At 37.6% G+C, this 288,358-nt stretch overlaps 1 protein-coding gene across 1 annotated transcript; it reads left to right on the plus strand.

The window, feature by feature from the left end:
- The first annotated feature begins 55,019 nt into the window (after positions 1-55,019).
- PDGFC (platelet derived growth factor C) lies at positions 55,020-217,612 on the plus strand. The gene is made up of 6 exons (XM_080915382.1): positions 55,020-55,818; positions 141,564-141,759; positions 172,903-173,083; positions 208,058-208,265; positions 212,633-212,850; positions 216,116-217,612. The coding sequence occupies exons 1-6, from the start codon at positions 55,701-55,703 to the stop codon at positions 216,230-216,232; spliced, it is 1,038 nt and encodes a 345-aa protein (XP_080771508.1). The 5' UTR covers positions 55,020-55,700; the 3' UTR covers positions 216,233-217,612.
- The last annotated feature ends 70,746 nt before the right edge of the window (positions 217,613-288,358 follow it).

Consider the following 288,358-nt stretch of genomic DNA (forward strand, 5'->3'; position numbering starts at 1 on the left):
AAGCAGTGACAAAATGTAATGAGATGCCTCCAAGGATGCCACTGACTTTCCTGTGTATTCCCCATATCTGCTGCTAGACATAAGATCTGGTCTTAGCAGTTGTTTGTATCCTGGGTGAGGTTCTATTAAAAGAGACTGCAAGTGATTGTTGATGATTAGAGATAGCTTCTGAATTAGGTATGGGGGCATAAGTCTACTTCTCCTCTCAGCTCTGGGATCACCATCTAATACAGATCCAAGAAGGCCTGTGTAGGCTGCTAAGTCTTTGTGAGTTCATTTGAGTGTTGGCCCTGCTGTGTTTAGAAGACCTCCTTCCCTCCATCCCCTCTGGCTCTTACAATCATGGTTCCTCCTCTTCTGCAGGGTTCCCTGAGCCAAGAGAAGGATTTAATCCATTAGAGATTATGAGGTTTCAAGGTTTTCCACCCTTTGCCCAGTATCCAGATGTGAGCCTGAGCGTGTGCTCCCATCTAATGCAGAGGCACTTTTCATCTAGGAATTGGGAGATAACAGTAAGAAATGGTGATGGACTAGGAGTTGGGAAATCTGACAGGGACCATGGCAGGGCAGAAAGCTTGACCTGCCACCATGAGCTATGTAGACTCCTGGGTATAGAGGGAAGAGAAGGAGAGGCCACAGAAGGTGGTCTGTGACAAAGCTGAGGGTTAGCCTGGGGCATTGGAATGTATAGATTGCCTATATGATTACCTGTCAGGAGCAGTCAGCAGGTTCCCTGGCAGTGCCTGTGTGAGTTGAATATGGGCTGTAGGGAAAGATCTGCCTGATCCACTGAGTATGTGCGGTAGAGAGAAAGACATGGAGCAGTTGTGTTTTCTTTCTGATTCCCTCACACCATATATCTCTATTATATATATGGTCCATTGATCAAGGTTTGTATATCTCGTTCTCTCTGTTAGGAGTAATGAAGGCAGTTCAATACAAAAGACTAACAAGTAACAACTAGGTTCACAGAGTGTATTTCTAAAAATTATTTTTTTAACTCAACATGGAATGTTAAAAATAATGTATAGGATATTAATGAAGGCTGTGAAGAGAGAAGTTGAGCAACAGCTATCTCTTTCCAAGTCTAAAAAATATATTTCAATAAGTTTATGGAGTTTCTCTAGGCCTTGGGCATTTCTCATTAAAAGCTTTATACTTCTGAATTTTATTATAACCTGGATCCTTTTATGTCTTGTTCTGTTCTGTTTTGTTTTGTTTTGTTTTGTTTTGTTTTGTTTTGTTTCTGGAGCTGAGACTAAAACCCAGTACCCAGTGCTGGCTAGGGAAGTGCTCTACCACTGTGTAAATTTCAGTTCCCACCCCAGGTCTTTTTATAATGTCCTGTCTCCAACTCAGACCTTCCTGGAAGATTCACGGAATATATATCTTTATTTATAAGCAGATTATATTCAGGCTTATCAGATTTCTTTTCTTTTTCTTTTTTTCTTTTCCCATTCACATGCCTCTAACTATAGGACTGACTTCATTTTAATGCTTTCAATTTATAAAGTACTAAATTTACATAATTATTAAAGGGATTAAGAACTTGTAGATAAAGAAATGATTCAGTGGTTAATAATGTTTGCTGCTCTTCCGGAGAATCCATGTCAGATAACTTACAACTGCCTACACTACCTTTAGAATATATGACCTCCCATTCTGGCTTACAACTGCCTACACTACCTTTAGAATATGTGACCTCCAATTCTGGCTTTTCTGGGTACTTGTACTCACATTCATGTACTTTAAACACACATAAATACATATAATTTTAGAGAAATAAACTCTTTTAAAAAGAAGTCCTCTTCAGTGTCAACAATGACTTCTAAAAAGAGTAAGAACTTAGAATGGGTAAGACATTTGTAATATTAAAACTAAAATTCTTTTAAATGTCTGTATTCTTATACAATATGCATTCTTAATATTTTTATAATGTTTGACAGCACAACATTTTGATCTCCCTCTTTTCATTTCTCATAAAAAAAAAGAACCCTCCGAAGAAGGGCCAGTCTGCTGCTGATGGAATCATTGAAGTTTCCGAGCACATTTCAGCAGTTTGGGTTTGTTTTCTGACCTAGATATCTTGTTATACCTTTCTGCTCTCATAATCCATCTTATATTTCTAGACTACCTACCAGAGATCTGCAGCCTTTGTCATTAATTCCTTGACCTCTTCCAGTTCCTGCTTGTGATATGAAATTGCTGAGAGCTATGGGGAACAAAGGCATTGTTCAAACTGGAAATGCCTGTGGCCAAGAAAAGCAGTGAATTCTTTGGTGCCATTCCTCTCTTCAGTTTCTGTAAACCCAACAGGAGTATTCGAGGATCTTATTAAACAAAGAAAAATGCAATTAATGAGCCAACAAAAATGATCGGCACCAAAGACTGGTTGTACTTGGAAAACAAGCAAAGGAGTGAATTTGGTCAACGTGAGTGCATTTCGTGGTTATGTTAAAGGATGTCTCCTATGAACCTTTGAGATAAACAAAGCTGTGTCAAGAGCTGGTGCACAGTCCCTTCTTCTGAGGAATGAATCGGACATGATCCTAGGAAATATATCTTCAGTTATCATGAAGGATTTGCTCTAATCTGAATCACTATAAGCATTAAGCCATTTGACTGGGCTTTGAGGGGCTCCTGCAACACATGTAAGTCATTGATACTCACTGTTATAATTATGCATACAAGTAAAGATTCTGAGTAGCAGTAAAAAAGAAACATATTAAAAACACTCATTCGAAGTTCAACACTGTATGCTTGGACTAAGTATTTACTAAGTATATACTAAGTAAGTACTAAGTACAACCCACAGTGAGGGAAGGGGTGGAGTACATTGTTTGAGACATTAGCAAGAATTTTCCAAAGATTCTAAACTGGGAAATAGAATTATCAGCTGAAGGAAAGAATACAGCAGAAGAAAAAAATTGTTGAATATGCCTGATTACCTTGTATGTCTTATTTGATAGAAACTTGTTTTGAGTGGATAACTTCAGTCCTGCCTGCAGCCTAGTGTTTAGACTTCAGAATATGGGTCTGAGTGGTTATTAGGAGCTCCTAAAATGTTATTCCTAAATTAGTTGTCATCTTCAAATTGAACTCTAGACATTTTGGGACTATGGCCTACATTGACCAAATAAATGCGTGCCCCTATTCTGTTCTTTGCTTGACACAATGCTGCTGAGGGGAAGAGAAGTGAAAAAGTAGGCAACCTGGAAATCAATGCTCTTAGCCAGAATCAAGGGACACAGAATTCTAATGCCAGTCTTTCTGTGTCCTGAATCTGGGGGTAAGAGATGGAACCATTGAGCAGATCAGTTTTCTACTTCATTGGATAAAGATGTTGAAATCCTAAACAGCCAATAATTAGGAAGGAATGCATGACAAACCTGTCATTATATATGTGCCAAATTGGTCTAATTTTTCTTTAATGTGCCCTAAAACCTACCAGAGAATGAACATCCGAAGGAAAAAAACCACTGGCCCCCACTCACTGGCAGTTTTGAGAGAGGAGATCTTGCATGGCTGTCATATATGGTCCACAGATTGTACTGCAATATAACTGAGCTGGTTTGGCTCTGTTGTATGGTGAAGCTAACTCATCTGAAGCATAGCTTAGCTCTCTATGCCGAGAGTTAATCTAGAAATCAGATGTTAAATGAATAAAATTGGATACTTAATTCAGTCTTGGCTAATGCTTAACAAATACATGAAACATTGTGAGGGAGAAAAAACAGGCATATTGGCCTCGTTATTTAAATCTCTGTGCTTTTGACATTGTAGACTACCATGGCTTGGCATTTTAAACAAATGAAAAAGACAAATGGTGAAGCAATTTTTCACTTACAGTGCATTCCTGAGCAAAGCACTTATGTAATTTTAGGTATTCTGAAATATGATAGAAAATATAGGGAAATTATGTGTTTTAATAAATCAAAATCTAAGTCTTTTTCCACATTATGAGGTGTTTGTGTGTGTGTGTGTGTGTGTGTGTGTGTGTGTGTGTGTGTGTGTGTTTGTTTGTTTGTTTACAATCAGATAGCAAATAGAAAGATACAGAGTAATGACTGAAAGAGGGACAAGGCATAATTTCTATTTTCTGCCTTATGTTGCTTTCAGAAACAGAGGAGGGGCAATAGGGGCAGTAGTGAATACTGAGTATTTCTGACTGTGGCAAATATTTTTTGCAGCATGAATCTCATTAGTACACACTTGACTTTCTCTCCTGAGAAAGAAGTTATTGTTGTAGTTGACAGCAATAACCAGAGTTGTGAGATCTGGTGCAGATAGTTGGTATCATATTCCAGATTCCTGCTATTGGCAGGGTTCTCTAAAGGAAAGACCTGTGACCAAGAGATGACTTAGAAATAAAAATTAATTGTTTTACTTTATTTATTATTCAATGTTAGCTAATTATATTAGAAATTTATAGTAGTCTTTTGAAATAGAGACTGATGAATTACAGGCCGATCATTGGCCATTCCAAATAATTTTTACTTTGAGAATATATTGTATACTATTAACTTCAAAAATATTTCAAAATGAGGGATCTCAAAATGTCAATTTTATTTATTGAATGTGTGTTGCAAGTTTTAAGTGGGGTTCATTCTTAGATTGAATTATTTGGTGTTAAATTTGTGCTCCTTTTCTTTCAGAATTTTAGAATCTAGACTATGTTATTACACTCTTCTCTAATTTGTTAAATTTACCATTATCTAGTTCATATCAAATATGTCAAAGAATGGCATGTGCAAGTAGACAATTCCAACCTTCCATTGAATTCAGCCCATTATTCAGACAGAACTGTAGTAGTTCTTGTTCCAAGCCCTTCCCAAAAAAAATATATATCTTGCCTCCTGCCATCTTAAACAACTCCTTTCTACATCTTGCATGTGCTCCTGTTCATTGCTTTTCTTATAAAAGTAAAATTTGCTAATACATATATCTATATATAATTAATATACATTTATTACTTGGTAAATGTGACTTTTAAAAATATATTTCTAAGATAAAGTGGGGTAGAACAAGTTGAAGCTTGTAAATGTAATTTTTAGATGCCTGATATAGTTGTCATCTCTGAAGCTTACTTTCTTAGTCTGCTAAACTAGGCCTGGTCCTGGAAGCTTCTCTAGCCTCTGTACAATCATAAAATATTTTCAGCCTCTGAGACTTACTGCAAAATGAGCTCACCCTTTCTAGATCTTTCTGAACTCTGTGTAGCTGATTAAGCTCAACTTTTCTCATTCAAACTCCTTTCCCAGCTGACTGATTTACCCTACTTTCTCTTAGCTTCTAACTAAATTGCTCTGCTTTGCCTCAAACTAACTCTGAAAATATGGCCTAATCTTCTGGCTCCTTCTTATTCTCAGGCTTCAGCTACCTCTGCTGACCTGAGCTGAACTGCATGAATTCACTATGAACTCAGATCTACAGCACTGCATTAACTACACTGATGCCCAAATTACTGAACAGAACAGAACTGAACAAAACTCAAAATATTCATTGGTCTGTCTCCTAAGTACTACACTTAAATGTGTGTACCACCATGCCTGCACCTATGCTTTACTTCATCTAAATCTTGCTATACACCAGACTGGACTTGAACTCAGAGATCTGCTTGCCTCTATCTATAGAATTAAAGGTATGTCTGTGTTCCAGATGTATCACGCAGAACTAGAAAGTCTTTGGATGGGATCCCTTACCAGGGCAGCTAGGCTGCTAGATTAAAATTTCCCTGTGAAGGCCAAGCTGGTTTATGTCTTGAGTTCTAGGACACCCTTACACAGTAAGAAAATAAAACACAAACTGAGAAGAAGAAACATCTGAGGATAACCATCAGCTTTACAGCCAGACACTAGAAAAATGTGAAGGTGTCCTTGCCTTACACACCTTTGTGAATTTACCTTGAAGTTATAAGAGAGCATCTATCAGGATGAATAAAGACTGAGCATTAATAGAGATGTTCACTTATAATTAAGCACAGCTACTGCTTGAAAGAACTTTAGTTTGTGAGCCTACATGTGGTAAATCAGTATTATTTAGGGTTAGTGTAATAAAATAATGAGGAATACAAATGCAAATATATTTTGACTCTTCCCAATGGAACCTCATCCCCACTCCACATTGGATATTTATTTATACAGTGAGATCAACTGAGTTAAGGTTAAGGAACTAAATCGAAAGCTACCAGACCTACTTCGTGAGCCTCAGGCCAGTGGAAGATTTATAAGAGTATGGAGAAAAATAACACCAGAGGTTGTCCTTCAGTTTCTTCTTCTACTTCTTCTTTTATTTCTTTTTCTTTTTTTGCTCTTCTTCTTTTTCTTCTTCTCTTCCCCCTCCTCCCCCTCCTCCTCCCCCTCCTCCTCTGCCTTCTTGTTCTTCTTGTTCTTCTTGTTCTTCTTCTTGTTCTTCTTCTTGTTGTTGTTGTTGTTCTTCTTCTTCTTCTTGTTCTTGTTCTTCTTCCTCTTCCTCTTCCTCTTCCTCTTCCTCTTCCTCTTCCTCTTCCTCTTCCTCTTCCTCTTCCTCTTCCTCTTCCTCTTCCTCTTCTTCTTCTTCTTCTTCTTCTTCTTCTTCTTCTTCTTCTTCTTCTTCTTCTTCTTCTTCTTCTTCTTCTCCTTCTCCCCCACCACACACACACAAACTCAAAGCTGAAATTTAAATAAGTTGAAGTATTAGATCAAATGCACAATGCTGATGGTGATTCCAAGATTTGAATATATGCATTCTCTCCTTTTCTGTTACTAAAATAAATAATTAAATAATAATTAGTCAGAGATTAGGCTCTTAAGTAGGCCTCCTCCTTGCTGTCCAGAAAGCTTAAGGAGGTTCTTTAATTACCATAAGTTACCTGATTTTATTTAAAAATTTTAGTCCTATCAATTATAAAGGAACCACTAGATTCTGAGACACACTTTCCTTGAACATTTGTGCCTATTCCTACTTGACCATGTAAGGGACAGAATGACATTGAAAAAGCCAACAGGACATGGGCCTCTACTAGTGTTGATGGCTGCCCTGAACTTAAGGTTTGTTTGTATAATAATGTGCATATTTTCTTTTTATTCCTCTTTAGGATGTCCCCTTTACAAAGGTTCATGACTCCATAATAATCAGAGACAACATGATTCCCACAGGTGAGAGTTTGTCTAATGTCTCAGCAAAATGGTAAAATGCTTGACCTTCAAGACAGCTTTTAAGGCTATGAAAAAAAGTGATAAAAACACAAGTTAAAAAATACATAATTTATCAAATCTAAAAATATAAGAATGTAATATGAATTATATGAGGAGCCTCACAGATCTAATGGAACAGACGCAGCTACCCTATGAGCCAGCCTGTCAAAACTATAGTAAAGAAATAGATGAAGAGATTTAGGGTGTAGTGATCTTAGATGTGACCATAGTAGCCCTTATAAATGATAGCATGGGCTTGCTTATGGGCTCAGAGGTTCAGTACATAATTATCAAGTCAGGAAGCATGGCCGTGAAGCAAGCATGGTACAGTATAGATTTTCATTCAAAAAAAATGAAAATAAAAAGCCAGGTGCAGACTGTACTCAGGCAGATAGGCAGAGGGTTTCAAAGGGAACCCCCTCAGTGATACATTTTCACCAACAAGACCACATAGTGCCACTCCTTGGGCCAAGCATGTTCAAGCCACCATGTCTATTAGAGTTGTTGGAGTAATGGACATCTGCAATTCCTGGAGGATTTTAATCTCCATATGTAGCTCTTTATAGTACATTTTACCAAATCTGCTGCAGTAAAGCGGGTCAAGTATGGTATTTGTCCTGCCATCTCTTGCCATCCTGAAGCCCAAGTGAGTAGCTTTCTGTCTAGAATATGATGCTCATGTCAGGGGGCAAAAGCACTAAGAAATTCCATTAAGGTACAAGGAATCTGATGCTCACAAAACCTCATCCAGACTAATACAGCATTATTTCCCTGCCTATTTACTGACAAAATGAAGCTATGCATCCCCAACAAACATAGTGAATACAGAATATATTCTCCATAAGCTAGGGAGACAACGGGAAGAGTGAATATTTCTTGAGTGACTGCACATTTTTTCCTGCAATTTTCCTTTTGCTCATAACTACTTGTTTTTTGTTTTGTTTTGTTTTGTTTTGTTTTGTTTTTGTTTTTACACATTCAAAATTCTCTTTACCCTTTCTCCAAGGAGGACATTACAAAGTACCACCAGAAGCTGAGTGCTGGGCTCAGGGCAATCTTCCTTCCCATAAGGTATAATGAAGAATGCATTTAACTTCTGTGAAGAAAAAATGTTCATTCATATCACATTCTCAAATACAGTCATAGGACAAAACACATGGAACTGCATTTAACCCTCAACCTGAACAGGGTAAGTTTAAGGTGTATGCAAGCCTGTTACCCCAACACATGAAAAGCTAAATCAGAGGCCGACCTGGCCTATGTAGTAAGTTTTAGATTAGTTTCAGAACTGTCTCAAAGAAAGAGGGGGAGCAAGGCAGAGGATGAAGCTATGCCAGGCACTCTCAGCTCCTATTTTATTTCTTTACTTTGAAACAAGGTTCCACTAAGCTGCCAAGGCGGGCCTCAAACTTGTGACTCACAAGTTTCAAATAGCTGAGATTAGGCATAGAGGCATGCTCCACCAGGTTCTGCTGGAGGGTTGTTATTGAAGGAGAAATTTTTTCCCCTCCAAATTTTACTCCTTGGAATATTTCCACCACCTCTTCATCATACTTGAAAGCACCTTTGTCCTGACTCCTATATATTTCCCTGGTTATATCTTAAGCTGTTGATATTGGAAGTATGAGGGATGGCTGAAGTGCTTTCTAGACCTTTCTCTTGCTCATACAGCTGGCGACACACATGTTGATTTACATTTTGCAGAAACGGTCTCTTGACTACTGACTGCTTACTTAGCTTTGAGATTTGTTTTTGTTTTGTTTTCTAGAAACCCGGTCATGCCAAATTCTTTTTGAGTTATGTTTCTTTAGACTTAATCATCAATGTTGTGACAATTCCCAGGGACCCAGGGCCTGCTCACTTATTCTCAGTCTTTTTATCCAACTAAAAGAAAAGAAAACACCAAACACAATACACTAAAAATTGATTTGGTTTATCTCTGAAGTTATGTCACGATTGTTATCAACACTTATGGCCCAAGAACCTTCTCACTCATCAAATTTCTGACTAAAGAGATACAAAAACCTTCCTTTATGATCCTACACACTTCCCAAGACTCCATATTTCTTATTCCACTTGGGAGCAATGGAGATCTTTCCTGAACTTGTTCATTCTGTACCATCTTTACATATCTAGTAAATGACAACAAACTCCAAATACCAAATAGAGTGAGTTCCAAAATACTCACGAATCAATTAAGTTACCCATATATTTCCTCTGTATGTAACATGGCTTGTTGTGTTGTTGTTACTGGTACACACAAAGCAGCCAATTTCAGTCATTTCTTTGCTTATAGTTGTGAAAATGTTTTCTTCTATGATTCAATATCTGTCTAGCTTATCTTAGTAGCTTTAATGATATTATTGTTTTTACAAGTGAAGAGATCAAATTGTTCAATCTTCATGACATACTTTTTTAGTACCAGCAGCTCGATCACATTGACAGCTGTACAATGCAGCTGCGCAGGCTGTGCCTTTGAGTCAAGTGTGCCTTACTGGCTGGTGGATATGGGTAAGTAATGTCACTTAAACTGCACTGTTGTCAAAGTGTTATTTTTACCCACATGCCATTGGTCAGATAGAGTTAAGTTGATGCATCCTGACACCATTGAAGCAGAATGATTATTTCTCTCAGTGATAGAATATAGTAGATTTTGAACAATAATAATTGATGATTTGGGCTAAGCTGCTATTGGCACACACGCTGTTATGATGTGGATGACTAAAGAAAACTGAGTTATAGAAGAATTATCTACTAGCAAACCTCTGTCTCTCTGGTGTTTTTAGGATAATTTGTTAACAATGTCTTAGTTATTACCCACATTGTTTTGAAAATATAAAAAGAAGCTTATCTACTTCTTTGTCCTCTATAAATGCCTCTCCTGAAATTGTGGGCTCATCTTCCCAGTGTCAGAGCACATCCCTGAAAGACACAACATGGAGAAATGACAGTTCTAGTGCTATACAAGTCATATGTGACATATGACTAGAATAACAAAGACAAGTGGCAGAACCTTTCCACATGTAGCACCAAATGTATCAGTGTAAATTTATTACGGTTCTAGACAAATGTCCATGTTGAATAATATCTGTGCAACTACACTGAACTGTGTCTGCCTATAACATGGTACAGGAATTCCTAGCCTTCTTTTTCACTTGGAAGAAAATTGCTTGTGTTTATCCAGTATGAACGAGACACAAAGTGAAACTTTCCCTCTTCTAGCCCTTCCGCCCTTCCTCCCGTCATCACTGGTGAAGGGTTTGGAATTCTTTTGAATTATATGAAATTGTAGCTTTCATCCTTTAGATAATATTTATGTTCAAGGGTCAGGCTTAGAGCAATCATCTTGAAGCTGACTGCCAAGAGGGAAGTGTGAACAAAGACAGGCTGTATTTCTCTGATGAGGACTCCAGCTTATCCATTCTCAGAACTTTTAGAGACCATATTTTGCACCTGACAGTCATTTCCACATGCTAACAGATTTCTGGCACTCTGCAAAACGGCCACTCCATTAGAACAGACGCCACGTGCACATGTCCTCATCCCCTGCCACCCTGAGGCTGCTATGCCACCCATCTCTCAGACTTCACAACTGCAGGGATGAGGGGTAGAGATTTGGTGCTCCTGAAGAAATCTCACACCAGCTGCTGATGTGAGTGTTTCAACTGTTTATCTTATAACAAGTTCCAATTTTATATGGAGACAGAACTGCAACAAAGGAAAAACTGGGGCAACCAGAAAGTTTGTTATGAGTATGATATCACTTGTTTTAGTTACCCATCATAATGGTCTGCCTTTCCTTTGCATGTTTAGCCCCAAACCATGAAATGGGTGGAGAATAGAGATATATGCAGTTGGTTATGAATTTCAGCAGAAAGGTTTCACCTGAATTCTCTGTACAGGTACAAGGAGTTGAGTGTTAGCCTCAAAAAGTGGTGCAAAATATCAACCCATTAAACCGGATTCTCAGAAGCAAATCTCAGTCCTTTACCAATGCCTTCCAATTTTCACACACAATAAGGAGAACATCTGTCTGAAAACAAAATAACAGGATAAAAATCCATAAAATCCAACGTGGAGAAGAATTACTCTAGCCTGAGATCAGAATGGCCCAAATCCAAACTGTACCTACTGCAAATGCAAATGTGGAACAAAAAGAAGTCTCATTATTGCTGCTGGGAATTCCAGAAATGAATCAGTTGAAGATAGCTGACAATTCCAGATGAAATAAAATATATTTGCATCATATGATATAACATACACTTTGGTACTTCACAAAGTCATTGGCATCTATATCTACATAAGCACACAGTTATTTATAGTAGCTTCACTCCTTTACCAAAACGTGGAAGCAACTGAGATTGCTTTCACTGGAGGGATTGGTACAGTACATGTATTCAACTACAGAGTATTTAGAAATAAGAAAAGGGATGTGCTTCTGAGCTACTCAACAAAGCAAGGGAACTAAGTGATAGTAACCAATCTAAAAGAGCTACATCTGATACTCACTTCACTTTAATTACAAAGAAGGCAAAAGTGTGGACAGTGTAAAGAGACAGTGGATGCCAAGCTTCAGGCAAAGGAAAAGATCATGTGGAAATTTCTTATTGATGACTGTAAAGTATCATTTATTATAACTGTGATCTACTAATATTTTACAAGGTTTATGTGAAGTATGATACAAATCTTGTAAAGTGTGTATCAGAACCTTAGTTCGAGGTTCTCTTTCTTTGTTGGGTCATTGTGTGGTTTAACTAGTGGACTAACTATGGTTTCATAGAATGAAATACGTAGTGTTTCTCCTATTTCTATTTTGTGGAATAGTTTGAGGAGAATTGGTATTAGCTTTTCTTAGAATGTCTGATAGAATTTTACAATAAAACCATCTAGCCCTGGGCTCCCCCTGCCCCTTGCTGGGAGGGATTTAATGACTACTTCCATTTCCTTAGATACTATGGGACTGTTGAGATAGTTTACATGGCTGTTAATTAATTTTGGCACATGATATCTCTTTGAAAAATCATCCATTTCATCTAGATTTTCCAGTTTTGTCAATTATCGGATTTTGCAGTAAGATCTGATGATTTTTCATATTTCCTCAGGTTCTATTGTTATGTCTTTTATTTCTGATTGTGTTAATTTGGATACTGTCTCTGTGCCCTTTAGTTAGTTTGGCTTAGGGCTTACCTATTTTGTTGATTTCTTTACAGAACCAGCTCTTGGTTTTGTTGATTTTTGTATACTTCTATTTGCTTCTAATTGATTTCAACCCTGAGTTTATCTATTTCCTATCTTTTTATTTCTACTTTTCTTGTGCATGTTCCTTTTATTTTGTTCTAAAACTTTCGGGTGTGCTGTTAAGTTGCTAATATAGGTTCTCTCCAATTTCTGCATGAAGGCACTTAGTGCTATGAATTTCCCTCTCAACACTGCTTTCATTGTATCTCATAAATTTGGGTATGCTGTGACTTCTTTTTCATTGGATTCTATAAAGTATTTAATTTCTTTCTTTATTTCTTCAATGACCAAGTTATCATTAAGTAGAAAGTTATTAAATTTCCATGAGTATGTGAGATTTATGTTATTTTTGATGTTTTGAGGTCCAGCCTTAGTCCATGGTGTTCTGACAGAATGCAGGGGCTTAGTTCAAGCTTCTTGTTTCTGATAATATGGTCAGTTTTAGGGAAGGTTCCATGAGGTGCTGAGAAAAAGGTGCATTCATTTGTTTTAGGGAGACATGTTCTGTAGATATCTGTTAAATCCATTCAGTCTATAATTTCTGTTAGTTTTACTGTGTTTTTGTTTGGTTTCTGTTTCAATCATCTGTCCATTGGTGAGATAGAAGTGTTTAAGTCCCCCATAATTGTTGTGCGAAATTCAGTGTGTGTTTTGAGCTATAGTAAAGTTTCTTTTACGAATGTGGTTGTCTTTGCATTTGGGGCACAGATGTTCAGAATTGAGAGTTTATCTTGGTGGATATTTGCTTTGTTGAGGATGAAGTATTTTCCCTATCTCTTTTGGTTACATTTAGTTTAAAGTCTGTTTTATTGGATATTCGAATAGCTATTTTAGCTTGTTTCTTGGGACCATTTGCTTGAAAAAATTTTTTTCTAGCCTTTTATTCTGAGATAGTATCTGTCTTTGTTGCTGAGGTTTGTTTCTTTTATGTTGCAAAATGATGAATTCTGATAGCATATTCAGTCTGTTAGACTCTGTCTTTTTATTGGGGAATTAAATCCATTGATATGGAGTGATTAGACCATGATTGTTAGTTCTTGTTACTTTTGCAGTTGGAGGTGGTATTATATGTGTGCGATTCTCTTCTTTTGGGTTTGTTATGAAATGATTAGTTTCTTATATTTTCTTGGGTGTAGTTACCCTTTTTCTGCTGTAGTTCTTCTAGTATCCTCTGTAGGTCTGGATTAGTAGAAAGAAAAATTTTAAGGTTGTTTTTTTGTCATGTAATGTCTTGCTTTTTTTGGACTGTAGTGATTGAGAGATTTTCTGGGTATAGTGCTCTAGACTGACATCTGCAATCTCTTAGGGTCTGCATTACATGTATAAAAGTCTGGGGTAAGTCTGATAGGTCTGCCTTTAGATTTTATTTGACCTTTTTTCCTTACAGCATTTAACATTCTTCCTTTGTTTAGTACATTTGGCATTTATTATGTGTCAAGAGAATGTTCTTTTCTGGTCCAATCTATTTTGTGTTCTGTAGGCTTCTCATATATTTATGGGTATCTCTCTCTTTAAGTTTTCTTCAATGATTTTGTTGAAGATATTTTCTGGCCTTTTGAACTGACAATATTCATAATCTTCTAGTTCTACATTTTGTCTTTTCATTATGTCCCAAAATTCCCGGGTGTTTTGCATTAGGAACATTGCATACTATGTCTTTTCTATAATTTGAATTCTGTTGGTGATACTTGCATTTGTAGTTCCTAATTTCTTTCCTGGACTTTTCATCTCCAGGGTTATCTCCCTTTGTGATTTTTTTCATTGCTTCTGCTTCATTTTTAGGTCTTGGAGTTTTCAGTTTCTTCACCTATTTGATTTTATTTCCATGTATTTCTTTTAAGAATTTTCCTCTTTAAGGGTTTCTGCCTGTTTGCCTTTATTGCTTTAATGGAATTATTTATATCCTACTTAAAGACTTCTATCATCTTCACGAGATGGGATTTTAGGTTGGAATCCTGCTCTTGTGATTTATTTGGCTATTCAGAGCTCAGTGTGGTGAGAGAACTTGTTTCTGATTGTACCAAATTACATTGGTTTCTGTTGCTTATGTTATTGTGATTGCCTTTCACCATCTACTTATCTCTGGTATTAACTGGTCTGGGTGTCTCAGACTAGAACAGGTCTCCTTAGAGGCAGGTAAGTCTGTGTGGCATGGGTTAGAGCAGGCCTCCTGTGAGTCAGGAAAAACTGTGATTAAGGCAGGCCTCTTGTATTCCTGGTTAGAGTAGCCCTTCTGTGCCCCTGATTAGGTCATATCCTGGGAGACAAGCAGGCCTTGAGCTTCTAATAGTAGGAACACTTTTATGCCATGGGTACAGGAGTAGTTGCAGACCAGAATGGAGAAGGGGCTAAAACAGAGTGTAATAAATCCCACATCTGCTGGGTTCTGTGGAGGTCCCAGCTGATTTTGGTATTGAGGTAGGGTTCTTACCTGTGTTTCTGGTTAGGGCAGACTTCCTGGGAAACATTTAGACTATGAGGTTCAGCTGGGATGGAGAGGTTATATAAGCACATTTATCTGCCATGGGTTTAAGTGGAGGTGCAGACAGGAAAAGGCTGTGGCTAATTATGGCTGAATAAAGCACTGATCTAAAGCATGTAAGATTTTGAGTGCAATAAAATTATTCTGTATGTAAAATCTTTTTATGATATTTAATGAGCCAACAAATATATACAGAATGAACACTAATGTAAACAATGATATTTAGATAATAATAAAAATGTATATGTTTATTATTGTTTGAATAATATTTCTTCATTAATTACAACAAAGTATACTAACAGAAGATTCTGATAAGGAGTGCTTATAGGATAGGAACATTTCTTGTTCTGAATGGAAAATATTCCTGATGGTATTATGTGTACACGAGGTTCTCAGCTGGTGGTGTTGTTGAGTAGTTGTAGCTGTAGATTGTTCGTTCATATAATAGAAGTCAACTGATAGGGACAGCATTTAGAGCTGTATCTACTTCTGGTTCTGGCCCAAGTCTTCTGTTTAAAGGTTTACCAAGGTATGAATAAGCCTCAGCCACACGATCTTGCCACAGTGAAGCTGATTAACCATATCTTCCCACCAAAATACATTTTTATTCTTGAATATGGTCCCAACATAAACATATACCAGCTAAGAAAGAGCCATATGAGAGAAATGAGTTAGTAGAGTTCTGGTATGACACAGCTAATAGGAAGGCATTGGCCTTGTGCCCATGTGTGTGTGTGTGTGTGTGTGTGTGTGTGTGTGTGTGTGTGTGTGTTAATGAAGTACCAGTTTATGTGGGCAATTGATTTTGACATGAGAAGAGAGTTTTTAAAATTATTCTCATCTAATACACTTAATTTTTTTCATAAAAGCAAATATTCCATCCACAGTAGAGGTTAGCACTTTAAGTGTGCTTTTCTGAGTGAATCAGTAAGACATGCACTGTGGATGTTTATCACCTCTCTTACTTCTACCCATCTACAGTTTAACTGGTAAAAGCATAAAAATTCAAAGTTATTATAGTGTATGGTACAATACAGCCTAGTAATTTCAATTCACCCATCAGCAGTCTGAGATCATAAATAGATTCACATAGTTCCCATTAAGTATGGATACCTATCTTCACTACCTATATCCGTGCTAGTAGTCAGTGTTTGTCAGATGTTACTGTGACAAATTATAGGAACAAAAGAACATATAAAATGGGAAAGATGTGGGACTGCAATCTGCATAGACAATAATGGCGAGTATTCAAGCACACAGAGTAGCTTGCCCCACAGCAGTCTAGAGGCGCATGCAAAGACCAAGTTGGCCATGGACTAATATGTTTTCATCAGGCACATTAGGTGTCCTGCTTCACACACAATAGCACCATCTCTTATAGGCTCCACCTCTGCCTGAAACAGGCTTCCAGTGCATCTGAGCTTTGAGCACATTCTACATCCAAGCCATAGCGTGTGACAGTAATATCCACACGGTCCAGACTATTCTCTGCTTAATGGTTTTGAAAGCATATAATCTTACTGTGGGTTTTTAAATTGTTATCAGACTTCATGGCATGATGGTAATGGAATACTACTCAGCTCTGAATAAAAATGAAGTTAACAGATTTGAAAGAACAATGTTTTACAAAATGTGACTTATATTGGTCAGAATTAAAACAAAGAACTGGGTATGCACCGAGATGTTATGTCCGAACATAGTTGTAAATCTACTTCAGGTACCTTTTTCCTTTCCATTATAAGATGAAGATCTATGCCTTCCAGTTTCTGCCTCTGCTCTGAGCTGACCCTGTGCCCCTGTGCCACAGCTCTCTGTATGTAGATTACTCTGGGAGAGAGCTGGTCTCCCAGAAGGGCTGACACACAGTCTTACAGGAAAATCAAGCCACCTTCAGAGACAGGAAGACCTGCAAGCACCAGAGATAAGCAGATAGCTAGAGGTAAGTGTAAGAACCTAAGTAACAAAAACCAAAACCACTAAGCATCATCAGAACCCAGTTATCTCACCACAGCAAGTCCTGGATTCCACAACACACAGAGAAAGAAATGTTTTGATTTAAAAATCACAGTTTATAATGATGTTAGAGGACTTTAAAAAGAGCATAAATAACTCCCTTAAAGAAATATAGGTCAACACAGGTAAAGAGGTAGAAGCCCTTAAAGAGGAAGCACCAAAACACAAAAATCCCTTGGAGAATTACAGGAAAACACAACCAAACAGGTAAAAGAATTGAACAGAACCATCCATAGTCTAAGAATAGAAATAAGATCATTAAAAAATCACAAAGGGAGACAACCTGGGAGATAAAAAACCTAGGAGAAAGATCAGGAGACATAGACACAGGCATCACCAACAGAATACAAGAGATAAAAGAGGGAAACTCAGGGGCAGAAGATACCATACAAAACATTGAAACAACAGTCAGAGAAAATGCAAAATTCCAAAAGTTCCTAACCCAAAACATCTAAGAAATGCAGAACACAATGAGAAGATCCAACCTAAGAAAAATAGGTATAGAAGAGAGTGAATATTTCCAACTTAAAGGCCCAGTAAATATCTTCAACAAAATTATAGAAGAAAACTTTGCCAGGTTAAAAAAAAGTTTCTCATAAATATAAAAGAAGCCTACAGAACTTCAAATATATTGGACCAGAACAGAAATTTCTCCCAACACATAATAGTCAAAACACCAAATACACAAAACAAAGAATATTAAGAGGAGTAAGTAAGGGAAAAGCATCAAGTAACATATACAGGCAGAACTATTAGAATCATACCAGAGTTCTCAACAAATATTATGAAAGCTGGAGATTCTGGGCAGTTGAAATACAGACCCTAAGAGAACACAAATACCATCCCGGGCTACTATATCCAGCAAAACTCGCTGGATTACCATAGATGCAGAACCAAATATTCTATGACAATCCAGGTTTACAAATATCTTTCCACAAATCCAGCCCTACAAAAAATAATAGACAGAAAACTCCAACACATGAAGGGAAACTACACCCTAGAAGAAGCAAGAAAGTAATTTTCTTTCAACCTACCCAAAGGAAGTTAGCCACACAAACATAATTCCACCTCTAACAACAAAAATAACAGGAAAGAACAATCACTGGTCTCCAAGATCTCTCAACATCAATGGACTCAATTTCTCAATAAAATGACATAGACTAATGAACTTAATATGTAAAGAGGACCTAGCATTTTGCTGCATAGAGAAAACATACCTCCATGACAAAGGCAGGATAACCTCAGAATAAAAGTCGAAAAATTGATTTTCATACCAAAAGGTCCCAAGAACCAAGCAGGGTTAGCCACTCTAATGTCAAATATAATCTAGTTTTAACCGACGTATCAAAAAAAAAAAAAAAAAAAAAAGAGGAAGGACACTTTATGTTCATGAAAGGAAAAATTCACCAACATGAACTCTCAATTTTGAATATCTATGCTCCAAATGCAAGGGCACCTACATTTTTAAAAGAAACCTTACTAATGATCAAAGCACACAATAATAGTGAGAGACTTCAACACCCCACTCTTATCAATGGACAAATCATGTAAACAGAAACTAAATAGAGACCCAAACACCAGAAGTTGTGAATTTAGCAAATACTTATAAAACAATTTCATCCTAAAAGAAAAGAATGTATTTTCTTCTCAGCAACTCGTGGTACCTTCTCCAAAATTGACCATATAATGAGTTACAAAACAGGCCTCAACAGAACAAAAAGATTGAAAAAATTCCATGCATCCTATCAGATCACCACAAACTGAGACTGATCTTCAATAACAACAAAAATGACAGAAAGCCAAAACACACATGTCAGCTGAACAATGTTCTACCCAATAATAACTTTGTCAAAGAATAAATAAAAAAGAAATTAAAGACTTTTTAGAATATTCTAAAAATGAAGGACAACATACAAAAACTTATGGAACACAATAAAAGCAGTGCTAAGGGGAAAATTCAGAGCTCTGAGAGCCACCAAAAGGAAACTGGAGAGAACATACAATAGCAGCTTAACAGCACATATAAGGCTCTAGAAGAAAAAGAGCTATACAATGAATCAACAAAATCAGGAGCTTGTTCTTTGAGAAAATGAACAAAATGGATAAACCTTTAGCAAGACTAATCAGCGGACACACTGAGAGAACAAATTTACAAAATTAGAAAGAAAAAGGCAATATAGCAACAGAAACTAAGGAAATTTTTTAAAAAATCAGATCCTACTACAAAAACCTGTACTCAACAAAACTGGAAAAATCTAGAGCAAATGGACATTTTCTAGACAGATACAAAATAACAAAGTTAAATCAAGATCACGTAAACCATCTAAGCAGTCCTGTAACTCCTAAAGAAAAGGAAGCAGTCATCAAAAGTCTCCCAACCAAAAATCTCCAGAACTCGATTGGTTTAGTGCAGAATTCTATCAAACCTTCATAGAAGTCATAATACCAATACTCTCCAAATTATTCCACAAAATAGAAACAGAAGGAACACTACCTAACTACTTCTATGAAGCCACAATTACGCTTATACCTAAACCACACAAAGACCAAACCACACACAAAAAACAAACAAACAAAAAAACTCCAGATTAATTTCTCTTAGGAATGTTGACGGAAAAATACTCAATAAAATTCTCACAAACAGAATCCAAGAACACAACAAAACAAACATCCATCATGATCAAGTAAGCCTCATCTCAGAAATGCAGTGATGCTTCAATATGTGGAAATTCATCAATGCAAACCATTATATAAGCAATGTCAAAGGAAAGAAACACATGATCATCAAATTAGATGCTGAGAAATCATTTGACAAAAATCAACACCACTTCATGTTAAAAGTCTTAAAATGAATATTCATTGAAGGCACAAAGCTCAAAGTACTAAAAGCAATATACAACAAACCAGTACCCAACATCAAACTAAATAGAAAGAAACTTGGAACAATCCCATCAAAATCAGGAACTAGACAAGGCTATCCAGACTCTCCCTGACTCTTCATATATAGTATTAGAAGTCCTAGCCAGTGCAATTAGACAACAAAAGGAAGTCAAAGGGATAAAAATTGAGAAGGAAGGTGTCAAAATATCACTATTTGCAGATGATATGATAGTATATTTAAGTGACCCAAAAATTTCATCAAGAACTCCTAAACTTGTTAAACAACTTCAGCAAAGTGGCTTAATATAAAATTAACTCAAACAATCAGCAACCTTCCTCTACTCAAAGGATAAACAAGCCGAGATAGAAATTAGGGAAATGACACCCTTCACAATAGTCACAAACAATATAAAATACCTTTGTGTGACTCTAACCAAGAAAGTGAAAGACCTGCATGACAAAAACTTAAGTTTTTGAAGAAAGAAATCAAAAAAGATCTCAGAAGATGATGAGAAGATCTTCCATGCTCCTGGGTTGTTAGGATTATTATAGTAAAAATGGCCATCTTACCCAAAGCAATCTACAGATTCAATGCAATCCCCACCAAAATTCCAACTCAAGTTGAGTTAGAAAGAGCAATTTGCAAATTCATTTGAAGAACAAAATACCCAGGATATTGTAAACTATTCTAAACTATTAAGAAGAAGAAAAAAAAACTATTGAAAGAATCCCCATCCCTGACCTCAAGCTGTATTACAGAGAAATAATGATAACAACTGTATGGTATTGGCACAGACACAGGAAGGTAGATCAATTGAATAGAATTGAGACCCAGAAATGAACACACACACATATGGTCACTTGATATTTGATAAAGGAAGTAAAATCATCCAGAAAAAAAAAATAGACAATAGCACTTTCAACAAATGGTACTGGTTCAACTGGTGGTGAGCATGTAGAAGAATGCAAATTCATCCTTTTTTTGTTTGTTTGTTTGTTTTTTGCACAGTGAGTTAAGGTAATGGAAAAGAAATATAATAGTTTATGACTGAACCAAACTTATACACAGCGAGAACTTGTGGGGAGAAACTACCTTAACTATATCTGTGGATGGTAGATAAGCCTCCTCAGAGGGACGAAAGTTGTTAAGGCCTCAACTGTGAGACACTCAGAAACATGAGAGATTTGAGAGCTGTTCCTCATCAGTAACTACTCCTTCATACCAAGGAGAAATTATCTTTTGCATAATTCATAGAAGTCTCACATGTCTGTTTGCAGCAGCTTTGCTCATTTTCTTTTATAAATTATTAGTAAATTATAATTATTAAATATCATAATTAATCCCTGCCTTGAAGAGACTAAATTTTCATTTGAAAGCAGTTATCAATTGGAGATAGGTTTTGGGTTAGGTATTGAGGTATATCCCCACGTCTTTTAGCAGTAGAACTCCATTTGGTGCAGACCCATTCACCATGAGCATTCTGCCTCAGTCTCCCTGAATTCATATGCATGATGATCCTATTGATTTAGAAGACCCCATCTCCGTGCTGTCCTCCACTCCTGACTCTTTCTTTCCTTTCTCCTCCTCCTCCCCTGGGTTCTCTCAGCCTTACAGAGGGGTACTTGATGGAGACACCCCACTTAGAACTGAGTGTTTCAGGGTCTCCCACTCTGCATATTGTCTGACTGTGGGTCTCGGTATATGTATCCATCTACCATAAAAGGCAGCTTCTCCAAAGAGCAAGGCACTGATATGAGTATAGCAGGAAGTCATTATTCATTTTGTTGCTACATCCCTTTAGGAGAATAGTAGGATCTGGTTTTACTGTAGGTCCCTGGGTTATGTAGTCTCAGGTTTTTGGTAACCCAAGCAGTGTCAGGTATGGATTATATCCCCCACAGTCATCTTAAGTCAAGTCAAATATTGGTCAGTTTATCCTACATGATTTGTGTCAGCATTTCCCTAGTATCTCTTGCAGGCAAGACACCATGAGAGATAAAAGGGTTTATAGCTGTATTGATATTTGTGTTTTTCCTTTGGTAGTGTACAGAGCACCTCCCAACAACATGAACGTTAGCTTGTAGAGGCAAAAAGGCTGTATGCAGACACCAATGTGATGTCTCCATATTTAATGAACTATGTGAGTGCTGCCTTCACAGTAGGGCCTTTCTGTTAGTTTGCACAAAGCAACCTAGAGCATGGGCAACAGCCTAGATTGTTTGGTGGTTCCAATAGGGTCCCTTTGGTTAACATCTCAATTATATGCAAACCATTTCTTGTACTGTAAACATTATTTGGTGACAAGAAATGCCCAGTTGAGACTCTGTCTCTCCCAGTTTTTCTTTTAGGGAAGACCATATATACCACCTTCATATATGTGAATATTTTCAGAAGTTTCGACCATTTTATGTTTCCACACTATTCTTCAAATGGCCCCTTATTCTAGTGGTTTCTTCACATATTCTCTCCGTCTCTCTCTCTTTATGCCTCTTCCTCACCGCTTGATCTTTCCATTCCAGTTTCTCCTCCATCCTTCCATAATTTTCTATTCTCTTTCCCTTTCCTAGGAAGATCTATCTGTCCTGCACCCCCAGTCACTTACTCAATATGTAATCTCTGTGATTCTATGGATTGTAGATTGCGTAATATCAATTTAACATCTCATAGCCAGATATAATAGATACATAGCATATTTGTCTTTCTGGGTCTAAGTTTACATGACACAGGGTGATTGTTCTTAGTACTATTCCCTTTCCCATAAATTCCATGATTTTATTTTTTTAATAGATGAGTGATATTCCTTTGTATAACTATGGGACATTTTCTTTTTTCCATCTATCTGTTGTGAGACATCTCGGTAATTTATAGATTTTTGGCTATGATAAATAGGAATGCAGAAGCCTGGTTGAGCATGTGTCTGTGGAGTAAGGTGAAGGATCTTTGGGTATATGTCCAAGAGTGGTATAACTAGGTTTTGAGGTAAACCAATTCCCATCTTCCTAAGGAACTACCATTGATTTTCATCACAGGTGTACAAGTTTGTCATATCACTAGCAAAGAATAAGTGTCCTCCTTACTCAACATGCTTACCAACATGAGCTGTCATTTGTTTGTTGATCTTAGCCATTTTGATGGTGTAAGATGCATTATCAAATAGTTCTGATTTTCAGTTCCCTGGTAACTAAGAATGTTGACTATTTCTTTGCCCTTTGAGTTTCTTCTTTTAAGAATACCCTTTTAAAATCTGTACCTCATTCTTAAAAATTATGCAATTTTTTTTATATCTGTGGTGTAATTTTTCCCTAATGATTAAAGATTGCAAGAAACCAATCAACCAATCACTGAGCGAGTAGGTGAGGCTTCTGGGTTGGAAGAGAAAGAGAGAAGGAAGGAGAAAGGAATAGCACTTTTGGGGCTACAGAGAGCATAGAGGCACAATATAGGTAGCCAGAGGCTGTTGGTTCAAGTGGAGAATTAACTGTTTCATAGATTAGTTTACAAAATTAGGATGTTAGGTTCTGCACCTAGAGATTGTGTTACCTGTTGATTCTAAACTAAGATTGTGTGGTATTTACCTTCACATGGTGACTCAACTGAGTTCCAGAGAAAGGTATGAATGTAGAGTGTGCAAGGGTGAGCTGCAGCCATCCATTGGAATTTGGAAGTGCAGGGCATGTATGGCAACAGCCAGCCATGGAACTTAGTGAGGCAGGAAGAGAAAACAATTTCAGGGCTCTGAGTCAGAGTCCCCCAGTGCTTAGCCCGCAAAGGTGTTGGGATGCTATACTTAATACTTCATGCTACAGATATCCTTTTTTTCCTATGAGGTCTTTATATATTCTATATTTTAGTCTTCTATTGGATGTGCAATTGATAAAATTCTTTCCCATTTGTAGGCTGCCACTCTGTCCAAATGATGGTGTTCTTGGTTGTGAAGCATTTTAATTTTGTGAGATCCAATTTATTAATTACACACACACACACACACACACACACACACACACACACACACACATTGGATTATTTTGTGAAGAGTGAATATGGACACAAAGTAGCAAGAAATGCACCTAAAGTTTATCTCAGGAGTGTAAATATTAAATTAGTTCTGGTACAGTTTGTTATAGAATGCTTGACAGTACTATATAAATGAGTAAATAACTCTTAGAAAAGTTTTACAGATTGTCAGTATGTCTATATACTAATAATTCTTGAAGCTTGGAAGACAAAATACAAGATTAACAATCAAGTATTTATTAGAGTACTCTTGGTTGCTGTGTTTAGCTATGAATACTTTCATTAAGAAAGAATATTACTGAGGGAAAATAGAGAGTGTGTCAGAACACTCAGAGGAATTAGGGAGAGTAAGAAGACGTGTTTCATGTTTAACCTGCATTAGACCACCAATATTCTTTTTATGTTGAACACTGTCTAGATTTGGTGACAGGGATTTGGGCATAGTTTAGTGGTCTAAGCACTTGCTCTGTGAGCTGGAAAACCTGTGCTCAAATCCCATAACTGATAAAAGCGAGACACGGTAGCCTATGCAACTGTAATCCCAGTGTTTCACCAGGAAAATAGAAATAAAATATCCCCAGAAACTCTCAAGCCCTGAGCCACCTACTAGCATGACACACATAGCCGTGAAGACCTCATGAAAATTAAAAGTCAAAGATCGACAATCTAATCTTCATACACTCACAGTCTCTCTCTCTCTCTCTCTCTCTCTCTCTCTCTCTCTCTCTCTCTCTCTCTCTCTCTCTGTCTGTCTCTCTCTGTCTCTCTCTCTCTCTCACACACACACACACACACACACACACACATACACCATATTCAAAGACTTGTTTTCTAAGTGGTGACAATTCAGTGATTACCTAGTAAGTATCATGGGAAATAAGATAAGATTTAAAGATCAAAAGGTTAGATATAAGTTATTTTCTAGGGCATGAACAGTGGTCTATGTAATAAACATAGTTTCATAACAAAAGCTTCTGATTGCCTCAATCATGGCCAAGGCAAACATCCAGAAGCAGTGATTTTTAAACCAGCTTTGTCACCTAGAATCTGGGCCTTTGCCAAACATGTATTTTCTATTTCTTTTAGATGATCACTAGATCTGTGTATTTAGTCTTGGATAAGGAATGATAAAGCTACTTTGTGGTGATTTTTGAGTGACTTTTCCATAGTGGAATTGCTTTTGTTCTATGGGTAAGAACATACGCTTTAGAGCACACCTTCACATGCATGCCTACATTCAAAATGTACACTTGCATATCTCTTCCTCCCGTTTCTCTGTCTTGAAACTTTCAGGGCTTTTTCTTCCAGGCCCCGGTAAAGTGACTGTGACATCAGCTCCTACCTCAGAGTCTATGGACCAACTTCTTTGTACTATGAATCTGCTTCAGGGCTGTTGGCTCCACTTATGGGAAGTCTTTCCACATTTCTGTTTGCATGGAAGCATCTGACATAATCCCTATAAGTAGCAGAGTTACTGTCTTGCCCTGAGTATTTCCAAGTACCAGAATCTCTCTCCAGGCTATTGCTGAGAACCCCTCAGCCATTGGGCTGTCACCCTATTCCAGAAATGCATTCTAGCCTTTGCATTAAGTGGGTCAGTGGAGGTCAAAACCTACCTCCATACTGAATTCCAATGCTTATGTCAACTATGCCATAGTATGACCCCCAGAAGCTGACATCAAACACTTGTTAGAAATGTAAGGGTATTATCCGGGAAAATCTTTGTACATAATAAACAGTAAAAAAGGAAGAAGCAGGCCAGAGAGTCAACTTATTACCATGTTAGTTTACAGTCTGTAAGAAAAAGCTATGGGGCAGGGCAGGGAATGCTACAGTGCCATACAAAAATCTAGACTTGGCCAGTCGAAGTGTAGCTAGTCCATAGGAAGAACCTCTCTCCCATTCCCATTAGGCAAGTGATCATCTTCACAACACTTTTGTTGCTTTATGTCAACTTTGAGATCTGCTAATAGGTAGGTACTCATTTCTCAGAAAGTAGTTTGCTAAAGCTACTTGTAAATACTTCCTGCTTCTCTCCTATCACCACCACATGTTCATTATCAGATCACTGTATTATATGAGAAACTGGATGCCTCAGGGTGGCCAGATAATCTCCTTGTCCATACTCATTGTTAGATCTGCAATTGTTTTGGTCATGTGCCATTCAGGATGTTGTTCAGGATCTTAGAGCTGATTTAAGATGAAGCACTAACATCGATCATATTGATATCAGTCTTATCACATCACGTGTATATTTGTCAATGCAGCAAGGTTATTGGCACTGCAGGTGATGGGTATGATGTTCTGGAACAACAGAATATCTGGAACAACAACTGGAAGTGTCATGTTAACAGCTAGTTCCCATTTGATGAGCTGGAGATGTGAAATAATCAGTTATAAACTGTCAGTAACAAGAAATGAATCTGACTTACCATGACATAAAAATGATGAAGGTATCTCTTTGTTCTAGCAATTGATGTTAAAATATTGAAAAATAGATAAGAATATAAATCAACAGGCCATAAGAAAAACAATACAGAGACATATTTGGCAGTGTTATTATTAAAATAATGTACAATTTCCTCAGACATGTTTGTAAAATTTGTTATTAAAATATTATTTATCAGAAGGCTTAATTAAGGGAGGTTAAATATTATTGACCTAATTCAAAATAGAATAGTATCACCTCTGATTTTTATAATTTCTAATTCTTAAAATTAGATGAAAAGAACCATTAATTCAACAGAATAAATGGAAACCATCAGTACTACATAAACATATCCTGTTCTTACAGTGATCCAAAGCCTATGAAAACTTCCAAGTTCTGTAATGGGCTAGTCACTGATTAATATTATCAGTAAGGATGCTTATTAATGTTACATATATATATATATATATATATATATATATATATATATATATATATATATATATATATATATATGATGGTTGTTATTAATTTTATCCATTTCTAGCAAGAACATAAAGGTAATTACAATTGCTTAAGTCAGATGGACTCTATTGTAGGAGAAATGGGAAAGCAAATATCGATGGCTCGGAAAAAAATAGCAGTATAAACTCATAGAAAACAAACCAGAGCTGAACAATTAGTATAAAAGCCCCATGAAGACCATATAGAACTCCAGCTCCTATACATTGTATAGGCCTCTTACTCTCACATGAAACCAAAGACCAAGAATAGCTACTGGATCATCAGCCATCTAAATGGTGTGATAAAAGAAAACAGACATAACTTAAAAATCATGATGCACTGTTGATGCAGCATATGTTCTTTAAAGTTTATTTCCTAGAACTATCCTTGAATTCTTTGATAGGGCACCTTTTCTATCATGTGGCTTCTTGGCTATAACTAGCCAGAGGAGAATTATTTTTCTTGAATGAAATATGTCTGCTAAGCATCAAACTTGCTATAGTTGGGACGTTAAGGAGAATAGGTAGCCAGATGTCACGTTGTTCTGCACCACAGTGTTCTTGTCTTGTCTTTAAAGAATTTGTTGTCATTATGACTCTATTTACAAGGATTTGATTAAGTTTCACTCTCTGACCTCAGCTCTTAGTTTTTCCGTGCAGTTTCTGTCCTGTAGCATGAATCTAAATTTCTGTTTCTATTGAGAGTAGCTGGTGAGTGTTTGGACATCAGCCTCACTTCCCTATTTGACGTCATTCCAATAATACCCCTCAAGTTATTTTTTCCCACTTGGATAGGCATTTATGCTTTAGTCCCAAGCCTCAGAACCCTTCTCTGGTCACACCCCAGTCACCACAAGCAAGAACCTAACAGCCTGCTCCTTTCCGGGAGAATTTATCTATTAATACCCTGAACTTACTGTGGAGGTTAGAGGCCCAGGAAAGCACCTTTTCCAAGCTTTGCTGCAAAATAGCTGTTCATTTGCTAGACCAATTGCTCAGTAGTGCCATTGCTGTATTTATTCTCATTTTACTCAAATATGTAGAGCACCCTCTTTGCACGTGGCTTTGAGAAGTAGAAGGCTCCCTTTCCTTTCCACTGACAAAATTTCACAAACATTCTCAAGACCTAGCAGTGAAAGTGGAATCCTCAGAGATAACTCCCTTCTCTCCAGAACACTTTGTCAAATAAAACAGGGGATCATTGTGTACTCTCACAATGCCTTTCCAGTCTAATATTTCACGATTTCAAGACATCTACAGCACAGTTCATTATTTATCACTGACTCTCAACTGCTGGGTTCTCTTATTGGCAGGTGTTCTTTGGCACTCTTCAGTGGATAGTCTACACACCTTCCAGCAGGAATGGCTTCAAAGAATCATTCTATTTACTGTTACTGATTATGCAACCCATCAATTTTGACAGCCATAACACGACTTCCTGGAATCAGGAGAACACATTGTTCTTAGCTGGCAATATGTAAAAGAAATTTAAAAAACAAATTCCCAAGAAAATAGTCTATGATGAATTTAAAGGCCATTAAAACTGATCCTTGTATCAAACACTATCTAAATTCTCTTCAGTGATCCAGAGGATGCAGTGACAAAGAATATTTAAAAAGATAAAAGTGATCAAATGTGCTCCTTATCTTCAGAAGATCAAATCTATGGTGATGAGGTCAGGTTCTTCTCAAGTCTCTGAACATGTAAACTCGGTTGTGAGTTTTCATCAAACTCAGAGATACAAAGACAAACAATATCAACATGCAAGGAACAGGGATAAATTCCTTACCAATTCAAGAAGTTGTTTTAAAATAAGTTAATCTTGCCCTAAATTTTTAAACCACTAAATAGTGGAACATGAAAAAAGATCCTTTGTACTGGGGACTGAAACATTTACTCACTTCTTTCTTTTTCTCCGCATCATGATAATTCTGCCAAGTAATAATCTGTTTCTCCTTTGATTCCTTTGCCTCATGGTTTCTGTCACCTTTATAACTTATCACATGGTGTTACCACAAGTATTACATAGCAATACTGTGAGGAGAGATTCTGAGAGCTTAGTGGTTTCGCAGACCTGTGTGTGCACAAATATATTCGACAACACACACAGTTTCTGTCTGTGAACATTGTGTAGGCAGATCCCTTCAATAACAGTCAGGACTCTAGTCTACTGCTATCTGTAAGTACAGAATGTCCTCATCTTTAGCCACGAGAGTCACAGCAATAAAAATAGAACATGCTGGAGAAGTGTATAGGGGATTTTTCTTTACATTATAAATTTGCTAGTTATAGATAAAGAAGAGCAGTGTAACCTATTCTGGTGGTGTGTGTGTGTCTGTGCAAGTGGGCACATGTGATGGTTTTGTGGAAGGATGTCTCCCTCTCTCCTCTGGAAGTTCTGCCTGACTACATGAGGTAGCCACTTCAGTCTCTATGTGTGCCTGGACATATGTCTGTAAAAATTTCCCTGTCCACTAGAAGTTCTGTGAATAGCACTGATCATGATGGGAAGTTGTACTCTGTGTCCACAATTTGGACTAACCTTCTACAAAAATGAGCCTTCTATTTCTTCTTTGTAATCCTTTCCCCCATTGACCACTCCCCTTCTCCTTAGAGAAGGGGATCCCCCTTCTCTTGTTCCACCCTGGACAAGGTACATCCTTTTCCACTGAGGCCCAACCATGCAATCCAAGAGATCCAATGGTAAAAATCAGAGCTCATGATAGCCCCTTTTCACTTTTTATGGGTTCCATATGAAGAGGAACCTGCTCATTTGCTGCAAATGTGTAGGGGGCCTAGGTCCTACCCTTTCATGCTCCCTAGATGGTAGCCTAGTCTTAGTGAGTTTTCATAGACCCTGGTAAGTTGACCCTTTGGATCTTGTGTTATCCTGACACATTTAAGGATACTCTGCCATGCTTGCAGACAGTCTTCTGGGAGACTTCATCCAGCAGCAGATGGGAGCTAATGCAGAGACCCACAGTCAAACATCAAGCGGTATGCAAGGAATCTTATAGAAGAGTGGGGGGATAAAAGTGAGCATGTCTGCAGGGTTAAGGATAACAAAGGCTGGCTCTCAAGTTGGAAGAGTCATTGGTTAGCTGTTCCTTTAGCCTCTGTTCCATCTTTATCCCTGCATGTCCTGTAGGAAAGAAAATTTGGGGTTGAAGGTTTTGTGGATGGATGTTCCCCCTTCCTTCTCTGGAAGTTCTGCCTGACTACAGGAGATGGCCACTTTAGTCTCTATATCTCCCTCTGGAAAGAATCTCAGCTATGGTCATCCCCACAGACTTCCTGCATTCACTCCAGCCCCTGGCCTCCAGCAAGTTACCAGAGATGCACCAGACTTTTACCCCCACTGCTAATTTGTATTCTCACTCCTAGCTTTCTCAGGTCAACCATTCCCCTCCTCACTTCCTCTCCTGCCTAATTTTCTCTCTCTATCCACCTCTGATGACTATTTAGTTTTTTCTTCTGAGTAAGATTTGTGAATTCTCCCTTGGTACCTCCTTATTACTCAGTTTCTTTGGGTCTGTGTATTGTAGTGTGGTTGTCATGAGCATCATGGCTAATGTCTACTTATAAGTGAGTGAAGACAATATGTGTCTATTTGTTTCTGATTAAATAGAATATTTGGAATTCTTAGAATAAGAGTGTTAGAGTAAAAAGGGACTGACTTAGTGTTGAATGGTAACTTCCAGGTAAAATAGATGATCAGAAGCTTTGTCCTTGGAATCGGGTAATGAGAGCAGTCACAATAGCAGAGAATATATTGTATGGAAAAAAGAAAAGGAGACTGTATTGAAAAAAGAAAAGGAGAAGAGCCCAAGAACTCACAAAAGGGTGAAAGTACAGCTGAAAAGAGTGGTAAAACCAGAAAACTCAGCAAATACCGTAGCATTAAGCTCTGGCCCAGCTCCCCACCACCTCCTCGCAGGAACAGGAGATGTAGATATTTCACACAAAAGAGAGACCAGGTGGACAAGAAAACAGGACAAGCCTGCTGTTCTCACAGATCTTCAGTCCAGTGGTAGAATTTGGTCAGACAGTAACTCTTTAAGCTTTACATATAAACTACTGGCTAAAACCAGAACCATCCCAAGGTACAAGGTCTAGGGCATCTAGGCAGGGTACAGGAACCTGTCCAGTCCACAACTTTCAAGCTTTCTTTCTTTATACGGGTTGCTTGTTTGTAGAAAAGTTCAAGTTGTAAAGTGATTAATAGTTTTACTTTGTGGTCATTAAGGCTGAGAAATCTTCTTTAGATAAATACTTAGTACAAAATAGCAAAAGTAATTTTAGGGCTATATTGGCTGGTTTTGTGTCAATTTAACACAAGTTGGAGTTATCACAGAGAAAGAAGCCTCAGTTGAGGAGATGCCTCCATGAGATCCAGCTATAAGGCATTTTCTCAAATAGTGATCAAGGAGTTAGGGCTTCTTGTGTGTGGTGCCATCTCTGGGCTGGTAGACCTGGGTTCTATAAGAAAGCAAGCTGATCAAGCCAGGGGAAGCAAGCCAGTAAGTAACATCCCTCCATGGCCTCTACATCAGTTCCTGCTTCCTGACTTTCTTTGGTTGATGAACAATGTGGAAAGTGTAAGTTGAATAAAGCTTCTCTTCCCTAACTTGCTTCTTGATCATGATTCAGGAATAGAAACCCTGACTAAGACAAGGGCCATTTCAAAAATTGCTGGGATTTTTGTCTTACAATCAAGCCAAAATTTATTTAACAATTTTGTATGAAACTTTTAGCAATTTAAAATTTTTTTTGAAAAATCGACTATTCTAAAACAATGCAGTATAAATCTGTACCATTTTGATAATTACATGCTGAGGAATGAGAGTGAAAACTGATAAAACGCTTTGTATTCTATAATTAAACCATCATGTTCTATTGGGGGGGGGGAGTGCAGTGAGATTCCTACTATAATCTGGAGTCTAGCCAAGCATTTCAGGCAAGACTTGCTTTTGGTATGTTGTATAGTACTAGGTACAGTGTAAGGCTGCGTGTTCCACATTCAGAGATGATGTTGCAGTAAAGTCATGTGATAGAACATAAGAAGGAAATACAGAAAACACTTTGTACTCGCTACAACTCTTAAAATGATTTGGGGCAATTTCATACTCAGAAAACTGACTCTAGTACTGATTATTTTACAATTCCTCATTCAGTTTTATAGCCTTGTGTAAGATCACAATTAACAGGATAAAGAAGAAATAGAGGCTAGGACAAGGAGAAATACTTAATATATCTATATATCAATAAAATCATCAATCAATACAAACCAATATACTGTCATGCCCAAACATTCGGGAATTCTTCGCTGTGATAATAAATCCAAACTGAAGAAATCATAAGATAAAATTAAAAAAATGATGAATCAGAAAAATCTATTCAAACCATCATGAAGTTCCCAATTTTACCAAAACAAATGAGGGTATTCAAGAAAATTTTTAATAAAATCTTGTTATTGTTTAAATTATAAACGCTTGGCAATGTATTAAAACCTATTATTCTCACCTCAAAAGGAATATGGGATAATTTATTCTAGGGCCAAATATAAATGACCATGGTCTGAGAATACAGATTCAAGTTTTCCTAAAGACTATGTTTCACTATTTGGACTATTGAATCTGATGTAAGAACTTTGTATTTGTTACAGAGGAAAAAATATCCATGAAAAGTATTTATTGAATATATTGATGGGAGCCACAGAAAGTTAGATGATAGAAACACAGAGGAAAAAAATATATACATCTTATACATCTATAGGTGCTATCTGATGAAGTTCTTAGCTTTGGGTTGATGAGAGCTGACTTTGATAGTCATATGACTGTTAGGATCAGACACAGGTGTGCACAATGGATGACCTTTAGAAAGATTAAAAACTGCCCAAAATAATTCATCTTTAGCCTATACTATTAATTCCTCAAAATTTTTAAGATTTCTTTTATAATTATTATTTTTAATTTTATCTGTAAGTATGGGTGTTTTTGCCCACAAGGTCTAAAACATGTCACATTACCCGAAACAGAAATTATGGGCATTTATAAGATGCCTTTTAAAATATTTTAATTGGGTCTTTCATTTGTTTACATTTCAAATGTTATCCCCTTCCTGGTTTCCCCTCTACACAACCTCTCCCCTATCCCCTTCCCCCCTGCTTCTGTGAGGGTGCTCCCCCATCCACCCAACCACTCCCAACTCCCTGCCCTGGAATTTTCCTAAAACAATGAATTGAGGCTTCACTGGACCAAAGGCCTCTTCTCCTATTGATGCCAGACAAGGCTATCCTCTGCTACATAAGCAGCTGGAACCATGGTTCCCTCCATGAGTACTTCTTGGTTGGTAGTTTAGTCCCTGGGAGCTCTGAGGGTTCTGGTTGGTTGATATCGTTGTTATTCCTATGGTTTAATAGCCCCTTCAACTTCTTCAGTCCTTTTTCTAATTCCACTATTGGATTCTCCTGGCTCAGTCCCATGGTTGGCTGCCAGCCAGTGGTGGTAACCAAACCTGAGTCCAGTGCAAGAACAGAAAGTGCTTTGAACCACTAAGCCATCTCTCCAATGTGACTGTCCAAAACTCTTTGGCCTTTGTAGCATCCTTAATATAAGTGTAGCTTTGTCAATGTGGTTGTTGTTAATGTTTTTCCTTTAAAAAACTCCTACTCACAATGTGGAATTTGACCAGATATTCTGTTGAAATTTGCCTCCTAAGGAGCTATAAATGTCACTTGGAAACTGTTTTGCTGAATATTACTGACATGTTTTATGCCAGAAGGTAACAAAAAAGCACCAAAGAATCCTGGGAGGCAGATACTGTCTTAAACCCACAGTCACCTCAGGTTTCAGGAAGAATAAGACTGATTGAGAAATAACTTTGCGTAAGAGTCATACACTGCCTGAAGCTATGACAGAATTCGTGTCTACACCCAAAATGAGGTCAATTATCAAGGTGGCAAGGCTGGGCCAATGGCAATCACCTCCTGAGAACCAGTTTGTTTCCTCAAGCCATTGCCTTATAGGGACCAGAACTGAGAAAATAATGATCTAGGCTCCAGATGATTAACTGTGCCAGCCCCTTGCCACCTGCCCACTACTTCCTCTATATACAACTAAAGCTCCTGATAGTGCCCCAGTGATAAGCTTAGGCTCATTCTGCCAGAATAGGCAACATGCAAGAAAAACAGGAGGAAGCAGTTCTAACGAGGTTATGATTTCAATAGCTTACATTTCAGAAAAAAAAAAAAAATCCTAAAACTACATTTCTGAAGATCCATCCCTAAGCTGCAAGAAACAACAACAACAACAACATGCTTATGTTACAGGCTTTGTCTTCCTTAACTACAGCTCACAATATCCAAAAGGTAGATTCACAGTAGTGAATGTGGTTACTTATATTCATTTCGAATACTCAGCCCGAGTGCTAGGACATACGGAACATCTTTCCACTGGTTAAAGATCTTCACCAATAGTAATGGTCAAGCATACTCCTTGCAACAACTGGCCAAAACGAACCCTCAGAAAAGAAGACATGGCTAGATTAAGTTTTAAAAGAAGAATCAACATCATGTAATTAGGTCTCCACTCAGGACCACATGTAGAATTTGGAATTTGATTCTTTGACCGGGACAGGGTAACTCTTTCTTAATGGCTGACTGAATAAGAACTGAGAAGCTATATGCCCTTAAAACCACCCTCCAGTGATACACTTCCTCCACGGAGGCCACAACTCCCAAAGGGTCCATATAGCATCCCCAATCAGTACCACCAACTAGGCACTAAGTATTCAAATGTATGATCCAATGGAGAGCACATCTCATTAAATTCACTACAACAGACCTCATAGATAAATAGAATGAATGACCTCTGAGGTTACTCTAACATCCTCACACCTAGGAAAGGGCTGATATTCCAGCTCCTCGGTGACAGTCAGACCCCCTTTATCTGTTCCTTTCCCAAATGTTCCACACTGATTCAATCTTTTCTCTGTGCGCCTCAGTGTTACTGTCCCTGACGGAATGGCTAAGTCAAGTCCTGTGGCATTTCTGGATCAGGTGTTTTAGAACGAAACCCTTTTAAGAGGACTATTTCCACGTCACATAAGTGACGACATGATGTTAGCACGGATCTTCCATCGCTTTGGGGATTTCAGAACTGCTTTCCTGGAGTTCCCGAAACTTCTGTTTTGAAGGATGTTGTGATGAGGCTTTTCCCGTTGTCTGTGAATTTAGGTCAGTTTTAAAGATAGGGGCAAGGCATGGTAGAGACACTAGAAGCGAATGATGTAAGTTAAAGGATAAAGTGCTTGTCAGCGTTCCAGTAACCCGGAAGTTCATGCATACCCAGATGGGCACTTATACTGTTCACCCTCTGCTTCACCACCTGTTGCATAAGATTGACCTGGGACTGCCAACAGTGGATCCTGAGCGAGGTGGGAATAGCTAGGAGCAGAAGATATCTTAGGCGGATGTGAGTACTATGAGAACGAACTCCACGGAGACAGCTTTGGTGATATAGTTCGTTCAGTGGCAGGGGGTGGGGCAGGGGGTGGGATACTTAACCTTTGAGGGGTAGCTATGAGTTTTCAAGATAAGTGTACATCATTGACCAGGGCCGGGATGCTTGGCATGCCTCATTTGAATAGGGAGGAATTCCAGGTGCTTCTACACATGACCCTATAAGGGAAGAGGACGTCTAACCTAACTGCTGGGGGGCAAAGTTGGGGGTGCAGAGCTATGCACACCAGGACACAAAGTCCTGGGAGAGGGCTAGGGAAGTGGAGCAGTCCTAATCCTGCCAATGGCTGCCAGGATGAGATTTCGAGGATTTGGACACCCCTGCCACCACTCTTGCTCCAGGCCGGTTATCTCCGGTCCCATGGCTCTCTGGGAGTATGTAAATATCTCAAAACTTTCCAAGCCTTGTGTGGCTGGCTGACATTGCTGATTGTGTGATCTCTAGGGCATGAGGTGAATGCTTCCCTGGGTATCGGCTCTCTTCTAGAAGAGTCAAAGTCTAGGGCTGAGGCTGCTTGACAATCAAGATCAAAGATTGCAGCTGCCAGGGGAGGGACTGGTCCTTGAAGAAATGGGACCGTTTCCCAAAGCTGAAGGCAAGAGCCCTGGAAGCTGGCCAGATATGACTCATCAGGTAAGAACTCAGCCGAGGAGCACAGGAATACAGATGGGGCAAGACCTGAGAGGCCACTGCAAAGAGGCAGCAGCGCTTTACTGCCAGGGTTAGGAAACAGGACTGCGCTGGCGGTGTGTGGGGCGAGGGTGGGGGGGAGCAGATTGAGGAGTGTCCAAGTTCAGCCCTGGAGAAACTGGTGTTTGGTCACTTGCCATGACAGAAAACCCACATTCATTGTTGCAAGAGTACCAGTCCCATAAGGACTTGTTCTTTTCCTGCCATTTTTGCATGTAGCATCAACATGACCGGAGGAGGACTGATGGTGGAGGAGGAGGGGAGGGACACGTCGGGCAGGGGATATAGTTAGGCTGCCTTTCTCCATTGCCAAACTGAGAATATGTGTGACTTGCGACCCAGAGACGCTTTGTGAATCTGGAATTATGCCACTAGAGAGGAGCAATAGTTCAATAACTCTACATGAAACTGTGCTGATATCCAAGAAGGACAGGACAATTGTGACCTGTGCTCAGTGTGTTAAGCAGACACCAATGAGAGAACCCCAAAAAGGCATGTTTCCGAAGTTGGTTAGTTGCTTTTAGCTTGCACCAAAACAAACCTATCTAATTTTTAAAAAAACTATTTTTTGGTTGTCACGGAAAACCTTCTGTCTAAAAAGCGGCTCACTCTTCCCAGTTACAACCAGAGCTGCTGATAAAAATGAGTGCATAAATCCACGGGTCCCAATCATCCAGGCTCAGTCACCATTCCATACAGACAAAGAGGCACGGAGAGACTGTGTAATCACCACAGCATCTTAAGGGGTGTAGGTAATATGGTCCTGTGTGTCCTTAAATCCATCTTTGGGACACGGGTATGAAGTTTAAATAAAGGCATAATTAAAGCAAAGGAGAAGAGGTGGGTATAACCGTGACCATGGTGTGGTCCAATTGGGCCCTCACCTCCTTTTTCAGAATGATTCCAGAAGTCCTTCCTGCCTGAGTGGGTGAGCTGGCACTCAGTAGATAACTCTTGATCCAGGGTGCATCCTCTTGGCTCTGGATGCTCACCTTCATGTAGGTTCTGATCTATTTCTGTTTTTCCTGGAACGCAAGATTTAGGACAATGGCTGGATACATGGGTCCTTGTTTTTGCACTTAGCTACCTCTGATCAGTGCCTTGTAGGAAAGAAGTTGTTCAGGGTTTCTTTTAGTAGGGCATTGAAGGTTCTTTCTGTCTCTGTCTTTTTCCTTTGCAAGAGAAAATACAATCATCCTTCCTCACTGGTTATATGCGAACATGAATATATTAGTTACTCTCCTTGTGTCTTTGATAAAATATCTGAAAAAATTAAGCAGCCTGTAGAGGGAAGGATTGATTTGACGTTCATTTTGATCACTGTGGGAAGGAGAGAGCAGCAGGAGCCTAAGATCAGCTCTTTCTTGTTCACAATGAGGAATCAAACATGTGCCTGCTAGTGTTGCGCTCCCTCTCTACTCAGTCCTTATCTCTTGCCTATGGCATGCATGACATTTGTCAGATTAAAGGTGGGTCTTCCTGGCTCAGTTTAGTCTACATGGACACATCCTCATAAGGCCATAGACATCCAGAGAGGTATGCGAGAAGAACAGTGACTTTAGAGGTGACAATGAAGATTGTCAGTCACTATCACTGTCAGCTTATTTATTGATAGATGGCTGGAGGGTTTGTGTGTCCTTTCATCTCTCCACCTATGTATTTCATCACTGACTCTTTCTGGCTGGATACTTGCAGAAATATTAATATCATGAAAAATGAAATCTTAAAAGCATAGGTATATCTGAATCCTGATTCAGCTACTAGTTGAATGATTTATTAGTTTCTTAGTCCTAACTACCTTGGTTGCTCTGCCCGAAAAGTATAATAGGAGCAGGGGAGACAGAGATTGACAAAGGCTAGAGGTCTCCTGGGAAGGGAGGGAAGGAATAAAGAGGTAGATGGATCAAGGAAATACACGGTATAAATGGTGACCTTTGAACTGAGCTGAGGCCCTTGCCTGCTGGTAAAAGATAATTAGCGTCAATTTTCCAGCACCCAGGTGGGTCTTACAATGAGTCAGACACAGGAGACTTTGTTTATTTCTCTTTAAGCTTGCATTTCTATCCACCCCACCCCTTCAATATCTATATTTTGTTAAAGAAAATAATTATGAACGCAAGCTCTCAATATATCAACTGAAAGCTGCATTTTTACTCTTTGTTTCAGTTTTGAGTGGCCATGTGGCAGGCATTCATGCAGTAAGTGCTTGCTGGGCAGATTGATTTAACATGGGGTAATCCTATTAGAAAAAGCAACCCCCCTGGTGGCTACTCCCCAACACTACCTCTTTTCTTCAGTAACTTACAGTAAGAACCACAGTCTCAAAAAGAAGTAAGAATGCATTCAACTCCATATAATTTTTACTATGTATTAGCAGTTATACCTGCCTTTGGTGTGGTCTTTAGATGGTGTTATTTTTGAGGCAGTGAAGCAATTGAGGGGTCAGGTCAGTGGGAAATCATCACGGCTGTGAGGACATGCTCTAAGAGACTCTAGACTATCTCTAGACCTGTGGCAAACAGGTTCTGATACAGCATTGAATACATGTTCTCTGAGATCAAGATCCACACAGTGGCCAATATTTCCCTTTTACTTTTACTCCATGGTATCATATACTTTGGTCACTGTAAGGACACAGGAGGAAGTAGAAATGTAATGAGTACATTTCCCAGGGTTTCTTTAACAAAGAACTCACAATAACAAAAGTTTCTGATGCTGGTCATTCAAAATAAAAATGTTGCGACTGTGAGTTCTCAGAGATTTCCAGGGTAAGGTGAGTCTTAACTTTTCCCAGTTCCCAGTGGTTGGAATCAGGGCAGCAACTTGGAGATAGAACTAAAGCAGAGGTTGTTGGGGCCTCTCTCTCTCTGAATTGCTTTGCTTGCTTTCGTATACAGCCAAGGCTCACCTGCTTAGGGCTGATATTTCCAACAGGGGGCTGGGCTCCCCCATGTCAGTCATCCATTGTGAAAATCCCCAACTGTCACACACATAACCACAATCTGATGGATTCAACTTTTCAGCTGAGGGTAATTCTAAGTTGTATCAAGTTGACCGTAAGAACTAAGCGGTATAAACAGCAACCGAGGCAGGACCCAGATTTGAAATCCAGTTTCTAAAAGATCCCCCAGAAGTATGATTAACATCTTCAGCTTCACATCTAAAGTATAGACTGTTGAGCAGAAAGGCATCCTTGACATGTAATTCCCAAAGGATGGCTGCAGGCAAGAACAGCTTTCTCAGCCTGAACTAGAAAGACTGACTGCTCAGAGTTGTGAAGAGCATCTTCGGCCCAACCTCCTAAAGGAATGCCTAGGGTTTTGATAAGCATCTGGAAACGCACGATGGAATGCTGAGCTACTTAGTCTGGAACCAACAAGCAGATTAGACTATCCAACTATTCACACTCTCCCTCTAAAACCATCTCTGACTCTTCCACACTTACTTTCTTGCTCTGTTCCTGTCCCTTACCTCTTCATCTCTCTGCTTTGTACTTCCATTTTCTACCAAGCCTAACAAGGCCTTGATAAAGACAGAGGGAAACCGTTCTAGCCCCTTGGGTAGAACCCTACCCACCCAACCTGCCCCGTGTGAGGCTCAACGAGTGTGGCAGGCTGATGTGGAAATAAGGCTTGATTGTGTAATAATGTACATATTTTCAGGACACACTAGTAGTGAAAAACTTTTCCCTTCTGAGGAAGGTCCTTCTCCTTAACGGTAATGACTCCATGATAATTAGAGTCCAGGAGTTGAGGGCGTGGCTATGTCTCTGCAAAATGGCAAACACTGGGACCTTCAGGATAGCCCTCAAGGCTATGGGAAAGAACTCTTCTCAACTATGTAAAAAATAAGTATGAAATATGGATTATGAAGGGCTTCACTATTCTAAGGGAATGGAGGTAACTACACTAGGAGCCAGTTTGTCAGAAAGACAGACAGGCAGATACAAATCCAGGCAGATTACTGAGTTCAAGGTCAGCCTGGGAATCCAGGTCCAAGGATGGCCAAAATGGTAATTTCAAGGGAGAGTCCCACTCAACTAGTTTATCATAAGTGCTTAACAAAAGCAGACAGAGCTCTGAATTCTTTTGCAATGTTAAGAAAAATTTATGCTTGCTGTCTCCTAAGACCTAAAGGGCTGGCTGGGGTCAAGAGATACTGATTCATAAGAAAATTGAAAGGAAAACCTGAAGTAAATGTCTGGATTGATATGTAAAGTAGAATACTGGACCTGTGTTCTGCAGGAGATGAGCTATCCAGAGAATTTTTTTTTTAGGATAAAAAGAGAGAACAACTTGGAGAACTTACACACAGAGACATACATGCACACACTAACACAGATGCACACACACACCCCACACACAATTTAACTGTTAATTTTTAAATTTATTTTTTAATTAAAATATTGTGAATTGCTAAATGGCTGGAACAAAGAGTGCGTGAAGAATGGAGATGTTGTTAATCATTATCATTAGGAACATGGACTAAAATTACAGTCTTTCTGACTTCATCAATTGTAGGACAGATAAAAATCTTAACATGACGCCAGTATAAATGTTATAAACCTGATGACAGTACCTTAATGTCATACTCACGGGTTATGAGAATGAATTTTTGATGTTTGCAAAGGAAAGTGACAGATTCTCTGGAACTGGAGTTCTATATGGCTGTGAGCTACCATGTAGGTTCTGGCAGCAGCATTTGGGTCCCCTGCAAGAGCAGCAAGTGTCTTAGCTTTTGAGCCATCTCTCCCCAGCCACTGAAATTTAGTAAAACTTAAAATGAACATTTACTATACAACCTTACAATTCTATGGAAAGAACTAGAAATAAAACAAATTTTCTCAGCATTTACAGTAAACACTGTGAGACTGATTGTAATGCCAAAAAATCCAGTGACTGATCAGATGCCCATCACTGAAGGAGAGAATATAATGAGAGAAATAAATAATTATCAGCATTAATAAGCATTAAGTCACAGCCTCAGTAACCTGGTTGAGTAGAAGAATCAAGCCCACGACAGAGGCCATAGAGAACGGCACATTTCTCTTCTGCATTGTTCTCATAGTGCAAGCACTTCAGTAGTGATGGAAAGATGGAGTATGGCCAGCAGGATGAGGACAGAGAGAAGACAGTGAAAAACTACAAGGGAATTTGAAATGTTCTGCGTCCTGAGTGTGTACATCTGATAAAGACATCAGAGGGTAAGCTTTTAATGTAACTAACCACCTCAATAGGAATGAAAACCTAAAGAACTTTGATGACGGAGTCTCCATATGTAGCCTAGGTTGGTCTCGAACTCACGACCCTCCTGCCTCATTATCTCAGGTGCCACACTTGCAAGTCTGAGTTTCCATACCTGAACGAACATTAGTTATCAAATGTTTAATTACTTTTCAACGTATTCCAGTTGCAGTTTTTCTTTTTTTTTTCTCTCTCCCCAAGTTCTGCCTAGAAATTTTTGAAGGTTAATCAAAGGTTCTTTTTCTTTCCATTCTACTTTCTTCAGGGTCTTGGATGGTGATTGATAATCATAGTTAGTAGTGGGGTTTCTTTGATTATTTGTTTCTTTGTTTATTGAAGTGCTTATAGAGCAAGACACTTAGCTCAATAATAGTGTGATTGTTCCCCAGAATACACACCACACCACACACACACACACACACACACACACACACATTCAAAGAGAGATGGAGGGGGGGAGAGAAAGAGAGAAGAGAGAAAATCTTCTGATTCACTACCTGAAAAGAAGCTTTTACTGAGTTAAAAGGCTGAATGACTCTTGAGTCAGCAAAGTAATTCCCATGCATGAAGATATGACCTTGTATCAGCTGCACCCATATGAAAACCAGGGCCAAAGATAGACAGGACCCTGCAACTCAGAGGCCAGCAAGTCAGAGATTCTGTCTCCTAAGTAAGTAAATAATGTTGAAAGTGACTAAAGAAGACTCTTGATGCAGTCCTCTGGCCTCTACATGCATGTGTACTCATGTACATGCACATGTAACATACATGCACATGTTTATAGGAAACTCATGTATAGACACAAGACACACAAACACACACACACACACCACATTCCAAAATGCAGGTTAACAATGGGATTTTCAACAAATTATTAAATTTCTTTATTTGGGCTTTCATTTTAAAGATAATTTTTGCACTAAACTACATATTATTTATCCCAGCACTTCTCTGTGACTTTTTCCAGGGTGCAGCTGGCAGTAAGCACTGAGTAAGTTTCAGAGTTAATGATTCAAGCCAGATCTGGAAGTTTCTCAAAAGTGCTTATTTAGTAATGATTTGGGAATCTTCAGAGGAAATGAAAATTTTAATTATTATATTTAACAATCTTATTTTATCTGTATCTTTTCTTTAGAAAAAAAAATTGAAGAATAAATGACCTTAAATAATGCAATACATACTTCTTAACAACTTAAAAGTGGGTGGATAGTAATGTTTTAAACTTGTGCATGCGTGAATGTTCCTCTTGAAAAATATGCATAGTGGTCACCATAGTAACAGAGGCGGTGCCTCCTCTATGTGCCTCCTGGTGCTATCGATGTGAATACACAATATTAGACACACAGAAAGTCAAACTCCCAGCCATAGATAATGAGATAAGTTTTAATATCTGTAGAACTCCTAATTCATATTTAATGTAAAGAATACTAATATTCACTATTGTATAAGTTTTCAATGATGATGGAACTATTTCCTCTGTAGCTAGTAACTAATAACTAGAAACATTAATATTAATGGTACACAATTTGCATATGTATTGAAGAATAGATAGAGCACCAATCAACATCTATTTACCCTGCTCTATGGAGTTCAAATAACATGGCCTAATCACCATTAGCAAACCCAAAGTAAAAAATGACCGCTGACATTTTTTAATACACACACACACAAACACACACACACACACACACACACACATACACACACACAGTTACAAATATGCAAGAGTCCTAAAATTTTAAACATCAAGACTAATAATTTTTTTTCTATAAATGAATATTTTGTTAAAAGATCTCAAACTTCCTACTTTGGATCTTATTTCTATTCTTAAATTTCACACTTTTTCATTGTTTCTTTGCTTATTTCATATTTATGCTCAGTGGGCCAAAATTATTCTTCAAACACAGGGATGCTGACCTTCAGTAATTATCCTTCCACACGAAAAAGCCAGGAAGTCTTGCCTATTAATCATCTGTCACCTCCCGAACAATCACCTGCCTTACTATTTCCTATCAATCATTTATTAATTTACATAGAGAAAGAGAACAAAGAGAAAGTTTGGTTGAAAACAAAACAATCATGGTATGAACTGGAAAATGGGGGAAATAAAATCAGCCGCATAAATTTCAATTTCTTAGTTATAAATGTTCTGGACCAGAAAAGTTAGTTGGTAAGTTAGTTGGTTAGTCTGTTTGCTTGCTTGCCTCTTTCTTTAATAAAAATCATATTTCTGGTATTAATTATTTTGTGTTGTGTGATGGTGCCTCATAAAAAATTAATGTTCTGGACTGACAATTGCTATATTTTAAAACTTTGCGAAACTAAAACTAGTTTCAACGATACATGTGTCCTTTCTCAATTGCTTGCTCAACCAAATTTGCAGGCACATTTAGGTGGAGTAGTAGCTGATAATTCCACACTCCCTCATGAGTTGCAAATTAATCATTGAAATATACAGCATGTATCAGAATATACCTATAGAAGGATTTAAAAGAGATTATCCTGAAGAGATTTTAAAATTCTGACATTAAGGTGAGTAAATATTTATGAATTTGAAGTAACATGCATAATTATATGTTATTAGATTATTAAGGCAGATGTCACAATGCTATTAATAAACTTATTGCTTAGAATAAAGTATCAGCACACATGCATTTATTAAACTAATGAATTGGAGATTGATAGGTAATACAAGAAGTCATGTTTGGTTTAATCTATAGTAGTTTGTCTTCTATGATATTAATCCAAGCTGTAGCATAAACTTTTGTAATAAATTTGGTTTCTCAAAGAACATAGAGTTCAAATGAATTATTGTTTAATTAATTTACTATAGAAATGACAATTGATAAAATCATAACATCTCATATCTTATTATAGATATTGGTGGGTGTTAAAATCCCATGTAATCAAGAAGCAATAACTGAATGATTATTTAATAAGCATGTGCTTCCACATATAACATCTTTCTTAGCCTGTAGCATATAACGTTAAAAAAGAATCACATTCAAGAAGCTCAGACACTTTCTTAGAAGTTGTGTGTCAAAATGATGACATCTTGGATGAAATGGTTTGTTAATTAAGTAGACAGACACTTGTAAACCATATGTCCTGTATGACTTCCCAGTCGGAAAGAATTAACTCTATCTAAACCATTCAGACAATATGGCACAGGCTACTTGCCAGACCTGAGAGACAGCCTTGTGATGTTGAAATGGAATTTAGCACCATATTTGTGAAAAGACATACCCATTGTCACTTCCATTTATCTGCCTGATTCTCACTTAGGTGTAGGTGTGAACTTGGGGAATCACAGTTTGACTGCTGTTTTCTGTAAGTTCGCACTTCCTTCTAGATCCCAGATTTGACTGACAGCCAAGCAAGAAAATGAACCCCACATGCTGCAGTCACCCTAGCGATGTCAGAAGTGGCTGCTTTTCCATCTGTGTTTCTTCCTCAACATGAGCATGGGTGAATCTGCATCAAGGAACTCAGGACTTTGTTAAGTCCCCTCAACAAGTATTAAAACATGTGTTAAACATGTGTGATGTATGGCTCACTGCCACTCCCCAACACAGACAGAGCTGTATATTGGAACAGGTGTTGAAACACATGGCTCACAGAGACAAATAAAAAAGTAAAATACAAAATTTCTTCCATCAGAAGTTTGTAACCAATATCCAGAAGACTTTGGCAATAAATTTAGAAAAATAACCCATTGACGTTGGGTGTGGCCAAGCTATGGGTTAGTTCTGCATACCTTTTGGAAGATGAGAGGAAGTCAGTCTGGTATCACAGTGATGGGGGAAAACTGAAAGGACATAGGAAATGCTTCCTCTGTTAAACAAATGTGTTAGTCTTCTCTGGAAGTTGACTCCACTCATCATGAGCTTACCTATCAATTAGCAATCACCTCCTAATGAAAAAATGGCTCCTGAGTGTGCTACGAGTTAATTGAGATGCTCTTCACTGGCTTTTATGAATATTAACATACAAATTGTTAACTTCAAAATTTAAGATGTAGCTGTACACCTAATTATATAGGCTAAATGCTTAAAATATGCAGGGCACTTCATGATAAACCTTTCTTATATTGCTCTCTTTAATCCTACAGACTCAGAAACAGATTCATTTGTTATTTATATGTAATCATATATATATAATTATATATATATGTACACATACACATGTGTGTGTAGAAGATACTGGGAATGTTCGATTTCTGTCCATTATATATAATATAAATGTTAATGTATAATTGCACATGTAATAGATACTGGGAATGTTCGATTCTGTCCACATTTCCTCAGCTAGTTGAATGCACATGACATTTCCATTCTGACTCTATTTCTTGGAACATTTGGGTATCCTCTATTTGATGAGAAAGAGTGACGTAAAGAAAAGAGTGTGGAGTGTAAGTCTAGAGTTAGCCTTCTTAAAAGCGCTTGAACATGCTGGGTTAGTTTAAAAGCCAGCTAGGCCAGGGCCGCTTAGCACCTGCATGTTACTGGGTGTTACTGCAGCTGCAGCCACTCAGCATCCCACTAATATCTTCAGGAGCTCATTATGGGTTTTATGCTGTAGATACCGTGTGCTCTTTTGTGAGGACAAACACACAGGGAGGGGTTGGTTATTACTAGTAAGTGCTATGCGTTAAGTACTGGGAAAAAAAACCTATAAAGGGCAGACAATATAATCCCCTGTATTAAGTACCTACAACTGTGAAGAGAGTATAAGAGAAGTAGGAAACCCTACTGAGCATGGTCTGAGTATACACCGTCCACTGGGTCTGGAAACTGTGTAAGACACGGGGAGCTTGAGACTCGGGCACACAAAGAGAAACAGATCGTTGAGCAGAGGACAGAGTAGCTTTGATCTTGCAGGCAAGGTGGCCTGAAACCCTTTGGCATGCTGGATCCAGATCTAACTAGAGCAACCTGGGGCTCTGGTGACAGTGGACTGAAAGGGACCAGGCAGAGAGCAGGTGGGAGGACTCTGTGCCCGGAGCAGATAATTGGAGAAGACAGGGGTTACACTGGAGGTGAAAACCAAGCATGCGCAGAGTGGTTGGCTGGGCCAACTGAGCAGCTGAAGGCTGCAGTAATGTATTTTTACTTACATTGTAACTTCTCTAGCCCAACTGCTTGCTATTAATGTTCCTGAGAGATAGCTGTTTTTGTAAAGTCCAGGATAATCTCAGTGGCAACAGAAAATATGTCTCTTCCACTTGTAACTCTCACTTTCATACAGCAATAATCAAGTCAGCACAGCAACCCGTTTGAACAGTACAGCTCTTCAGAACTGTATTTGACTCGAACCTTCATCTTAGTTGTCAGAACCGGCCACACATTTAATGGAGATTTTGTTGACTGGTTTTTATTGTGATGAAAAGAACACTAATTCTTTATCTTTAGTGTCGTTTCAGAAAACCCATCTTTTGCTTCTAATCCCACTGAACGGAGTATTCAGTAAAGATACTGGGACAATTTCACTGTCTGGATACCTGCTTCCTGTTCTGCCTGAGTCACCATCCTTCTGCTAGTAGACAAAATCAGGGTTGTTGATAGTTTGTTAGGGACAATGGAATTCTAAGTTACCTATTTATGACTGGAATTATGTAGAGTCATAAAATAAACACAAAATCCTTAATATAAATATATGCTTACTACATTTGAAGCATTCTCCTGTGGAAATGTTTTGGTATATCGATGTGAAAATGCTTAGGCACACCTGCTCTAGAACCACTACAAAATCTGCCTTCAATGATTTAACACCCTGAAACCCAGGTTACAAAATCTTTCTGTGCTTCAATGTCCTTGGGAAATGTGGAGTGAAACCACAGGAAGATACCCTCTATACCCTGGAGATGCCTCTTTTAAGGGAGGGAGGGAGAGAGAGAGAGAGAGAGAGAGAGAGAGAGAGAGAGAGAGAGAGAGAGAGAGAGAGAGAGAGAGAGAGAGAGAATAAGGGAGAAGGAGAGGGAGACAGACAGACAGACAGACAGACAGACAGACGAGAATGTGTGTTGGTGAAGATGATATGAAGGGGACACCTATATTTCGGGTGGGAACATAAACCAGTGAAACCATCTGGAAAACGCAACAAAGCCTCCTGGAAATGCCCAAACTGTGGTTGTCATCTGAGCCAGCCATACTGCTATCTCTATTTTTATGGAAAAGAACTGAAATGTGTGTGTGTCAAGTGGATGTCAGGACCCTCACATCCATGGCAGAGAAATACCCAAATGATAGACACAACTTGCATGCCCATAGTGAAGATCACACAAGGAAAATGTGGCATAGGTACACGGTTAAATCCTTCATAGCCATTCATATGTTGATATGTGTTTTATGAAAATATGGAAGGAATACTAGAAGGCTTGCCAGTGGGAAGAAACAACACAGGGAGAGAAATATTCCACACTCCCACCAGTAGACAGAACCTTTAACAATGGGACTCCTAGACACAAAGAGTGACAACGTGACCACATGGAGCTTAAAATAGAAAACGGGGAGGTAAACTTGCAGGGCTTTAAGGCTAATGTTTAAACTAAACTTTCTTTAGTTTCTTGCACAACAAGGTGAAAAGTTGACAACAGGGGTTAAAATACTTCCAAACTACTGGGAATGCAAAGTCAAAGTTTCTTACTATAGAATGGCCAAGCATTTGAAATGTTGAATCAGTTATTAAATGTATAAAGCATATAAAGCTGTCAACTTATGACAAAAAATATAAAAAAAAAAAATATAAGGGCCGGAGGTGGAGGTTCCGGCAGCAGGGCGAGGAGTGGAAAATGTGCCTGACAGGAATGAGGCTTAGTTGTGATTCCCAGCCTCGATAAAATAAATAACTGGACAGACAATCGCACAATAAAGTGCTATCGGCTTTGTGGAGTGTAACATGAAAATAGATATTGTGCCTTGGATCCATGCCAGGCATGGTGAATTTTTGTACCAGACTAACTTGGCCTTGAGGCATGAGAAGTTTCTGTCTCTTAGCAGTTGCACACCATGATAATAATCTTTAAAAAGAAGTCTACACAGGCAGAAAGAAACAAATCTAGACGGGTACGGAGGAAAGGCTATTCTGAAGTGCTTTGAATTCTGAACATAGGTTTCTTCTCTCTCTCTCTCTCTCTCTCTCTCTCTCTCTCTCTCTCTCTCTCTCTCTCTCTCTCTCTCCCCACTCTCTCTCTCCCTCCCTCCTTCCCTCTCTCTCTCCCTCTCTCCTCCATCCCTTCCTATAAGTTGCTGATTCTTGCATCTTTCTATCTGTATCACATGCCTTAAGTAGTTTGTGATTCATGTGTATGTACACACACATATAAACACACAGACACACAACACACATACACTTTTCCCCCCACTAGCTGTGGGGTGAGACAAAATTGGTACTACCTAGGGCATTTTATAGGTTAAATGCCCTCAAACACCAATGGAATTTATCTATGGAATCAGAATTTCAGCTGGAGACTTAGCTTGCCCGAGGGCTTAACCAGTCACCAGTCCAAGCATGAAGCAGTCTTTGTGCTTGGAATCCCTCCAACTAATCTAAAATACCTCTGCATTTTTATCAATGGAGATGCAAATTTGCCTTACCAAACAGCTTAAGAAAACCCTCTGCCCAGACTTTTAAATCAGAAACATATGGCAAAGGGGTGGATATGTACTTATAGGGGTTCAGGAGTGATTCTGACATTCACAGAGGATCATAAGTCGATTCCCCAGAAGGACTAAGATGGAAGACTGGGGACTTCTTCCAGTCATGATGCTTCAATCCAGTGGCAATCATGAGTAGCAAAAGAGGAATGATAATTCATTCCCTTTGTCCTTAAAGTGCAGGAGACAGACTCTGGCATAACTGCCCCCAGATGGGCTAAGCCTCAGCAGTCACTGGATGACTAAGAGTGGCCAGCAAGCAGGCAACTCTGGCCAGCCTACACTTTGGGTGGGCTCTACCCAGACTCTGACTGCTCCCGGCTTTAGTCACCACCTCCGCCTCAAATGATCTATGATCATTCTTCTCTTTGGGATTGTTACTTGCAATGAGCTGCCTGTAGGTAATATTCCTGAACTCATGGGAGAGTTTATCTACCTGGCCTCTATTATTCATTGTAGAGGAAGATACAGAGTCACAAAGAAAAAAAGCAAGAAGGAGATTCTAAGACAGTTTTTGTCCAAGGTCCAGGGCCTAAAGAACTAAAGTCACCAAGGATACCAAACTCTCATTATTGTGTCCCTCGGGAGAGATCGAAGTATCTTTCATTTTAATTTCGCTATAGTAAAAGAGGGAAGCTAGTCAGGTATAGTGGAGCACCTTTAAATCCAGCACTCAGGAGAGAGAGGGAGGCCGATCTCTGTGAGTGCGAGGCTAATCTGGTCTATATAGTAAGTTCCCGAATAGCCAGAGATTCACAATGACGCCATGTCTCAAATAGACAAAATTCAATATGGAGGCTATGCCCTGCCTCAAAGGATTGCCAGGAAGGTTAATTGATAATATACATCCGATGCATCTACCTTTTTCTAGGATATGGTAGACACTTGAAAAAACTGGACTGAACAGGAATAATGCTTTTGTTTTCATGCTTTGCCTTGCTTTTGAGGGGTCTTTAGAGGAAAACAGGTTTTTCCCTGACTATGTGTAAAAGCAGTTCTCACTTCAAAGGCAGGTAAACAATATAATTTTTTGATATAGATATGACTGACTATGGACCAGAACAGACTTGCTTTCTCCAAATTCCAGGGGTAAGGAGTTCAGGGGAGAGATATTGACCATAGAAATACAACCATTTGAAAGGAAATTATGCCTTTAGAATATTGCTGTGATTGAAGATGGGGGAGGAGAAGAAGCATTCTCATCATTTTAAGAGCTATAAACACAGAAATGGAAATGACCCCAGGAGTGGGGATAGATAAAGATCTGTTGCTATTCGTCTGAACTTCAAAAGTAGGCCATGATATTTTCAATATATTCAATATATTTAGGCTTTATATGTAAATGTATATGTGTACATATGTATATATGTATAGTAATGTTCACATATTGTATGTATTTACAGGCTACCATGTGATACTTCATATTTACAGAAAAGTTAATAGCACGTTTTAAACATGTACTGGGAAGTAATAACCTAAGACTATGTCCTCTACAAAGGCTTGTGGTCAAGAAGAGGATTGTATTTGAAACAATGATTACAAAGTAAAAGGACTCTTCTCCCATGACCTTTGAAATAAGAGGGTCACTGTCTGAGAAAAGAGGGTCTGTGGTTGTGAGTTGACCTCTTTACTATGATTTGTCACGATGAGACAACGGCTTTCATATTCTACAAGTGATTGCAAGGAAGAAAAAAAAATGACATCATACTGACTCTTTGGTGGGGCCAAAAGACGTCCTGGGTTGTACTCCAGTTTTATGGGATACTCCTTGCTCTGCGGATTGCTTCACATTCCACCAGTGTGACTCTGTAGAACAGTATGAGATCAACCTTCTGTTCCTGGCTGACAACACTATTGTTTCCTGATTATTTACAAATCAGTTTTTATGACAGCGATTTCACTTTACTGTGATGGAGACATGGGACCAGGCTTCTTTCTTGGAGTTTTTGTCATACCAGCCAAATATTGAAAATGAAAATGTGGTTAGCACACACAGTTTACTACCATCTTCGAATGCAATAAAGTTTGTGATTCTTGCTCCCGCCAGTGATTTCCAAACTCCCTTCTCTCCCTTTTCTTGGGTGATCAGTTGAACCTCATTTTAAAGCCTAATACAAATAATAAATTCAATAGGACTGCTTTGGCTAAGGAAGTCTAAACAGCAGCATCTATTCAGCCTTTTCTCTAGCCAGCCATGAAGACATCTGAGCCTGTGGCTAGGAAATATCTGTTCTAGTCATTATAACAGAAGCACACAAGGTTGGAAATATATTGCCATTATTATGTATAATCACTCAGAGAATCAAAGAACTTGAAACCAGTCAAGGGATCTGGGACAGAATCCAGAACTGATTTCCTAGGAAAAAGAAAAAGAGATGGAGAGAGCCTCTGCTGTTTGTCAGAGGCACAGCCAGGCTATGAGCTGGCTCTCCCAGGTCCCTGCGAAGGGATCTTTTGTTGTTGTGGGTACAAGGTTATCAAGCCTCCTCTCTCTTTAGGGATGGTTGCTGGCTATTCACTTTCTCTGAAGTCCGAGTTAGACAAGAACTTTTGAGAGTTTGCGAAACTCTGTGCACACTCACTGTGGTTTCAAAAAGGACACAGTAACTGGAGTTCAGGGAGAAAGGGCACAGCAGGCCATTTCAACAACTGTCCTTGTCACCTGTGTGTCTTGTCTTGGACCACACACATCTCACTTCTGACCTACTCTCTTTCTCCTCCTCAAAGTGAACACATTTCCATTCCTTGGAGAGAAAGGCCTTAAAAAATGTGTCTTCTTCAGTCTTCCATAAAAGGTAAGTTTTGTCTAGATGGCAGTGAGGGGAAAGGACATTGATGGCAAGAGAATAAATGTAAAAACAAGTATGCTTCGTTATTTCTAGATTAAAAATCCAGTCTAGTTGCTATTATTATTATTATTATTATTATTATTATTATTATTATTATTATTATTATTATTATTAAGAGCTTCCACAACCAATATGAGGTGGCTGGAGAAAGCAGATCACAGCAAGAAAAGCTTTCAGGCAATGTGTCTTGTTTATTTATTTGTTGCTATTTTCCCCTTAGAACAGATATTATTTCTGTTGTGGTCTGTGGCGTTTTCCTTGTTTAGTTATAATTTTCTGGGCAGAGGCTTTTCCATATGTGGGTATGATTGTTGCTTGTTAGCATTCTGGAAACAGGATTGATGGGCGTTTATGAAGAACAAAGATTTCAGAGCTTTAAGATCTAATTTAGGCTCAATCGCCTAAAACTGAAATGTTGAAAAGGTCTCTGAAATGTCTGAAATGTCTTGAAATAATTGTGTGTGTGTGTGTGTGTCGTCTGTGTGTCTGTGTTACTGAAAAAGGACAATAAAATTCATATTATTTGATTTTTCTGGTTCAAAAATACATTTCTACAATCTCTGTCCTTCTTCCCTTCCCATTATTTTAGCATGAACTGGTGGAATATCTCGTTAGGAAGATGCATACACATCGTCCCCTCACCCACATGGTCCTCCCAAATCAAGTGCATCTTGTCTAAATTTCCATATAGTTTTACGTTGCCCTCACTCTGCCAGTGCATCTTGCAGGGAGCAGGATCACCATGCCCACAGCTTCCTACAGTTAGAGAGAGAGAGAGAGAGAGAGAGAGAGAGAGAGAGAGAGAGAGAGAGAGAGAGAGAGAGAGAGAGAGAGAGACGAAAGAAATAAAAACCACAAAGAATGTTTAAAATTATTTTTTTCTTGGTTGGCAGCACAGATGCCTTTCCTCAAGGAAAATGCCTTGGGCTAAAACAAAGCCATATTCATTCAAAATAGATTGTTTTAGTAATTACAGGACTCTGGATTTTGTAAAACTGACTTTCAATGCAAGGGTTTTACTTTCCCGGGGAAAGTTTAAAAGCAAAGGAGAACCAAATACCAGCAGAGGACAAAGTGTTAAAAAGAATCTTGCCAAGGGCAAGAGCAGTTCAAACAGCCACCACGTGAGTGCATTGAAAAGAAACCAGCTAATGTGGCTGTGATTTTTGTCCTGGGGTCACCCAGGAGCACCTGGCTGGCTTTATTTATAAGGCAATTGTCAAATCATTCTGTAGAATATGGATGAGGTGAAACACAGAGGTGGCGTGGTATCGTAGATCATCTGTAACTTTTCAAATACAGCCTTCTCTGAAATTCCAGGGAGAATGTGAGTCCAATAAAGAAAGCTGTCAGTCAGCCCAATGTGTTTATTTATGATCCTTCTGTGCCAGGCACTGTTCTAGCCAATCTCAAGTGATACAAAGTAAAGCCTAGTCATCACTCCTTGCAGTCTTTGGAGTGCAAATGGATTAAGTCAGAGCAATGTGTCCTATGTGGGTGGTCAAGAGCACCAACTGCATGGAGATGCCAAAAGCTCATTTAGAAAACCCAGTTAGGCAACTAAGTCAGTGACAAGAACAGGACCTTAATAGGTTGGATTGCAAATGAATCTACTCATAAGGCATGCGCTTTAAAAAAAAAATGTGTCTCATTTTGATTAAAATTGGGAACTCTCCTTTACAAATGATCCTATTTGAAGATGAGGCTCTGCTAATCTGAATAAAGAAACAAGCATTGTACCATTAACACACATACACTCAAAGTCGAAGCAGTGCTCTGTATCCGGCGCCGTGAAAGTAGAAATCCACGGATAAGGGTGAATGAATGGAACAGGTTCGTAATGACTTCACAGAAGAACAGCATCTTTCTTTATTTGGTTCTTGGGACTTCCCAGATGATAAAGAGAAGTTATCACAATGAACAACCTGTCAAATCCCCAATTGGAGGGGGAAGAGACAAGGACTGAGATCTGGCTAGAACCATGTTGTTTGGTAGGCTCCAGTGGTGTCCAAGAACAAAGACAAAGCTTGTCATTTTAGCATGTGGACTGAAGCAGTATTTTATCTCTGATTCCAAGTCATGCCTGGTTTCAGCAATATGTTTACCTCGGTTCTGTGGTTGGATTGCACACACTGACTGATTCATCTAAGCACTTAGTGGTACATCTATCTGATTGCACACCAAGGCATTTGCTTGGTATAATGTTATTTTTATTTTTTCTTATTTCCATTTTCTCTTTTATTACCTCCCAAAGATGCATCTTTTGTCTAGACTTCAAACCCTACTGTGCCTTCAACGCTTTCGTGAGGATTTTGTGCCCCTTGATAAGGAAAGCATGTTGGATTCTGTTATGGACAGGACACAGGCATTTCACATGGAACCACTCTAGGCCCTGCTGACATGTTTTTTTTTTTTTTTTTTCATTTTAGATAACCCCATAGGAACTTTAGGTCGCAGCAGGAATCACTTCATGCATAAAAGCACTCAGTTCAAATATCAGGGGCTCCAGGACAGCCTGTATTGGAATTGCCACACTATGTCCCCAGACACTCTAAGAGCTGGATTTCAGTGTCATGCAGAACCCTGTTGCAAAGGGCAGGGACTCCTCCTCCGCCCAGTGGTACCCTCCACTCCCAGTATATCTCTAAACAGGGTATATTCAGATACTGTGGTTCATGGCTTCAATTCATGTTACAACTTGGACCCTTTATCTTTACTTTTGCTCTATTCATCCGCCTTCAGACAGAGCCATTCTGGAAGAATCTTGAGTTCAACTTTCCTCCTTCAGCGCAGAGCTCTGGCCACGAGTCCTGACAAAGCGCTTTGGGAGTGGGGATCCCCTTAGGAATGAAGACAAGTCACAGCCAGGGAGAGCCAGAGGAGGAGTGGCTGTCCTCTCCTCCCCCCCCCCTCTCTTTCTCTCTCCGCGGTTGCAGCACCCTTGAACAGCCCGCTGGCTCCTTATTTGGGGTTAGGGGCGCCCAGGGGAAAGGAAGCCTGGGGCCGCCTGGCGGCATTCCTCGCCGCAGTGTGGGCTCCGTCTGCCGCGGGGCCCGTTGTACCCCCTGTCTGCGCCAGCACCTGTTGGCTCGCCAGCTGGCGGCCCGCGCCCCCCGCGCCCCCCACGCCCGCCCGGCCGCCCGCCCCGCGCCCTGCGCGCCGCCCGCTGGGGAAAAGTGGAGACGGGGAGGGGACAAGCGCGGTCCTCCGGGCCAGCCAGGCCTTCCCTGGGCAGCCGGTGCTTAGCGGCCACGGCTCCTCAGCCCTGCGTCCTGCCCTGCCTTAGGGCTGGCGTCTGAGCGCTCGGGACTCCCAGCCGCCCAAGCTCTCCCGGCTTCCTGCAGCGCGTTACCAGTACCCGAGGAAACTTTGGTGGCCGCCGACTTCAGAGAGGAGGCGGCTGCGCGGTGGATACGGGCCAGCCCGGAGTCGCCCCGAGTCGCCCCCGAGGCCTCCCTGCCGGCCCGGGACCCGCGCGGCACTCGCAGGGCACGGTCCCCTCCCCCCAGGTGGGGGTGGGGCGCCGCCGGCCGCCCCGATCCTCAGCTTTGTCATTGATCCCAAGGTGCTCGCCTCGCTGCCGACCTGGCTTCCAGTCTGGCTCGGCGGGACCCCGAGTCCTCTCCGGTGTCCTGTCCCCCAAACTGACAGGTGCTCCCAGCGAGTCGCCAAGACTCATCGCCGCTCCCCCGCGTCCCCACCCCCTCTTTCCTCCCTCGCCTCCCCCCACCCCCCGCACTTCGGCACAGCTCAGGATTTGTTTAAACCTTGGGAAACTGGTTCAGGTCCAGGTTTTGCTTTGATCCTTTTCAAAAACTGGAGACACAGAAGAGGGCTCTAGGAAAAACTTTTGGATGGGATTATGTGGAAACTACCCTGCGATTCTCCGCTGCCAGAGCCGGCCAGGCGCTTCCCCCGCAGCGCAGCCTTCCCCCGGCTGGGCTGAGCCTTGGAGTCGTCGCTTCCCCAGTGCCCGCCGTGAGTGAGCCCTCGCCCCAGTCAGCCAAATGCTCCTCCTCGGCCTCCTCCTGCTGACATCTGCCCTGGCCGGCCAGAGAACCGGGACTCGGGCTGAGTCCAACCTGAGCAGCAAGTTGCAGCTCTCCAGCGACAAGGAGCCGAACGGTGAGTTTCGCCCCCTCCTCCCCCTTCCCGCGTCTCTCTGTGCGTTCCGGTTGGCATTGTGCGGTGGCATGTGGGGTCCTCCAGCCCTGGAGCTGATGGTCGCGTCTCTGGCGCTGCAGATGGGAGTCTCCTGAGCCCGCGTGCACTTTCGGGGGTGGTGGTGGTGGGGGGGGGGGATTTGGGAGTTTTCAACTCCTGAAGCTCAATGGGCAGCGCGGGAGCTGGAGTGCCCGCAGCTTCAGACTGGAGAGGATGCATCGGCTATGGGAAGCATTGGAAAAGTCAGCTGTGATTACATTGCTAGGTGGCATGTGGCCAGAGTTACAAATAAAAGAACTGCCTTTAAGAAGAAATCCTAAAATGAATGAGTCCTGGCAAGTTTGACTTTATGCAGGTATGGGGAGAGGGTGGTGGTTTAAGAACCCAGAGTTCAAGAAAGGTATCAAGAGTCCTTAATTGAAACACTGTACACTGGAAGGCAGGCACCAATAAAGAATTAGGTGAGAAATACAGAGGTCAAGAGGCCACTTGGACATTTTCAAAGGAATTGGTTATGGTTTTTCTCTTGCACTTTTTTAAAGTGTGCCTTTGTGCCCTCACCTTTTGGTGGTGTATTTTTTGTATGTGTTCATGAATGACTATTTTGTGTGTGTTGGAAGCGATTTAATCCTGCATAGGAAATGAGAATTACTTTCAGCTTTCAAGTGTACCTGAAATGTTTAGAAAACTTTCAGACGCAAGTTCCCCTGGGCTGGGATTGCTCAGAGTTGGAGAAAAGCCTCTTTCATAAGTCCAGGGAAGCTTCGGGTGTGTAATTTGCTTAGCCTCTGAACCCCATATGATTCACATCATTCCGTTTCTAAACTCTTTTTTTGCTCCTGATCTCCCATTATAAAGCCATTTTTTGAGACTCTTTTGTAAATAGAAATTTTATACCACACGTGAAACCACAATGATCATGTAGGCTGTCTAAAACTGGAATATTAAACACCCTGTTTACAAGTGGAGGTTCTTGCTGCTGTTTAAAGAGAAATATACACGTTGTTTTACTTTGTTATCTGTTTACAATGCAACTGCACTAGCCAGGTAAGATGCTGAGTGCAGACATTGCTTGACACACAGTGACATTTTCTATATACAGGGGATGCTTCAAGGCTTCCCATCTGGGTTTCAACTCTACAAAGTGCTCATCGTAAAACCAAGTCCAAAATACATATGTGTTCTTCATCATTCCTATTTGTTGCTGAGCCAGGATATCGAATGGCATTTATAGTTATGCTTGCTCCTTATCCCTGGCTAATGTGATGGCATGTGGCACCTTAAGGCTCTTGAACTACTGATCAAAGGGCAGCCTAGTGATCTATCTATGATCATAGGGCCTGCAGAGACCTGAAAGATCAAAGGAGCCACAACACCAGCTATACCCAGGCAGGAAGCAAAACCAACCAACCTTTGTCCTTTCTAATACAAAATCAACGTCTAGTTTAAAATATTGCTTCTTACTAGATCTCCATAGCAACACAGCTTCAACTTAAACACTTCACAGTGCTCCTTTCTATTTCTGGTCCCTCATCTCCTATTGCTGGGTTCCAGCATCCCCCATACTCCTTGCTACTTTTGCATCATTTTGCTTTTTTTTTTTCCTTGCAGTCCTTTTTTTTTTTTTTTTTTTGTGATCCACATGCTATATCACTGCTTTGCAATGAGCCCCAGAGCTTTCAGCTGGGTGCAGCTAGCTACTGGGTAGCTTCACATCCTCAGAAGATGAGAATTCAGTAAGCTAGGCCACACACATGCTGGTGCCATCTGATGCTGGGCCATTCTCATTCCTAAGATGCATACTGCTAAAAATAGTCTAGTCGTTTCCTAATCTGTGGGCAGAGGATCTGGCTATGTTTAGCTCCTTAGAGGGTTGGCAACAGGAAGCAGAGAGCTGAGGAACTACTCACCTTATAGTTTTCAGACCAAGAAAGGTAGGACTTGCCAGCACTAGGGGGCAGTATAGAGCTATCTTTCTGCACATGCTCAGGTTGACTTTTTACACTTAGGGTTTCAGGGTTTGAGGATAACAGGTGGGCGTGGAAGAAGAGCCCTCTGGAATGTGACCAAATTTCTTGGAGTAACAACAGCTTCTTTTTCCTTTTCTTTGAGTTCCCAAAGTGCCACTTCCTTACATTTTCTGCGGTCATGTTGGGTTGCATTTGAGTTTTGCTTGCCCTTTTGCTCTTTGTGTTGATGCTTTGTCCAGTGCTATAGGCTGGAACCTTCTTAATAGTTAGTTCCCCTAGACAATACCAAGGGTCAACTTCCAGGGCCAAACATAAAGTGTCCAAACTGATCTTGTTTTGTGATCATAAGAGGTTGGTTCTGTTTTCAAGGATCCCTTCCTCTCCATGATGCTCCTATTTTTAGGACTGGTTACTTTCCATAATAATTTGATGGCACACATAGAAATTGGGTGCTATATCTATTCCATATGGAGCTAGTTATGCATATTTAGAATGGAGCACTTGGACATAACTCAAAATTAGGGATTCGGATCATCATTTACCCAGTCACTAGTTACTTAATTGTTTTTTGTATGTTTCCCATTTTAAGATTATAGCTCTTGTTATTTGAATGGAACATACTTTTAGCTTTTCTTCCCATTCTCAGTGATATATTGGCAAGCACTGGCTTTAGGCATAGTAAACAATGTCTACTGTGAGGTGCTGAAATTCTTCTACTGAGTTCCAATGGGAGGAATTCCATAGACATTTAGAAGCAATGAGAAGAAAGGCTCAGTGTGTATACCAGATGTAGCACATGGATCCCAATTACAGTGCTGTGGAGGGAAGCTTCACTTGTCTTATCTAAATGGTTTTAGCTGACCCTAATCTGAAGTTTCTTCTCGCTGTCCTCATTCTCCCCCACCACCTTGGGTTTTGACTTAGCGTTTATCTTTATTAGGGCTCATTTATGAGCAACAGTTATCACATATGTTCTTTCCTAAGTGGGGGTTTCATGATTCCTTGGGCAACTTCCCTTGGGGAGAATGGTCCACTAGAAATGCTTTTGAATGTGTGGCCCCTGTTTTAGTGCCAGCTCTTTATATTGCTGACACAGGCCTGCACCTAATCAAACAGAGCTCACATTTTATCCTTTAGATAGGAGCCTAGAAGCTCTTTTGTGAACACACTGATCAGAGTCTTTAGAAAGATGCCCAACAGTACACAGACTCCAAATGGGGACTCCAAGGTCTTGCCTGCCAGGCAGACTTTAAGTATTGGAGTGTGACCTTCATAACATTTTTTTTTTTTTTTTTTTTTTTTTTTTTTGTTATTTATGAGCTTGAAGAAGAAACTTCCTCCTATGGTTCTGTTCTGTATGAGCGAGCTGAGGCAGCTGAATAAGTAAGGAACAATTATGTAATGATGAGTGCAGTCCTTTTCTCCCAATAGATGGGTTTTAGAAGGCCCGGACCAACTGCTCCAGTCTATACTGAATCAGCCATACATTACATGAAATTTAAAAGGTATTCAGAAAGTATAAAGGCCCTGGAGTACCTTTGCAGATGGACATGGAATGTGTTAAGCTTCTTTAAACAGATGCTGGGATGCGACCTGAGCTTTCTCCATAATTCCAGCTTCACTGAGACAGCCTGTGTGGTGGAGCTTTCTCTGTCAGCTAAGCCACGCCCATGTTTTGTCTTATTCACAGTCTTGAAATCTCCTTCTCTCCTGTCTTACACTCACTTCTTCCTTTGTACTTGCAAATTCTGTAGCGCTAAGACTTTGTGTAATTGCTAACTAACTCACTATTAAACAATCTGTCCTATGTATTTATTTGCATTCATCTGTGGATAAAACACTTTTCCTTGTCCTATGATTCTGTTTAGAGATTAATTTCCTGTTGATGTAACCTAGTACTTTTGCTATACTGAGATTGTAGGTACTTACTGGAGGGACCTAGAATGAAGAAGGGGTGTAGTTTCTTTTGGTTATTGCTCAACGTCTTAAAAACTTTTGGCTTCCCTATTTATGTATTGTGCTTGGAAGAGATATGGCCACTCCAGTGGCCCAGTTGACTGTCTGAGACCCTGGAAAATACTAACCACTATTTTTTGTATAACTTGTAACTTCCTGTCATGGATATTAGACACAGCTTCTTCCATGACAGATTTTGTTGACCCTTCAGTCAAAATTAGCTAATCTTCCTGTCTTGTCAAATATAGTAGTATATAATTAGCTGCATAGAACTGTCTCTGCTTTGACATATTCCTCTTGTTTCTAGATTATTCTTTCTTTGATTTTCTCTCCTCTTCTTTTAATTGTATGTTCTTCCTTCTTTTACTATGGAGTCTGAGTTTCTTGAGAGCTTGGGTCTAGTCTGATTTGTTCTCTGTAGGAGCTATAGTACTGGATCAAAGTGTGGAAAATCCTGTCTTCTCACTAATTATCTGTGAAATATTCTGGATAGGAGGTGCTTTTTCATAGCAAGACTGTGACACCTTCTAAAGAAGCAAGTCATTTTGAAAGATGCCTTTCATAGTGCTTAGCCCTTTCCATAGGAAGATAAACTTCGGAATGGTGGGACAGATTGGAATACTACTTGACAATGTTGATTAACCTACCAAATCCCCAAGTGTGGTGTACCAACAAGTGGGCAGGTTTTCTAGATACGATGTTGACTTCTCTTTTCAAAGTGCTATTTGTTTATGTACATGTGTTGTGTTTGCTGAGGATGGGGACTAAAACTGAACCACAATTCCTGGTAATAGTAAGTAGAGGAGAAGCCAAAAGAAAAACAAAAAACAAAACTGGAATGCTTTCTATTTTGTACTTTGCTTCATAGATGGCTTGTACCTTAAAGTGTTAGAAATCTGCAAGTGGTACTATGCTGATGATGTTTGACCTGGGAAGATCTAGGATTTACTGATAAGAAAACTGGGTGGGGCCTTAGAGAGAAGACATCTCCTTTATGGAATAAATGAATCAATAGTCATCTGCTAATATGATGAAATAATTTTCTGTATATTAGAATGTGTTAGACCAAAAGCATTGTGCTGTCAGAATGAAGCACATTTTAAAGCATTTTTCATAGAAGTCATTGTGCTGTGCATTGTATTCAGATCACATGAAATTAAAGAGACCACTCCATAATGGGCACATTCAATTCATAGATTACCGCCCCTGGCTATCATATATTGTGATAATCGTGTTCTATAAACAAGGGAAGGTTTGGCAAATGATTAAAAAGCCTGCTTCTAAAAATTCTTACCATTCAGTCTCAGAGCTTTACAGCAAGGAAGTAAACTTTTGGGTGAGTTACTTTTTAATATTTCAGTTTATAATTCAGTCTCTATTCAGTTGTAATAATTTAGTTTATAATATTTCAGTTCAGCAACTGGCAGTGATGAATCCAATTTTGACATTAGCAAGCTTGTTTCTACAAGAGAATTGAATATATTTTTTAAGGTGTTGCTCTTTTGGTGAACTATAGAAAGGACAGTGTGTTATTCTGCCTAAAAACAACACAGTGTGTTGCTTTGAAATTACTAAATTTGAACACAAAGGCTCTGGAAACTATAAGGATGAGATATTGGACTGATAGTAAGGAGGAAGCCAAGGCCTTAACTGTGGCACGTTTGTACATCCTAAATGTTTTCTCCATTGGGATCACATCACCTTAGATGTTGGGCTCACAATGTTATCTTGGTCTGTTGGAGGTGGCGTTGGCTTCTTTTTGGAAAGTGATCTTGTTTGTCACCCAGTGGTCATTCCCAAGTTACCTTTAACTGCTTTTGCTTCTTTGAGTGCATTGTGTGTTAAATCTTCTAGTTTCAAACAAGGATGCTTTCGTACCTGGCTTCATCCCTTTCCAATTGTAATTGAGTCATTTCTCAGTCAAACGGGGCGTGCTCTTGAATGCCTCATGAGGAATCCAGTCTCCCAACTCCCTAAGGCACTCTCATGTAACTTTAAGTTTTCATTGCTGAAGTGTCCACTGTGCATTGTGCATTGATGGGGTTCTGTTGGGTACAGGAAGGAGAACTCATTGTTCCTCCCCATCCTCTTCCTCCTTCTTCTTTTTAAACATCTGGTCGTGCTTTGTAGTTCAAGCTGGTCTTGATCTCACTATTGTATCCCAGGGTGTTTTTCAAACTCCTCATCCTCTCTGCCTCATCTTTCTGAGTGCTGGGGCCATCATTGCCTTTGAAATCTGCTACAGAAGGTTGTTAGAACCATCCTTTACCTCATGTTTTATCAGTTCTGTGTCAACAATTGTTTAGGGATGAAAAGGACCAAAGAAGTTTAAATAGTTTCTTCAACTGGATGGCTGATTTTGTCTAGACAGGAGGCTCAATGAGAAATGTTCCTTTAAGGATTAAGCTGAAGTAATTTGAAGTGAGTCTTAGGGATAAAGGAAACATACTACAGAGGGAGCAGCCTGAACACAGCAGAGGCAAGAACAGGGTAGACTCTAGAGCAAAGACAGGAAGGGTGGAAAGTTATCCTGAGCTCCCACATTTGAAGTCAGATGCTGTTTTCAATGTTTGCTTCCTGCAGCACTGGCTGTTAGCCCAATGAAAGACAAAGTTGTTGTTACAGTTATAGTCCAGCTGAAAATCACCATCTTTTGTTATTTTCTAAACAGGCATGTAGGGAGAGACTACTTCGGCGATCTTAGTCATTTGCTCATTGCCTCAAGCTTTTGCTCTCTCTGTAGTAGGACGATTCTGAATTGGCTACATGAGCAAGCTGCGTATACTCTGTTCCAGTTCCCGATCCCTGAGCCCCACCCACTTCACACTCTTCTCTATGCCTCTTTTATATAAACAAAGAGCTATTTCTACACTCCATTCATGAAGTAGTAGGGGAGGGCGCCAGAGGTTGACAAGAGGCAGCTTCTGTCACGGGCCATCAGTATTGTGAAGTTGTTACTTAAATATGGACCACCAGCCTTAACACTTTTAAGGGAACAGGAATCCAGGTTTAGTCAAATAGTAATTCTTCCGAGATGTCTTTGCCAAATCAGTTCTTTGCTGAAGTTCATTCTGGGTTCTGTATATATAACAATGCTTACACCGTCTTATGATGGTTAAGGACTAGGAAGCACTAAATAACGGTGGGCATGCTGGTGGGTATGTTGGTGTGTTGCCACTATTAGAGGCTATACTGTTTGCACTCCAGGAAATCCTTGCTCTTCGTGGATGCTATTTTAAACATTCCAGTGTTTGTAAGATAGAGGGAGGCCCCTGGCTTAAGTACGTTCAGCTGTCCACTGCACCTGCCCTCGAATCACGAAATAGTTGAGACACTATTAACGACAGAAGTTAGACTTTCATGACACTTATGTTGTTTCTGGCTGTTCTTTTTTTTTTTTTTTTTTTTTTTTTTTTTTTTTTTTTTTTTTAAGGACAAGTCTTTATCAGTCTTTTTTATATTTTCTCTCTACTGAGGGATAAATATGGGATATATCTCTATCCCATATTGCCTCACATGCTCATAGCTAGGGTATTAGAAATGGAAACTTGGAGGCATTAAATGCCATCATTTCTTTTCCTATGGCAGCAGAGGGTGTTTACAATTAGTGAGTGCATTGAGGGATATTTGCTTGAGGTGTGAGCAAAATGTTAACAGAGGAAATGAAAGAAATATTCATCTTTCTTTGGGGGAGGGTGGGAGGCATCATTTTTCTTCTCAGCCCTGACTGTCTTGGAACTCACTATGTAGATCAGGCTGGCTTGAAATGCCCACTTTCTTATCAGTGGTGCTTTCTCAGTTCTGGGAGACAAGGACAATTCAAAGCATTTACTTCTGACTTGTATTTTAAACTTAGACTTGATTATTCGTGCTGAGATTCACATTATTTGAAAACCTGGGAAGCACCATAAGTCCACAGTAATGCTTGGTAACATGTGGCCCTGCCATTGGATTATTGAAGAATAAACTTGACAGGTGTAAGGCTCCTATCTCCATTAATAACAGTAAAAGAGTAGAGTCACTAATAAATTGATCTGAATTCATTACGTGAGTTTTAGGCACTATCAAAATATTAAAAATTGATAGATTAGAATTGAGGAGCATGGACATCTGCATCTTAAGCCAAAAAGGAGGTGTCCTGGGGGCAGAGTGGAGTGTGTTGTTGTTGTTGTTGATGATGATGAAGATGCTGCTGATGATGATAAACTGATTAAACTGAATGTAATAGTGTCTCAATCTATGCACTGTGTTGTTGCTGACATCCCACAAGCACATGAAGAGCCTCACAGGACCAAGACCGCATGTCATACACAGCACAGTCCCACTTTTGTAGCCTCTGATAACAATTTTCTATCCATTAGAGATACAGATGATGATTATAGCAGAATCTTGCTCTGTGCTAGTCACTGTGGTCAAATTTATCTTAATTAATTTGCAGGCATCTAACAATAGCATGGCACCACAGGTTGAGATCTTACCAGGATATTGAGGGGCTAATTTAGAAACTTAATTGGTAACAGTAAATCATTAAAGAGTAACTTTCATTTTGTTTTCTTGAGCATATTTGCAGACTTGAGGTTTAAAGGCATGATTAAGCACATGAAATAAGGAATTACATAATCTCTCTGCTTCTTAAAAAGAGTTTTCCTTTCCTGGTGGAAATTCATTTTTAATCTGTACCGATAACTTTTAATAGGTATCAGTTGGGCACCCCATTAAGCTAACTGCTTTAAAATGATTTCCTTCTAGAGCCTGCATTTATACCTTAGGAAACCAATTAGCTTGTCTGGATTTTCCATTTCCCTTATAGTTCTCTTCCGTAGCCTGCTCAGCATGGTTAGCCCGACATAGCAAAAGTCTTGAAGGTATGGGCCTTCTGGAAGAAGTGCAAATGGCACACTTATCATTGGGGAAAAACATACACAAGGAAATGGGCCTCAAATGCTATATCTGCCGAACATTTAGAACAGCAAAAAGCACAGGAAATACTTTCAGTGTGTGGGAATGTGCAGCATTTCTCCAAACTACAAACACTGTTCAGCAAAGTTCCCCAGTAGTGGTGAATTATATGAGACCGTGTCCATCTAAGAAAGGCTTGTTTAACTACCTTGCGGTTCTGGGGCTCATTCAAACACTTTTAAACAAAATAAAGGGAATGGATGTAATAACTTCTTTATGGAAAGTCCATAAAAAGCTAGAGGGCCATGTAAACAAATTGGGTCATTTACTAGATGTTTAAGTGATAGATCTGCAGTCCAAATTTAGGGCTGTGTGTGATGTTTTATAGGGTTGCGCCTGTGTTCTACCTTGAGATTAAGGGGATAAACTTGGCTGTTTGTGTGTTTGTTTTTGTCTAGCACATGAAATCCCACCATTGCTATTTTATAATATAGCTTGAAAACACCTAAGATTTGGTTCATTATGTGCAAGAAGTTGAATCGGCCTACTTTTTGGTAACACAGTGTTCTATTAAAGAAAAACATGATGATTGAAATTGAAATTTTCCTTTTGGGCTCAGACATGTCTAAATCAATTATGAAATAATCGTTCTGGCTCACATGAGTAGTCCTATAACTACAGCCATGTAAAATAGAAATCCAACAGCAGCTATGATTTATGGTCAATGTAGCTCTGCTTTTCTTGAATTTAATCTCTTATGACCAACTTTATATGATGCTGGTTTTTCTTCTCGGAGAATTAGATCTTAGATCTGTTCCTGGTTGTCTTTCTCTCAGTCGACTATTTTTTTCTGAATTAGAACTTCCCTTTTCTTTCTCCAAGAGTTCGCCTGATGGTTATGTCAGACTGGTCCAGAACACAGGGCCTGGAAAAGTGCTGACATAAACCTTTCACATTAGGTGGACAACAGAAGCCAAACATCAGTATGGGCATCAGAGCTAGCAAAAGATGTCCAGTAACTTCTACCTTGACTCTATAGAGTATCTGAATTCTCTGCCATCCCTAAGTTCTGCTTAGTTTATGTGGCTTTAAATGAAGTGGATATGTAAGTAATCCATCATAAACAAACAAACATACATACATAAAAACAACAAATAAATGAACTTTCCTAGCTTTTAACAACTGACAGCATCATATCATACTAGCCACTCTTAAGTGTTGCTGTTAGAAGTGTGACAGACAGAATAAGTCCTCTGGCTCCCAAGTTTAAAAAAAAACAAAAAAACAAATAATGGTAGATACTAACATGTCTTTGTTGTAAATGACAGGTCTAGCCATTCATCCTTCCTACCTTCCTTCCTTCTTTCCTTCCTTTATTTCTACCTTTATTCCTTCCTCCCATCCTCCCTCCCTCCCTCCCTGCCTTCTTTTTTTCTTTCTTTCTTTCTTTCTTTCTTTCTTTCTTTCTTTCTTTCTTTCTTTTCTTTTCTTTCCCCCCTTCTTCTCTTTTTGAATGATGGTCTTAAGTCTGAAAACAACAAGGTCAAAAAGCTCTAAAGAACAGCTGAGGAGGGACTGGGCTTTTCTATGTAGCTGAGTGCAGTCTGTGGTCAAAAACTCTCCTGATTGAGATGTAAATGGCAGAGAAAGGCCTGGTCCTACTCAAACTATAAAGCCTTGTGGAAGACAAAAAAAGGTAAATTAGTCTTCGTTACTCAACTTTCCATCATGGAGAGTTTTCTACATACTCAGTTTCTAAAGTGTTCAGTTTTATTTGGCTCATGGATTTAGGAATTCTCACCAACAATTGTGCATAGCCACTTCTTTAAGCCATTTCAGGAAAGCAGTACATCATGGTGGAAGTGAATGTCTGAGAATCAGAGTAGAGGGAAATGAAGGTGCTTATTTTCTGCTGCATCTTTTAAGGGCATGACACCAGTGATATAAAAACTAGACCTGGACAATTTAAAAGTTCTATCCTGGATACCCAGTCATCATTGCATGGACCCTGGGTGGACTCTTATGATCCATATAGTTTACTTGTTGCTTCCAATTCATTTATACCCAAAGGAGGAAATACACATCTGAGGCCAGTCATGACAGTACACACCTATAATGTCAGGACTAGGAGAGTTGAGGCAGGAGATTGAATACGTTCAAGGCTACCCAGGTTGCAGAGACCTGCCTCAAACTACAAAAAAAAACAGCTTTTCTAATAATAAAAGAAAGTGTAGAGAGATTTGCCATGAGTATTTACAAAAGGTAAACATTGCCATATTTGAAAGAAGAGCAAGCTTGTTTTAAAATGGAGTTAAGTTGTTGAAACACATGTGAGCAGAAGGCCTGGAAAAATAGGTCACACCAATAATTTGCAGAATCAGAGGTAGGGGGAGATTTTTAGGACATAGGAACACATTTTGTCTAAAGTATAACTTTTTTTGACAGTGACATTAGAAATAGATATAAAGGGATAGTTTCTAAAAGTCAGAGGCACAAAAGAAAGAATGTTTTACCAGCTTCAGAAAAAAAGAATCTTGTGCACATCATCCAGGAAGTCAAATTATGAGCTAAGGTAACTCCTTCCTGAATAGACATGAAGACGCATGAGTGTTGCTCAGGGAACAGAATGAGAAATTTCATGGAGAAATCCCTATGAAGGGGTGGCAGACCAGGTCCAGGGGTTACTTGCCTTGAAACAGGAAATGGAAGATGCTAAGGGTCAGTAGAAAAGTTTGAAAAGCAACAGAGTCAAGAATGAACTTGAAAATGAACTTGGGAACGAAATGTGAATATTTCAGTAAGATGAGATGTGTCAGAGGAAGTCCAAGTAAGAGTGTGAAACCTCAAGGTTTATGACAGAAATATATCAGTGTGGTCCTAGAGTGCAGGGAGAGATGATGAGGTCTTGGTTTTGCACTGGCATATCTTTTAGGACTCAGAAGACAGGCAGAAGGGAGGCGCAGTTTTCATACATAGCAATGGACAAGATTCTGGCTTCCATACTTGTTATGTACCAAGAAATGCTAAAGATGTTCTGTGCATTCTTCCTGACCTGGATTGCCTAGCTCACTATCAGGTGATGCACATTTTTGTTGTTGCATAAACAGTGTGTGTATGTATACACATGTGAGTGCTTGCACACTCACGAATGTGTGCGGCTTCTACATGTGAATGTGGAGGTCAGAGGACAACTCTGTGGAATCAGTTATTTTCTCTTACCTTGACATGGGTTCCGAGGACCAGACATGATGGTCACAGCACATACCTGTAATCCCAGCAATACCGAGGCTGAGGCAGAAGAATTGATGTGAGTTTTCAGGATGAAACTTAGGTTGCTAGGCTGGAGTCTTTACCTAGTGAGGCAAATTAGTAGCCTTGACATATTCTGAATAGTTTTGTTCATGTCTGTCTTGGACCTGCTTTTCACTGGAGGGACAGAAAAGATGGGGCCCTTGATATGTCTACAGGAAAGATTTTAAAAAAGAACTGGAAAGTTATTTGATAATTATGAAGTGGTATAGCCATAATCCCAGTAGTACAGATGCTGAGGCAGGAGAATTGATGTGAGTTTCATACCAGTCAATATGTGGATGCAGTTGATGAGACCTTAGCAAGCTATGAAATGGTTCTAACCTTTAGATTTAGATTAGGTTCCTAATACTTGATCTGCTTTTGTTTTAAAAATATATACTTAGTATTTTTTACACCATTCTTATAGCATACTATATTTTTCTCAATTTTATCAAATGTAATCCATAAATTAAAAAAATTAGTGTATTTACTATATTCAATTTGATGTTTTGCTGTGTTTACTGGAAAATCACTACAACACAGCAGCTAGCCATTCAGAACCTCACATCCTTTTGTGAATACAATGCTACCTATTAAAGCTATATTTCCTTAATACACATTTGGCTTTTATTTGCTAGAGGATCAATCTATCAGAGTGATTGCCAACGACAGAGAGACTGGAGCTGGAGAGAGTGCATACCACACAGAGTTCAGCAGCCAGTGGCGGACAGTACGGCCCCTTCAGTTAGTGCTTGTGACTGAAGTTCTTCACACTTCTCCAAAGCCTCCAAGCATTAAGGCCCATTTTTCTCTGGGGCTGAGCTAAATCACTTTCCCATTTCTCAGTCTGCTGTTCTCGGTTTCCAGGCTGCCAGTAATCATCATACATTGCAATTATCAAGGGCTCTTATCGTCCATAACTTTTAAGTGTCAGTCAATACAAGATGGAATAAATGTTGGCACAGTGCTTCAGAAAGGAGGTCCTGGGTGAAATGCAAACGACGCAGAGACACAGCAAGCACAGCCTGCCCTGCTGCTGGGATGCTGGCTTCTGGGATCCTAAGCCCTCATCTATGATCTTTGAGTCACATGCCTTATTTCACAACGGAGAGATGTAACTACCGGCTGGCTTCATTTTGAGGAACTAAAAGGGGGCCCACAGGATGACCTCAGTCTTTCTGCTTAGACTGAATAAAACTGATGAACAAAGAACCCGATGGGCAGATTATAATGATGACTACTTAGAATATCATTTCCCCAACCAGAAAACAGAAATGCATTATTTCCAAGAAAAACACCTACTTTTAAACTGTGAACTTTGTGATGATATTTCATTACAGTTGGCTTCTTCAGAGAATGGCGTGATCTACCGAAAGTCTATTGGCAAAAACATTAACTTTCGCATTTTCTTTCCTTTCTGAAGTTTTCAGTTAACATAAGACACAACTCAGGTGTTTTCTTCTTGTTTTTGGCTTTCTCTTTGTGTCCTGGGGTTTTGAAATTGACAATGCTAATTTATCCCTTGGAATGCAAAAATATTGTAAATGTTTTTGATGTTTGTTTGCTTGTTTTAAAGCCACTAGAAGGATATGTTTTCTTCCTCCTTGGAAATAAAGTTAATTTTCTCAGCTCTGAACATATGAGATTATGGGAAAGTCTTCTGTAGCTCTGGCATGCAGACAAAACAGAAGCAGACCCTGGAGAGAGAGTTCGGAATTCATGGCAGGAAGCACATGTTCAGTATGCCCATATTTATGGAGTCACAAGCAAACTAAAACCGCACACTGCTATTTACAGAAGTGGAAAGGCTAGATAGCACAGGCTTATGCTTTGTGGATGACAGCACAAACTTTGGGATCCATAAAACCAGACATTTACCTCCCATTAATTTTCTGTCTTTATGAGAGAGAATCATTTATTAATGAATTATGTTTAGAATTGATGTCAGCCACAGTCAGAAGCTGTGGCATTTAGCAGACAGATAGACTGGTTTTGTGCTGCCAAGGGAATTGTGTATAGGTAATTGCATTCTGGCCCTCCTCAGGCTTGGGCCAAGTAATGAGTTAGATGCGCTGTTTATCCACTGAACATGGATAGAGTGCTTCATAGACTGTCAGGTGACTCTTGGCTGTTTGGTATGTTGCATCTTATTTAGACTCTTGGCTTGTGTCTCATCTCCTTGTAAACACTGACACACGTAAGTTTGGCAAGAATACATATTCATTGCCTTTCTTAAATGGTAAATTTCTGTATAAGTTAGCCTCTGGTAAATTTCTAAAGAGGAAGGCAAATGAGAGGCATTATTGGGAGTCTGTCCCTTCTCTCTGCTTTTACATGACAAATGCATGGAATAATCTAAGCAAGAATAATACCATAGTGAAAAGCATGGTATCAATACGGTGGTACTAAAAATAATTTCCTTAGAAAACAGTGCCACATCTGTGGGGGTGATGTGACGTCAGCTGTGAATTCTAACAGATGCCTTTCAAAGGTCTATGCTCTTCTTGAATGCATTCTGACATTGCAGATGCCTTATCTGACTCCAGTACAAAAAACTCTCTGTCAAGTTTCTAACTTGCTGACCATTTTAAACATTTTCTCCTTGTCATTTAGCTCTTTGAGAGAAGATCCTGTAACCCAGTGTCAAAAGAAAGTTCCTCCACACAGTTGTTGCTTGAAAGTGGTGATCTTTGGTTCGGTGGGGGATGGTCTTCCTCTTGAAAAATAAAAGAAAAAATAATATAAAGAGTAATTCCCATGTGAACCAGTGGAGCTTGACTGTGTAGATCCTTCAACTCAACAGACAGAGCCTAATATATTTAAGAGTCATCTTTCTGTTTTGGGCTCTGTAACTTATACATTGTGTGTTGGCATTTTGTTTATATTCCAAACATTTCATACTTAAGATTTTCTATAGTGCTTTCATAAAAAAAACACAAAATTTAGTATGTTTACTTCACAAATAATTATCTTCAACATGGATGTAAGACACACAGAATTGTTATTTTCATACTAATTAGTCAATGTTCTTTACACTCAAAAGTTTGAAAAATGATTATAGATTTATCCCTGATTTTTTTATATCTAGCTTTGATGTTAGAAACAAAACAAAGCAAAACAAAACAAAACAAAAGTTAAAACCAAAAAAAAAAATCTGTGCAGTTTATTCTGAGAATTTAAGTCAATTAGAGACAATAAACAAAGTTGAATTTCTCTCGTGGTGATTAGAAAGTTGAGGAATAGTGTGGGCATTTTGTAAATCAGTTGACTATTTCATTCTGGAGCTTCTGAGGCTTGGGAAAAATCTTCCCACTGCTAGTCTCATGCTAGCCTCACCACCAAAATTGATTTCCACAGTTTCTGTGACACTTAGGTCTTTGTACTGTAACTGATAGCAGGTTAGAGAATACGTCACATCTTAAAACATTAATAGGTTTGGCTTAACTATGGCCAATATTGTCAGTGAGTCCCAAAGTGCTGTGTGTTGAGGCAATGTAAAAGGAATCTGAGCTCTAGGAAATGCTTAACTCTTAGGATCTTCTCCAGAGATTTAGTACCAGCAGATGGTATGACATTCCTTAACAAACCTGATGGTGTCATTGAATATCTCTGGGATAGCTGACCTGTAATGCAGCCTTGCTCCCTGCTACTTTGACTTCTAGTTCTTGTTTCTGAGTCTTTTGTGAGTCCGGAACACATGTGCAGAGAGGGTGTCAGTCAAATCAGAGATGTAGACAGAACTACACAATAACGTTCGGCTGATTTTAACAGTAATGAAATTGGGAAGGTGTTCTCTTTTGATGAGTTACTTTGTCCTCTGTTGTAGACAGGTCACACTTACTTTATTTTAGTCTAATGTTAAAAACAAGTCGCTCTCTACTGAAGGCAGTATGATCTGAGTTGGTATTTTACTCATTTTGGGGAATGAAGTCCAGAGCAACGAATTGCCAGGAGAAGAACTTTGTATTCTTTTGCATGTAAGCAAGTCACTGGGAATTTCCTAAAATTCATACTTGGAAGCACCTAGAAATTTTAGATGTGGGCTATGTTGTTATTTGAGTTTATCTGTGGCTTCAGGAAGGACTCAGTTTAATGATTTCTTAGGCTACACATTTTGTAGGAAGCAATGATTCAAGTGCTTCTAATGAGGAGAGTGGATCAACAGGTTAAGACTTTGGCTACTTGAGAAATACCTTTGTCTCCAAAATAATCCAAATATAAAGAATGTGAAGAAATGCTTTCTTCCTTAGTTATGTGTCCTGGATACTGTACCCAGTATACAGTACTATCTCTCTCTCTCTCTCTCTCTCTCTCTCTCTCTCTCTCTCTCTCTCTCTCTCTCTGTGTGTGTGTGTGTGTGTGTGTGTAAGTGTGTATGTGTTTTGGAGTTTTGAATTTGACCTCTGGCATAATTCCTTATGTACCATCCACCCTTTTTATGAGATTCACAGTCCTCTAACTCATCAGTTAGGAAGTACTGGCTTGCTGGACACTCTCAGGCATCTGTCTGCCTCTACCTCCCCAGCCCTGGGACACCTACCACAACTAGCTTTATTTAATATGATTAATGTACATATGTATTACTTTTACTTTGGTTCTAGTAACCAAACAGAACCTCATGCATATAACCTACCAAGTGACCTATAGGCTGGGCCTATAGTAGTTATCCTAATGTGAAGGCCAATGTGGAGTTCTGCTTACTTATCTTTTGCCTTGTGACATTCTAGAGAAGAAACCTTTCAAGACCTGCATGGTAATGTGACAGTTTAATTGTTAGAACTTTCATGCCAACAGAGATTTCAGAATTTAACAAAACCCCATGTCACATTCATAAGCAACCATCTATAAGTACCAGCATACACGTATCTCTCACTCCTCAACTATACTATCGTGGATTGCAGGGGTAACGCCATGGGATGAAATCTGACTCACTACAGTAATAAGTTTGATACTTTTTGGAAGGCACCATTATAACTGAAGTCCCTCTATATCCACCACTGAGAAGACAGAGGCTGGTTGTTATTAGTGTAGGTCTGTTTCTTTTTTCTCTGCTTTGTCTACGCTACCCAGAACCTTTCTGCAAGTAGTCAGTAGGTGCTCGATGTCCAGAGACAAAAAATCCTGTGTCCACCTTTTTTTTTCTATGATGAGAATATAAGCCATCACCAGACAATTTCATATTCAGGGTCTGGCAGGCATTCAGGCATTTAAAAAGTTAAAGCTTAAATCTATGAAATCTGATTTCTTACACAATTAGAACTTGGTTTTGCTATATCTGATGACTATTGCCATATTTTATTTTTATATTATATAAATATAATTGTTTAGTAATTCAGCACTTACAAGCATTTTAGAAGTTTTATCTTTACAACCTACATACGCTTATTTTCCCCCATAGTGTGTTACGACCAATTATGCCACAGGAAGGGAAGAAGAGCTTGGCATCCTAGCTTTTCCAGCTGAGGTGTGCCAATTAAGCTGAAAGTGACATGTAGGAAGAGAAAAGGAAGTAGTGAAGACACTGGTCTTTATTTATGTACTGTTATAACCAAAGATGATAAATTGTAGAGAAGGAAAAGATAATGCTAGTGGGAATCAAGTACAGTTTGGAAAGTATCTTGGGAAAATAGGTAGGAAGTAGCAGTGCTACTTGACGGGGTATCACAATACAGTCTGTTTAGAGTATATACAGTTTGTTTCTAGTCCTATAGATGAACGGAAAAGAGAAACAAAAAGGAAAGGTCATGACAGCTTATGAGCTTGGTGGAGGAAAATGTTTATTATAGATCAAAACAAGGGTGTACTCAGAGGCAGAGAAGTCTGAGCAATCCAGAGTAGACATGACTAAGTCCTGTAAGGAGATGGTGAGGGCAAAGGAACCATGTGCAGCCGTCCAAAGACCAAAGGGTAAATGAAAGGGGGTAGGTGACAGGAATGACTGGATTATACAGGGAAAAGCTTCTAAGCTAAGGGCAGCTTTGTCCCTGGGCTCAAGAGTTTAGGGTAGAGGGCCCCGGATATGTCAGCCATACCCTATAACAGGTAGTGATGGGAGGATGCTGGGAGAAAAATTTGGCTATTGGGTCTCTTTATATGTTAAATGGGCATCTCAGCTTTTGTCCCAGCGTTTGAGACTTATCACTGATTACCACCTTTTCAAAGTGATGAGGATTACATTCATTCTGATTTGAGGACCCAAGGATTTTCTGCCATCTTCACATACAGAAAATAGGCCCCATATTTGCAGGTACACAATCAGCAAAGAACTTTTCTTGACTATTTTTTCTACTCAGGCTGAGTAACTAAAAGCTCAATTCTGATTCCTTAAACCATTGGTTAAAGCGTTCAACTTTTCTGGTGGCTGGAAGTCCTAGGAAGAGAGGGTTCAGCCAGTGGTGGTGTCTTTGAGGCATGCCTGGGCTTGTCCAAAGAGAAAAGCTGTCCCAATTTCTGGCATGGGTCTTTTTTTCCCTTCCTGAAAGTAAAGCCAAAAGTTACAAATCATGTGTCATCCAGTTTGTAATACCATCTGGCAGGACCAAACCTGTGTCATTTCAGATGGTCCTTGTGTGTGGTGCTTGGGGAAGGGGTAGAGGAACAGGACTGCTCTTTAATTGATGCTGACCTTGACTTCCTTAGGAATCGGGATGAAGGTCATCCCACTAATACACACTTAGGAGATGGGGACTGTATGACTCATCTGATTTTGGCTTTGCATGGTATAGAAAAATTCTTGCCTAGGAAAGAATTCCTTTCTAAGTGCCAGTCTTCCCCACACTGCCCTCAGCTGCTCTGTCTGAATAGGCAGTTCTCTTTGCATAGGCATTCTTGTAGGCTTAGTTGCTCTGTAACCTCCTCACCCCTGATTAATAATTTCCTGAGGCCAGTTTGTTATAAAGAAGCATTACCTTGGAGAGGGGGGGCACAGAGAGAGAGGGGGGATGGGCACAGAGAGAGAGAGAGAGAGAGAGAGGGCACAGAGAGAGACAGTTTGACAGAGTATGATTGAGAGTATGAGTGTGTATGTAAATGTAATTGTGTGTGCATTTGTATGAGTATATGTGTGAGTGTGTGTGTCTGTTTGTTTTCTGATTAATTATCAACCAGAATGATATTAATGCCCTAGAGAAGGAACATCAAATTTCTCATTTTTACATGTTAATCAAGGATATCAAACTCTCAGGCAGCATGTCCAGAGTACTTTATCTTCATTGTTCAAACCAAGTCCTTAAAGTTTCTACTTTGTTCACCTTTTGAAAGATTTGATCATTTAAAGAAATAATTAAGCATCTTTTTTAGGCTTTGTCATTATTAGGAAATTGCAGAATACATTGATCTTGTTGTTGTTTTTGTTGTTGCTGTTGTTATTGCTGTTGTTCTTAGTTTAAAGATATAAAAAGGAAAAGAAAAGAGGGAGGGAAGAAAAGAGAGAGGCAGGAAGAAAGAAAGGAAGAAAGGTAGAAAAAGAGAAGGATGGAGGGGTAGAAAGATAGGAAGAAAGGAAAGGAGGGAAAGAAGGAGGAAGGGAGGGAAGAAGAAAGGTAGGGAAGGAGAAAGGGAGAGAAGGAGGAAAAGAAAGAAGGAAGGAAGACTTTTCTGGAAGCACTTCCTTAGGATCTGAGTGAATTAGGAAAGAGATGCTGACCTTGTAGACTCTGGACTACAGTTCCCTTCTATCTTATACTGGTACATGTGTCATTGGATGGCTGGCCCTCAGGGTAGTAAACCTCCCATGAGGAAAGATGTGAATTATACAATTTGCCATCTTTCATGGGATTCAGAGGAAGGAACCTCCATTGATCATACTAGCACCTTAAAAATTTTTTTATACATGTCATCATAAGTATTTCCATGAGTGCATAAATGTGTATCAATAAAGTGATGTATGCTACAGCATTGTAAATATATTTTATTGATAAGGATAAGAGAAGGAAATGGTAAAAATACTGACAATTTTCTTCCTAAAATTAATTTATTTTTTCCTAAATATTCTTCTCTAGTGAGCCTACATTACATTAGAAACATCTCTGGGTTAAATGTTAACTGTATCCCAGAGGCTTGAGTAAGATCTAATACAAGCAACATTTTATTTCATTCTGACAAACAGTGTCTAAGATGCAGAATATGGGGTTAGAAACCAGGCTTTGGCACTGTTGAAGGTGGCCCCTTAGTGTTAGTATTTTAAACTTGGCACTGATGTTTATCCCAGAGGCTAGTGTGGCTATAGTCAAAGCACGGGAGCATGCCCCATCCACACAGCGGAAACATGCTAACAATTATCTGTGTTGTTGTTGGCACTTAGTAAGATATACTGTTTTCCTAAGGGTTTGGGAAGAAAGAAGAACACTGCCAGCATTCGCCAATATAAAGAGATGTTTTTTTTAATTTCCCCTTTTTCTTTTTTTTTTTTTTTTTGCTTTAATTTTTCTTTCTTTCCCTTTCTTTTCTTTTCTATTATTCCATTTCCTCTTTTCCTCTCTCTTCTTCTTCCTCCTCCTCCTCCTCCTCCTCCTTTTTCTCCTCCTCCTCTTTGTCTTTCTCCTTCTCCTCCTCCTCCTCCTCCTCCTCCTCCTCCTCCTCCTCCTCCTCCTCCTCCTCCTTCTTCTTCTTCTTCTCTCTCTCTCTCTCTCTCTCTCTCTCTCTCTCTCTCTCTCTCTCTCACTCTCTCTCTCTCTCTCTCTCTCTCTCTATCTCTCTCTCTCTCTCTCTCTCTCTCTTTGTTTATTGTTCTGACACTCTTTGAAAACATTGGGAATATGCCATCTGGTTGCACACCATTATAGACAAATGAGTAAGAGAGTATATTAACTGTAGAGAAATCACTGTGTTTATAGCTTACTTATAGCATAGCAAATTAATTTATAGTTCTCCTGTCTGTCAGTGCAAATAAATGGATTGAGAAATTGGAGAAGTACAAATTAGTTTGCTTTTCTAGATATGATAAATCTACCAGGCATACTGGCACCAACCTCTTACTGAATCAAGCTGCTTCTACTTGATCCAATTGGTGCCTGTCCATGCTTTCTGACCTAGACATCTATACTTGCCTCTTTGTGATCTTTCCTTTGGAAAACCAAATGAAAGCTCTTTCAGATTCCAGGTATAAAGAATGGTGATAACCCAGCTCTAGGGTACGATACTGCCAGATGAAAGGAGCACTATAATTTTCATTTAGGATACCAATCTCACTACAGTTGCTGTGTTTGTTTTTGTTTCTGTTTGTTTGTGATTTTGTGGCTGTCTGTAAATGCAGCTATACCTCAATGGAAGTAACCATTCGGGATGTCACTGGTCATCAATTTGTCATCATGTAAAGAAATAAGCAAATAAGCAGCTGCCCTCTGGTCCTTGGTCTTCTATCTGCTTTTGATTCTACTGACCAGGAAAACTCTAGCCCCCTTCACACATTGTAGGGGCAATGGTAACTCAGCTGACTCATTGAGATTGTTCTCCTGGCCTGCAACCACAGGAATAGATCCTGGGGCTGACCGCACCTCAACGTCTCAAGCTGTATTTAGTTGGGGGAGGGCATCTTTTCCGTTCTTGCTTAGGCGACCTTTAAAAGTCTCCAGTGTTTTAAAACTGAAAGATAGCATTCTTAATGCTTATTCACTGGAAATTTTCAGGGTAAGAAAATCTTTAAAAGTACACAGACACACAATGAAGGGGACTTAGATGCCACAGTGTCTTGTCCAGTCCTCCTGCTGTGTAGCAGTGAGGTCATTCTAGAAGCAGTGAGGTCAGTGTTTTACTCATGTAGGTGGCTGGCAGAGGGACTGGAAAACAAACTGACTCTCGTTTGATATTTTTTTCATGATATGCCTTAATCAGCTTGTGTGAGCCTCATGATATACAGAAAAATCAAAGGACTCCCCTATAGTAAAGTATTATAAATCAGTATAAAAACCTTTTTTCTTGAAAAGTATTTTTAATTAATAAGAAATGTTACTCCATGCGGTGAGGAAGTATAGTGTTTCTTCCTTTAAAGACCTTGGCAGATTTGAGCTCCTTCAGGAAAAGGAGGTGTTTTTAAGCAAATAAATTCTGATGTCATGTGCAGAAAATTAAAAATGAGATTTCTTATACCGCAGAGCTAAGAACCTTCTTACCTGGCATATTTGTTTACAGTTTCATTGTGATTGCCAACTAGTCAGAGGAAAACAATGGGTCACACTGTAATGTTTGCATAGCTGGGATTACAGGCTTTGACACTTCTGCTTACTTCTCTGCTGGAGCTGTGGGGCCAGGACTGTTGTTTTTCCACAGTATGAGAGCGTATTTCATATTCCGTATTCCACACCTTTCTTGCCAGGCACAAGTAGGACTTTTTGTTGGTCCAACTCCTCCCTTTTGTATATTCTGTAGACTTTTGAAATAGTATGACTCTCACCGATGCATGGCATTTCCATCCTAAATGCAGATACTAAGTGGTTGGTTCCCAGCTGGTGGCAGTGTTTTTGGAAGGTTATGGAAACTTAAGGAGGTGGGGTCTGGTTACAGGTCATGAGCAGAGCTTTGAGGTACCCTATTCCTTGTTTTTACTTGAGTTTTCCATGAGATGAAGAGCGTTCACTACAACATGACAAAAATTGCCATGACATTTTGCCCAGACGTGTGGCAATTATCCACTGAGATTGCCAGCCATGGGCTGAAATTTCTGAAACATATATATATATATATATATATATATATATATATATATATATATGTTTGTATGTACAAATACATTTTATGTATACATATACAAATACATATAAACATATAAAATTATAGTATGCAGGCTTTATATAATCATAAAGTTGTTGAAATAACAAATATTGTCAACCCTAATAGAGTCTGGAATATAAATTTTTGACTTGTAGCTTCTTATAGCTCATAAATATGGAGTCTTGAGTGGCACTGAAAGACAAACTGAAGACTTTATGCCATGAGCCTTGTGACAGGGCACCAGAAGGGCTTATAGGTGAGCACCCCCATGAAGAGGGACTGGTGCAGCAGTGGCTACTTGCAGGGGAGAATTAAAACTCGACTGTGGAATCTTTGTGCTCACTAAGATTTCCCAGGTGCTTTTGACAAGATTAAGAGCATTTAGCCACTTGCCCCAGTCTATGAATACCTGCCTGTCAATTGCTACTGTGATCCCATTGGTGGAAACCAAGTGCATTTCCTTCTTGAGCTATATGGTCATGTTTAGGAAAGCATCTGTTTGATTAATAAACTCATATGTGTATTATTGTCGACGACCTTTCTTTGGAAGAAGAGAAGTTTGTTTAAGACCCAAAAGATTGAAGTTCTTTTATTATTTATTTATTTATTTATTTCCATCTGGTGAAACACTGTTGGTGTGTCTCACACTTTCTTCCTGACAAATCTAAATTCATCAATAAATTTATACACTTCTACAAACATTTAAGGCATTATTGCAGTATCTTATTTATTAACTCTTTCAAGGAATATTCTTTAAATCTTTATTATTTATGTGGTAAGACACTACTCCATACATGGTACAACAGTTAGCAGGATACAAGAAGCCTGGCTTGGAGTTCACTTTATAGTAAGGGGAGAAATGACATATACCATATGCATGTATAGATTCTTTTTGTGGTGAAAGATCAGTATTGGGGATTAGGAATTGTGGAGGCAGAGGGCATTGTTAAACTTGATAAGCGTCATAGAAGACCTTCCTGATATGAAGAGGCCTTTTTAGGCAAAGGCAAATACAACACAAAGCCCATAGGAAGAAAGTTCCTGGCAGGGTGTGTCTGAAGAACCAGAGAATGGATAGTATTCCAGAATGAGGTGATGCAGGAGCAATGGATGTTGTGTGAGATTCCTATTTCTACTAGCTCGGGAATACTCCATACTGGCACAAGGGTATGCATGTCACAGTAGTGACCAAGACAGGAATGAGAGAGGCAAGGGGGCAGAGGTTGAACATGTTTTGACATTGCATCTATGGAGATCTGTGGACTGACTTGGAGGAGCTGCATGGATTGTGAGATGTGAGCCTAGAGTTCATCTGCCTATAGCTCTTAGCAGATTTGTCTTTGGACACTGTTTCTGTCTCAAAATTCACCAGGGCACTTGTCAGTACCCCTGCCTTGGCAACACTACACACCTGAACTGGTTAGGACAATGGCATTAGGTATGAGATACACATCAGAGGGGAATTTGACTGTTCATGAAAATCATGAAAGATCCTGTGATTATATCAGTAAAGAGGAAGGAAGGAAACACACAATGTCCTGGAAGACTGTTGCAATTCCCTAGTCCAATGGAACTCTGCATTGCTTTTAAATAGAGACTGTTATGCCAGAGCAGCTTGCATTTAATACAGAAAGGCAGTTATAAGTGTATAACTAGTATATTCTTGATTAAATGTTTAGAATATCGTAGTTATACACTTTAAACACTTATTTACTGAACACTTCTTAATTCCTTTCATTCACACAGACAAACAGACACACAGACACACACACACACACACACATACACACACACACACACACACACACACACACACACACACACACACACACACACATCCAATTAGAAGAATTACAAGTATTGCTCCCAGTCTGAGGAGGATTCATTTAGCCAAGGGTAGGTGACCGGTCAGTCTTCTAGTAGTTGAGGTCTGCTTGTGAGTCAGAACCCTTCATTCTTAAGTCACATTACTTCTTAACAGAGCTTTAACTCAGTATAATTGAACCAGAGTTTGGTTAGTTGCTGTGGAGGCTTGCTTAGTTTGTGGTTTCATGTCTTATATGTAGACATGTCACAGAATGTTCTTAAAACACTCTGGGCGATTCTTATAAACATTGTACAGCTGTCTTAAAGTAAAGCATTGATATTTGGGATTAGAAGAAACTCTGGTGAGATAAAATATAAAGTATAAAAATCTGATAGCGAGGCTGAACAGTACATAAGCTCTGGCCCACCCATTTCAGTCAAATGGTCTGTTCTCAGTCTCTCTCAGCTCTTACTTTGTAAATATTAAAGATTGGTGACTACTTGACTAGGGCTCTGGAAAAACTTCCTTTCCTGATGAACATGTACTAGCTTCTTCTTCCATCTTCTTCCTTTCCTGATGAACATGTACTAGCTTCTTCCTCCATCTTCCTGGCAAGATGGTTGTAAATAAATACACAAGTTCCCCAAAACAAATTAATTGGAAAGAAAAAAAAAAACCAAGTTCAATGTAAGAAAAAGAATTGTGTGCATTATCTTAAATCTGTATCTCAGTTGGGGCTGTCCACTGAAATCCTTAATCTTCTTTAAATGCAGAAGAGAGAGCGAAAGAGTGAGAAAGCAAGAGAGATAGAGACAGAGAGACCGAAACAGAGAGAAAGAGTGACAGAGACACTGAGACCAGGCATGAGCCTTTGAAACTCAAAACCCACTGCCAATGACACACTTCCTCCAAGTCCACACCTTCTAATACCTATATTTCTTTTAAATAGTACCATTTATTGGTGACTAAAAATAAAATATAAGAGTCTATAGGAAACATTTTTACTCAACCCTGTATACTGTGTTCATAGGCTTACAAATAGGCATACAAATCAGTTGTACTCAGAACAAATCAGAAAGGTATTTGAAGTAATATTTTGGTTTGCTTCAATTTTACCCCCTTTAAAAGACAGATTCTGCATGCTCAAAAGACGGATGTACTTATTTATTTATTTTTTTCACGAAGAAAAAAATTTAGCTGAATATTTGATACTATAGAACATTCGTTTTCTGAGTTTTTCAGAATTGCTATTTTACAGTTATCAGTGCTGAGGAAGCCTCTTCTTAGAAATATGAGTATAAAGTGGCATCAGTGACTGGAAAGATGGGTCACTGAGTAAAGCACTTGATTTTAAATACCTGGCACCACAATAAAGCCGAGGCATGCTGGTGCACACATGTAACTCCAGCAGTGGGAGGCTACAAAAGATGGATCGAGTCTAGCCAAAAGTCTAGATACCTTATTTCAGAAAAAGAAGGCAGAGAGAGATAGAGAAAAATACTGTCACCAAATTCTGGCCTCCGTTCTTGACTTTAAGGGCCAGCACATCTGTGCATGTGCACACATATGTATACCACACAATATGGCAGTGTACACACAGTCACATGCATGTAGCCTACATTTATGACATATTTATGACATATGTAGGGCACTTTGGAAATGTGGGAAATTTTGCTCTACTCAATATTTTATGAGACTCAAGTCAGTAAGCATAACAGCAGTTTTTAAAATCAAATGTTCAAACAAAATAATTTTAAAACAATCCTCAATAATTTGATAGATGCTAAGGAATGAAAATATGTTTTTGTTTTCCTTAGTTAAGCTATTGTATTTCTGTAAAACCAGAGACGTGTGTGTGTGTGTGTGTGTGTGTGTGTGTGTGTGTGTGTGTGTGTATGTGTGTATCATCTCAACTTTTAATTACCATAGTCTCAGCTGAGCTTTTTCTGACAGCTTCTGTTATTGTTGGCTGCTATGACTGCATCCCCAGTACACGGTGGGTAGGCTGTATGTTTGAACTCAAAGATGTGGTGAAGTCATGTGAGGCAACAAGAGTGTGCGCTATCAGAAACCCCTCAGATTTATCACACGTTTGGGGTTGACCAGAGGCGATGCATTAGATGAATGCCCATAAGAAACAGCCTGGACCTTGTGGCATGTCAAACTCAAAATGCAATTGGCTGAGAATCATAATGTGGGTCCTGGGTAATATCCCTTACTGATCAGAAACCTCAGAATCCGTTTAGTCTTGGAGAGAAGCACTGCTTATAGTGACAGCCATTCTCTTGAAAACTCTATTGTCCCACCAGCCTTGCACAGCATCTGTACTGTGTGTGTCTGCTCACAGCTCAGCACTGAGCGCCTCCAGGTGCCATGTCTTTAATTTGATTTTCACTTTAAGCTTCTGACTCTTGGCTCATTTCCATGAATTATACACCACCCGCTCCCAAGAAGTTTCAAAGCAGCTTTCTACTTTGCCAAGCAGGGTAACTGCTCAGCTCCATTGTTGCTGAACACGAATACATTTTTCTTTATTCCTCATTTTTCCTGTTGTTGAAATATTAATATAAAGGGATCTCTATCTATGGAGAATGTGTTTTCTGCCAATCTGAGGAAACTTAAAGCCTTCTTTTGAATATTTCTAAAGTTTACACTTGCTAAATTATAATTACTCTCTCTGTGCGCGCGCATGCCTGTGTGTGTGTGTGTGTGTGTGTGTGTGTGTGTGTGTTAAAGAAGCTAAGCTCCAAAAACAAATACATTAGATGTTGGTAGGGAGGTTGTAAGAGCGTTTGAATCCTGTTTGAGTCCTGGACCTCTCCTGTGCTGCCAGCCCTTTGGAGAGCCTATGAGCACAAAGACATGAGCTGCGTAGTAAATATGGTCCTGTGTGCAGTCTGCTGAGAACATGCAGACAGCCCTTTTATGGTCAACCCGGGGCTTCCCTCTGGCAGACCACAAGACTGCATGTTTTAGTATATTTTTGATACCATCTCCAAAAGTAGATTCATAATTTTGGCTCTCTTTTGTGAAAGCTTGGATGTATCTTTTTTTTTCTATATTTGCCTCTAGTCCATAAAAGATCATCCAGGAACTTTTATGAAGGGTTTTATAGGGAAAGACAGTATTATTTTAATTCTTTTAAAATATTCATCCATGTTTCTCTTTAATTTTGCCAATGCAGTCTATTTTGAAAGTGGGAAGTTATTTTTCTTCCCTCCCCCACCTTCCTTCCTTCTTTCTTTTTGAGAATACACTTCATATATCAGAATTGTTCATGTTCTGTCAAAAAATGCACTGAATCTTTCCTATCACTGAAGTAATGTCTGATTGAATTTGAAATGTCCTCCATGAGCTCATGTTTTGAACCTCCAGCCCTCAGCTTGTGATGCAAGTTTGAAGACTAGGGAGCTCTTAAGGGCGGAGCCTAAGGGGCATTGGTTTTGCTACTTAGCCACGATCTCATGATCTCAGAGAAATCTCATAGGATTTAACTGATAAATTTTTTAAGGACACTTGGAAACTGACTTAAGTCCTTAGAGGAGAGGCTATCCTGACATCACAGAACAGCCAATTTAATGTAATAATGAGATAGTTTCCTTAAAGTTCATTGGCTGCAAGGTAGTTTTTATTTTCTTCAAATAGGTATACTAGGTGTACATTTACAAATTCAAAATAATACTTATAAACATTTATTTATTTAGTGTGTGTGAGTGTGTGTATACATAGGAGTATGTGATATCTGTGTGTGTGTGTGTGTGTGTGTGTGTGTGTGTGTGTGTGTGATTTTACATAGCACACTGATGCAAGTCAGAAGTCAGCTGGCAGATGCTAGTTTTCTCATTCCGTCATGTGGGTCACATAGATCAAATTCAGGTTGTCAGGCTTGGCGTCAAGTGCCTATACTGAATCACCTTGTTGACCCTAAATATGTACTTTTACAATCCACATTGTTAGGTAACCTAAAGCCCATCTGCATGATGATATTTTATCTTGACCACTACTTGAATGGAAACAGTGAATCTGTCTCTCTAGCACAGGACTGTGACTCAGGAAGAGTGACTCCAGAAAGTGTTGTTGCAAAGCAAATGCGTGGCTTTCTCTCCGGCCAGTTCCTAAACACCTTACAAGTGATAAATTCTAGTATTTACATCCTCATTCCATTCTACCTTCCATGTCCTCTGATGGATCTTTTCCAGCAGTTTCGTATAGTAGGAATGATATTTAAAGCATAAAGCTTACAGAGAGTTAATTCTGAATTCCTTGTGTGATGAATGTTTGAAATTAAGTATTCTCGGCAGAATGTGTTCACTCCAGTTCTTTGGAAGGTACGTTAACATCAGCAATGATGTTGAGAGATACTGTGTGCATACAAACCATGATTTGCATCTCTAATGCCAAACATTTATTATATTTCATTTGCACCAAGCATAAGTCTCTTGTTACATCCTCAGTGCTACTGAAATGAATCAAATGTTTCCTTAACAGCTCAGGTTGTGTAGGTCAGCTCTCTGAGCCTGGCTTTATTTTCTTAGGTCTATGAAAGAAAATGCAGGCATTTCCCGCTTACTTCTTGCCGACTGACAGATTTTCTTTCATGGACAAGAGAAACCGCATGTTATTTCTTGTTTGTAGATCTGACTCATTGAATTATTTTTTTTTTCTAATGAGTTCACCTTGTTCACGATGTCATGAGTACAAGTTGTCATATAATGTAAGGTAATATGTAGAACCTGCACACACACACACACACACACACACACACACACACACACTACAAATAAAAGTGATGGCGTCTACAGTAAAGGTCAGGTAGGGAGAGTGTGTGGCTTAGCAACCTTTAGCCTAAACTCTAGTAGTACGTAGTTTAAATATCAAAATTTGTTTAGCTAATATTATGAGTATGGTTGTTATTTATTTAGAGGTTGAGAAAAGCCACTGTATTCAAAGAGAGTACTGAAGAAGTAACCTCTGGCCCTAAGGTGGATCAGAGTCTATAGGAATTCTAGCGTGCTGTTTTACACTCAGACAGTCCTTATCTCAAATCAATAGGATCTCAAAATTTTAAATTATTGTACCTAGTCAGTAACTAGATTTTTTTCTGAGTATAGAAAATATTAAGTAAGTTGCGCCTTTATTATTAATAATTTCTTAGTATATTTTGTTAGGTGTGCCCTGCTGTTCCATAAACAGCACGCTCATACGGACAGTGTGGATTGTGTGCGTCACTGATATCTTTTACGTTTTTCTTCTGAATAAAAATGATTAATATTTGCTCAGAAAACTATTACTTATTTCCTTGGATAGCATTTATAATTTGTTACCTGTGAGTTTTTAATCTCATTTTTTTTTCATAGAAGTAAGGTTTCATGTATATTGTTTTAATGGTGCCTTGTTCACGATACACACATTTACCAGTATTTTTCTCTATAAATATTTATTACTGTTAGTAGAACTTATGCTAAAAATATCTGTCGAATATTTCTTCCTCTTACAAAAATTTATTCACAAGAGAATATTATATGAAGTGCTCAGGACGTCTGGACTGTAAATCTCTCTGGGTAGCAGCAGGCCTGTTCCATTCTTTTCTGCTCCACAGGTTTCCTGCCTGTAGGAACACTTCAGTTTTGTTCAGTGAGCAGGTTATATATGCCTGTATTAAATTTGGACATTATCAGAGCCCTACAAAAAGAATCCAGGCCATGCCTCTCCTTTTTACATTGTGTCTTGTGAATTCCATTACATGCCTTCGTACAAATCAAAATTTCATTTGTAACTACTGTTTGATATATGTAAGGGAGTATGTAGAAACACTCATGTGTGACTAGTGGATACAAATTGCTGGATGCACCCCGAAATACCTCTTTTTTTTTTTCCCGAATGCTCCTCTTACTCAATCCTCAAATGTGATTTTCTTGTAAAATTATACTGTGTAGTGCAAAATCATATTTCTAATAGATTATTAGCTTCAGAAGTCTGTACCACTCTTCTCTTCTTCATGCCTTTATTTACACATTTAACAAAATCTGTTGCTCCTACTACTGCTAAGTGGATCTCACACATTCCACTTAGTTCAGGATGACAGCATTCCTGGAAGACTATGGTCTCATCTAATGTGAGCTTCTCCTTAATGCGTGTGGTCCATCCCTCATACAGGCACTCTGGAGTCACCTCTGATGTTCCTCTACGGCTCTTCTGTGACCTTGTGGAAGGAATCTAAGCTCCGGTCCTCAGTGTGTCTCAATGTCTTTCCAACTTTTCAGTATTCTTGTTGCCTCTCTCCAGAGTCTTCTTTCCCCCTCTGGAAATGTACTAACAGTTTAGCTTTTATAAAGTAAAAGAAGCCTCCAAGTACATCAGTTGATTCCGATTCTTCCTCCTGTCTCCTGAGTAGCAGTGAGCCTGGGTCAGGTTTGAGGGGACTGGGAGTTTGTAAGGAAGAGAGACACCAAGAATATAGAAGTAATTCCCTTTTGAAGGCTTCTAGCCCTATCTCATCAAGTGTTGCTTGCTTCTGGTGTGTTTCTTTTCACAAACACAGCATTTAAAGTATTCTGTTGCCAGGTAACTTCTAAGAAGCTTTGCCTTTGCATATTTTACATGGCCCTCCTGGCCACCAGTACTGTTCCTGCTGCCCGAATGAAGCTTGCCTGGTATACTTTTTGTCTGCAAAGCACTCCTTACAATCTGCATTGTTGTATTTAGAAGCAGTGGACAGAACTTTACAACCTTGCTTGGGACCATTTCACATAGCACATCTATGAATAAAAATCCAAAACCTAGAACTAACTGTTCTGCAAGAACCATGTTTGTAACATGTTAGAGCTGAAGATGAACCTCTGCAGTATATTGTTACAGAGCTTGGGAACATGAGCTGAGGAAATCAGTGCCCCTGAGTCACTCTCTGTAGTTTCTGCATGTGTTCTAAGCATTAAAAATGGAGTTATATACTAGGTATCGATTGGCTTTTACAAATAATTTTTGCAGAGTAAGCAAATGTATCAATGTATAGCTTCTGAATGAAGAGACTAATTCAATGAGTCCAGCTACATTATCAAATACAGCCAGCCATTTCTTAAGGATAAGGTCAGTTCTGAGAAATGTATTTGTGGGTTATTTTAATTTGTACTTTAATAGAGGGTGTTGGTAAAACCTACATGACAATGGTCAGTGGCATTATACATTTTTTTTGATGCAATTAAGAGATGAAGGAGGCTGCTATTGGCATGGCACTATGAACTGTTTTATAGTAAACAGCCCTGCATGTAGGAGGAACATGATCTTTAATAACAAAATATTGCAAATGGATAGATCAGTTTAATGTTAAGTTTTATGGTGATACAGATTATATTGGAGCAGCGTTACTTTCCTTGGGATCTGGCAACAAAATTTTAGCTAGTTACAACCAAAACAGACTAGCCTTTCATTAGCTTAATTCTACCAAAGTCTTTTAAAAAGCTATATGGATTTTCTGGTGTCCATGCAAGGGTGATAAGGCAGAAACACGGGGATGCGCAGTATGGAAACGGGCCCAGCTCCACAGTCCAGTGGGAAGTGCCCAGGCAAGATACTCCATAGGCCAGACTGCTCTACTCCAACAGCTGCCATAATTCTCATTCCAAATGTTTTATCTTTTCCCTTCTTTGAGAACAAATATAGTATATTTGTCATAGGCTTGTTTCTGCTATTATTGCCACAAGGTAACTATGGCAGTTTTGATTTGTGAGTGCTAGATTTAAAGGCATTAATTTAGAACATTAAAACAAAATGCTCTGGAGAATTTTAACTGGGAAGGACAAGAGCTTGGTGGTGCTGTGCACCTGTAATATTGATGTTGGTGAGTGAATGCAGGGGGATGAGAATTTGTAGTCATAGAGGATTACACAGCTATTACCAAGCTCATCTAAGATATATAAAACCTTGCTTCAAGAGCTAGATAAAAGGGCTGAAGGCACTGTTTAGTGGTTAAGAGCAGTGCTAAGTCTTATAGAAGCACCCACATGCTAAATCATAACTATCTATTATTCTGGTTCCAGCGGACCTGATGGCTTCTTTTGACTTTCTTATGTATCAGGCAACTATGCTGTATGATGGTTCACATCATACACGCAGGCAAAATAATCATACACATAAAAAATCATGCATAAAAAAAACCACTTTGAGAGATGACTTGGTGGTTAAGAGCATTTGCTGTTTGATCAGAGGACTAGAATTTTGTACCTATAGATTAATGACTCATAAATGCATGTAATTCAGGGAACTGAGGCTCTCTGTGGCCTCTCTGGACATGCACACATGCATATCTGTGCACACACAAACATAAATGAGGCTCATTTTGATTATATTTTCTAGTCTATAGGTTACTTGCTAATACATTTTTATCTACACAGTGATCTATTTCTATTCCCAAAATTGAAATCTCATGAATTACACATAGATACATAATATGCATCCAAAGATGACATTATTGGATTTGGGTAAAAGAAAAAGAAAAGCTCTTGCTTGAGTAAGGAAAAGATAAAAGCCAGCCTCAGAATAGCTGGTCGAACAGTAAAGGACAAGGGTCAAGCTGCTTCGAAGAATGAATGAGGCTTAAGTGGTCCAGGAAGGGCCAGGTCAAGGCACAGGCCACAAAGAGATTTTACACACCATGGCATGCTCTCACTTGTCTCTTTAGTCATCCCTACATCTTTTTCCCATTCTTTAAGAAGCTCTGAGAAAGATCCTTGCATGGTAGCCTGTGAGGAGTTTGTAGTACACAATTCCCAAAGAACAGAATTTAACATAGTAGACTCTTGACAAAACACTACCTAAACCACAGTTTCCTTTTCTTGTAATAATAAAATTTATATTTACTGAAATAAAGTGTGGATATTTTTGGATGGTTCTTTCTTTCTTTCTTTTATTGTGTGTATTTTAGTGCATATGGATGTAGTAGATACTCATGTGCCTGTGCTCAGAGCTTACCAGTCAGCAAAATTTGATGAGCTGGAACCATTGAGAACTGACGGTCTCCACTTACCCTGTGCTAAGACTACAGGTACTTGCTACTATGCAGGGCTTTTTACATAAGTCTTGAGTGAATCAAACTCACATTCCTCTGCTTGTTCAGCGAGCACTTTGCTGATAGAGTGATCTTCCAGGATAATTCTGAAGAGGACAGCCATGTGAAGAATACTTGAACATATGTCCAGGAGAGCAAAACAAAGCAATAAAAAGAAATATAGGATAGAGAGAAAAAGTAAGAATTCAAATGATGTGTATGGTATTCCCAAAACAAAGAATAAGAAAAAAAATGATCAATAATTCTGTGTGGGGCAACTTAAGAAAGCCAGCAATATACAGAGCACTGTAACAAGACTGGGAATAAAATCCTCTGAGAAGATCCATCATTTGGGAATTGGCAGAAGACAGAGAAGGCTGTGAGAGAAGCATGCAAATGAGCTAGCCTTTGGAAAATCATAATGCAAGAATCAAAACAATATCTAAGATATGTAAACCCAATACTCAAGTATCTGTGTATGTTCAAAGAGTATTTATATTGTCTCTTCCAAACATACATAATGCGAAAAATGTACTTCCACTCAGCTATCTGGAGTAGGTACCAGTTGGAGAAGAAAGAAAATGGGAAGTAGAAGGATAAAATGTAATTATAGTATCCCATAAAATTTTATAGTTCATAAAATCAGTTTTTCATTGAAAAACAAAATAAAATAGCAGTTCCGGTTCCGTAAGATACAGCTGGTTTTGCTCCATGAAATCAGATCATGAAATTCTAATCTTTCAGTCTTGCAAAAGTTTTCAAAGGCAAAAGATTCAACCCAAGAGGAAAAAAAAATATTTGCTTCTTCCACTGCCTCCATCAGCTAATGACTTGATGTTCCAAAAAGGGTGATCTCTGGTCAGCTAATAACAAAGTGGGAGTCCCTGTTCCCAGTCAATGCAGAGGAGAATGGGAGGGAGTCCATGCTTCCCCTGTCCTGGGCTTATGACATCAGCAATCATTGATAACACTTTTAACGGGGGATTTCAAAAGTTTGCTCTTGTACATTTCAAGCGGTCCTTTGAAGATACCAGTGTTGACAAGCCAGGGCTTGCAATGTCCTGAAAAGCATAGAGCCCTACACCAAAGCCCACACAAGTAGAGATGTTGAAAAAAATTTCTCAGGTCACACATGGTGATATTCCAGATGTTAGAACACAAAACGACAGTCACTAAATTATGGCTGCGATCCAAGCGATCTGGTTTGCTCACTCAGCTAATTTGGCACTACTGACGTGTCTCTGACTCCCCTCAAAAGCATATTACTAGGTAATTTTAATCGAATACCAGAAAATACACACACACACACAAACACACACACACACACACACACACACACTTTATCTCTCACACACACAGTGTACAAATTACAAGTACTTCTTAAAAATTATAATTTTTTTTCAGCTTAATCTCATTGTGGATGAATTTGTTTCACAATTCTGTACAGAATTCTCTACTGGCATTTATCTTTTTACCGGCTTTTTACCAGCTCAACAGGTGGGAGTCAGATAGTAGATTAAAAACATAGATCAGAAAATCATGAAAATTCACCACCAATGCCCAGAGCTAAGAGAAGTCCTTAGAATCACTATGGTTGAAAGCCCGAGACTTCACTGGATCAATGGAAGATCTGTTTACCGACCCCAAATGTGAATGGTTTTGGAGATAGAAAATAATGTGAACTGCTTGGAGACTCTTTGTGGCCTTGTGATGGCAGCTGTATAGTTGTGACTTACAAAGAAAAAAAAAAAAACCTAAACCTGAAACACCTTGCGTAAATTATTAACTTACCATAATTATATACCAAGAGTATAGCTTTAAGATTTTAATATACATAAACCAGCCTTTGTTTTACCCTGGGCTTAATTTCCTTGCACATTAATCCCAGTGATGTTTTACACCTTCTTCTACTACTGTTGAGTGAGGTGGTACTCCCCCATGAATGAAATTCAAAAGAGCCTTCTGAAAATACCAGAATACAACCACCACCACCACCACCACCACCACCACAACAACAACAACAACAACAGTGCGAGCAAAGAACACAGCAGCCTTAAAATTCTGACCATTGGAACTTAAAATCAGTATGCATGGCTCCTTTTGTGTGGAGGTCCGAATAGCATGTAACTCCTATTATTAAACATTTTTTGCCTTTCCTTCCCGAGACTAATCCTGAAGGATCTGATAAAGAAAACAGTGAGAATACAAAGCCAGTTAGATGTCTCTGAGCCACACAACAAAGAGTGTAACTGTACTGCTATGGAGGTTTAAAGAATAGGCAGAGATCCAGGGAGGCTTCACCTGGATGATGCTCACCCCTGGTTACTGCTTCTGCTTCAGCATGTCTGCCCGAGTGGGGGCCATATTTATTCACTCCCAGTTTAAAATAAAAAAGCCAGACACACAGGAACCTTGCCTCAGTCATTTAAGAACACTGGAATGGTCAAGGTCTCAAGAAGGGACAAATGCAAGGGTCTCCTGTAAGAGGAAGTCTGTCAGCCTGGTACCACAGCACGTTCCAGTCTCATGAAGCTTTGGACCACCCAGACATTAGCTATGCTAGCTTTCCTCTTCAACTAGAGAGGAGATATTTATTCAGAATTATGGTTTATACTTACACTGGGTCAGATAATGTGCATAGACTTTTAAACATTACATTTATAGGATTTTTAAACATTACATTTATAGGAGTTATTTTTTTTAACATCTGTTAAACAGAAACCTCTCAGGTAGCAAAGCATTCTTCAAGGTTTTAGTTTAGAATTTTCCTCCCCTTGAAAATTGCTCTGAACATCCCTCACAATAGGACGGCTTATCGACACTTTAAAAACATCTGTAACACCTTCTACGATATTTATGCTTTTAAAAATAGCTCAAATTGTTAGACAATGTATAACTAAGAGAGATAAGACAGGGGTGTTTGCTTTCTAGCGTAAGACCAATTTAATCCATGATTGGTAACATTAGTAAGCCTTGTTTTGGTTACGACCCACATGGTAGAGATTAACTTCATGTTTCCTATGTCTTTCTTAGATTGTTTTCAGTTATTTCTGTTTTTAGCCATGTAGGTGAGGAGCACGTTCCTCATGCCATCAGTATTCATGGTCCACTTGTATTAAGGACAAACATGGTAGAAAATGGAAGAGCAGGTCTAGTTTTAGTTGTGGTTGTTGTCTGTTTGTTTTGATTCCTTGAGCTCCAACTAATATTTTAGAATCATAAAAATCAGTTATTTTTTTATCATATTCAATTTTTTGAAGTATAACTAATGGTTTTAATGTTTTACCAACAGTTTGTGGTAGCCCTGTTTTTGCATTCTACCACAGAAGAGAGTCAGGTATTTATTGACCTATGAATTCGCTCCTCATGAGTGCCTCAGACTCCTACTTGTTTCTGGGCATTTCTCATTCAGAGGAGGGCCACATCTTGAGAACTTCTAGGCCAGATTTTAAAACGCTTTATTTCTTTAAACAGTTTCAGTTTTTTTTTTTTTTTTTTTTTTTTTCCCCTGAGTGTTCATGGGCCTTTATCTGCATCTATTAAAAGAAAATCTTTGATCATTTTGGGGTTTCTGCACTAAAAATTAAGAATTGATATAAAAATACTATTACTATCCCACAGATCTCTGCATTTGGTCATAATTTCTTTGATGCTCAATACTTATAGAATGAATAAGAAAAATATTAAACTGACCATTCACTGATGAATGGCAAGATGAGAGATTGCAGATGTAAGCTTATTCTGTTTTGCTTTTTGTTTTTTGTTTTTGTTTTTTGTTTTTTGGTTTTTTTTTTTTTTTTTGATTAAATTGTTTCGGTATGCCCAGGTATCTCATACCTTATACACAACTCTGGAATGTGCACGTGTGTGTGTGTGTGTGTGTGTGTGTGTGTGTGTGTTTGTTTAACATAATACATATCTTAATTTTGGCATGGTCTAAAGCAATCATAATTTTGTTTCTACACGTGCCTTCCTCCTCCTCTTCCTCTTGGTAGGGACCACTGTCCTCACCTCAGACAGTTACTGCTGAAGAAGGGGGGCATGAATGAACAAGTTAGCTTTCTGCATATACGCTACCCAACCTCCCTGCCATGTGGTGACTTCCTAAACTGTTTCTTTCCTACTATGGTCACCACTAGTCTTTTGTACTAAAGCAATCTTTTAAGAATAAAGGCAACCGAATCCTGCCAAGCAGTTCAGTCTGGTTCCTGCAGCCTTTGTAACCTGTTTTTATTTTTCTCGTTTCTTTCTTTTTTTTTCTGCCTGCTGTGCTCATTTAATTTTACCTGGACCTCTGCTCTGACTGGGTAGTCTGCCTAAACTTCCCTTGTGGCAAGTACACTAAGCTTCACTCAGTTCTGAGATTGCTTCTGCCTGGAATTATCCACCAGCTTTGCGCTCAGATTCAGCACCTAGGTCCCCAGGAATACTCTGCTTGGGCCCCCTTGCAGCTCAGGCTTCTTACTTGCCTGGCACCTAGTAACACCTGCCTTCTAGGACTATTTATTGTCCCCTTGCTATTTATTGCTAGCTCTCTTTTTACAGCTTCACAGAGCAGTACAGGGGTGGGGGGGAGGGTTCTTTCCTCCAGTAGTTCACAGGAGTTGCTATGTGAATGCCAGTGAGCTCTTCCGTCTTTTGGGAGCATGACTCAGGAACATGGATGAAGAACATTTCCACTGGGAAGTGACTGACATGCCTCACTATGAGAGTTGTTCTTGTGAGGACTTCTTCCTTGGCTACTTCCTTTCAATACCTTAGTTCACTTCAATATGCTTTAGCCACTTGAATAGAATAGATTTTTTTTTTTTTTTTTTGCACTTAACCTTCATCCCAAAGTCTATGTCCCCACAAGAGCAACTCTGTCACTTGGTTCACAAACCACCCTCTGCATGAGGTTCCCTTCCCAGGCAGTTCACTCTGTCTGCCCTGTTGCTTATGTCCCAGGTGGATGCGATGACCCCAGTATGTTAAGTTTTTCCATTACCTGGTACAAACATGACTCCAAAGCCTGGTAGCTAATCAAACAGGTTTATATATTAAATTCTCAATCCACAAACCCTCTACAAAATAAGCTCTCATCCAGTGGACAAAGCTACAAACTGCCCTTCTATATGAGATGAAAAAGAGCTATAGAAACCCTAAAAACATTCATATCTTCCTATCACCAATTAAGACCACCTGGATCTAGATCCTTCTTCTCCAGCTCCATCTTGATTCCTCCTCGAATCTCCTCCTCCTGTTCTGCCTTTGTAGACCTTTTCCTACGTATCTCTCTCGTGTCCAATCATATATCGCCTTAAGAGCTAGGAATAGGAGTATGTGCTTGCTTGTCCATTCAGTTACAGGACCCATCTAGTGCAGATCCTATGAATGCAGCCTCAGTCTCTGTGCATTCATCAGTTCATTCATCCTGATGATGTACAGATCTTTATTTCTTTGGTGTCCTCTATCCTTTCTGGCTATCATTCCTTCTGCCTCTTTTGCTGTGAATTTCCCTAAGCCCTGAGGGGAGGAATTTGATGAAAATATCCTATTTATGACTTAGTGTTCCAAGGTTCTTCACTCTCTGCATATCGTCTAGTTGTAGGTCTTATTTTTTTCCCATTTGCTGCTCGTAGGTGTGTTGATTAATTATGTCTCTGCTTTCACTCTGATTCTATTGGTCAACACATCTCTTTTTATGCCAATACCATGATGTTTCTTTTTATTATTTCTGGTCAGCAATAAAATTTGAAGTCTGGGATTGTGATCCCTCCAGAATTTCTTTTATTACTCAGGATAGTTTCAGCTATTTTGTTGTATTTTACTTTACAATTTTTGTTTTTGTGTCATTTGGCTATTCTCTAAGTAACTAGTAGCAAAAAAGATTGTCATTTGAATGACTTTGAGGAGAATTTAAAAAAGATAAACTTTGCTTTTACATTTACTTTTAGGAGTGGCTTGAAGAAGAAAAGAGCGTTTGCATTATTTCCTTCTTTGTTATTTAGCAGTTAATTGTTTTCCTTAGTATTTTCCTTCCTTGCTAGTAATTATCAGTATTTGTAATTGCTTGCTAATGACATCCATTCTTAGTTGGTATCATTTCTTTTCTTCTTTAAAATTTCGTTTTTTTTTTTTTAATGTACTTTAAGGAGGCATAAGATGAACTCGAGAATTCCACTTTTAACTTGCAAATGTTTCTGTTTCTGTAGAGCTTCTCAAAGTGGCTTATCTGTGTGAGAACATAGAACAAGACTGTATTTAAAAGCATCTCTTCAGTGCCTTGCTTAGTGCGTTATAGGTGCTGAACCATGTGTTTGAACCATGAAAAAGATTCCATCAGTTTGTGTTCCCTTCCCCTTGCTTCTTTCTCTACACAGGCAATAGGGACATGTGGCCACAGACCGAAACCTATGCAGTTAATGAGCACAAATAAACCCTTTCTCTTTAAATGTTGCTTCCTATAGGTGATTGTTTTAGCAAAGTCTCAGGGAAGGACTGGATAACGTGTTTAGGAGACTGCCCTAGTTTCCTTCTCTGGAATAATTTCCTTCATTTGGGATTTGCCAAGAACTAAGGAGATTCGTAGACTGACTGCTTTCTCCACACACCTTTTCAGAGCCAACATGTTCCTTGTTCTGATGAAGTTTATGGATTTCAGGGGAGTTATTGAGAAAACTTGCAGTTGCATGCATGCAAAAGCACTTGTCAATTGTTACCTTAGAAAAATGAAAAAATATATTTAGAAAGCATGGCTTTTCTAGCCAGCCTTTTGTAAAATGATGTTTGACTCTAATTTTTAGATATCTTGATATAAAGATCCTTTAAAATATATTTTATGTTCTTCATTTCTAAATGTATGTTTCTATGTAGCATTAAATTCATATATGGAAACAAGCCGAAACTTTCATAGGTTTGGAAATGGCGGATTGAATAAATACTGTTGGAGGCATATTCAAGGTAGCTACAAAAGTTGAAAAAAAGCACATCTCTGCATTAATTCTAGTATATAACTTAACATGTCTAATACCAGAAAATATTAAATATTATACACTCAATGAAAGTTCTTTGAGAAAAATTTGATGCTTTTTTTTTCATATTTTTATAAACCTTAGCTTTCAAAAATGTTTTGCCCAGTGAATTAGGACACTGCTGCGGGACCTGATATATACTTGGAACATGTCTGATTCCTGACTTTTTGTTTATCTTTCAGAATGGATTGTGTTAGCCCCTGCCCCTCCCCTCTTCTTCTTCCCCCTCTCTTTGCCTCTCTCCTTTCTTTCTTTTTCTCTCTCTTCTCCATTCTATCTCCTCTCTATATCCCTGCCCCACCTTTGGTTCTGAGGTCTAAATCTAGGACCTTATGACTTTAAGTTATGAAGTTTACCACTAAGCTGTACCCAATCCTGTTATATCGTTAGTATTGAAGGGATGATAACTTAGAATAAATTCCCTAAGAATGAATTTTTGTCAATAGATGTATAAGGTTAGTGTAGTGGTTTAAATAAGACTCCCCCATAAACTCTGATATTAAAACAGCTGGTCTGTAGCTATGAGGAATTGTTGCAGGATTTCTAGAGGTAGATTGGCTCTAGGAGTGGACTTTGAGAGTTCATAGGCTCTCTCCATTTCTCTGTCATATGTCTGTAGTTGAGGAGGTAACTTCAGCTCCATGTATGCTGATTGGATTGATGCCTTGTCTACTAGCTATGGTGGACTATTAAGTCTTTGGAACCAAAAAACTTAAATAAACTTAAAAACAAGTCTCCTCTAGTCATTTTGTTTATTTGTTTCTTTTGTTTTTGTTTTGTTACAGCAACAAAAAAGTAACCCATACATTAGGAAAACTGAAATCAAATAGAACCCCAAGACAATTAAAAACAACAGGAAATGAATTTACTTGTGATTTAAGAATTACATGGCAGAAGTGTTTGATCTTAGCATGTCAGCTTTGTAGGATCTTAGCAATGTCCATCTCTCCAGGAAGTGTGCTTCCTTCCACAGGCACACACTGAACTCTAACTATGTAACAACATCCCTGTGCCCAGCACCACTGACAGAATTTGGTTTGCTCTGGAATCATTTGAAACTTCTCTGGGTGCTCAAAAGACAAGTACTTTTGAGTGTGAATCAACTTGAGTAACTCAGGAAAACAAAATATTTTTTTGTTGTGGGTGAATTTTATCTTAACACTGGGAGTTTGAAAGCTTACAACCAACAAAGGTTATGTTAAAGCTGGATTAAGTTTATTTCCTTAAGATTTTGTACAATAAGTACTTTGAAGCTCCAATTTAAAACCTGCATTTAGGAAGTCTTTCATTATATGAAATTAAAAATAGGTAAAAGAAAGATCAGACTCAAGATAGAAATGAAAATTGCTTTAGGCTTAAATTTTAGAATCATTTATGGTCAAGTGTGTCAGGATTTGGATGGTTTTATGGTGATTTTTCAATTACATTCATATCCAGTTAATTCTGAATGTAGAGAAATTGACAGATTTATTTTTGGTCTCGAATTTTTATGTGTTGCATTAAATGTGAGGCTTTTGAATTGGACATGTATCTTTTAGCCACTGACTCTTTTGGGGGAGTACACTCCCCAGCTGTGTGGACAAGAAAGCCAGGCAGAGAAGTGCAGAATTTCTCAGCTCTCTCCACTGCTTTCTTCAGGTTTAGCTCCCTTAGTGACTCACCCCCAGGGAACTTCATAAACTCAACTTCAAAGGAAACAATTAGAAGTTAGTGTTACATGTGCATGACGGGCATTAATTAACTCTTTTGGAAGAATCCTTACTTCAGGAAGCTTAGGTGTTATTTTGACAATGTACTAAGTATTTTATGCAATTATGCAAAGAATAAAATTACTTTTCAAAAGACAAATTAATACAATGGAAACTACTAATGCCAACGTAATGATCTAGTTAAGACATTTAGTTTCATGGCTCCTGATATACACCAAAATTGCTGAATCGTACATCTTCAGTGGATGAATTGTAATGGAGGCATTTGCATATTCATAAAACTGTTTCAAAAGAGAAAAGCTACCATCCCACCATGCTGGAGATTTCTATTAAAAAATCATCTATGCTGCTGAAGGCTGAGTTGGGATTCTATACCGGGGAGTCTTTACTATGTTGTTAGTTGGTGCCTAAGAAACGTAGAAAGTCTTTTCAGCTTCCTTTCAACATACAGGCACTACAATGCTCTACTGAATAGACAAAACATAGCCCTTCATAAGCTTTGGTTTTCAACTCAGAGTTAGTCTTAATTAATTACCGCCTTCAAGACATCACTTTAAAAAGTATGTATGGATAGATAGGTATATGTAAAATTATTCATGTAAGGGCTACAACATCATGGATTTGAATTTTTGTGGGGTTTTTCTTTATTTCACTGAATTCGGAGGTTTTTAAAAATATGATTCTAAGATTTAACATATTAAACATTTTATCTTGATTTCTTCCTCCTTTTATTATATTTGAGGAAACATTTAAGCTAACACTTTTCAAGTTTCTGTAAAAAAAATAAATTCTTTTTTTTTTTTTTTTTGTCCTGGCCACTTAGTTCCCAACAATAATGATTCTGCAAATAATTATTTATTAATAAATGCCTAGGCCATACGCTTTGGCTCATTCCCAGACTAACTTGTAAATTATTTAACTCATTCAAACTATTCAAGTCTTCCACATTGTCAGTTGCCTTTGTTTTTACCTCAGTCTCCCCACCCCCTTGTCTCCCTAGAATTTTCCTTACCCTCTTACTATGTCCCAGAGTCCCCTCCTCCTTCCAGCATCCTACCTCCTCTTTCCTGCCTCAGATCATTGGCATTAGGCTGTTTTTACTGACATGTGATGCTTATAAGAGTCTCTCTAATCTTATAAGTTCCTATGTTAAATATATTCATGTTAATTTTGATATTTGATTTTGAATTTGATAGATGACATCATTACAAATTAGAATAGAAGGCACTAGTACTTAGATTTTAAACAACGTTATAAATATTTATGTTATAATTCTGTGGCCCAGCCTAACAAATAACTGCTTTAAATGATATAATACTAACCATAAGCTTTCTTAGTGCAAACTAGTGGGTCTTTTTATAACATGTCTTGAAATAGAAATTATAAGAGTGCCTACACGGATGGCTTTTGATAGCCATTGAACGTTTTATTGAGAAGCTACCATCTCCTGTCATGTAGACTGAAGCATGGTAAGGATATAACATGTTCATCAAACTGTAGATGTAAACTAATACCCCTACCCATGTGAATAAGTACTGCAATAGAAATGAGAGGAAAAGACAAAATTCTCAAGCAGAAGGAAGCCATGTTCTGTGCATACACTCTCCATCATGGAAGAAGTAGGAAGCAGTCAAACAACAGAAGATTTAACCCATTCTCCCTGAACATGGTGATGTGCAGTGGCACTGTCAATGACAGTTTTGTGGATAGGATATTAAATTCTCATAATAATACAATACAATACAATATAATATAAAATAATATATAATAATATGATAATGACCAAAATTTGTTGTATATCTTGGTGGTCAATTCTCTAGACTATGGTCAGATTGTGAGAAATAGCAAAATTTAAACTGAGAGAACTTTTACAAAACACCTTTCCTGCATTCCTCAATACTGTTAATGCTCTCAAGAAACAAGGAAAGGGATGGCTAGAAACAAAACAAAACAAACCCATGAAAAACTTCACAGTCAAGAGAAACGTGGGGCAACCCATACATTGACCAGGTGTAGATACACTATCTTGGAACAGAAGAAGGACTTTTTTTTTTTTTTTTTTTTTTTTTTTAGCTGAACAATATGTTGGCACTGGTTAATAACAGTAACATTGTTTCATTATCTGGGACAAATGGATGCTAACTCCTTAATGAGAGGCAAAAGTTGAAACAGGATGTAGGAGTACTTGGATTATCTTCACAGTTTTACTATGAATTCAAGTTTCTCTGGACTAAAACGTGAAGACTGTGCCTTATTACAGGTAACTGAGAAACACATGCAGGTGCCACGTGTAATGAGCTGCCAGCTCACTCTTTGCGCAGCCCCTCTATCCTTTCTTCACGTGGAACCTTCGGAACAATGGCGAATAACCAAAATTCCAGGTCTGCAAAAGAAATGCTCTCATAACCCCAGAAGGAATCAGAAGTCTATTTACACTTTAATTATATCCCAGAACTTCAAAGATAAATGTTTACCCATGCTCAGGAAATTTTAAAAGTACATCATAAATCTTTCTTTTCTTTTCTTTTTTTCTTTTTTTGAACCTATCCCCCTAAGCTACTTTCCAAGAATTCTAATTACAACAAAGTGAAAACTCAGGAAGTCAACCACTATTATTCACTTGCCTGCTCTTAAAATGAGAGCTTTGCATTCCTTTCGATCACGTGTTTTACAAGTGGTGCAAAACAACACTGTAAATCAAAAGAATAAAGTGATTATTCCCACTTTACATTAAGTAAGAGTAAAGCCAGATCACTCTCTCCCCATAAGCAGCCGCTATTCTAGAACTGTAAACAAGGGAATTCAATCTTTACCATCTTTAGCAATCTTCTTTAAAGATCAGGGAATAATATAAAATGTAGTAACTTAAAAAGTATAAACAAGTAAGATTTCAGAGTAATAGGTTTTGTTGAATGTACTGAGTTTGTGAAATAGTGTAAAATTAATAGCATTTCAAACCTGATAACTTCAGAAACAGTAGTATGAAAATGTATACTATATATGCATTACTCACACCCTCGTAGACACAGATGTGCATGCAAAAGCCTAGCTGCTAAGTGCACATATTCCTTTTTGTAGAATTGATCACACAAATTGTACTTGTTTTGGGTACCACAAACTATCGTTTGGTTATTACCATTTTGTCTGAAGCACTTGTAAGCAATGAGATCCATATGTGTGTAGTTTATCCAGTGTGGGACACTGCATGCTTCTGTTTTCTCATATATATATATATATATATATATATATATATATATATATATATATATATATATATATATACACATTGCAGGCCTCAGGTGTCCCTTGGACCAACGAAAATGAATAGCCTCTTTAACGTAATTAAAGTGAGACAGAGCTCTTCACTTTCTTTCCATTTTAATTAAATATTCTCTGCATTCACATATCATATGTTATCCTTTTCCCACAGTCCCATCCCTCCTCCCCCTCCCATTGCTTCCATGAAGGTGCTCCCTCTCCCAACCACCCTCTCCTACCCCATCACCTTGGCGTTTCCCTATACTGGGCAAAGGAGCGTTCAGTGGACCAAAGGCCTCTCCTCCCATTGATGCCAGGGAGTGCCATCCTCTGCTGCATATGTGCCCTTTTGTTATTCCACGTGACGGAGTACACTGATAGGGATCACTTATCAAAATTGATTCTTTAATTATGGGATTACTTGCATTACTTTTACCTTGAGTGTTCATGGACTACTTTATTAAAAAATAATCTGAAGCGGATTTTACATAATATAAAATTTGTTGAGCTGCATAGTGGATGACACTTATTATGCTATTTTTCAAAACTAAGTGTCTTAAATAGCTAATGATAGAATCCATACGTGTATTGGACACATGATACATTGTCTGTAGCTATATAAAAATAAGGTGACATAGTCAGGAATCCTATATAGATATTGCTTGTGGTTTGCTAAGTGTTAGGGTTTTCTGTATGAGTGTTTCTCCTGTGGTCTCCTTTGTTAGGCATTGTTTACATTGATGACTTGATAGCCAAGAAGTTCAACCCATACTCCTGCTTCCCTCTGTGTGAGCTTTCTCTGACCTAGTGAAGTCATTCAGGTGTTCTTGTAGACGCAGCACATCCAAAAACGAACTCGACTTACATTCATCTCTGGGTCTTATTTTGCCCCAACTGCCAATGAAAGATCAGTTTTCCTACATGTCCTCTCGATCTTCCCTTTCTGCAGTTTCGTGTCATGGTGCCACTCAAATCTTGAATCCCTCTTTCCTGTTGTCAGTAGTGCCCTTCTTGGTATCTCTCCCCTGGGTGTATCTATTTCCTGTCATCTGTCACTTTCTCAGAGTTCCTGACCATTACGTTTTTTTTTTCTTTCTGATTTTCTTTGCCTCTAGGAACATTTTGTAGGATTTCTAAATAGTCCTAATGTCTAAAGCATTAGGTCCCTGTTAAAAATATAAATTCTGGGCCTATAAAATGACTTAGCTCACTCAGATTCTTGCTACATGCCTGATGCTCTGAGTTAGATCTGTCTTCTCTCACATGGTAGAAGGAGAGAACCCATTTCTACAGGTCTCCCCCAAATGTGTCATGGCATGTTCGCCACCTCTGAATAGATACATAAAATGCAATAAAAAGGGAAACAGGGTGGATTCCAGATATTGCTTCGGAGTTGATGGATCAGAATTCTAGGAGTGGCTCTGGTATTTTTAAGAAACACCCTGTATAAACTATGTGCGCACTACAATTTGAGAACTTTCAGGTTGTTGCAGAAAACACACCTCTTTGCACTGGTACGGAAGAAGAAAAGGAGTTATTTATTTCTTTCCCTCTGATTCGCTGAGCTATCCTTACTCATCCTTTGGGGCTACAATATGGAAACACTGCATTTTAAACTAACACCTCTCACATCCCAGACTTCATATATTTAGCTTCATCTTCTGCCTCTTGAAGCTTCTCTCCAGTGTGGTACCTTGTAAGAGATGCTGCTGCTGAGCCCAGGTGACTTTTCGAAGGTTACATGCAACATAGTTTTGTATATGGAACCCGCCTTCATCGAAGTTTAGAGGAATGCCACCGCTCTTCCCATGGCTGAGTTTTGAGCCTGAAGTTTTAAGATGCAACAGAAAAGGGAGATGAAATCAGGACACAGATATTTCCAGCAAAGATTATGAGTTATATATCTAGATGTCAACATTGGAAAGGAGGATACAATGAAAACAGAGGTGAAGGCATCCTGGAAGAGAGGTAGTGGAGGAGTTGGGCGTTTTCCGTGTTCATATTTCTATGACTCATATTTTTCATGTGTTAACTCAATAGTCATGGGTATATGTACTCAGAGATATACTCATGGCCTTAGAAATAAAAATCAAATGTTTGGAACATGTCAGTCAAGTTGGAGTTAGATCATCATCCAAAGTGGGAAATGGAAGGTTTAAGGTATAACATACAGAAAATGCCATTATTTAGAGAGAAGAACCGAAGTTAGGACCACATTGGGCAGATGAGAAAAGATGAGATTACTGGAAAAGTGGTGCTTTTCTGAAGAGGAAAGGTAGGATACAATACCATGTGTGGCAGGATAGCCTAGTAAACTAAAGACTGAAGTTCTTTTCGATGTAGTAATTAGCACCTTTGTAGGGGCATCAAAAGGTAATTTAAGAGGGCAGTGGGAATACAAGCTTAGTGCATGCATAACCAATGGAGGTACATTGATGTTGTCCCCTGTGCATTGCAAAGGTTGGCAGAGAGCACTAGAGTCCTGAGGCAGTAGAGTCCTGGATTTATGACCTCTCTTTCTGTTGGCTTTAATTATGAAATGTTTAACTCACACATGCATACATGCCAGCAAAATAGAGGTCCTCGAGAAACATGGCTTATTTTAAAACTTAAGACTGCTATTCCCAGTGTTGTAAAGAATGGGAGGGAGGATTATCTTCATTATAAATAGGAGAACTAAGGCTTGGGACAAGTGCCTATTCCTATGAAATGCAAGGGACAGGAGAAGGAACTGCCATCACACACATGCTGTGAACAAGGAGCCTACTCCTGTGATGTATCTACACCAGGTTGGGCTAGCCTAGCCTTAGTTATGAATCTTTGTAGTTCCCAGTAATATACTTTATCTGTTCTTACTTTTGTCTTAGTTTGTAAAGATTGCATCACAAATTTACAGAGCCTATAAATAGTTGAAATGTGTTTCATGCCATTTATAAGGCTGTGAAGCCATTGATTAAAAGGCTTGTAAATTCAGTATCTTCATTTGGCTTGGCTTTCTTCTACATCTTTTAGACTTGCTAGAAGGGACAAAGTCCTAGCAAGATCTGCTTTTGAAGGACTGGACTTCCCAAGGACGTAATCATATCCCATTTCTCAAAGGCTGTCCCTCGTATTTCTATTGCTCATAGTAGTCTTCACACATATTTTAAGGGAGGGCATTGCACAAACTTTGTCATTCGTATTCCAATGCAAAAGCCATGTTAGCTACTCAGGGTCACAGTTACAAAGACAGGTCAAAGAAATGGCACTAAGAAGGCAGCAGCAGATGGATCTCAGAGTTTGAGTCCAGCCTGGTGTACAGAGTGAGTTCCAGCACAGCCTGGACTACACAGAAAAAAATTGTCTAGAGAAACAAAACAGAACAAACGCATTCTTGTTTTTTAAGTGAATATTAATGGGCCTTCTTTACTATAGATGTAAGATTCTTACAAAGAAATAATTTCTGCCCAAGAACCACACCAGAAAGGAAAATTCCATCTCCACTATGGCTCAGTAAACATCAGTTTTGTACAAGGTCATGTGTGTGTCAGGGTCTAAGTGTGTTAGGGGCTAAGTGTGTAGAAGCTGCCTGTGGTTTTCCTGGCCTTCTAGCACCTAAGAGACTGAAGTTCTTCCTGACTTCTCTTCCTTTCAGTTGCTAAATACAGTCACTTGCTGTTCAGAAAGCACAGTGGTTTCCGAAGTGGTTTCTGTATTTTTATCTTTGTTTTATTTGCAGATCCGGGGTGGAGCTCTGCTCTTTTTGTGTACACAGCAGGCCCTGGGACACACCCAGGTCCCCACTTCAGCTGTTAATGTATGCTTAATGTTTTATGCATGAGTTTTCTTAAATTTTATTTGCTTACATTAAATATTTAATGATATTCTAAACAAAACTTGCTTTGTTCAAATTTGAATAGAAGTTGCTGTGGTTATGTTGAAAATGGCTCCTGGCACGGTCTGGAGGAATTCACAGCAGAGGGTACTTTCCTTTACAGTCCAGTCTCAACAGTTGTGTGCTCCGGAGCAAGACAGCCTGTGATCCATGGGAGTGGCTTTTGTCAACTGACAATCCTGTTGATACTTAGCTTAGGTGAATAACTGAGCATGCGCTTGAGCGTATGAAAGCATTGTCTGTGCCTCCAGCTGTGAAAGGTATATTTACAGACTAGTTGAGAGCAGATGTTCCTCAAACAAACCCCAAACCAATGATTTCTAGATCTAACTCTCCATGCTGTAGACCGCAAGTCGTTTGAAAATTCTTTAGTGACTCTATATTTTTCTAAACTGAATCGAGTAAATGTCCAATAGACTTGATGTGATGTATTTGTTGATTTCATTAATATTTAGTTAACTTGGATACCTTAACCCTGGTACTTCTTTGAAGTTTGTAGATAAAATATTACAATCATCTAATCTTTCTTTTTTTTTTGCAGAGGTTTCGGCTACATGAGCTTGTTTTGATTCACTCTGATGAAAATGGATTAATCATTAATGTAGCAGAGCTAACCTTTAATAGGTTTGTGATGTTTGCTGTCTCAGTGAATCAGCACTCAGCTCTCTTTTTGGCCTCATTAGCTTTTTCTGTTTCACTCTTCTTGCCTGCTTATTCTGCCTTGCTCCCAGTTCAGCCTCATGCTTATTCAGAGACACTTATGTGGCATGAACATAGAAGTATACAAACATAGGTGTTATCTGTGGTGTCTGTGCATGTTCCTGTGTGTGCAAGTGATCAAGGATGCTCAAGGTTGAGTATGGCTGTCATTTCCAGTCCCTGTCTACCTCTGTATGTATGTATGTATGTATGTATGTATGTATGTATGTATGTATGTATGTTTGTATTTGAGAGGTGGTAATCTCTCACTTAACCTGGAGCCCATTCATTCAAATACACCGATGGCCAATGAAATTCCGGACCCAGCAGCCCAGGCCTGAGATTACAGTCTCACGTTGTTTAGTTCATCAGATTCTATGTTTTGTTGAGTATTTGATCTCAGTTGCTCATGCCTGCATGACACGTAGTTTAACTTATCTATCTCCTTAGAACAGGAAAGCATTCTTCTAAACACTTTAAGGAACAGTTGCTTATTTTTATTTATTTATACTTCAAGTGATATCCCCTTTCCCAGTTTTCCCTTCACAGCCACCTCATCCCCTCCCACTGCCCCTGCTTCTGTGAGGGTACTCCTCCACCCACCCACCCTCCCACTCCCACCTCATCGCTCTAGCCTTCCCCTATGCTGCGGCATTGAACCTCCATAGAAACAAGGACCTTCCTTCCACTGATGCCAGATAAGGCCGTCTTCTGTTACATATGTATCTGAGCCATGGATTCCTTCATTATTACTCTTTGCTTGGTGATTTAGTCTCAGGAAGCTCTGGGTGGCCCGGTTAGTTGATATCGTTCTTCTTATGAGACTGAAACCCTCTTCAGCTCCTTCATTCCTTCTCCTAACTCTTCCACTGGGGTCCCAGGGCTTAGTCCAATGTCTGTGGCTGACCTAGGCTTTTTTTCTATATCATTTATGAGGTAATGGGATCTGTAGGGGAACAAGGAAAATAGACTATGTTGTCTGAATTCAAAATACATATAATTTACTTGAGGACACTATACTACCAAAGTGGAACTGAAGTGTTGGGTAGGACTGCATACTGATGTGATTGCAAAATTAGTAGACAATGTGTGAAGGAGCCATGATAATCTTAGAGGTAGTTAGAAACAACTACAGAAGTTACACTGGCAAACCATGAAGCTGGATCGAAATATAGAGAATGAGATAGAATCTAAGTCTAAATCAATGTCTTCAAAGTAATCAAGAGCCTGATCTTTTATTTTTGTTAGTTTTATTTTTACACTAGTATTTTAGAGAAAAGCTGATGATTCATTAACTAGCCTCATTTTAATTATCTTTCTTATAGAATTTTATTTGTGCCCCGACCTTATTCTATTAATTTCATATTTGTACGAACTGCCTATAAGTAAGGAGATTCCAGGGCTTTCTATGGATTTTGAAAATTAAACTGTTTCTAGGACATCATTAGTTAGCTTCTGTGCTTAGTTAGGTTTCTGTGCCTAACTGGAGAGGTAGGACCAGCCTTACTGGCCATTCACAAGGTCATTCACAAGGAGCTATATGGAGGTATGTCTGGAAGTGTTGCTTATAGAAAGATTCACTTGCTTATGCTGAGAGCATGTATGTGCATGTGCCCCCCCCAGTGTGTGTGTGTGTGTGTGTGTGTGTGTGTGTGTGTGTGTGTGTGAATAGTTAGGCTGTCGGGTTAGAAAGGTAATACGATAATCTAGGTTACAATATCCTATGCTATTTAATTTCTACTATAATTAAACTATTTATTTCTCCAAAGACTTTAAAATAGTTATGTTACTCTGTTCTTTGTTAATAATAATAGGTCAAGATTATGAAAATAAAATACAGTTACTTGGAATTGTTCAGAGGAGGTTATTAATGCAACTCACTTATTCCTAACTAATATGCCTTTGCTGATGTTGTAATGAGTTTGGGCATAACTCTCCTGTTAGGCATTGATCAAACAATGGCTAGGCAGTAAGCTAGCCCAAGTATGCTTTACCTGCTACATATTAGGTGCCTGGACAAAGTCATTAATATAAGGTGAATGTTATATTATAGATCATCAGGAAAAATACAATGTAAATCAAGGCCATTAGTGTTCCTGGGGAAGAAATAACACAATTTTCACAGTTCACTTTAAAATAGGACATGGCTCTATAATATAGATGTAGTTAAATTTTTCCATCTAAAATGTCTGAAAAACTTGGGTGTATATGTTACATGTTTTGGTCACTACGTCCATTATTCATTCAGCTCAGTACTAGCCTGCCTATTATAGAAAATGACAGACTGTGTCCCCATTCTAGCTTCAACAACATTTATTTTTAATTATAGTGAGCAGACTCATAAAAAACGCAGTGGGGCTCTTTTATTTGTTGTATTGTTGAGTTAGCCTTATTTTTGACTGAATTTAGAGGTACTTCAGCGTGTCATGGAAGCCTTCATGGTGGCCAAAGAAGAATGCACCTCTTAAATACTGTGATACCAAGAAACATGCTGGGGAAAGTAGCAGCAATAACCATTTGTGTCCCGGTGTTGGCGATCTGATTGAGCTAGCCAAACCCCGCTTCATAAAGGCTTTACAGCTTTCATAATACTGTCATATCTAGTAGTCAAGCATTCAAAACAAGAGCCAATTCCAGACCACAGCATTTAATTTTTTTTTTCTAAACACTGAGTGCTTTATTCCATAATAAAAGGTTTGTTTCAGTGAGAAACAAAATGTTGCAAGGTGTTAACCTGTGCTATGGGCAACAGCTAGTGAGGACTTCATTGGATGGGTGTCATGTTTCTGTAATTTTTAAACCTAAGTGTTAAGTAAGAGCATTTAGTCTTCTAATAAATATATGACAGAGTTGTCAGAATCTCTGGGCTGAATGACTCAGTTATTTCATTTGTTCAAAGGAAAGTTTCTTTGCTTTTTAACTTGCTTTTTGAGATAAGCTTTCTTTTTATGGCAGTCCTGAAACTGACTCTATAGAACAGGTTGGCTCCCAAATGCTGAGACTAAAATGGTCTGTTACCACCACTACTGGTTATTTGTTTACATTTCTTTCTTTTTAAATGTCTTAGGCATTGGTAGTTTTTGTTTTGTTTGTTTTTCTGAACTTGTCCTACCCTACTTATCCTTGGAGATGTTCATATCATGAAGTTCTCTTGTTTATGATTTTCATGAATAGGAGAGTATCGCTCATGCAACTTGATTTCGATTTGAGAGATTGGGTTAGAGAGATGGTGCCATCAGAGAAATTTAAAAATTGAAGAATTACAACATCAACAATGTAAACCCTCAGTGCTATTTATGGGTAGAGACTATTAATTCTTTTTAGGATATGTTGAATTTTTGCTGCCTAAGGAATTTTCCACTTGAATTGAGAAACATGTATTACTCTTTTAATGATGCTGGAACTGGAGTGTTATTTAGTAAACTGAATAATTGCCATTACAATGACAATATTCTCCATCATTTACGGATATTTTCACATAGTTTCTCATTATTCTATCAGGAAGTTATTTTTTTTACCCAGTTCACAGATAAAGCTTCTAGGTCAGCCAGCATCTATGAACCCAAACAAGTACTGTATCTTAATTTAGAAGATCTGCTTATGGGTGATGAATACAAAACCCATTAGAGATTTTACCAAATAACCAAAAAAAAAATGACTAATATACTTTGAAATATAATACACCTGTCATTCAACACTTGGACCATTCCACATTTTAAAAATACACATGTATGTATGAATATAACAACAATTAATAAAATATAGGTCAAGAATTTGGAAGAAAACAGGGGGGAGTATATGGGAAACATTGGAATGAAGAAAGGGGAGGGAGAAAGGATTAATTTGATTATAATCTCTTAGTAATTATTATAATAAAATCTGTAAGCACATAGTCTCAGAAATAATCTATCTCACAAACCCCCAAGGTTCTCATTTAGTTCCCTAGAATATGTTCTTCAAGAAAGAATACTACCTGCTGTAAAAAACTAGGCAAACACTAAGTTTACAAAATAAGACAGAAGGGCTTCTGCCAGCCACAGGTCTACTTTTAGTGCTTGGGATGTCTGAGCTAAGCTGCCTTACAAGGTTCTGGGAGGGTTAGTTGGAGATGCTGTATCTAAGAGCTTAAAAATCTGCAATACAGGCTCATATCTGTAACACAACCCCTATTTACTATAGCCTTACATCTGGACCAATGGTTGCTAAGTGTGTAGAGCTTAAGGAACCAACTTTAAACTCAGCTTCTACAAGCAGCTAAATACATTTTGCTTCCCTGTATCACAACAAGATCCTAACTTTCCCCCCTGTTTCTGAGTAACTCTGGGACACTATTAGAGATACATGACACTTAACATAGGCATTGTGTTAAAAAGAGCAACACATGGCACAATTGGAGGTGGGATTAATACACAAGTGTTATGTGCAGTGTTGTTGCCACACCTGTGTGGGAGGTGCAGTCACAGTGGGTAATTTGTTAGATAAAAAGATGAGAGAAAAGAAACAATGGGCAGTACTAAGAAATCAAGGCTAAGGAGAAGTGGGAACTCTGTCTGGACATGTAAATTTAATTCCTGGGGATAATAACTTTGAGTAAAAGATGAGAAGTTTCAGGATGGAGTCAGATCCCTTTTTGAATCCTTTATCACTTGGTAGGAGACACATAGAGGAATGTTTATTCTTTCACAGTTCTGACTGGAGCTCTAAGAGTAATCATTAGCATGAGATGAAGCTCACACTTAGACCACTCCACAGGACTAATCCAAATGCTCTGCAAATCTTTAGGGGTGTTTTTCTCTGTTTCTTTTTATTCTCTCAGCATGTAGTTCCTGGTTAAGCAATACCTTCTCTAATTATGTGAAAACTACATTTTTTTTAATGGCACCTTAAATGCTTACCATATTTAGCCACCAGAAGGTCATACAATAATTGGTAACAAATTTAAAAAATGACCAATAAGAAATATAAAGTGATATGTGTACAAATCCCAGGGCATGAAAATAAAACTAAGTGGAAAACTGCGAATTAAAAAAATGCCAATCCAGAAAACTTAAAATCATATAAGAACAACTTAGCAGAAAACAGTAATGAATAAAAATAAAGGATGGCAGTTTCTAAAGTGAGAGAATTCTAAATAAAGACTTGTGGATGATACACAGAAAGAGAAATATGGCAGATGCCTGAGGAGTAGCCCCGTAGTAAAGAACTTGTCTAGCATGAGGAAGGTCTTGTTGGCTTAAACACAATTACACAAGGACATTATTTCCATCTCCTTTAGGGCTCCATGAGTCTAAATCAAACTGCAAATGTTTAGATGTGATAATCATGTGTACTGAGTGGAGCTTCATAGCTGTCCCTGTGCAGTGGTAACTGATTATAACAAGACAAAGCTTATGCTTTGAGATACTGAATTTTCTTTGTCTACACATGATTCTTCAGCAAGATGCATGCGATAGTTCAGATAAATACAAAAATGATGATTAGAATATCCCACCTGAGCAATAGGACAGGGTTCAAGTTTTGTTACTTAAGCACTAGCAAGAAGCAAAGTCTACTGTTAGACCCCAGGAGACACAGGAACTGTCACAACTGACATAAAACCTGAACTACGTCAGCCTTGACGAGTTACGTCTATAGCTCTTAGATTTTTGAACATTCTGTTGATATTTATCACAGACACGTTTTCTGAAAGTGAGTGGTAGACAAATAAGGTTACTTTTTACTATAAACTATTTCAAAGTATGGAAAAAGCCAATTTTTTATTTTTTATTAGCTTTCTCTCAAACTAACATTTGTGTGGTAATTTTTCTCTTAATACTGGCATGGATACTTGAATTTTTCATAATTGATCATGACTTGTTTATTTCTTTTTTTGAAAATATTAATAACTTTGATAGTACCAATTTACTTATTAGTGAGTAATAATAAAAACCAAACTTCAGGCAAGCTACAGGAATATTAATATTTGAACAAATACATGGCATGTTACTGTGGATGAAGAATTCCAGAAGGACATGGCAGATCTATGCTCCACTTGCAAATAATCAATGTTTAACGCGTTTATGGGTTTCTAATATGAAGGGCTGATGTAAATAATGTAAATAATCTATAAGCATATACCAGATTTTCATATCTCACACTAGGGGATGATGCTTGGTGATATGCAAAGTCATCTCCCATCCTGTTTAATGTGTGATTAAATGTGTAAAAACATCAGTAAGTCATAGGGCTTTATCTTAGGGTACATTTTTTGTTGTTGTTGTTCTGTAGGTATCTACAGAAACTTTAACACAGGACTCTAAATTAGGATGATTCTAGCTGCAGATAAGCGATCCCAAATCAGACATAACTATAATACTTGGTGCCTCATAGAACGAGAAGTCTAGAATTAGGATAGGTAAAGGGTTAACATGAGGACTCAAGAATGACACCAATAATGTCCTAGAACTTTTCCCCATTTTTTTTCTAATTTTAAGTCCCAGGGTTGTCCCAGCATCAGCACCTCACATAGCTGTGTCTGGATAGGAAAAATGGAGATTTCCTACAAACAGCACTTGGTAAAATACCTTCCCTGTCATTGTCAAGGTATGGATCCCATGTCAGGACTCAGGGCAACTATTACTTAAAGGTTGCTGGATGAACTATTCCTGTCATAACTGTACACTACTTTGTAATTGTGATCCACCAGTGGACCTGGAGTGGCGTTTAGCGTTTTATAGAAGACACAAGCCCTTTGAAGATAGGACATAAAATTGGGATTTTGCTAAGACAGTATAGAGAGAAGAGTTGGTGACAAAATTATGACATCAATATATCAACTTAAAATGTTTTCTATATCTGATCGTTACTTTTCTGTTGCTGTGATAAAACACTATGATCAGGAAAATTTGCAGAAGCAAGCATTTATTTGAGCTTAAGGTTACAAAAGACTAACAGTTTATCAAAAGTCCATGGTGGTAGATAAAACCTACAGTGGCTGGAGGAGGAGCTTCAAACTTACATCATTAGGGTCATTTATGTAGCAGAGAAAGCACACTGTGAGTGTCCCCAAAACATTAAACTTTCAAAATTTGCCTCCATTCACATATATACTCCAAAAGGTCACATCTTCTAATAGTACCACTAACTGGAGACCAAGTATCCAGATGCCAAATCAATAGGGGGCATCTCATTCAAACCACCATAGTCCACCATCTGCATATTTGTACAAAGGCACATGGGTCCCTTGGACATGTGTGAAGGTGAGAAGACAATTTTACATACTGGTTCTTGCCTCCCATTTTGTTTGAGACAGGTTTTCTTGCCTCTGTACCCCTTTATACTTCAAACTAGCTGGCCTAATTCTATGCCTGGCATTGCTTTCATTCTGTAAATCTGATCTCAGCTTCTCATACTTATATAGCAAGTGGTTTATCTACCAAGATCCTTTCCAGCCTCTCTTCTCTGCCTTTCTTAAACACAAATAAGTTTCCATTTTATTTTGACACAGAGATGTCTTTATGTTCCCCAAACCTCTATATTTTATCTTTTCAGTACAGAACTTTAAGAAGTCCATTAGTGATAACTAATACTCAAGTGTTGTGACTAAGCTTTAAGATGAATATTATCCTAAATATCTTCAGAGTTATTGGGCTGTGGACTGTCTTCTTCACATGCATTTGAGGACCAGGATTCAATACCTAATACTACCAAAAAAAAAAAAAAAAGAGAGAATGAAATAATAGAACTTTACTAATCATAAAGTAGACATTTGAAATCAACCATTAGATTTATATTTGATACAATATCAACAGTTTATTTTAGGATACACATTGTCATATATGGCAGTACTTCATTGAGTACTTTTAAAGTGAAAAAGTCTAGATAAAAATACCAATGCATATTTTTCTCTGTAGTTGTTTACATATCGTGAATGCTCGGATGTATGTGTGCTCACGTAGAAACACGTGATTTCTATACAAGGTTCTACTTTTTTTACATTACAATGTTCACAATGGAGTGTGAAGTCACACTCCGTATGACTGTTGTGGCACTTAATATGGAACACCTGAAGAAACAGTACTTGTGTAATCATGGAAATGTTTGTGATGGACAAACCTAGAGTGTAGTCACCCTCTACTTCTTCCAGAAAACTTAAGAACTGTTCTACTTTGGTTGAATCCAGTAGAAGGTTTAGAACCATTTTCTTTAGCACAGTAATACTTTTTGTTCACAGAATGTGCAATCACTTCCACTTGACATACTGCTTCAGAGAATTTATCCCTGAGTGTGGTAAACTGACTTGCTTGTGCTTGATGTTTGTGCTTGCAAAGCCTCTTTTGCTTCTAGGGATTCCTAGAAAAAGATCTTTTTGACTCTAGCTTATATCAATGGATTTTCTACCATACATTAAACGAATGGGCAGTGTGGAATTGATTTGTGATTGGCATGATTTAGCTTATTTGACTCTGGGGACAGAACAAAGTCATCTGCCACACTTGTTTATCAAATGAGTGACATTTCTTTCTGTTCATGACAGATGCCAGGGTACAAAACCTTCTGTTCATTTAGCTCCATATTTTACCATCACAGAAACAAAGATTTAATAAGCCCTATGCATCTCAGCATGCTATGTATGTACTTGATTTTATAACAGAATTTTAAAAATGTTCCAGATTAACTGAACTCAGCAGAGTTTATAGAATATAAATCAAGTTACTCTAATGTTTGTTATGGACCCTAACTATAATTAAATGCAAAAACAATTTATGAGAGCTAAGGTGCATTCATTAAATTTGTAATCAATGTATTTGCAGCTGCTTCTATAGAGTTTTAGTTTATATTTTTCTAAGGTTGAAAAGGCTGAATTTTATTGAGAACTAAGAACCCAGAAGTTGAAAGAATACTGCCTACTGTGGCAGAAAGGGTGAACATCCACCAACTTTTGATGCAACTCATGTATATTACAATTGCTATTTAACTTTATTTATATAGTTCTGGTATTTCTAGAGACAGAGTCTGGCTAGGAAATCTAGGCTGATCTTGACTCATGATCTTCCTTCCGAAGCTTTCCGATTATGGGCATTATAGGTGTGTGTGCTGTACCTGGCCATATAGATTACTTTATAAAATAAAAATAAGAGAATGAAGTCAAAGGGTAGATGTGGGTAGTATAATTAAATTTCTTAATGTATTCCCTCCATGAAACTAGCAACAGACACCATACTAGACCAGATGCTGTGTTGAAATTAACTTGTAGTGAGGATTCAAAACGCAATTATGACCTGCTTTGCTTTGATAATGTACTTTGATCAGCAACTGAAGGGAAGAAAGACTTGCTTTACCTCGTGTTTGAAGGATGTTATCTACCATGGGAAAGCAAATGTTAGACACAGGAGAGGAGGCAGCTGCTCACATTGCATCCATGATCAAGCAGCAGACAGAGGTGAATGATGGTTTCTCTCTCCATTTCTCTGTCATCATAGTCCCAGGACCCTGGACCACTCACAGAGCTGTTCACTTGCAGGATGAACCATTTCTTTTCATTTAGATCTTTCTGTAAACATTCTTTTTGACATAACAAGAGGTCTGTTTCCATAGTGATTCAAAAAGTAGTCAAGTTGTCAATACAGATTTAATATTACAGTGATTTATCATAGGATAAAGTCATGGAGTCCTTAACTGATAATTCCATATGGCATTTTTATTGAGCTATTTTCTTAATACTTAATGTGCTGTGAGTATATTTGGATAATAAATTTAATTTTGTAATGCATTTTAAATACAACATATGCTCTTTTCTTGAGCATGAGAATAGAGATACTTTAAAAATACTTGCAAATAAAATACCAAAACATTGAAGTTTTTCCTGCCTCAGCCATCTGAGTGCTCAGGTGACAGGCGCACACTTTCAGTCCCAGATCAGCTTTGTGTGTTTTGTGTAAGGAATGTGAAAAAGGGAAATATAATGATCATTTTACTTCCTTTTACCAAATACTTAACTGTTAAAAGTTTTTTTTTTTTTTTTTTTTTTTTTTTTTTTTTTCCCTGTTAGGATGGAAAACATTTATGAAAGGCTGATTTTGTTCTAGTGAGCACTATGTAGCTTTTTACAGGCTGGACTCTCAGTGGTATAATGATGTGGGCAATCCAAGAAGAAGGCAGATAATTTAGTGAAAGGGGTTTGGAAGTACACTCACTGGTAACTGGATATTAGACTAAAAGCTTGGATTACCCAAGAAAAAATTTACAGATCATATGAATCTTAAGAAGACGGAAGACCAAAATGTAGATGCTTCAGTCCTTCATAGACAGTAGAACAATATACGGGAGGCAATATAGGGACAAACAACCAAGCAAGGACTGAAGAAAAGGGTGTCTAGACATTGCCCCACACATGGATTCATCCCATATTCAGCCACCAAACCCAGTCATTATTGCTGATCCTAAGAAGTGCTTGCTGAGAGGAGCCTGACATGGATGTGTCCTGAGAGACTCTGCCAGAACCTTACTGATATAGATAAAGATACTTGCAAGTAACCATCAGACTGAGCACAGGACTGCAATGGAGGAGTTAGAGAAAAGACTGAAGGAGCTGAAGGGGGTCTGCAACCCCATAAGAAGAACAACAGCAATATTACCAACCAGACCTTCACCCACAGAGCTCCTAGGGACTAAACCACCAATCAATGAGTACACACAGAGGGGCCCATGGCTTCAGCCGTATATGTAACATTATCTGGCATCAAGAGGAGAACAAGATCTTAGTCCAGAGTAGGGGAATGGCATGGCATTGAGGTGGGAGTAGAAAGGTGGGTGGGAGTGGGAGCATCTACATAGAAGCAAGGGGAGGAAGGAGAGGGTATGGGAGAAGGGGGAAAGGTGATACCAGTTGAAATGTAAATACATAAAATATACAATAAAAAATGAAAAAAGTATAATTAATTAAGGCAGTAGCCTGACAAAATACCACTCAAACCCTATACACTTCTCCAGTAGGGTCAATTAGTTCCCATCTGAAGTTTCTAATTTAATATTAGAGAACGGTAGAAGTAATTCTGCCAAAAACAAAGTAATTCAACAGGCTTGGACAAGCAGCCCAAGATTCTGACAGTCAACTGGGAATACATTCATTCTTGTTACCCTCCCCTTGCCAAAACCTAATGACTTTGACACAATTATTTCATTGAACAATTCAGTGCTCCTCTGTTAATTATAAGTTAGATCTAGTGACTTTTGAATGTCTTGCTTTACAACATCATGTAGTAATTTAATAATACTCAAAATTATGTATGAGATGGATAGGTATATTTTAATAAGTACCTAGACATTTTTATCAGCCCTTCACATAGCTATTCATTCATATCATAAATACTTGTTTAAAAGGACTAAGAGGAAAGCCTTATAGTAGCGGAACCTAACTCTGTAAATGGAAAAGCTGGAAAAACTATTCAAATTGCATTGGCATATGACTGTGAAACAAATAGGAGATGCTACCAGAGTGTAGTCTTGAAGTCTGTCCTAACATGGTAAATGCTGGAGATGGCATTTTTTGCTATCCTTTACAGAAACAAAACAAACAACCTCAAAATAAAAACACTGTAATACAATTTGGGGGCATGCTGACAGTAGGTTAGGAACCTCCCGAAAACATGATCTCATAAGCATATTCTATTTTAATCTAGGTTCTCTCTTCTGAATGTCCTAGAACTTAGATGCCTATTTAAATCATTTTTATTTTATAAAATAAAATCATAATGTAATGTGCTCTGCTTTGCTTCACATTCTGGTGTACCTTTCTAGATATGGGGGTTAGTATTTTTTTTATGACTGGTGTGCATCGAATGATGCTTTGCACATAGTGTTTGCCCAACTCATAATTCACATCTGCTGGACATGGAAGGAAGAACAAAGAAGATATTTTTATAAGAATAACTTAACCAATGGAAAGTGTTCCTTATTTTATCATAGTTTAATACTTTACTTATGGAAAATTATATTAAATAACAGTAATAATGAAAATGAAGCTAAACCACTAAAATATATTGCAGTTAGTCTTTTCTGATGTTAATTGAGATGATCAAAGAGATAGGCTATTTTTCCAGCATTCTGAACTGTTTCTGCTTGTTCAAGCCACAGACACACACACACACACACACACACACACACACACACACACACATGCATAGATTTTCTAAGATGTGTATTGTACTATTTTGAAACAGGACATGGTTTTGGGTCAACTTGACACAAGCTGGAGTTATCACAGAGAAAGGAACCTCAGTTGAGGAAATGCCTCCATGAAATTCAGCTGTGACACATTTTCTCAACTACTGATCCCTGGGTCCTGGGGATGTGAACTCAGGTTCTCATGCTTCCATAGGAAGATGCCAGATTTCCTTAACCCATGACTGAAGTATTCAATGTCTTTCTTGTCAATGGCTTCCCTTGTTTGTTAGTGTATCAACTCTGCCTTCGTGATCTGAAGTAATTCTCTGTGAATGGGTTTTCTCATCTGGATAATGGAAGAATAAACAGCATCTGTTCAAATGTGTATATGTTGTGCATTAGGCAAAACATGTGGCATAGGGTTAGAACATGTTTAGTCCATAAGAAGTACTCAGGTCCCAAAAGCAATGTTACTGACGGTGAAATTTGCTCCAAGGTGAAGAAAATCTAGAGCATTTTGGAAGAAGGTACAACCTGCTCATAAGAATATTCTTGAGTCGTTAAAATCCTTTTTATTTTTGCATGATTGGCTACGTAAAGAGAATCTCAAAGGACCCTCACCTTCATAGTCTCTTCATATTGCTTATAGTCCCATGAGTAATGACTAGAAGTAGCTTTCCTTGGGGCATTGACACCATGTAATTAAAATACTATTCTATTCCTATTGATCTTGAGTTTTACCTTTGACTCTGCCTTCTGTTCCTTCCCAGGCAATGTTTGCTCTTATCTTGGCCCATCTCTCTGGGAGCTCCTTGTTACCTTTTCGTACCTTGGGTTAATTTATTTCTTAGCCTTTATTGATCACATGAAATACTTCTCAGATTGTTGCCTTCTGTGCTGTTCCAGCTTTGCTTTTATTTTTGCCTCTGCTTCTCCAGTGCCAGTGTGCCATTTGCTTGTAATTTAATGTGTGGTCTTCCCCTGTTATTTGTAACTTTGCAGAGCCTTGTGGAAAGGCCAAGATTTTACTACACGTACTGTGTGGACTAACTTATTCTGTCTTAATGAGCATCTGAATGATGGTCATACTTGTCTTTTAAAATTGTCACCAGAGTTAAGGTTCATGGGCTGAGGTTCAGCCAAATTCCCAGCATCTTGAGAAATCATGTTGGGATGTCTTTCTTTGTTGTGGTACTAGAGATGAAATCCCAGGGGCTTGCACAGGCCAAGGGTGTACACAAACTGAGCTGCTGCCACAGCTAAAGTTGGCCTAATTTAAGCTCCCTTGTCTCTGATGCTATGTCACTTTTAGCAAAAGTAGGCTGTAATAGGCATCTATACATGGTGACTTCATAGTTCCCGGAGGAATTCTTAGAGACACTGTGTTTTTAATGCTTCTATGGCAGCTATTTTAAAGTGTCAATATGTGCCACCACAATTTTTCTTTCTTTCTTCCTTTCTTTTCTTCTTTCTTTACTTTTTTCTTTTATTTCCTTCCTTCCTCCCCTCCTTCCTTCATCCATTCTTTCCTTTCCTTCTTCCTTTTTTTTTCTACATACTCTTGATTTTTGCTTTTTGTTATTGGTAATGGCAATATTTTAATTTTCATACACATAAGAGGTTAGGAAAAATGAAATATGTGGTTATCTTGATATAAACCCAGTGTTTGAGAACTGTAAGAAGGATACTAAGAACAGCCTTTTCTTCTCTCAGGAAGATTGGTATTTTTGTTTATGGTTTTAATTTTGTTTTAAAATGGATCTTTATAGCCAAGGCCGAGCCACAAGGAGCCAGTAATTCTTGGTCTTGCTCCCAGGTATTGTGACTTAAGACCTGTGGTTTTCTCTCTCCAGGTGAGTCAGCTCCTGGTTTATCTTTCTACTATTGTTGCACAAACTTTACCATTTGTTGAAATTTGTTTAAGAAACAATGAATGTACTGCTTACTAATGGGTTTATATTATATTTGAGTTTGTATCCCTTTCTAGCATCTGTCTGAGAAATCATTGAAAATTATGTCTGTCATGTCTCCTCAAAGCTATTTAATAAGTGATTGAAGGATTAAACATTCAAGTAAATGTTGCTACCGAGTCTGACCTATGACATTAAAGGTGTTTAATTCTGGTATTTACTATTCTTTACTGCCATATTTTTATAGGTAAATAAACTTATTAACTTTATAATATTCAACTATGTTTGGTTGTCACCCATCACCTGTGTGAATTTATTATCATTCATTATTATACACTGATGCCAGGGTGCTGATTTTTACTATAATATAAAATGAGCTTTATGCTTCCTGTTTGGCTATGCCAGACTTTCACCGCAGTTATTAATCTATAAACTGCTGATGGAATGCTAAGTGTCTTATGCCACAATAAGCAGGAAGCTGTCTGAGCACTAGCTATTTGTGGATTAGGGTGAACCTTAGTGTTTGGTCCAGTAATAACTTGAGGCAGTTCCAAAATATATGGCAAGTCAGAATTTTGAGGGGAAGTGTGACTTAACTTTATAAAAATTATCTTGCAACGTGGGCTGCATTTTGTCAGAGGTGCTATTTTCATTTCCTTTCCTTTCTTTCCACATCTTCCTTCCTTATTCATTTACTTCTTTCTATTTCAGTTTTTTTTTTTTTTGTTTTGAGTGACAAGACCCATAAGTTATATACTTTTAAAATCTGTTATTATGAGCACTATAAGCCAAAGATTGCTGGGGACTAAAGTGGCAGACACGTTAGCCATGTTTGCATTTTCATGGACATGTGTGAATGACATAGTGTCCCACTTCCCACCAAAGTAAAATCTGTTGTCTTGTGTTCCTGTTCCTGAAACATCTGTCCTTGAAGTGTGGAACCTTTATTATGTTTTTCAAAGACTTATTTTACTTTTCACTATGTGCATATATCTCTGTCCCTGGGGGAATATATGAACGTTAGTGCAAATGCCCTCAGAGACTAGGCGTGTTGACGAAGATTCTCTGGATCTAGACCTCCATGCAGTGGTCAGCTGCCTCACTTAGTGCTGGGAACTGGACTTAGGGCCTCTGGAAAATGACTAAAGATTCTATACAGTTGTGCTAATCTTCCAGGCCCTTAAATAGACTAACATATACACAGGCAGATGTAAAGATTTGCCGTGTCAGTGGCAAGCAAGTGACTTTATTATGTATTATCTAAAATACCAAAATGTCTATATGCATTTGTTATCTATAAAGTGGATCATCAGTTGTTAGAACTGTAGAACAACTGCATTCAGAGCTTGGTGATGTCTTTGCTCACTCTAAGAAACCGTGTTCCAGAGCCTTAGTGCTCAGCTGAGCCGAACATCCTGTAAGAAGCTCCCGGCCACCTTAGGAATTAGTTTGCAGGAGATCAGAACTATTGTCAAACTTCTTCTTAAGCCAAAACTAGTAGCTAGTGAGCTACTGGTGCTGACGGAAAAATATTTCCTTGGAAAGCAGGTTTCATAATAAAGAATATGTGTTGTATGTATTTGAAATTTCATTATGTAGTCAGCATTACACTTTTGAATTCTAGAGAAGTCTCAAAGACAAAATGCTTTTTAAAGATAGGTGGCCGTCTTAAAATGACTTTAGTTAAGAGTTTATTTTGTGCAAGAGCAAGTTGAAATGATGTATCCAGAAGCAGTAACAGGAACATTGAAAACAATATATACTAAGACATGTTTGTAGCCTTAAGTTATTTCCAGTTCAGTTAAGAAGGGGAATACCTAAGCATATCTGGCAATTGTCTTGGAGTAAGGCCTACAAGCTTGGCTTGCACAATGTCAGTCTGTAAGATGATGTACCCTGGGCACACAGATGAGATGAGATCATCGTGTGCTGTGTATCCCAGACTTTGTGCAACACATCAGACTCATGTTCCTTTGAAGTCCTGAGTCAACAAGGAGTCCCAGTCGACATGCGTTGGCAGTGTTTGCTGACGAATGGATGTGTGAGAAACAACAAATCCTTAATCAGAGTTTTGGATCTGAAGATCTAGTCTTGTTTTTGATTCCTACTTTACTGGAGAAACCATTCATGTTTATTGGTGTGGTGTGTGTGTGTGTGTGTGTGTGTGTGTGTGTGTATGTGCATATACACATTTGTACATGTAAATGGCAGAAATGTGTGTGTATGCAAATACATACATTTCATTTAGTCATTATGTTGTGACATAGAAAATAAACAGCTATAAAATTTGGGAGCATCTGTGACTGTCACAGCTCAGAGCAGGCAATAGTATTTTTATCTAAGGTGGTAAATGAGACTCAACCCACGTCTGTGTGCCCTGATATTTTAAGAGGGTTCTTTTTATGTATAGCATGTTTGCTTTATTAATATTATCATTTCTATAATATTTGCCATTGAATTTTTGGGAATCTAAAAACAGTATAGATTTCTTAAAATAGGGGAAAGAGCATTTAGACTGTCTTTCTTTGTACAAACATGAAAGACATTCTAGTCTTCATTTGTAAAGATCCTTGTGTGAGGCCTCTTACCCTTGTGTCACTCAGAAACTCGGTCTAGTCTGAAATACTGTTTGTAAAACAACAAACATAAGGTCTAGCCTGAATTTGACAAGCAGTTTATTGGGAGGAGTACTTTCTCCTTAATAAATCCTGTCCGTTGGATGTACTTGTGTATGTCTCTGATGCCAGTACTCAGAGAGCTGCCGCAGGGGTTCACAGCCACTCAGGGAATGCTTTCTATTTTTATTTTTTCTTACAACTTTATTTAAATAAGAGAGATACATGTCCAGATTTTTTAAAGCATTTTGGCAATACTTTTAGAGATTTGATGGCATGCACTGAAATCTCACTAGTTACCATAAGCATAAAGTACATGTAGAACAGAATGTAACATGGAGACATTCAGAGGTTTCTTGGTGTGTATAGATTAAACATAATGATCTTAGAATACCAAAAATTGCCACAAGGCTATATTCCTAGCTCTTGGATTATTAATGATTTAATGTCTAGGTGTACCACCCTCTGAGAGGATGCTATACACTATTTATAATGTGGATTAACCTTGTTACAGATTGTTTGAGATTTCCAATACATGCCAGGTTTTTGGTCACATAACAGAAATTTAATCAAAGAGCAAAACCTGTTCAGAATAAAATAATTTAAACACGAAAACATATTTTCATAAATCATGCCTTAAGTAGTTTTCCTTTACACAGTAGTGTTTTAAGGATATTTTATATTTAGCCAATATTAAAATTAATATAAATATGTACATACTGAGCGAAAGTTACCATCGGTTGTGACAGGACTGGCAGTAGTAACAGATGGGGCCAGCTGTCCACACTTTCTCACTTGCTTTAACTTAAGGTTATAGCTGCAGCTTTTCTTTTCCTAAGCCAAGCCCCCAGAACAATACATAGATGCCTTAGTTAGAGCCGTTGGTTTCTTGTCTATGTCCTTTTCTTTCTTGGTCTGTGGTATTTGCCAGGAAAATATTTTGTTACTAATATTTGCCAGGAATTCCTTTTTCCACCCCTGTCATAAGTTGGTTCAATCCCTGTTTTCAAAGCTGCTAAAAGAAGACACAGCTGTGCCTACACCAGCAGTTTACTGGTGTTAACTTGGAGGCCGATGCCATTTTTCTCACTATGCTTCTTTTCCAGACTCAGTGTGTAAAGATGCTCCACCATGTGCAGGGGTGCTGTTTGCCACCAGATTTCTCACCATCTGAACTTTAACCTTTGGTCCTCTCTCTATTCAATTTGTTTTATTATTGTTGTTGCTATTGTTTCAATTTGTCTTAGAATTTATAATTTATTCAAACCATGCATTACATTTATTTTGTCACATAAAAAATCCAATGCATGAACATATATTCTACTAAAATAGGCTTAAACTTTGGACAACAGTGTCAGCCCTGGGATGGAGAGAGTCACTCAGTCAGTTTTAGAAAATAACTTTGTATTAAAAAGAGATCTTACTCTTAAGGGTATTTTTGTTCAGACTGCATGAGCCTGAACATTCTTTTGAGGCACTCAACCTTTATTTGATTTGTTAAATGTTTGAATTAACAATCTTCTTGAAGTTAGTTTATAATATCAGTTTGTTTATAGGAGAGGGATATATAAGCCACAGAAGAACAGCAGGGATAGTAAGTTTTAGTTCAAGTTCCTAGAGAAGAATGCTTTCTCAGATGCTGTGTGCCTCAAAAGAAGCATTCTGACAAATGTGGGATATTACATTGTGTGACTTTTTTTTCCATTTAAGTCAAGGTCTTGTTGCTTCACAACACCAGAACATAATGCGTATTCTAAATCACACAGGAGGTCAATTTCTAGAGAAACTCTTCTATAGCTGATAAACAAGTTCAGCAAAGTGGCTGGATATAAAATTAACTCAAACAAATCAGTAGCCTTCTTCCACTCAAAGGACAAACATGCGGAGAAAGTAATTAAGGAAAAGATACCCTTCAAAATAGTCACAAGCAATATGAAATACCTTGATGTGACTCTAACTAAGGAAGTGACAAGAACTTCAAATCTCTGAAAAAGGAAATCGAGGAAAATCTCAGAAAATGGAAAGATCTCCCATGCTCATGGATTGGAAAGATCAACATTTTAAAAATGGCATCTACAGATTCAATGCAATCTCCATCCAAATTGCATCTCAATTCTTCATAGAGTTGGAAAGGACAATGTGCAATTTCATCTGCAATAACAAAAGACCTAGAATAGCGAGATCCATCCTCAACAACAAGAAAACATCTACAGGAATCACCATCCCTGACCTCAAGCTATATTACAAGGCAATTGTGTTAAAAACTGCATGGTACTGGTACAGAGATAGGCACGTGGATCAATGGAATAGAATAGAAGATTCAGAAATTAGCCCTCACATATATGGTCACTTGATTTTTGACAAAGGTGCTGTAAGCATTCAATGGAGAAAGTACAGTCTCTTTTACAAATGGTGTTGGTCCAACTGGCACTCAGCATGCAGAAGAATGAAAAAAAAACCCTTTCTTATCTCCTTGTACAAAGCTCAAGTGCAAGTGGATCAAAGATCTCCACATTAAACCAGGTACACTGAAACTATTAGAAGAGAAAGTAGGGAAAACTTTAGAACATATAGGCACAGGAGAAATTTTCCTGAACAGAACACCAATGGCTCATGCTCTAAGGTCAAATATCGACAAATGGGACTTAATGAGATTGCAAAGTTTCTGTAAGGCTAAGGACACTGTCAAGAAAACAAAATGGCAGCCAACAGATTGGGAAAATATATTTACCAACCCCACATCTGATAGAGGCCTAATATTCAAGGTATATAAAGAACTCTAGAAGTTAGACACCAGAGACTCAAACAACCCTATCAAAATTGGGGTACAGAGCTAAACAAAAAGTTCTCAATTGAGGAATATTGAATGGCTGAGAAGCATCTAAGGAAGTGCTGTACATCCTTAGTAATCAAAGAAATGCAAATCTAAACAACCCCGAGATTGCACCTCACACCAGTAAGAATGGCTGAGATCAAAATTTCAGATGACAGCAGATGCTGGCGAGGATGTGGAGAAAGCGGATCACTTTTCCAATGTTGGTGGGGTTATAAACTTGTACAACCACTCTGGAAATCAGTCTAGCGTTTCCTCAGAAAATTGGACATAGCACTTCCTGAATGCCTAGTTAATCCACTATTGGGCATATACCCCAGAGATGCTCCAACATACAAGAAAGACACATGCACCACAATATTCATAGCAGCCCTATTTATAATAGCCAGAAGCTAGAAAGAACCCAGATGTCCTTCAGTAGATGAATGGATACAAATATTGTGGTACATTTACACAATGGAGTACTACTCAGCTATCAGAAACAATGACTTTATGAAATTCTTAAGAAAATGGATGCATCTAGAGAATATCTTCCTGAGTGAGGTAACCCATTCACAAAAAAACAGACATAATATGCAGTCACTGATAATTGGATACTACTAACTCCAGAATGCTCTGAATACCCCAGAAACAACTCACAGACTATATGAAGTTCAAGAAAAAAAAAGGCCAAAAAAAATGAAAAATCATTATGTTTAATCTTTACACACCAAGAAATCTTTGACTATTTCCAGGTTAAATCTAGTTTTACATGTACTTTATGGTCATTATAACCACTAAGCTTTTAATGCATACTACCAATCCTTTAAAAGAATCAAGTACTGACAAAATGTATTCATATACTTTTATGCAAAAATGCTTTTAATATTTGTACATTTATCTCTGTTTTTTTAAAATAAAGTTGTTCAATTAAAAAAAGAAATATTAATGTTTTGAAAAAATATTCTGACAGCTATATTTTCTTAAATTAGAATTAAGGAATCATAATTTAGCTATGTTAAGTTAAATTTTTCTTATAAGTTAATAAAACATTACCAAAGCTTGAAGAACAAATTTGTTGAGAAGTACCTCCATATTAAAATTATTTACTCTGTCATTTATTTTAAAGGTATATTTTCTGTCTGGCTATTATTCTTCTTGCATGAATGTATGCCATCTATATGTGTGTATACATACACACATCTATGTCTGTATGTGTGTATGTATGAATTCTGTATGTATGCTTGTATGTATGTATTGTATATGTTTGTATTTTTATGTACCTTTATTCTAATGACAATGGCAGACATTTAGAAATCAGAAGAAATTTATGAGAACTGATTTTTTCCTTTCTCTCCATATGTTCCTGGTATCAAATTCATTTCATTAGCTTTGGAGCTAAGCTCTCTTATCCTCTAAGCTGACTTATTTACTCATTCAGGCTTCCTTGTTGAATTTTTTTTTCTTCTTCAGTTGATTATTTTGGAAACTGTGAGATTATCTTTTTATTTACACAAGCTTTAAAACCAACAGATATGTCCAATTGTTGTAAAAAAAAATTACAATGTTTCTTAAAGGCAATAAAACTCTTTGATAGGATGCTGGCACACTCATCTTATATTAAGGAAGCTTTCTCTATGAGCAAGAATAATAATTTCCGTTGAAGACAATTGCAGAAACAACCAAAATGTGAGCTTAGTGATGCTTCCCTTAAGGATTATCTCAGTCACAGTCAGTGGAAACAGTGCCAGAAATGAATGAGGAAGCATTTAAAGGTGAAATGGGGAGTCCAGCATTGAGGATTAGGAAGTGGAGAACCAGAGCTCATAAATTGTGTCTGTGTCTGGAGTAGGCATGTCAGATCTCAAGGGGAAAATGTCAAGTGTGAATGTGACTTTGTGACTTGGAGAAGAGCCTGGGCTTCTAATGCAGATTCAAAGGACCTGTGCTGAGGGGCAGTGTTTGTTTAAGTCTAAGCAGTGGTTGAGGTCACTGGGGATTTGGGCTGATGGAAGGGTGGCTGAGGAAAGCCTGTGGAAGAACTACTCTCATATTTAAAGAGGAGGCAAATCAAAAGAATGCCTAAAATAGGATAAGAAATGCAAAGTAGGTCCATATAACAAAGGGAGATAAAGCAAGTCAATGGTCAGACAATCAGTGTTGCTTCTCCATTTGCATTCAGTAGGTTGCTTAGAGAAAACAGTCATACAATCAGCCAGTGAGGATGTGCTGTTTTTCATCTACCTTTCTGTTTGTATAGAAAAGAATGATCTGCTTCTGATTAGAGAAGAACTAGCCTTCTGTGTCCATAATGTTCCTTATTGTGTAATTATACATAAACTTTTTTTAAATGATAGATCTTTATAGCTTTTTCTGAAAACTTAGTTTCTGGAGGAGACCTGTCCACCGGAACTAAAGCTCAGGGCTGCACATTCCCTATGCCAGTACTCTACAGCGAGCTGCTCTTCAGCTTAGGTTCTATTTAATATTTTTAAATCTATTGAAATTTTGAGAGTGTATATGTTTCTGTACTGTATACATGCCCAATGATACTAGATACCACGAGAGGGTGTTGGAACATTTGGAACTGGAGGTATAGACAGTTGTGATCTATAAAGTGGCCACTGGGTCTTCTCCAAGAGCCGTAAGTGTTCTGAGCAGATGAACAATTTCTGCAGCCCCATTAGTATTTTAAATTGGTGGTTGTAAAGAATTCTCAGGCATTCGGTGGGAAGCGAGCTGATAGCCATCCCTAGAGTGACTTGCACTAAAGATTGCTGCTCCTCTTCTGTTATTAAGATAATTAGATACCTAAATTTTCTGGAACCATTGTATGGTTTATATCTGTGGATCTGACATGATACCGTTACTCTTTTGAAGTCTTTAAAAATGTACTGGTTTGGGTTCTGGAGATGTCTGAGCATGTAAGAACCTTTGCTATGCAAGTGTAAGGACCCAAGTTCAAATGCTCAAGATTCATGGAAAGATCTGGGTACAGTTTCACACCTGCATATAACTGGGGTGGAGGTGGAGACTGGAGGATCCCTGATACATAGTGGTCTTCACTTTAGCACAAGAGTCCAAATAAGACCTTGTTACAAGGGAATAAACCACAGACTGGTAGAGCAGGGTAACTAATTAGCATTCTCCTATGGCCTCTTCATGCTTGCAATAATGAGTTTTCCTACACACCTCTGTATGCATACACCCCTCACATGCAATTACAATTAAAATATAGAAAAAATAAACTTAGTGCTTTAGACAATGACTATTATAGCTATTCACATTGGAAAACATACTTATTTTCACAGAAAACCTGCTCGATATATTTGATCTTTAAGGTAAATGTTTTCACCGGAAAATACTTCAGTAACTCAAAAAGTCATAAGACCTATAAAGCACGATAAAAAATAGTGTTTTCATGTGGAAAGTGTCCCAGATCACGTCCACAAGTAACAAGTAACATTATGTACTCAGTTTGGGACAATGAAGAAGGGTGATATCCTCTCCCAGTGAGTTCAGTAGGTGTGCATGTCAAATGAGACCAGGGCCAGTGAGCTCATCATCCCATTCTATAGGTGTTAAGTCCAATTAAGACTGCCTTTCAGTTAGCTTCTTTATTATCATCTAGGAACACTTCATTAGCTTTTGAAAGTGACAGATCTGTTTTGTCTCTAAAAATCACTACCAACAAACACAGACTTTTATGTGTTTCCCTTTGACTTTGATCTCAAGAATGCAGCCCTTAAACAAAACCATGGTCCTTGCTCCTGGGCTCTTCTCATTCTTTTAAAGATAATCTAATCTGCAAATGATGGTATTTTGGCTTTATGAATTTCTCTGTGGATAATTGTGATATTGATTTGAAACAAAATAATACAAAAACCTTAGTTTTTATTATTGGGAAAAGGGTTTTCAATTCTTAGGCCCCTTTAACAAAAGAACCTAGTCTTGCCCAAAGTGGAGGTTATGTTATAAATTTAGGGGGACTGAGAATCATGGCATGCAGACATTACCACGTGATAATTCAGTGTCTGGGTTAGGATGGAGATGGGAAGAACAACTTCTCAGGGTTATTATAGTGTTAACTGAATACTGTATAATAAACATCTGGCCAATAACATATTCAGAGTGAGTATAGGGATTAGTTGAGTAAGTGAGCAAAGAGAATGAAAACGTCTAGGTTATATAACAATCCAAATAATGCTCTTTCTTATACTTTTTCTATGCCAGCCAAGACCCTGTCCTGTAAAAATTATTAATATTTTCCACAAATTAAAGCTCAATTGACTGACCCAGACATTTTTACAAATGTTGTGATTTTCAATTAGTCAATTTTTTTTTCAATACCCAAATCCAAAATTGAAAATTCTGAACCACCTAGTTTAGGGTTTGAGGTCACCAAGACTCAATTTTACTATCTCCGTCTACTGGCAGGGAGGAACTTTACCCAGCATCTGGACTGGCATAGAAAAGAGGAGAAAGAACATTATAAGGTAAGCCCACCATATGTTTTTATTTCCTCTGAACGTACTCGGTTGTGTGTTTCCACATTGAACATTACTGTAGTGAGTCACCACAAAGATGAGAGAAGTTTAGGTATTTTAGTGCTCTTGACTGCTCCTCAAATTTAACAGATATAGACCCAAAGGTTTTACTTTTTTCACAGTTTTTTATGTCTGGGTACTTCTGGGTTTCTATCTGGTCATCCCAGTGATTGAACTCTGCATTTCGGTCACTACCCATATAGTGGATTCTCACTGCTGTGGACTTGCTAAAGAGGGTTTTATCTGGAAATAATTTGAAGTGTGAAGATTTAGAGAGAATATAGCATTTTTGATTCTGGGGTTTATATTTTTACTCGTGTTTCTTAGGATCTTTTTGCCAGCCTTTAACTATTAATATTTTCATTTTTACTTTGAGAAGGGACTAAATTAAGCTTTCTAGTTATTTAACTGATCTGCCTTGGTAAATATTTGTATAGGTATTCTGGATTTGTGTGTGTATGTGTGTGTGTGTGTGTGTGTGTGTGTGTGTGTGTGTGTGTGTGTGAGAGAGAGAGAGAGAGAGAGAGAGAGAGAGAGAGAGAGAGAGAGAATACAATTTTGTATATTGTTACCCCATTAAATAAGTTATTTTGGAATTATACTGGCTTGCTGTTAAAAAGATTACATCATTGTAATGAAACCACAGTATATATACAATACATGCTGCTAAACATTTAGCTGCAAAAAATAATAGTTGAGAGTTTGTGTTGTTTATAGGTGATCCTCATAAGACCCCCATATGAACTTAGCATGTTATAAATAGTTGTTCTCAGGCTTATGTCATGCACAGCTTTCCTTTTGAAGCTTTAACTCATCTAGAGATGTGGAAGCAATTTGTCAAGATACTTGTTACTACTCTACTTGATGCTGCTAAATTTAAGTGATTCATAGAATTTTTTTTCCATATCCATTTTCTTCTCCTGTCTGTTTGCCCCCAGATTAGCTCACTATCCTTTCAATATCTCTTGGCAGTGTTCCATTTCTTGAAAACAGATATAGATAAGTTCATAAGAAATAAGAGAGGTTTGTTTTCAACTTTAGAAAACAAGCACAAGAATTTACAAAGTAGTGCTCTGCTTAAACAGGTCTGCTGAAATCCTGGAAGGCCATAAATGCAGCTGTTCCATTTGTTGGCTCAGGAATTAGCCTAAGCAGCAATAATATTACAAAGAGAGATCTCATATCTTCCGCAGAATCTAACAGTATCCAACTTGACAGAAATAGCCACACAGTCTTCCTAAGATTAGAACATACAGATTTTAAGAACTGATCAAGGAATGATCAATAAGTAGACTATCAGGGGACAATGTCACTTCACAGATGGACATTCTGGGGGCCATGCTAAAATCAGATTCTTTGGGATAAAATTTTTCTAGATTCAGGGATGTTTTTTCCTCATCATTTTTGGATTCTCGTGTTCTGATCTTTAATTCAACTTGAAAATTATTGTGTCAGGTGTATCTGCTGCTGAGGAAAATAACAATAGGTAGAGTCGAAATAGTTGTAGAGTGACAGGAACTTTTGTATTTACACATATTCCCTCTTCTCTCATAGTTCCTATAGGTCGTAAAAACTTGTAAACTGTGAACGCATAACTTGGTGTAATTGGGCACAGTATTGTTATTAATATCTTTGTCTCACAAGAGACCCAATTTACCATTAAATTATAATTTTATCATTTATGTCTGGTCTTAGTTTCCCTCAGAATCATCACGTTCCCTCATCAAGTTAAGGTGGATAAGAACCACTGAGGTAGAGCAGGTGCAGATTCGGTGGTGTCCACCGAAGAATGGTTACAGTGTTCAGGAGCACATTTTATGTAAATTCAGCCATAAAGGGCAGTCATGTCTCTGGGTAATATTTACCTCATTGTCCTGGAATCTTTATGTATGATAACTGGAGGAACAAAGGCAAAGCCTCTGATATACAGCTGTATAACTGACTTGTAGGAAGATCAGTATCTTTTTACTTAATGCCAAAACATAAAACATGTAAGGTAGACATATTTGGAGGTAAGTGGTTGAATTTACTTGCCTTTGATTAGTGTTCACAAGAAAGCCATAAGCTGCTGGATAAATAGGCAGCTCAGTGGTAAGATTGATTGCTAGGCAGGCTTGAGAGCCTGTGTTATGCACAGCTTAGCCTAAGAGATTTTAACTATTTTGAGCTACACAAACCAATTCATTGATTTTTTTCACGTTCTATGACTATAATTTGAATGATAATTATCTTATTGTTAGTTTCATCAATAAATCTTACTCATTCTCTCATCAAAAGACCACAAATAAGTAACTTCTCTTCAATTTAGAGATGCACATGAAACTTCAAATGGATGTTTAAAATTATATGCAAGGTGATTATAAAACTGGTATATAGTGGTGTTACAAAAATGTTTTTATTAAAATACTTTGCTAAAGTAAATATATGAATTTATTTTGTCATAACAACATTATTTAGTATAAATATATTTTTGCTGAGGAATTTTCAGAGATACTGCATTTTAGAAAAAAGTTATTTGAACTTTATATATTAAATTCTAATTAAATGAAAGGTTTGATTTAGTAATTTTTAAGATGAATGTTTATTACACATATTTTTACTTCTGTAGTATTCTCTTCTACACTCTGGATTTTTTTATGGTGTCTAAAACAAAGTCCAACCTAAAAGAATAAAACCAGCATAATATAAACCTCTTTTTCTTTTTGCCTCAGAGTTTGTTCCTGGGCATATGTACTGGTATAGTTTTATGTGTTTATGTGCTTGCTTCTTTTTGCCCTACTCTGTTAGATAAGATTATATGCAACTTGTCTTTGTAGTAACTCATTGTCTAGGGTTATCCCATTTACTCAAACTGCAATTTATTTTATCATTGCCTGAGAGTTTAAAAACTATGTTTTTAATTTTTTTATTTTACTAATGGCAATGTGAGAATAATTCTCTGAAGGCTCCTTCTGTGGTGTAAGTCGGGTATTTTCAAGAAGAAAAGAGACAATGTGATAATGTTTGCATCAGTGCAGCCCTGAATCATTAGCATCCTGGACACACCCAATCAGATGGCCCCAAGTCTTAGTTCAGTTATAAAATGCTCAGTTTGTCTGCCTTAAAAGTGAAGGGGATCTATCTTCTCATACAAGTGGATGCAAAAGACATTATCAGAGTGAAATTATTGAATCTTTTCATCTTGGATTTGGCACTGTTTTTCTCTATACTTCTGGACACTGGTTTTCTCCTTGCAAGGGATTTCATTACAATAGCCAAAGAACCTCCAGAGCTTCAGGATTTTACTGTTACTTTAAATTTTTCTCATCCCCAAGTACCAAGATAACATCACTGAGTTCACTCTGAATGACCCAATAATGAGATATGGACAATGAAAGAATTCAATTATATTAATAATTTTCCATAACGCTTTTGGGCAAAACCAGGACAGCCTTCATCCATTGTTTGTTCATAGGAATGGAAGGGGAGGGAAGGCTGTCTCTGTTTAATTTTTCTGTACTGTTCATGGGTGCTTCCCAAAGTTCTCCTTTATTCTCATTGCAAGAGACAGCCAAGAGCCTAGTGTGTTCATTCTTATCATTTCTTCGTTTTCGAGAGAATTTTTAACTTTTAAAAATGATGGTGTCATAAAAGCAATAAAAGTTCTGCTTTTCCTCATCAAACTCCTAAGACATTGCCTAGAGTGACAGCTAAGGTCCCACCAACTCATTCTTGTGAAATGGGAAGTCTTATACATATGACTAAATTTGCCTTGTGTCTCAACCAACAACCTCTTGAGTAATGACATCATGTAACTTGACTATTGGTTAACATTTCCTTCAATTTTTTTTTTTGAATTCGAGTATCATGGATAGTGTGTCTTAATCACATAAATGTAGATATGAAACTATTTTATAAACATTTTAATTTTTAAATTACGTGATTATTTCCAGTTAAAATAAAAGCAAGCATCATGTGTCTTCTGAAAATACTAGAATTTTATCTTTTGTTGATTCAACTTATAGGGCTTAATGCATTAAATAAAATAAAGTAAAACAAATATTATATGGCTATATTTTGGTATTCCTAGAGTATATAATATTACTAAATGAGTTTTAGTTTTAAAAAATATGTAGTCACATTAAGAACATGTCCAATCTCAATTATCAGTGCTCTCTGATCGAGGTCTTCTGCTGTCATACATATAGATTGTGTAGATGAACTTCAACTAATATATCAAATACAAATGATAGAGTCAACTAAGAGTTAATATAAAAATACATGTCAGAACTTAACTGAGCTGAGTTAAGCTTTTTTATCCTTAACATGAATAACCATAGTAAAGTTTGGAATTGATGGTGAACCATTCAATGTCTGAAATAGTCTGAATTCTGCCTCATTCTGAAGCACACATTTCTTTACAATACCACTGTGTTAGAGCTACTGACAGCTATAAAGTGCAGACAAGATAACATTCATAGATTTCCATAAGATGATCTGCCCCATCAAAGTAATAGTGTGGTAGAAAAAAAAGTCACCAGAATGTCTAATATACTTTAAATTTATAGAGCTAAAGCAGCAGTGTGAAACAGAGCACACACTGTAGAAAGGTTATGCACACAGTGAGTTTCAGATGCAAAATATCCCTTAGACATACTGCCTCCCATAATACTGAGATAGACCTACTGCTTACCCTGTTAAGAGGATGAGGCTCCGTTTAGTCTCTGATATCCTAAAATGGCTGAGTAGTGCTTTTGTTTGTTTACTCCTTTTAGAGGGGACAAAGTGAGTCAGCTAGAGCAAGTCCAAGAACCTTAATTGTGCATTTCTTAAATAATTATACTGTTGAATTTTGGTTCACTAAATATAGCGATCCCTTCTTTTACTTGGTGAGAGGTCATTCGCTCTCCTGACTTTTAAACTGTGATAGACAACACCAGACAATAAGATTGTTCGCCTTATTCCACTACGGTGTTAAAGACATAGCAAATGGTAGGTTTTGGTAAAACAATGTGAAAGAAATGGATGTTCCTTGGGAGGTTCTGTCAGCACCTGGCCAGTGTAAATGTGGATGCTTGGAGCCAACCATCAGACTGAGCTCTGCGTCCCTGGAGGAAGGACTGGAAGAGCAGTGGAGGGGGATTGTAATCCCACAGGAAGAACAATGTCTACCAGCCGGATCATCCATTGCTCCCAGGGATGATTAACCAAACAAAGCACATACAGGGAGAGAATCCAAGGCTCCATATATTCATGTAGCAGAGGAGAGCCTTGTATGATGTCAATGGGAGGGGAGGTTTGCTGCCCTGTGGAGGTTTGCTGCCCCAGTGTAGAGGGATGTTGGAATGGTGGGAAGTAAGTGGGTGGGTGAGTATAGGTGCACCCTCAGATAGGCAAAGGGGAAGGGGGAGAAATACTATGGGAGTGATTTGGCTCCTGATGGTTAGAAATAAAGTCTTATTTGTCACATTAAAAAAAAGAAAGAAAGAAATGGTAAAAGCAAAACTAGAACCTAGGGTTTGTGCCTCATGTATTCACTCATGCATTTTTCTTTGTTCAGAATCTAGACATCAAGAGTGCTTGTGGGGCTCTTTGTTACAGACACGGTGGGTAGATAGGAAATGTTTACTTTGCTGAGAAGTTCAAGTTTGACTTTGAAGAATTCAATAAGGAGAAAGTGGCATCATTCTGATTTTTTTTTTTTTTTTTTTAGAAAATTAAAAAAAAATCAAAAACTTAATTTCTGTTCCTGGATTCAATGAACATCCATGTACAAACATCCATGTTGTATGTCATGGGTTTTCCAGTATTTTTAAAATGAAACTTGTTAATTAGCTTGTAAACAAACCATCTAGAAGATGATAAAGAAGGATAACAGCACAGAAAGGAAATACGTAAGTACATCATCAAAGACACAAGCAAAGCAAAGCACAGATGGGACTAGTGAAAACATGAGCTTGTCAAGTAAGGATTAGTCAGAGATGCTCTGATTTACGAAGAAATGCTTATTAAACATTTAAAAATAGCATGTACTGGGAGTCAAGCACGTTGCACATACATTTCACAGACCATCTGTGAAGTCTGCCAGCTTGTGAACCACGGCACACTGCTGATTACTGCCTTGACTCTGCCAGACAGACAGGGAGCATGTTAGAGCTCATAGATGAAGCCAGATTCTATTTACCACACTTTATGTCCTGTAGTTCTTATTTCTAATATCATATCAAGGCACTAATTTATTAGACCTGGCATGATACCCTGCTCTTGTAGTCCCAGTTCTCAGACATATCTGTGAGACAAACAGACAAGAATGATTGTCTCTTGTCTTGGATTACATATGATCAATAAACCATTCAAATGTTATCTTTATCAATAATACATGTTGAAATGTTACAAATTTCTGTTGGTTTTATGATCTTCCTCCTCTTTTATTCTCAGTCAAACATAGTACATGTGCCTCTAAAAGAGTCAATAATGTGTAATCTGTGGAAGAGGGGATTTCTTTGATTTTTAAATTTAAACTGGTCAAATGTATGCAGAGATGAGCTGCTTCTGCATATATGTAGCCAGTAGTTTTACAGAGCTTAGGTTATTAATCGCTATTTTTCCTTTTCCCCCTGATAATGACTCATTTTAGTTTGGGGGTTTTGTTAGTTTGGTTGGTTGATTTTTGTTGTTCGAGATGAAGTATTTCTGGAACTTGCTCTGTAGACCAGACTGGTTTCATAAATAGAGAACCAGCTGCATTTGTCTCTGGTTTGCTGGGATCAAAGGTGTACAACACCACTGCCTGGCCTTCGTTTAGATCATAATGCTGTTCCCACCAGAGGGTTTGAGCCAGGTAATATGACATTAGCTATAATTGTGAATTCTAAAAACACAACAAACCAGTGTTATCATGTGGTTTTTCTTTTTGCCAAAGACAAAGATTTTTTAAATTTAATATACATTACAAGATTTTACATTGGAACATCAAACCTCCAAAGGACCAAGGGCCTCCCATCCCACTGATGTCAGAGAAGGGTATGTGGGGCAGGAAAGGGTGGGTGGGTTGCACCTTCGGAGGGAGGAGACAGAGGTTATGGGATGAGGGGCTTGTGAAGGGATAACTGGGAAGTTGCTTATCATTTGAGATGTAAAAAAATTGAATGATTCATTTAAAAAAGATTTTATGGTGGTGGCTGAGTCATTTGATTACTTTCTTGGTAGTTTGGGTGCATTGGTCACTGGCTGTAAGCAAATCAAATGTTTATTAAACGAGGCAGATTCTGCCTGCTTGCTTTATGATTATATTCCCAGCCAAGTTATAATTTTGGAATGATGGATGTAAAAACTACAGAACTGTAGTGTAGAGTCTTCATTTGGCAGACTGTAAGGTGACACTTGCTGGTGAGGACACCCTCTCTCTTTTTCTTTTTCCTTTTCTTCTTTTTCTGGTAATAGGCCTGGTTGCTGAGATTTACATGAAACATTGATTATCACCTGAAAATTACATATGTTTGGTGGAACACTTTATTCTCTTCATGTTTTGATGTAAATTTTAGAGGCTGCCAATTTAATTCAAAAGAAATTACAATTCTTATTATCACAAACAGAGGCTCTATTTTTGTCTTAAATGATGTTTAGTGGAATCATGAATTGTAAAGGTGAAAAAAATGCAAACCTTAAGCATTAACTTTGGATTGGGTTTATAAAAATAGAGTTCTAGTGTTTTAATAGACAGCAGTTTTGTTATAAAGTCATGGTTCTCAACCTTAGTAATATGTTGATCCTTTCATAAAGATCCTCATGTTGTCCTGGCCCCCAACCCTAAAATTATATTTGTTGGTACTCCCTAACTGTAATATGCTATGGTTATGAGCTATACATAAATATTTGTGAACCACTGAGGCATTGTTCTAAATTATATATGACAACAACTGCTATATTTATCAACTATATATAATATAGAAGTGATTTTGAGATATATTTGAGCATATATTAAGCCTTAATAAAAGTGTTTAGAAAAATAGTTCATTAAAATATTACTTATTATATAATTTACTGCTGTATATAGCTCTGACACATGTAGGGAGCTATGAAGAGAATATTTGAATAGAACGGTAACTCACTTTAAATATACCTAGATATATTTTACGCATATTTTAACATAGCTTATGCGGTTGTCTTTCTGTGATCCTAAGAAATAAGTGCCAATATATCTTCATAAAAGATGTAATAATGTGTGTGTGTGTGTGTGTGTGTGTGTGTGTGTGTATTCTTGTATGTATGATATTGAGGATACAGTGTAGAGCTTGTATATGCTGGACCATGTTCTATCACTGAACTAGCCTCAAGACATGATTATTTTATGTAAGTGAACATAGCTAAATGTTGTATCAAGCTTTAGCACCCAGAAAAAGGAAAGGGTTTCTGGATAGGTGCTGGCTCCTAAGGAACCATCCACCATGAAGAAGAAATGTGTCATTCATTAAATCAGTTAATTTAGAAGTCAGAAATAACATGCAAAATGTAAAATGCAAAATTCACTCTGTAACTGAAGGATAAAACAGGTTGCTACTTCATATTAATATTGCTTGCACCATATTCAATCTCTTTAAAATTTCATTATTCTTAAATTTTATTGTATCAACATGAGTTTAGTTACATATGCTTTAAGAAAAACTCTGATGCAATTGCTGTATCTACTGTTGTAGACTGGGGACAAAAGAAATATCTGTAATCCAAGTTGTTTCGTGTACAACAGAGCGCTTATTACTTATCTAATAGTGCACAGGTATTTGACACAAATTAAGAAGCACAAACATGTCTGTCTTTATTCTTTCTTCTTCATGTGTTCAGTGCTAGCCCTATGCAACAGAGTCTTGCTCAGGCTCTCACAAAACCTAAAGCTGTCCACTATGACTGTACTGGATTCTGGAGGCAGCGAAAAGGAGTTTGCTTTCATTGTGTTTAGGTTTCATGATGTCACAAAATAAGGTCTATATTTTCCCCTGATTCTTAGCATTCATAGTCTACTGCTTAAGCTTTAAAAATTCTTACATAGTAAAAGCAAGAGCCTGTCTCCTATTTAATTCTCTGGTTGACATGAACCCTACTTCTTCAATGGGATTAGTCTAGTGGAATATGCAAACACAAGTAATCTGTCTCTTGATTGATTCTGAGTCAGCAACTATTCATGAGCGTTAGATCCCTTAGGCCCCACATTGGAACAAAGGGTTAAACAAGGGCTGTGGGCCTAGTAGACATCTTAGAATCCTTCCTGTCACTAAGTAAGTGAGGTTACGAGTGTGAAATCTATAATTTTAGAAAAGATGACTCCACAGTCAGTAGTGCTGGCTACTCTGCTAGAGAACACAGAGTCTGTTCCAAGTACCAAATGTTAGTTAATGACCATCTATTACTACAGTTTCAGTGGATCTGATACCCTCCTTTTCTCTGCATAGGCACCAGGTACATATGTAGGACACAAACACATATGCAGGCAAAATATCCATACCTATAAAAAAATAAAATAAAAATTAAAAAAGATGAGACTGTCTTGAGAATAAGAAGACCAGGAAATTAATTGACTAAAAATATATAGAAATAAAAGTGCAGAAAATGTTAATGGCAAAAGAGCAAAATAAAAAGGGGAAAAAAACCCCACCCATCTTCATCTGAAGTATCTCGGCTTAATATGCCCTAAGAATTCTGCTGTGGACTGCAGGGGCATAACCAGGGGTTGGTATCAAAGACATGTCCTGTTACTGTGGGTAACTGCACATCTTTGAAAAGGTTAAAGATGTGGTGCTTGAAGCTATAATGCCCTCAGATCTCTGTAACCTAGCTACAAGCAGGACCCACTGTGCAGTAGCATGTTTCCTTGTGAGTGGTATCTAGGCCTGCCATCTCGATGGGCCTACTGCTACTGTGGGGATAGAAACCACGCCTCTTCCTTCCTGTGTTCAGGGTGCACTTTCAGTTGGAAAATCTTCCTAACATTATATGGAAAGTTGAATAAAGGATGGATTAAAGGCTTTTATGTATTGGTTGGTTTGTTTGCTTCTTTCGTTTTGTCGGCCTCTATGACTGGGTTTTAATGGCCCGAAGAATTGATTGTCTTAGCTATTCATTCTAAGTGGATAAATGTCTATCTTTTATGTAAATACAAAGCCATCAAAAGAAAATATTATCAAGCATATAGTTTGAGAGATGTATAAAGATCTTATTTTACAGATAGAGAAATATTCTAGTCAGGGAGCCTGGGATATTATATATTCTTCTTTTGGACATTGTCAATTTGTGATAATAAACTCAAGCACAGAGAAGTAATGCAGGAATTTTTATAGTTTGGTCTCTTGATAGAAACAAACTCTTCTCTAACAAAACCCGAGGCCATTGCTTGGCTCACACTTCTCGTTGGAACACTGCTGCTCAGCCTTGCTAATGCCACAATCCTAATACAGTTACTCATTTTCTGGTGACTCCCAACTATTAAATTAATTTTCTTTGCTACTTCCTATCTGTTATTTTGCTCCTGTTATGAATCATAATGTAAATATATGATGTGCAGAATATCTGATATGCAAACCCCAAGAGATCAGAACTCATGGGTTGAGAACACTTGCTTTGGAAGTTTATGTGAAACTTGGAGTCATTAGCAATTCCAGCCTCTGTGAAATTCTAAGCCTATTTTGGATCCAGCTTTATAGAAACTTGAATAATAAGTTCTTAGTGACATCGCTCTGCTGGCTTGGTTTCTGAGGTAGCAGAATTATTAGAGCAGAGAGAAAGCTCTGAATGCTTGCAGTGATGTCTGCGTGATGTCTGCTGTTGACAGTTTCATCCGTTAGGAGAGGTGCTGGTGACCTTCCTATAATGTTCCATTATAGCTTATTTAGTTTCACATGTCTTCCTTTCAAGTTATTTCACATTTTCTCATAAATAAAATTAATGCAAACTGTGAAATAAATTTATTCTAGGCAGCCCCGCAATCATTTTATTATTTATGAATCCAGTCATGATTTATATATATATTTAAATTATACTGTTGGAATTAATGCCTCAAACCTATGATTTTCAACACTAGGAATATAGAACCAGTATAATCAGATGTATGTTTCCAGCTCTATATAGTGGGGAATAGTGTATAGAATGCAAAAGTGTATAGATACATTGGATTCTGTCTCTAAATAAAAATAGCAATGATAGAAACATAAAAAATTGTAACAAACTCATTTAGAGTTAAAAACGTTAGTAATTTACACTTTAGTAACTACATTCAAAAAGATTAATTTTCTATTTTCTTTTCAGTATGAAATACATAGCTTTAAAATATTTTGATAGATTTTGAAGAGTGATAATTGATTTATATTATAGGAGACATGCTTGGCTGCAATACCTGAAGTGAAATGTAGCCACTTGTTTTGAATCCTGTGATTTTGGAAACATCTCTTCTAACAGTATGCCTGTGCCTGTGTCTTTGATTTAGGAGTGCAAGATCCCCGGCATGAGAGAATTGTCACGATATCTGGTAATGGGAGCATCCATAGCCCGAAGTTTCCTCATACTTACCCAAGAAATACTGTGCTGGTGTGGAGATTAGTTGCAGTAGATGAAAATGTGCGGATCCAGCTGACGTTTGATGAGAGATTTGGGCTGGAAGACCCAGAAGACGATCTATGCAAGTGAGTGACACATGTGGAGTTCCTGCAAAGTGTTGCTGTTTTCAACTTGCTTCTGTGATATGTGTTTAAATGGAATCTTTTGCTGACCTAAGTTTACAAACATGTTCTAGAAGACTCATACATACACATACTCAGTGATTAATTTCTATATACCTCTACCTACACAATTTGGGAAAACATTGGCTAACAACATATCTCAGTGTTTCCACATATAAGAGGAAAGAGAGAACAAGAGCTATGTAAAGAATTATAGCCATACCAGATAATCTGGATTATTAATGGCATTTATTATATTTGAGTTTCTTGAAAATCAAGTCAAAGAAATAAAAACAGTATTTAAAGAAAGCTGGGAAGATGGTTTTTCCATCTTGGAAACTTGCCATGAGAAACAAGAGGACCTGCTTTCGATGTCTAGCAGCTGTGTGGCTGCTGTATAATTTGAACCTGGGGTAGACTCTCTGGCCAGTCTATGTATCTGAAGCAGTGAGATCTAACCAAAGAGATTCTGTCTCAAAATATTCAGGAGAGAAGCAACTGTATAAGAGACCCCTTTTCAAATTTTGGTCTCCACAGACATGCACACACATGTTCACTCACAAGTCACACATAAATCACTCACTCTCTCTCTCTCTCTCTCTCTCTCTCTCTCTCTCTCACACACACACACACACACACACACACATACACATGCAAGCACACACAAGTGTACAACCAAAAGCTGTATCTACAGGTTTACATTATTTAAATGATACATTGATACCTAATTAAATGTATGTAGAACTAAGAAGCCAGAGTCTCATTAGGAGACTCTGGAGATCAGAATTCGACATTCTGGATAAGAATGTAACATAGAAATGAACCTTGGTTCTCTGCAGCATTCAAGACCCACTTAGCTGGTGTGTTTTGGTCATATAGAAGATCTACCATAATTTGGACAAATGTTACTCTTCAAAACATGTGAATATTCCTTTTAAGGTTCAGTGGTCTTAAGAATGTTCACTTCAGTACCATTTGTACAACACAAAAATATCTGATTTGATGGACGTTGCTGAATTCTTTGAGTCTTCTTTGGTATGCAAGTTAAAAGAGAATTTTCTTTTTTGGTAATACATGACAGATAAATATTTCAGGGCACAGGAAATATTTTTAGCTTTAGCATCTGCATCCTTTCACCACATTTCTTCTCTCTGTTCCTGCGGTTTCCATTGTGTTTTTCCCCCTGTGTATAATGTCATCCAGCAGAAACAGGAGCTATCCCAAGATGACGGGGACTTAGCACTGTATTATATCGAGTGATAGAAACCATCAGGCACCTGGAAGCTGATGCAAATTAGGTATTTCAGGACAACTTAAAACTCATGTGTCTTGGTTCCTATTTAGACATTTTTTGACTTAAATATGAATTCCAAATTCTGTGAAACACAGGAAGAGACTGGTTTTTAGTCAAGTGAGTAGAAGATAACTAATTTAGATCAGTAGAGGGAGGCACTGTGGATCTCTGCATAAATGATGAATGTATTACAGAAGAGGGCATAATATGTGTGTACGTTACCTAAGTAATATATGTGTATAATTAGTACCTTGCCTGCCACAAGCAAAGCATGACATGATTTTATCTGAATAGGGCTTGACTTTGAGAAACTTCTTCCCATGGCTTTGATGGTCTTCCTTGATTGCATTGTCTTGTTCCTCTTAAGTGCTGTATCCCAGAGTGACAACCATTGCCGAGAGTCAGTCTTTCCTATTTGTTCTACTTCAGTGAATCTTTGGGACAGCTGGCCTTTTCTTACACCACTGAAAGTGGTCTTTTCCTTTATGTCTAAGAATGGTCAGAATGCAGAACTAGCATATTACATTCTCAATTTGACAAAGTAGAATTAAATTGTTTATAACTGACCATTTTCTTTTCTTTATTTTTTTTCTTTTTTATTGGATATATTTTATTTACATTTCAAATGTTATCACTGTTCCTGGTTTCCCTTCCACAATCCTCCGATCCCATTCCCCCTCCCCCTGCTTCTATGAGGGTGTCCCCCACCAACCTCATCATGCCTCTATGGCCTGACATTCTCCTACACTGGGGCATTGATCCTTGGCAGAACCAAGGGCTTCTCTTCCCATCGATGCCCAACAAGGCCATCCTTGGCTACATGTGCAACTGCAGACATGGGTCCTTCCATTTGCACTCTATGGATAATGGTTTAATCCCTGGGAGTTCTGGTTGGTTGGTATTGTTCTTATGGGGTTGCAAATCCCTTCAGCTCCTTCAATCATACTTTTATGTATATTGGTATGCCCATTTATGGCCATAAATTTTAAAGTTCTTCATCATAAAAGTGTTCTGTACATGTACAAGTGCACACATGCACATATATTTTACACACACACGTGTGTGTATGTAAGTGTATAATTCAAATTTATTTTTAGATGTCTTTTTGCTTATTTCTTCCTTTCTTTTTTTCTTTTTTTTTTTTTTGAGGTTTTGAATAGTTTTTTATGTATGTCTGCTATATGACTCAAGCTGTCTTCAAAATGATGGTACTCTGCCAACCTCAGCCTCCCAACTATGGTGATTAATCATGAATTCCCATTTTATTTTGATATTTTCTATAGATTAAATTTCTGTTACAAAACTAAACCTCATAATTATGTATTGTGGTTACATAGCAATGCAATTAATTTTTTTATCAGGCTAACTTGTTTTCTTATCTAAAACTCGTTCTGTGGTTAATTTGAGCATATAAAAATGCCATTCTTTTTTTTTTGTTTTGTTTTGTTTTTTTGTTTTGTTTTGTTTTTTTTTTTAGGAAATTTTTTTTCTTCTTTATTCTTACATTGTCTTTTTCAGTTTCTAGGTTCTTGTATATACTACTCAACACCTCTGTCTTCTTACTTATGTTAAAGAGCTTGCTTTTAAAATGGTGTATAGTTTGGAATATATTCAAGTTTGAAATAAATGTTACAAATAGAGAAAAATGAACCTATATTAAAATCCTATGTTTCTTCAGTGTTAAGGTCTCACACACCCACAGATAACTGCATAACTAGAAAATGTATATTTGCATGATGCTGGAGATAAGTGAAGATAAGTAATTAGGTCTCTGATTTTTCACCATCCAGGGCGTAGGCTCTGCATCTAGCTGTACTTCCTCCCAGCCTCCTCCAACTCTAACTGTTCCTATGGCCTTGCATTCATAGCTTGTGTTTTTTGAAGAAAGCTGTCTAGGCACTCAGTCTGCAGAGGTTTGCTCAATTCCATCCTGGTTACACTGGGGCTTGGGGTCTTGAGGAGAATTTTAAAGTTTATATGTGCTTGCTATACCAAGAAGGTGGTGCTAAGCAAGTCACTCATTATTGACTTACTTGGGTTCTTCTCTGGTACAATAATGTACTTCCTTGTCATGTCCTCTATTTTTGGAGGTATGTAACCATTAAACGTCTTACCTGATCTTAAGAAATGAGTCAAGTTTCTTTCCTGGAGGAAGCTGTGTGTGTGTGTGTGTGTGTGTGTGTGTGTGTGTGTTTGTGTGTGTGTGTGTCCCCATGCAGAGTGCATTATACAAGCATATCTATTTGATTGTGTAAGACTTAAAATTGTTAGTAAAGGTCTTCCTTCTTTATATCTTTTAAAATGATCATAGTTAAGCTCGGAAATATGACATTATATACTTTTACTGATGTTTTGTTTTTATTTCAAGGTATATAATTCCTAATAAGTTATTATTTGCCTTCATTCATTTTGTCTTTCTGTGTGTATGCATGTAAGACTCTGTGTCTATGTGTACAAAATTACCATGAAATTTATTTTAGGTCACTAGTATTTTATGATGATTTAATTCTATTCCATTTTTATGTTCCTTCAGTTTCCTTACTTGCATAATTTATGCTGCATTTTCATTTTCTTTACTTTCATTTCAATTAAAAATGTATGTACGAATTTTTTAATTACTATCTTTAAAATACCTTTCAATTAAACAATATATAAAGGTAAATTTCTTAGTCAGAGGTTCTATTCCTGCACAAACATCATGACCAAGAATCAAGTTGGGGAGGAAAGGGTTTATTCAGCTTACATTTTCACATTGCTGTTCATCACCAGAGGAAGTCAGGACTGGAACCCAAGCAGATAAGGAAGCAGGAGCTGATATAGAAGCCATGGAGGGATGTTGCTTACTGGCTTGCTTCCCCTGGCTTGCTCAGCTTCTTTCTTATGGAAACTAAGAGTACTAACCTAGTAATGGTACCACAGCCCCCTCCCTTGCTCACTAATTGAGAAAATGCCTTACAAGTGGATCTCATGGAGGCATTTCTGCAAGGAAGGCTCCTTTCTCTGTAATAACTAAACCTGTGTCAAGTTGACACACAAAACCAGCCAGTACAGTTAGCAATGTTTTCCTTCCTTCTGCAATGCAAAGCATTCTTCTGGAATAACCATGGCTTTTATATGAAGATTGTGTCAAAGACCTTTTGAGACTGAATAAGGCAGTAGGAAGACCCACGATTGTCTACAGTACAGTATTGTTTGGTGGGGGTGGTGATTGTTGGTTCCTGACCTCACAACAGCAGGTGAATCTCTATGACTTGGGGTAGAACAAAGGTCATATATCGTGCTTAGAACCAAAGCTGTCTTTGCTGGAATATGACTGGCTTATCCGAAGTTCACATCAAAGGCTGCTGGCAAATTCTTGGGAGTCTATTGTACTATAGTCCTGTTGCAATGTTTCCCGCTGTGCTCTAAGGGATTGTTTAATTATAGATGCCAGCCGCTGCCAGAAAATCCTACAAAGGTTACACACCAGTAGGCAGCCATGGCTCTCATGATTCTAGATGGCTGGTCATGTCGAAATGTGTGCCTAAGATGATAGTAGAGTAGTTTTTCCCTTCTTGCTCTCAGGTGTCACCAACTAAACTGCTTCTGACAAAGTACAGCCTGCTTATGTAATGTGGGGATTGAGAAGACCATTTGACAGCTTTGCTGGAGGTCAGAAGGAAGTTGTGCAAAACCAGGTTGTGTGCACTTGAATAAGGTTTCAAATGATTTTTTTGTTGTCGGGATGTGGATGTGGGAACTGCCTGTGTCCTGTTTTCTGTTTCTGTGGTAGCATACCCTGCCAGAACATTTGATCGAGAAAATGTTTTATTTGGCTTACAATTTCAGGTTTCAACCCATGATTTTCAGTAAGTCAAAAAAGGGACTTCAACTATGTCACTTCCCTAGTGAAAAGCAGAGAGAGATAAATGTACACTTGTTAGTGTTCTGCTCAATGGCTGCTCTTACACACTCTAGCATTCTCTGCTCTTACTATGGTTGTAAACACAGAAGACAAGGTTTTCTCATGTCAGTTCAAATTTACTGATCAAGATCTGTCTCTAACGGACATGAACTCAGGCTCAGTCCTTCCAGACACTCTCTCGTTGATACTCTCTTCTTTGTAGAGCATGTCAAGTTGACAATTAAAACCCACTGTTTCAGTTATGTAAGGACCATGTTGCAGCATTGAATTAGTGACATAGGGGCCTGGCTGTGAGTGTTTGTAAATGTCAACTCCTGCAGCTCTACAGAAAAACTTAGTCAGGTTCCTGCCATCAACAAGGACAGTATCTGGGTTACATGGAAGGCATCTCTGTGGCACTAATGTGATGATACACTAGTGTAATGATGTACTAGTGTGATGATACACTAATGTGATGAGGTACTAGTGTGATGATGCACTAATGTGACGATGCACTAGTGTGATGATGCACTGGTGTGATGATGTATTAGTGTAATGATGCACTAGTGTGATGATGCACTGGTGTGATGATGCACTGGTGTGATGATGTGTTAGTGTGATGATGCACTAGTGTGATGATGCACTGGTGTGATGATGCACTGGTGTGATGATGTATTAGTGTAATGATGCACTGGTGTGATGATGCACTGGTGTGATGATGCACTGGTGTGATGATGCACTGGTGTGATGATGCACTGGTGTGATGATGCACTGGTGTGATGATGTATTAGTGTAATGATGCACTGGTGTGATGATGCACTGGTGTGATGATGCACTGGTGTGATGATGCACTGGTGTGATGATGCACTGGTGTGATTAATAAGCAGGACTGGAGTAGTGGCTTCACCAAGTACAATATGTTGCTAACGGGGTAATATTGAGGTGGGTTATGCAGAAAGAGGTTGTGTGTGTGTGTGTGTGTGTGTGTGTGTGTGTGTGTTTGTGTGTGTGTGTGTGTGTGTGTGTGTGTGTGTGATTTATAATCTAAAGCTGCTCCCTTCTGGTTCCTCTCCAGGAATCCCTTCCAAAGCCCCCCCCTTCTCCTCTTGGAGAGTACAGTCCTCTTTTGAGTCCCCCCACCCTGCCAAACCAAGTCACTACAAGGTTAGAGGCATCCTCTCCCACTGAGGTCTGATAAAGCAGCCCTGTTGGGGAGCTGATTCCACAATCACTCAACAGCCTTAGGAACAACACCTCCTTCCCTGACACCAGTTGTTGGCGGACCCACAGGGAAAATGAGCTGCAGGTCACTACATGTGTTCTGGGGGCTTGACCCAGCCTGTGTATGCTGCTTGTTTGGTTGTTTGGCTCTCAGATTAAGATTAACTGGCTCGGTTGTGTTCCCATCCCCTCCACTGCTTCAATCCTTCCCTCAGTCGGTCCATGATGTCCCTGACCTCTCCATTGTTTGCCTGTGGTATCTGCATGTGTCTCAGTCAGTTGCCTCATTGAGCCTCTCAGAGGTCAGGTATGCTAGGCTCCTGTCTGCAGGTGTAACAAAGTCCCATTAATAGTGTCAGGCATTGGTGCGTGCCCATGGGATGGGTTTCAACTGGAGACCAGTTATTGGTTGTCTGTTCCTTCAGCCTCTGTTCCATCTGTGTCCCTGCATTTTTTTTAGATGGGACAAATTTTGGGTCAAAAGTTCTGTGGGTGATTTGGTGTCCTTAAATCTCCATTGAGGATTCAGCCTGGCCACAAGAGGTGGTCACTTCAGGTTTCATATTTCCAATGTTAGGCATCTCAACGAAGGTCTTTCCTAATGACCTCTGTAAAAGGGTATTTATATTATAAGTACATATGTATGAATATGCCTGCCTTCCTGTAAACAAGAGATATTATGTTTTTCAGTTTCCCTCTTTTTCAACTTTTTTATCTATCTATATTCTATCTATCTATCTATCTATCTATCTATCTATCTATCTATCTATGTATCTATCATCTATCATCTATCTGAAGAGGTAGACGAATATGAAGAAAGATGAGTACATTAGTAGACTTCTGATCCTTTGCTCTCCACACTCATGTTTAATATATCATTTACCGACCCTGCTCCTTCATTGCCTTTGTTGTTATGGAGATATGATGTAATTCCTTGTGGAAGATTTTAATAAAGTTTTTTTTTAACATTTCATTTTTTTCTTTTCTGGTGTAAATAATCTTCTCATTGCCCATAAATATCTGAAAGCAACATGACCAGACACAGAATTTGATAAAGGTTTCTCCTGCATCAACCTGACTGCCAAAAATGCCTGTTGACCACACGTGGCATTTTTAAGTAGGAATACTTGATCCAACACATGGTGACAAGCTGTGAAAAGAAGTTAATAGATTCCAGAGATAATTAATTTGCTAAAGTAAATAGAGATTCCTTTTAATATTTAAAATTTAACATGATCAAAAATTTATAGTCTTTCAAAAATTCCCTTTGGACATTTGCTTGTCTTTTTCCTGTTTACAGTAGAATTAATGTGGCCTTATTATTTACCCATTTACTTATTTCCACATTCAGCAAATATTTATTGAGCACCGCACTGGGTTATGTGACAGCAGCAGTGAGAAGGAGATGACTCTGTCCTCACGCAGTCCACAGTCTGAGTGAAGACTAGGAAACAGACAAGATAAAATGCTACCCACCGCAGCACACAGACAGAACAGTTGTTAGTTTAGTGGGTTAAGTTTATTCTGCTTCTCTGCCCATTTTCTAAATCATACCATAATTGGGTATTTGTGCTAGAAACTAAATAAATATAATTTGAACAAAAAGTGGTTAGACTAAACTTGCCATCCAGACCTCAAATCTCAGATATCCATTTTCTGTGTATCACCCTGACTTCTTCTTTTGAGACTACCATAGATTTCTTCTATCAGATTCATAAAACCTTGGCAAGTTGTGCACTATAAAAATTTTAAGACAATGTCACCTTACACAAACAATAAAAGATTCCCCTCAGTTGGTGGTCATACAACTTTAATAAAGATCATTTTGTTTATGTGGCTAATACTGACCAAAGAGACATTTAAGTGCACCATAAGGACTTGCCAAGTAAGATGTTTCTTTGGAGCCCCTTAAAAGGACTGAGGGAGTGAACACCATAACTATTAATAGTTTGCATTTGGTTTAAAAAAAATCACTTTTGATTCTGGAGAAAGCCAAAGCTATATCATGTAACCTTCTAGACATCCTAAGCACAGTTTCCCTTAGACCTCAACCCAGGATGAAGCATCTGGGTGTTGTGCTGTGACTTGTTACCTACAGTTTTTATGTTCCTGCACACAAAAGACAGATTAGGCAGGCAAAGCAGTGCTTCTGGAGGTATGCTGGGGGCACACTGCTAGAAGACAGAAATGGTTGTTGCGCTGGGCCCTGGATGCAATGTGAACTCTGTGACTGGCTTGTTCTCCCAGGGGCAGCCAGAGTGACAGGAAGCATCCCTGACTGTTCTGGATCTTGGCTTAGGAGAACCCCCATGCTGAGGCATACAGTCCCTGGTGTTATCTCTGCCCACTGTAACACAATGCCATAGAAAGGTGGCTTATAAATGACGGGATTTCAGTTCTCAGTTCTGGGTGCAGGTATGAAACTAAGGTGCCAACAGGTGTTGGGGGTGGATGACAACCTGGCCACATGTATAGTCTTCCTCCTCTCTCCCCATTATGACTCAAATAATGAGGGGTTTATTTTTATATTATGAAGAAAACAGTGACCTTAATAACCTCACCACCTCCCAAGGTACTGTGTCTTATTACCACCAGAGCCTTAGGAATTATCAGTTAGCACAAGGATGTTGGTACAATACAGGCCTTCTAATTACACAAGTTTCTTAAGCAAATCATTGCAGCTGTGAGGAAGAGGAGGAGGCAAGAAAAGTGCCTGGGCAATGCTGTTATCAGTAAAATAAATAAATATTATACACTGACATGTAGGAGGTCAGGTTCTCTGAGACCCTCCTAGGAATAAAATGCAAAGAGGCCTGCTCTATAAGACTTACTTACAATAAAATGATGTTTGCATGATGTAGAAGTGAAACCTCAGTTGGCCAGAATTGTGAGCTGTGGGCACTATATGAAAAGAAAGAGTTTTGCAGAAGTTGCTGTTGCCTTGGAGGCAGCCAGTGGAGAGTCTGTAGTGCTAGGTGAGGTCTAGCTGTGGACAGCCTTGGCTCCTAAGCACCTTTTCTCATGCTGTCTGAAGACAAGCCTGTTGTTGATGAAGGGTCATGTGCCTGTTGATAGGAAGACATTTCTAACATATCCGTGGATAACTGCGTCAGCAAACTTAGACTGCAGGGGTCAGAGTTCTCAGAGGATTTTCAGTTTTTATTTTCTAAGCACAAAGCTGACAGGATTATACTTCTTCATAACTGGACTTTGCAAGATTCTTTCTCAACTTGCCCAAATTCAGAACATTTTTCTCTCTTTACTAGCATTTTTTTTTCTTCGATGCACTGGGCACTAGGGCACCCATGTACTTGAGTGTAACGAGAATCTACAGAGCTCTAGTGTTTTCCCATTTCACTTCTAAGTTATCTTTTGCTTCAAGACAAAATAGCCACTTGCACATTGTCAACAACTGCAGAATCTTCATTAGATACAATTCCCAGAGAATGTGCTGTTCCGCCATCACAGGTCAAGGTGTCCCTTCTCTGCCCTCTACGTTATGAAAGCAGAAAGAAAACACCAGGACATCCTGGGGTCCTTACTGCCTGGTGTCTAGGCATCATCTCATATGCTGCCGTAGCTGCCCAGTAACGGTGTGCATTTCCCTCGTGAGTCAGTGATGTGACCGGAAAGGCAATGAGATCCATCCGAGAAATGTTATAGGGACTTCAAACAGACACAGAAGCTCTCTAGTAAATAGAGCTAGTTTGGATCATGCCACTGGAAGGTTCAGGGATGCCTTTATCCAGATGCTAAAATGACAGTTTGCTGCCCTCTTCTGCCTCTGTCAACCTCTCTCTAGATGACTCCCCCCCACCCCCAGATCCCTACTCTTTTCAGATGTTGATTAATCCAAGGGGAAAGAACCTTCTCTTAGAATTGTTCTCAGTTGGGGGTGGATTCTGTGATAGGGCAGGTGTGAGCTGAGGACTACAGCCCAACAATTTGCAGAGGCAGGAACTGAAAATTGTGCTAAGGTGATTGGCAAGCTCCTGTTCCAGGGTCATTCCCCAATTCAAAGTGACAATGCAGTGTGACTTGAGTTCCTGAGAGCAAACCCCTCTCTCCACTCAAAGAGGAGGAGATGGTACCCAAGCCATAGTGTCTCTTTCTGGTGCTAAGGGCAGATGGGGTTGGCGTGCAGCTTCCAAATTCCCAGTCACTGTTTTTCCACCTGTACTTCTGGCCACAGAATAAAGCTTCGTTCAGAGTTCAGTTGCCCTTCCCAGCAACTCCTTTGAGTATAGTTAGCTCAGTGGCATAATTTATAGCTTTGCTATCCTTTGACCTCTGTAGAATGTAGTTTTGTAGTTTAAAAAGTAATCAGCAAAAACAAAACAGAAAGCATTCCTCCGAGAACTCAAAATGATGGGTGGATTTCTGAATAAGGCCCAGATCAAAGGGCTATGCTTTGGCTAATGAAATGTTTTCGTTTTCTGTTTTGAAATGTCCAAAGTCAACATTCTAAGTAGAGAAAATGTGTGTGTGTGTAATGACCCACACTCCTGCCTGTCTAGCCCAGAAATTGTCTGTCTGTCACTGGAGTCTGTTATTTTTTTTTTTTTTTTCTGTATCCTCTTCTCATCTCCCTGCATATCCTTTTGCTCATGGCTTTCCTTTTCCCACCTTCCATCAGATTTTTCTGCCAAAGATGAGTTTCCTTCAGTTACACAGGTAGAACCTTATGTTTGTAGACTTTGAGGTTCTGGGCTCTTGGAAGTTTTCCTTGTGACATGCCCTTACTTTAAGTTGTCTTGCTGGGAGTCAGGATGAAGTCAGTCATTTGGGCTATTCAAGTGCTATATTGGCTTATACTTGAACAACCTCTAGTATTGATGCATTATAAATAAGCTTCCTTGTTTGGCTGGTTAACCAATGCACCTGAATTTCTCTACCTTGAATGAAAGGACTAGCTAAGGAAGCAATATACCATTGCTAGCTAAGGAAACTATAGATCATTGCTCATTGTGGCTAAGAAGGACTTTGGAAGGAATGAACTTTACAATGGAACACTCTTCCTCAGCCTTTCTGTCCCAGCTTCTCTTTCTATGCTGTGCATAATTACATGTCCAATAATAAAGCACTCACTTCATTTTTGCCATAGGAGCTTTCAGATAACACATCTTCCTTAACAATTACTGTGTGTGTGTGTGTGTGTGTGTGTGTGTATGTGTGTGTGTGCGCGCGCGTGCGTGCATGCATACTTGCTTCAGCACAGGTGGTGATCAAAATCAACATTCCAGGTTTGGTTCTCCCCTCCTGCCCTGTGGCTCCCAGGGATGTAACTAGGGTCATTAGGACTTTATCAGCTGAGCCACTTTAGTGGCTCACATATAACAAACATAAGTCACCAAACTTTGACATTGCTGACTGCTGGGAAGCTAGACATCACTGAAATACCACCTGTCTTAATGGAAAAGTCTCCCCTTTAATCAAGTTAGTCTCTAGGTAGGGGCTGTCTTCGAGGCATTTTTCTAACACAGGCAGATGCTGGTGTAAGATGTTATTCTGATTATTTGATGGTTTATTTCTAAATGATTTGATTTTCTTCTCTGAAAACATCGAATAAATAACAACAACAGCAACAAAAACCCCTTCAACTGGGCAAGAAGAGTGCTATTTGCTGCGTATGTGACCAGGGGCAAATGCAAAGATGGACAGAGTAGTACAGGGACCCTTCACTGCATTTGATTGGTAGTGAGATATGGATGGAAGTGCCTCATTCCCGATTCATCTTCATCCTTCCACTGTAAGGGAAGGCGGGATGAGGATACCACCTTCTCACTGTGTAATGGTGAGCACCTGCTCACTGCTCTGTCCTCCAAAGGCAGAAGCCAGCATGACTGAGGACTAGTAACCAAACAACGGGAAACCGGGAAAGGTCTGTACGGCTGTATAGTTCTGTCTAATTCTCCTTCCTTATCACAAAATGCTGAGACAACAAAAGTGGTGTGAGGTGAACACTGTGAAAGTGCTCTGGATGTCACCAGGACACCAGAGTGGCCGCAGAGAAGAGCACAGTGTCCAGCCATCATAGCTTTGGGTCCACTGTCTAAGAAGAAAAGAAGAAAAAAGGAAAGGTGGTGGAAGCATAAGAACATTTAGGAAGTAGCTAAGGGACAGAGGAAGGTTGATAGGACTAAGGCCATCGTAGAGGAGAGTTGAGGTAACATGATCATAATACATTGAATAAGTACATGATATTTTTAGTTTTTAAAAACTCTAAAATAACAATCATCTTCATTGTTTGGGTAGCCTCCTGAAGGGGTAGGCAACTGGAGAGCAATTCATAGTTGTATTCCATACCTGGTACACATGTGCTCATCATATTTGTAAGGATAAATGTACTACCAACTCACACTATAATTGTGTGTCACATTACAATGATACCCCTCATGAAATTACAGATACTATGTGTTGGCAGAAAAATAAACGTTGAAAATGAAAAGCATTTTATTGCAATATGAACATGAAATTAAAGGCAGCGTTTGTTATCAGATCAAAAGTATGTGAATAGAAATGTCTTAGGGAAAGCCTCATTTAAAAGTAACATTTCATTACTTCACTTCAAAGGGAAATCTTTGTGCAGTGTCCTAAAGAATTGATATATGGTGGCTATGGCTTTCCTAAGATTTATTGAAATTGAGTGTTGGTCATGGTAGATGCTTGTGTAAGTCACGCCTTGCCTTATTCACATACACTCAAATGCAGGCAGTGAAGGAGGCCAGATGGCCAGATGTACTTTTCCCCCTAAACAGAACTCTCTGTGAACTTAGTTTGAGTATAAGCATAATACACAATGTAGTGCTGTCCTTTGTATGTAGATGCTGAAATGTGCCCAAAAGCAAATATCTCTTTTACTTATCAGTTCTGCTAAGTATGTGCCTTCTCTGGTTAGTGTTGTGGCTCCATGATAGATGCTGGAGTTTTTGTCCCTGATCCTCAGCACTGTCTCTCTCTCTGTCTCTCTGTCTCTGTCTCTCGGTCTCTGTGTCTCTGTCTGTCTGTCTGTCTGTCTCTCTCTATGAGAAGGATCATGTGTGAATGTGTGTGTTAGCATGTATGTGTGCGTGAGATGATCTGTGTGAGTGTATCTATGTGTGTGTATTTGTACATGAGCATACATCCTCTTTACATGTAATCCTTAGTCTTTATGAGGACTTCACATAGGTCATTAGTACACAGAGGTTTGTGTTACTAGGCCTGTTAAGGTTACCAGGATCTCAGGGAGCATTTCAGTGCCTGAGGAAAGGTGATTGTTTCATCAGAATCAGAGTCAATTCTTGAATTCAATTTTCAGCACCCACATTTGGGAGCAACTGGTGTGTTTAGAAAATGAGAAGGTTAGCTCCCTTTGCAATACTGATTCCTTAGACCTTGAGTAGGTTGAGTTGGAAAACTTCGAGGAATTTAAAACTTTGGAACAATGCCTGCTAAGCATGCCTGTTCTGTCTCAGACTCACTTAGGTCACTTGCTACTAGCAGGAATGTTTTGGTTAAAGCACTTTGCTTGTTTGATCATGATATTCATTTTGCTGTTGTTTTGAGGTATTGTGAATGGAACCAGAATCTTAGATATGAGTGGTAGTTTAAATAAGAATGGCCCTCATAGGCTTATAGATTTGTGTGCTTATCTATCAGGGAGTGGCCTTAAGAATACTTCAGAAGGATTCGGAGGTGTGGCCTTGTTGGAAGAAGTGTGTCTTTGAGGTTTTCAAAAGCCTGAGCCAGGTCCAGAGTCTCTTTCTTCTTGATGCCTTGAGATATGTATGTAGAACTCTCAGCTATTTCTCATGCACCATGTCTACCTGTGTACCAACATGCTCCCTGTCATAATGAAAATGTACTAAACCTCTGAAACTGTAAGCAAGTTTCAGTGAAATGTTTTCCTTAATAACAGTTGTTATGGTCACGGTGTCTCTTCACAACAATAGAATACGGACTAAGATAATCTGTTAAGGAAGCACTCTACCTCCGGAACACATTTAGCCTTATCACTATATTTTTAGAATACGATAAAATAAGTGTATTATATTTGCATAGAAGATGCACTTTTTTTCTAGCACTGAGTAGATTTCTGTTGGCTTTTTTATTTATTTTTTTAAAGATTATATTTCTATTTCTATATCTATATGATACATATATACAATAATGTATAATATGTAATTTATGCATGTATACTAATATATAGTAAGATGATAAGGTACTAACAATATTTTTATTAAATTGATTTGAAATGTTAAAGACTTTTACAAAAATACTTTGAAAGGTGCAGAATTGAAAATATAGTACTCTGGTTTCTTAAACGGTTTTATGCATGGATGGTTCCTTGCACTATAGTTCATCTCAAATCCAGTGTTAGCTTTTAAATGAAAAAGTGTTTAAATTAACAGCTACTCTACATTGGAGTAAGTTCGGAGGAAAGAATTTTCTTGCAGTGAGTCTGCTCTGACAACCCCATGGCATTCTTTCCTCTCCATGTTGCTCAGAGAAGAGTCAGTGTGCACCTTCCCTAACTTTTAACCACAGGGCTCAAACCTATGAAACCAAGAAACTTCCTCTTTATGCATGATGCTTATATGTATAAAATGTTAGTCTGTCACCTGTCACATTGAGCACATTCTGAAACTTCTTTGTTCTCAGAAGTTGCCCTCATAGCTTTACAGACAACTGGGAAAATGCCTAGGCACATTTTCAGTCCTCAAGTGAGCTCCCCCCACCCCCCAGTCTGAGGAAAGGCAAAATTCGTATCCCAGGTGGAAGCTGACTTAGCCCCCTGCTCAGTTCTCACCAGAAAGCCTGTACTGACAGAAAAAAAAAATACAGTCTCTGTGTGCTCTCCCTCTCTAACCCTCCATCTCAGTTTGTCAGTTTGAATAAGCAAGCTAGTTCATGATATCAAAATATTTGTGTAAATGGAATGAACCATAATTTATTGCTTCTAAAATTATTTCATGGCTTTGTGGTAGGCCTTATTTTTGCTGAGCCATTGGGGTTAATCTCAGTGGTTAGGCCTGAACTTTGTTCTTATAGTGATTTTTTTTTTGAGGACAAATAAATCTGTTTCCTTAATATTTATCTAGATTAAGAACTTCCATAAAGTATCTCTGGTGATTTAATAACAGGTTGCTGACTCTGGTTATTCTCTACTAAGCTTCCTAAACTTCAGATTTCTTGTTTATTAGTCTTCGTGTCCATAGTGTAAGGAATTTCTCCCATGATGAAAAGAAACACCCAAAAGCATATGCTAAGATTTCTTGTAACATACAAAGAGAGAAAAGAAAAATGGAACTGAAAGAGGAAAGAAGGAAAAAAGGAAAGGTTGTATATAACATTTAGGTTGAAACTGCTTGCACAGTGTAACTTCCTGATGCTGTTATGGTTCTGATTACGGAACTGGATTACTGAAACCAAGGCAGCCAGATATGCTTTTCCCTCATCAGGCCACTGTTCCAGAGATTATGATGGTTATCTGCAGCAACTCTGAACTTTCAACTATCTTTTATGGTGGGAGAGGTTGCTATTAGTTTTTATTCAATAATAATTTCATGTATGTATGCAGGCAAAACACCCATATAGAAAATAATTTAAAAAATTGAAAATGCATGTATGTATGGGTACAGTGGACTCTTGTGGTACGTGTGTGCACAGTGCAGTGATTAAATTAGTGATCAAATTATGGTGTTTGGCCTATCTGTCATCTCAAACATTTATTTTTCTTGTGTGGTGAGACGAATCATAAATTCCTCTTCTATCCATGTCGAAATATACATTATGTTATAGTTGGCTATGGTCAGATTATTGTATAAGAAAATATCAAAAACCATTGTTCCTGTTAAGTTCTTCTTTACATTCCTTGGCTAATTATTCTCCCACACCCACCCCAGGCTCTTCTCTAAATCTATGGGAAGAGCTTCTAGAATCCACAAAGAAGGTGACTTTCATGTAGTCTTGCTTTTACCTGCTCAGAAAGTGAGGATACAGATTGAAGGGAAGATGAGTGATGTCTGGGCTGGCAGGGCTCATAAGAATGGTTCCAGCACTAAGTGTAGTAACACACAGCAATAAAATCACTGGGGCTAAGCATTTAAGGACAGCTACTGCTCAAGCAGAGGATGACCTGGGCTTTGTTTCCAGCAACCACATGGAAGCTGAAAACAGGCTATAACACAAGATATAGAGGATCCAATTCCTTCCTATGGCATATGCATATAATTACATAGTAATTGATAATGGTAATAGTAATAAATAATGGTGATAAATCTGTAATCATTCTACATGTTCATTATTAACTATTTAAGTATTTGCCATGGTCAATAAAATCCATCCCATTTTCCTCTCTTGATTCCAAAATTAAACAAAAAGAAAACCTGTTAGAGACTATGGATTTCTTAATGAGCTATCATAATTTGAATAGTTGCCTTCCTAGTGTGTCCACATAACATTGAGGTGGGCACATGTTTAGAGGATATCACTACATGCTCAACCCTTTAATATGGATTTATGATTTTCCAATCATTTTCAACTGGCAGTCAGTTATACTCTAGTTTGTGCTGTGTGAGGATTGTGTGGGAGTCACTTTTCTCCAACAGAGTTAATATATGCTTATTGCACATTTAAGGAGTATAGGCAAACTTGAGTGGCAAACAAGAAGCATGAATATGCCCCTGTGATCAGAGAAATACTTACTTAGCCTGTCAATCAAAAGCAGACACAAAAGAGTATGAAATAAAAGATGCCTTGCAAAGACTGAATTTACTCACAAAGTTTATGAAGCATGTGACATCATTTGGATTTGAAAGTATATTCTATAGTTTGAATGTTGACTGTCCTCCAGGGTTTGATAGCCAGTATGATGCTAATGGGAGAAAATAGAACCTCTGAAGGTAGGGTATAGTAGGGGGTTATTAGGACTTATTGCTCTGTTCTCAAAGGAGATTGTGTGTCTCCAGCCTGCCACATGTAGCATATTCTCTCCTTGCTTTATGATGGGAGATGTTTTGCTGGACGCTGCTTTGTTTCTAACAATATTTTGTCTCAGTAAAGTCTGGTCATATGGTCCATGATCATTCATGGATGGAAACCTCCAAACCTGAGAGTCTAATGAGCCTTTTTTTTTATATAAGTGGACTGTCTCAGATAGTTAACAATGGAGAGCTGACTGCGGGTAAGGAAGTGTGAACAGATATATGGCTTCAAATGTTTAGCTTAGTGTACATTTAGGGAGTGGTAGACAAGAAGCATGAATATGTTTCTGTCGTCTGAGAAACACTTGTCTTAATCATCTAGCTGGCTGAAAAGAAACATCTCATTTTGACTTTTACCTTAAAGAATTCTCCTACTAGGATATGACCTTCAGAAGAGTTGACTCAACATCTGCTCGCCACCCTCCACCAATTTGTTATTGAGGTGCTCAGTAACATGCTCCTGGAAAATATCAGTGAAGAGACCAGAAAGAAATTCAAGGCATATTAATGAAGGATAATCCTTGAGAACCAGACTTAAAAGACAATATCTGTGTTTGACACCCTCATCTATGTTTTAAGGAGGCAGTGTGAAGAGTTAAGGCCTGTTGTTACAAAAAGCAAGCCCTGATTCCTGTTGGATGTGTCTAACTTAAGATTTTATTGCTGTGAAGAGACAATGAGACCACAGAAACTCTTATCAAGGAAAGCATTTAGGTAGGTTTGGCTTACAATTTCAAAAAGTCCCTTATTGTCATGGTGGGGAGCATGGCCACATGCAGGCAGACATGGTGCAGGAGAAAGAGCTGAGAATTCTATATCTTGATCTGAAGGAAGCAGAAAGAGACTGTGTGTCTTTATGGGAGTAGCATGAGTTTGTAAGACATATCAAAGCTACTCTCAAAAAACATGAAGTTCCTCCAACTAGGCCACACCTCCTAATACTGCTACTCCCTCTGGGCCAGGCATCCAAAAACTTGAGTCTATAAAGATCATACCTACTCAAACTAGCATGAGGGAAGGGTTGCAAGAGATGTTGGTTTTAGAAGGTCCACTGGAGTTGTTTGTAGAAAGCAGATAAGGACCACAGATTGTGGGATAAAGAACATATTTAAAAATAAATAAATAAAAACACTTGAAATAACAGTTTCCAGCATCTGTATGAAGAAGGTGAGAGATTAGTCACTAATACAACATTTCAGTCACTTGTGAATATGTAATTAACCATTCCTTCTCAGTACAAACATCCTAGGTGGCTGTGTAATCATAAGTAGGTTCTCAATTAGTTGTTTGTCCAGCACAGTTTGATAACATACTGTCTTAGAGACACATAGAGATCAAGATAGAGAACGCTAGATCATAAGAGTCAAGTATAGCAAGTTTCACATTTAGTGTTAAGTCAGAGTGGGAGGCATGTGCACAAAGCTCAGAGGTCACCATGGTTATAAGTCAATAAGAAATGGAAGACTATCAACATGAAAATAAACTCCAGCACATTATACCTAAGGCATTACTCCAAACAAACCCTCATTTTAAAAAACAATGTGTAGCTACAAATGAAAAAAAAAAAAAAAACAGTTAGCTCATATTTAATGTGAATATCTAGAATTGGAGTAAAAACAAGAATAAAATGTTTAAGAGAAAAAAGTACAGGCTAGTTCTATTTGAACAGAGCATGTAAATTTGTGTTTTTCCGACTCTGCTGCTTTGTGTTTGTTTATAAACAAACCTGTTTCCTTCCTGTCTTTGCAGACACTCACTCTTTGTATCATTTAGTTAGCAATCATGTACCCTGCTGTGTATCAACCAAACATCATGTTATGTATCAGGGATCCAAAGAGTATTCAGTGCTTGTTTCTTTGACCCCCAGAAAACATTGACTAGCAAAGGAATGTTTGTGAGAAACTAAAATTCAAATTTGTGATGGGTGTGGTATGGACCATGGGGCAAAGACATCACTGCCCCTGCCTCTGTGACTCCCAGAAGGCTTGCCTGAGGTGCTCCTATATGGCTAAAGTCTGAAGTAAAAGAGTGTTACTGGAAGTGGAATGGTTTTCCTGCAGGAGGGGACTTCATATATAACTTGCAAATATCGATGTGTAATCCTTAAAAGTCACTCTGAGGCATTTTCTATGTATATCCAATGAACTCTACTGCTGCTCAGCTTGGAAACCCTGAGTAATAACTCTGGTGACATAAAGTGTTTGGCCTATGACAGGACCATTATCTCTGGGAACACTGTACCAAAAAATGTGGTCATATTTACCATCTGGTGAAATGTGCTGTCTCGCCCAGGTCGAGGTTCATGGTGACTAAACGATTAAGTAGCCCACAATGACTCAGTTGTCCAAAAGCCCTAAAGTAGATAGAGCGCTGTCTGCAAAATTTCACAAGTTCTCTGACTGAAGTATGAAGGATAAGAGGGAGCAGATGTGTATGCCTCACCTCTGGATAACATGATGACCTTCTGCCTCTGACCAGCCCAGTGGAGACTTTTTATGTTCACACTGTAATGATCAACAGCTAATCCAACAGGAGTTATGAAAATATTACCCCAAAAATACATATTATCTTTTTAAGACTACAATTTAATTTCTGTATTTTAAGCTTTTGTTTGAATGAAAATTATAAACAGTTTAACAATTAAAATTAGAATATATATATATATATATATATATATATTCTAATATATATATATATATATATATATATATATATATATATATATATATATATATGGTTATTTTTATAGTAAGCTGGTTGTTAGTGGTAAGTGTGAATCCCAAAGCCCTTTGCTGTAGGACAGCCTTCTATCAGTAACACTTGATTTATTTTTATGGAAGCATACAAAAATTGAACTCTATTATTTTAGATATGTATCTGAAAAGCTGTCTTATTATCATATACTCAGTTAAGGCTGAGGGAAAATAAATGGCTACTTTTAAGAATTTATGTACTCTAATTTCAATTATTAAACCATATATATATATATATATATATATATATATATAGAGAGAGAGAGAGAGAGAGAGAGAGAGAGACAGAGAGACAGAGAGACAGAGAGACAGAGAGAGACAGAGACAGAGAGATTGATTCAGAAATACTTCTGGTTATTTCCAGAGGGAAATTAGGAACATAGAGTAAGTGTGGAGATACACATTTATAAATGTATGAATAGAAGTCATAAGAAAATCACAAATTTATTTTAAAACAATCTTGTCTCTTCTACAGAGGAGAAAGATCTGAGAGAAATCAGCTGGAGCAAAAAGGGGGAATGTAGTGATTCATGGGAAATTGTTAACCCTGCTCAGGGTCCTTGCAATGTGGGGACCTGTAAAAGGCCATGGTGGATGGAGTCTGCTATAAAAGCATCTTGAAGGGGTAGCACAGAGAAGAAACAACCAATAGGAAAGCATGTTTCAAATTGGCCAAGAAATAGATAAAATTATTGTAGATAATCCCCGCCTCGGGATCTTTCCTAGGGGTTGAATTGTCCAAGTGGTCACTAAGCCTGGTGTTTCTCATTTCTTTTTTTACACCACTAAATATTAAGTAATCTCCTTAGCTGGACTTACAGCCATGATCACGTCACCTGATGAACAGACTGGCTCCTTTGAGATAAAGCTTTCAGCTTTGTTTCCTTTCTTTGGAAACACAAACATTAAAAGACTCACCCCTCCTTATTCAGTCATTGGTTTCAAGAACAGAATCTGCCATATCTCCCTAGTCCCTGGTTGCAGTAAACAAAACAAGACAAAAAACAAAAAACAAAAAAACAAAAAAAATGTAGTAAATCCAGAAAATATTCCAAAGGAAAGTAAACCAACACAAAACCTGTTTCTCTGCTTTTCATGTGCTTAGAATTAGGGATTCATGTTTATCTGCTTCTAGAAATTCAAGTCTTTTACTAAAAAGGATTCATTTTTGTCCTATGCCATGATTTGGGCTCCCAGACAGTGTGATGACTGTATGCATATCAATTTTCATTTGATGATTTCAGTCTGCACAGGTTCCCATCATCCAGTGAAGACACACTATGACAGCCAAGTCAACTTTATCATTTCAGATGTTTTAGTGCATATAGGAGTGACTATATGTACAAGTGTGAAACATACACATGCTATTGCCTACAGAGGCCGGAAGAGATTGTAAGAACCGCTGGAATTTCAATCATGATGTGCCCTGTGAACCATGTGATGTGTATGCTGGGGCTCTTAGTTCTCTCAAAAGCAGCAAGTGCTCTTGCCTGCAGAATGCTACTTTCATTCTTTTAAATGTAACATCTCAACTTGACTTTATTAATGCCCAATAGAGTTGTTACCACATGTGTAAAGACACATATATAAACTGTTACTTAGTTGTGTTTGATTTAGTGACTCACAGAGTCTATGTTTAAGCAATGCTTTATACCATAAACCATCCCTTGTTAATGAGATGCTTCTGTAAAACTCATCAGGAGTTAGACTGTGTCAGAGTATAAGGAGAGGTCTCTGTGTAGGCTGCATCTCATCTTATTAGGAACATCTTATGCTCTCTTTCTTGGGAACCATCTTGAGGTGATACTTATAACTAATGTCCAAACCTTGGCTTCTTGTCAATAATTATAGTGAAAGAAAGGAAACTTCCACTGGAAAAAGAATCAACTGGCAATTGTCTAATCTGTTCAACCCTAGACACAAGATATTCAGCCTTTGAAACAGTGCTTTTTACACATTGATCTACAGCCCCATGCTAAGTCTAGCTTTGATAATCCAGGAAACAAGAGTACTGGGGGATTTTTTAAGTGATCAATAAACCTGTTCCTTACTACAAGAGAAGCAGCTGTTAAGAGAAAGTATCTACATCCTAATCTTACTCTGGACAAACTAAATTCAAGACAATTGTTCCCACAGAAGAGAGAACTAGGAGAATTTAGTCTGCCTTCTGCTCCCATTTAGGGCTGTGACTTACACCCACTGTGCAGCATGATTAGTAACTTACTCCTTCACCATAACTAAACTTCCCCTTGTGGTCAGCAATTACCAGTTCCATAGCCCTTCCTGTTACACAGCCTCTGGTGTCATCTTTTTACTCTGTTTCTGTAAGGCAGACTAAGTTTTTTAGATCTCATGTGTAAGTTAGGCTAAACAATAATTTATGCACGTCTGTCTTATTTCATTCATCATAATGTCCTTACACAGGGTAGTGAGTGACAGGACTTTAAGCATTTTTTTCCTGTTTTAAAGGTATAAAGCAGCTTGCTCACACACCGTATATTTGCTCATCTGTAGATAATAACTAAATTTATTCTATGCTTTTGCTGTTGAGAATAATACCAAAAGGACTTAATATACTGCCTTATTTTCCTGTGTATTTCTCCCCAAAGTGGGATAATACACGACTTGAGATTCTGTACTCACTTTTTTGATACGCTTTCATATTACCTCTTAAATTAACTGCACTAGTTTGCCTCCTTAGCAGTGTTAGATAAATTGTCATATTATACTCACAACTATATCCAGGTGCTTTCAAAATAAATTCAATATCTTAAATAAAAGCAGAATGTCTGTGGTGCTCATAATTACATACGAGGTTTGGGGGCGGGGGCTATTCTTCCATAGGGCTGAAGTCTTTCATTAAAGGTTATATGCCAGATTAATAGCAATTATTATTGTCTGTAAGAACTAGTGATTAACAGGATGGGTAGATGGTGAGTGTACAAAATGACATCAGCATAGCCATAATGACTCAAAGGCAGGTAGGGCAGTATGCACAGTGCTGGGCGGCACTGAGCAGGTTCCCTACAGTTTGAACATCAGGCAGGCTAGTGTAGAGGACAAACACCCACACATTTACACCCGTATATGCACGCCACACTCACATACAGGTATCCCCCTCCTGAAAGCCAAAGTAAACATTTATTAAGCAGCTTGTTGTTAGATACTATGGTAATACCACTTATGGGTACTTTCTCTCTTTAATCCTCACGAAACCTTTTCAGAGTTAATCACTAATTATCTTTGTTTTGTGGGAGAGTCTCAGAAGTGTTTTAAAGAGACTGGAGCAGAGAGTCACTCCGAATAATGCCATGCAGGGTAGAATGATTCCTCATGTGTCCTTTTTAACTATAAATTCTTAACCTAAGGCCAGGCCTGTGCCTCTTCCTTCTTGAGACTTAACTGGATGACTTTGATTTACTTCATAGCCTATTGTGTCCTGGCCCCGAGCATAGGCAGAGTAGCCAGCAAGTTTGCTCTGTTAGGGTAATTAACTATTTTACACATAATTCTAGAAACCTTATCAAGATTTCATAAAAAATAAACAAGTCCACAACTTCTTGTCATTCCGTTACACATTTTTCAGACAAGAAGTGTTCATTCATAATTGGCTAAATGTATATATTTTTGGTATTTGGACATCTGCAGTGACCAAATTTTTTCCCTATGAGTTTCTGAGTTTTCCATTAGAAAGAAAACATATTGATCTATGTATAATGATCCCATATTCAGCCTCTTTACTGAATTATCTTTTTAAGTTGAAATCCATTTTGAAAGCCCAAAGTTTAAAATAAATGTTGATCCCTATCTTTCTTATTCCACACCAGCTCTTGTTAGATCTACTTCAACACAGAAGATGTTTAACAGTTACCTCCATGGCAGAACGAAATTCTGCCGCTCCAGGTCTGAGCTCTTTAGCTTCTGCACTAACTCTGCTGAAATCTGTTCTGAACATCTGTTATCTGGGAGCATTGAAGGCTCGGCTTGTAAAATGCTTGACTTCTGTGGAGAGGATCACCTCAGTGCCCAGAAGTGCTGAGAAGACAACAGGTGTGACTTCTCCTTTAAGTAGACAGGAAGGAAATGGCAGGGCTATCCACAGGCTTGCTGACAGGCGGTCTAGCAGAAAGAGCAAACACTGGCTTCTAAGTTCCACAGTGAAGTCCCATGACATTGAGAAACCTTGATTCCAAAGAGGTGTGCAGGATTCCTAAAGGTATAAAGGAGGCCACCTAAGAGTAACTCCTGGTCTCACACACGTGCACGCACACACACACACACACACACACACACACACACACACACACACACACACAAAATCTATCAGCAACCAAAGATATTGATTGTCTCTGGCCTTATTACAGTTTTCTTTCTTCTGTTTCAAATTTATTTTTTAATTGAATAGCTTTATTTTAAAAAACAAAGATAAATGTACAGATTTTAAGCATTTTTGCATAAAAGTATACGAATACATTTTTGTCAGTACTTGTTTTTTTTTTTAAAGGTTTCATAGTGTGCATTAAGATCTTACTAGATACAATGAGCATAAAGTACATGTAAAACAAGATATAACCTGGAATTTAGTCAAAGTTTTTTTGGTGAGTAAAGATTAAGCATAATGGTTTTTCATTTTCTATTTTTTTTCTTGAACTTCACATAGTCTGTGAGTTGTTTCTGGGGTATTCTGAGCTTTCTGGGGATAGTATCCAATTATCAGTGACTGCATATTATGTCTGTTCTTTTGTGACTGGGTTATCTCACTCAGGATGATATTCTCCAGATGCAGCCATTTTCTTAAGAATTTCATAAAGTCATTGTTTCTGATAGCTGAGTAGTACTGCACAAATTTATCTACAGCTCCTTCTTCAAAATAGTAATGAGAGGTTCTCACTCTGTGGTAATGTGATTATCACCTTAGCGTCATTTCAGACAAGGCATGTGATTGCTTTCTGGTAAAATAAAACCTTTCATCCAAATTTGAAAGTCTTCTGCTTCCATTTTTTAGTAATCAATTAATTAGGCCATATTGGTGATTCACTAACTACTATGATCATAATGGTGTTATTCCTTTTAATATTTTGTGAAGCATTTTTTATTCCTTTTTATTCTTGTACAAAGCTCATACTGGGCCAATTACATTAATCATATAATCTAAAAATGGCTGACAGGTAGCAATTATTTTCCAATTGATTATTTGAGTGAAATGAGTCATATTTACAAATGCCAAATGTTGCCATTTCATAGAATTCAATACAAGGATTAGAAAAGATTATCATTATATAAATTGGGAAGATTTAACATTTTCAATATTTTGAAATTATATGAAAAATGGAATTATACATTTACTTATAGCTTAATAAATTCTCATAAAATCACCTCATTTCATTCTTTATACTGATACATATTGACCAACTTTTCAATTTAAGAATTTTTATTTACTTTAATTCTGCTATTACCAAGTTGATAATTTATGTTTTAGCCATTATTTTATACAATTTTCCAAATACATTTAGTGAACAATGTCATGAATTATAACATTTTAACTGTAATTATATTTTCAGCATGGTTCCTGTCTGTGTCTTTTGTTTTGTCTCCTGTTCCTTTCTCCCTTCCCTTGTTTTTTTCTGCCAGAGTTTTTAAAATTGGGAATACTTATTTTGTTTGCTTATACCTCTCAACAAATTTCATTTCTAGTAATTTGTTTTCCTTGTCTTATCCTCAATTATTTTTAGTTTTATAAGTTGAATTGGGGGCCTACACAATTGCATTATTTTTATTTAGTGATAAAAATTACTTTAAAATCTTCACCTCCTACCATAACAACTTGGGTCACATCAAGTTAGTTATAATAATAAGTCATAATAAATAATCGAGTCTAGCAACCTATATGTTCAGTTTCATTTGTTACAGTCTGTGTTTTTCAGCCCTTAAAACATGACTTCATAGTCAGTTTTTGACTAGAGACCTACATTTTGTCTGTAGTTAGACAAAAAATAAAAATTTCATTATAGAGATGTATTTTAAGTATAGCATTAGGTCTTAGCTTCTAAGACCTTGGAGTGTGAGGTTTGGCTTTCAAAACTAAAACTATAAAATTACAATTAATTACTTGTAAACTTAGCCAAATTACTTAGCTTCTCTATATTTAGGAAACCATAACTGGGCACAATTAGAAATTTCCGCTTTCGCTTGCTAAGAAGATATATTGAGAAGATATTCAGAAGCACCTACAAATATGCCTAACATATTGCAATCGCCTAATGAATATGATAATTATTTCAAAGTATTTTCAGTATTAATTGGTATGGAGAAGAACATCTGGTGTTCGAATAGGAGTGAAGATTCTGTTTGTGTGTGAGGAGCAAAGGCATAAGCCGATAAACTCTGTACAGTAATTGTCATCTTATTTTTATTACCTATCCCAACCTGCTCCCAATCCAGTTGACACTTGCAGAGCCGGGCTTTCTATAATCCACAGGCACTTGGCATCCTTTCTCACCACTGTCAGGGTGATAATTCACGGGGCAGGGTTAATTGACAGGGTTTTATTCAGTATGAACTCCCGAGACAGCCTGTTCTGCAGGGTTGGTTTATTTTTGTTGAAGGAAGCTGGGTGTCTGACAATTGTGTTTACCAGTGAATTTATTTCTCTGGTATACTCCTTACATTCTTAGGAGTTAGGAAACAGCTCTCAAATCCTCACACTTTCTGCATTCCCACAGGAGAACAAAAATTTTGTCTACAACATTAGACTTGTTTATTAAACATAAAAGAACATAAATCCTCCCTGGGTCCCCGGAGCACGGTAGAGAGGGGGTGAGATCGTTAGCAGCCACTTTGCACTGTGTGTGCTTGTTCATGTAGCTCTGAGAACGTGATGTTTGATTGGCTCATGCTTAGTTAATCCTTTAAATAGTGGTGCGGGCAATTGTTCACCTTGAAAATTAATACCTGGGAGGGTAGTGGAAGGATTACCGTGTCTCCAGTATGATCACCTGAGCATGCACAAATGCTGTGCTTTAATTTGTTCCCACTCCCTTTAACTATGACCCGGAGTTATGATTTTCTCATTAGTTTCTCCCCTCCTTTCTTTCATGAGGTTTTGAACTATGTTAGTAAATATAAGTCAAATGTCTTCTCCTCTGAATCCCTTATTCTGCTGAAGGCATCAGGGAAAACAAAGTCTGAAGCATAACCTGTAGATCATTAGAGAAAATAATTGTCTTAAAATGCCCTATATGCTTTTCCAAAACCCACTGAATGTACTCTATGGACTGAAAGCAGATATTGAACTGCATATTTGTTTTTTGTCCTTTGTAGTATGATAAATTTTGAACAGTGAGATAGACACACACACACACACACACACACACACACACACACACACACACACACTGTCTGTCCGATTTTATTCGATTTTGATCTTTATTTCACTTTTTAAACATTGTGGTGCTGAGAGACTGAACCCAGTGCATGATAGTCAAGTGCTTTGTAACTGAGCAGCATTGTCATCATAATCTGTTCACCTTGAATTTCACTGCAAGGTTTTAAAAGAAAGTATTTAGATAGTGGCCCTTTGCTTAAGAGAAAAAAAAAATGCAAACCTTAATAAATAATTGTTTTATTGATAAGTTTTCTAGATGCCTCACTGATTATTAGATAAGACTGTGAGTGTTATAATAATTGGATAAACTTCCTAATTATATTATTGTATAATTATAGCTGTGGAGATCAAAAACTTGAAGTGCCTAATTTACTATGAAACACCTAGTAGATTAATATTAAATTTTCTGTTCTTTAGACAAGATTACACATTTTCGATATTTTTTTTCGTTCCCACAAAATAGAAAACTCTAAAGCTCTTTCAAAAAAAATTGGTGAATAGAACTTCAGATGTGTCTCAACAGGGCAGGGTGATGTACCAGTATCTGGCCATAAATCCAGAACTTGTTTTAAATTTGACACCAAGAACAACCTTCATGAAGTCATAATGGACTGGACACCCTCCTCTAGTGAATTCTGCATCAGTATGTAAATCAGACAAGGGCCAAATTAAGGCTTTTTGTTGTTTGATTTTTACTGTTCTGGGCTTCAGCCTCACACTTCCTGCACCCGTGTTAGACAAGTACTCAATCTAAGACATAGTTGGTTCATTATAAGGACTTAACACTTAGAGCCCCAGTGTTGCCCTGCATTTTAGGAAACCCTTTAGAGTGTTTTAAAGATAATTAGCATCAAGTAAGCCTATATGGTGTTTGTGTTTGAACATTAATGAAAATTGGATATAATGAAAGTAGCTACAGGAATTGTTCTGTTTTTTTTTCCTTACGTTTTCTAACAGTTTAATAGTTACTTTGAAAATGATCACAAGAAACTAACACAATGCAGGCTTCTCAGTTTACTTGTTGAAAATGCCTTTGTGATGGTCAAATCCAATAAGTGCACTTGACTAACTTTGAGCTTCATTGAGGTTTGATGCTACTGCCTGCTTCTGCTTCTGTCTGCTTCTGGTGAGAATTCTTCCCCCCTACACCGGCTTTTGTTCCTCTGCTGAAGACAGTGCCCAGATCTTCTCTTTTTGTGCAGGTTGCTTTTTAGTGGACCCTTTCTTTATGCTCACACCTAAAATGGCGCCTGACATTTCTCAGATGGGTGACGACCGTGTGTCTGGTACTTGTTCATTGACTGTGCTGTGTGTGCTGCAGGGATAGCAGACCGAGTGACACAACTGTGCCAATTAGTGCCGATCAATGAGAGCTGCATAAGGAAAATGCATGGATTGTAGCAGATCCATACTTCTAAGGTTGCTAAAGCAGCAACTTCAACCTCAGTCACGGTGAGGTTCAAGTGCACATTCGCCTCTTCACTCGCCGTGTTCCTATGACGCTTTTACGGTGTGCCTGGACTCTAAGGTGTGAGGGTACAGGCAGTGAGGTGAACAAAAACACTTCATGTCCTGGAAATAGCACTGTTCTGAAGCCCGTGTGAATCACATCAGAGTCACAGTAGTCCATAGATATTCCCAGATCTTAAAATGTAAAAGGAAACTAGGAACTCACAGGTAGGAAACATCAGCCTTTTAATGTACTGGATTAAATATTTTATGGAAGAATAGGGCCCAGCTGTGTTTATGATCTTATATAACACATAAAAGTTTGACAGCTGAGTCTGAAATATTGAACTCTTAGTACCTACACTGATGTTTCCCAGGTTATTCTGTGTCTTTTTCTTTGTTTGCTATTCCACACTCATGGGTGACCATGCCTGGCTCCTTCCCTCCTATCTTACCTATCTATTGTGCCTCTTGCTAGACTGCATCTGTGTCCCTCCTTTTCAGTCCAAGTCAGGCAACCAGCACACATTCTCAGCCCAGACCTTAAGTCCTGTGTAAGGGGATGCTAATCTAGCCATGTAAAGTTGCCCTTGCTCTTCCGGTATTTCACTGCACTTTCATTAGCAATTTTACCATCTGATTTGTGAATTCTGAGCCCAAGAATGTGATTGTTCCTCCCTGTATCCTAACACAGTTGAACATCTATGTAAGGCGTGGTGACAAACCAGTTGGACAGGTTTACTTTCCTGAACAGAACAGAGCTCCCCAAGTAGGCACCCTTTATTTTCTGTGCAGTTTTGTTATGAAGACAGTGAAAACAGTTCTTTAAACAGTGATATGTAACATTTTACTTAGGTCTAAACCCTACTGACTGAACTCTATCTACCCATGACACCTCAACATGGAGACCATCTTCCATCCTTCTAAACTCCTGTCATGAGGAATGGCTGCTTTAAGCCGATATAGCTTAAATGTCTGGATTTGCCGTAGGATATGATATCACAATTGTCTTCTTTTGTTATCGAATGTTTTCTTTTGGGTGCTTTTCAGTTCTCCAGGATATCTTAAAAGCCAGGATTGTGGAGGTGAGCATAGTGCTTTGTAGATCTGGAGCAAGCTTCATTAAGTGGGAACTCTGGGTCAGGAATGCTTTAACTCTGAGTGTATGTGGATATTTTAAAGTATTGTAGTTTCTTAGTTCTTGTGAGTAAAATGAAGCTGAAAAATGTTACAATCTTTAGGGGAAGATTCATAAGTATACTTGGTCTATATATTATCTTTTTATAAACAATTTTATCTTTAAATCTAATGACTGTATAAAATGTTGGTTTTGATTTTCGTCTAGTATATTTATATTCCATTGTATTTTTAAAATCAGTCAATAATTTTTCAAGCATGCCAGACTTCTCTTTCATTGAAAGTCTTGTAATTTTCTTTTTATTATTTTTTTAAAATTCAATCCCGAGAACCCATCATTTATTTATTAGTGCATTTGTTAACGAAAAATGTAGACAATGGTCTCTGTATTCGGTGAAGCTGGAGAGGTATTCCCTGGTAGTAGAACAATTTGTCAGCATATGTTAGGCACAGTGTCCACCCTAGAAAGCTAAAGAGATTAATAATAGCAAAGCTATGTATGAGGAAGTAGTGTATACTCATGCCCAAATGCATGTTATCAACTACCCCAGCATCATGAGAGCTGAAAGAGTGCTTCTATTTGATAAGTATTAGCAGAGTTTCAGTCTTCTTTTGGTGCTGTGATAGTTACTAAGGTAGAATACCTTAGTAACTATTGGAACAGTCTGCAAAATATGTCCTTTCTTTAAGTAGGAAATTTGGACAATGATAGTAGGAACTAAGATAAGAACTTGAATAACTCATCGATTAAAAATCATATATTCTTGCTCTATTCGAAATATTGGTTTTTCAGTGTCTGATCAATCTCAATTTTGTTACTAGCCAACCTGAAGGCCTTGAAAAAAAAGTCTCATATTTATCTAAGAGGTCTTCATTTCTAATTCTCTTAATGTTCGTCTTTACTTTCAAGCATAGTTTGGGACAACTCAAGGTGTGCACCATAGATACATTGTACACTTAAAGTTCCTTTGCCTAGAAAAGCAATGACATCAGTCTCTGCCTCCTTTGCCTCCTCACAGGTATGATTTTGTAGAAGTCGAGGAGCCCAGTGATGGAAGTGTTTTAGGACGCTGGTGTGGTTCTGGGACTGTGCCAGGAAAGCAGACTTCTAAAGGAAATCATATCAGGATAAGATTTGTTTCTGATGAGTATTTTCCATCTGAACCTGGATTCTGCATCCACTACAGTATTATCATGCCAGTAAGTACAACTTTGAGATTCTCCTTACTTTGCTGAGTCAGCTTAAAAAAATATTATTTTCTCTTTTAAACACCAAACATCAGATCCTGTTCTCTAGTTTGAGTTATTTTTACCACAAAGGTTTCCTTGTTTCTTTCACAGCCAGTTCAAGCATTTCTCGTAGATTATTAGTAATACCAAGTGACTTGTCAGTATATTAAAATGAAATATGGTAAGTCTTTAGTCATTTTAAAGAAGATAACAGGTCTGGGAGATGGCTTAGGATAAAGTGCTTACCTTGAACAAATGAGAACCTGGTTTTGTTCCCCAGAACACAATTTAGAAAGCCAAGCATGACCAGACTTCTTGGGTGTGCACATGTCACTTAAGGGATCAACCAAACCCTTCCTACTTTCTTCCTTTTCATTTAATTCTTTAATTGGATGCCCAAAGCATTTTATCTATACATTCATATTCTTCTAAATTATAACCATGCTTTCTCTGGTGTATTTTATAAATAAAATATATAAAATAAAAAAAAATGTTTTCAACTTGACATTTTCCAGCTTGGTTATAGCACCAAGTTGGCTTCTCTATCCTGAATGACCAGACTATTCAGCAATAGCTCTTTGTATAGTATTTTACAAGTTTTTATTAAGTTACCTATAAATGATTATTTCATAACCACTGATTTTTTTTGAAGTTGAAGAAATATCTTCATTCTAATCAATTTTTTTAAATTTATTTTTACAGAGACTTGGTCTTAATAAGTACAATTTCATGTAGCTGGAAGTATATTTACAGTGACTATACAAGCTAAATGCAAAATAAATGCCTAGCATTATTTAAAACAACATATTAACAACACTAAGCAGAGAAGAAAATTTTGAATAATGTCGTACTAGACTGTCTCAAAACCAAATAAAAATATTTGTAAACTTCAGAAAATGTTTGGGTGAGATTTAAATTAATCAAAACATCTTAAGAACTTCAGAAATTATTGTGATTTTACATTGGTTTCAAATTACATGCTCCGTACATTCTAAATATAAACAAGTATAAATGTTTCACAAATGTAACTTTTCTTTTACTTTTATCTTGTCAGGTATGGACTTATTCAATATAATATCTGAAGTACTATTTTCACTTAATCTACATATTCATTTTGTAGTATATTGTAGTGATTATGTTGTGGATTTTCATTTTTATTTTGAATGTGTTTAAAGTCATGCATGAAGGCAAATCTGTGCATTTTTTATTATTCTTTTATAACAGTTAAACTAAGAAAGAAGTCTCATTGAATGTAGTTGGAAACCTGTCATGTATAAAATAAACTCACATTCACTTGAAAAAAAAAAAAAAAGCCAAGCATGACAACTTGCACTTCAGCTCTGGGAAAGCAAAGAAAGGCATGTGCCTGGGGCTCTCCGGCCAGCCAGTGTAGCCTAGGTGGTGAGCTCTTGCCTCAAATACTCACGTAGAGAAGTCCTGAGATATATACAATGTACATGTCTGCCCTTAGGCTTTTCACACACACACATTCTCATACACAAACATACATCTCAAAAACAAAGGAGACAGCATGCTCCCCAGGTCGGGCTCATGGACTAACAACTCAGCATTGATGGGAAATGACATATAGATTTTTTTTGTCTTGAGAAGAATAGAAAAAAAATATATGTGCCATTTCTCACTCTTTTATGATTTAAGGGTCACTGTAGAAGCTTACTATTATTATCCTTTTAACTTATTCTATTGGGAGTCATTATATAATGAAGTACAATTGCAGCTTCTGAGTATTCTCTATGACTTTTGGGTATATGATATATTTATATATTTTTGCTAGTAATATTCTCAGTTTAAAGATGTAATTTTGAATGTTTCCTAATACTGTGTCATTTAGTGTCAATTCTATGCGTAGATTTAGGGATGGGCATAATGAAGAAATGGAAAGCCAGCATCCACCATGTTCAGCCAATAATATTTTACCTAAAATGTGTTTCCTAGTACTTTAAAAACCTCTTTACACTTACTATAGCCTCATTTTCTAAAATTAATGTTTATATCTGTTGTTTGTATAAGCCTAAAAATATCTGACTATGCATATAATATTTATGTTGAATAGTTATGCAAAACATTTAAAGCCTTGATTGCTCATCATATACAATTTACGTCACTAGCTAGATGTGGACGTTTTAGGTATTGGTTGATGAGACAAGGGACCAGTAGAATGCAAGCTGACTTTAAAACAGGATGCTTGCTCGCTTAGTGGTGGAACCCTTCATAGCATGTGACTGGTACTAAATCCTGAGATGTTACAGACTTGTACTAGAAATCTTCATTAACCTTGAAAGATGCTATTCCATTTTAAAAGTTGTTCCCATCTTAGACTTCATAGTATTTCCTTTGTTACATTTCAAAAAAAATTCTTAGTAGCATTTTTAAACATTGAGTTTGAGACGGTTTAGCAGTTTGATACAACCTAGGACCAGAGACTTTACAACAGCTTCATCTGCTCACATACTTCCACCTCCTACTGCCCAGATCTGCTCAGTTCAGTGGCTACAGTAGAGAATCCTGGTTGAGAGATGCTATAAAAAGTGAGGACAGAATTCAAGGGCTCTGTGTATAGCTCATCGGATGCAATGCCATTGAAACATATATCACATATAATTTTCATGTGTCACCATGAAATGGAGACACAAACTTGACCTAGTTCCTATGTCGCAGCATGGGCAAGTCACTTGTGAATTCCAAATAATGAATAAAGCGAGATCTCCAGTCTCTCATAATCTCGAGAGTGGTGGAGCTTACAGAAGTCTGGCCTGGCCCTGTAGCTCAGCACTCAGCTGACGATTCTTCTGCATATAGACAGACACACAACACAGATGTCAGTGGGTCCTGCTGAATAAGTTCTGGAAACTAGAGTACATGGTCAACTAAAAATTTAAATATTTATTGAGAAATCATAATGTGATTATAAGTCTTTTAATCATCTTTAACGGCTGTGGCATGAAAGAAATACAGGTATGTGAATGTAGGAATGTAGGGTCCTGCATATTCTAAGAAGTGCAACTTGATGATGTCAGACAATTGATTTTGTTCCTGTTTCACAACCTCCAACTTCTTTGTGTATGTGATTGCATTGATGGCTGATCTGGTACTTCTTGCCCTACCGTTTTGGTCACTGGTAACCCTCAGTCCTTACAATAAATACATCCGTTCTTCTCTAATGTGTGCAGAATAGTGGGAGTGGATGAGTGAAAATATGACAGGTGGTGATGCCTTTAATACTCCTGGCAGAATGTTCTGAATGATCATCTTATGTTGCTAAATGTCACCCTCCCTTCACCCACCCTCACACGCATTAGCACTGCCCAAGCAATAATTTACCAGAGTTAGTTGTCAATCAGATAAAAGAAAGCCCAAAGGGAGAATATATGCTCTTTGGAGAGGGGATTTAAAGGATCTTGTGGTATTTGCTCAGGGCAATTGCCTCTGCATAACCCCATCCTCCATACATTTATTTCTTTGTGTCATGGACGGACACCTCTATTAAAATCCCCACCTCCCTACACACAATGATTGTATGGACAGACAGCAAACTCATACCTGTAAAGCCAGAACCCCAGTGATACAGACCACAGTGGCTTCCTAGTTTTGTAATGATAACAAAAAGCAGGGACCACGGACCTTGGTAGATTATTTGCTTCCCGTACAAAGATGTGCTGCCCACAACCATTCCCTGTAGCGGCTGCTCATTAAGATCTTCTAGAAATTTAGGCATTGTCCCTCAGGCTCACCTAAGACCTGATGCCATATCCTAGTGTCTCTGCTGCCGTGTGTTTTCTTTGCTGAAGCTTAAATAGATGGAAGACACTTTAGGATACCAGAGTAGCAGGGATGCTGCTGTCGAGTGTTCGTCAGATGCTCATGTGTGTCCGATGCAGAATGGGTGCAGTTGAACTATGATGTAATTGGTTGTCCTTCATTCTGGTAATGAGAAGCCTGAATGGGGACAGTTAATGAAGCATCCACTACAGTCAGGGTGCTTAGCATAGACTTTCTATTTTAAATCAATGACTTACAAAAAATTAACCTATGTAGTCATCCCTATCTTCTTTTGCCTATCGGTTTAGTGAATATCTGGGAATGCTTTTTAAAACTCTAGTCAAAAACATTTATATTATATATACCCATACACATATGTACTGTACACTGAGTTCTATTTTCTAAGAAGCTCATGTGCATTTTTATTTGTGAGACAGAATGGGCATATTGTATGCCATAAACTATGGCTCTCATTACCATGTCATAGCAGAAAAAGTTTCTCACATGTATGGAACATTTTTTTTGGAATTCCAAATAACTTGTAATAAAACTAGTTAAATGTGTTTCCCCATTTTGCCATGAAATCGATGTCACTAGCCGGGCTTCATTTTAAAACAAGATTTTAAAAAATGGGAGATTTTAATGTATTAATTACCTCAATGAGTTATGTCTTACAAAATTCATTACATTGGTTTACATTATAACAGTTATCTACTTCAGATAATTTATTCACAAAAATACGAGTCCTTTGTTATGCCTCATTGACAAGTAACGAAAGATAAATCTGTATACATTTGATAATAAATGATATATTAAGTTTTATGATGACGGTTCATAGAAAGTTGAAAATGTCTTTGATTCTTTTCATTCTTTTGATGAGAGGATAGAAATAGGAAGGGAGAATGCTTGCACACATACCCTGGTAGATTAATAGTGAGAGATTGTTAAAATTGAACACAGTAAGACCTTGTTTCCCTCTAAGGCCACACACAGTGATAGCCAAGAACATCTCCTATCTCTCAGAAAGACATGTTCTTGTTGACGTAGGAGTAATTTGTGTTAGGTTATAGATGCCCTACTCTGCAGTGTTGCATAAACAGCACTATTTAAAAGCCTAAGGGACAGACGAAGGATAAACAGAACAAGGTTCCATCCACTATGGAAATACCTGATTAACATTTTCTTACCATTTTTGTTAGGAAATTGTTTCACAAAACATACCTGACAGTTTAAGCAAAACTGTGGAAAATCAGGTCTGACCCTCTTCAGGGTTTTTCTTTATGCCTTTTAGATACATAAAGCAGTTTTTCTTGACTCTAATTCTGTCCTCAATGCTTCTGAACTGTGAGGCTTTTCATTTGCTCCTCCCAGTTGGCCCCAGGATTTTGAATAATTATTGAACTTACATTAAACTTTCTTAAACAATTTTTACTTAACTGCAGAGTAAGCTGCTTTGAAGTCACTAACAATTAGATAATACTTCTAGCAGCTTATTTACTCCTATTTGTTGAGTATTGGTCTAAATTCATGAAAATTGTTGCTATAGTTACCACAACACTGACTTCCATGTGTTGTAACCATTTTATTTAATCCTGGGTATCAGGAAGGTGACAGGGTGAAAATGAATGGGGGCACATCACGCACATCCACTCCAGGCCATATACTTTTAAGTTTCTATCACATTTTTTCTACTTTCTTCTATCCATCTATCCATGACACCTAGTTAGATACAGAGATTTTTGTAATTTTTGTTGGTTGGAATATATAAAGATAGCAAACTAATGTCATCCCCACAAAATGAATAAAACAGAATCCCACATTGCTTCATAGAGAGGTTGCCATCCAGGCTCCGGGCCGAGTCGGAATCCAGTTCTCTTTCTGCACCTTGTCAGTGACTGGTGCGGAGTTAAGTTGGTGCATAGCCATCTTGATGCTTTTTCTTGTGAGGAGGGGTTAGAAGGACACTTAGTGCCTCAGGTACTACTGAGGAATGCATGACTGATTGCCAGACAGTTGTTAATTATGTGGGCAGAGAACAAAGTAGTTCAGTGGATATTGGTGTTAGGGAGAGGCTGCTGTCCCTTCCGTCTGGCTGTACCTATAAATATTTCATGTCAATGTTCTGAAGAGGTCTCATCTAACTGAGGACAGAATTCATTGTTAATATCAAGTAAAGAAAAATTCCAGTTAACTCTCAAGGAAGACTTTAAATTAAATTTTTGATTTTTACTTAGGATAAACCAGCATGCTCCTTGGAATGTGTCTACACATAGATGCTGTGGTAAATTATGACCAATATTCTCTAAAATTTTAAATCTTAACAAGTGCCTTACATTTCAATATTGTCCTATCAAACTAGCTTAATCAGTGGCCATTTATATAAAAGAGCTTTCATTACAAATAAGTGATCATTTATGTGGCCAAAGAGCAGAGAAAATGGTAGTTGTTTTACAGTGTTTGTTACAATTGAAAGCTTTGAGGACGCTATTAGAAGTAGTTGTCTACAGTTATCAGAAGCACTGGCCAAATGAGTAGATTCATAGTAAAATGTACAATGGTTTTGTGTATTTTGCAAAGGATTTAGCGGGAGACAGTATTTTACTGCATCAAGGATATTATACAATTGCAGCAGAAACTAAACTTGCCTAAGAGAAGTTTATTCCATTTTCTGTCTGACTTTAACCCATGGGTGCAGTGCACTCCATCCTAAGATGTGATCCTGCCTCTTTTCAATTTCTGCTCCCTCCTTTTGTTGTAGTTATTTTCATGTCTTCTAGAAAGGAGCTCTGCATGTACTGCTTAGAGAAAGTATCCAGAACTCTTGCAAGAAATGGACAGGACAGAGAGACATTTGGATAGAGTTGTAAGGAAAGATCTCGAACAATTGAAAGCTCGAGTTTCCAAAATCAGGATTGTATACTTAAGGCCACAAAGATCTAAAAGTTTGCAGTTAGTTCAGGAGTAAGGCCTTGAAAATAGTATACCTTTGTGTGTGTGTGTGTGTGTGTGTGTGTGTGTGTGTGTGTGTAAGCAGTCAGTCTCTCATCAGCCTAAACATTGTCAGGTAGGCCGGGCTGGCCATCTAGAGAGCATTGTTGAATATCTGTCACACTTTTTCAGTAGTAAGATTCCAGACATGCCACTGTGCTCAGTGGAATGTGTGTGTTTTGTGGTTCTTGATAATGGTGGTTCTAGGTATGGAATCAAAGTTTTTACTATTAGATTGTAAACACTTTTTCTATTTTGATAGCTATCCAATGCTCATGAGAATTATTTCAATAAACTTCATTAAAATGTTTGTTAAATTGTTGTGAGAAAATTTAAACAAGTGTGGTAATATTCCCCCAAATCTCTAGTACCTTGCCTATATCTTACTTTAGAAAAAATAATATACATATACAAGATTTATATGATATGTTGTGTAAGTGATCTGAAACAATTTTAAGAAATTGAGACTGTAGAGGGGAAAAGAATGCCATGATTCCTAAAGAAAAACTAGAGTCATATAAATAAAACCTTAGAAAATGATCCAGCATGGATTAGGTATCAATCACGTAACAAAGCCTCTAAAGAGCCTATCACTAGTCACTCTCACCGATTCTCATTTGTCACAGATTATCCTTTGTTCTTGGGTGGCACAGGATGCCTTGTCATCAGCCGTGTTTGAGATGCTGATGAAAGTAGCTCTGTCTACATGGCACTGATCTGTTGTCGAAGCCTTGGATGGAAGCATGAGGCGATGGTCATAAAATACAAATCGGGCAGCAGGTTTATTCCCACGTTAGAGAAACGTGTTTACAGTCTGACAAGGTTTTCTTGTTACTGGGCTTGGGGACGGTATGCATATTTTATAGGTAGCATGCTGCGTATTCCTTCTATGTTGTAGCGAAAGGATGAGAAATTCTACCAAAATGATATGAACGTGTTTCAGATCATAGCATTTGACTGTATGCTGCAACTTTTCTGAGCTACGTACTGAGGGCTATCAATTTGTCAGTGTCTGTTAGTCATAGTATATGTTGAGTTACCCTCAGCCTTTGTTTCTGCTTGACAGTAGTCCTCTCTCGTTCATGTCCGATGTTGCAAACAGCATGGTTCTAGAACAAATGCCACAATTTGATGAGATACTTCAATAAAATAAGACAAAAGAAATATTGTTTCATTTCCTCATAATTTGTAATTACATTTAACTGTTGAGTTTAATATTATATATATTTTTATTCTGTTAGAAAGTTTATATTCTGTCATGTCAGGGTGGAATACATGGTAGGTATTATTAGGTCCGTTTAGTTTGCAATGACATTTAGCAGTATATTTACATACCTCTTACTCTAAGGCAGAACCTATTCTTGAAGGTGAAAATTTGAGTTTGATACCACTGATATTGTAACTTATTATTAAAAGAGTAATTGATTAATTGCCATCACTTTGTTGAGATTATGTTTCTCTGTTTTTGACAAAATTATGGTTATTGTATTAGATTCAATGTGATTACTCACAATTGGCTAATATTAAGACTAGACTCTTTATTACATGTCTTGTTAATCACTTTTTGGGATATTCTCTGTATTTACATTTCAAATATTATATCCTTTTCCTATCTCCCATTTCTCCTCTCCTGCCCCCTTTGCTTCCATGAAGATGCTCCCACGCCCAACCACCCACTCCCACCTAAGGATTAAGGCCTTCTCCTACACTGGGAAAGTGAGTCTTCACAGGACCAAAGGACTCTCCTCCTATTGATGCCAGACAATGCTATCCTCTGCTACATATGCACCTGGAGCCATGGGTCTCTCCATGCATATTCACTGGTTGGTGTTTTAGTCCTTGGCAGCTGTGGATGGTTAGGTTGGTTGATAATGTTGTTCTTCCCATGGGTTTGCAAAACCTTTCAGTTCCTTCAGTTCTGTCTCTAGCCAATCCATTGAGGTTTGCATGCTCAGTCCTATGGTTAGCTGCAAGCATCCTCCTCTGTATGAGTAAGGCTCTGGCAGAGCCTCTCAGGAGCTTATTAGTTTCCTGCCAGTAAACACTTCTTGGCATCAGCAATAGTGACTAGGTTTGGTTGTAGCCTATGGGATGGACCCCCAGGTAAGGCAATCTTGGGATGATCTTTTCTTCAGGATCTGCTCCTCTATTTGTCCTGGTATTTCCTCCTGTGAGTGTTAGGTTCTCCCATCTAAGAAAGACTGAGGCATCAACTTTCTGGAATTTCTTCCTGTTGAGCTTCATAAGGTATGAGAATTGTTTATTGGGTACTCTAAACTTATGTGGCTAGTATCTGCTTATCAGTGAGTGTATAACATTTCTGTCCTTTTGTGACTGGGTTCCCTTATTCAGGATGATATTTTCTAGTTCTATCCATTTTTCTAAAAATTTATGAAGTCATTATTTTTAATAGCTGGGTAGTTCTCCACTGGGTAAATGTACCACAATTTCTGTATCCATTCCTCTGTTGAAGGACATCTGGATTCTTTCCAGCTTCTGGCTATTATAAATAATGCTGCCATCAACATAGTGGAGCATGTGTCCTCAAATGATTTGTTTGAGTTAATTTTATATTCAGCCACTTTTCTGGAGTTGTTCATCTGCTGTAGGAGTTCTCTGATGGAATTTTTGGGTCACTTAAGTTTACTATCATATCATCTACAAAAAGTAATATTTTCACTTTTTCCTTTCCAATTTGTATCCCTTTGACCTCTTTTTATGGTCCAATTGCTCTGGCCAGGACTTCCAGTACGATATTGAATGGGAGAGTGGGCAGCCTTGTTTAGTCTCTGATTTTAGTGAGATTGGTTCAAGTTTCTCACCATTTACTTTGATGTTTTGCTTTTACTACATTTACGTTTAGGCCTTGAATTCCCCATCTTTCTAAGACTTTTAACATGAAGGGTGTTTAATTTTGTCAAATGCTTTTTCATCATCTAATGAAATGATAACGTTTTTTCCTTTGACTTTGTTTATGTAATGAATCACATTAATGGATTTTTATATATTGAACCATCCCTGCATCTCTGGGTGAAGCCTACTTGATCATGGTGAATGATTGTTTTGATATGCTTTTGGATTCAGTTTACAAGAAATTTATTGAGTATTTTTGCATCAATGTTCATGAGGGAAATTGTTCTGAGGTTGTCTTTCTTTATAGGGTCTTTGTGTGGTTTAGGTATAAAGTGATTGAGGCTTCAAAGAATAAATTGGTTAGTGTTTCTTCTGCTTATATTTTGTCAAATAGTTTGGAGAGAATTTATATTAGGTCTTCTATGAAGATCTGATAGAATTCTGTACAAACCCCATCTGATCCTGGGCTTATTTTGGTTGCGAGACTTTTCATGATTGCTTTTATTACCTTAGGGGTTAAGAGACTGTTTAGATGTTTCATCTGATCCTAATTTAACTTTGATACCTGATATCTGTCTAGAAAATAGTCCATTTCCTCCAGAGTTTCCAGATTAGTGAGTATAAGCTTTTGTAGTAGGATCTTATAACTTTTTAAATTTTGTCAGTTTCTGTTGTTCTGTCTCTCTTTTCATTTCTGATTTTGTTAATTTGAATACCATCTCTGTGCCCTCTAGTTAGTCTGACTAATGGTTTCTCTATCTTGTTGATTTTCTCAAAGAACCTGGTCCTGGTTTTGTTGGTTGATTCTTTGTATAGTTCTATTTGTTTCTACTTGGTTGATTTCTGCTCTGAGTTCGATTATTTCCTGCTGTCTACTCCTCTTGGGTATATTTGCTTCTTATTGTTCTAGAGTGTAAAGGAGTACTGTCAAGCTGTTAGTATATGCTCTCTCCAGTTTCTTTTTGGAGGCACTCAGTGCTGTAAGATTTCCTCTTAGCACTGCTTTTACTGTATCTCATAATTTTGGGTATGTTGTGCCTTTATTTTCATTAAAGTCTAAAATATCTTTAATTTCTTTCTTTATTTATTCCTTGACCATGTTATCATTGAGTAGAGCACTGTTCAGCTGCCATGTATATGTGGGAATTTTGTTTGTTGTTTTTGTTGTTATGGAAGATCAGCCTTTGTCCATAGTGATATGACAGGATGCATGGGATTATTTCAATCTTCTTTTTTTAAACATACAAATACATATTTATTTAAAAGTTTTTAAATTAATTTTTAAACATAGAAGGAATGTGAGGAAAGAGGAATCTTTTTCCACTGGTAGTGGGAGGGTGAATTGATGGAGCCCCCATATAAGTCATTATGAAGATTCCCTCAAAGCCAAAAGTAGAACTACCATCTGACTCAGTTACATCATTTCTGTGCATCAGGCTAAAGCTATAAGACACTATATCAGATACGTGCACACTCAGGTTTATTGCTGTATAATTCATGAGCACTAAAAATGATGTAAAAATTCCTCCCTCTGTTCTTTTTTTTTAATTAGGTACTCTGTATTTACATTTGAGTTGTTATCCCCCCCCACCGTCCTGCACTTTCATCCTTCTCCCCCCTCCATTTGCCTTTACAAAGGTGCACTCCCTTCTATTCATCCTTTATACCCCATTGCCTTGGCATTCCTGTACATTGGGAAAACAATCCTTCCCTGGACCAAAAGCCTCTCCTCTCACTGATTGCAGCCACTGGTATCTTCAGCTACATATGCAACTGGATCAATACGTCTCTCAATGTGTGCACAGAGGTTGGTGTTTTAGTCCATGAGAGTTTTTCTTTTATCTGTTTTGTGACTGATTATGTGGTCAATTTTGGATAAGGTACCATGAGGTGTTGAGAAGAAGGTATATCCTTTTGTTTTAGGACAAAATGTTTTATAGATGTCTGTTAAATCCATTTGGTTCAAAACTTCTGCTAATTTCACTTTGTCTCTATGCAGTTTCTTCTTCCATGATCTGCCCATTGATGAGAGTGGGGTCTTGAAGTCTTCCACTAGTATTGTGTGTGGTGCAATATATGTTTGCACTTTAGTAAAGTTTCTTTTATTAACGTGGTTACCCTTACATTTGGAACATAGATGATCAGGTTTGAGAGTCCATCTTGATTATTTTCTTTGGTGAATTTGAAGTGTCCTTTCTTATCGTTTTTGATAACTTTTAGTTGACAATCTATTTTATTTGATATTAAAATTACTACTCCCACCTTGTGTTTTTAGACCATTTGCTTTAAAAAACTTACCCAGCCTTTTACACTGAGGTAGTGTCTGTCTTTGTCACTGATTTTCCTATATGCAACAAAAGGCTGGATCCTCCTTTTGTATCCAGTTTGTTAATGTATGTCTTTTTACTGGGGGAATTGAGTCAATTGATGTTAAGTGATATTAAGGGATAATGATTGTTGTTTTCTGTTATTTTTGTTGTTAGAGGTAGTATTATACTTGTGTGGCTATCTTCTTTTGAGTTTGTTGCAAGAAGATTATTTTCTTGTTTTTCCTGGGACGTAGTTTTTCTCCTTGTGTTTGAGTTTTTTATCTATTGTCCTTTGTAGGGCTAGATTTGCAGAAAGATATAGTGTAAATTATATTTTGTCATGGAATATTTTGATTTCACCATTTATAGTAATTGAGGGTTTTGCTGAATATAGTAACCTAGGCTGGCATTTGTGCTTTCTTAGGGTCTGTATTACAATCTTCCAGGATCTTCTATTTTTCATAGTCTTTGTTGAGAATTCTAGTGTAATTCTTATAGGTCTTCCTTCATATGTTACTTCAACTTTTTCCTTTACTGCTTTTAATATTCTTTCTTTGTTTTGAACACTTAGCATTTTGACTATTATGTGTTGAGAGGAATTTTTTTCTGATCCAATGTATCATAGAGTCCTGTAGGCTTCTTGTATGTTCATGGACATTTTTTCTTTTAGGTTAGAGAAGTTTTCTTTTATAGCTTTTATTTACTGGGCCTTTAAGTTGAGAATATTTGAATTTTTCTATTATACTTATTATTCTTAGATTTGGTCTTCTCATTGTGTCCTGAATTTCTTTGATATTTTGGATTAGGAGCTCTTTTGTTTTTTGCATTTTCTGACTATTGTGTCAATGTTATATATAATATCTTCTGCACCTGAGACTTTCTCTTCTATCTCTTGTATTCTGTTGGTAATGCTTGCATCAACAACAATTCCTGATCAATTTCCTAGGTATTCTATCTCCAGAGTTGTGTGTTTTTGTAATTTCTTTATTGTTTCTATTTCCATTTTTAGATTCTGGATTATGTTGTTTTCTTTGATTTAATTCACATATACCCTAGCCTAGCATCATTCTTTTCCCACACATTATTTTCTTTTGTCCTCTATTCAAAGTTTTCCATTGAGGATTTTTTAAATTAAATTTATTGAATGTTTCATTTCTAATTTCATTTGAATTGGAATTTTCATTGCAATTTCTCCTACTGTACTCACTTTTCATATCCCGGATTACTTTATTTGGCTATTTGTGTTTTCTTAGACTTGTATGTGTGCTTCTTTGTAACTAGGAAGATAAGAATCTTGCTTAATTGCCTTTCTTTTGAGTTCATATGATGGGCCTTGATAGGATTGAAGAAGAAAAAGCTACTTCTTAATCAAGTATCAAAAAATGAGAGTGTATAGAGAGGTTTATAGAAAGGTATGGTATATAGTCATCATATCTCTTCAGGAGTTGCATGTTTGCTCTTAATGTATTTACCATGTGATGGGATTTGGACCCTGTATCATCCGAAGCTCATCTGTGGATGATGAGTCTACTCGCCCATGTTCATCCAAAGATTGCTATTTTGTACCTGGACTAGTTTAGAGGTTTTACAGCAAACCAACCTCAAAGAGCTTTGCACTTTGGTTAATTGATACTTGCTTCTAGCCAGCCCCACTAGGACTCTGATCATACCTTGTTCATTATCTGTGGTAGGCATAAGCAGGAGACTCACTCCATGATCTATGCAATTGAAAGGACTGGTCTGCTTTCATGTTACAAGCTTATGTCTATTGCAATAGTACTATTTATGTGTTAATGTTACTTCAAATTCACATGAATTCACACATACAAACACACACAAATATACACAAAGCACACAGACGCATCCTTCTCTAGTATTTGATCAAAATTTTAAAAGTTATTTAATGAATATTTTATACCCTCACAGAGTCTCTATGTGGATAGTACTAGCATTCTTGTTGTAGGCTTTATTTCCATTTAGGTCAAAGCAATGGTGTGACCATGATTGTCTGGCTAGTGTACAGTCTGAACTGTAGATAGTCTTTTAGGAGGAAGACTAGGGATCTTGACTTAAAATGCCATATGGACTATCTTCACTATTTCCAAGGTACATAATTTAAGTAAACAAGGACTTGTGATAAATTTTTGCTTTTTTATTTGTTTCATTTTTGTTTCCTTATTTGTTTTTTTGAGACAGTGTTTCTCCATGTAACAGCCCTGGCTGTCCTGCAGCTAGCTCTGTAGAGCTGCCTTAGAGTCTTGAGTGCTAGGATTAAAGGCATGTGCCACACTGATTTTTTTTTTCTTACTTGAGTAAAAGATTAATAGAAATTTATTATAGTGGCAATTACTCATGACTCTAAGGTAAAACCTGAGGTAGGTATTGGTGACATAGTGCAACTAAATCTATGTGGTATTTAGTACCACCTCTGAAATTATTTTGAATTCCTACGGAGCAAATGCCTTTTCTAGTTGAGTAGCATTTTGATTCAGTGAAAAGAAAAGTCCATATCCTGCTGGTATAAGTAAATGAAATAACAGTAAATGTAATTAGTTGTTGTAGTGAAAGAAATGGGTGAGACCTTGAAGTGAGAGGCACACTGCATGCCCAGGCTTGACTTCCAATACCTGAATAAGAAGGCATTAAAGTACATGACACATTTGCTGGATGCGGGCCTTAGAAGTCATCTCAAGCATTCTGACACAAGTATTTTCCTTCCTCTGAGGCATATGATGAGTGACAAAGCCCTGGGTTGTCTTAATACCATTACTGATAAATGTAGCAAAAGAACCTTCATGTCTACCAGACATTTATTTTCTTTTGACTTCCTGGGACCCCTTCTGATTTGCTCTCTTGCAGGGAACACATTTAGGTTTAACTGATGTGCTATGTGTCTCTTGGAATCACCTTTAGAACACTAAAAGATGTTTACTAGTCACCATTAAATGTCACATCACTGAAGTGTGTAATTGAAAGGCCTTGATAAGATCTGTGGAATTAACTGTTTATTTAAGCTGCCCCTCCAAGTCATAGCATCCTGTGTCTCCTTACATGATAAACTTGCTAATTCTACTCTAAGTGATTCAGTTTTTTGTCACTATTTCTTCTTTGTTATTTCAAACTCCATTAGACATTAAGAATCTCAACTTTTAATTTCTGATTTTCAAAGTTTTGGGAATCGAAAGGTAGCCTGAATCTGAAGAGCATTAAGTATTCTATCTTGGGTTTGGTGCTCAGAACCCTCATGGCAGCTCACAAACATTTGTCAGCTCAGTTCCAGGGACTCTGATGTCATGTTCTGATATCTGAAGCACCAGGGACATTGGTGCTACATATACATATATGTAGACAAAAGATTCATACACATACAAATTTAGTTCTAAATTAAAAAGCATGATCGTGGCACAGAACTTGACTTTCAGCACCCAGGAAGCTGAATTTGGAGTCAACAGTAATACATTGAGAGTACCTAGTTAGACTGGATTTTAATATCAAACCCAACTGCAACACACACACACACACACACACACACACACACACACACACACAGAGAGAGAGAGAGAGAGAGAGAGAGAGAGAGAGAGAGAGAGAGAGAGAGAGACTGAGTTTTGATCAAATCTTGTTTCACTCCATTTCTCACTACTTTTTGCTCCCTAACTCATGTCTCATGTTACTCCTTCTGTCTTGTCATGGAACTGGCTTGTACTGAAGAGCACTGGTATAGCACAACACAATTTTGAGGTAGAGGGTGAGGTGCCTGCGCAATTCCTCTCTCACACATCTTTATTTTTTTTTCCCTGAAGGAAAAGTTTAAAGCACCATAGCACATGGTAAGTAAAGGGTTACCTGAAAAGTCTTTCATAAATAGGAGTGAAAAATACATCCAATCAGCCTACCGCTTGAATAGTGTTTCAGTCTAGAATGGAGATCATATGTGTTGGCTCAAAAGAGGCTTCAGAATATCAACTGGTTCAAGAGAAAATGTTCATAATCAATTCGGTGCTTTCGTAAACATCCTCACCTAAAATTCTACAGTGTACTATGAAAACATATTTCAGCTTAGAGTAGAAAACCTATCAGAGATTAATGATAACAAAATAAAAAATAATGCCATAAAGCACTCCCCTTCATGTTGGATCCAAAATGAATGTGTGAAACATAAATAGTCACGATACATAAACGCATGAATGAACCCCTTCTGCCTACAAGACAGAGATTAATGAAGCTTCAGGATACTAAGAACCCAAGATATAATCTATGGCTTTAAACTGTTGTCAAGATTCAGAACTGATTACTTAAAATGCCTTCATGTCTCTAAAATAGATTGATGACTTTAGTTTCACTAATTCTCTTCTCATCCAAAAATTTAGACAATTTGGTTCCAACAGGTATGGTATGTGGTAGTATTTACATACTAAATGTAACTGTACAATATGTAAAAACCAAAGCAATTTTAAAGGAAAAGAGAGTAGCAGATGACACGCTCAACATGTTTACTCACTTAGTATTGAGTGGAAGCCAACGCAGGAAGCCTTTGGAGATGTTAACTGGTGCAGGAGGTGATCGAAGTGTTCACGTGAAGACTAATTAAAATGAGACACGTATCGTAAGCACTGAATTTCAAATTACTCCTCTTCGGTTAGGGCCATGGACTTTCTGTTTTAGAAGAACAATTTCTTAAGTTAAATTCTGTCCTCTTTCTTCCAAAAATCACAGTCATACTGCCCCAGTTATGGCACTTTCACCGTGGCTTTCTTTCAGTACAAATGAGAACTCCAGTACTTGAAAGCAATCTGTGTGTGGACTCTTCTAGCATTTTATGAGGTCATTCTCTCTTATGTTCTATAGCTATACCTTTCTTCCCTAATTTAATACTGAATTCTTAGCAGCTCATTTGTATGGAGTTCTTCCAAAGCATTCATGCCAGGTTCAAGGAGAAAATAGCATGCGCTTTATTGGGTTAGGCTGTTTAACTGGCTTCATAATTGCAGTAAAAACTACTACTGATATGAATACTTGGGGACAAAGTGTGGATCACTACATGTCAATTCAACTGGTTGGAGAAACAGAGCATTGGTGGGCAATGCTGAGTGAGTTCTGAGCATCACCAGTCAAGTTCTTTTGGCATTGAAGAGGCATATTACAACAATAAGCTAAGTGGAAGGCACTTCAGGTGATGAATGTAGCCTTTGTGAAGTTGCTATACAGCAGCTGCCTGGTCCATTATCACTGAGAAGTGCAGGTCATATGGTCAACATAATGGTAACGGGCAACTAGCTCTTTCTGGCGTATCAATGTAGCTGATCGCAAGCCTGATCTAATAAGCACATCTTATGCATTTGTGCTTCCTTTCATTATTGTCCTATAATTAAATTCAGCATTTTTCACTTTGTGTATAATATTTTGGTTCACTGGAAGCTTCTTGACATTGGAAGGAGTGAGTTTACTACCGAACAGTGATTAAGTATATACAGGTCCAGATGAAGACCTATGGGTGTCTTTCCTCTCTGTTCTCCCTTTTCTTCTCAACCCATCTTCCCACTTATTCTTCCTTTCTTCCTCCTTCTTCTTCCCCCAACTCTCAAATAAACACTTATGAACTACTTGTGTTATTCTAAAGGTTATATCAAACTTTTATCAGTACTCTACCACACTATTTCTTTATATAAAACACAAGACCTTTGGGTTTTATTTATAATGGTTTTGCTTCCTATTGTATAATCTACTTTTCTATCATGGGTCTGCTTTATTTATAGGAATAAGTTAAAAGGCAGGATAATATGTCAACTAAGCTCCTTTATCAATTTACTTCTTTGGATGATGATAAAACATTTGACAAAATGCAACACCGCTTCAAAAGTTAAAAGTCTTGGAAAAATCAGGAATTCAAGGCCCATACTTAAAAAGTAAAAGCAATATACAGAAAACCAGTAGCCAATATCAAACTAAATGGTGAGAAACTTGAAGCAATCCCACTTAAATCAGAGACTAGACAAGGCTGCCCACTCTCTCTCTCTACCTATTCAATATAATACTGGAAGTACTAGCCAGAGCACTCAAACAGCAAAAAGAGGTCAAAGGGATACAAATAGGAAAGGGAAAAGTCAAAATATCACTATTTGCTGATAATATAATAGTATACTTAGTTGACCCCAAAAATTCTACCAGAGAACTCCTATAGCTCATAAACAACTTCAGTAAAGTGGCTGGATATAAAATTAACTCAAACAAATCAGCAGCCTTCCTCTACTCAAAGGAAAACTGAGAACACATAGGCATAGGGGAAAAATTATTGAACAGAACACAAATGGCTTATGCTCTAAGATCAAAAATCAACAAATGGGACCTCATAAAATTGTAAATCTTCTGTAAGGCAAAGGAAACTGTCAAAAGAACAAAATAGCAACCAACAGATTAGGAAGCGATCTTTACCAATGCTACATCTGATAGATGGCTAATTTCCAATATATACAAAGAATTCAAGAAGTTAGACTCCAGAGAATCAAATAATCCTATTAGAAATAGGGTACAGAGATAAACACAGAATTCTCAACTGAAGAACACTAAATGGGTAAGAAGTACCTAAAGAAATGTTCAACATCCTTAGTCATCAGGGAAATACAAATAAAAACACCCTGATATTTCACCTCATATCATTCAGAATGGCTAAGATCAAAAACTCAGGTGACAGCAGAAGCTGGTGAGGATGTGGAGAAAGAGGACCACTCCTCCATTGCTGGTGAGATTATAAGCTGGTACAACCACTCTGGAATTCAGTATGTTGATTCCTCAGAAATTTGGACATAGTACTACCTCAGGAACTAGCTATACCACTCTTGACCATATACCCAAAAGATGCTTCAACACCTAACAAGAACATTTGCTCCTCTTTGTTCATTGCAACTTTATTTATAATAGTCAGAATCTGGAAAGAATCCTTCAAGAGTGGCATGGGTACAGAAATTGTGGTACATTTATACAATGGAGTACTACTCACCTATTAATAACAATTACTTCAATAAATCCCTAGGCAAATGGGTGGAACTAGAAGCTATCATCCTGCGTGAAGTAACCCAGTGACAAAAGAAAGCTCATGGTATACACTCATGGATAAGCAGATACTAGCTATGGATGACTTCTCAGAGGCTCTGCCAGATTCATAGTGATACAGATAAGGTTTCTTACAGTTAACCATTGGACTGAACACAGGGAACTCAATGAAGGAGCTATAGACATAACTGAAGGAATTGAAAGGTTTTGCATTCCCATGGGAAGAACAACATTATCAACCAACCTAGCCTTCCACAGCTCCCAGGGACTAAAACACCAACCAATGAGTTAGCATGCAGAGACCCATGGCTCCAGTTGCATATGTAGCAGAGGAAAGCATTCTCTGGCATCAATGGGATAAGAGCCTTTGGTCCAGTGAAGGCTCGTTTTCCCAGTATATGGGAATGTCAAGGTGCTGAGGTGGAAGAAGGTGACTGGGAGAGGGAGGGAAATGAGAAGAGTTGTCCCTGCAGCAGTTGAAACTTTTGGACATGTGTGTTTCTGACCCTCCAACTTGACACATTATTTGACTATTTTCTAAATGTCTCTAACTTGAATTGTCTTTAAAAAATATTTTCTATACTGACCTGAAAAGTCCTGGGTGAATTCCGTAAAATCTAGGTCCAAAATTTTTATCAGCAGCTAGTAAGACTTATTCCATTTAGAAACTTGACCTTGATTATTTTTTCAGAATTTTAGTAATACCTTAATGATCATGGGAAGTATTTATTGAGCATCTGCTTACCCTGTAATAGCTTGTTGGATTGATAGTGTTGGCTTGGACTGCCCCCCCCCCATTTTTTTTGATGAGCTTTTTCATCCTTTTGCATAGGGATTCAAGGTTTAGTTACTCAACAGCTTGGCAACTGGAGGGTCTCCCATCATGCTCAGAGTCACTGGCAACAAGCCCATACAAAGAATCATTTCCTACACACCCGGGAGCTCTTGTTTTCAGTGAAATCAAAAGTGAGACTAGAGCTAAAACTCAGGGTTAACTGTCTCTTCCTAGTACTTCAAATGCAGAGAAGACTGTTTCTTCTCTTGTTTTTGGTATAACTGAAGGAACCCATGAAAGGTGTTGGAGGGGAGTTATTCATTGTTTGGACAGGTCTGCTGGCTTCCTAAACAATGTATCCATTATGAAACAGGGTCATACTGGTTTCTGTTCTGTATGTTAGTGGCATTTCTGCCCAAAGATAATGCTTTGCTGTATTTTTTTTCCTTTCCTTTCCTTTCCTTTCCTTTCCTTTCCTTTCCTTTCCTTTCCTTTCCTTTCCTTTCCTTTCCTTTCCTTTTCTTTCCTTTCCTTTCCTTTCCTTTCCTTTCCTTTCTTTCCTTTCCTTTCCCTTTCCTTTTTCTCCTTCTCCTCCATCTCCCTCCTATGTATACAGAAAGAGCTTATAACTTAGGTGAGATATATTATTTGCCAGATGTTGGAATTTCCAAACAGCTCTCTCCGAATATATGCTCACCTATTTTTTCCCTTTATGCTCTGATCTTGATTATTTCTAATCATCTGTTATCTTGTTCTTCATGGGATGTCATTTAGGTTTTAACTCACTTCCAATCTGGTTCAACTTTTCCATTCCTTCCTTCCTTCCTTCCTTCCTTCCTTCCTTCCTTCCTTCCTTCATTCATTCATTCATTCAGTCAGTCATTCCTACATTCATTCCATTAATTCATTAAAACTGCTAATTTTATTTGTATTGCCATATAAAAAGATAAATAGCCATGTAGAATTTTGTTCTAAGACATAATCCAAATACTTTTTCTTTCCATTTGTTTTCTTCAGTTCACTTGTCAATCAGTAGTTTGCAACTCCATGTCTTTTAAAGCCTTTATTATTAGTCCATTTGATAATATTATTTGCATTAATTTTCATATTTTTTCTATTTCCTAAAGCTATCATATACTTAATTGAAAGAAAGATGTTTTATTAGCCTTTCTGGAATATGTCAATTTCAACAAAGTCTTATTTTATATCCAAAATATAGTAAAGGCATAATAAGTTGAACACAACCATAAAATTATACATTTTCAGAATGATAATAGTTTAAATGCTTTCAGGTCTGAAATCTACTTTATTTCATATTATAACACATAGGAAACCACCACAATTTTAAATAAATAAATCAATGCTAGATTGCTGTTCTAATGTTCTAAACGGATTCATTGAAATATAGATAGAATACATCATTCCATTTGCAATCCACAGAAAGATGATAATTCTATATTATTATTTTTGATCTATGGCTAAATAGTCTAAAGTCAAGAGAAATTATTGTGTTTCTTTTTCCAATAATCACACAGACAGGTAGCAAATAGGGACATCATGTTTATTCCTGGATTTTCTGACACAAAATTTCATGCCTTGCTAGGCCTCTGAAAAGTCAAAATAATCTTTATAGTGGTGTTCTGAATATAGGTCAGTCTTCTACACTCCATTTCCAATGTATCTGTGATATCTTAGTTGATCATCTAGTCTCTCAATTGCCCTGAATGTGGGCATGCATATTTTACACATACAACCCTGGAGAAAAGTTAATAGACTTCAGGCTAGTCATCATAACATACTCAGCCTTTGAACACACAAGCCATAGGAAACATTGGACTATGTGAATTTTGTCTATAAAATTCTTATCTAAATATTTTAAAAGCCTTTGCATCACAATTTGCAGCTGACTCCTGAGTTATTACATCAAGAATTATAGACCTTGTCTTTCTTTTGTGCATTTCATGTCAGTGCAATGAGTTTTTTTTCTAGAAATTTATGTAAGAGTCATATAATTTTCTCCTTGTACTCTATTTGATTAAATACACAAACATCTTCAAATCTTAGAGTCTGAATCATTCTGGCCTGAGTAAGTATATGCTTTCAAGGTGTAGACTAAACTAAAGTGTGTCTAAAGTTAACCAAAAACTGTTTTCCCTAGTACATATAACATTATATAGTATTCTGAATCTCAAAGAATGAGGCTATCCATCCGAATGTCAATCATTACATAGTCCTGAACTCTAATCTTAGGAACAAAGTGAGATACTTCCTAGGCTATTAATAGTAGCATCAGCAGCTAGAAACTGGATGCATGGACAGAGAACATGCAGAGACCATATCCAGAGGTTAGGCAAGGCCTCTGGGAAAGGGGGTTGGGCCCACTCATCTCCAAATTTTTAACCCAGAATTGCTCCTGTCTAAAGAAAATGCAGGGAACAAAGACAGGAGCAGTACTTAAGGAAAGACCATCCTGAGACTGCCCCATCTGGGGATCCATCCCATATACACCCATCAAACCCAGATACTATGGCTGATGCCAAGAAGTACCTGCTAACAGGAGCCTGTTATAGCTGTCTCCTGAGAGGCTCTGCCAGAGCCTGACAAGTACAGAGGTGGATGCTCACACCCTCTGTATTTGGACTGAGCATAGGGATGTCAGTGGTAGAATTAGGGAAAAGACTGAAGGACCTGAAAAGGTTTCAAACCCCATAGAAAGAACAATATCAACCAACCTGACCCCTCCCTCCAGAGCTTCTAGGAACTAAACCACCAACCAAAGAGCACACATGGAGGGACCCATGGCTCCAGCTTCATATGTAGTAGAAGATGGCATTGTCTAGCATCAGTAGGATTGGTCCTGTGATGGCTTGGTTCCCCAGTAACAGGAATGCCAGGGCAGTGAGGTAAGAGTGGGTGGGGGAACACCCTCATAGAAGCAGGGAAGGGAATATGAGATAAGAGGGTGCCAGAGGGGAAAGGGCATAACATTTAAAATGTAAATACATAAAATATCCAATTAGAAAAAAAGAAAATTGCTGTCTTTTTAATACCAATATAAAAATGTTTATAACAATCTACACAAAACTGTCAGAAGCCAAAATGCATCTGTGGATAGTGGAAGAAGGATCTTTACAGAGATGCTTTAAAATAACCATTTCAGACATTGGTTTGAAAGTATTTACTGCATGCCCATTTCCATCCCATTGTTAACCTTATATTATCCCCTTTGAAAGGAGAAGTATCTGAAAGCATACACTTGCAGCAAAAGATTCAAATCTTTCATGTGTTCACATCTTTGTAAGCTTTGTGGAGGCTAACTAATTAGCAGAAATGATTGCTTCAAATCTAATGTCACCTTTTTTTCCCCAGCGTGGAGATGTAGCCTATTGAAGAGTGGCGAGCTGTCTCAGGGGTAAAGAAACTTTCTCCCCATCCTGATGACCCCAGTATAATGCATGTTTCCCACGTGGTAAAAGGAGAACACAAAACATAGCTCAGTTCCTCTCACTGTTACATCAAATGGGTGCTCAAATCATGTAAGGGCTTTCCACTCTTCTGAGTTTCCAGTATTGAAAAGTTTAGCTCAAACTGTTGCTATTGGGTTGCTTCTAAAATAGACCTGTTGTACACTATTATTTAGCTCTTATGCTCATATAGATTGAAGGGAAATATTATGTTGCTAGTAGAGCCTACAAGAGCAGGTGTGTGATGATTCTCATGTAGCAAAGGGAGGAAGGAGGTTACCTTCAGAAAGAAATTCTATGGCTCCCACCAAAGTGACCCTTCTCATGGGTTACCTTCTCACACCGGGCACAGCTAGAGAGCTGCCATACTGGCTTCAGGTCCTCTCACCTTACTTAACTGCTCCATTGATATCAGATTCCATAGGTAATCACATGCAACAGCCTTGAACCCAAACCACTCCTCTCTTTGCAGCCTCACAAGATGCATCTTTTCTCCAAGCCAGAGCAATGATCCTGCTCACACTGAGAAATCAAATGCATGTCCTCCCTTATTAAACCCTTGTAAATGTCGGCAGTGCTTTTAATGCATGCAGTGGGCTTTGTATATTAAAAACCCTAGTTGGACATACATCTTTTTTACTCTAGTTGTCTCCCACTGTACCCCACTGCCCGTAACTACCTATTTGGGGGATTTTTATTAGGTGTTCACTGTGTTGAGTTCATTAGTTGATTTCTATTTTAAGGAATGTGATAGACTTTGCTTGTTTGTGGCTTCAGACTTGGTCTCTCTATTGGCCCAGATTGGCTTAAACTTCACAGTGATTCTGCTTCTGTTTCCCAAGTGCTAGGATGCTCTGACTATACCATTCTGCTCTACTCTGAGAATGGTTCTTGTATGCTATAATTACTCACGTAGCACTTGGCACCTTCTCTCTGTTTTGGCTTTTACCTAAAGGTTATAATTTTTCATGGAGACAAGAGAACATTACAGTGTCTGTGAAATTCATCATCAGTATCCTAGACTGGACTGTACTAGTTACGTGGAACATTCTGTTGAATAAATTACCTTCCCGCTTACTCCCCTTTAAAAGCCATATCTTACTATATCAGCAGATAATAGAGTTCTCTCCTGAGTGTGGGAGACATGCAGTAATGTTTCACAGAAGTGTTTTGTGTTTTCTGTTGCCATTGGTGATTTTTGTTACCTGTCTAAATTTTGACTGTGAGATGCGGTCACTTTTTACTGGAGTGTCCATTATGAGAGAATACAATGTAGGAACAGAACACTGATAATTCTATTTCAGGAGCTATTCAGATCTGAGAAAGAACACGAAAGACATCATAGCAAAATAGAAATGACATAGTCCAGTTTCAAAATGTTGAAATAAATGATATAAACAGCCAAAATAATTGCCACTGGTACCTTATCATCCTGTTGACTTGAGTTCATGCTTAATTGCTACATTATGAGCATCTTTTGAAATTCAGTACTCTGTAATTAAGGTAACCACATTCAATAAGCAGATTACTGAAATCATGATTTTTGGTGTGATGTTGCTTGAGTTCATGTAAAGAAAAGCAGTGAGTATGTATTCAGAAAAGGGTAGAAGGGATCTGAACTAAAGAGATTGCTATTATTTGTCAAGTTTCTTAGCATAGTGATCATCATGGCAACAAACAGGCTAAAAATTCATTTCAGAAATCACTATTGTGAAACAGTAATTCTCCTGCAGCACAACAGCTAATGAATGTAAGTCTGAGTTAGCAGAGACAAAGGTTTGCTCATAGATCCCTGTGGGGCAGAACCAGCTAGGGTTTGCCCTGTGTGTACAGCAAGTACTAGACAAAGATGCCATAACACACTAATGGATTACGTAGACCATTACGTAGACCATCTTCTTACAACGTAGACCAGTATAAATGTCAACTTATGTTTGAATAATTGTTTACCCTTGCTAAAATATTACTACTTAGAAAATAAGTATGATAAACATTATCCATGAATTTTCCTAAGCACAGAAAAGGCTTAAAACGTTTACTTATTAGTGCTCATAACTCTATAACCATTTTCTGAGGTACATGGTGTTTACCCTTGCTTGGAACCTATATCCCCTGATGATGTACTCAAAAGCAAGCTATGAGCAGTACAATCTAGAGGAGTACTTCATCTTCATGTTTAGTGGAATCTGGCAGTGTTAGTGAACACCTTTAGACAAGAATGAATATATCTCACCGAGCACAAGAGACATGATTCACAAGCCTCTGGGAAAGCTGACGTTTATGGAAGCTATGTGCACATCTTTCATTGTAAACAATTTAAGCCTGTATTAAAAAGAAAGGACAATTTTTAAGTTTAATATATGTTTCCAGGTAAATGTGAAATAGGAATTTTATTAACGTACCCTAACCACTTGTAATGGAATATCACGTTTAATTAAATAGTCTTGTTTAATTGCTATGAAATGCGAAAGGGGCACTTAAATACCCCGTTGGAGGGTGGCCAGGACTGGAACCTGTGAGATTTTTGCTGCGGTCTGAGCATAGGACCGCAGTGACCTTGGCTGAGACTTTGTCAGTTGGGGAACAGCACAAAGGATGACTACAATCTTGAGAGCTGCTATTAACTGAGGTCTAAAAGCACTCAGGATGTTTCCATGGAAATCTCATCCAGTGCTTTAAAACTACAACTATTCCTCAGAAGAAAAAAAAAAAAGAAAGCAAAATGCAGTTGAGTCCTATCTGTGCACCAGAGAAGTGAGAAGCAGGCTGCCAGGCTTGAAGCAAACCCATCATGTACAATGCGCTGAACCCTGAACTCAGGATGCACTGCCAAATCAACAAGGGTAAAGGCTGAGGAAACAGACAGGATTCAGCCATGTCTGTATCACGGGTGACCTTCACACTATTGCCAATCATTTCTGCTGACAATTGCCAAGACACGCTTTACTACTGTCTAAATATTCATTAGTTATACTCTGAACTGCTGCTCCACTTAAATCAGTTTCAATCTATTTTATTTCATGAGCCCGAGTGTTTGGCTCGCATGTATTTCTGTGCACTGCATGGGTGAATAATGTTCTTGGAGGTCAAAAAAGGGTGATGGATCTTCTGGAACTAGAATGACAGATGGCTGCTAGAAATTGACCCCAAGTCTCTTGCAAGAACAAAAAGTTTATTTACTGCTGAATTGTTTCTCTATTAGTCTATCTTAAATAAAGATAATCAAAATAGCAGCCGTCATTCAAGTGCCACATAATACTACAATGAAGCTTAGGCTCTTCTTTTACTATTAAATATATTGAACACATAGTTGAAACTATCTATTAAATATCATGACCTCTCTGTGCTAGGGTCCCTGAACACACTGCACAGGTCTGTGTAAAGGCCATTGCTGTGGGATATGAGTGAGTGGGAAATCTCTGAGCTTGGTTTCTAGAGCTCTGGGGTGAGGTGGACACCATTTCAAGCTTTGTAAGAGGGTCTTAGTTTTGTTCAACTGTTTTTACTTCAAATTCTTTCCTACTCTCCAGCATTTCTTGAGCACTAAAAATAGCAATTTGCAAGAGATTTCAATGTGATAAGGTAAAGGTCACATGACACATTGCTCTTAAGTGTTTTCAACTGCTAAAACTATTCCAGGTTTTTGTCGATGGTAGGGTTTTTGGGTTTTTTTTGTTGTTGTTGTTTGTTTTTTTGTTGTTTTTGTTGATGATGTTGTTGCTGTTGTTGGGGTTTTGGGGGGTATGTGGAATTTTTCAGATCTTGGTAGAAACAAAAACAAATGATCAAACAAAACCTTGTCTTAGTTTAGTACAAATGCCACTGAGAAAGTGCTTTGGGGACTAATTTACTTAGTCTTCCTGGGGAATTCTAGTTTTCAATATAGATAACTTCTGCTGTGCAGTTTTACCTAATGTGGAACCCTGTTGAATTACACTATCAACCCCCAACTTTCTCACAGTGTACATTGAGTCATCTGCTTCCACGGAGCCATCCCTAGGGCCTAAGGCTTAGGTGCAAAAACTGTTGCAGGTCCTTCTTTATCTTGCACTGCAAACAAGTTAGGATTGGAAGATAATGGTGTCTTCTCTTATAAATGCAGTGATAGCCTGTAACCTAAAGTATCATGGGAAGAGAAAACAGAGCCCCTTGCAAATGTTAGTCCATCAAGTGTGTAAGAAGTGACGGTTAGGAACATGAGCTTCATTTTACTTAAGCCGATGCTGGCCAAGTTTGCCATCCCGATTTTTTATTTATAAGACTAGACTAGATCTTGCTGCTTTGGAGATTATCTGGAGCTATGAAGTTATGGCCTCTGAATGCCCATTGCAGGCTTCAACATGGAAGTCACTGCTCTTAAGTGCTGGCTGAAGCCTGCTGTTCTGGTCTGGAAGTCTAATGGAGACATAACAAGGTAAATTCAATTGTAATGCTCTTTTTATAAGACCCTAGCATCTCTAGAGTCTTGATGTGAGCACAACTGGCTGTCTTCCCTAGGATTTCTTATTCTTTTTTAATTTAAATACCTAATCTCCATCACCCACACAGTATTTACCATCTGTTCTTCAGTTGGAATGCAAGCATTGGCTTTTCTTTACTGGCTTAAGGGTAGTTTCAAAAACAAAACCCAGATAACTTTTTGGACGAAGTTAGATAAGGGCGAGGGAAAAGTAAAAAGAAGCATGCAGAAATGGATTGTTCCAGGGCATTCTTGTGTCTTTACAGAACTGCGTGTCAGTTGTTCCTGGCAGGCAGTTTTGTCTGCATGCCCTGTCTGCAGCTAAAGCTCTTAAAATCAAAGCTATGTGCAATATATCATCCTGACATTATATAAATGAGGCTGGACACACCTCTAAGAAGGCTGCTGCTTAAGGCTTGAGTTTTAAAGTCCTTTTCTTCTGAGATGAGGCTTCTTCATATTGCCTGGGCTGGCCTTGGACTTCTGGGCTCAACCTCCTATATAGATGGGAGAATGAGCATATACCAGACTTTGGTTGCTTATTTTTAACAACAACAATGTAGCCCAGTATGCATTCTTCACTGTGTTAGGCAAGAATGAAGTGTAATCTTTACCTGTCTAAAATATACTACATGCAGTTGACAGAGAACATCATAAATAAAAACTTGCACCATACTTTCGCAGTTGCTATTGCTACTTACTCAAGACAAACATTTGTGTGTTTGTCTAGAGAAGCCTCACTGTCAATGATGTGTTTTCAAAGTAGGCCATGCAGACCCTAATGAAAGGAAATGCCAGTCGTTTAGAAAGCAGTCACTACGTACTGTGAACTCACGAGCAGTTCAGACTGTACTTTTGCAAACAGGGAGGCTGCTTCTCGTTTTCTAACAATAAAAGGGAAGATGATAACAAGTGCAGAAAACACAATAAACACATCCTCCTGAGGCACTCTCTCTCCGATGTCTCACTGGAGAAGGCTGTAAGGAAACTTTCATCTGCTGTCAGGCTCCAGCCACAACAGCTAGTACTTTGCCTTCCAATGAAGCCTGATAATACATTTTATGTAATGAAAATAGAAATATATTTATTTGCTTCTCAGAAACTCTTTTATACCAAGTTCCCTTTTGTGACCTTCACTTACTAGGATCTCTGTGATATTGGTCAGAGGATGTGATTCCCGACAGCAAATTGTCAGTTGACTTCTCTCTGGGTGAGAGAAGATGACAGAATATTCGGCTTTGGAAATGTGGGCTTCACAAGGGCTGAACCTTTTACCTTTTGGTATAGACTGCTCTGCAGGTTTCTTAAATGGTTCTGTAAATGGACTAATGTAGGACTGGTGATGTCACTGTCTCAAAGAGTTACATTGAAAACCATCCTGTAAATCCCCGAAGTCACATTTTTGTTTGTAGACACTGAAGAATATGACCATCCACTGGCCCACAATGAGTTCCTTATGTAGATCAATGAAATAGAAAGCAGGGAAAATCAAGTCCAATAGCCTTCTTAATGTTAAATTTAATAACCCAATCATTTGCATATTAAAATGTTGAAACTATTTATTTGTTTAACTATTTATTTATTTATTTGTTTGTTTGTTTGGGGGGGTTGTGCATGCAGAAACACTCATGCAGAGGTCAAGCATAGTTTGTGGAGTTGGTTTTCTCTTTTCAGTGTCTGAGACCTGAAGATTAAACTTGGGTCATCAGGATGGTCTGCAGGTGCCTCTGGCATCCTCAGAGTCATTTGACAATTACCTCGACTATCCTTAAATACTTTTAAATATCAAACACATTGTTTGAATTTTCCCTTGCTAAATATAGCAGACAAAAGTCTGGAAGTCTGGTATGAACAATGGCTTTTAGCAATAGGAAAATAAAAAAATGAAGAAATTAGAGGGTGTTCTTTCCTTTACCTTCTGTTTTCCATTATCTGCCTCTTCTCAAAATCCCCATAAGCAAAATGGAAGAAGCAGAACTCAGCACAGGCCAGCCTTCCCTACCCAGGGACTTTTCACGGAACCCTTGGAGAGTGTGTTGTTAATATTTCTGTGCTTTACTATCTGGAGAATCCTCTGGAGGTGGGGGACAGGAGCTTTGTGCTTATTTGGTTTGAATTTAACTCTGTACAGGCATTTTGGCAGATGTCCTACTCAGTCTACACATGTACAAGACAAGAATCTTTACTTCCAACATCTGTCATTTGGGGGAGGCTATAAAATGGAGACTTCATTGAACTCAACGCACCTATACTTTGCTTCTTCAACACCAAAGGCCTCTTTTTTGTTGTTTCTTTTGAATTAACAGCATGAACTGTTTTGTAATATCAACCTCTACTATAGCTTCTCCACTAAGATTCCAACAGATCTGGAAGCAGCCGAGAGCAGCAGCCAACTGGCACTCTACATAATTTAAGTGACTGCTCATACATCTTCCATCTGATTCTTTAGTACATGCATTTTCCTGTCTTTTCAAAAAAATCATCTAATATCCTTGTGAACAAATTGTAAAACTTGAAATTTTCATAGACATGAGATATATGCATTAAACTCTAAAAAGTCTCTTAATTTGCATCTCATGTAAATATGTACATTTTGGCTTAGATCTTTAAAATGTTCAAATGTTTTTCATTTAACTGACATATTAGATATCTAAGCAACCTAAGTCAAAATGGTTAAAAGAAAAACAAAACTTTTCCTATGTCATTGATTATACCTACAACACAGTGCCAGGTCATCACGTACATTGTATCAAAGAAATTTTGTGTTACTTAAATAGTTAGAAAACCCAGAGTATATGAAAACATATCAGAGTGATTCTCTACTCTCAAGTTTGACAATTTTCAGGGCCTACCTACATTGACTGCTCAGTTGTTGAGGTGCTTGCTTTGCATGTATAAAACCTAAGTTCATTCTCCAGCTCCTAAGGAAAAACTCCAGCTTTGTGGTAGGTCCTTCTAGTTCTAGTGCTGAAGAAGCAGATGCAAAGGAGTTCCCGAGGTGCCTGGCATAAGCAGTGACCCCTGGTCCAGTAAGGAACCCTAACTTATACAAAGAGGATTAGTGATACCTGAGAATAGACAACCAATGTTGATGTCTTTGCATGTATATGTACAAGCATTCACACTCACGCACATAAACACACACACACACACACACACACACAATTATCAACATAACTGGCAAATAAAAAAGTTTCATAAAATAATGGAAGAACATATTAGTTCTAATATCTTAATTAGATCTTTACAATAAGTCCAAAAACCCTATCGAAGGCTGTCATCTGCATTGGTGATGATCATATGTGTGGCATCATCTCCTGCTGTTTGTGAAAGGCATCTGAACTCACAAAGCCTACTGTCCCTGGAAGAGCTACCCTTGCCCAGGGAAGAGGGCTGCTTGTTTTTAGTGCATTCCAACCAGGGTCCCATAAGGTGCCTATAGAGAGACACATGGTCAAATTGGCAGAATCAAAACACAGTTTTTCGGGATGTCCAGGCTGATGTTGCCGGATGTGTAGATGGAGTGGCTCCTTAGAAAGCTCTTATGCATCAATTTGCATCAATTGGAGGAAGAAATGAGTGTGCAGAGGCTGAAAGCAGCTGTTCTCAGGGGGAGGGTCTGGAATAAGTATAATGTGTGTGGTTGTTAGGAAGACACTGGGTGGAAGGTGACAGAATGAACATGGTTAGGCATTAGGCAGAAGGCCGGATCATGGGGCCTGCATACTAACTGCTGAGGAATTTGGATTTTAGCCATCAGATGAGAAATCATGTGATCAGTGACATACTACTTTAGTTAGATAAAGCCACACTTCAGCGATGTAGGGCAAAAGCAGCAAAGACAAGGCTTGGAGTGGGCATGGACAAGAACTGACAATGAGAAAGAAGATCTGATACACTGTTCCTTTAGTATAATAGATGTTGTTGTTTTCTTTGGGTTTCCCAAAGAAATCTGTGATTGCAAAAGGAAAAAAAAAATGAATGAAGAGAAAATATGAGAAACAATTGAAAAAAAAAACTCATTCTTGTTCCTTGACCTTATTGTTATTAAGTTTTTTATTTTGGTTTAATGGGTGCATGTTGAAATCACTGTTTATTGAAGATGTCTTAGGAGAAATTTTACTCTTATTTTGTTAATAGGAAATTGTGAAGGATCTTATTTTTAATGGCTATCCATCATTCTGTAGTGTGAATACAAACATAGATTATTGCAATACTATAAGCTTATATTTTTCATGTTTTCATTATTTTAAATAGGATTATAAATTAATATCAATCAAGATAAATGCCTTATTAGATACTCTTCTTTCTGTATTGGTTTAGGTATGTGGTATCAATTCCATTGTAGTTAAAAGTGTATTCATGTTTTTACACTTACTTTGACCTGCTCTCATGTTAACTGCCTTATAGCACATATTACCTTGATTTTGCATCAAATATGGGACAAAAAAGTTGAACTTTCCGGCTTTATATAAAAATGTTCAGTCTTCCCCAAACTTCCTCTGTAGGTTGCCTCCCTTTTTTGCTCTTTCAAGCCACAGCGTGATGGACATGTTTGTCCTTATTTCTATTATAGGACCAATATACATGCTCCGGTCTCTTGACTATAGCCTTAGCTCTGAAGAGGCGTGTTCTCATACTTACGCTCCTCTAGGCACTGCCCAGGAAGTTCAGTTTACTCACACCATCAACAACACATTTACAACTCCTTCTAAACCATGTATGTGCGGTAGTATGTCCCATTTAGTATGCAAAAGTGACCTCAGTTTGTTTTGCATGAATTCATGGATTTTAAGGTATTATTTTCTTATGCATTTAGATGATTCAATGTTCAATTTGGAGTTTGCTCAGTTTCTTTCATCTTATTATCTTTTTAAAATATTGTCCAGACACTAGCCTACTGGCAGTCATGATTTGATAATAGTCTCTCCAAGTGTCTGCCTCTGTCTTAATTTTGTCTGATAAGTCTATTATGTTAAAAGCATGTAAGAAGGTTCTTCAAACTGATATTCAGTGGTTTAGATTGCTCCAATCATTTGATTTTAATTTTTACTTAAATGTTTCCATTGCTTTCACCTCTTTTCTCTTTGTGTGTATATGTACCTGAGTGCAATCGCCTTCAAAAAATCACCAGGAGCAAGAATTACAAAAGGTTGTGAACTACCCAGTGTGGGTGTTGGGAAGAAAACTCTGGTCCTCTGTAAGAGTATTGTATATATACTCTTAACCTCAGAGCCATTTTTCCCATCCATATATTTTCAATTCTACTGATACTACCTTGGCTTAACTACTAGGATATATTCTCAGTTAAGGAAAGGAAAAGATAAAACACAGGAGGAAACGATTAAAATGTGCAGACTTTTCCTTGTGAGTCCATGTTTGACTTGTGGAGATATTATTAATGTGTTGTTTGAAAATTCCAGACCTTAATGTGTTTGGATAAAATTAACTTCCTCTTCTCTCTTCCCTCTAATTCTATTCATTCTTCTACTTTCCTCTCTAACATCATGTGCTCTCTAAATAAATAAGTAAACTCATTGAGTGCACAGTCAAGCTATATGTGCTATAGGATAATCTACTGGAGCCTAAACAGGGACCACATCCCTTAAGAAAACTCTCCTCCTCTCAACAGCTATTAGTTGCCAATAGTTTCTCAGTGAAGAGTGGAATTTTGTGAGTAACTCCCACATTCATGCAGGCTTTGGGGCTGGTTTGATGCTTGTGAATGTATTCACAAACCACTGTCAGTTCACATGTTCAACAGCCTTCTCATGTCTATCAAATAATTTTCACTGTAGATGTCCGGTACCTCTGACTCTTCTGATGCTTCTGCTACCTTTTCTCAGTTCGCTGTCTTGTGGGGAGAGGGTCTGATATAGCTGTCCCGTTTAGAACTGAGCACTTAATATCTTTTATTTCAACATGCCGACCACTCAGTATTTATCTCCATTTTTTACAAAATCAACAAAATGCTTCAGTTTTGGAGATTGAGAGGTACCTTAATATAAGTGTATAAAGATAAGAACGTAAGGCCAGGGTCATTACTACTGACCAATTAATAACCATAGGTTCTCCTCTGTACCCTACTGGTTAAACCATAGGCTTTTGAACAAATAATGGGATCAGGTATTGGTTTCATCTTGTGGAAAGTGACTTAAATCTAACCAGAGAGTGGTTAACTACATAGTATTTGAGCCACTATTGCAATACTGGGTGTAATCTAATAGGCCACATGATATTGTAGCTTACTGTGTTCATACCTCAATAAGATTATTGATTATTTTTCCTAAATAGTGTGCAGAGCATCTTCTAGCACTGTGAAAGCTAGCCAGTGAGGATGAATGCTTCAAATCAGGACCAGCTTGATTTCTCCATGTCTTGTTATGAAATCATGCTGTATCTACAACCAAGTCTTATTTTTAAATTCTGGAGAACAACCAAACAAAATATTCTACATTACTGAGGGATCTATGAGACCCTCAGAAGTCGGCACTGGTTATAAGCTTTGTGATAGTCATATAGATTGACAAGTTGTTTCCTGGCCTTTTTCTTGTATCTTAATCACATATCTAAAATTTGAAAAGTAAACGTATAAAGAAAATAACTCAAACTGATTGAGTAGATAAAGCTTTATTCGTACTATTCTGTGTAATATTGGGGGAGTCATTATGTTTTTTGAACTGTTGGTTTTCATAATTTATAGAAATCAGAAAAGCCCACTCTGATTTCCAAAATCTTAACACATGTTAGACCTGTAATTAGACCTTTAGCTATCTTTCCATCTTTTTATCTCTTTATTTCTAACATGAAAAATCTGTATCTGGCCCTGGGTTCCAGTGGAGGCATGGATTAGCACATAGTGCATGTGCTTTTTAGTTTCTAGTCTGAGTAAACAACATTCACATCAAACTTAGAAACTTAGGTAGGGTAACAGAAATAAGTATCTGTTATACCTTAGAGACCATTGCACAGAGTTGGTCTACATGTGGTCTTGCAAAGTACTTAGTGTTTTCATTTCATTTCTAGATAAAATATCATACATGAATTCTAGGTTGGCCTCAAACTTGAAATTCCCCTGTCTCAGCCTTCTTCTGTGTCATTGTGTTAAAGACATATAACATTAGGGTCTGCTGAAATAAAATGAGTTGAATGCAGTCTTGCTTCCTCTGTATGTCCAGCACTGGTCTGAGTACCTTGGTGGACATGAGGAAAAGGAATACACTGACAATTTCGAAACAGCTAATGGGGGATTTATTTCACTTTCAGCAAGTCACAGAAACTACGAGTCCTTCAGTGTTGCCTCCTTCGGCTTTGTCTTTGGACCTGCTCAACAATGCTGTGACTGCCTTCAGTACCTTGGAAGAGCTGATTCGGTACTTAGAGCCAGATCGATGGCAGGTGGACTTGGACAGCCTCTACAAACCGACATGGCAGCTTTTGGGCAAAGCTTTTGTGTATGGAAAAAAAAGCAAAGGTAAGCTCCCTCTTCAGGTTAGAGCTCATTTAATTCTCTTAGTTATTGATGTTCTCCAATTCCTTTGCCATGGTTTCTAAAATGGAGAGTTTAGAATGCCTTCTGTTATATGCTTAAACAATTTATTTTATTATTATTTAAACACAGGACTTAAATGAGAATGTAAACTAAGGAAAATCACTAGTGCTTCTGCTAAAAATTCTAGTCACTTTCTATTTTATTAAATATAGTTTTGATGGGGCACTCTCTCCCATTTGGCAAGAATTAGTGCTTTTTCTAATCTACATTGTGAGATTTAAAATTAAAGATTAGAACTAAAAATCAAAAACCAGAAAACGTTTAGGGCTAGAAAACTGGGATGTTTTATAGAAGTCATTCTTACTGTGTATCCCCTGGGTCAGAGTTGCATACATTTTGTAAACTTAGAAAGTTTTAAAGGGTAGGTGAAATTGTATAAACTCAAGATAGAAGTTCCCAAGGTGGATTTCACAGCAAGAAAACAAAAGCCTTCAGGAGAACATAAAATTGGTATTTTCCTATCTATAAAAATTCTTCCTTTGAAACTGTTACTTCTGACCCAATTGGCTTATCTTCTTTGAATTGCAAAATATCTGATAACTAAACCCACTCTCTCAGGGATAAAAGGGGGGTATTAACCACATTTCCAATAAGGTTAGTTAGTTTTTATGGGAATATCAAAAGTGAGGGAGCTACATGGAGAGAAGTAACAGGAAATTGGGACTGCTCTCTAAAACTGGGTCTTCTCAGGCTCCTGTCAGAGACCAGCAAAGAGAATTTATATGAACAGAACGATGACTAGTTACTTTTAGCCATTCCCCATAGCAGATTGCACCAAGCTTTTTGTAAACCCCATCAGACGAAACCTGATTCCTGCCTTTCTTACATGCCCTTGCAGCCTTCCTGATCATGAGCTTTCATCTCTGAGGGTCACGTTTGGACCTGCCCAGGCCTGGTATTTCACGGTGCTGACAGACGTAGTTTCCTTTGAAAAGTGTTTGAACATGATTCTGTTCAAGGGCAGAGGCAGCTGAATCCTGTCCAGATGCTGAATGCCGCTACATATTTATCAGATCTGATCTTGATGAATATGCTACCAACCGTCATCACTTCCCTTTTCTGCTGTTAGGAACAGGAAGCTGAAGATCTGCAAGAGTAGCTGAACATCCCACGAGTTGTACCTTTTGTTAGCAATAGGAATTAGATCATGAGGTGAATGCATAGCAGAAGTGAGAAATTGGTTTTAAGATCACGTGGAGCTTTTGAGCAGTGATTCTCGATTCTATTGTAAAGCTGTTCTTTTGAGCCAAGACTTCAAGTCTGGATCCCTGTGTCTGCTGCTTATAGATTAGGCCACAAGCTAGGTTATAATTAAATAATTTGGTAGTGAACCAGACTTTTTTGAAGTATAACACATTCACCACTGAAGCCCTTTGCTGTGGACCAAAAACATTCACTTGAGAATGATGAAATCAGCATATACTTTTAGAAGTTTACACAAACTGAAAATGCAGGTGTGGGCTAATATCTGGAGACAAGATCAGCCACCCTGCAAGAGCCTTTCTACAAAGGAGCTGGGAAATACTTCTAAAAGCCTCTGATTAGACATTGAAATAGATTTTCCCCAGAATAAACATATCACAATGTTAGCACATTTGTCTTGGAAGGACCACCCTCAGGTTGTATTTCTGTAATTTGATAGCCTAGGATTGAATATCTGAAAAGGCAGGAAAGACTCACAGGGTAAAATGTGTCTGCAATTTTCGTCAGTAGTACCCTTTCTGGTAAAACTTACAGTGTTGAGAAAATTTCTCTGAGAAATCATGATTTACATCAGTGAGAGGGTCAATATTTTTACTCTTTACTAACAAATTATTCCATCTCTCAGGAAGCAGTCTTGGAGAGGTAAAGGAACCCCCAAGGCTGTTTTTCTGTATTTACTTTGCAAATGTTTTGCAGAGAGAAATTCACGTAGCTTTTTTGTTTTTTATTCCCTCTGTTTCTCATTATTTAACCTCCTATTTTGCACAATGCTTGTAAGGTTTCTCTTTTTGTACAATTTTCATTCAGTGAAGATGATATTGGTTCAAAGCCTTTAGAGGCACAGGCCCATTTATGTTCAAGATGAGATGCAAATTTAAACCCTTTAACTCTTTAGTCCAGGATAATCTGTTAGCATGCAGTAATGGGTTTTGTCTGGTTTTCTTTATATCCTTTTCTCTAACTCCAAGTTTGCATTCATATCGTGGGGCTACAGGGGGGAAAGCTGAAAATAAGCTGTTTTCTAAGTCAAGCTTAACAGTAGTTTCAAAGGGGTCTTTTGACTTGTGAGTCAAGGATGATGAATGAGGATGTGGGGTGGAAAGTGTGTTTAAGTTTTCCCATTGTAGCAGGTACAAGATTACACCCGGGAAATCCACCCTGGCCCTTTATTGTGGTTAAGTAAACATTTTAAGGAGAAGACAGGCAGACCCTTTTCCAGTTTTGTGAAATAGTAGTATGTTTAAAAGTACGTGTGGTAGGTGAGGGTCCTTTTAAAACCGGAAGCTTCATTAACATTCTGAAGCTTTAGATGGGCCATAGAAATTGCGGTAGCCAACCGGGAAGCTGTGCACTTTTATGCATTCTCTCCCTCCCAGTCCAGATAGCATTTTCATCCAGATGGTCCTAGTCCATCATAAGTAGAGTAATGTACCAACCATTTGGCAAAGGGAACACAGTAGAATCAGCGATGTTATTAACATAGCGACCCTATTACCTTCATCGGTGATGATTGGTCTTCACAGGGAGTTTGGAGGTATTCACTCATTTGCTTTTAGTTTTTGTAAACTCGACTTTTACGGGTTTGTTTTAATCCTTAAATAGTCAAAATTAGGATTTAGATTAAATAAAATACGCGTTTTTAGCTGAGTACATCTTTTCCCTAAACCCTTTGGCAGTGCTTTGGAAATTCAGCCACTTTCCTTTGCTTTTCATCACTCCTATGATTAAATATGGTTATAATTTGCAATTAAATATTCAGAGCCTAATAGAATCCTTAGAGATTTTAAAAGCCCCCCTTAACAAACTATAGCAATTTAATACTGTCAAGAAAGCAAGTACTTTATTCTTATTTACAAACACATGTTAAAACTTTTAGAAACGGTTGCTTGTATTTATCAGGATTGGAGTCTCACAACCATTGTTTCTGTTTAAAACTGTTCTTACATCAGAAAAACAATAATGTCTATTTCTATTTTATAACCATTCCAGTATTAGTTTAAAGATACATATACTTTCTATAACACTATATTTTAGGTAGTTTCTTAACATAAATATTAACCCCAAATAAATACAGGGGTCTGAAATAGTTAATTTGACTTGAAATATTTCTATGGGAATATGTAGATACAGCTATATAAGAGAAACTGAAATCACATTGGAAATACATATCCTGTAAGTACTCTTTATGTATAAGTTTGTAGACAGCATAGCGCTGTTTTAACGTAAGTCTCCTGAGGCAGTGTTCATGTAGATAAAAACAAGAACTCTTTAGGGAATTTTCCTGCACATCTAATAAAAGGATATTGTGTTTGTTCATCACAAGCAAAATTTAAAAGATGATATAGTTAAACAGTTAAACAACTCGAAAGAATAAAGTCAGTGGCTACTGGTTAACCAGCCCTCCATTTTTCAGAAAGGGACCAATAGAAATCTGAAGGAATCCAATTGTTCAACATTTCAGGGGACGCCAATACCTAGGACACTGAGGCTCAGCTCTCCAGCGTGTGCTGTTACCCTGACATGTGTCATCTCTCTGACTGCTCAGCTGTCTTCAAAAACATTTTCTTCGCTCTCCTTAGATTTCATGTTCCTTACAGCCAGAACGATTGCAGAAGCCCTGTGGATGGGTTTCAATGAGCTGTTCTGCACTAATTGTAAGAGCCTGTAATCTTTTTCTACAAAGTATATCGGCCCTTTAGTCAAAGTGTTCATACTCCCACGTCCTCTGCCTCCCTGCAATGCACTCTTTGTCTGCTTTTTGACCAAGGTTAAAAGGTGTAGTCCCTGTTCTCTGTATAAAGCTTTGTATTTGTACTTCTCATCTGTTTCATTGGCGCTGTTCTTCCTCTTAAACAATGCCACCTCTTCATTGGTCACAAAGTCATAATGATGCTTTGTTTACTATGAAACAGAAAGTCCAATTTGTGAGCTGTGAAGCCATACAGCCTAGCTAAGATGAGAAGGGATATTGTTAGGGTTATCATTCATGGAATAGCGAGATCGCTTTTAGAATAGGAGCTTAAAGAAATGGAATCAGCCTCAAAGCATGAACAATTTTTTTTCCTTGCTTTTCTTATGCCCTGTAGTGGTGAATCTGAACCTTCTCAAAGAAGAGGTAAAACTGTATAGCTGTACACCCAGGAACTTCTCGGTGTCCATACGGGAAGAGTTAAAGAGGACAGATACCATATTCTGGCCAGGTTGTCTCCTGGTCAAGCGCTGTGGAGGAAATTGTGCCTGTTGCCTTCATAATTGCAATGAATGTCAGTGTGTTCCACGTAAAGTGACAAAAAAGTACCACGAGGTAAGTACATTGTTTTCTACACAGTTTCTGTGGGATGTTTTCTTCCCTAAAGACAAGGGAATAAATCTAAAATACACTGGTGATTGGGATGGAAATGTTCCTGTCATAGAAATATAAACACCACCGCTAGAAAGTGTTCTTCTTTTCACTTTTAAAATAAGGGCCTTTCATTTAAAAGGCAAACATTGAAAATGTGGAATGTGTATCGTGTAATGGTGGATAATAGCTGACTGGTGAAGTTTTGATTTGTTGTTGTTATTGTTGTTGTTGTTGTTTTTTATGATATTTGGATTTCTGTAAACTAGTCAAGTGCCCTGTTACTGAACTACCCTAGCCCAAATCAGACAAGATTGATATTTCTTATAATAAACACGCAATATCTTTTCTAAGGAAAAACAGAGTGAAGTTTTTTAACTATAAATTTTCTAAGCTACTAAAGGTGAGTAGTTTAAAGACAAACTTAGAAACAAGTCACCATCTAATTTAGAGCAATGAGATCTTTGATAATTGCTTTTACATATGATCCAATCTCAAAATATAAATACTGTGAGGACAGTTATACCAATGTTCATATTACATTTGTAACCTCAAATAGCATACTCCATGTTTGATGTCTTCTGACTCGCTGTCTTCCTCTCTACCTGAATTTTATGATGATGAATTATTGGCGAAGGACTGAACTTGTGCTGAGCAAAAGCAGTGTGAAAGTCTGATAGCTGGAATGGGTTTGTTGCTTTTCGGACTTTCATAATCGACCCAATAATTTCTCTGTATGTATAACTTCATAAATTTAATTATTCATTACTTCATAGCGACAGGAGAAAATGGAGGACAGAAAGAATAAGTGAAACTGAGAACTATGTGATCCTTTGCTCCTACCTCTCCATCCACTTAAAAGTTTCAATCCCTTCCTGGAATAACTCTATCAACTGCTAGGTGTTCAATAAGTGAGTCTTTAGATGGCATTTCATATTAAAGCATAGCAGGAATGAACACAGATTTTCAAACCTTTAGGTGAATATCATTTCCGATGACCGAGCCGCAATACAAACTGTTCTTAAGATACCCTGCCCTCTCTTTCTCTTTCTTTCTTTCTTTCTTTCTTTCTTTCTTTCTTTCTTTCTTTCCTTTCTTTCTTTCTTTCCTTTCTTTCTTTCTTTCTTTCTTCCTTTCTTCCTGGTATCCTAATATACATTCTAATGTTCATATATTTCTATTCAATATTGTCTATGATCTGCAGGCAAATTATTATTTCCAGCGGTATCTTTTAAATGTTATAACTTTCAATGGAGTTTAAAAGCAACAAGAACAATACCTAGCTCTTTACTACAAACTCTTAGCCCATTCATTAAATTTCTGTAGCAAGAGTTTTGTCCTCATTGTGAAGATGTTCAGAAGACACATATTAGGAGAGCCAGGCAGATGGAGGCAGAGGCCACCTGAGCCTACCGTACAGTCTTGGGGAAGTTCTCTTGTTCTGCTGTATTTCTTCAGTGCTGAGTAGAGAAACATGAAGAGGTAAAAGTGGGGCTGACACTGGGTCTACTAATGGTCTAATTTACCAAGAAACAAAACAACAGCAACAAAAACTCATTTCAGAGAAGGAAAAAAAGCATGAAACAAGAATCTGAAATAAATAAAAGAGATATGTGAAATAAAAATATGAAATAAATAAATAATACCATCATCAATTTTATAATTCATGACTCCCAGCTAATTTAAAGCACTGTCATTGACATAAAGTAATATACAATTATCTAATTTGTCAATCTTGCATTAAGGGGATACAGATGCACTGACTATGGATCCACAATTATAAAATTTAATAGACTGGAAATATTCCTTTTGAAGTTCATCATCTTTGGTACTTCCTGTAAGACTCTGAAGTCTTTCTTTCAATAAAGCAAGTTGCTAAACAAACAGATGATCAATGATATTGAGGCTTCATTAAATTGTTATTTATTATTCTAGCTTTAATAATTCATCATTTGGCCTAGGTGCAAACAACTATTTCCTTCAATGTGTCTAAATCTATTTATTCATGTGTAAAGAAAAGCAATAATGGCAGATTACATCATAGGATTATTATGAGTTAAACCCATTATTGTCCCTGGAACCCAGTAAGTATTCAAAAAATGTGAGCCTATTAAGCTCTGCTAGAGTCACGTGCTCCAATATTATGTATCCATTCCCCAGGTTTCTTCTGTAAGTCTTCAAACAAATAGTGGTAAGATATGAGTTGGGTTCCTGTGGATTAATGACAATTTACAGGAATAGGAAATTTTCACAGTCACTTCCTGGAATTCTCCATGTTACACATAGAAAATAGGGAAACTGAACACTTTCATGTTATTATGTGTGCTGGGCTTTGTTTATAATCCAAAGGACATAATTTCTAGAAATTATAGTTTCTGCATTAAATAAATATTGACTCTCCAATTCTTCAGGTATTTTTATTAGAATGCACAACTAGATCCCTTTGTCACTTTAAAGAAACATTGTTCATTTTGCCACCTATATTCTTTGTTTGAATCCTAAACAACCTAAACTGTGAATAAATTTATTTAATAGAGGCCTCATTGTTACTGCTGAGCCTCCTTAGCACTGTTCAGTAAGATCCAGCTGCAGAAATTAAGCCGTGGCTGAGGCCAATGCCTATGAAGTACATCTATCTAATCCATCTCATCAGCTTTATAGAGGACTTGAAGTGTAGCCAAGAAAATTAATGAGTGGCATAATTGAGCAAGCTCAGCTGTGGAATGATCAAGTTTCTTTCCACGCTATACCCCATGGTTGAGTGTACGGCATCAAGTGTAAATATTTGCACAGTTTGAGAAAGAGAGTATGAGGAGAAGGAGCAAAAACAACAGCAAAACAAATTGTACATCAGTGGTTTCAAAATCCTTGAGGTGAAATTATCCCTTGTAGGATTACATTTAGAAAGTAATAAGCACATGGTGCGTGTTTCAGTTTAAGAGCTGGTCTGTGTGCTTTGAAACTTCGGGCATTAGTGAGCCCTCCCTTTTTTTAATGAGAGGACAGTAGTGGATGACTTGGGGTGGGGGGGCGCCTAGAGTGAAGGACTGTGCATGTAACTTCATTATATAACACAAAAAAGCATGTACATCTTTCTTAGGCCCCCAATGTTGTTTACTTTTTTATTGTGGCTTTTGTTTTGGTTTTCTGATTTTGATGTGTCACTTGTCCGCAAAGTCAAATATAATAAACAATGTTTTTTAAAGGTGACATATTTATTCCCTTATAGGTCCTTCAGTTGAGACCAAAAGTTGGAGTCAAGGGATTGCATAAGTCACTCACTGATGTGGCCTTGGAACACCATGAGGAATGTGACTGTGTGTGCAGAGGCAACCCAGGAGGGTAACTGCAACGTCCGAAGCAGCACACCATTGTCTGCACTGGCATTCAGCATCCCTTATGAGCAAATCTTACCTGACTAGTGTTGGCCGCAGGGCTCTCCTCTGCTGGCTATGGTAAAGATCGTCCTCAGGTGTCTCCATCCCAAACCTCAATTGTTTGCTTCAACAGCCTTCCCCATACAGAACTACAGTGTCTTTTAAAAGATCCAAGGCACCAAAAGGAGTCAGTCACACATGGATTTTAGAGGATGCCCAAACAATGGAAGAGGTCTTCTGACCACAGAGATGAATGGAGATCGCTAGCAAGTTCCAGAATGACAGCATTTCTTTTCTACTGACAGCATGCAATAGCCTAGTTGTCTTGATATGGGAAAGTGATGTCAGCAAAAGAAAATGGTGAAAAAACGCACACCTGACTGTTAACGATGCAGAAAATAACTTGGACTTTCCCTTCATGTTTGCATATACAGAAGATCTGTCTTCTACCAACTCAAAGCTTTTAGGGAGCAGCTATGTTGCTATGAATTAAACATGCCATGCTGATAGGAAAGACTGAATTTTTCCAAGCTTGGCAGCTTCTCTGCCGTTTGGAAGAAGAGAGGTATGGTCATGGTTTGGAGAAAGCACACTTGTGCAGAGGAGTGGCCTTCCCTTCCCTTCCCATCCTTTCCCTCCCCTCCCCTCTCCCCCTCCCCTACCCTACCCTTCCCTTCTATTCTCTCCCCTTCCTTTCCCTTCCCTTCTCTCTGAGGTGGTTTCTGTGTTTCATTGTGTACATTTTTATATTCTCCTTTGGACATTATAACTGTTGGCTTTTCTAATCTTGTTAAATATTTCTATTTTTACCAAAGGTATTTAATATTCTTTTTTTATGACAGCCTAGATCAACTATTTTTAGCTTGATAAATTTTTCTAAACAGAATTGTTATAGCCAGAATAAAGATGATTGATATAAAATCTTGTTGCTCTGACAAAAACACATGCATTTCTTTCCTGTATGGTGCTAGAGCTTAGAGTCATACAGATTTAATAAGATGGAATGGGGAAGTTTCTAGAATTGGTAGGCTGCCGGGACATTTTGATAACAACTGAATTGTCATCAATTCCCACTTCTGTTCTTTGAGATATAAATAAACAGAGCATGTATAAACATTCACATGGAGCCATTGCTAATCTACCCCTTTCAATGGGAAGAGAAACACACCTTCCCAATACCGCAACCAGTTCCAGGAACAGTGTTCTGGGATATATTGCGCTATATGGACACATTCTATTTATTTCAAATCTGGGGTTTTATTACCTTTAAACTCTGCTCCATATATTTGTATTAATACTTGGATATTTTTATGTACAGAGTGTATCATTTAAGGATTTCACTTATTGTACTCTTTGGCAATTGCAAAGAAAATCAGCATAATACATTGCTTGTAAAATGCTTAATCAGTGCCTAAGTTTTGTGGTGACTATTTGAATTAAAATGTACTGAATCATCAAATAAAAAAATCTGGCTATTTTGAGGACAAGTGGAAATATTTATCTAAGTGTGTGTGTGTGTGTGTGTGTGTGTGTGTGTGTGTGTGTGTGTGTACCCATGAGTCTGTCTCTTTGATTCCAAGGAAAGGAAGATCATAAAGTCCTAAGTTTCCATCTTTTGCATTGTATAAAAATATCTGCCCGTTCAGCCTCCCCTGCCTTTTTTTCTAATGTCTTTTTATAATAATATTCTTAATAGTAATTTCTGATTAAATAAATTGCTCAGGATCTGAAAGTCATGTGTGCATTGTAAAGGGTATAGTGATAGATTATATAATGAGATGAAATGAGAGGCAGATTTCAGAAGTTTCTATTCCTGTCTCCATTTACTATGGCAACATCTGATTACAGTTTATAGAAGCTGGTCTGTAGATTACCCAGGGTATTTGGAAATATAGTCCTACCATTCCAGGCACAGATCTCCTGGGGTCTGGTTTTTTCAGCACTTGGCTCTAGGCTTGGTGGAAACATTACATGCACAGAGCCAGTCTCCCCAGACTGAGCTTCCAAACTGTACCCATTGCCTTTGCTTCTATTGCTGGCTGCCCTGCTCTGTCTCCCATTATGGGAGAAGCATGTACACACATAAACATGTTGTCTGTCTCATTCTCTTGAACCTTTTGCCCTTTTGTCCCAGTGTTATAGAGACCAAGCAATAGCTCCGCCACCAGACATCATGGAAATTACAGGATACCTGCAAGTTTACAGGCCTTACTGGCAAAGTAAGAACTGTGAGAATCCCCCACTAGATGTGCTTAACCTTGGTATTTCTAACCATTTCCCTAGTAGGTTTTAAAATCCTTATCGTCTCGTTGGTGGTCAAAGGTGGTCATAAAGGTCCAGTCCCTACTGCCAGTGAGTGAGGGTAAGTAGGAAGCTGAATTGTCTAAGATCAATTACACTCGTGATGCTGGTTGTGTTACCTACGCCAAAATAAGCTAATACATTTATGGCACATGGGACCTCATTTTCTCATAAGTCTGTAAAGTGTTGACTATATTGACCACCAATTTGAGGATATGTGATATCATTGGCTCAGACTTCTGTCTCTGCAGCAAAGGCCTCTTTTGCATAATGATGTTGATTCAACTGAAGTATAGCACTTAGTTACATGAAGCAATATTCATTCCCATGTTTTTTTCATTTCAGGCTCTCACTATCCCTTTCTCTTTCTCATCAAATATTTCCTATAAATACCTTGGACACGTGCAAAACCAAAAACAGGTAGTTTTTCCCTTAGAAAATCAAATTGTATGAATAGATTTTTTTTTCATGGTTTGCTTTCTTCTCACATGCAATAATGAGGCTGAGAAAATTTTACTTTTTTTCCTCTTCCTCTTCCTTTTTTTAGATACTGTATGTATTTACATTTGGAATGTTATTATCTTCTCTCAATCCGCTCCCATCCCCCCTCCTAATCCACTTGTCTTCACAAAGGTACACTCCTTCCTAATCACCCTCTCCACCCCAGTGCCTTGTTATTCCCCTACATTGGGGAAACGTGCCCTCCCTGGACCAAAGGCCCCTCTTCTCACTTTGATGCCAGACACTGCTATCTTCTGCTACATATGCAACTGGAGCCATGGGTCTCTCCATGTGTGCTTAATGGTTGTAGTGTTTTAGTCCATGGAAATTGGGGAAGGTTTGGTTGGCTGATAATGTTGTTCTTCCAATGAGGTTGCAACCCTTTTCAGCTCCTTCAGTACTTTCTTTAGTACTTTTATTGGGATCCCCGTGTTCAGTCCTATAATTAGCTAAAAGTATGCTTAGCTGTATCTGTATGACTCTGAGGAGGCATCTTTATCTGGTTCCTGCCAGTAAGTACTTCTTGGTATCAGCAATACTGCTTGGGTTTGGTGGTTGCATATGGTGTGCATCCCCAGGTGAGGCAGCTTCTGAATGATCTTTTCTTTAATCCCTGTTTCTCTATTTGACCTTGTATTTCCTCCCGTGAGTGTTTTGTTCTCCCTTCTAAGAAGGACTAAGTCATTCACATTTTGGCCTTCCTTCTTTTTGAGCTTCATAAGATCTTGGAATTGTTTCTTCGGTATTCAAAGCTTTCTGGGGCTAGGTTGCACTTATCAGTGAGTGCATACAATGTAACTGGGTTACCTCACTGAAGATGATAGTCTCTAGTTCCATCCATTTGCCTAGTAATGCCATAAAGTTATTGGTTCTAATAGCTGAGTAGTACTTCATTGTGTAATTGTACCACACTTTCTGTATCCATGCTTCTGTTGAAGGACATCTGGGTTCTTTCCAGCTTCTGATTATTATAAATAAGGTTGCTATGAGCATGGTAAAATATGTGTCTTTGTTATATGTTAAAACATCTTTAGGGTATATACCCAGGAGTGGAATAGCTGGGTCTTCAGGTAGTACTATTATGTTCAATTTTCTGAGGAACCACCAGACTGATTTCCACAGTGGTTGTACCAGCTTACAACCCCACAAACAGTGGAGGAGTGTTCTTTCTCCATACATCCTTATCTAGCATCTGCTGTCACATGAATTTTTGATCTTAGTTCTTCTGCCTAGAATGAGTTGGAATCTCAGGGTTGTTTTGATTTGCATTTTTCTGATGACTAAGGATGTTGAGCATTTCCTTAGGTGCTCCTCTGCCATGCATATTCCTCAGTTGAGAATTCTTTGTTTAGCGCTGTACCCTTTTTTAATAGGATTCTTTGATTCTCTGGGTTCTAATTTCTGGAGTTTTTTGTATATATTGGATATTAGCCTTCTATCAGATGTAAGATTGGTAAAGATTCTTTCCCAATTTTTTGGGTGCAGTTTTGTCTTCTTGACAGTGTTCTTAGCCTTACTGAAACTTGGCAATTTCATGAAGTCCCATTTGTCGATTCTTGATCTTAGAGCATGAGCCATTGGTATTCTGTTCAAAAAATTTCCCCTGTGCCTATGTGTTCTAAGCTCTTCCTTACTTTCTCTTTTAATAGTTTCAGTGTATCTGGTTTTATGTGGAGGTTCTTGATCCAATTGGACTTGAGCTTTGTACATGGAGATAAGAAAGTATTAATTTGCCTTCTTCTGCGTGATGACTGCCATTTGAACCAGAAGCATTTGTTGAAGATGCTGTTCTTTCTCCATAGAATGTTTTTAGCTCATTTGTCAAAGCTCAAGTGACCATAGGTGTGTTGGTTCATTTCTGGGTTTTCAATTCTGTTCCATTGAACTTCTTGCCTATCTGTACCAATACCATGCGGTTTTTATCACAATTGCTTTGTAAATTAGCTTGAGGTCAAGGATGGTGATTTCACTCGAAGTTTTTTTTTGTTTTTTTTTTTTTATTGTTGAGAATAGATTTCAATATTCTAGGTTTTATGTTATTTCAGACGAATTTGAAAATTCCTCTTTTTATCTCTATGAAGAATTGAGTTGAAATTTTGATGGCGATTACATTGAATCTCTAGATTGCTTTTGGCAATTTGGCCATTTTTACAATGTTGATTCTTCTAATTCATGAGCATGGGAGATCTTTCCATCTTCTGAGATCTTCTCCAGTTTTCTTCTTTAGAGATTGAAGTTTTGCCATACAGATTGTTCACTTGTTTAGTTAGGGTCACACCAAGGTATTTCATATTGTTTCTAACTATTGTGAAGGTTGTCTTTTCTCTAGTTTCTTTCTCAGCCAGTTTATACTTTGAGTAGAGGAAGGCTACTGGTTTCTTTGAGTTAATTTTATAACCAGCCACTTTGCTGTTGTTTAGGAGTTCTCTGGTGGAATTTTTGGAGTCTCTTAAGTATACTATCATACCATCTGCAAATGGTGATATTTTGATTTATTCATTTCTGACCTGTATCCCGTATCTCCCTTTTGTTGTCTAATTGCTCTAGCCAGGACTTCCAGTACTATATTGAATATGTAGGGGAAAAGTGGGTGGCCTTGCCTAGTTTCTAATTTTAGTGGAACTGCTTCATGTTTCTCACCATTTAGTTTTATGTTGGCTGCCAATTTGTTGTATATTGATTTTACTATGTTAAGCATGGGCCTTGGATTCCTGATCTTTGCAAGAACCTTTTAAGGAGTATTGAATTTTTTCAAATGCGTTCTCAGCATCTAGTGAGATGATCATGTGCTTTTTTTCTTTCAATTTGTTTATATGATATTTTACATTGATGAATTTCCTTATATTGCAGCCCCTGCATCTTTGGGATGAAGCCTACTTGATCATGGAGAATGATTGTTTTGATTCTGAAGTCAAATCTTATATAATATATAATCCCACTTCTGAGAAGCCCAGCCTTTGTTTTTGGTTTCCTGCTTCCTATTAGCAGATATCACTGACTGCCTTTTCCTCTGTCACATTTGTGTCTACCTGTCCTCTCCCCATTTCTGTAACTTCGTCCTTTCTGGCTCTGCCTCATAGCTCACTCCATTCCAGTAAAACTGTCTTTATTTCCCCAGCCTAATGAGCCTTTGGCCTCGCTCCTGTCTGATTTGTCCTCCACACCAATAATAGCATGGCCCTTCCATAAAGCTAATGATGATGGGTAGAATTTCCCCAGTAGAACTCCACAAAATTCTGTTTTAATCTTTGTATGGCACACCAAATCCCTCCTAAGCCCTGTTTACCACTTTCCGTTCATTTTACACCATCGGGCCTGACACAGCTGTACAGAATATTTGTGGGTTTAGAAAAATGCCAGCATTTCTTCACATGTATGCTAATGTGTGCTACATTCTCTTAAGGGAACAGTTCCTACACATACTCTTCTCACTAGCTTCTTGCCAAGTGTTCATTCAAATGCCATTAGTCCCTCAAGCTTGGTTTCATCCTCTCCACTTACACAGGCACACAGAAATAGTTCCCCTATAAATATTGTGGTACCGAATTACAACGACCTCGTTTTGGTTTCTCATTAGACTCCTGCATTAATGGGACTCTACACAGGAATCATGTTGTTATTCTTTCACCGAGGCCTAATGAGGCATTGAATCATTCTGAGAGTCTGTTAACAATTTACATCAATAAATAGGTGAGGTGAGGATAAACGATGTTGATTGGAGCATCCCTGGGACATTAAGCTTGGTTCTGTTGAATTCTCTGACTTTCAGCTGTGAGATGGAGGACACAGAAGAAAGACGCTGCTACATTTCAGCTCCTCACAGGCCTGGGTATTATTTTCTCAGTAACTGCCAAAATAAGTTTAGCAGGGAGACTTTTATCTGTTGCTTATGATGCAAGGTAATATAATTTCCTTTTCTTGCCATGTTGGAGATTGCTAACTATGTAAAAGATGCTTGCTGTCGAATTTTAGTCCCTGAGTTCAAGTCACAGGACTCATCAGGGGAAACAAGAGAACCAATTTTTCCAAGTTGTTCTATTAGTAGCTTATATACAGCTTCTCTCTCTCTCTCTCTCTCTCTCTCTCTCTCTCTCTCTCTCTCTCTCTCTCTCTCTAATTGCTCATTTTTTACAATGATTCTACATCATCAACTCTGAGACACCCAGTTTCAGCAAATATGCAGCTTCTGAAATGCACTGGTATCCCCCCAGATGCTCCTGCTATGCTCTGTTTCTGCATTTACCTCAGTCACTCCCCATGCAATTACCAAACTGTTAATTCAGCTTTTCAAGTATTGCCTCAGAAGACATTTGAATCTACACCAGATCCAACATCTTATATAACTCTAGCATCATTACAGGAAAACATGCCTAGTATAAATCTTTATGAACCTCAAAGATGAAACAGATCCCTTTCCACGGAATTTTGTTTTAAAGTCAATATATTTCTCATTTTAAAAGTTATAGCTCTAAGTCCAACTGACTTGTTTACAGAAATTACTGAGATACTCTTAATATTCAGAAAAGAATGTGAAGAATCCAAACTGACAGAGAAATTTTGAACATAGGAGTACAAAATGAGAAGATTCAGCTTTAGGGTTTTAGAGCTTACTGGAAAGTCACCAAAATGCTATGACATGGTTAACAATGGCAGACACATGTATCAATGTAATAGACCTGAGAATTCAAAATAAATCTTAGCACTTGTAGTCAGGGGTGCCAGTCCAGTTTGGCAGTGAGAGAGTAGGCTATCTGATAAACTACTCTGGTCCAAGCAGATGTCAACATTCAGAGCAATGAAGAACCTGTCCATTCCAAACTCAGAAACCCAACAGATGAGACATGTCTTTCATATCAAACATGAGACAACCTCAAAAGTATCAAAGAAATGTACTATGGCCTATAATTGGTTCTCGGGTATAATTGCAAAGGTTTAAGAAAGGAAAAACAGAAAAACAAGGTCATGAAAAGTGAATTCTTCTGTGTTTCAATTGACATAAAATGAAATGATTGGCATAGTGAAATAAACTATGTGTAATTTATATGATAGATTAGGAACTTCTATCAGAATGTATAGAAAACTCTTACAGCTTAACAATAGAGACAACTCATTTGAAAAGAAGAAAAGGCCTTGAATAACAACTTTGCACAATAATATAACAATAACTAATAAAAGACCACCAGAGATTAGGCAAATGGACATGAAGTTCACAATAAAATGCTTCACACTCACTGGCATGGCTGGAACTGAAAAGATACACATTCTGTAAGTGTCTAAAGATATTGGAATCCTGTTGTAAAATGCTATGAGCATCTGAGCTTAAATATGACTCAACAATTCAATACTAAATAGATACCCAAAAGAAGCCCAATGCCTAAAGAAAAAAGCACATAGCACATTTTTTTAAGAATAACTCTAAAGTAGAAAATATCAAAGTGCCTATCCAGTGAAAAGAAAGAGTTTGTTATGGTTCAATAATGGGATGCCATTAGGCTGTAAGAAAGAAAAATCAGTGAGTATATCTTGGTGAATGGCCCTGAAATCATGCTACACAGAAGTACACATTCCCAAAAGAAGACAAACCATGTAAATCCATTTATAGATATATCGTTGAAAGTAATACAAATAGACCATATATTAGTTTGTAAGGGTAGAGGGAAGAAGTTGATGGGGTAGTTGATAATGAAGACAGGCTTTCTTTGTAGAGTGGTAAAAGTATTCATCAGTACTAATAATGTAAAGCCAAATAGACTGATTTTTGGTGTGTGTAATATATCTCAGTGCAACTCTGCTTTCCTGTTTTAACACATTTTATTACTGTGATTTTGAAATTCCATATGTATATGTGATATAATCTTATTACTTTCTCCCACCCTGTCTTGTCTCCCTCCCATTCCCACTCACATCAACTCATTCCTAACATTCTCTTTTCCAGGTTCATGAAATTTTTTTCAGACCAATATTCTTTAATCAAAATAGTAGGATTTTGTTGTGGGGGTGGTGGGTTTTTTTTTTTTTGGTTGTAGTTGTTTGTTTGTTTTGGGGTTTTGTTTGTCTGATTTTAGCACAGGTAACTATAATGAGGCAAGTAAGATATGTAATACATCCCAGAAGCAAGGCAAAAAGCTAAAATGGAGATCTTCTAAATATTCCCCTAGATTCATTTAGTGTGAAACCTAAAGATGTAAGGAATGGAGTAAGATGACATCACTGGTCGTGATGTTGCCCTATTTGGTAATATTTCACTTCCATATCTGCCTTGCCAAGCAATAAAGCAGGAGGCCTGGAAGCAATACCTTTCCTGCTTTCTTAGTTGACATCTTGTTTAAGCAAAGCCCCAGGCTACAGTCATAGTTACATGAGTATAGTTACATTACTACTTGTTGTATGCACATATGCTGTACATCTATTTACACATTTCTTTGTGAGAACTTGGGTCTGTACATGCAAATCCTCTTGCCTGGAAGTCAGAGAACAGTCTGCAGAGTGATCCTGAACCTTCCACCTTGTTTGAGGCAGGATGTTTCATTTATTGCTTACTGCTGAGGCCTCAGAGGAGCTGGAACCTACTCCTTCGTTTTGTTGTGGAAGTACTGTGCTGTTTTACTGAATCCAGATCTACATGGGTCCTAGGCATCCAAACTCAGTTTCTCATACTTGTACAGTAATCATTTACCCACTCAGACACCTCCTAAGCCCCAACATAAGACTCTGTTTCTGCAGTAATAATGTCCTGTATATATATTCACATGAACCTCAGAGATAAACTATTCAGATAGACTAAATACTGAAACAACAACAAAAAAGCCCAAACCCATATATTATGGGAAGTGTTTTAATGCTAGAGCTACAGTTTTCTGAAACAATTTTAATAAACAGTCAATATTATTACTAAAATATCAAAGAGACAAAATAATTTACAAAGCACATGCTCTTACACCACTGACAGCCCAATCCACTGGGGAAATAATCAACTTCCTTTGGCTAACTAGAATCCATTTTTTAGCATTTAATAAGTCCCTGTTGATACTTAACACATTTAAAAACACTTCAAAGAATTTAGGATGCATGAAAATGTTCTATGACTTGATGGACATTTGTACCATGTTAAACACTCACCTGCTTTTTCTATTGTGTAACTTTTTATACACATTATTTATCCTTTGGATATTTCTCCATTTATACAAGACATTTTGATCATATCTATCTACCGCACTTTCAAGTTTTCTCTACTGTGTTTAGTCTTTGCTTTTCTCAACTTCCTTAGGATAGATGGGTCTCATGAGACTCAGGTGAGCTTCAAATTTGTTATATAACCACACAGATGACCTTGAACGATGTATGGGTCCCACTCCCAACTCACAAGTGCAGAGATTACAAGTACATCCCCACTATGTTTAGTGTAATTGACATTGAAGTTTGCACCCAGGGTTTAATGCTTCCTAATGTACTACCTACTAAGCCTGACTCAGGCTATGTTCTTTTCTTTCCCCTCTAACAAACCTGACCATGTTTCCCTTCTCTGTCTTTCTCCTTCCCTTCTCTTTCCCTCCTCTCCTCTCTTATTTTTTTATGTAAGGTATTTTCATAGTCCCTACTCTCTAAGTATTCTCCCATTCATTAACTAGTGTACAGCTCTACAAACTCATTTCTCTGATCAGGGAAGAGGAGGTTCTTGTCTCAATTTTCACATTTCTAATATTTCTTTGACAAAAGGAACTACAGCTTAAGGATTAGCTATATTCTACTTAACTTTTAACTCTTTGGGGTTAAGGGAGCTGACAGACATTGATTGAGAGAGAACTTTTGGTGAAGAAATTCTACTTAGCTTTCTCTGAAAAAAAAGATGACTTGAGATTAACCCTGGCAGAAGCCAGCACTGATTCGTCATGGTCAGGAAAGGAAGACAGGTAAGATATGCTTCAAGTCTTACTCGCATCTCACTGACCTTACTGTGGACATCTGGAACTCTTCCAATGTCTATTTCTGTGTCACACTTGAAGCCACCTTCCCAGAATCTCTTCCGTTCCCCATTCACTAAAGAAAAACAAGAAAGCAAGCAAACAAACAAACACATGTTTGCCTCCTTCAGTGCTTCTCTCAGGCCCAACAGCAGCGAGAGGGCCAGAGGACTAGAGTTTTTCTCAGAACTATTTCTGGAAGGGGAGCCTGGGGTGTGAGTTACCTTGAGACTGTCAGTGATTTTCTTTCTGAAGTTATAGCCTTAGGTACACCCTATCTGTAAGTACTATTAACCCCTTCACTTCTTGTTGGAATGTTATTCCTATCGTTCAGTTTCCTTTCACAAATACGATTCTGGTGTTGAAAAGCGTTTAGTATCATATAAATCCTATAATAATTTTATTTTAACATTTATTATGCTTCTAAAATAAGTCATTTCCATTTGTACTTAGCCATCAAATAAAATGTATGGTTGTAAAAAATTCAAGAATTGTCCATTTCAGTCTGGAAAGATGATTAATATTCAGCATCATTCATGCCACTTAGTACTGGGAATGTCATGGCTGCTCTGGCTCTCTGTAGGGAACACTGGGAATTCAGTACCTTCTCATTTGTGAAATAAATTCTTTCACAGGACTTGGAAACAAAGTATAATAATATCCTGAGCTAAAGTTGAAACAGTTCTTTGAAAGTACATTTTATTGACTTAAGAAAAAAAATAACAAGTTAGTATAAAATTTACATAGATCTTATAAAAAACACTTAAATAGGAAATTAAAAATTAACTTTTAAAATTAATTTTAATATTTTTAATTGTCTGAATTGGCATATAAACTATGATATGGTTATGGTGTTTACAAACAATGTATTAATAAGTTATCCTTTTGCAAACTCCCTATCTTCTTCCTCCTTTTGATTCTCCCCAGGTCTTTTTTCCCCTTGTGTCTTTAAACCTTATTATATAAATGTGCATTTGTCTCAGTGTGAATGTGTGCGTGTGTGTGTGTATGTGTGCAAGATGTGTGTGCACACTCATGTGAGCATGTGCCTGAGTGTAGAGTCCAGACTAGAATTCACATATGAGAAAGAACATGCAGTTTTTGGTTTTCTGAATTTGCTTCACTTCACTTAACTTAATATGATACTTTCAAACTTTATCTATCCTTTTGCAAATTTCTTAAGTTTTTAATAGCACAATAGAATTTCAATGTCTTTCATCACTCACCCATCCACTGAAGAACATTTAGGCTTGGTCTATTCTCTTGGAATTGTATAGAACAGCAATAAACATAGCTGTGCAAGTATATTTGTGGTAGGCTATGGAGTTATTTGGGTGTATGCCCAGGGTCTTGTCCTCTTTTTTAATGATAGTACACTACGTACTCTCTGGGCTGCTTATTGTAAAGAGGTCCCAGGAATGAAATAAAAGCAAAATATATTCAGTTATTAAAGAAATGATCCTATAAATCAAGTCCAATGAGATCTCTGGGTAGATATCCACCTCCAAAGAGATCTCTGGATGGAGGTACATTTTGTCTCTAAATAGAGAGACAAAGTATAGCAATCAATATACAATACCTAAAGAGACATTTTCTTAGACACTACAAAATAAAATCTACTCTTTTCTCATGCTTAACATGTAGGTATAAAAATCACCTCCTCATGGAAATACTTTATATATTTGAATTATTTTAATTATGTGTATATGTATGGTAGGGTGTGTGTATATGTAAATGCTACTGGTGGTGGAAGCCATGAGCATCATATTCTGGAGGAATAAATTATTGTGGGTGCTGGATCCAACAGTCTAAAAGAGCAGGAAACTCTTTTGATCTCTGAATAGCGGAACCCTCTCTCCATTCTACAGATACTTTCTTTTTATTTATATTAGATTATTTTTCTCAAACAGTATATTATAATTACAGTGTCTACTCCCTGTACTCCTTCTAGTCTGTTCCTATCACCCTTCCCATAAGGAACCACCCCTGTGGGTCAATGATTGAAAACAGGCCTCTGAAGTTTAATAAAATGTGATTCAATGTAATAAAACAAAAAAATTAACACATGAGAATTGTACAAGGCAAACCAACAGAAGGAAAAGAACTGAAGAAAAGGTACAAGAAACAGAGATTCACTCATTTGCACATGAAATTGCAGCTATAATACATCTGCAAAAACACACATAGTAAAGAGAGAAACATATAAATAAATTCAAAAGTAAAATAAGTTTAAAATGTAAATATAAAACAAAAAAAGCCCTAACATGGCATTATTACAGAAGACCCTCCAACAATTCCATTGAGTGTGGAATTTTTGCTGGGTCTACAAGACATCTTCACTTGTCTTTTCAGCTCAGAACCATGCCAGTATGGGTGTACAACATCAGACCCTATGAGCTGGTATGTGCATTGGTCCCGTTCTTTTATAGGGGTTTGTTTCCTTGGTGAACTCCATTCCTCTTGCTCTTATACTCCTCCTGCCTCTCCATCTACAGGGTTACCTGAGCCCCGAGTAGAGATATCATTTAGGGCTGTATTTTATAGAGATGTGTGATTTAGAGCTGAGTGTTCCCACACTTATCTCTCACTCTTTGCATAATATCTAACCATGGATATCTGTATTGGTTCCCATCTGCTGCAAGGGGGAACTTCTTTGATGATGGCTGAGCAAGGCTATGATCTAGGAGTGCAGCAAAAAGCCATTGCAGTTATTTTATTTAGTTTTACCCAAGGTTTACTCAGGTTCTCAATCAGCTACACAGTCTTGCAGATGGCTTTCATTTTATGGAGCAGACCTTCTGTCAAATTAGATACTGGTTGGTTACTTTCACATTTTCCTGCCATAGTGCAATACCTTGATGGAAGGATACCATTGCCAATGGGTTATGGGTAGGTTGATGTTTAAATTTATCCTTTGGTATCTTGCAGTGTCTTCTTATACTAGGGAAGTTATAACATAGGAATAAAGGCTTTGTGACTTCTCCACGTTCAAGGAGTTGTGTAGTGTTGCTTTCAGCAATGTGGCTTTGTAGAGTGTTTGTGAAGAGCAACCTATAGTCTGAGCAACATACTGGGTTTTTGGAGATTTTCGTGGGACTTCCTTGGTCAACAACTAAATTAGATGTAACACAGCCCTGGGACCGGAAGGTTCATTTGGTGACAAGATGGCCAGTGTGAACTTTGTATTTTCCATTATTTGGTAATTTCACTGAGATCACCTTTATACATACATACGTACATACATACATACATACATACATGCATACACACATTCACACACACACACATAATATATATTACTATATTCGATTTCCAGACTACCCCTCAAATAATCCTTAATTTTTGCTGTCTCTCCTGAAATACCTTTCTCATTGTCATCTCTACTCTCCACTTGATTATCCTGTTCCTGTCCCCACATGAATCCATAAGTACTCATTATATTAATCCTTTCCTAGGGAGATCCATCTGCCACCCAATCTTTTACTGCATATCTCACCATTGTGGTTCTATAAACCTGCCTTTTAAAATACTGATTTAAAAACTAGTATCCACATATCTGTGACTATGTACCTACCATATTTGTATTTCTGGGACTGTGTTAGGTCACTAAGGATGTTTTTTCTACAATTACATTTTCTTGTGAGTTTTATGATTTAATTTTCAACAGCTGAGTAATAGATTCTGTTGTGTAAATATACCACATTTTCTCCATCCATTGATCTGTTGAGGATAAGCCTGTGTCAAATTTTTGATTATTACAAATAGAACAGTAACGAATATGGTTGAGCAAGATTTTGTAGGCTGAAGCATCCTTTGGATTTATGACTAAGTGTGATATAACTAGATTTTGTGGAAAACTGATTCCCAGATTTCTGAGGAACTGCCTGACAAACTTGCACAATAGCTGTTCAAGTTTGTACCCCCATCAGCAATGGATGAGAGCTCTCCACGATCCACATTCTTCCTAACATAAGCTGTCATTTGTCTTATTAAACTTGGAATTCTGACACACAGAGATGAGATCTCATAGTTCTGATTTGACTTCCCAGGTGACTAAAGGTATAAAATTTTTTTTAAAGTGTTTCTCAGTCATTTGAGGCTTTTTCTGAAGAAGTTATCTGTATAGAAATGTGATGCATTTTATTTTTTTTATTTTTTTTACTTTTCTTTTTTTAAAAGAACTTTATTTTACAAAACAAAGATAAATGTACAGATTTTAAACATTTTTTGCTTAAAATTATACATTTTTGTCAGTACTGTTTTTTTCAGATTTTAAAATAATTCTTACATAAAACTACACGAATATATTTTTTAGTCAGTACTTGATTTTTTCAAAGAATTGACATTATGCATTGAAAACCTAATAGTAACAATGAGCATAAAGTACATGCAAAACAAAACGCAACATGGAAATAGTCAAAGTCTTCTTGTTTTGTAAATATTTTTTGTTCTGTTTTCTTTATATCTTGGAATTCATACAGTCTGTGAGTTGTTTCTGAGGGAGTGCAAGCCTCTGGGGTTAGCATCCCAATATCAGTGACTGCATATTATGTCTGTTCTTTTGTGACTGGGTTATCTCACTCAGGATGATATTCTCTAGATGCAGCCATTTTCCTAAGAATTTGGTTAAGTCATTGTTTCTGGTGGCTGAGTAGTATTCCATTGTGTAAATGTACCACAATTTTTGTATCCATTCATCTTCTGAAGAACATCTGGGTTCTTTTCAGCTTCTGGCTATTATAAATAGAGCTGCTATGAACATTGTGGTGCATATATCTTTGTTGTGTATTAAAGTGTCTCTGAGGTATATGCCCAGAAGTGGAATAGCTGGGTCTTCAGGTAGTAGTACTATATCCAATTTTCTGAGGTATTGCCAGACTGATTTCCAGAGTGGTTGTATTAGTTTGCAACCCCACCAACAATGGAGAAGTGTTCCTCTTTCTCCACAGCCTTGCCAGCATCTGCTGTAATGTGAATTTTGGATCTTGGCCAATCTGACTGGTGTGAGGTGGAATCTCAGGGTTGTTTTGATTTGCATTTCCCTGATGGCTAAGGATGTTGAGCACTTCCTCAGATGTTACTCGGCCATTCGGTGATCCTCAACTGAGAACGTTTTGTTTAGCTCTGTACCCCATTTTTTAATAGGGTTATTTGATTCTCTGGTGTCTAGCTTTTTGAGTTCCTTGTATACCTTGGATATTAGGCCTCTATCTGATGTGGTGTTGGTAAAGATCTTTTCCCATTCTGTTGGTTGCCGTTTTGTTTTCTTGAGGATGTCCTTAGCCTTACAGAAACTTTGCAATCTCATTAAGTCCCATTTGTTAATCTTTGACCTTAGAGCTTGAGCCATTGGTGTTTTGTTCAAGAAATTTTCTTCTGTGCCTATGTGTTCTAAGGTTTTCCCTACTTTCTCATCTAATAGTTTCAGTGTATTTGGTTTAATGTGGAGATCTTTGATCCACTTACACTTGAGCTTTGTACAAGGAGATAAGAAAGGGTCTATTTTCATTCTTTTGCATGCTGAGTGCCAGTTGGACCAGCACCATTTGTTGAATAGGCTGTTTTTTTTCCATTGAATGTTTACTGCTCCTTTGTCAAAAATCAGGTGACCATAAACATGAGGGCTCATTTCTGGATCTTCTATTCAAGTCCATTGAAACACATGCTTATTTCTGTACCAGTACCATGCAGTTTTCAGCACAATTGCCTTGTAATATAGCTTGAGGTCAGGGATAGTGATTCCCTCAGATGTTTTCTTGCTGTTGAGGATGGATTTCACTATTCTAGGTCTTTTGTTATTCCATATAAAATTGCACATTGATCTCTCCAATTCCTTGAAGAACTGGGTTGGAATTTTGATGAAGATTGCATTGAATCTGCAGATTGCTTTTGGTAGGATGGCCATTTTTAAGTTGTTGATCTTTCTAATCCATGAGCATGGGACATCTTTCCATTTTCTGAGATCCTCCTCAATTTCTTTCTTTAGAGGTTTGAATTTCTTGTCATACATGTCTTTCACTTGCTTAGTTAGAGTCACACCAAGGTATTTCATAGTTTTTGTGATGATTGTGAAGGGTACCTTTTCCCTAATTTCTTTCTCCAAGTTTGTCCTTTGAGTATAGGAAGGCTACTGATTTGTTCAAGATAATTTTGTATTCAGCCACTTTGCTGAACTTGTTTATCAGCTGTAGGAGTTCTCTGGTGAAATTTTTGGGGTCACTCAAGTACACTATCATGTCATCCGCAAAGAGTGATGTTTTTATCTCTTCCTTTCTGATTTGTATCCCCTTGATGTCCTTTTGCTGTCTAATTGCTCCAGCCAGGACTTCCAGTACTATGTTGAATAGGTAGGGTGAGAGTGGGCAGCCTTGTGGAGTCCCTGATTTTAGTGGGATTGCTTCAAGTTTCTCGCCATTAAGTTTGATGTTGGCTGTTGGTTTGCTGTATATTGCTTTTATTATGTTTAAGTATGGACCTTGGATTCCTGTTCTTTCCAGGACTTTTAACATGAAGGTGTGTTGGATTTTGTCACATGCTTTCTAAGCATCTAGAGAGATGACCATGTGATTTTTATCTTTGAGTTTGTTTATATGGTGGATTATGGTGATGGATTTCCTTATATTAAACCATCCCTGCATCCCAGGGATGAAGCCTACTTGGTCATGATGAATGATCGTTTTGATGTGTTCTTGAATTCGGTTTGCAAGGATTTTGTTGTGTAATTTTGCATCAATGTTCATAAGTGAGCTTGGTCTGAAGGTCCTTTTCCTTGTAGGGTCTTTGTGTGGTTTGGGTACGAGGGTTATTGTAGCCTAAAAAATGAGTTAGGTAGTATTCCATATGATTCTATCCTTTGGAATAGTTTGAAGAGTATTGGTTTTATATCCTCAATAAATGTCTGATAAAATTCTGCACTGAACCAGTCTGGACCTGGGCCTTTTTTGGTTGGGAGGATTTTGATAACTTCTTCTATTTCTTTAGGTGTTATCGGGTTATTTAGATGGTTTACTTGTCCTGGTTTAACTTTAGGATCTTGTATCTGTCTAGGAATTTGTCCATTTCCTCCAGATTTTCCAATTTTGTGGAGTATAAGTTTTTGTAGTAGGAGCTGATGATTTCTTTAATTTCCTCAGTTTCAGTTGTTATGTCCCCACTTTCCTTTCTGATTTTGTTAATTTGGATACTTTCTCTTTGCCCTCTAGTTAGTGTGACTAGGGTTTTATCAATCTTGTTGAGTTTCTCAAGGACCCATCTCTTGGTTTTGTTGATTTTTTTAAATGGTTCTTTTTGTTTCTATTTGGTCTATTTCTGCCCTAATTTTGATTATTTCTTGCTGTCTACTCTTTTTGGGTATATCTGCTTCCTTTTGTTCTAGGGATTTTAGCTCTGCTGTCAGGTTGCTGATGTAAGCTCTCTCCAGTTTCTCTTTGGAAGCCTTTAGGGCTATGAGTTTTACTCTCATTACTGCTTTCATTGCATCCCATAGGTTTGGGTATGTTGTGTTTTCGTTTTCGTTGAATTCTAGAAAATCCTTAATTCCTTTTTTATTTCTTCTTTGACCCTGCTATCCTTTAACAGAGCATTGTTTAGTTTCCATGCGTATGTGGGCTTTTTGTTGTCTTTGTTGTTGTTAAAGACCAGCCGTAGACCATGGTGATCTGAGAGGATGCATGGGAATATTTCAATCTTCTTATATCAATTGAGGCTCGTTCTGTGTCCAATTATGTGGTCAATTTTCGAGAAGGTGCCATGGGGTGGTGAGAAGAAGGTGTATTCTTTTACTTTAGGATAATATATTCTGTATATATCTATTAATTCTAGTTGGTTCAAAGTCTCTGCTAGTTTTGCAGTGTCCTTGTTCAGTTTCTGTTTCCATGATCTGTCCATTGGTGAGAGTGGGGTATTAAAGTCTCCCACTATTATTGTGTGGGGTGAAATGTATTTTTGAGCTTTAGTAGGGTTTCTTTTATGAATGTGGGTGCTTTTTTATTTGGAGCATATATGTTAAGGATTGAGAGTTTCTCCTGACAGATTTCGCCAGTAATGAGTAAAAATGTCCTTCCTTATCCTTTTTGATAACTTTTGGTTGGAAATTTACTTTATTAGATATTAGAATAGCCACTCCAGCTTGCTTCTTGGAGCTGTTTCCTTGGAAGTTTTTTTCCCAGCCTTTTACTCTGAGATAGTGTCTGTCTTTGTCTCTGAGATGAGTTTCCTGTATGTAGCAAAAGGCTGGATTTTGCTTATGTATCCAGTCTGATAATCTATGTCTCTTTATTGGGGAGTTGAGTCCATTTATGTTAATAGATATCAAGGAATAGTTGTTTCTGTTTCTTGCCATTATTGCTTTTGTGGGTTGAGTTGTGTCTGTGTCTTTTTCTTCTTTTAGTTTTCTTGTTTAGGAGTTTTCTTTTTAATAGGCTGTATTTTCCCTCATTGTATTGGGTTTTCCACCAATAATTCATTGTAGTGCTGGGTTTGTGGTCAGATATTGTGTAAATTTTGATTTGTCTTGAAATATCTTTATCTCTCCATCAATTGTGATTGATAGTTTTGCTGGGTATAGCAGCTTGGGCTGGCACTTGTGCTCTCTTAGTGTGTGCATGATGTCTGTCCAGGCTCTTCTAGCTTTCACAGTGTCTGTTGAGAAATCGGGTGTGAGTCTGATTGGCCTGCCTTTATATCTTACCTGACCTTTTTCCCTTTCTCCTTTTAGTATTCTTTCTTTGCTTTGGGCACTTGATGTTTTTACTATTATGTGTCGGGAGCTATTTCTTTTCTGGTCCAACCTATTTGGAGTTCTGAAGGCTTCTTTTATGCTCGTGGTCATCTCATTCTTGAGGGTAGGGAAGTTTTCTTCGACGATTTTGTTGAAGATATTTACTGTGCCTCTTAGTTGATACTCTTCTCCCTCTTCTATTCCTATTATCCTTAGGTTCGGCCTTCTCATTGTGTCCTGGATTTCCTGGACATTTTGGGTTAGGACCTTTTTGTTTTTTGCATCTTCTCTGGCTGTTTTGTCTATGTTTACAATGTTGTCTTCTTCCCCCAAGATTCTCTCTTCGATCTCTTGTAATCTATTGGAAATGCTTGCTTCTGTGACTCCTGATTTATTTTTTTGGTGTTCTACCTCTAGGGTTATCTCTTTTAGTGTTTTCTTTATTGTGTCAATTTCCGTTTTAAGTTCTCTCTTCCATTCCTTCATCTCTTTGGTTGTGTTTTTCTGTAGTTCTTTGAGTTTTTTTGTTTCCTCTTTAAAAGCTTCTGAATCTTTTTGCTTTTCTTCCCATTCTTGTTTAATTATTATCTATCAGCATCTTGAGGTATAATTTCAGGTCTGTGTCTTCCTTTTCTGGAGTGTTTGGAATTCCGATGTTTGCTGTTATGGGAGAGTTGGGTTCTGGTGTTGCCAGGTTGTCTTGGTTTCCTTGGGATTTACTCTTTCGCTTTCCTCTTGCCATTTTGTTGTCAGTGATATGTTCCTTTCCCTTGTATCTGGTCTGTGTCCCTGGATCTCCACTGGTCCAGGTGGCAGATGGGTCGAGCCCTGTTCTATGCCTCAGAGTCGCTGGGTGGGAACAGATGTTCCAATGTTCTGTTCCTGGTTGCTGGATCAGGCAGGGCAGGGCAGGTCAAGGCAGGAGGTGCACTTTCCGTGTGCACTCCGCAGAGATCTCTCTGCTCCCTTGCAGCCCAGGTCTCCCACCCACCAGTTGCTCAGCCTCTATGAGCTGCCGTTCTGGGTGGCAGATGGGCCAGGCTCCGCTCTGGGTCCTGAAGTTGCCGCCGGGTGGAAACAGACGTTCCTAAGTTCTGTTCCCGGTCACTGGATCAGGCAGGGCAGGGCAGGTCAAGGCAGGGGGTGCACTTTCCATGTGCACTCCGCAGAGATCCCTCCGCTCCCTAGCAACCTAGGTCTCCCACTCACCAGTTGTTCAGCCTTTAGGAGCTGCCGTTCCGGGTGGCGGATGTGATGCATTTTTAAATTGGGTTATTTTTCTTCGTATTCATTTATTTTTTTTGTTCTTCAGATATTTTGGATATTAGCAGTCTACCTGACTTGTACTTGGTCAAAGTCGTCCCATTTTATAGGCTTCCACTTTTGTTTTTTTCCTTGCAGAATAATTTAATTTCTTGAGGTTCAATGTATTAATTGTTCATACTACTGCTTGAGCTAAAAACCTATCCAGAAATTATTTTCCGGTGTCAATGAGGTCAAAGATATTTTGTTAATTTTTTTTTCTATTGGTTCAATGTATCAGGTTTTATGTCTATGACTTTGATGAACTTGGGGTTGAGTTTTGTGGTTAGTGATGAATCAGGACCCATTTGGATACTAGTACATACAATCATCCAGTTTGATCAGCTCCCTTTGCCCAAGATACTGTCTTTTCAAGTGTTTGTTTCTGGCTTCTTTTTAAAAAATCAGTTGTTTAAAGCTGAGTGGATTTAAACCTGGGCCTTCAATTACATTTAAGTGATAAATGTTTCTGGTTTTGTGCCAATACTAGGTTTTTTTTCCTACCACAGCTTTGTATTATAGTATAACTTGAGGTCAGAGATGGTGATGCCTCTAGAAATTCTTTCATTATTCATGATTGTTTAGATATCCTTGTTTTTATATTTCCACAAGAACCAAAGATAGTCCTTTTAAAATCTTTGAGGATATATGTTTTAATTTTGACAGGGATTACATTGACTACTGGAGGGGTTGGTTGATTGTTAATGTTGTTCTTCCCATGCTGTTGCAAACCCTTTCAGTTCCTTCAGTACTTTAGCTATTTCATGGGGATCACCTGTTCCGTCTGATGGTTAGCTGCAAGCATCCTCAACTGTATCTGTATGACTTTGGGAGAGCCTCTGAGGAGGCATGTATATCTGGTTCCTGACAGCAAGCACTTCTTGTCCTCAGCATTAGTGCTTGGGTTTAATGACTACATATGGGGTGGATGCCCAGGTGAGACAGTCTCTGAATGACTTTTTTTCTTCAAACCCACTCCTCTATTTGTCCCTTCTAAGAAGGACTGAAGGATTCATATTCTGGTCTTACTTCTTTATGAGCTTCATAAAGTCTGTGAATTGTTTTTTCAGTATCCAGAGCTTTTGGGTGGCTAGTATCTGCCCATGTGTGTTCTTTTGTGACTGAGTTGCTTCACTCAGGATGATAGCTGCTAGTTTCATCTATTTGCCTAGGAATCTCATGCAGTCATATTGTTTTTAATAGTACTCCATTGTGTAAATGTACCAAAGTTTCTGTATCCATTCCTCTGTTGAAAGACATCTAATTTCTTTCCAAATTGTGGCTATTATAAATAAGGCCACTATGAACATGATGGACCATGTGTCCTTGTTATATTTTGAAGCATCTTTTGGTTATATGCCCAGGAGTAAAAGAGCAGAGTTTTTAGATAGTATGTTTAGTTTTCTGAGGAACCACCAGACTAATTTCCAGAGTGATTGTACTAGTTTCAATCCCACAAAAAATAGAGGAGTGTTTCTTTCTCCTCATCCTTGCCACTATCTGCTATCACCTGAGTCTTTGATCTTAGTCATTCTGACTGGTATAAGGTGGAATTTCAGTATTGTTTTGATTTTCATTTCCTCAATGACTAGGAATATTGAGCTCTTTTTTTTTTTGGGGGGGGGGGGGCTTTTTGGCCATTCAGTATTTCTCAGTTGACAGTTTTTTGTTTAGCTCTGTGTCCAATTTTTTATTAGGATTATTCGATTCTCTGCAGACTAACGTCTTGAGTTCTTTGTATATTTTGAATATTAGTACTCTATCAGATGTAGGACTGGTAAACATCTTTTCCCAGTCTGTTGATTACTATTTTGATTTTTTGACAGTGTCCTTTGCCTTACAGAAGCTTTGCAATTTTATAAGGTCCCATTTGTTGATTCTTTATCTTAAAGCATAAGCAATTTGTGTCCTGTTCAGAAAATTTGCCCATGTGCCTATGTGTTCGAAGCTCTTCCCCGCTTTCTCTTCTAATAGTTTCAGTGTACCTGGTTTTATGTGAAGATCTTTGATCCACTTGGACTTGAGCTTTGTACAATGAGATAAGAATGGATCGTTTTGCATTCTTCTGCATGCTGACTTCCAATTCAACCAGCACCATTTGTTGAAGAGGCTGTCCTATTTCCATTGGATGTTTTTAGCTCCTTTATCAAGGATCAAGTGACAATAGGTGTGTGGGTTCATTTCTAGGTCTTCAATTCTGTTCCATTGATCTACCTCCCTGGCTCTGTATCAATACCATGCAGTTTTTACCTGATTGATCAGTAATAAAGCTTGATGTTAGTGATGGTGATTCCCCTGAAAGTTATTTTATTGTTGACAATATTGTTTGCTATTCTGCATTTTTGTCATTCCAAATGAATTTGCAAATTGCTTTTTCTATTTCTATGAAGAACTGAGTTGGAATTTTGATGGAGACTAAACTGAATCTATAGATAGCTTTTGGCAAAATAGTCATTTTTATTTTGTTGATCCTTGCAATCCATGAGCATGGAGATCTTTTTATCTCCTGAGATCTTCAATTTTCATATTTAGATACTCGAAGTTCTTGTCATCCAGATCTTTCACTTGCTTGGTTAGGGTCACATCAAAGTATTTTATACAATTTGTGACTATTGTGAGGAGTGTCAATTACCTAATTTCTTTAACGGCCTGTTTATTGTTTGAGTAAAGATAGGCTACTGATTTTAGTTAATTTTTTATCCAGCTACTTTGCTGAAGTTGCTTAACAGTTGTAGGAGTTCTCAAGTGAAATTTTTGTGGTCATTTAGGTATACTATCCTATTATCTGCAAATAGTAATATTTTGACATCTTCCTTTCTGACTTATATCTCTTTGACTTCTCTTTGTTTCTGATTGCTCTGACTAGGACTTACTATACTGAATAGGTAGGGGGAGAGTTGGCAGCATTGTCTATTCCCTGATTTTAGGGGGATTGCTTAAAGTCACTCACCATTTAGTTCGCCATTGGTTTGCTGTATATTAATTTTACTATGTTTAAGTGTGGTCTTGAATTCCTGATCTTCCCAAGACTTTTAACATGAGAAGGTGTTGAATTTTGTCAAATGCTTTCTCAGCATCTAATGAGTTTGATCATGTGTTTTTTTTTTTTTTTTCCTTTGAGTTTGTTTATATAGTGGAATACATTGTTGGATTTATATATATATTGGATCATCCCTGGGATAAAGCCTACTTGATCATGTTGAACGATCATTTTGATGTGTTCTTAGATTTGGTTTGTGAGAATTTTATTGAGTATTTTTGCATCAATGTTCATAAGAGAATATGATCTAAAGTTCTTTTTCTTTGTGGGATCTTTGTGTGATTTAGGTATGAGCATCATTGTAGCTTCTCAGAATGTGGTAGTGTCCCTACTATTTCTATCTTGTAGAATAGTTTGGAAAGTACTGATATTAGGTCTTCTATCAATATCTAATAATTCTGCACTTAACCTATCTGGTCCTAGGCCTTTATTCTTGGGAGACTTTTAATGATTGCTTCTCTTTCTTTAGGGGTTTTGGGACAGTTTAGATGTTTTTTCTGATCCTGATTTAACTTTGGTACCTGGTATTTGTCTAGAAAATTGTCTATTTCTCCTAGATTTTTCAGTTTATTGAATATAGCATTTTATGTAGTATTTGATAATTTCATTCATTTCTTCAGTTTCTTTTGTTATGTCTACCCTTTCTTTTCTGATTTTGCTGATCTGGAACGCTCTTTGTACCCTCTAGTTAGTCTGGCCAAGGGTTTATCAATTTTGTTGATTTTTCTCAAAGAACCAACTCCTGGTTTGTTGGTTCTTTATATAGTTTTTTTTTCTTTTTTCTATTTGGTTGATTTCAGCTCTGTGTTTGCTTATTTCCTGACATCAACTCTTTTTGGGTGTATCTGCTTCTTTTTGTTCTAGAGCTTTCAGGTGTGCTGTCAAAGGGCTAGTGTATGCTCTCTCTTCTTTTGGGAGGCACTGAGAGCTATGAGTTTTCCTCTTAGTACTGCTTTCATTGCATCCCATAAATTTGGGTATATTGTGCATTCATTTCCATTAAATTCTAAAATATTTAAACTTTTTTCTTATTGCATCTCATAAGTTTGGGTATATTGTGCATCCATTTCTACTAAATTCTAAAACATTTAAACTTCTTTCTTTATTTTTTTTCTTGACCAGGTTATTATTGTGTAGAGTACTGTTCAACTTCCTTCTATATGTGGGCTTTTTATTGTCTTTGGTTGTTATTAAAGACCAACATTTGTCCATGTTGATCTCATAGGATGCATGGGATTATTTTGATCTTCTTGTATCTGTTGACACATGTTTTGTGACTGATTATGTGGCCAGTTTTAGAGAAGATACTGTGAGGTGCTGTTAGAAAGGTGTATTCTTTTGTTTTAGAATAAATTCTTCTATAGGTATTTGTTAAATCCATTTGGTTCATAACTTCTGCTAGTTTCTCTGTGTCTCTGTTAAGTTTCTGCTTCTATGATCAGGCCATTGATGAGAGTGGAGTGTTGAAGTCTCCCACTATTATTGTGTGTGGTGCAATGTATGTTTTGAGCTTTAGTTAAGTTTCTTTTATGAATGTGGGTGGCTTTGTATTTTGAGCATAGATGTTCAGGATTGAGAGTGCATCTTGGTTTATTTTTCCTGTGATGTCTAAAAAGCGGTCTTTCTAGTAAATGTTTGCTACACCAGGAGTCTTTACTAGTGCAATGTTGTGTCTCAGGGCATACTCAGTATCAGGAAGAGAATGATACCCTTAAGTCACCTAGATGACACAGTAATCTGATTATCTCTCCATAATGCTCCCTGTACTTCTGTTCTTAAAAATTATTATATGTGTATATATGTATGTCTTACTGTGTGTATACCGTGTTCATAAAGGAGCCCACAGTGGTTAGAAGAAGAATCAGATCCCCTGGAGTTACAGAAAGTTTTTAGTTGTTAGTTGAATTTTGTAAAACTGACTATTTGTCTTCTGCAAAAACAACCCTAACTACTGAGAGATCACTTAAGCCCAGCAGGTTCCCTTTGAATTTTATTAATTTATCCCTACGTACTCTTGCATTGCTCTCTTGATTTTATTTTTGTCATCTTTTCCTTTTTCTCTCTCATTCTCTCTTTGTCCCATCATTCTTTCATTTTATTCTAATGTATGAGTCCCTATATGGTACCGTAACTGGTGATCAAATTCTGGGCTCAAGAAATTTTCTCTATGAGCCTTTTATTTGCTAGAAACACAAATAAGAAAGGCTTAATTTAGCTTTTGTTACTAAAAGAATATAGCAGAAGATATTCTTTTATTTCTATGTCCCTTTATCAATCATGCTGTCTCTGCAGCCTCTCATGAGATTTGTTCCTCTTGTGGTAATAAACACCTGCCTTGAATTTCTTCATTGTTTTAATTTATGTTGTTTATTAGGTATATTATTGCATTTGTGTGCAGATGCCCATTTATTCCACTCCTGAGCATACACCCAAAAGTCGCTCCAACATATAAAGAAGACACATGCTCTACCATGTTCATAGCAGCCTTATTTATAATAGTCAGAACCTGGAAAGAATCTAGATGCCCTTCAACAGAGGACTGGATACAGAAAGTGTGGTACATTTGCACAATGAAGTACTACTCTGGTATTAGAAGCAATGACTTTATAAAATTCCTAGGCAAATAGATGGAATTATAAACTATTATCCTAAGTGAGGTAACTCAGTCACAAAAGAACACACTTGGTATGCACTCACTGATAAAAAGATACTAGCCCCCCAAAGCTCTGAATACCCAAGAAACAATTCATAGACTGCATGAAGCTCAAAGAGAAGGAAGGACAGAATGTGGATGCGTCAGTCCTTCTTAGAAGAGAGAACAAAACACTCATGAGAGTAAATACAAGGTCAAATTGCAAAGTAGGGATTAAATAAAAATCATCCAAAGACTGCCTCACCTGGGGATCCACCCTATATGCAGCCACCAAACTCAAGCACTATTGCTAATGCCAAGAAATGCTTGTTGGCAAGAACCAGATCTGGATACCTCATCAGAGGTTCTACCAGAGTCATATAGATACAGTTGAAGATGCTTACAGCTAAACATCAAACTTAACAAGGGGATCCTAACGGAAAAGCTAGAGAAAGGTCTGAAGGAGCTGAAAGGGTTTGCAACCCCACAGGAAGAACAACATTATCAACTAACCAAACCCTCTAGAACTCCCATGGACTAAAATATCAACCACTGAGCACACATGGAGAGACCCTTGGCTCCAGTTGCATATGCAGCAGAGGATAGCATTGTCTGGCATCAGTGGGATAAGCAGCTTTTGTTCCAGTGAAGTAGGGTTTTCACAGTATTAGGGAATGCAAGGGACTGAAGTGCAGAGGGTGATTTGGAGAGAGAACACTTTCATGGAAGCAAGTGGAGGGGCAGGGAAATGGGATCAGAGGAAAGGAAAAAACATTTGAAATGTAAATACAGAGAATATCCAATAAAAAATGGAAGTTACTCTTGATTCTGTTTCCTTGACCCTTGCTCTGCTCTGGTTTATTCCATGGGTTTTCTGTACTTTTGAAGAGGTTTTTCACTTTCTCACATAATTCACCCATGCTGGCGGCTCACCCGCTGGAGATGTATTTTGATAGAGAACAATAAAGATAAATGCTAAAGATAAAATTCAAAGGGCTAGTTTTCTAAGGCTGTTAACAAATTCTCGATTCAAACAATATTATGAACCAATAATGTAGCCAATAACAGAAACTAGAAGGTAATGTGGTAACATCTGTTGAGGGCTGTATTTCTGAGAAACCTAATGGAAATAAGGTTACCCCTGTGATGGGCTAGAATGAACCTGGTCTGTTGGAGGAGGCCACACAGCAGGAAAGAACGTGTTTCCCTGGGATTCCATCATATCTTAAGCTCTGCAGTTAACTTTATTTTGGTACCCTTGAAAGCTGCTCCTACAAATCAGTGCCACTCTAAGTGTCTGTGCAAAAACTCAGGCTAGCACTCTCTGTTCTGTTCAAGGATGCTGAGAAAAATCTAGTGAACTCCCTTCCTTGCAGAACTGCAGGAAGATTCTCCAGGATTAACTTGCCAGATGTATGTCAGAGATAATTACTCAGAAAGAAAACAGAACCTGCTCATGTGAAATTATTGGAGAGATGACAGGGGGTACAACAAAGGCTTAAGCGTATTAACCTCAGCTCAGTTTTGGACTTGCCTCAAACATTGTGACCACCTGATTTTCACATGTTTGGAATCAAGGATCTTCTTTCCTCAAAGACCTAGCCCTAAGAATGCACATCTCCTCACCTTAGCTCTAGAAAAAAGACAGACAGCTTAGAAAAGATCGTCCTGATTTAGATAGAAAAACTTGGGAAGGAATTCTTGCTTGAAACATGGTCCCAGTAGTCTTTCAACTTGTTGGCTGCCTTCTACTGTGTCAGTTATTTCTTTAAAACTTAGCTTTATATTAGCTTTAAAAAGTCCATATGTGCTTCCAAATAATTTACAAGTGACAATTCATGGCAACATATAGTATAAACATGAAAAGTAATAAGAAAAATCTTTTCTGATAAAACAAATTCAAGAAGACGATCTAACAATAAAATATTTCTTCATGTTAACACTTGAATAATTCTTTCCAGTCACCTTTAATACATTTTGGGTCATAGTGTCAATGTACTTCCTGTCTTGTGTGACTAGTACTGTGTGATGAGCTTTTATTCTTTTCATTAAATATGTACAATTTAGTTGCGTAGTTTCATAATACCTCAATGCCTGAATGTATAGTCACATATTTTTATCCTATTTTTCTGTTCAGACTCTACTCCTAATGATTTGTTATTAGGTAAACTTATCTTTGAGTAGACTTCTGACTTCAGTTCTATGCTGTATATGGTAAGGTTAGCATTGTGGAAAATATATTATGAATAAATTACAACAGAACACAAGTGTGTAACTTTTTGGTAATAATAGTAAAAATAGCAAAACTTCAAGGGTTCTCTCATTTTTACCTGAATGCTAGTAAATCCAGTCCTCTTCTCCCAGACAGAAAACATTTTACACATTTTAATTTGTATTTAATCTTGGGACAATATCAAGGTATTAGTAAAATCAAGTTGTCTGATTCTGACTGAAAGTTTTTAGTTCATCAAAATTCTGTCTAGATAGAAAATTAATTTTTTAAACTAAATTTTCTCTTAGGGCATAGTATATATTCTTCTTGTCTTGTATGCTTATCATTAACCTAGAGAAATTACTTTTCTCTTCATGCATCTCTTTAAAAATGCTTTAGATAATTCCATCACTTTTCTTGCTCCCTTTCCTCCCTCTGTGCTCTCCAAAATACTTTCTTTCTTATAGCTCTCCTTCATTACAGTGTGCTAATACTTTTACCTATTCTTTTGGTTTAATTATTATTGATGTGCACACACACACATACACACACACACACACACACACACACACACACACACATCAGTTTTTGTTGTTTACTAAAATGGCATCTTGCTGTATAGACCTCCAATAAACAGTAGTAGTCAGTTAGTGGTAACTCACATCTTTATTCCCCTCACTTGGGAGGAAGAGGCAGGCAGATCTTTGAGTTTTAGGCCAGCCTGATCTACAGACCAAGTTCCAGGACAACAGGGGCCATACAGATAAACTCTGCAAAAGAACAAAAACAAGAAAAAAATAACAGTTTTGTTGCATGCTGATATCTGTAAAATAGAATTCTATCCACTTGATAATCATATGATGAATAAAGCTCACACTTACTTTTAAAACTGACTTCTAGTTCAGGTAGGAAATGCATGGAGCTCCAAGTATACCTTGCTGTATGTGTAGCTTGATAACTTTCATTACTATTTTTTCGTCATTTTGGAACCTGTCTGGACACAGATAATCTTCGTCACACATAGAGTTTGGCACTTGCCATTCCAACTGCAGTTCAATTATTTATGTTTTTCCTTGTGATGATGTCAGATCTGACACATTTATGTGACCCTTGGAGTTGCTACTATGTTTATGGAAAACCTAGTGAGCACTGAGTAGAACTAAGTCCCGAAGAAATTAGAAGGTATCCTTCCAAAACTTACAGTGAATTTGTAGCACAACTGGCTGGCTTCTAGAGAAAGGAAGAACTGAGGTTTACCTAAGGGGGAAAAAAAAAAAAAACCTTACTCGTTCTGCAGTTCCAAATTATAAGCTGAAGTTTGTTCTTTCTGTAGTAGTGGAGGTCAAATGAGTGAGGTCCATTGAGGGCCTCTTGAGTGATGTATACTTTCTTCGTCATTGAGTTAAAAAATGACTGTACACGTGCTTGTGTTTTCAATGAAAGAAATCATGAGAACAAGAGAAGCGCTACAAGTTTATGCACTTTTATCAAATTTATACGATGTGATATCCCCACACACATGCACAGATGTGTGCATTCACACATACTAATGGAGTTACAGGGACAAACATCACATGCACACCTTTTCATACAGGTGAGCAATATCAAAACATGTCAAATATGGCATTTCAAAAAGAATGAGTAATATTGAATCTTGCTCTCTTTTGACTAGATTTTGGAACTGAATGTGACATGTGATAGATGGTCAGTATGTGTTTGTTGTGGATGAATATATAAACAACTGAAATACTGAGAAACTAAAATCCTATGGATGTAAATAGCAATGGCCAAAACAATTCTCTCTTCGTGCTCCCTGGACTCTCTGCTGGAATCTGTGTTTTATCTGACATAATTCAATTTTGTCTCATATTAAACATAGAGATTAGATCCAGAGTTTAGGATACTTTGCATCCAAGATTTATCTATCTGGCAATTTTTCATGATGATGGTTCCCACTGCACCTAACATTCCTTCCTCTACTGTTTATATCGTACCTTAAATCCTGCAGGCACATCTCAAATCCTATTTTTAAAGTTTTGTGTTTGTTCAACTTTCTCCCACCCCAGTGCTTCTAGGTGGAATGATACATGCATTCACTAAGAAGGACTGATGTTTTCCCACATGTAACAGCTCATTATTGAGACATAGAAAGCTAAGTCACCAATGTTACATTCCTAAGAGCATTTTTTCTCATTTGTACATAAATGAGAATTAGGTTTAGTTGATGTCCCTTGACAAAAAGTTGAAAGCTAGAAAGAACCTCTGCTAAATAGTCTTATGAAAGAAATTTACAAAATTCAAGACCTGACTATGTGGCATGAAGTATTATAAAAAAATTGACAAATATAAAAAATAATCTTCCAAAATCCTACTTGGAAATTACTCACTAAATTATGAAATTTGATTGGGGATATATGGCTAAAGGAATCATAAACTCTAGGGGAGAACGTTCTGATGCTGGTTTTCTAAGTGGTCATGTTGTCAAGGTGCTGTCTAAATATTTATATATAAGACTATAGATTTGTGCAGCTCCAATCTCTGCTCAGAGAAGTTTCTCACTGAGTAGTGCTTCAAACTTCAGAGAATAAGTGATTATGAGTGCTCAGAACTCAGACCCCTCCAAGGTTCAAGGGACGTTATAAAAAGAGGGGAAAAGAATGTAAGCTCTTGAGGATGGGGAAGAAAACTGAACTGCTGTCTTCAGTCGATGATGCTCATGTGTATTGCGTGTGCCTGTACAAGGCAAATCTAGTTAAAAAATTCCAACATGGATGGGAAAGAGTTTTGGAGTCTTCACTCCTTTGCTGAGGAGCTTTTGGTAGGTGACAGCTGCTGCAGGGAGTCACAGTTTTGGGAGTGTGGTAGTCTTTTGAATATCTTGAAGGTGACATCCATTTATAAATATTGGTAACACTAATTTGAAATAGTGAATTGAAAATGATAACTAATTTAATAAGAGACTATGTTTTGAGAATGGCAAGGTATTGTAGGTCTTGGGGAAAGTGAAGGGTAAATATTATCAAGAAACATTATATACATGCATAAAATTTTCATTAAAAATATGTAGAAAGAAAGCTGCTTCTCTTTATGGCATATAGTTCTTCATTTCTATCATTCTTCTCTCCACAATGGTGTTGTTACCTCGTTTGTCCCCGTGAGTTCTAGTTATTACTCTGCATTTTCCTAGTGTTATTAACTCCTTTGTCCAGTAAACTTCTTAATTTTTACTTTGACTTTTGCCAACAAATTTTATGGCTATACATTTGTGAAGAATCAAGTCTCTGTCTAACCACTCAATCAATGACATCACAGACAGAATTTTAAGAAGCAAATAGAAGACAGTATCCTGTGCAAATGGTTTATTGTGAACTATTTGAAGGCTAATCACCACTTAATAAGAATTTCCAAAATTCAGTGGAGGAGCCAAGTTCTCTTGGACTTTGTAGTAGATAAGCTTCATGGCTTTTCTTCATTGGAATTGGAATGATGACCTTTGGTGACCTGGGCACACAAGAACTCTAAGAGATGGGAGAACTAATATCTTGTAAAGGTATGCTCTCTTCAACTAAGAACAAGTACAGAAAGAGCTTATAAATAAGCTCTTGGACATATCCACACCCACACATAGAGACTATTTCAGACATATATCCATGCACACACATATTATAACTCCAGTATTCTTACTGAGAGTATGGTCAACTAAGAAAAATTCACCTCTGATAACACTTCCTCACTTCACGTGGTCCAGCCATTCTGCCACCACTTCTAAAAGAGAAAAGTAACAAAATTGTGGCCAAGACATATTCTGGTAAACCAAAAAATCCCAAAGTCTTCCTCTCCCGAGAATGAAATGGATCTATTCCAATTGCCCACTCAAGTCAAAAATTCCATTTCTCATGATGCATCCTAGGAGAACATGCATGTAGAATACATAAAAGTTAAAATGTTCTACAAGGGCAAGAGAAGGTGACAGTATGTAAGGCCATGTGTTTTATCCCTAGCATGGAAAATATATGTATATAATTATGTGTGTGTACTCATGCATACATATGTGCTTGTGTGTGTTTAATGGAGATCCAGATTTTGTCTCTGGGAATATGAGCTGCTCTTATAATATGTGCTTTGAAAGTTCTAGAGACCTTGGGGATGAAAACAGTAGCCTGCTGAGGTGAACAAAATGAGCTTTCTACCCTAATCACACCATAATAGCACACTTGAGTTAAGTCTACACACGCCAAAGTGTCCTTTAACTTCCTGAACAGAGATGAAACATCTTTCATCTTTACTTTAAAATAGTTTCTGTCTTTGCTCTTTTAAAGTACACTAATGCATATGCTTGTTCCTTTGAAAATGTAAAGCTAAATGTTTGTTTAAAGTACATTATAATTCCCTTTCCCATCATTTTAAGATGGCACTTAAGGAAATAAGTGTAACATTCCTTATAGTAGAAAAGCCATGAACGAGGCTCATTGTATAAACATCTTGCTCTGTGGCACTAGCATTAGCGTATCATGCCTATAAAAACAACACTCAATCATGGTGCCAGAGTCTGGGCACTGTCTTAAATATGGTAGCTGAGCTTTAAAGTCTTGTAAACACAAAAGAATCACCCTGAATGATGTCTGGGGCGGCGTACTTTTAATGTATTTCCTTCTTCATTCTCTTTACTCCTAAGGGAAAGAAGAGAAATAAGCACATGAAATACTTCCACATGCACATCCTCAGTGGCCCACCCACACTCAGAAGGGCTTGCCCACACCGGTCCTAAGTTCACAGGGCACTACATCATGCAGAAGATTGAACTTGCATCCTGGCAAACCCTTTTTGACCAGCTCAAATAGAAGAGATGAAGGAAATAATAAACAATTGAGCGTCTCTGTCAGACCCATTTTATGTTTTCTTTGCTGGCTGTCTTTGTTTTTGAAAATGTATTTCTTTTTTACGGATATAATAAAATTATAGGACATACCTCTTTCCTTTTCACCCTCTAATTCTGCCCAGGTACCCTTCATCGCTTTGTTTTTTTTAAATTTAATCAAGTAACATTATATAAACTGAGAAGAATATATACCCATATATATATCTATGTTCAAGATCTTTTCTATGAAGTATTATAAATATATTTAAAGTTTGTATGAGTATCATACCTATGTTTTATTAACACACTTAGAGTGTTAAATTCACTCCAACAGGAAAAGTATTTCACTCTGTAAACAGGTTTGATTTATGTATATCACTCTGTGTATATGTATATGTTAGTATATATGTATGTGTATGTATCTATCTATGCCTGTCACTGTGTATACATCTATGTCTCTACATATGTTAATTTGTCTGTATAAAATATTTTTATCTGTGTAGGTATATATGCATCTACTTGTGTCTACCTGTCTGTACAACTCTACATATAATCTACATATTTCATTATGTAATATAATTGATTATATATATCATGTATATGTCTTCATTATCTGAGATAAAGAGTAATATGAGGTATAGTTGTTATCTTAAAAATATTGTTATTTTACCAATCATTAGTTTTCTTTTGAAACACATTAGTTTTAAGTATGTTTGACGGTTTTGAATTCCTAAATTTTTTGATTTTTACTGTTTTGCTCTTTTGCCTTATAAAACTAAACATTAAAATAAAAAAGCAGAAAATTAAAAAAAAAGTTCCATCCAATGTATTCATGTTAGTCTCCCTACCTGTATTTTCCTTCTTTGACTAGGCCAACAGTAATTAGTAAAATATATGTGCAGTAAAATATATGGCCAACTGAGAATTAGAGTAATTAGTAAAATATATGTGCGGTATGTTTGTAGTCAGATAGTCAAGCAACTTTTTCTTACGTGTAAAGAAACATACTTAAAATGATATAATATTTACCCTTCACTTTCTCCAAAACCTACAATACCTTGCCATTCTCAAAACATAGTCTCTTATTAAATTAGTTATCATTTTTAATTAACTATTTCAAATGATATTCATCAGCAGTGTGGCTCCTTACCATGGTTATAGCTTGTTATAGTGTCTTTCTGTTATTCATAAGTAAATCAACATTCTCTTTCCTTCTGGTAAGAATATCGTAAGGCCATTTTACTGCACACTCTTCCTCTTCTATATTAACAGATTTGCGTGGGATTCCCACCATCTGAAATGGATCTCAGTTGTTTCATTTTCTTGACAACAGGAATTGGCATATAAGTCAGCAAAGGCTTAAGGATGGATGGACATTTATGATACTCCTGGACAGAATCAAGTCGAAGTTTTCGTCTGTAGTCAAAGCTTGAGTAGCTTGTTTCTCAATTCCTTTTGCTCATAGTAATAAGCACATACAGATATGGTTTCTCCATAATCTACAACTGAGTGGCAAAAGTAAAAGAGGAACGTATGCCCATCACCCAGTTTCCTCCAATGAGGGTAAACCAAAATTGACACATTTTTGTAGGAGATTGGGTTTATTATACAGATCATGCAAGTCACTACCGAATTCATACAGAAAACTGTTCTCCAAGAAGTCAGGACAGCTTCTTGCTGCTTTGTACTGTCAGAGTCCTTCCTTCTTCCATGCTGAACTTAGTTTCCATCACCAGGACATGTTTTCTGTTTTTCACCAGGACATGTTTTATAAGAAAAACAAAATAAAACAAACAAGCAAAAACCGAAAACAACCCTTTGTGTTGATTATTTGTGTGTTTCACATCATACATCTGAGTCCCACTAACCTCATGCTCATATTTACCCTTAGCTCTTGCAGCCTCCTCCCTGAACAAATCCTACACAAACAAAAGCAATAGCAACAATATAAATAACCAAAAAAAGCGAAACAAAATAAAAAAATTACAAAGTATAGAAAATTTCTCATCTCATCATGTCATGGTGTGCCCAACAATTTACCCCGCTGACCACAACGTTCCTTTGCAACTGTTTATCGTGATGAGTCATTGATGTGGTTTGAGATCCTCCACTTCTTTAACACCAACAATATTGGATTCTCATAGAGATGAGACTCATTATTATCCTGTTGTTGCCCTGTGCCATAGAGATCCTAGATCCTGCAACTTTGGAACAACAGGACTGACTATTTTTTTCATATCCTAAATACTGGTGATTAATATGGATTTATTTTTGGGGGTGTCAGTTCTGAACCCTGGATCTAGGCTTGGGTGGAAGTTGAGCTGGTCACCTCACCATCTTTCCCTTATACTCATCACCAGGGCAAACTTTCCAGCATTGCTTCCATTGGTAGTAGGCAGCTTACCTGCACCCAAAACACCAGAGCTGGTTTGTAATAATTTATAATATCAACATGAATCATCTGCTCATCTAAAGGGACCCATTGTTGTAGTTTACATTAATGTCTACTGAAATTTAGTGGTTCTTTTTAATTTTTCTTTTTTTGGTTTTATTGCTACTATGTGTGTGTGTGTGTGTGTGTGTGTGTGTGTGTGTGTGTATTTTAAACAGGATCTGCCTATGTATACTCACACCTATCATTGTTAACAAGGATTTCACCTTCACTACATCCCACTGAGACTGAAGTTCTAATACTCATATTCAAACTTCAGCCAAAGTTCTACCATCTGATGCAGTTCAATTCATGTTAAAAGTAAATAATTATGAATGAACAGCAGTTAATTAAAAGCCAGAAGTCTTATTGTTTTTCTTATCATACATTTTTTATAGTCAATTAGCTTTTTTAAAAAATTAGCCACCCAAATTGAACACAGGAAATGAAAACAGCCAAGAATTTGTTGGTAAAGACATGATGTGTATGAAGTCAAGCAGGGTCATGAGGTTGATAATGCTGCAAGAAAGTAATTAATGGGCATTGAGTACAGCCTTTTGAGAAGCTACTTGAGATCATTATATCTGGGCATGCCGTTGCTTCTATTGCTTTTGGGCTACATGCAAAATGTATATTTTAAATTAAGTTTTTACTACCCGAATAAAGTATTCCTCAAGGTGAGATAAGACATTTTAATTTTGTAGATATTTGAGTTTACAGTGGACTATTTATTAGAGACTAACCTGCACAACATTTTCCTGATGAAGTTTACATATGGGGGAGAATTAGGTCCTATTTGGCTGGGAAAAATGAAGACAGGAGCAAATGCAAATATCAGAGCTTTGAAATGTATTTCAGTAATAAATATATCTTACTTTTAACAAGGTAGCCTTGAAACACAGTTTTTAACTCTATTGAAATTATATGAATTCTTACTTAAATATTTCCTACTGTTCAAATATGTAGTATTTGTTTAAATTAATTTACTTTATTTAAACAGTAACACTAATAATAAAATAGAGACCAGAGACAGTGACTAAGATGATGACTGCCTTAGTGAAGGTGGTCTAAGGAAAAAATTGCATTGTTACATATTGTATGTAGTAGGTATGGAAGTTAAAACAATAATAAAAACAGTAACACAATGATAAAAAAATTATACTTTCAATAATATTTCAGAAAAAGCTAAATTTAGTTTAAGAAGTCAAATGTTTACTCATAAGAGTCATGGCAAAAGGAAAATTATAGGTGTCAAATGAAACATAAAACATCTAATGTTTTACACATTGGTACAAGGCCTCTAGAGAAAACTGAACTAGGAATTTGGTGAAGGGTCAGAGGGAAGGGAAACCAAGGGCATGCAAAACATACCATGCATAGATGCAAAAAGTAGTTATTATGAAAAGATCAAAGAAAGCTCTGGCAGAATGAAAATCTGTGAGGAAGAAGCATTTGGACATATGGTTTTAGAGATGTGAGGACAAGAATGTAGCTTGATGTCAAGTTAAGACTTTCCCAGCCTTGGAAACTGAATAAACACATTCTAACTTACACCAACGCTACACAAATTCAGATAAGCAACAAATCTATGATCCAAGTGCTGTTTGAGAAGATTATATTCCTAAGAAGGATTCTTCTGTCTACTGAGAAAGTTAGATTTATGAGAAAGAGACACCCACTAATGATTAATGGTAAAATCAATATTGAGTTTTCAACTTTAGTGATAACAATAGGAATAAGAAAAGTAAATGTTATTGAGCAAACGGTCAAAGAATGTGCTTCTTGATAACATGTGTGTAGGAAGGTAGGAGAAGTGGAAGAATCCTAGGGGTTGGAAATAATTACCTGACACACTGCACCTCACTTGAAAAGACTGGAAATAGTTTTTCTAACTGTTTACATTGATTGATCAGGAATTAACCAGTTGCATTATTAGAGGCATGGATATGCTGTTAAACGGGATGGTGAGTATCCAGTGCATTTCCTTCAGATCCAGTACCTCAGACATAGACTTGGTGGGCATCTACTGTCTATCCTGCTTTACTTCTAGATGGGAATTCAAAGGCATGTTCACAGATAACAATTTTCTGATTTGACGTTTTTTTTTTTATAATCAAATCTTTAAAACTTATTTATTCCTTATTTTTGTTTCTAAAACTAAATCTACTTTTAGAGTTGAATATTCTATTTCATAAGGAAATTATAACGAAACCATCAAAGTATCTCAATGCATTTTAACTGTGATTCATGATTTTTATACTTAATTATCTTTCTGAACAGAAATTTATTTATCTTGCCAAATTCATGTCTCTAAATATATAATCTATCTATCATTATGTAGATATATATTTAAATATAATTTATAACATGATGTATATATATGTATATATATATATATATATATTCCATATCTATAAATGGATAAATACATTCACACATACACACATGCATACTTACAAACAAACAACTTAGATAATTATCCCAGACTTTTCTTATTTCATTTTTTAAATTTTGATTTTGGGGAGTAATTTCCTAAAAAGAAAGTTTTGTTATTCATATCGGTGATATCTTTATTGGACTACAAGAGCCTGGCAATCTAGCCATGTTTGGAGTATAGTCCGAGGTTCAGATGGTTGTATAGAATGCTCATTGAGAATATGTGGCATGGATTGGAAACATAAACAGACAGAGGTGATGGTCTGCACTGCAGGCTTAATAAGGACCTCATTTTAGTCTGTGGAAACTCATGGAATTGGGAATGTCCCCAAGAATGTTTTAGTTGGGATAATTTAGCTATCATGCAGATATCTTCTAATATTGGAATTGAGGTACTTTTAGACAGTAATTACTGTTGACTTTAACAGAGCATGTTTTCAGAAGAGAACTTACAACCAGGGTCTTAGATTTCACTTTGCCAAGAGAAAACAAGACAGTGTGATTGAGAAACTGGAAAGCTTATAGTGCCCATGGTCAAAAGTAGTAGCCAAAAACTTTTGAAATCAGCAAAGTTTGCATACTAAAAATACAAATGGTTGACACATAAAATGGTCTCAGAATGTAGTAATTGTTGATGCTATTATAAATTATATCACTAAAATTGTTTTTGAAGCAACATTTATGATTTAAAAATAAATAATAACCCCTCTGCCCATACTCAGAGACAGCTTGTCTCCCAGGGGGTCCATTATAACCAGGCTTACAGGTGAGACACCTCAACCCAACCCCAATATTTGGTTTAACTGGTAGCCCTGTTTTTGCCCAGCAAAGATGGTGCCTATCTTCCCTACTGGAGAAACATCATCTTTACAGTCTACAACTGTGCAAGAAGGCAGATTAGGTACTCCAGCACCCCTGCCACATATGCCAAAAGACTGCTTGACTCCCAGGAAATCTCTCATAACCAGGCGCCCAAAAAGGATAGGCTCCAGTCAAAGACAACAAGGCCAGTTAAAGCCAGAGATAACCAGATGGCAAGAGTCAAGTGGTAGAATATAAGCAAAAACAAACAAAGAAACAAACAACAACAACAAAAACAATACCACCTGGCAACATCAGAAAACAGTTCTCTGACCACAGCATGCCCTGAATATACTAACAAACTTGGGAAGCATGATTCTAGCTCAAAATCCCATCTCATGACTAGGATAGAAGAACTTTAGGAGGACACACATAACTCCATTAAAGAAATACAGGAGAACACAGGTAACCAGATAGAAGAGCTTAAAAAAAAACACATAAATTCCTTAAAGAAATAAAAAAAATACAATCAGATCAGTAAAGTAATGGTGTAGGTAAAATAGTTAAAGTAAAAAAAAAAAACAAGATCTAAAAACGGAGTAGAAATTATAAAAAAAATCACCAAAAGAAGGCAAAATTGAAGATGAAGAACCTGGGGCAAAGATCAGGCATTACAGATGCAAGCATCACCACAGAATATAAGGAATAGAAGAGGGAATCTCAGACATAGATAATACCATTGAAGATATTGACTCAACAGTCTAAGGAAATACAAAGGCAGAAAGCTTCTAGTACAAAGCATCCAGGAAATTCAGGACACAGTAAAAAGACTAAACCTGAGAATAACAGAAATAGAATAGACTGAAGATACCAGATTTAAAGGGCAAAGAATGAACATCTTTAATAAAATCATACTGCGGTAACCTAAAAAAAAAAGATGGCTATGAAAATACTAATAGCCTACAGAACAAATAGATTGGGTCATAAGAGAAATCCCTTCTGTCACATAATATTTAAAACACTAAATGCACAGAAAAAAGAAAAAAATATTAAAAGTGGTAAGGAAAAACACCAAAATGCATGTAAGGGCAGACCTTTCAGAATTATATAAGATGTCTCCACCGATACTCTAAAATCCAGAAGATCTTAGACAGATATTCTGTAGACACTAAGAGAACAAAAATGTCAGCTCAGGCTACTATAAATAAAAAAAAAAACTCTCAGTTACCTAGATAGAAAAACCAAGAGATTCCATGACAAATTTAATTTTTCACCAATCCAGAAAGAAAATAAGTCTTTCTAATGACCCTACCATAAAGATAATAATAGAAAGAATAATCCAACACAATCAATGAAACACAGAGAAATTAATCGTTTCACAACAAACTCAAAGGAAGAAAGCCACATAAACGTAATATTACATCTCTCAACAAAAATAACAGGAATGAACAATCATTCATCTTTAATATCTTTTGACATCAATAGACTCGGTTTCTCATTGAAAAGACATAGGCTAGTGGACTGAATACTTAAATAGTATCCAGTATTTTCCTGCAAAAAAAAAAAAAAAAAAAAAAAAAAAAAAAAAAAAAAAAAACTCAGTGACAAATACCACATCAGAATAAAAGGTCAGAAAAAAATTGGAGGCAACTGGACCAAAGAAATAAGCTGGAGTAGCTATTCCAATATCTAGTAAAATAGACTTTCAACAAGAAATGACATAAAAAGATGGGAAAGGAAATTTCACACTCATCAAAGGAAAATCCACCCAGATGAACTATCTATTCAAAACATCTATGTCCCATACATAAGGACACTCATTTTTGTAAAAGAAGCATGAGCAAGCTCAAAAATTCATTGAACCTCATACAATAAGAGTGGGAGACTTTGATACACCATTCTTACAATTGAGCATACCATCAAAATAGAAACTAAACAGAGACACATTGAAATTAACACAAGTTATAAACCAAAGGGATATAACAGATATCTACCGAAAATTTCACCCTAAAACAAAGGAATATATCTTCTTCTAAGCACCTCATGATACCTTCTCCAAAAATGACCACACAATTAGACAGAAAATAAGTCTTAACAAATACAAAAATATTAAAATAATCACATGCATTCTATCAGATCACCACAGACTTGTTTGCCCTTCAATAACAACAAAATAATAGAAAGTCAATATACTAAGAGAAACCAAATAACTCTATATTCAATGATAATTTGGTCAGAGAAAAAAATAAGTAAGTTAAAGACTTTCTAGAATTTAGTGCAAATGAAGACAGAGCATACTCAAACTTATGGCACACAAAGAAAGCAGTGCTAACAGAAAACTTCATAGCACTGATTGTATTCATAAAATATTGTAGATATTCCATACAGGCAACTTAGAAGCCCACCTGAAATACCTAGAACAGAAAGAAAAAAAATACACCCAAGAGGAGTAGATGGCAGGAACTAATCAATCCCAGACGGAAATCAACCAATTCGAAATAAAAAGAACTACACACCCACACACACACACACACACACACACACATACACACACACACACATACACACACACACACACACATACACACACACACACACACACACACACAGAGAGAGAGAGAGAGAGAGAGAGAGAGAGAGAGAGAGAGAGAGAGAGAGAGAGAAACCAAAGAGCTTTATATTTGAGAATATCAACAGGATAGAAAAACCCTCAAACAAATAACTAAAGGGCACACAGATAGTATGCAAATTAACAAAATCAGAAATGAAAAGGAAGACATAACAACAGAAACTAAGGAAATTAAAAACAAACAAACAGGCAAACAAACAAAAAACAAAAAAACCCCAACAAATCCTACTACAAAAGCCCATACTCAAGAAAACTGAAAAAATCTACATGAAATATTTGATTTTTTAGACAAATTCAATGTACCAAAGTTAAATCAGGATCAGATAAATCATGTAAGCAGTCCCATAACCCCTAACCAAATAGACAGTAGTCATTAAATTCTCCCCCGCCTAAAAAAGCCCAGGGCTAGATAGTTTTACTGCAGAATTCTATGACTTTCAAAGAAGACCTAATTCTAATACTGTTCACATTATTCCATAAAACAGAAACACACAAAAAAATTACTACCTTATTCATTTTTCAATGTCACAGTTATGTTGATACCTAAACCACACAGAGACACAAATAAGATAGAGAATTTCATGCCAATTTCTCTTATGAATATAGAAGCAAAATTACTCAATAAAATTCTCACAAACTGTATTCAAGAACACATCAAAATGATTACCTATCACCATCAAGTAGGCTTCATCCCAGGGATGCAGTAAAGGTTCAATATATGGAAATCCATTAAGGTAATCCTCTATATAAACAAACTCAAAGGAGGAAAAAAAAAAAACACATGAACATCTCATTAGATGCTGAGAAAGCATTTGACAAAATTCAACACATCTTCATGTTAAAAATCTTGGAAAGATCAGGAATTCAAGACTCATAACTAAACATAGTAAAAACAATGTACAGCAAATGAATAGCCAACATCAAACTAAATGGAGAGAAACTTGAGGCACTCCCACTAAAATCAAGGAATGGACAATGATGCCAACTCTCCACTTCCCTAGTCAATATAGTAATAGAAGTTTTAGCCAGAGCAATTAGGCAACAAAAAGAGCTCAAAGGGTTACAAATGTGGAAAGGAAGATGTCAAAATATCACGTTTTCCTAATGATATGATAATATACTTAGGTGACCCCAAAAGTTTTATCAGAGAATTCCTACATTAGATAAACCACTTCAGCAAAGTGACTAGATATAAAATTAATGCAAACAAATCAGTAGCCTTCCTCTACTCAAAGGATAACAATTAGACTGAGAAATCAATTAGGGAAATGACACCCTTCACAATAGTCACAAATATTATAAAATACCTTGATGTGACCCTAACCAAGCAATTGAAAGGACTGTATGACAAGAACTTCAAGTATTTGAAGAAAAATCAAAGAAGACCTCAGAAGATGGAACAAACTTCTATGCTCATTGATTGGCAGGATTAATATAGTTAAAATGGCCATCTTGTCAAAAGCAATCTATAGATTCAATGCAATCTCCATCAAAATTCCAACTCAAATTTTCATAGAGTTAGAAAGAGCAATTTGCAAATTCATTTGGAATAACAAAAAAACACAGGATAGCAGAAACTATTCTCAACAATAAAAGAACTGCTGGGGAATTACAATCTCTAAACTTAACTTTATTACAGAGCAATCATGATGAAAACTGCATGGTATTGTTACAGAGACAGGCAGGTAGATTAATAGTATAGAATTAAAGACCCAGAAATAAACCCACACACCCATGGTCATGTGATCTTTGATGAGAAAGCTAGAACCACACAGTGGAAAAAGACAACATTTTCAACAACTGGAAGTCAGCATGCAGAAGAAAGAAAATTGATCCATTTTTTTCTCATTCTACAAAGCTCAAGTCCAAGTGGATCAAAGACATCCAAATAAAACCACATACACTCAAACTAATAAAAGAGAAAGTGAGGAAAATCCTTAGACACATGTGAACTGGAGAAATTTTTCTGAACAGAACACCCAATGGCTTATGATCTAAGACCAAGAATCAACATATGGAACCTCATGAAATTGCAAAGCTTCTGTAAGGCAAAGAACACTGTCAATAGGACAAAATGGCAACCAAAAATTAAGAAAAGATCTTTATCAATCCTACATCTGATAGAGGGCTAATATCCAATATATACAAAGAACTCAAGAAGTTAGACTCCAGAGAAACAAATAACCCTATTAAAAATAGGGTAAAAAGCTAAATAAAATATTTTCAACTGAGGAATCCTGAATGGCTGAGAAGCCCCTAAAGAAATGTTCAACATTATTAGTCATTAGGGAAATGCAAATCAAAATAAATCTATGATTCTACCTCACACCACTCAGAATGGCTAAGACCAAAAACTCAGGTGACAGAAGTGGCTGGCAAGAATGTGGAGAAAGAGGAACACTTCTTCATTGTTGGAGGGATTGCAAGCTGTTAAAACCACTCTGGAAATCAGTCTGTTGGTTCCTCAGAAAAATTGGACATAGTACTCCCTGAGGACTGAGCAATACCATCTCAAAATTTTTAACCCAGAATTGTTCCTGTCTAAAGGAAACACGAGGACAAAAAATGGAGCAGAGACTGAAGGAAAGACCATCTAGAGACAGGCCCACCTTGGGACCCATCCCATCTTGTAAACACCAAACGGTACCAGAATGGCTTGTAGACAGGAGTCTGATTTGCTTCTCCTTTGAGAGATTCTGTCAGCACCTGACTAAGACAGATGCAGATACAGTCAACCATTGGACTAAGCTTGGGGACACTAATAGAAGAGTTCATGAAAGAACTGAAGGAGCTAAAGGGAATTCAGTTCCATAGAAAGAACACCAGTATAAGCTAACAGGACCTCTCCGAGCTCCCAGGGACTAAACCACAACCAAAGATTATACATAAGTGAGTCCATGGTTCCTGCTCCATATATAGCAGAGGATGGCCTTATCTGGAGTTAGTGGGAGGGGAGGTCCTTGATCCTGTGGAAGCTTGTTGGCAAAGTAAAGGGGGATGCTGGAAGGGTGAACTGGGCGTGGGTGGATGAGAATGGAATGCACCCTCATAAAGGAAAGAGGAGAGGGTTATGGAAGTGAGTTTTGCAGAGGTGAAACTGGGAAAGGAGACATTTGAAATGTAAATAAATAAAATAATAATGAAAAAAGTGGCTAAAAATAAATTAGTATAAATAAAAAGTTTGTAAAATTAAGAAAAAAGACTTTGGAAAAATAAAACAGTTGTGAGGAGTAAGATTATAAGGATTTTAATTGATTTTGTAAAACTCAGTTTTAAACTTATTGCTTATCTGAGAAAATGATGTCTCAGCTCTTAGGTTTCCTTGTTTTTACCACTGAGAAATGGAAGAATATTTCGAGGAGGGTACTAGGGTAAAGGGGCAGACCTGGGGATTGAATCCTAAATATCCTACACACCCTAAGTGTAAGTGTTATGAGCAAAAGCTTCCTTTGAAATGGTATTTTATTCTCTCTTTTTTTTTTGATAAGATATGACATTGTGTTGGCCAAACTGGTTATCAAATTGTAGGCCTCCTGGTTCAACCTCTTATGTGCTGAATGGGATTGCAGGCAGATGCCAAGACACCTAAATACCTTAGTGTTTGACATTAATATTTATAGTAATAAGCTTTGTATTGTCCTGTTATCTTCCACTTCATTCTTTCTGTTAATAAACACCTTTTCTGATAATGATAATGTATCTTGGAAAGAACAGAATTGACAGTTGAATTAATGCAGTCAGATGACAAAGCACTGAACAACTTCTGTATGATATTCACTGCTTTGTTAAGTTGTTACTTATCACAGATGGTAATATGAAGATTTTTCAAAACTTCACAAAGCTAAAAGAATAAAATTCAAAATTTCTTATTCAAAATTTAAAGTGTTCTCAAAAGAAAGAATTTTTTAAATTATCATTTTAAATTTAATTAATTGATCTATGTATTATGTATATAGGTATTTTGTCTTCATGTATGTCTATACAGCAGAAGAGGGGATCTGATCCTATGAAACGGCAGATATATATGGTCATGAGCCAGCATATAAATCTTGGGAATTGAGATCTTAACCTGTGGAAGAACAGCCAGTGCTTTTACCCACTGAGCCACCTTTCCAGCCCCCTTTCTCATTGTCTACAGCCATGGAACTAGCAAAGGTGCCTCTCAGCTTCAATAGTTCCATGACTATTGAAGTCCTCATGAGTGAGAGAGCATAATTCCCGAGTGTTTAAGGGTTGGAGGCCAATTAACTTTCTCAGTTCTGACTTTCTAATTCCCTGCTGCATCTGATGGCTGAGTGGCAAGATTGTGGGCAGGATCCCATTCAAATTCCTTCTCTCTCAGGATCCTTTTCAGGCTAAGCAAAACCCTATACTGAATAGGGCAGTTTCATTTTTGAGCACAGAATATATGGTTAATATTCAGTTAATTTCTGGGGGGGGGGCGCGGGAGAAATCAGAGCCCTCGACAAGAATGAAATGTCTTCCAGTAAAATCTAAGCACTTTATATGTTTTCCCCTCTGTCTGTCAAAAAGGGAAAGACAGTTTCACATTCCACCAAAGGTAATTAAAGTGTTGATCTCGCTGGCTTGTTCTGGTCCAAATTCTGACACTAAAGCTTTTTTAGGTACAAAAACCAAAAAAACAAAAAAAAAACCAATTTAATCCTAAATATTTTAGTAATGTAAATAATGCTGATAAGGTCAGACTGACATGGCATTACCCCTGGGGTACACTCATCTACACTTGTTGCAAATCTGCCATATATAAACATTGAAGATTGTCTGAGTAGCTTTCCGGAGAATTCCTAAGATAAGAATAGCCTATTGGGAACTAAATATGGCATGTCTATTTTAACAAAATGAAATACAGCTTATGCCTCAATTCAACTCTTGTCTTCTTAGCTAAAACACCAAGGGACATTTGTCATTTGTGGAACTTTCTCAGCACAAAAGAAGCCAGGTCATTTCTCTGTCCCTTGGCATCACTATTCTCTGACTTCTGTTTGCTCTACACAGTGACTCCCAGAGCCCAGGGCAACTACTGGAAAATGATTCTCATACATTTGAATTTTCTGTACTGTATGTTTAGTGTTTAGGGTGCTATCACTTTTGGAAGAACCCTGACCTCTGCCTCATTTTTCACCTCTCCCCGACACTCATCCCAGGGTCTGGAGGATCTGAAGTGTAGATCTGCTCCTAGCTCTCCCTCGACATCTTGCTATAACCACACGGGATCAAGTCTAAACTCGTTAATGTTCACAATGAGCCACAATCTGCTCACATTCCTCCTCCAGCAAGGTCACAGAAAGGAACTCCCATTCATCCAGCAGTCACTTTCCCCATTAAAAAAAATTCTGAATGAAAAATGAAAGGTTAACAGCACCCTGAGGTCACCTGCCTTTTGATGCCATGCAGTAGGAAAGATTGTTTACTTAAGCTTGGTGCATACCAGGTTGGACAAAGGAGTCCCTTCAGACACACCAGGTTTCAGATTGAAGGAGCATTCTCTTTCTGACCACTGAAAAAGTCAATGAAGCAGACAAAGAAGCGGCTGCTTGATCTAGGTGGTGGCTGAGCTATGCCAGAGACATACTTTGGTAGACAACTGGGATCCTCAAATGGTCTAGGAAAACAAGGCTCTCTGGCAGCCATCCAGCTACCGGAAGCTTAGGAGGAAAGAACTCTCTCAGAGACACCTCAAGAAGAAAGGAAAGTGAGTGGATATTTTCACAAGTTGAAAATAACTGAATTAGCAGGTTTACAATCTGGGCCTTAGTGGTCGGGAAGAAATACCCTGCGACGCCCTGTTTTTCATTATACACTCTCCCTGGTCTCCAGAAACTCCACTACCTCCCTTGCGTCACCTGTTTGTCATTAACTACCCTCTGTGCTCTTATTCAATTAATTTCTTTATTATGAAACTAGACTTCTGTCTTGCCAGTTAAAATGTGAAGAGTTGATTCTGTGTTCTCAGTCAACAGCAGTAGCCAGAGGTAACTTTGAAACGGGAGAAGCCAGATGTTCCACTCGGTTTTCAGACTGCTATGCATGGGCTGCAGATCAGATTCTGACCCGGACCTGCACTTTAAATACACATTCATTTATAAGCATCCACAAACAGTATACAAAGCCAATTCTCTAGATTCAATCTCCATTCTCACTTTGAATGAAGATTTCATTTCAGACAAATGCAGAATGCAGCAGTTCCAGCCTTCTTTTCCATCAAGAGTTGCACTGGGCCGCAAACAGTCCAACAAAACAGAGAATTAAGGAGTCATACCTGTACTGTGGAGTATTTGCATCACTAGAGAATGAAGGGTACAAAGCTTTTAGATGGTCATTGTAATCCTATGAGAGAATTCATTCCACACATATGCTCACAAACTTCTAATGGCCCCAGTGTAAGCCCTTCATGAAATGGACTGTTCTCCTTAGGAAAGCATGTGAACAAACACCCAGAAATGGGATTGAAAGAAATACCCGGACAGTGCTGTCTGACTACCCCAGGACTTCAGGTTCTTGCTTGCTTTGTAAGACCCACTTTTAACAACACTCATGTCAGAGATGATATAGGAAAAGCATGTTCTTGAGACCCTCCACTAGTTAGAAATGTGGACCAGATTGCTCAGCAGACAACCCTATGAACTCAGCCACTCAGAAATCTTGGCGTGAGAAAGGCTTAGCAGTTCCTCAATGCTTAGAAGATTAATAAGCTTTGATGCTTGTCTTTTTTCTGTGGCTTTCAATTAAAGATTCGGGCATGAAGAAATTCTGTATGGTTAACATCCAGTGCTGTGTTGTAGTTGGCTCAAAGCAGGTTTGGAGACTCTCATGGTAGGTTTCCAGAAACTTTACAAGATTATTGTTAGTAGCATAATTGAAGAACTCTCAAATTACAGAAATAGAATTAAATACATTATCAAAAGCAGAGACATGAAAATATTCAGTGTTCATCATTTCTAAACAATTTACCACATTACCATGCTGTGCCCTGTGATTCTCCTCTACATATAAAACCATACAACTTCCCTGATTATATACGCTGTTGACTTGATGGCATGAAATCAGACATGGTGGTAGAATTTATACAATTTAAGTTATTGAACAAGAAAAAACCGAGTATAATTTATAATCCTAACTGTATTTACACTGAATGTTATGAATGAAGTGGCAGTGATGTGGACCAACCTTCAGAACATGCCATACTTGTGTGGTTTGTGCCTACACAAAACATGGCGTTCTATAAGAACTCCATGTCTCTGCAAAGAGCTTGTTCACAGCACCTACGAGGATGCTCTCAACTTTATGCTAGTCACAGGCTTAAGGAGGATGGCAGATACCTATACTGCTGGTGAGCTTACTCATTACTTAATTGAAAACACAGGTGATCTTAGTCTGAATAATTTGGCAAATGTTCAGGTATGGGTGTGGCCTATTGACAGGTGACAGTCTGTATGGATTAAAGTACAATCCCAGAACCTAAACCACAAAATCAGAATTAAGCAAAATCTGGGAAATCATTGTGGGAGACTCTGTCTTCTATATGAAACCTAAAAGAAATATGTCTTATTATATCATAATTATGTGCTATGGATATATGCCATTAATAAGATTACACATATATTTAAGTGTTGTTAAATTTTATTAACACCAATTTGCATGTATCTAAAATCTTTGTTAAGTGACACATTCTCCTTGAATTTTCTTGGATCATATTTAGGTCAGTATTGACTATATGTTCTTTTCACAGCAAATTGAATCCAATGTGAAGTATGCTTCTATCTAAAAGGATAATTATGCAATATATGTCTATCTCTCTATATTCATAACTCCTAAAATAAAAAGCTTTGTCTTAATTTCATATCTACTTTTAATACCTACCTTAAAATTTTATATCAAATATTATTCTAAAACACTATTTTATTGAAATTAATTTATATATCTCTATAAAATTTGTTTGTGTTTATTTGTATGTGTGTGTGTTCATATTTGTGTAGGTATGAACTCTTTCCTCAGACTTTGTATATGTTGTCTTTTAAGGACAATGTATCACTAAGCTGAAGGGTTTTCATACTAGGTTATTTCAAGTGCCTAACGATCCCCAAGGTACACTAGTGGCTTGTTAGGTTGGTTCTAAGATTCAGCTCAGGTCCTCCTGATGCTGTGGCAGGAACAGTATCAAGTATGCCATCTACCTAGCCTCAAAAGTCTAGGATTTCCATGCTGGTGTTCCTGAGCTCAGGACATCTTCTCTTTACTCACTACATGTGCATCAATCATAAATATTTATTTTTATTTAAAAATAAATAATTTCTTTTACTAGATTGATAACATATAGCATATCAATGCATCCTTTAGAATTTAGTTTTACCTTTAGAAAAAAACATTTTTCATCCTTTTTTTTATAAATAAAGAAGATGAATTAATGGCTGAATAAACTATTTTATATTTAGCCAGATAAGTGTGAGTGTGTATGTGTGTGTGTGTGTGTGTGTGTATCTCTTGGTTTTTGATTCTTGCCATAGCTTAGCTTTCTTATTGTGTTAGTAGTAAAACCATTCTGTGCTTACTGTACTTCCAGTTACTTTTTTATGTTTTACTCTTTTGAGCTTTATAACATTTCTATGAGTTAGGCAAGTGTGATTATTATTTTAACATGAGGAAACACTATGAAGATTTAAATCACCTATTGTCTTACAGCTGGGAAGTGACTGTGATGGAATTTGAATTCAAGCTAGCAGTTCTGCCAAGATCATCAAAGCAGCTTTGATTTTCAAAACAGAGGTGACATTTTGAGATAAAAATATGAAGACCACAAGACTGAGGAAATCAAACCAGAGTATCTACCCATAAACCACGACACTGTAAAAAGCATTTTGGCATTAGCCAGCATTCACCAAAGAATGGAACCAATAGAATGCATATATAATTATGAAGAGCTAATCAGATGGGCTCCCATTACCAGAACTTTGACAGTCAGACAATGACTGTATGAATGCTGGAGACCCCGGAAGAGCAATAGTGTTTAGCAATAGATGAACTGGAAGCAATGACAGAGCTCCAAGCAGAGGCATAAGGTCAGTAAGCACCCAAGAAGGTACCGCTGCACAGAACTCGGTGATCCAAAGAGCCTGAAACATTATGTCCATGGATGATGGCTACAGCAAAGGCCACACCCACTCAAGGAGGATTAAAACCTGCAAGTTCTCTGAGGAATCGTGATGGAATTTTGATGGAGATGGCATTAAATCTCTAGATTGCTGTAGGTAGCACACCCGTGAGCATGGGGGATTTTTCAGTTTTCTGATATCTTCTTTAATTTCTTCAATAACTTACTGATTTTTTTTTTATCCACGAAGACTTTTCACTTTCTTGATTAGATTTACCCTGAGATATTTTTAGTAATTGAGGTTACTGTAAAATGTCTGTCTTTCCTAATTTCTTTGTTATCCACTTGTTACTTGTGTATTGAAAGGCTACTGAATTTTGTGAGTTAATTTTGGTTTCCAGCTACTTATCTGGAAGTATGTAACAGCTGTAGACATCTGCCAGTGAATTTTTAGGGTTACTTGTGTATAACATCATACCCTCTGAAGATGAATTTACTAAGTCTTCTTCCTGTCCAAACAACTCATTTCCTTCCCTCACCTTTAGTCACCTTATTTGTCTAGCTAAGGCATCTTTTGAACATGATTTCTTCTTCTTTTTGTTGTTTTAGAGATTTCAGGTGTGCTGTCAAGATATAGGAGGTCTCTCCAGTTCTTTCATGTAGTCACTTAGAGATATGAATTTGCCTTTTAGGGGACACAGTTTTTAATGTGTTCCATAAGGAATGTCCTATAATTTGGGTATGTTGTGTATTCATTTTCATTCAGTTCTAGAAAGTCTTCAATTTTTTTTAGATGTCTGTCTTGACCCATTTTTATTCAGTAGATAGTTTGTCAGTTTCAATGAATTTGTAAATGTTCTCTTGTTTATGATCTTGTTGATGTCAGATACAGTCCATACTGGTCCAGTCAGATGAAGAGTGCTATGTCAACTTCATTCTATCTGTTGAGACTTGCTTTGTGTCCAAGTATGAGAACAAGTTTGGGGAAAGTTCCATCAGGTATATAGAAAAAGGTATATAGTTTTGTGTTTGCATGAAATATTCTTTAAATATCTGTTTGGTCCATTTGTTAAAGAATGCCAGTGAACTTTCTCTTTTCCTTTTCTGTGTGGACGACCTGTTTATTGGCAAGAGTGGGGTATTGAAGGCTCACATTATCAGTGTGTGGGGTTAATATATGTTTTAAGCTATGTTAGTGTTGCTTTTACGAGTCTGTGTGCCCTGGTATTTGATATACAAATGGTAAGAATTAAAATTCCTCTTAGTGGATTTTTTTGAGAAGTTTTCGTGTTCTTCCCTATCTTTTCTGATTCATTTTGCTTTCAAGTTCATTTTGTCAGATATTGAAGAGACTAAACTTGCTTGTTTTATATTTTCATTTCTTGGTATATCTTTTCCCATACTTTTACATGTAAACGATGTCTATCCTTCATTGTTAAGCTATGTGTCTTGGAGGCAGTAGAAGTATGTATCCTGTCTTTGTTTTTGCAGATGTCCTCTTAGTCTTTGTCAATTTATTTGAACATGAAGACTCTAGATGTTGATGAATACAAATGAGCTCTGTGTTTTGGTCCTTGTTATTTTATTGCTTGTTGCTCATGTTCTTTCTATTTGTTGGGCTTGGATTGTTTATTTCTAGTTATCTCTTGGGTATGTTTAATCTCTTTAGGTTGGAGTTTTTCTTCTAGAGTCCTATGTGGGTCTGGATTTGCAGATAGATGATATTTAAATTTTGTTTTATCATGGAGGAATTTCTATTTTCTCCTTCTACTGTGATTGATTGAATGTTTTTTTCTGGGTATAATAGTCTAAATTGACAGCTGTGGTATGTACAGACTACATACCTGACCATTCAAGGATTTAGCATTCACTGAGAATTCAGTTGCTATTTGAATAGGTCTCTCTTTAGATGTTGCTTGGTATTTTTCCTCTCACCTTTTCATACTCTTTCTTTGTTTGGTAGCTCGATGTTTTGATTATTATATGCCAAGTGGATTTCTTTTGTGGTCTGGCTTATTTGGTGTTGTGTGTGCTTCTTATGCCTTGATGGGCATCTTCAGTTTTGAGGCTAGGAAGATTCATCTAATTTTTAAAAAATATTTATCTTATTTTGTTAAAAATATTTTCTGTGCCTTCTTTTAGTCCTTTTATTTTTAGATATAGCCGTTTTATAGTGTCCCAGTTTTTTAGATTTAAGATTTTTTTTGACCCAGTTATCCAGTTCTTATATATTATGCTTTTAAAAATATTTTTGATTCTTTTTTTCACCATATCTTTCCTGTTGGTGTGTCTGTTCAAGTTCCTGAAGTTTTCATTTCTAGATTACCCTCATATTGACTTTTCATTATTGATTCTATTTTCACTTTTAGGTCTTAAACTTTTCCATTTCTTTATACTCTTGGTTTTTTAAAAATAGGTTTCTTTAACTGATTTACATGTTTCCCCTTAAAGAATCTTTATCATTTTTATAAAAGGTATATTAAGAATATTGTCATTTGCTTCAGGTATGGTGTTTAATGATTATACTCAGAGCCAACTATGGTAAAGTTGCTGGCCTCTAGTGGAGACATATTGTCCTGGCTGCTGACTATTATTGGTATATCATATCAATTATATGTATATATATATATATATATATATATATATATATGACAATAATTATAGGTGCTGATATCTGGTCTTGTACTAGGAAATATATTTCTTCTTTGACTTCTCTTACCTTCTTTGGTAAGATGCTGTCTGGTAGGAAACTCTTCTGGGTTCTTGAAAAATGTGGCCTTTGGGGGCTCTGGGTAAAATGAGTTCCTAAGTATTGGGAAAAGAATTTAGATGTGCTAGGATGTAGGAACTGAGCAGGTTTATAGAAGAGAGGAAAGCAGTTTCTTCCACAAGGATCTGATTCGCCTCCTAGGAATGGGGTCAAAGTGGGTAAGCCACAGAAGAAACTTTGCTGTAGATCTGGGCATAAGAATGGGGTCAGGAATTGAAGGAATGGAGGGAAAAGTGAAGATTTGCAGTGAGTCTATCTGTTTCACTGGCTGGAGAGTGACAAACATTTCTTTATGAATTTCACTTAATATAATTTCCATTGTTAATGTTTTTATTTTTTGGTAAATTCTACCTAAAATTAGCAAATGATAGGAGTGCATATGAATTGGCTGTTTAGTGTAAGAGCTGGCCCTGCAAATGCACAAAGAAGTGGCATTATGTGGATTAATCAGGTTTATATTTAAGAATATATACTTACATACAAATGCATATATGCATGCAATAAAAATGAGTGGGTGGAGGAAGGCCATGAATTTGAAGGAGAGCTGTGAAGAGTATATAGAAGTGCTTGGAGGGTTTACAGGAAATGAATACATAATGTAAATACTTTACAACCTCAAAAGTAAAACAGCAAAATAAACTGAGAAAACTGGAGTTAAAATTATTTACCATATTCTTCTAATGATTCAACTTCCCATATTTATATATCATGAGACAAACTTAAAACAACTTTGTAGTAGATGTCACTTACCCCATAGATTTCTGATTGATTTCTGATAGTTACATTCCACACTGATAGCTTAACACTTTGTAGAACTTTGACATTACATTCTGCTATGAGACTGAGAACTTGCACTTGGAATTAGAATTGAGCATATTAACCCATACATTATAAACCAACAATAGCAGCCAGGATAAAAATATGACCTAGGTAACTTCTTAAGCTTATAATTTTCACAATTTCATGATAGGATATCTCATGTGAAAAGGGGGAGTTAAGTTTCCTCCTCCCGCAGCCTATGTTACTTGGAGACATCATTGTTCTTTTTGTGTGTACATTCATTCTGGGAGTATTACAGCTGCTGTCGCTCATTTCTCATCCTAATGTAGATTCCTTCTGTCAGGTTTTGCTGCCTGTTCAGCACATTTGAGAACTTGAGCCATTCTAGAAGGAAATGATTCTCTATAAAATTCTGTAGTAGGTTCAGCAATGGAAAACATGTATGCATTTCAAATAGTAGAAATGTGAAGGCAATATGGTAAGATGCTCTGTTGCTGAGTGATATTTTCCCCCAACTAGTTTTACTCTGCTTTAAATAAGAAATTTCAATGAAATGACATTTTCTTGGATAAAAGTTAGAGAAAACACCTCATAATACTTAAAATTAAATGCTTTAGATCCCCTTTCAACCTGAAGTGCATCCTCCACAGTTTTTTGTGCTTGAACACTAGGTTCCCAGGATTGGGTACTGTTTTGGGAGGTTGTAGTAGAACCTTTGGAAGGTAGGACCTAGTTGAGTTGCTTTCTGTCTTATAGTAATACCCCATTTTCTGTCCTTGCTCTTTCCTTATAGCTGAGGTGATGTAAAAGCTGAGACCCACCATGAACAGACCATTTTTTATCCCCCTTCCCCATGTGATGTCTTCATGCTTCTTCTAAACCAGTGTTTAAACAATTCAGCCTTCCTAGTAATTCTACCCTTTAACACAGTTCCTTATGTTGTAGTGACACCAACCATAAATGTACTTCATTCATATTTCATAACTTTAATTTTTCTACTGGTATGAATCATAATATAAATATCTGTGTTTTATGATGATCATAGGCAACACTTATGTAAGAGTTGTTCGACCCTTCAGTGGTTACAACCCACAGGCTGAGACCTATTCTTCTAGACCATAAATGTCTCCTCCCTCAACTTGGTTCTTCTTGGTGTTTTCACATAGCAATGGGAATGCTAACTAATCTCATATGATGTTCTACTTTAGTGTTTTTCAAAAGGAAATAAAATAAAAATATGAAAACACACAAAGTTTCTTCCTTTAAGTATTTAAATCAGCATAGAATATAATGAATTTACTGTGGCATGTTAATATACACAGTGATTCTATTCTTCCCTTCCCATTCCCTGCCCAAGTCATTGCCCCAACATCTCCCTTCTGGATTCAATTAACAAATCCTATTACTTTTTTTTTCTGTCCCCAATCCTCCCTTAAGATTTTTCCATTTCTTCTAATGCTCCCAATTTCTGTGACCTGTGCTTTCTCTATATATACATGCTTATTCACATATATAAATGCCAAAATAGAGTAGCAAGGTATAACAGTAGCAGAGATGCTTGTCTTTCTGGCTATTCCACTTAAGAGAATAATTCCTAGCTACCTCCATTTTCTGCAAAGTCATGATTTCACTATCCTTTTGGCTAAAAAAATAATGCAATTGGGCATATGTATCATATTTTCTACTTTCATCTGTTGATGGATATCTAGGCTAGTTTCATTTTCTAAAATCATGAATTGTACATCAGTGAGCCAAGGCATGCAAGTTTGATAGGACTTAAGATCCCTTTGAGGGTATACTTAGGATTAATATAACTGAGTATTAGGCTAGTTTTATTTAGACGTCTGAAAAATCTCCATACTGATTTCCACAAAGGCTGTATTAGTTTTTATTCCCTTCAGAAGGGAACAACTGTTCCTCTTTCCCACACTCTAGTCAATTTTGGTTCTTAGTTTTCTTGTGTTAGTAATTCAGGCTGGGGTGGATAGAATCTTAATTTGCTTTAAATTTTTTTCCTCTACTGTAAAGAATGCTGAACATTTTTTCAAATAGTCATTAGCAACCCTATGCTTTTCTTCTTTTGAGAACCATCTGTTCAATTCAGCTCATTAGCTTAGTTGTTGACTGCAGATTTGTTTCTTTCTATATTTTCAATATTAGCAAACTTTCTGAAATATTGCTAGCAAAAATTTTATTATATTTTTAAACCATCTTTCAGCTGACTGAGAGTTTTCTTAGCTACAAGGAAGTGTTTTTATGTAAGCTCTGTGTGTACTTTTTACTAATTTGTTCTGCTATTGAACCCCTTTAAAGAATGTTCTTGCCTGTATATCTGAGAATTTTCTCCCTATTTTTTCTCTAGTAATTTCAAGTTCAAGTTTTATATTAATTTTTTTCTTCCACTTTGAATTATTTTGTATAAGATGAAATACAGATCAAAAATCATTTTTAACATGAGCATTAAGTTTCCATCTATCATTTGTAGAAGAGATTGTCTTTTTAACAATGTAGTATGTTTTAGATACTTTATAAGAAATATAGGTTTTTGTTACTTTGTGAAGATATTTGTAGGATTTATGTTATATTTTATTGGTTCATATGCCTTTTTTTCCAGTGCGGTACCTTCTCAATTACCGTGACTCTGTAGTAAAATTTGCAGTTAGGCATCATGATCCAGCACTACTCTCTGTCCTTAGTATTTTAGTTTTTGATATTCAGAATAGTATCTAAATGTGTTTTAGGTCTTCCTGTAGAATCTCTTTACTTAGGGGTCTGTATTTCTATTACTACTGCTAGGCTGTGCTTTATCAAATGGTTAAGAAGGAATTTAAACTTGTGTATGGAGAGATGTTTCCTTGTATCTGCTCTGAATATTTTGGGACCTCATATGGAAAGCCTGAAGGTTTCAACATCAAATCGCTGGAAATACAAAAAAACTCATGATGTGTTGATGTAAGATGAGATAAAAGCTTTCCTCCTCAAGTTGCTTTTGATTCTGATGTCCTATCACAGAGAAAGAAGCCTTCACTAACAGGAATTTGTACCAGTTTAATGGGGTATTAATATGACAGACTTAACCGTGTACGCTTTGTTTTGTTTTGCTTTTTCTTTTTTGTTTTTTGGGTTTTTGTTTGTTTGTTTTTTAAGGAGAACTGTGGGGTGGCCTTAGAGTTTTGATCCAAAGAAACCATTGAGTGCTTAGAGCTCAATGAATTACTCTATACAAACGTCAGGACAGCATTTGGAAGATGCCAGTACCATGGGATAATCATCAAGGATAACAGCAATTATGGAGTGCAACCAGTTTGACTCTAAAATCAAGCTGTATATTCTGTGGATGGCAGAGCTGGAGAAGTAACCAAGGCCCTTTGAAGCCCAGAGGGTCAGAAGTGACTCCAAAATATTATGCACCCCAGTTACTGAAATGCTGAATGTCACATTGAGAAAAACTAACCAGAACAATTAGCAAAGATGCCATGTCCAGTCCACTATACACGGTACAACTAAGACCAATGAAATTAATGAAATATATGGCATATGGTGTGCTTTCATTGATTAATAAACATCATACTCTCCATCCCTATCAAAAGATATTTATTTTTATATAAAACATAATTCAGTAAGCACTTTTACTATATTGACTGATGTTAACTATATGTTTACTATATGGACTGATGTCCAGTACTGTCTTCCACTCCTTACTCAAAAGAGGCCTGGATGGTCAGTTTTATATATTAAACTGATTGGTAATTCTGAAGATATCATGTTCATGTAGTTAAATTGGTATGTATCTACATGCTGTGTCAAAATCCAGACATCCCATGGAGGATGATGCAAAACTGATTCTGGCTTGTTACATCCATAAAATGTTGGGAAAGTAATGGCATGAGGAATTTCAAAGTGTCATCTCAAATCTTAGAGACAAATTCTAACATATATTGCCTTCCATATATAAAATTAACACATCTTGGGGAAGTTCTTCGTGTTTTACAGAAAATATCATTGAAATATAGAAGTGATCTGCCAAGTCTGTGTGCTTTGTAATGTGTAAGACTAATTAAACTGATTTGTGCCTAGTGTAGGAAAGATGTCTATACTAAGGTAATGAGCCATATCACCAAATTATACACAATTTTGAAAGCAGCAATTATGACTCTGTACAGGCCTAACCAGGAAGCACAAAGTGATGAGCTTCAGTGGGCATACATATCTATCTTAAGCAGTCTTCTTTGGACACATCATATCTTAGGTTAGGAAGGCTCCAAAGATGATAGTGTATAAAACAGGTAATCCCAGGTATAGGCAGGACTAGAGGTCATGAGTAACTTACATCAGCGGTGATAGAATCTCTTTCTACCATTTCATTCTACAAAAAAATATAGACTGGCTGATAAAAAACATGGTTTGTTCAGGACAGAAATAAAAGATATAGATGAATTCTCAATCAGTCCTAATCAGAGCTGATACAGAGTGCTTGGGGGGCTTGCATAGTCATCTATATGTATATAAGTAGAAAAATTAACCAGAATCAGAGTATACATGTACTCATGGCTAGTATTGCCAATCACACAGAGACCATTAAGTCAAAAGTCTAAAAGATCTAGGCTGAGAAATTCTAGGGGGAAGTAGGGAAATGAATCTAAAGAAGTGAGAATGCAGTCTTGTCCTGTTGTATTGACACTATTGTCTGTAAGCTTAATTTCCACTAAGAAACATCTGTCACCAATAAGACATGTATGGAACAGACTGGCTAGTATAGGGCAGCCTGATTCTACATTGGCTGGCTCAGTGCTGCAATTCTCAGTAGGAGAATGTGGCAGTGAAGGTGGACCCTTTGTATAATGGGATTTATAATACAGACTCTCACTTATAAAGTGTTATCTCAATGTTGCCCTGGGGTATGTACATCCACATGAGATCAATCCTGAACAACCACCCAAAAAATCCTCTGAATATATACCAAAAAAATGTCATCTGGTCTCTTGACATTTTGTCTCAAGCCCAAACCATCTGGAATAAAATTGATACCTACTATGTTTGTATACTCACCTATTTTATACAAAGATTTGTCAACACCCATACTAGAGTATTGTAGACACTAGCATATGCAGATCAAGAAAAAGGTAATATAGCAAGTGGATTAGTTTGTGTGCATTTGTTTATATGATAAAGACTTTTTGGCTAAAACAAGAACAATTTTCTGACATGTGAAATACAATCAAAAAAAATCCCAAGATGAACAAAATGGTAAGGTTATACCTGCAGAGAGACTTCTCTGCGTTATAGAAGGCTTTTTTCTCCTTTGTACTCATAAAGTCGTTTATTTGAATATACATGGCCCTGATGCTTCTGTGTATAAGCCCATTCCATATTTTTATAAGGACATCAGTCTGACTAAATTAAGATCTACCCATATGACTTTGTTTTCCATTAAACTTCTTTTCAAAAGCTTTGAGTATATGTTGTCATTAGTCTGTGTACTAATGATGAAGAATTTGTCCTATGGGTCAAAATGGAACGTGATGATGCCTATAACACAAGAACTCTACTCTAGTAAAGAAATAATAGCAGTGGTTACATGAAACTAGTAGGTACTGCTAGTACAATTCCTAAGGAGTTGTTTGTGTTTCTTCTCTTGTAGCCTAAGCATTAATGATAAATAGAGTCTTGCTCCCAAGGAGAACATTTCTGTGAGAGGAGATTGTAAGAGTCCCATATGCTGCTTCATTCTGTATGCCAAGAGATCAGCAGGCAGAGAGTGAATTAATCTCTCTAGCAGTGGCAACCCAATGAAGTTATCATGAGAAAATGAGTGAGTGAGTGACCTAAATACAATATATGTACTCTATTATGTATTTATTATACATATGCATTATATATTATATGGCTTTCATACTCTATATTATAATTGTATATATAGTACATAAAATTATAGTTCATGTCAAGTGGTTCTTATGGAACGTCGTTTGATGTTTCACACCATTTTAATAACCTATAAGCAGTACAATAGCTATGATTTAAGAAGGGGCTAGAATCCACCAGGATTTAGATTCTTATCTCTTGATAAGATCAGAAAAGTCACAAGCTAAGAATCGAGATAGTTGAAATTGTGTGAAGTATTGTAAATAACAGTTCCAGTCTTGTGGTGAAGTCTGACATTGAAGAAAAATAAAAGGCTTATTCAGTTGAACCTTTCAAAACTATGTGTGCTCTTTAGGAAGCTTGGTCAACATGCCAAACTGCCTGTGCTTCATCATGAGTAGAACAAGGGATGAACAGTATGTAATACAGTGGTACAGATACCCTCATGACTAGCACATGTACTGATGCATATGACTTATGACAGTACATTGATGGCTTCTCGTAATTAAATCTTTCATCTAAAATCTCCACAAATGCAAGAAACCGCCTTCTCATTAAAGTTATTCTATCTTGGTGGTGGCTCAGTGCTGCTTAGCTCAAATGTGCCTATAAAACTTAGCCCTGCCATGTGTCTGTCTGTCTGTCTGTCTATTTATTTATTTATCTATCTATGTATTTATGTATTTATTTATTTATTTATTTATTTATTTATTTATTTATTTATTTATTTATTTATTTATTTTTGGATCAAGTCAAAAGTCCTACTAACGGTCCAGAATCTTTAGTAGCATTTTCAGAAGTCTCATTTAGCATTACTTGTTAATCGGTCCTCCCACCCCCATCCCCACACTACCGCTATATCTGCTTCAGCCTTCTTCACCTTTTATGGGTATTTTTTCTCTATGTGTATCTTTTATTTCAGAGAATGTTTCTATAAAAGCATGCCAGATAAAGATAACATTGAGCTCTTTCATATAATGTTAGGTCGGATAACTTGAAGAAAGTTTTCAGTAATATACTTACAGCCATTTACCACATATTTTGAATCATGGAACATGGAAACTTTCTTTAATGCCTTACCTAGTTCCCCTCCTCCTTGTTCTCCCAACTCTGTTTTTCTCTCTGTCTCTGTTTGTCTCACTGTCTCTGTCTCTATCTGTCTCTGTGTCTCTCTGTGTGTCTGTGTTGTCTGTCCATCTGTCTGTCTCTCAGTCTGTCTTCGTCTTTCTCTTTGTGTCTCTGTCTCCCCCCCACCCACAGTGCTGAGTGTCAAACCTATGGTATCACATAAGCTTGGCAAAGGTACATAAGTATATACATAATGTGAACAGGGTATACAATCAATTTACAGTAGCAGAGTGAAGTAGTGTGATTTCAAAGCAGACTATACATATTTATTTCAGAGACCATTTTCTATTAACCTTTTGCCCATACAGAATGGTGATTCCACATTTTACTTATGAAGCCATTGTTTCTGTCAATTCTACTACTTACAACATTCTCACTAACAGAGGAAGCAGGCACTCCCTTATATCAAGAATGAATATACTAATTGATGTGTCATAAACAAAATTAATATATCATCTCACCCTCTTTTGCACACATTTTCTTTTTAACTAGAACTCTAAAACTTTTTTGGATGTAAATCACTTAAATTTTCCAAAATGCATAGGATAATCCAGGGGCCCTTTAAATAACTATTCACACGAAACCAAAATATCATTTTCATGCACATCTATGGCGCTCGAGTTTCTAGCTCATAATTGCAGTCAATTCTTTCTGGTAATATCATATGTGTCAGAAAGTAATACAGTAATGATGATTATGTGCCACAAACGTGCTTTTGCCTGGGAATTGTAAGCTGCTGTGTGAGGCCCGATCCTTCCTGCTGCTCACATAACATCTGCAGTTCCTGTTTTGTCTGACTCAATCGAGTTAAGGTTTCACGGCGCTTCTTAAAAAATTTATGGTGAAAGGAAAAATTTCAGTTTTAAATTCTGAATATACCTTACTCAAATAGAAATAAAAGGCATTCCTCTGCATTTACCAGGATCTTCAATGCCATAAGACATGGGGATGGTAGAAAGCCTATTTTTAAGGCCCTGTAAATCAGAATGGTACTGAAAAAATAGAAAGTTTTGCTTAATAAAATACTAATTTAAGTCAATATTAACTGTTAAGTTCCATGAATCATTGTCCTCTATCATTACATCATTTTTGTTAATTATTTGTATAATTACTGTGATTTCCATATTTGATATATTTTGAATAACTTGGGAGAACTTAATATACCAATCTCTTATACTTTACAGATTCTGATTCAAATATTTTGGTGTAGTGGTTGTGTATTGGGGTTTTTCTGAACTGAATAACTTTGAGTTTCACTAAATATGAGTTCAGATAAAATAAAAAAAAAAATGACATGACTGGCTCATCAATATTTCAGACACAAATTATATTTAAGTACTCAAATGTCAACTCCTGCTAAATAAATGTTTATAACATTGTGCCTTTCATTTTTCTTTTTGTGATAATTAAGCAAGATTCCTGTCATTCATATTGGAATACTTTTCTGTTGCCCAATATCAAATGCCACTATGAGTACATTGATATAATGTTCAGGTTAACTAGAATATGTCAAGTCATGTATGAGTTTTGCAACAGCAAAAGTATCAACAACACTTAGCTTTGTAGTTCAGTGCATTTTGAAGAATGCAAGGTTTATGATGAGGACCAACTCTAAATAGTCATTCAAGGAGTACATTCTGGCATTTTTATTAGTTTTCCAGCTCCAAGAGTTTTTCCATCTGGAAAATTCAAAGACAAACTTAAGAGTTCAGTTGCCATTTCTGCTACTGGTCTGGCAAACCTTTTGCCATTTTCCCCACTGAAAAAATAGGAGCTGATTCCCTTACTATGGCGTACACCTGAAATACCTTGCTAGTATAGAAAAAATGGATGCCTTTTCTTATTAGCAACTAGAAGAAAAGAATAAAAGCAAGAGTATACCTACAAAGGAGCACATATTTAGAGGAAACATTAACTCCCCGACCCATATATATATATATATATATATATATATATATATATATATATATATATATATATATATATTCTGTTCAGGTTATTTACTTATCTGTCTCTTTCAGTTCTAGAGACCACCCTTGTCTTGGAAGGGCTCAATATGAGCTGGTAAGTGTATTTTGCTTCCATAGGAGCCAGGTTCTTTACAAAAACACTTTTTGTATTTGTGATGAGGAATTGGTCCTTGCTAGTTAGAGATATGGGTGACAATGAAGTTGGGGATAATAATCTTGTGGATGAGTAGGAGCCATAGATACGTGAGACAGAAACAGAAGTGCCAGGACCAAGATAGGGGGACAAGACAGGGCACATTTCCTCTGACTTGGTGCTTCCGGAGCTTGACTGAGCATCACAGATGAGCAGCAGGTAGCAGTTAGGGAAGAAATTCAACCTCAGAAGCTAACAGCTAATAAAATATCAGCTGATATATTATTATCAGATAATGCTGCTTCTGTGTTGTACACAATGCATACTTTGAGCAGCAAAACCAACGATAGGCTTAAGAAATCTGACCAAATGCAAGAGGGAGAGAAGTACCATCTCCCTAAATCATTATATTGCAGAACACAAGCCATGTACTGTTGTCAATTCTTGAGTTCTCATAGGTTAGCTGTGAAGTCAATTTAAACAAACAAACAGAAGTAAACTGGCAAAAGCATCCCATACAACCACATGTGTGGACTAAAGGACAGAAAGAAAGAAGGCACAAATACCAATTGGACAGATTTAGAGAGGCAGTTACCCTTAGAAAATGACCCTGAAACCTCACAACTGTAGACTATGAAGCAGATAAACCATCTTAATTCTGTTATAAAATAAAGAGAAATTTAACACTCTTATAGTACAATCATTGTATTTACAGCTGTTGCTGCTGCCCTCATGGATTAATGATCCCTATGGACCCAGATCAAATGTGTACTCATGGGGACACAGCCTGAGACCATACCGTAATAATTTATAGATGGATCAGAATGGTTCAAATGGATATGATGTCATATGCCTGGCAGGTGTTCATAAACACAAAATAGGGTTCAAGCTGCTATGGCTTGAAGTTAAGATGTTCCATTTGATGAATATTTTGGGTCATGATAACCATAAGAAAATTCTGGCTGACTGAGGCTAATGCAAGTGAGTATGTGGAAATATGTGTATTTTATTGATAACCTACTATAGTTTGGTATTAATGTTCCACGCTTAGTAAACGTCACACCTCTAGGAGGCTTTAAGAAAACAAGGTGTCCCTTTCTTCCGTTATGTTTTAGATAATGAATAACTGAAGTTTGAGGCATATCTATGTATACGTAGTGTTGGTAAATCCAGAGGAAACCTCCCTATGTTTGAAGTCTTACAGCCTTTCAGCTCTTCTCCAGCCACACTATCCATGTTAGATGTGCCAAGTCGTGTGTGCCACATCACTTACTCTTGCTGCCCTCCCTACTGTTAGTTTTCAGTCTTCTTCAGAATTAGGCAACTCTGGATAATTTTTAGATAGACAAAAGTTAGGCCTTCACAATGACTACTACCCAACATCTACTCCCATCTATGAAAAAAGGACTAGTAATCTATAAAACATTTTGTTTCTCCCTGCCATGTTCCTATTATTTTTCTACATCCAAAAGTTGCATCCCACTGGGTCATACAAAACATTACAGTCATATAGCACTGATGAAGTCACTGTGTTTATAGAGTTTTCTATTAAAAACAAGCAACTTGGATTATCATAGATTTAAATCTAACAATGTATATTTATTGTATACTTTATATTTTATAAACATATATAATAATTTGTGATAAATTTAAAGAAACATATAAATATCTTTTTGCTTTTTAACTTTTTATTGATTCTTTGTTTCACATCACCTACCCTATTCCCAGTCATCTCTGTCCTCTCATATCTGCCCTTTGCCCTTGCAATCTCGACTCGAAAGAGTACACATACAAACACACACACACACAAACACACACACACACACACACAAATACACACACACACACATACACACACACACACGGAGAGAAAGAGAGAGAGACAGAGAGACAGAGGGAGAGACAGAGACACAGAGACTCAGAGAGAGGGCATTACACCCACACTACTTCACCTCACAACAGAAGAGTGACTGGACCAGTTCTCTACTCTTGTTCACAGGGCTTTCTCACCATTGGCTCTTCTACCATGGTCAGGTCTACTATGTTGGCAAGTGAGGTGAAGGGTCAACTGTCCTAAGTGCTGAAGTTACTGAGAGACAGGCCTAGCTCTCCTGTGTTGTCTCTATGGAAAAGTTTGTCAACTGCCAGAAGTACCTGAGTGTGTGTGTGTGTGTGTGTGTGTGTGTGTGTGTGTGTAGGGGGTATACTTCTTCTCTGTACTGGGAACTACTCCACAGCAGATGGGGTTTGGGTCAGCTCTCCCAGACTCATGCTCTCTTTGTAGGCTCACTCACACACAGCTATCAGGACCATCTTCACAAAGCTGCCTGAGTAAAAAACAGTGTTTGTTTTCTCAAGTGCTGCCACTGATGCAAGGTGGGGACAGTTAATTAGATGGTAAATTCCTAACTCTGGAGACTCTATAGAGTGTGGATAAAAGGAAAAGTTTAATAAAATTAGAACTGAGCTAGAAATTTCCTTCTTTTTCTTCTTCTTCCTTTCTTCTTCTTCTTCTTCTTTTCTTCTTCTTCTTCTTCTTCTTCTTCTTCTTCTTCTTCTTCTTCTTCTTCTTCTTCTTCTTCTTCTTCTTCTTCTTCTTCTTCTTCTTCTTCTTCTTTTTCTTCTTCTTCTTCTTCTTCTTCTTCTTCTTCTTCTTCTTCTTCTTCTTCTTCTTCTTCTTCTTCTTCTTCTTCTTCTCCTCCTCCTCCTCCTCCTCCTCCTCCTCCTTCTCCTCCTCCTCCTCCTCATCCTTCTTCTTCTTCTTCTTCTTCTTCTTCTTCTTCTTCTTCTTCTTCTTCTTCTTCTTCTTCTTCTTCTTCTTCTTCTTCTTCTTCTTTTACTTCTCCCCCTCCTCCTCCTCCTTCTTCTTTTATATTCTCTATATTTACATTTCAAATGTTATCTCCTTTCCCCCCACTCCAATACCCCCCCTTGCTTCCATGAAAATGCTCCCTATCCCATCCATCCTCTCCAAGTCAGCAACTTGACATTACTCTACACTGGACCAAAGGCCTCTTTCTTCCATTGATACCAGACAATGCTATCCTCTGCTACATATCCAACTGGGGCCATGAATTTTTTCATGTGTAGTCACTGGTTGGTGTTTTAGTCCCTGGTAACTCAGGAGGTTTTGGTTGGTTGAGAATGTTGTTCTTCACATGTGGTTGCAAACCCTTTCAGTTCCCTCAGTCTTTTCTTTAGCTCTTTCATTGGGGTCCCCATGTTCAGGCCAATGGTTATCTGCAAGTATGCTCAACTGTATCTGTATGACTCTGGCATAACCTCTGTTGGGGAATCCATATCTGGCTCTTGCCATTAAGAACTTCTTGGCATCAGCCATTGTGCTTGATTTTGGTATCTGCATAAGGGGTGGATCCTCAGTTCAGGCAGTCTTTCAGTGATCCTTTATTCAATCCATGCTCTTCTATTTGTCCGTGTATTTTCTCCCATGTGTGTTTTGTTCTCTCTTCTAAGAAGGAATGAAGCATCCACATTTTGGACTTCCTTCTTTTTGAGCTTCATAAGGTCTGTGAATTATTACTTGTATAGTCCAAGCTTTTTGGTCTAATATTTTTTTATCAGTGAGTGAATACAATGCTATTTATTATATGAATGGGTTACCTCACTCAGGACGATAGCTCCTAGATCCTTCTATTTGCTTAGGAATTTCATGAAGTCATTGTTTTTAATACCTGAGTAGTATGACATTGTATAAATGCACCACATTTTTTAATCCATTCCTCTGTTGTAGGACATATGGGTTCTTTTCAGTTTCTGGATATTATAAATAAGGCTGCTATAAACATGGTAGATCATGTGTCCTTGTAATATGTTGGAGAGTCTTTTGGGTATATGGCTAAGTGTGGTATATCTGGGTCCTCAGGTAGTACTAAGTTCAATTTCTTGAGTAAACACAATACTGATTGCCAGAGTAGGTATACCAGCCTGTAATTCTACCAGTATTGGAAGAGTTTTTCTCTTTCTCCACATCCTTGTCAGCATCTGCTGTCATGTGAGTTTCTTATCTTAGCCATTCTGACTGTTGTGAGGTGGAATATCAGGGTTGTTTTGATTTGCATTTCCCTGATGACTATGGATGTTGAACATTTCTTTGGGTGCTTCTCAGCCATTTGGTATTCCTCAGTTGAGAATTCTTTGTTTAGCTCTATACTCCATTTTTTATTCAAATTATTTGATTCTCTGGAGTCCATCTTCTTGAGTTCTTTGGATATTAGCTCTTTATCAGATGAAGAAGATTCTGGATAGACATCATTTAGGCCCTAAGAAAAGAAAAATGCCAGCCCCAGTATCTAGCAAAAATTACCATTAACCTAATTGGAGAAATCAAGATATTTTAGGACAAAACCAAATTTATACAACATCTGTTCACAAACCCAGCCCTACAAAGAATAAAAGCTAAGGAACTCCAACACAAATAGGAAAACTACACCCTAGGAAAAGCAAAACAATAATCCTCTTGCAAGAAACCCAAAAGAAAAAAGAAACACACAAATATAATTTTACCTCTAATAACAAAAATAGCAGAAAACAATTACTATTCCTTAATATCTCTTAACTTCAATGGACTCAATTCTCTAGTCAAAAGACACAGTCTATCAGACTGGATATCTAAACAGGATCCAGCTTTTTGCAGCTTACAGGAAATTCATCTCAGTGACAAAAACAGACACTACCTCAGAGTAGAAGGCTGGGATAAAAATTTCACAGAAAATGGCCTCAAGAAAAAAGTTGGAGTAGCCATTCTAATATTAAATGAATTAGCTTTTCATCCAAAAGTCATCAAAAAAATGAAGAAAGTCAATTTTATGAATCACAGGAAAAAAATCTATCAAGATGAACTCTCAATGCTGAACATTTATGCTCCAAATACAAGGGCAATTAAATTCATAAAAGAAGCTCTACTAAAGATCACACCATATATTGCACCTCACACAATAATAGTAGGAAACTTCAACTTCTCACTTGCATCAGCGGTAGGATCATGGAAGCAGAAACTAAACAGAGACACAGTGAAATTATCAGAAGGTATGAACTACATAGTTTCAACAGACATCTACAGAACATTTTCTCCTAAAACAAAAGAATATACTTTCTTCTCAGCACCCCACACTAATTTGTACAAAATTGACCATATGCTCAGTCACAAAACTGGCCTCAACAGATATAAGAATATCTAAATAATCCTATGCATCCTATCAGGCCACCATGGACCAATGCTGGTCTTCAATAACAACAAAGACAACAACCCTATATATACATTGAAGCTAAACAGTGCTTTACTTGATGATAACTTCGTCAAGGAAGAAATAAAAAAAGAAACTAAAGATTTTTTTCGAATTTAACGAAAATTAAGACACAACATACACAAACTTATGTGATACAATAAAAGCAGTAGTAAGAGGAAAACTCATAGCTTTCAGTGCCTCCATGAAGAAACTGGAGAGAATACACTAACAGATCAACAGCACACCTGAAAGCTATAGAACAGAGAGAAGCAGATGCAACAAAGAGAGGCAGATGGCAGGATATAGTCAAACTCAGAGCTGAAATCAAGCAAGTAGAAACAAAAAGAATCATACAAAGAATCAACAAAAACAGGAGCTGGTTCTTTGAGAAAATTAACAGGATTGATAAACCCTTAGCCAGACTAATTAGAGCATGCAGAGAGAGTATCCAACTTAACAAAATCAGAAATGAAAGGGAAGACATAACAACAGAAACTGAGGAAATTCAAGAAATCATCAGATCCTACTACAAAAGCCTATATTCAACAAAACTGGAAAAAATGGATAAATTTCTAGACAGATACCAGATACCAAAGCTAAATCAAAATCAGATAAACCATCTAAACACTCTTATAAACCCCAAAGAAGTATAAATACTCATCAAAAGACTCACAACCACAACAATGCAACAACAACAAAAAGACCAGTACTAGATAGATTTAGTGTGGATTCTATCAGACTTTTTTTTTTCTTCTATTAGACTTTTATAGAAGACCTAATACCAATACTCTCCAAACTATTCCACAAAATAGAAACAGAAGGAACACTATACAACTCTCTCTTCAAAGCCACAATTGCACTCATACCCTAACCACATAGAGACCCTACAAAGAAAGCAAAATTCAGACCAATTTCATGATCATTGATGCAAAAGTACTCAATAAAATTCTACCAAACCAAATACAAGAACACATCAGAACAATTGTTCACCAGGATAAACAACCAAACTAAAAAAACAAAACAAAACAAAACAAAAACCCCACGTGATCATCTCATGAGATGCTGAGAAAGCATGTGACAGAATTTAACTCCCCTTCATGTTAAAAGTCTTCAAAATAGCAGGAAGATTCCTTCTTGCTGAGTACCATTCTTGTTTTAGAAGATGCCTTTCAGGTACTGGGGAAAAAGGGCATAGTGTGTTTTCTTAACAGTGAATCCTGAGTGCTCCAATTCTAGCATGCCAAGAAAGATGCAGCCACTTGTTCAATGATAGCAGCAATGTTTTGAAAATTGACTAAGTACTTCTTGACAGTATTTGAGGCATGTTCCATCAGAGCAAATGTACAATTGGTTCTATAACTTTTGTCAAGGCCTATGACTCTAGAGACCAAAGACTCCAGGGGAGACTTCATCACTGACATTTTTCTGAAAGGACTTAGTGCAATCCCTAACCCTAGCCCTATGATATCAGGCTATATTTAGACATTTATGTTATATTACATTATATTATATCATATTTTATTATATGCATACAACGACAATTAATGAAAAATAAAAGCCATGGATTTTTAGGAAAACGGAGAAAGTTTAGCAGGAAAGGAGATGGAAGAAATGTTATGGTCAAATTATATTTAAAAAAATAAAGATTAAAAACCTCTGATTTCTGGGAGTAGTTTTAACATATATAGAATACCTCTGTTCAAACTCTTTATTTTGATTTATAACTTTATTTATATTGTAGTACTTTTCCATTTGATTTTCTCATACATCTATAGGTTGGTCAACTCTTTCTTTAACTTATTTTTCCCCAAATCTTTTGCCCCTTCCCCCATAAGAATGTTTTCACCTCTACTCTTATAGAACATGCACAGTGTTTTCCCATTCCTAACAGTGCTTCTTTGCTTCTCTTGGCTCCTTTCTAATTTTCTTGTCTCTACAGCTACTTCTTTTACCTTTAACACATAAATATAATTTCTGTGTTCGAATTTGCTTATGAAAGTATACATACAGCATTTGTCATTCTTGGTTACTCAGTGCATCTAATATTTTCTAATTCTTCTCAATTTCCTCTAAGTTTAATTTTTCTTTCCATTGTGTATATATAGCGCACTTTCATTATTCAGTCATTTATTGCTAGACAACACGACTGATTCTGTTTTCTAGTTATTTTGAACAGAACAGCAGTGAATTTGGATGCTCAATGGTCTCTGAAGTAGAATATAGAGAGTTTTGGATATATTCCCAGGAGTTATATAGCTAAATGACACGGCGTTTCTATTTTTAATATCCACACTAAGTAGTAAAGTGGCTACACAAGTTTACAGCCTCATCAACTGAGAATTACTCCTCTCCCTTTCCTATATTCTTACAGTATTTGCTGCCATTTTTTCTTAGCCACTCTGACTGGTGTGGAATGGAAACTCAAAGCAGTTTCAGTGTGCACTGATTTAGTGAAGCTTAGTACCAGAGACTGGGCAAGAATTTCAGCAATTACACATCTGCTATAAAGGCAATCTCTTCAAGAAATACTTTACTGTCGGTTCCTTTTCTTCTTCTGCTGTCCCGATATACATTCTATTTATTCTTATTCTTCTATTCTGTGTTGAAGTTTGAACCCGTGTTATCTCCAACCTACCTCTCAGTCCTTAGTTTTCAACTGGGATGTTCAAGAGTCTGAAGAGAAAAAAAGCTACATCCAGCTCATTTCTATGAACTTTTTGCAGAGTAGCCACAAGAGCCAGTTTATCTTCTACCCACACTTGAAGTCATTAAATCATAATTTCTTGCACACTATAGAATATGTCATTGGCTTCCGTGATCCACCTGACTGCCAACTGCTGTTGCAGAGCAGTTGGAGCAAAGACATCCTGTGGAGATTAGTTTGCCTTCTAATTTCTTTTCTGGACTGCTGGCTGCTCTATAAGAGTAGGATATATTGATGCGACAATCAGTCACAGTAAAGGTTACTTGTGGGAGCTTTATTTAACTTTCTGACCCATTAAAGGGATGCTGGCAAAAATTTGTCAAGTTGTTTGACATAGAAACAACGACAACAAAAAAAAAAAAGGAGTTAAAGAACTCCCATAATTTTTCAGTCTAGGTGATATGGGGGGAGGAAAACTTATAACGTCTGTCATGGAAACAGGAAATGTTGAGCAGTATAGAAATCAGGAGTCCTTTTCAGCTATGTTATGTGAAACTGTAACTTGTTATAGGTTAGAAAGGCAGAACTGAGGCATAGGATAAAGAAAGGATGAACAGGGTTATCAAAAAA

This window comes from Micromys minutus (assembly GCF_963924665.1).
Source record: "Micromys minutus genome assembly, chromosome: 4".
In the NCBI taxonomy this organism is placed as follows: domain Eukaryota; kingdom Metazoa; phylum Chordata; class Mammalia; order Rodentia; family Muridae; genus Micromys; species Micromys minutus.

Bases quoted from the DNA above. Each gene is read 5' to 3' on its own strand.
- PDGFC (XM_080915382.1), top strand. From the start codon at position 55,701: ATGCTCCTCCTCGGCCTCCTCCTGCTGACATCTGCCCTGGCCGGCCAG. The intron at 208,266-212,632 runs GTAAGCTCCCTC...TATGCCCTGTAG, and splicing joins GTATGGAAAAAAAAGCAAAG to TGGTGAATCTGAACCTTCTC. The intron at 212,851-216,115 runs GTAAGTACATTG...ATTCCCTTATAG, and splicing joins TGACAAAAAAGTACCACGAG to GTCCTTCAGTTGAGACCAAA.